The 288,358-nt window shown below is 40.3% G+C and overlaps 9 protein-coding genes across 18 annotated transcripts; 4 read left to right on the plus strand and 5 right to left on the minus strand.

Moving 5' to 3' along the window:
• Nucleotides 1-54,414: 54,414 nt before the first annotated feature.
• On the minus strand, nt 54,415-62,454 carry SULT6B1 (sulfotransferase family 6B member 1; the record flags this gene model as incomplete). Its single annotated transcript, XM_082049007.1, has 7 exons — nt 54,415-54,803; nt 55,697-55,853; nt 56,143-56,237; nt 56,888-57,014; nt 58,009-58,098; nt 58,338-58,450; nt 62,253-62,454. 7 exons carry the CDS (start codon nt 62,452-62,454, stop codon nt 54,673-54,675), a joined length of 915 nt encoding a protein of 304 aa, XP_081905133.1. The 3' UTR covers nt 54,415-54,672.
• Nucleotides 62,455-65,541: 3,087 nt separating this feature from the next.
• On the minus strand, nt 65,542-81,541 carry CEBPZ (CCAAT enhancer binding protein zeta). Its single transcript, XM_082049527.1, has 16 exons — nt 81,371-81,541; nt 79,712-81,225; nt 78,444-78,675; nt 77,743-77,917; nt 77,472-77,560; nt 76,963-77,016; nt 76,157-76,259; nt 74,944-75,012; nt 73,013-73,079; nt 71,502-71,602; nt 69,932-69,992; nt 68,775-68,983; nt 67,638-67,721; nt 67,149-67,210; nt 66,981-67,062; nt 65,542-66,208 (listed from the first exon to the last, which is right to left on the minus strand). The coding sequence occupies exons 1-16, from the start codon at nt 81,509-81,511 to the stop codon at nt 66,069-66,071; spliced, it is 3,183 nt and encodes a 1,060-aa protein (XP_081905653.1). The 5' UTR covers nt 81,512-81,541; the 3' UTR covers nt 65,542-66,068.
• A 94-nt stretch (nt 81,542-81,635) lies between these two features.
• NDUFAF7 (NADH:ubiquinone oxidoreductase complex assembly factor 7) lies at nt 81,636-87,864 on the plus strand. Its single transcript, XM_082049539.1, has 9 exons — nt 81,636-82,058; nt 82,205-82,285; nt 83,010-83,120; nt 84,135-84,345; nt 84,826-84,884; nt 85,609-85,722; nt 86,500-86,643; nt 86,958-87,131; nt 87,506-87,864. Exons 1-9 carry the CDS (start codon nt 81,651-81,653, stop codon nt 87,716-87,718), a joined length of 1,515 nt encoding a protein of 504 aa, XP_081905665.1. The 5' UTR covers nt 81,636-81,650; the 3' UTR covers nt 87,719-87,864.
• Nucleotides 87,865-88,454: 590 nt separating this feature from the next.
• Nucleotides 88,455-133,076, minus strand: PRKD3 (protein kinase D3). Of its 4 annotated transcripts, none has more exons than XM_082049529.1 (19): nt 132,991-133,076; nt 128,513-129,530; nt 117,643-117,781; nt 116,050-116,181; nt 115,202-115,359; nt 113,335-113,524; nt 111,761-111,838; nt 109,622-109,805; nt 107,970-108,093; nt 105,214-105,291; nt 103,276-103,552; nt 100,195-100,247; nt 99,762-99,834; nt 96,616-96,722; nt 95,866-96,027; nt 95,303-95,401; nt 93,496-93,763; nt 92,508-92,593; nt 88,455-91,650 (listed from the first exon to the last, which is right to left on the minus strand). In XM_082049529.1, the coding sequence occupies exons 2-19, from the start codon at nt 128,801-128,803 to the stop codon at nt 91,477-91,479; spliced, it is 2,673 nt and encodes an 890-aa protein (XP_081905655.1). In that variant the 5' UTR covers nt 128,804-129,530; nt 132,991-133,076; the 3' UTR covers nt 88,455-91,476. The 4 variants fall into 4 exon arrangements, with proteins under 4 accessions (XP_081905655.1, XP_081905657.1, XP_081905654.1 ...); XM_082049531.1 differs by lacking the exon at nt 132,991-133,076 and adding an exon at nt 132,851-132,872; XM_082049528.1 differs by lacking the exon at nt 132,991-133,076 and adding an exon at nt 132,271-132,728.
• Nucleotides 133,077-139,150: 6,074 nt separating this feature from the next.
• QPCT (glutaminyl-peptide cyclotransferase) lies at nt 139,151-151,396 on the plus strand. Its single transcript, XM_082048441.1, has 7 exons — nt 139,151-139,482; nt 142,273-142,419; nt 144,763-145,044; nt 147,191-147,367; nt 148,229-148,328; nt 148,813-148,929; nt 150,989-151,396. The coding sequence occupies exons 1-7, from the start codon at nt 139,357-139,359 to the stop codon at nt 151,132-151,134; spliced, it is 1,095 nt and encodes a 364-aa protein (XP_081904567.1). The 5' UTR covers nt 139,151-139,356; the 3' UTR covers nt 151,135-151,396.
• Nucleotides 151,397-157,191: 5,795 nt separating this feature from the next.
• On the minus strand, nt 157,192-175,007 carry SLC30A6 (solute carrier family 30 member 6). The gene is made up of 14 exons (XM_082049640.1): nt 172,795-175,007; nt 170,246-170,332; nt 169,541-169,625; nt 168,571-168,613; nt 166,224-166,289; nt 165,236-165,316; nt 163,935-163,970; nt 163,051-163,145; nt 162,311-162,359; nt 160,284-160,403; nt 159,895-159,997; nt 159,542-159,589; nt 158,903-158,971; nt 157,192-157,710 (listed from the first exon to the last, which is right to left on the minus strand). The coding sequence occupies exons 1-14, from the start codon at nt 172,795-172,797 to the stop codon at nt 157,213-157,215; spliced, it is 1,383 nt and encodes a 460-aa protein (XP_081905766.1). The 5' UTR covers nt 172,798-175,007; the 3' UTR covers nt 157,192-157,212.
• Nucleotides 175,008-180,605: 5,598 nt separating this feature from the next.
• Nucleotides 180,606-215,739, minus strand: SPAST (spastin). Of its 7 annotated transcripts, none has more exons than XM_082049535.1 (17): nt 215,170-215,676; nt 211,247-211,330; nt 209,896-209,979; nt 204,798-204,893; nt 197,466-197,650; nt 196,305-196,438; nt 195,872-195,965; nt 192,176-192,250; nt 190,916-190,987; nt 190,323-190,398; nt 189,700-189,791; nt 187,853-187,932; nt 186,970-187,012; nt 186,248-186,327; nt 185,183-185,253; nt 183,383-183,423; nt 180,606-181,761 (listed from the first exon to the last, which is right to left on the minus strand). In XM_082049535.1, the coding sequence occupies exons 1-17, from the start codon at nt 215,573-215,575 to the stop codon at nt 181,639-181,641; spliced, it is 1,836 nt and encodes a 611-aa protein (XP_081905661.1). In that variant the 5' UTR covers nt 215,576-215,676; the 3' UTR covers nt 180,606-181,638. The 7 variants fall into 7 exon arrangements, with proteins under 7 accessions (XP_081905661.1, XP_081905660.1, XP_081905663.1 ...); XM_082049534.1 differs by having other exon boundaries at nt 211,247-211,333; XM_082049537.1 differs by lacking the exon at nt 204,798-204,893 and having other exon boundaries at nt 211,247-211,333; nt 215,170-215,678.
• Nucleotides 215,740-219,092: 3,353 nt separating this feature from the next.
• Nucleotides 219,093-224,497, plus strand: DPY30 (dpy-30 histone methyltransferase complex regulatory subunit). Its single transcript, XM_082050145.1, has 5 exons — nt 219,093-219,250; nt 219,795-219,866; nt 219,952-219,999; nt 221,248-221,390; nt 224,203-224,497. The coding sequence occupies exons 2-5, from the start codon at nt 219,831-219,833 to the stop codon at nt 224,273-224,275; spliced, it is 300 nt and encodes a 99-aa protein (XP_081906271.1). The 5' UTR covers nt 219,093-219,250; nt 219,795-219,830; the 3' UTR covers nt 224,276-224,497.
• Nucleotides 224,498-232,353: 7,856 nt separating this feature from the next.
• On the plus strand, nt 232,354-261,978 carry MEMO1 (mediator of cell motility 1). Its single transcript, XM_082049802.1, has 9 exons — nt 232,354-232,581; nt 244,568-244,649; nt 246,901-246,969; nt 248,923-249,035; nt 250,387-250,498; nt 251,405-251,547; nt 252,713-252,789; nt 258,207-258,311; nt 259,678-261,978. Exons 1-9 carry the CDS (start codon nt 232,521-232,523, stop codon nt 259,807-259,809), a joined length of 894 nt encoding a protein of 297 aa, XP_081905928.1. The 5' UTR covers nt 232,354-232,520; the 3' UTR covers nt 259,810-261,978.
• Nucleotides 261,979-288,358: the final 26,380 nt, after the last annotated feature.

Below are 288,358 nucleotides of genomic sequence, written 5' to 3' on the forward strand. Positions count from 1 at the left end.
GGCAGCAGGAAAATGAAAATGTCAGTTCCAAACAAAACCATTTTGTAGTATAGGGAGAAAGCACTTTCCAGTCATCCTGGAAATTCCTAATGGGAATTTACCCCGCTAGCAGACTTACTTTGCCATCTTGTTTTAACATCAAGATAAACTACTTTGCATGACTGTTGTGCATCATATGAGTTTATACCACTGCAGGTCAGATGTGATGACAACTGTACATTCACAAAATGGAGAATCTTCAGTTGTGAGCAGAACAGTGTAGATGGCAAGTTATTACCGCCTCAGCCTTGTTCCCTGTTTGATTTAATATATGAGACCCATGGTGTTTTCTAGCCAGAAGGTGAGTGCTTTCCATAACTCTGCAACAGGGATAAAGCATAGACTTTAGAAAGTAGGAACTGCTACAGGAAAACGTAATGAGGAGCCATGGGAAAAGTACAGAAATATGGAAAAAAAAAAAGTAAACTTTGAGTAAAATAGATAGATAGATAGATAGATAGATAGATAGATAGATAGATAGATAGATAAAATAAGTCCAGAATTGTCAAAATGCTGCTTTTGGTTGAATAACATTATAGGATTTTTTTAAAAGCAGCAGTGATTTAAAACAGCACGATTTTCCACCAATATATTTATTTTGGTTAGATATGTACCAGGCTGAATGTACAAGAGTTTACGTCTGATAAGAGCTCGGCCAAAGACCCCTAGGGCTGCAGGAAAGTAGGAACTCATCATCACCACCCAAACCTCTCCCTCCTCTGAAAGAAGTACAGGCTAAGGTTCTATGTGCTCTGTTTCCACAGGCAGAAAATTTGGCCAGAAAATAATTCTATGCTTTTCAGTATTGAAACTTTTACAACAATAAGGGTGGAAACTTTATTTCCAGTAAACTGCTCCATGCAGAAGTTCAACTTGTTATCAAAAATCAAAACTACTTTTGTTTCCAGCAGCCCAAAACCTAAACACTTTGCCTCAGGTCATCAGAGAGGGTGAATGGGAAGCCAGTCTCAGAATAAAAACTGTGAGAGTTATGGTTTTTGTAGTGAGAAATTGAAAACATTTCAAACACAACTATCCTTTAAATGCAAATAAGACAGTTATAAACCAAATCATCTCACTTTAGGAAAAACAAACAAACAAACATTTTCTTCTTTTATCAGCCAAGCCTGTGCTCCGGCAGATACGAGTGTCATGGCCTACCAATGAAAGACAGTCTGTCTGCTTGTTCACTTGTCTAAACTATAAAAATCAATATGTTGTAGAAAGCAGGCCTTTCTGGCATAGCTCCTTCTATTACAGTTTTCTACCTGAGAGACTGTGCTGACTCTTGGTGGCTAGAAAAAGAGTCATTCTTAAAACACTCCTAAACACATGCATTCCTAAAACATACCTAAAACATGAGTCAAATTGTGACCTTTGAGTAATCAGGACAGCAGAGCAATGGATAAAGAAAGCAAACAGGCAGCTAAGAGTGAGGATGTGCCACTGAGCGGAAAAACTAGTTGTCCTGCAAGAAGCAGCCAGTAACTACAGCCCACAAAAAACCTAAGCACTGTGAAATGCTCATGATCTTGAATTGAAACCTTTCACTTCCAGAAAGGTTTCTCCTGGTATAACTCAGGGAAGTGGTCAGCAGACAAAACCTTTCAAAAAGTGGTCATTCCTGTAAACTATGATGTCAATTATGTTGTCTCCACATTCAACAAACTCAGTTAATTTGCATATAAACAGATATTTTTCCATTAAAATTCCTTTTATCTCCTTGTGTATCATTGGTTATTTGCTTTTCTAACTCAGTAAATTCTAAGGACAGGTATCTTGGCTGAAAAATGGCCTCTGTACCTACATGCTTTTCTGTTCTTGTAACTTCTTTTTGTTTATGCTTTTATCATCTTTGGAATCATTTCTATTCTTTGTCCACCAGTACACCTTTCTCTTTTCCATCCAAGCCCTTACACACCTGCCAGTTTCGTGGTTTTCCTTCTGCATTTCTTTCTTAGCAGCCTTTTGCAGCTGTCCATTCTCATACAGCAAATTTATTTGGGTATTGTCCCTCATTCAGACCAAAGGAAACCAAATATAATGTTAGGATTTGCTGCACAAACAGATTTTGAAGACTTGCAATTTCTATTAGCTTCAATAAGAAATAAGCCTGTTTAACAGCTCAGGATTTCAGATGATTATTGCTTTTAAAAAGATCCTTATCAGTGGAATTTTAAATACATACCTGGAGGACTGTTATACTACAACATTTGAGCATTCTCAGCTCAGATCTAATTTGCAATATGAAAACATAATTATCAAAAAGGTAATTATTAAAAGAAAAAAAAAAGCCAATAATCTGAGAATACTGTGTTAAAATTCATGACCTACACTAGTTTTCCTTTTTGGCAGTTCTCCAGGTGCTGTTTCTGTTTACTGTCTCACTTCATTCATTGTTTATCAATTGCTTACAGTTCAGATCCCTTTTGGTGAATTTTTTGCAACCCTATGTTGTTGTCTGTCTTAGCTGTGCTCTTTGCTTGCACAGATTTTCAAGTATCTTGTTCTAAAAATACACAAATTGTGATAATATAAAAATTTCCTTGGGCTCTCAACAGCTGGTTTCTAAGAAGAAATGCTCACTTTACTATTAAGCAAGAGCACACTAGCAGCCACTTGAAACAAGTGGAAAGCACACACTGGCCCTTTCTGAATGGGAAGTCCTGCCTTCTACAAAACAGAAATACACAGAAGAAAACGGAGGCGCAGCTTCCCTGAGAAGCAAGTTTGCATGGAAGCATTTATTTTGGTGTGAGACAATCTCCTAGTTTTCAAAGGCCAAAAATTACTGCATTCCTCCATACATTTTTTCCTACACATACAGAGAGCAAACAGTTTAATAATGAGAACATTTGGACCTGTGTCCTGGCTTTGGTATTGGTCTGTTTAAGTCTCCTTGCCTCTGCTTCTTACCTACTCTTTTGAGTTTATCTTGCCATGGTATCCAAGCACCTTCTACAACAGGACAGGTGAAGTCCTTCCTGAGTATTATAGAACCAGCAGCACATCTTCATTTTGGAGTTAAATACTCTGCAGGTTCCTGAGGTTTTAAGCTTAGTTAATTTACCATGCTCTATCAGCCACCTTCTATGCACTGTGTTTATTTTAAAAGTCAAAATCACCAGGGGAGAACCCAACCGCCCTTTTTGTATGTAGAAAGACTTTCAATATTTGTTAATGAGATCAAAACTGCCACATTTTATGGTAAGGACAGAAGTGTAGAATGTATATGTAAAAAATTTCAGGATGTCTGATCACCCTTTACTTTCTCTTTGCTCTATCCTAAAACTAGATCTCCACACCCTATTTAAATCAGCCATGGACCTGCAAAGGTTTTAATATATGCTTAATTTTTATCACTCTGAGTAGCTTCAGTGTTACTAAAGTAACTTGCTGTCTGCAGTTACATAAATGAGGAACACTCTGCACAACGAGGGCCTAAACCTTCAATAATACATGGTTTCCTCCTTTAATGCTTCTATTCTTCCAGATTATTCTTTAATTCCTCTGTTTTTCAGTGCTTATCCGCACTGTAAGATGACCAGCATGGGGCTGATTAGCACATGAAGAAGCATCATTAAAGTCTAGCTTTATGTTCTGCATCTAATTTAATCCAAGAAGCATCTTATAAACCTATGTTTAACTTTTCATCAGATTTTTCTTATTTTAGAGTTCAAAGGTTTTATCCCCCCAGTACTCATAACAGGAAATATTATTTCTACAAAGCAGATAATAGGCATGAGCAGGATCACTACGGTACCTCTTGGTACTTTTGGGGAATTTAAGAGCTTCACTGTGTGTAGATACATACTTTGCACTAAAATTCCCTCTCCCATGTCAAGTGGGTATTAGATATTGCGTTCATGTATACTGTTATTTTGTACAGGGTATGTGTGGGCTGTTTAATAGTTATAGTGTTTCACTCTAGAGGTGACTGGACTTAAGGTATGCTTGGAACAAGTGCATATCTGTATGCTGTGCTTTGCTGTTTTGCAGGAATAAAGATGTTATAGATGTTATATAGCAATGTATTTGAACACAGTTCAAATACAATCTAACAATTTTTATCTCAAATGGATTTACAAGATTAAAAGCTAGTTAGAGAGATTAGATCATCAGCTAAGATATGATTACAGGCTAAGGTAGGAAGAAAGGAGGTGATAGGGAAAAGATAATTGAGATGATGAACAAACAGATGAGTTACAGTTATGGAAAAGCAGCACCCAGTAGCTGAAGCTCCAAATAAGAGACAGATCCTTGTTGCCACATTGCTGAAATGATTCGATAATAGTCAGCGTGTTAAAGATCAGAGAGATACAGAGTCATTTTTACTGGCAGTGTGTGCAGCAAAAGCAAAGCAGTCAAACATGACCATCAAAGTCTTTGCAAGTGAAATCATGAGTACAATAAAAGAGTATCGTCAATTAAAAAAAATACGTAGAGCACTAGGTAGGAATTGGAAAAACAACAGGATCTCCAGAACCTGGATTGGACAGCAAGAGATAAGAACAAGAAAGTCCAGACACACAGGAATTTAGAAGGAGAATCTCAAAGTGAAAAGCAGAAATATTTGAATACTTCTTAAAGGAAGTGAGGGGCAAAATTAAAATCAGAGAAACTGCATAAAAACTTGAGGGACTTCACGGGAAAGAGAAGCATAGCAGATGCTCAGAGACAGCACATAGGAAGCAGTTCTGAGTATGTAGTGCTACACATGTATGTATCTATGAGTATGTAACATATTCAGAGTACATAATACTGCCTTCCTAGGGCATTTAGAGAATGGCCCAGCAGGCAAGCAGATTGCAATGACACAGAGAACAAGAGAGGGAGACTTTCCAGGTGAAAGAAAGAAATCTGCAGAGAAAGTAATTAGAGTAAGTATGATAGTGGCAGGGCCAGTCATATCTAAAGGGCCTTTTTTGAAGCAGTAAGCTGCTACTTACCAGAGGGCAATATGGGTAACAGAGACGTTGAGATGCTGAGGCATTTGGTTACGGTTCAACTTAATCAAAAGAAACGGAGAAACACAGATACAAATAAAAGGGATCTTGGAAATAAGCTTCCTAAGAAGAAGTGCTGTTCATGTCTCGCACTCCACAAAGAGGTAAATGAACACTGGAACATATAGAAGAGAAAACCAGATAATGAGGAGGAAAAGGGTCAAGAAACATGCAGTGACTAAACTCAGTAGGTGAGCGGAAGCACATGAATTTTCCTCTAACATCAGTCAGTAAGAATATTTATATAGATAAATTGCTCTGTAGAGAAATATCGTGTTTCTAAAGTGTTGAAAGAAAATCTCATCTGTAATTGCACGAGTTACTCCAAGCAGGAACAGAGGCAAGGAGGAAGCCAGTCAGAGAAAGGTTTGTGGTATAACTTTTTAATTGTTTCTGTACCTGAGAGAAGTCAGTCATTATTCTGCTTTTCTCAGCATCTGCTCTATCAGCCCAGTCTTCTGAACTTTAAAATGTATTTATTGCTTTTAAACTTCATAAAAATGATATATTCTTTTATTTACTCATAATATTTTTTGTCTGGGTACTAGGTAGCCCCATACCTAATCCTTACCAATAGTTTGTGTTCTCCAGCAGGAAGGTGGAGCAACCATTTCTGAAACTCATTCCTTTTCCTCTATCCTATCTGGAGCGTGGCTGAAAATACATTTGCTCCTGCTACATATTTGTGATTCCTCTTTATAGAAATAGAAGTTTGGGAATGTTTTCCTCTGAGATACTTTTTGTTCTTATTCCACATCACTAAGCGACCTCTAGTTATGCTTCTGTGTTATACCAAAGTATTTTTTCAGCTAGGTTTTAACAAGTTACTTTTAGTAAGATTGCTATAATTTCCCATGGCACCACCATAGAGTTATCAGAAGTAAAATATCCCAAAGGCATGATGACAGCTTTTCCATGCCAACATGCCTTCAATTTATATGTATATTGGAATATTGCTCCTCACTTTCAGGGACAATCTTCAACCTGTGCAATCTTCCAGGGGGAAAATTAGTAGAAAGAACACCTCAGGAGTTTTAGGAAGGTGTATCCTGCTACCAAGAAGCAGACACAGAGAGCGAAGCCATTCCAACAGAGAAAGTGTAGTTACGCTGACACTTCATGACAGTAACCACACAGGCACATATATCAAAACAAAAAAATCTCAGTCTGCCCAGTCTGGTTCCTCACTGTCTGTGATGCATTATATACACTGCAGTTTCAGTATAGTATTGATCTATCACCCTTATCCCCCTTCTCAGCACAGGGCAAAACCCCATGAGTGATTCCTCCATTGTGCTTTCCTCTTCCTCTAAATTGCTTCTTTCACTCCACACTGTGCTTTCCCATTTTTGACCATACTGCCACCTCTCTTCCTCTAAATGCCAAAAGGAGACTCAGCTGCCATTTTCTTTTCTCTTAATAGAACAGAAAGGTTGATTTAAACTTTGTAGAAAGCCTAGTTGTTTGGTTGTGTGCTTGAAGGCTCATCTTCACAGACACAAACATGAAGGAGCATAGAAGGAAAATGCCAAGCAAGGGAACACCAATAATTTCATAAGAGAAAGGGAGACCCTGACCTGGCTCCTTCCAGGGGGAGTGATCAGCCCCACTGTCCAGGTGTGAAACCCATCAATGAATCAAGAGGAGCAGCTCCTCAGATTACCTTACAGACTAGGTGGTGGTACTTACTGACTAAAGGTGTATGGGATTCATTATGGGATGCAGGGGAAGACCATCTTGGGATTGCACAAGGTCTATTATAAGAAGTTTAGAGGAGAAACCAAAGGTAGGGAAAGGGATCAACCAAGATAGTCTGGAGAGGAACAAGCACAGGAGAGTAAATACAGGGATAAAAGGGGCTGATCACATGTTAGCAGGTTGCAGTATGCCTATCCAGCCATGCCCCGCTTCTGATCACTGCAACCTGTCCTTATGAAACTCCTTTTCTGTTTTCCTGGGTGAGCAGACTACTTTGTGTGCATTAAGTCCAAGTGCATCCGCAGCACAAGCAACTGGAGACTCTGGAGAACACAAGTGGTCTAAGTGTCAGCAACTGGAGTGGAGACCACAAGCCATAGACACCCATGTGTCAGTAGTACCAGCAACTGAAAAGACTGGATGGAGAGCAGGTGTATTTTGTGGTATGTATGTCAGTATGAAACTGCTACTAAATATCAAGCTGAATAAGGATAACAGGCTTGGGAGCCAGGAGTCGAAACAGCCACAAGTCTGGGCTGCATATAGGAAAGACCAGAAAGTCGGAGTGCTGGCTAATAGAGGGATCAACAAGTCCAAGCAAATTACTGGAGTGACCATGAGGTCTGGGGTCACCTGAAACCCACTCACATATGCTTGTCTATGCATGAGGCAACTGAAGACTAAAGGATCCAAGGGCCAGCTACTCAACAGACAGAGTGTCCAAGGCCATTGATAGTGTGTGCCTGTACATGTGCAGGTGTGTGCAAGAGACTCAGAGTACCAGCAACTGAAGTGGGACTGGGGCTGGCGTGCCCAGGTGCCAGCAACTGCGGAGACCTGGAAGCCAGATGCTAGCTACTGGGCAGACTGAGTGGAAGGATCCATATCGTATATATATATATTTACATATACCAGTTTTCTACTAACAGACTTTCATCTTGATCAGCTAAAGGAAAAAGATGAGGCCGCTGGTGCTGATTACATTTGTGCTGTCTTTTCTGTATGTGTTGATCTGTGTGGACTGTCATGTGCACATGTATATACATACACGTAGGAATGCATGCTCAGCCTTGCTGCTGTCCAGATCTGGGAAGATGGAGTTGCAACAGGCTTGTCTCAATAATCTTTCCACTAATCTCCATGCAGAGACAGCTGCAGAGGGCACACTGTACCCTCCGCTCCCAGCTAGGTCACACAGTGTGCCGCAAGTCCAGTGCACCAGACCCATGACAAGTGCCCACTGGTGACACACCGGCAGTGCCACACATCTGGCTATTGCTCTCCCATGGCGTATTTGCATGAGAACAGTAGCCACCGCTCCTCATGCCTGCAGAACATCCTTTGTGTTATTAATTTGTAGTCAGAACCTGTCTGCCTTTACACAGATCCAACTATATGACATGCCTGATGTTTCCTGGACCATACTGACCCAGGATAGTTTCTCAATGCAATGCTGATCCACATAGAAAGCCTACAGATGAAATATTATTTTGATACTAAGCATACAAGAAGTGTTAGGTCCTCCCTGATGTTGTTTGTTTCTTGTATTGTGCTGAAGAACATGTGAGGACAAAAATCAAATGCCTGATCTCTGGTATGTGCTTTCTGGTCATATTTGCCAGAAGGCTTAATAAAGTAATTTGAAGACTTGTCATGCTAACAGAGATTGTTTCATAGTTTCTCGTGAAAATGGTTTAGCCACATTCCCATTTTGTTTCCTGTCTTCCAGTTTCAGCAAAATTCCTTCACTCCATATTTCTTTATGTATCTAAAATTTAGAAAGCTTGCTGGCCATTATATTTCACAATTCCACATTCCCACATTGTGATCTGAACCAGAAAATAAAGCAAAACTTTTTTCAAAAGAAAGGTCACTGTAGAAGAGCTCAAAGTTGTGGTGTGATATTCTTTGAAGTTGCCTACTGAACTCACATGTTCCCTGTGCTTCAGACATGGGGGTTATGTAGGATTTAAAATTTAAAAAAAAAAAAAAAAAAAGACACGAAACTCCACTGTTCAGAAGCTTTTTCTAGCTTTGATGACAACTCCTCTGAAATTGCTTATTTTTCAGATCAGTGGAGAGTGATACAGAAGGTCTTGGATCATTACAGAACATGAAGATCCTTAGACATCTGAGCATATTGCAAGTGACAGCAGAACACAGAGTAAGCCCCCAACAACACTGTCAGCAGCCAGAGTTAAGAAAATAACATTCACTACAATTTTCCTTACTTAAAGATGTTTTCTGACTTTTTTATTGACCTAACGCTTTTATATGTTTAAAGCAGTCAGAGGCATAATACATCAGCCCTAGTGCTTGATGCAGAAACACAGGCAAAAGATCATCCAGCAAACCACATTGATGATCAGGTCAACAATTGAGTCTGCATACAGAGACAGATGCCAGCTATCTTAACAGCAGCACCTTTTCCATCCCTCCATCCAGGAGGAAGCTCTGCAGGCTCAGGAGTCTGCAGTCAAGGAAAAGGTGAGAAACAGAAAACAAGTGCACATTGCAGCCCTCCCATAGAAATAGGAGGGGTCAAAGCTCACGGCTCGCTCATTGCAAGCACAGCCACACAGTGAAGAGGAAAATGGCCATTCTGGAGCCAGCTCCGAGGCAGCATTCCCAGGGGCATGGGGCCCGAGTGCCGCATGGGTCAGCTGGGCAGCAGCAAATTTACCTCCTGAGGGTATCCAGCAGCAAGCACAATGAACTCACACTGTTTGTTTATTTCTTTAAAATCCCCAGTTCTGACATTCACAGGCTCACATGTGAGTGATTTTTTTTCCTCTCTTTTTAAAGAGAGTCTCTGAAACTTACCACCTAAACCTTTGAATTTTTAGCCACAAAAAGGATAAGAAATCTGTCTTCTTTCTCTTAAAGGCAACATTTTAAATATAATCCTTTCATTTTCTTGACATTTGGCACATGACTTCTGACTGCAAAATTCACGTGTCACTGAAGCTTCCATGCTAAGCAGTTTTGTACAGTGCCTGTCCAGAATGCTTTTCTTGTGGGAGAAGGTGAAATGCCTCACTGGCAGTCAGTGACCCTTGGATACCAATTAGCAGAGGAGCTGCTCAACTTTCCTTAATACTGACCCACTTCACACCCAAACAAGTGAAGGCAAGTTGCTGTACTCACATAAACCACTACAGAGTGCAAGTCTATGTATAGTATTTTCCCAGATCTTTAAGCAGAAGTTTATTGTTTCATTCTTGAAATGTCAAGCTGATAAGCTCACCATAGGCTACATCTAAAAGAAGGTCACCTGCAGCACAGCACAATTGCTTCTCTTCCAGTGTGCCCTTACAGCAGAGCACACAGTCTCCAAAAGGGCACATAGGTGGTACATCTGTGGTTCACTTATTTGCTGAAAGCACCTTGAAACCTCCAGCCTTTGGTAGGCAGCTGTGAGCCAGGGAGAGAAGGGGACCACCTACGTGAATGATATGAAAAGGAACTAACACTTTAATACAAATGACCAGAGAATAAAAAACTGAAGATTTACACATGACTAAGGTACAAATCCTGAGAGTCAGTGAGGCCATTCTTGGAAGTGTGAAGACAGTTTGGTGTTACAAAAGACTTCCATTGACTATTATGATCATCTGATCTGACCTCAATGTGTCATCTTAAATTCTGGTTTCTTTTCACAGCACCCTCCCATTTTGCTCCTTTCCTGATGACTCCGTTTCTACTTTAGAAGTTCAGCTAGCAGCTCACAGAATGGGCAATCACTATTGTGTCCATTTATTCAAATAAGTTAGAAGTTTTTAGTAAAGTCTAGACCACCCTGCAGCCTCCAGGTTTTCTTTTCCAGGAAAAAGATGGTTGTTGACCCACTTAATCCACCTTCACAAAGGGGAGGGAGATTTAGGTTTATTTTCTTTACTTGTAATCTTTCCCTCTTCAAATTGCTTTCTGGGAAGATGATCAACAGAGAAAGGAGAACTGTGGCATCTTGTGATTGATTACAGCTTTTCTCCCAAGTTGCTCTCCTCATCTATTTCATGTGGCATTTACAAAAGCTAACATGATGTTAAATTCATCAGTTTCTAGAGAAAGAAGATGTCTAGTGATGAGAGACCAATTTGTTTCATCAAAAATAATCCTATTTCTTCTCAGTCTATCTTGGGAAACATAATGAATACTTTAAAACACTTTCCAAAATATTTCTCAGATGTATTTCCTATGTTGTATCACATAAGAAATATTTAATTCTGCTTAGTTATCAGCTGGTACAAATTTCTGAGCTTTTATAAGTTTGTTTTTTTCCAAATCCTTCCTTTAACTGACTCCACAGCCACCTGTATAGCACCCACACATTCCCATTTAGTGCACAAAGCCATAGAAAAGCTGACCAAAACAACAATTTATAGTTACTCGGTTTAGGTCTGTGTTGCATCCTTAACAAAAGATAGTACCGTTCTGAGCTGCTCCAGAGGCACCAGAGGAGGGAAGTGCACTTCAGGCTGGTGGTTATTTACTGTAAGCACAGATGTAAGCTGGCAGTAAATAACTACTCTGATGCTCAAGTTCAGTAAACATCAATTGTGCTGGCTCAATACACTGGCAGAAAATACAAAGTTAAAGATTATCCTGTACATGCCTTGCACACCTGCAGGGAAAGAGAGAACAAGTACACACTGGCTTTACTTCTCCAGTGTCCTCAGAAAGTGTTGGAAGAAAGGATGCACCAGTAAGCCCCTGCCTTGGCATGCATGCCCAGCTCCTGGAGAATACCTGGGCTTCAGTGAGTCAGACACGGGCAGTATCTGCACTGAAGCCAGGCACAAAAGCTGCCTAAAAGCCCAGCTTCCCCCCAGGTGCACCATCGCAGGACCACTGTAGAGACAGGTCAACATCAGCAGTGAGATACTCCCCCCTGTTCTTGCAGCTATCTGTGAGCCAGGTAGAGCAATAGAGCATTAATGTGAACAGCAAGCATGTATTTAAGTGCCCTTCAATGCACAGACACCAGCTTTTCGTCTGTAAAATATTATCCCAGTTGCCATAAAACCAGCCTGTACATTCTCCAACAGGTGAACAGTTTAGTTAGTCAGTGAACCTGGCCTCGTGCCTCACTTATGGTGTAGGAATGGCCACTGAGCCCAGTGCAGAGCCCCTTTAACTCAACAGGAAAGGTCCTTCTTAATTTCATTCTGTTTATTGCTAGTACTAAGACACAGAAGCTGTTCATTAACACAGGATTCTGGTAACATTTAGTTCCTGTTAAGCGGTTCAACAAAATGGGCCCTGTTGTGTTGAAGCAGGGTGTTTCAGTCAGTGTATGAAAGGAATATTCACTCATAAGGACGTGAATTGGCAAACACCAGTCAGGGCCATATTCGGCAGCAGGATGTACCAGTAAAAAGCAAGCTGGCTAATATCAAGGGCTCGAGAGGCGGATGTGTTTTGCTTGCTTTCCATTGCAAGGTGCTGTCTAATTAACATTTCACTCCACTCTGAAAGAATGAACAGAGGGCTGTACACTGGCCCCTCAGTAGCCAGAGCCTCCCATGTGGGCAGGAAAACCATCTGCAGATTCCAGATAGAGCAGTCCAGACAGGAAGGTGCACTAGCTGGCAGATCAAAAAAATCCATTCTTCAGCTAAAATCATGGAAAACATATAGCCACAAGAGAAGTCCAAAGAAGAGATGAAGTCCAAAGACAAGACTCTAAAAACTGGGTGCCTACTCCCAGCCTTCAATCCACCTTGCAGGCAACTTCATCCACACATCTATTTTTTCTGCTAAATCTAATTGCTTTCCCTCTTCCTGCTACAATCATTTTATTTGCCATTTTACCTATTTTTGAGGTCCCCTCATTTGTGCTATTTCTGTGCTGGTGACATGGAATGCTTTCTAAGGTTTTTCTTGTTTTCATTGGCAAGTTTCTATTTTCCACTAGGTAGCTTCCTCTCTATTTCCCTGCAGTCAGTCACACCTGCAGCTCTCCTCAAGACCAAGAGTACAGATGCAGATTTGTTACCAAGGGCTGCCAGCATCTGTTTTGAATGAATGATACACAGGCAAGCCCCCGGTGACTGCATTTCACAGATCCAGCAGCAGCTTTCCAGGATGAAGAACTGAGTATCTGGCTGATAATGGAAGATACAGGAATAAACACAGCTCTGAGAATCCTCTCACAGCAGCTGGGCTTCAGTGGTCTCTTGTAGAAACTGCAGACAAGAGTCACGATCAAGCAGACAAACTGTAGCAGTTCTGCTGGGTGTCAGAGCACTGGTATTAAAGGGACAGTGAGAGCAGACCAGACAGGTATATTTAAAAAAAAAAAAAAAAAGTCCAGTTAAAAGATAGAAAACGTATGTTCCTCTTGGGCCAGGTGGCTTATGAAAATCACTCCATATAATTTACTCTGCAGTCCTAGCCCAGTATCCTAAGTTTAGTCCACCTCAGCAGAAAGACCTGTGAGGCTGGCAGATCCGTGCCTTCCACAAAGCGCAGACAACCATCAGTGCTGAGCATGTGAACAGCCCCACTCACCCATGCTGCAGCTGCTGCTAGACAAGCATGGGGCAGCACAAAACAGAGTGCACACAGTAAGACAGACTGGCCACAGGCTTTGGTGACATGAATGCAGCAGCTCGCACCTCCACAGCAGCAGCCTGACCTCAGCACATCAGTAAGTGCAGGTATCAGAAGTTACCCAAGACGGTCAGAGTGATGCTGTAACGGAGGATTCTGTCTTGATGTACTCCTTCAGGATGTCATTTAGTACAAGGTTTTAGAAACTGGACACAAAATTCTGTGACACTCCCAGCACAGATTCAGCTGCAGACTGAACATCCCCCATTTACCTTTGCGGCTCACTCACATCTAATGGAAAGCAGTTAAAAGGAACATGGTGCTATTTCATTCCCAACAGGTACAAGCAAGCTCTGTATTTGTTTTTCTTTGTACAGGGGGAAAAAAATAAATGAACATACACTTTACACTGTTCTTTTCCTGGATCCATGCCTAGAAATCAGAAATGGAAATACACACCAGGTCCAATGATTTACAGGAAAAATATAAACCCACATTTTCCCTTTGCACAGCTTCCTGTGTCTCCAACACATTCAGCTATCAAAACTTTCAGGTGCAGGCTGTGGTAAATTGGTTCTCCAGGACTGCCTCCCTATGGTTAACAGAAAACAGAGTACAGCACAGCAAAGGGAACTCTCCTGGACTGACTCCAAAGCTGCGGAGGTCAAGGGAAAGATTCTTCCTGACTTCAGGGAGATTGGACAAGGCTGTGGAAGATGTGTATAAAAACAAATCGCAAGGAAAAAAAAAAAAATCTAGTCTCAGTAACACTGAAAGAAAAATAAACATTGCAGAAGCACTATGCAGCGCACTGAATACTGTTATTCTAATTGGAAAGCAAGTTTCAGGGTGACCTCCAGGTTGCAATGTACTCAGTATAGAGCAACATGTTCAAAAACCCACCAGCGAAATCCTCATAAGCTGCTTTTTCAGTAGTTGTGCTACATGTCATCCTGAACATCTGTGAAAAGCACTTGCAAAATGCTGGAAAACTAACTGCTAGCAACTGGGATCCATCTTGTGCTAGGGTGAAAGGCCATTGAGGGGCTGGACACTATAGAACCTGGTCGTCTTCTGCACTTTGTACAGTGGCCACCAGAGCTGCTGCAGCTCCCTAGTCTGGGGGCCAGGTCATGGTCCTGCTCAAAGCTGAGGCCCTGGTCTGCTCCATCACAGAAGAGTGCCTGCACTAAGTCAGAGTAGAAGTCCAGCTCCCTCTGCCATAACCTATCTTCAGCAGGAGTCATAATTAAAGAAGATCAAGTACCAAGTACTTGTGGGTGTCAGTCTCTTCTCCCAAGTAACAAGTGATAGGACAAGATGAAATGTCATCAAGTTGCACCAGGAGAGGTTTAGATTGGATATTAGGAAAAATTTCTTCACAGAAAGGGTTGTCAGGCATTGAAACAGGCTGCCCAGGGAAGTGGTGGAGTCACCATCCCTGGAGGTGTTTTAAAGATGCATAGACATGGCACTTAGGGACATAGTTTAGTGGTGGACTTGGCAGAGCTAGGTTCAAAGTTCAACTTTACGATCTTAAAGGTCTTTTCCAACCTAAATGATTTTATGATTCTATGAAATAAGCACAGCATCCATAACATTGTCCCAGCTTCCAGTTGTTTTAGCTCAGGGATGTAAGCTGCTGTGGTTTCTGAATAGTTAGTAACTCCTAACCCAAACTTTCTCTTTCTTGAACTTATCCAGTTTCCCTCAAACTAATGTAAAAGTGTTCACAACATCTTTAAAAAAAGTTTCACGTGTTTGTTATGCTTCGCATGAGGAATCAACTTTTTTTTTCTTTAAGCCTTTCTCCTATTAGCTTCATTTGATGTTCACCAGTTCTTGAATTGGAACACATAGTGAATATTCAACAAGGCAAATATTCAACCCTCTACATGCCACTTCTGATAGACTTATATCAAAGACTCCTCAGCTGTCTCTTTCCAAACTGGAGTCCCAGCTCACTTTGTCACAGCCTCCTACAAAAGATTTCTGTGCCTTTGATCATCCTTGCTGTCCTTCTCCAAACCTTCCCAGCTCTGCTACATTGTTTTTTAAATACAGAGATCAGAGCCTCACACATTATTCAAGATGCAGGCAAACAACATATTTACACGTAATGTTATACTTTGTTCTGTATTCCTTCCCTTTTAAGCCCAAAGATTTTATTTGCTTCTTTGACCATTAGTCAGTAAATTGACCTTTTCACCTTATTCACTGAAGTCCCAGGTTCTCACTCCAGAGATCCCACTTCTCAGTATGAGCTCAGCTCACTATTCATCTTTTATGAGAACAGAATTCTTTGTTCCCCACATGGATCACTTGATCATTACCCACACCAAGTTTCATCTGACGTTTTATCAACCAGACACGCAGTCTTATGAGGTCCTTCTGTAGTTCTCCTCCTATGAAAACTTCACATCACCAGCATCTTCTCACCAAGTCATTTGTGAACAGAGCTAAGAGCGCCCAGGTCCCAATACACATTCCCGTGTCGTCTCCTGCTACTGCAAGAACTGACCACTAACCTTGTTTTCCAACTGTTAGCCAAATTATCTATCCATACCAGAACTGTTCTTCTGGTGTCACAGTTGCTTATCTTCCCTAAAATCCTCTAATGAGGAAGCTGGTTTTTACAAAGGCTTCTGACAAACTAGACTATACCACACAGATGATCTTTATCTACAAGCTTGTTGACTACTACAGAAAATAGCAAAACATTTGCAAGGCAGACACATATTCTAACTCATCCCAAGTACACAATACTAATGCAGACATCCTCTAATTTCTAATTTTTATTATTGTTTCTACACTGTACCAAGGACTTATATCAGACTTCCAGGTCTAGAATTCCCCAAAACACCGTTGAAACCTCATGAAGTTGAGCATCACATTTATCACCTCCCACTTCTAAGGTACAAAGGCAGCTCTAAGCCAGAGGTCACACAGTTGCTATAAGCTTGACAACCTCTGGAGTTTTTGGATAAGCACAATCTAGTCTTGGTGATTTGTTGCTGTTCATTTTGACAACTGGTTCTATAACCTTCTATAGTCACTTGAGTTTCAGAAATACTTTCTCAAGGGTACCCCACAGGAAGGGTTCTTGCCTGGGAAATCTCTCCAGATTATTCCAGAAAACAATAATTCAAAGAATTAATGAAATCTCCTTGCACTGGCCTTAACAAGTTTAGGTATTCCTCTTATACCTCAAACATCTATTACTCCTACACAAGTTCTGGCAGGCTTCATGCTCCTGATGCATTTGAAAAAATACGTGTTAATTATTATAAAAGTTTGGATCTGTCACGGAGACACCCCAAAACAACTCTAAAGCAAGTGTAAGCTTAAACAAATTTTAATTCAGAACTAAAACCAGAGCAAAACCAAATGACAGAAACCAATGCAAGTGGGGGGTAACCCCAAATCAGTCAGCACTCTGGCAACAATTAATAAACTGCAGTTCTATATACCAGCTGGGGATATTGTTACCATACGACCACACAAGAATGATGATCCACAGCGTAAGGAACATTTAACAAAGAACTGTTGTTTTTACATAACTGAGGACCTGCTGCCTGACCCCAGCAGGGGCGAAGGACCAAGAGACATCAGACTATGAATTCTTAATGTAATACACAGTCTCTTCCTGGAATATGTACTGACACCTGTATACATACTGATACCTGTATTGATAAGTTAATTTAGGGGGAAGTGTAGCCAAGGTACCAGGAATCCCTATCTTAAATAGATTGATAAGGGGAAGGGTATTGTGTGCATCAGGGTAGTCTGTAAACCGTGAAGTACCCAACCAACGGGGCACGGGAGGGAAATTGCGGCCGGGATTTTGGGGAGATATAAGCAGGGGCTTTTTGGCCTATTAGGTGTGCCTACCTTTAGGTAGGACACCCAGTCTTTCAAAATCATTATTAAAGTATGCTTTGCTGAGAGATCCTGCCTGGGCCTATTATATTTGCAAAATAATTGTTTCCTACACACAGCAAGCACACACTCAAAAAAAAGCCTCTCCCACTCAAGGATACCCAGAAGAAATACCTGCTTGCCTGGAGTGGGCAAAAGCTCACTCAGGGATCTATCCAGAAGAAAAAAATCACTCACTGAGAAGGTAAGGGCTCTGATCACAGACTCACGGCTCAAAAGGGGGTCTTCAGAGGGGCCCGTGTTTTACAGCCTGGTCAGATCTGGCTGTGGTCATTACAAGTATGGGCCAGAAGCTTCTCTGGGCCTGGGCACCTCATTGGCTGAGGACTCTGTTGACTTCAGTCACGGCCCTCCTGCTCCACCAGCCGGGCAGCAGTGAGGGGGAGGCGTATGTCGCTGAAGTCACCGTGCCCCGGTAGAAAAGACATGATGGCACGTAAGTGCCAACCAGCCACAGTGGGGCACAAGAGGTGCTAAAGAGCCATCAGCTGTCCTATTGAAAGCTCCGGATCTCATCGGAGTGTCTGCAACTGCCACTAGATCCCTTTTGGTAGTCGACAGAACAAAACCAAAATTTTGTGTACCTTACTAAACTTTATATATAACCTGCCAGATTAGGAATTTTTTTTCTTTCTTCAAACATAACTTCAGCTTTTTAACAGGTTCTTCCTACTTCTGATGATCTCTATTTGAGGCAAAAGAAAACATCATGACCACCTGCAATCTCTCCTAACAGGTGTAGTGTCCTTAAGTAGTTTTCATGTCAACTTGGTGGTAACAGACTCCCTCATTTTTACACAATTACCCTTCTCCACACTGAGGACAACTGTGTTAGAGAAGTCTCCCTTGCTCTAACAAGGATGCTGAACCAAAGTACATTACAGTCCTCATTACAGAGTTTGTAGGATTCAAGACCTACACATCACTTGGCACCAAGCCAAGCATACCTGCACCCCCTTGCATGCTTACATTGCCCCATGGACCAGCCATCGATGAGTTCCTCAGCACTTTATTTCTACATTACATTTTATTACCTTCACCTGATTGACAAGAGGGAAACCAAAGTCTCCCATTACTGTTGTTTTTCTTGCTCCTCGCAGGCTGTTTTCCAAATGCACTGTGCTGGCTGCTGCATCCTTCACTACAGTTTTCACCCCACGTGAAATTCCTTTTCCTTGGAGGCATTAGCAGCCACAGCACATTTCTTCTTAGAAGCTGACTAGTTCTCCAATTTATTGTGTTACTGATGCATGTCATGATCAACAATGTAATGATGGACATCTATTCACAATAAATTAGAAACAAAGGTAAAGGGACTCCATGGTAACAGTGGAGAGGCTGTTAACTGAAATTAAGGCTTTGGAGTGGAAGACATGACTATAATACCAGACAAAGTGGATAAAATGAGTAAAGAAGACATGGAAAAAGAAGAAAGTGGGTGAAACTAATCCAGGACTACATTAGTTCTATTACTCTAGTGCTTCATATAGTCTCACCATTAGTGGAAGGACTGTAATAACATTAGCCAGAAAAATCCAAGAATCTACATGCATAGTTCCCAGTAAAGGCCAGAGAGAAACCACTCCCTTAGGTCTGTTTTGTTGTACAGAAAAACAACAACAAAAACCCACAGAGGCTTGTTGATAGGAAAAATACCCAAAACACCCCCATACACCAATAAGTTCTGATGCAATGAGGCAGCAGCAAACTTGAGTTTTAGCTCATCAGGACTGCTCCCCACCTCTGTTGAGACATTGCCAGCTTTTTTTGCTGGACCAGGGCATTAGTGTGGATTCCATCAAGACTACAACCATTCTGTGAAAAATATACCCACCAGGAACATGTAAAGAAAACACTGTTAGACTGTTCCATGCACTGTGCAATTGGCATATCATTCCTGGTTTGTGTGGTGCCACGTTCTGCCACACCAGCAGTGGTTGTGCAGCTTCACTATTCCACTGGAACAAAATCCAACTTCAAGTAAGTGGGAGTAGGGCTGTCCCTCACATTTGTACTGTTCAGCTACACCACTGAAAAATACTGAGTTGTTATATTCAATTATGTGATGAAAGAAAATTAACTTTATTTTTCCTGGTGCACTAGAAGGTACTGCATAACAGCACTTCTTTTTGTACCTTGAAAACAAGGGTTGCTTTCAAGTGGGCAATCAGCATTTAGGAAGGAAAACAGGACTGAATGTATCAGATGAGACATCTGGTTCAACCATACTGTATCTCAACAACACCAAATTCTGCAAGGGGATGTTGTAGAAGCCTCACAGTAGGCAAATATGGCATAATGAACACCTTATGCTTCTGATGTCTTAAAAGTAGCCTGTGTCAAGCAGCTCTTTATGAAGTACTTCCCAATTCTGTTTGATGACAAAGGTACAATTTCTATGAACAGAACCCAATTCAGTAAGGCTGTGACCATGTGACCATTCCCTTATTCTGTGAAGATTTTGAAAAATTATTTTTGACTTATTCTTTGGTGTGGCACTCACTGACCAATAGTTCTTCCTCAATAGTCTCTTGCACAAGAGCTGCAGAAAAAGTGAATTTACTTTTATGTAAGTCCCTAGTGATGACAAGGTTTGGAGTATTTGCTTTGTTTTACTGCCTTTTGAGCCCTGCTGAACAGTTCACTCTCCATGTATCCATGAAGTATAATATCCTTAATAGATGTGCTACATTAACTTCAAAATGCCTTATGCTCTGGGAAAAACTGCAGGAAAGGAAAACTATCTCTGCAGGTAATCTTTAAATAATATTATTTAGATGCCCTGTGATTTTGATGATGCAAAACTTCCTCTGGAAGAGAATTTAACTTGTAGACAAAAAACACATGACTGCCTAGTGACCAAGACTTGGATATGCTGTGTTTCCTTGCTATCTTCACTAGAATCCATGGCAGTTTTTCCAGCTCAGTCTGAAGCAGCCTTCATTTTATTCCATCAACCTCCTTACTAGACTGACCATGAATAAAAGACTGTGATATTACCATATAAAATGCCTGTCCCCAAGCCACAGCACATGCACTCTTTCAGAGCACATTTCTTTTATCACCTGAAAGAATTGTTAGCACCCAGCAGCTCTTGAGTTATGCCAGCTTGGCTGACAAGGCCTGAGTCACTTCACTGCAGAAAATGCAGGGTAAATGAAAACATATCCTCCAATAGTTACAATCCCAAATTCAAGGCCACTTTGCAACATTTTCATTTGTCTCTTTCAGACTGTGCTTTCCAACTTTACTTACAAATAAAATTAAATTAGACTTAGGGGATCAAAGAGAACCTTGTTGTCCAACAGATGTAGGCTAATTGGCAATGCCCTGACCCCCACAGGGGTCTGCAGTCAGCGTGGTACTTAAAAGAGCTATTACAGTTAATGGGTTAGTTCTAATTGCACCTTATTTCCCCAAACACCACACTAAAAATATGCCCCGTGGAGACAGAATGTGTTGCTTGGTCATTCACACGAGACTCGGGTACTTAGGAAAACTTACAGAGTGCTTATGGTAGGGACTAAAGCACAAAATTGTGACATGATCTTTTAAAACTGAAAGATAGCAAATACAGGGAATCGAGCACATTACAAAGCAGCTGACTTAGCTTCTTCCTCTAAACTTTTGCCTTCACAGGTGCCACAGGTTTCTGGATAGAATCCACCTCCACATAGACAATTACTTTGCCATCACCTCTTTGCTCCCATAGAATATTAATTTCCAGAAACACTGCATTAAGAAAGTCACCTATTCACAAGAAGATTTGAAATGTCAACATCCTTATTTACATCCCTTCTTACTGAAGTCGATCACAAACCAGGGTATGAATTAACCACTAAACACACAGGAAATGAAAATTTCTGTCCTTCCCGTCACACCAGTTGTCACTCTAAGTTGCTTGAATGTTTCCCTGGCTCATAAAGTAACAATCAGTGGCAGAAATGGGATCTCCCAGGATGAACTACTAGGTTCATCTCCTCTTCTTGAGGAGGACTCCTTTACTCCTTGTAGATGGATCTGAAGTATCACAAGATCAGAACCAAGAGTACAGATCTATGCCTAATTTAGTAAGGGCATGTCTCATACCATTTTCAGCCTGACCAGACTACCAGCATCTTTGCAGGCCACAGAGCAGACTTATTTCTGTTGTGACTTTTTCTTGTGCAACTTTATTTTAAAAGAACAAGACTACAGATGACATTTCTGACAGCTGCATCAGTCCTTCAATAACTTTCAGAAACCACAGAGTAGAATGCTGTCAAACACTAGGTATTCATCAACATGGAGCTATGAACAAGATTTAGCCCTAAAAATCAAAATGTTCAGGCTGTTACTGATATACTAAAGCACTCTGCACGAATTTCAGGTGCTGTAGGTATTTTCTATGGCAACACAGCAAGATAAGCAGCTAGCAATCTAATAACTATCAAAAAAGAGATTATCTAGAAAATCAAAATATTTCCTTCCACTGATTGCACCTTTTCACCTTTAGAGGATACACACAAACTACTCAAATTAGTTAGCAGGGCTGAGAGGGAGGTAGCAAGATTAAAACAGATCAACTTCTTCAGTTTGAACAAAAATACTCAGGGTAGGGCAGCAACACTTGCCTCTAATATTCTGCTGAAGTTATAATACCACAGAATACAACTTCCTCTAAAAATATGTTGGCATTCAGACTGTGCTAAACACCTTGATGTTTGAACACACAGCAACTGGATTTTTAAATCAACCTGCTTAGGTGATGAGAAAAGCACATCTGTTTCACACACCTCCTTATATATTTCTTTTCAGCAGCAAAAATGTCATATTTCCCTACAACCGTAATTTTGGACTTCAAGTTAAAACCTGTTGTAAACAGCTCAAACCCAGAGGCAAAAATTGATACTAAATTTGAAATCTGGTAGCTAAGCTCTTGCCATGGCCCCATCTATCTTCCATGATCAAGAGACACTTCCTACCAGTTTCTCTGTGGGTGGCTGTGAGACTGTATAGGATAGTGACAAGACATGCTATTCTTTTTCCTCAGGCTTATTTCTGCCATGGTTTTAAAAGCAGAAAGCAATCATCCCATAGGACTTTTCATTAGAAGAAAGCTGACATTTATGTCACATTGCAAATGCTACAGGGCTTTCCCCACACACACACAATAAAAATAAGAAGAATCCCATGAAATTCTATAAAATGAATATAGAACTTGTTTCCTCCCCATGGCAGTTTTAGATTAGTAAATTGCCTTTAATGAAAAAAATTAGTAAGCTACGCATGTGTTGCTTTGCAGTTTAAACCCTACAGGCTCCTTGTACTATATGGGAAGCTGGGGTTCAAAACTCGGGGCTGAGAGACTAAAAGTGACGAGGAGCTACTCAGTGAAGTTCCTGTGGACTTCAGCACTGTTTGGTCCATAAGAAACATCACTTGCTACCACAATGCCGCACCAAGGAAATTCCAGGACTCAGAAAAACAAACAAACAGTTACTACCCTGAACAGTGACAAACCCCATGGCCTTTCTCCAGCATTTCTGAGGGAGCAGGGACTCATTACAAAAAACATTACGAAAAACAAGAACCACGCTTGCACACAGCACAAGCCAAAGTTTCATGAGTACCAGGCTCAGTTTGGAGGGAGAAGTCCTAAAGAGACAGTCTTCCCCAGCAACACCATAACACATGCCTTACCTGACATTTAAAATACACTGGTTAAAACCTCATCTAAACCAGACACATGCCCAAACACCTCCCCAGAGAGGTTGCTTTCTCCCTCACAGTGCCCGCTGCCAGAGGTGGGAATGTGAAGTTGAAATTGCTGCTGCGTGGCGATGCAGCCGGCGCTGCTCCCAACCCCAATGGGATCCGGGCTTCACCTCCAGCCTTCCAGCAGCTCTGTGCCCACCACCCCTGCGCTCCTTCACCACTGCACCAGGCTCTGGCTGCTGGAGACACCCACCCAGCTCTTGCTCAAGTCTGTGATACTCAACAGGTGTGGAAAGTCAGGTTGCTTCATTTATTTTATACAGGACTAGGAGCCTTACCCAGCCAAACCTTTTTACACAGTATCTTTAGAAGCCAAAATAGCCACTTGTACGTGTTAACTTTGTAGCATTAAGCTGATTCCAGGCCTAAGCTCAGTGTTTTAAGAACTTAAAGCTTAAAAAAATTAGCAGTCATCTGTCACTTAATAACTCCAGAACCTACTTAACCGATCAGTATCATTTTGTATTAAAAAAAAATATCACACGTTCAGCATGACAACCTGAATATTACGTTTCATCACTGTGGGGTTTCAAATGACTGAACGTACGTCTCCCAAATCAGGCAACACAGAAGCTGACGGGTCCCATCACCAGCCAGCATTTAGCAGCTCAAATTCCTTGCTGAAGTATCGAAAGGGCACTGAGAGATGGCGTGCTTATTGAACAATGCATTTTCTCACTCAGCATACAAGGTTATTCTTAACAGGTAAAAAATGAAGCAGAACGAACATAATCAGCACAGCATCTCACCTTTTAAAACATGTAAAATTATAATAGCACTGGAAGACCAGAGTGTGGCAAATCCTCATACAAATTAATGAGGCAATTGCCTTGCCTAATGATCTGTTTAATACAAACTTTATTTCTTGTCAAGAATGTTCTATTTTATTTATTTGTTTAAATCATAAATTGGACAAAGAGTGACTGAAGTGATGGAAGCTCTGTAGATAACATTTTGGCCTCTTGCTCCAGCTTCTGTCCCATCTCCTGCCTTAGAATACAAAAGCTCATGGGATTAGCCTGTTTTAGTTAAATATCAACTGTAATTAGTCAAGACAATGTTCTGGGAGCTTGACACAAGACAACTGGAAAAGTTACCTCTTTTTAATTTATTTCCTGCTCGTGGTTCCTGAGTAAGCGTTACGTATATCAAACAGATAGGCTGCTGGCCTCTTGGATGGGCTTTACCAATGTGAAAGATCCAGGGTTTTAAATTATTTCCCAGTCCTGACTCTTCCTTACAGCTGAGCTGGTGAAAACACGTTACGTGAGTAGGTATCTATCTCTTATTTAGAAAAGTTTCTATGCAAACAAAACATACAGAGATATGCATATACACGCAAGATCATCCTATGATTTTTTTGGAACAAAGTTCCAGAATAGTAACACAAAGGCTAAGTTTGGCCCAGAGTCTCCACATACAGTGCAGAATCTTTCTTCCACTTGTAGGTTATTCACTCCTTCCAAGGCTTCATTTTATTGCTGGTATTCAGAGTTTTAAATCAATCCAGAATAATTCTTGTGAGTGGGGAGAAGTGATCAATACAAGCAAAATGCTGATCTTGTCTTCAGAGCTACCTGTAGAGGGAATGGGTTGTTGCTGGCCATGCAGGTATTTCACTGAGCTGAAGAAATCCTCTGTGAGCTTCTGACTTAACAACCTTTCTCACCTTGCAGTTTCAAAGGAACTAATTTGGCACACCATAAAATGTTAATTTTCCAGGTGTTTCCTTAGAGGGAAGACATGACTCTTCTCTTAATAAAAAAAATTCTCAGGCTCCAAATTGTAAGCTTTCTTTTCTATTTTTAAAGCAAGCCAGGGGCGATGGGGGTGTCACTTACAATTAGGCAGCAAAGCCAAAGTCACAGATGGGTGACCTCCACTGTATGAAAATTCTAACACTCACACCAAGCAATAAATGACAGGAGCCTCATGAACTCAGGAAACAGTAATGAAACTGAAGCATAATACTGTTTTTCTCATAGCCTCAAGGGTTACAGTGGATTCCTCACAAATCTGGCATTACACTCTCAGTCGCGCTTCCTTGTTCTCCCACAATGGCACAACAGGCTCAAGAAGAGCATGGATGGATGGTCAGCCTTCCCTGTACAACCCTGCTCAGAAGCAAAGGCCAATTTCTGCCCCTTCTTCCTCCCAAGCACGGGGCAGCTTCAGGCTGGCAGGGGACAGCTGGCTGCAGGACAGCCCAAGCCTCAGCCCTTCATCCCATCTCTCTGCCCCAGCTGGAAAAAAGCACGTGCTTCAAAAGGTCCTTCAAAATAAACACAGGTTTAAAACAAACCTCTCCCAAGCCACAATCTCCCCTCCCATTAACATGCTCCATGTCAAACATCTCCCAGGAAATAAATGTCTGCAGAAGTCACCTGAGTACACTCAAAAACTGGAGGCAGGACTTTCAGCACTATAACCTTGGCATGTGTAAGTCAGGATGGCTCCTTTGGATCTGTCCCATTTGCCTCAGAAAGCAATAAACTATATCCAATTTCTACTGTTATTCCTTCTCTTTTAAAGAAATAATCCTGCCTCAAAAGGCAGGTCTTTAGATTTAAAAGCTGATGTGGCAGGAGGAAGCATGCACAAAAATTAAGTTGAAGAGAAGACAGAAAAAAAATGCAGGAGAGAGGGAAAGCAGAGTGAAATAGCATGAGAATCAGCTACTTGATTATGCTTCTGGAGAAACTGCCCTAGTAAGCACAACAGCTCAATGCTACCTATTTGTATCTTATCACATCCGTGTCAGCATTGCCTAATTTATTACATACTTGAATAGCCATATTTGTATTAGTCGCTGCTCCACAATATCAACATTGCTTGCGAAACACAGGCTACAGCATTTCTCCCATACATTAGCACCACCAATAGCCAGAAAAGAGAAAAGAAATACTTGTTCTGGAGCATATGGCAGGGCTAACAATTTATTTATAGTAGAACAAAGGTAGCTGGAGTTCATTTTTATTACCTTTCAAGATCAAACTGCAGACCTGGCTTTGTTATTTGTCTGGACAAGATGGCAGGGATGTCACTAAGGAAACATTATGAGAACGCTACAAGACACTATCTTGCCCCATTGAGTTTTTCCAGGAGGAAATAAAATGAATTGTACTTGCAAAAAGCACAAGCACTTCAATTTGTGCAAAAAGCTTCAGAGCCAGAGGACCTGATCTCATGCTTTCTGCACAGCCGACAGGCCCAGCAGACACCACAGCAAAGCAGAATCAGGTCTTGAAAGACACACCAGCATAGCTCAAAATGAGAGAGCGGATAGCAGGGAGGGAAGAGGACAGTTAAACGCATTGCCACAACAGGTTTCCTGGTATTAAAGCATGTCATGAACATCATGCTTAACTGCTCAGATGGTTACAAACCATAGAGGGGGCTGAGGGGATCCTAGTTCTCACAAGCTGACAGTCTCCCATCAAAACCTGACACTAATGAAAAACACCACAACCAAAGTCCTTTATTCATTTTTTTTAAGGATAAATCCTTAAAAGAACTGGAGTAGTCTCCAGGTCATCCCTTTTCTGTTCCGCTTAGTTACTAAACAGGGATCCTTGAATCCCTAATACAATGTTTAATCTTAATGGTTAATTTTAAATGGTTCGATTATGGATGTGAGCTGCTCCCTCAGCTTCTACATTGAAACAGTCTCTGGTTTTATATGAAACTGCGAGTCCAAGGATCCAAGAGACACTTAACAAATACTAACGTTGCCTTTGTGGGAGGAAAGGTTGCAAGTGGACAGGGTTTGGAGACCTGTTCCAGCAGGGCAACCAGTCTCAGAGAACTAAATTTCATTAATATGACTATGCTAAGAAGAAATGGGAATGTAAAGTTCTTCCCCTAAATTCAATAGAAATGCACAGTAGGCTGCTCTCTCAGAAAAATCCCAGGCCAGCCATTTCTGTAAACCCTTGACCCAAAAGTCAGTTGTCTTGCTTCCTCTCAAGGCCTTAGAGAAATGCCTGTGCTGGCCCTAGTTCCTGGGCTTTCAACCACTTTTCACTTCTCGATGTGCAAAGGGGGAGAGCCTTAAAACCCAGCCCTCCATTTCTCAGACACTCAAAAGTCTCCATAACCCTAAAGCACTAAACTCCATGACTCCTACTTGTCTTGAAGAACATAAAAGGATTTTTTAAATTTTCTACTGAGCTGAAAAAACTGTTTGGTATAATCCCTCTCTAGAGGCTCACTTGCTGGTGGTCATTATCAGCTTTTAACACTGAGCCTCTTGATGTCCCCAGGCAACTGCAAATTGACAGTAGCTTCATTTTATAGATGAAGAGCAGAGGCAAAGATGCTTACCTCAACATGAGCAGGGAGAGCAACTGAAACAGCCAAGGCACAACATAAATCTCTTGACATCTACCCACACGCTGCTCCGTTCCATGACCACAACCTAATCTTTCTTCATTACAGAACCACGGAGGAAACAAAATGCCACAACACACTTAAGCCTCTATAGAGGTAAAGGACAAAGGCCAGCGTGGCTTACTGTGCAACAGTAATCAGTACTGTTTTCCATGGTCCACTTGCAAGAAACCACTTCTGCAATTAATTTAATGTCTCAAATTTGCCTCTGCATTTAATCACTCACTGAAGCCCAGTTCATGCTGGGACAATCAGGTGATGTCATCAATTTCACTGCTAATGAGTGCTGAGGAACAGAACAGTTTTCAGTAGGTACAAATGAAAGTGTTGGGCACTGTTTGTGTTCACTTAACAGCGAAGAACAGTTGCGTATCCTTCTCTCAGAGGCAGGCACCTGTGTCCAGGAATGACAACACAGGTATCAGCAGGTCCTCTGAATGTTTTGATTTCCTGGAGCCAGTTCAGATGTCCCTCCAGATCAGGAGAAGCACCACTGTTGCCAGGGCAGGTACACTATTGGAAAAACTACACAGGCAAGATCCAACTGTGGGTGCTAGGATTGCTCAAGAATAAAAGTTTTGTGAGGTGAGATGAGAATTAGACTTCTAAGTGAAGTCAACTACCTTGGGGCAATTGATTCAGCAATGTGCAACAGCAAGATAAAAGTAAGACTTTAAGAACATGTTCGTTTCCTGCTTTTGAAGTGTATTTGTGCATTCAGCCAGCAAAGGTAATGGTAGGTGATTTTGGAAGGTTGCACTTTAATTCCTACTCACGTTTCAAATGCAATTCATTCTAAAAAAAAAAAAAATATATATATATATGTGTGTATGTATATATATATTAAAAAAAACTTTAACAGGCTCAAAAGGCTTGATCCTAGTCCCATTGATGTCTGAGGAAATTTTGCCAATCATATCACAAGGACAGATTAACTGGAGAGGGGAAGGCAGGAAGCTAGATGTCTGTAATCCTGCCTCCTTTCCATGCGATACTGCCCAAGGAAGCACATGCTTTCCAGCACATAGCAGGACAGGGGGGTGCATCCATCAGAGTCAGTGCCAGGTAGCCCGAGAGCCACCATCGATACAGCCACAAACCTACTAGGCAGAATCTAAATGGAGTCACTCCTCAACTAGAAAATTCAAAAAATATTAATGCCTCCTGGGATACTCTTCTAGACACCCCCTCCATAACCATGTCCGCTCACATAAGACAGTGCGTAAGAGACCTTCTGACAGAAAGGAGTCATCTTTGGAACAGAAAGCAAAGAGAACTGTGGTCCTTCTTCTACCAAAAATACACCAAGACAAAGAGGTGAAGCAATCCATCCAGTCATACATCAGACCTGATGTATTTGATGTATTTGTCAGTGCCCATTAGTTTTCTTGCCTGCTTATAAGAATCTACATTGTCTACATCCTTCTCAGTGTAAAAGGCTATGCACTTTCTAACTCAAAATATGAAAATGTTCTTTGTCCTTGTACGATCCCATAGACTGGGGAGAAATGCACCATTTGATGTAAATCTTCAGAAGGAAACACAAATGGTCCCCATGGAGAGATAACCCCTTCTTCTGGCTGCATCTGTCAAGTTTGACTCATGACAGAATTATGACCGCAAAATAACATTTTAATAAGTGTTTACATGCTACCACTCCCCAAAGACTAGGCTGATAAAATTCTTCCTCAGAACTAATTATGCTTCAAGACAAGGCTACCCTCAGTGGATGCAGCAGTGAAAAACAGGACAGAGCTAAACGCTCCTTCGGCAAGCGCGGGGCTCCTCCTTGTGGGTGTCTGTGCAAAACTGTGCTTTTTTGCATGTATTCCCATGAAAAGATGAAAGAAACTGAAGTCATATGTCAACGTGCCTGGTATTTCCATAGTTCTGTTAAAAATACATGAACATACTAGCACATCTCCCCTCCTTCTCCCACCTTCTCTGTGATGCGACAAGGCGGGATAGATCAGCTGGCTGATCTCTGTGGAATTTTTCCTTACCATGGGGTTCAGGATCAGAGAGTGTTTGAAAAGTAACGCGGCAGCAGCTGTTCGGTATTATTGTCTTGTGCTATACAGACTGTGAAGTGGACAAGATGAGACATTGCCTTTTCAGGAGTACAGATGAGAAGAAAAAAACATGGAGACATATATCTGAAGATCTGAGAGAGATATAACATCTTGGCATTCTCCATTCCGTCCTATGCATTTCAGACAAGTTTCTATCCATCCCAGACCACAGAGCAGCAATGAAGCAGCATGAAAGTGAATGGAGATTTTAAATGTTGCCCTTTTCATGTTAATTTAAGAAAAAGAAAAAAAAAAAAAAAAAGAGAGGATTCTACTGCTACTCTTCAGCTTGGCAGACATAAGAGGAAAGATAAAGTTCACGCCAGTATCAGTACAGGTGGAGTTCAACTTTTGAAATCTCCCTATCAAGACTCAGTCTACTGCTACTAGATAATATTCCCACAACAATCCTGAAAACAGTGAGCATCTCAATCACAATGTCTCTTAGAGCTACCCAGCACACAACCCTGCCCTAAGCAGTCTGCTTTAGAGACACAGTATAGTCCACTGTTGTATGATAATTCACCAGAGCCTCAAACACTTTAGTTGTACATGTGTTTGAGAAAAGAGCTGAAGAGGTCAGTCCTCCCACAGTCAACCAAGCCACATAATTCACTCAATAAATTATCTGTTGGGTTCCTCCAGCCTGTTCTGTCCCTATCAGAAGTTCAGGTAGGCCTCCTTGTCCTGATGGCAAGACACACTTTCCAGACAGAATGCATGTTTCACTTGGTCTTTTGCTACCATGGTTCTTTAGCATATCCCTCCCCTTCTTCTCCTGCCATTGCCGCCCCTAAACATTCAGCCTTACAGCCTTTATTTTGCTGGTTATACAAGAGAAGTTGTAGTCTCTTCTTGCACCTCATGGCCCAACACACTTAGGGCCATGCCAACACCTGTTCTAGTCTGAATTTTTCTTCCTTGAACATGGGATGACCAGAACCGTCAAAGATACATATTTCAGGATCAGAGATTAGCTTCTCCAGAGCATTCTTTCCTGCCTTTAGTGGGAATAACTTATCAGAAACATCTCGCACCTACTTTTGATACCAAGATGTCATGGCTACTTACATACTGATGTGGTCTTTTCTCAGTCTGCAATTTCCAATTTACAAAAGAAATTCTTGTGCAATAATGGTGAATCTGGAACAAACAGCTTCTTATCTCTGGAGTCACTATCCTCGTGAAAGTTATTTAAATCAGCATTTTACGATGTTCATCTGCTACTGTATCAGCAGAAAATTGTTTCTCTTCTGCCATAGGTGAGATTTATTATTCGTGTTAGCCTTCAACATTCATACTGTATTTAATGGAATATAATTATTTAACTCACAAATTATCAATCTCATTTTGATCTGCTATAATTAAGAAATAATATACCCTGACGCCACTACTGATTTCTGAAATCTACCCCTCTAATAGTAAATTTGTGCACTCCGAAGAGATTCTATGTCCTTGTCTCTGGAAACTGCCTTGGTAGGAGCTGAGGAAATGCCAGAGACAGACATTTGGCCCCAGTAAGCTCCCTTTTGATACAACTTGTGATGTTCACCAGAACCTCTGACCAATAGCACCCAGAAATCCACAACAAAGATCTCGGTGCACATCTGGTCTCTCCTCCCTCCAGCTCAAACCTTCCAGGAAATCCACATTGCACAATTTCAGCACAAGGCCTGTGCTGTAAGGTAACATTTACTCTTTCTGGCACATATAATACATCACATTACTACGTCAGAGTGAGAATATCAGTCTGAAGTGCATGATGTTCATGTTTAACTCCTTTACTTGTACAGAACCTAGACAGTGTTTTGCTCTAAAAAAGCCACATGAAAAAACATACATCAATGGACAACACTGTATCAGCACACAAGGCCCCTATCTCAAACTAAGCTTTGAGTTGTCAGAGATCGTTGCGACTTCAAAAGCATATTTTCATTAAGAAAAAAAAGAAGTAACAGGTTTGGGGTTTGGTTTTTTTTTTTTGAAAAAAAGATCTTTATCCAAAATGCAAGCCATTACACTAAGGAACAGTAAGTAAAGCAGCTCTTCTACTGGTGCAGAATGGCCTGTCCTTTCACTACCTGAGAATGATTAACAAGAGCTCTCTGAACAGTTACTTAATTTCTGAGATGGCTGTGTAATCGTCAGTGATAACTTCTTCATCCTACAGGCTCATGGAAATCTTCCACCCTGGCTAAATAACCTGAGTGAAAAGAGCATTTCATCTGCTGATTATAACAAATAAAGAAAAAGCTTGCAAGATGAAGATGAGATTGGCCTTTTCAGCTATGTAATGTTGCCATCTAGTGATCATCTCCAGATGTTGCGTACAAGGGGGCCCACCTGGTTGTGTTTAAACGTCCTGGCCTCATCCTGAATCACCAGGGAACTTCACACCTGCAGTTCCATCCTGGCTGATAAAAGTCAGTCAAACCAATTTCTAAGAGTGTTGGAGAGACATCTTTTCTATGGATCCAGCATATACGTCTTCAGGGCAGATTGATACAAACCAAATGTTGGCTCCTAACCCATTGATCAGAAGAGATTTTGTTCACCCTGCTTAAGGCTCCAAGTTAATGGTGATCTATAAAAGAGAGAGAATAGAATAAAATGCCTGCAAGTCAACAGTGAGGGTAACTAATGGAAAACAGAAAAATTTCAACAAACACTTATTCCACATTCAGATGTGAAAGCTGAGCAGATAATTATTCACTATGATTAACTTTGGCAAAAGAGCAGTTTTCCACAACAGGAATAATACAGATACCTGAGAATAATACAGATATTCCCATTAGAAAAGAGGAGGAGGAAACAGTGGGAAAAAATAAATAAAAGAATTACCAAGTGGATTAAAAAACAGGGAAAAGCCTTTAAGTATGAAAGCACACCAGAATCCACTCAACATGGAGAGCTTTGAAGTATCTGGCAGTGCCAGCACTGGGTAGCCTGAGAGGCAATATTTGTGTGTTACTGGCTGTGTACCTGCATTGCAGGATATTTTGAGAGGTAGATGATAAAGATAATGATGATTTTTAACTTCTGATATGCCTATACCTGGCTCAGATGGTGGCCAATGGAGAAGATCACTGGACTTTGGGAGACTCCAGGTAGGCCACTCAAAAAATTTACTGCTAACACTCTGTTGTGCCTGGGCAAACAGCAGGTCTAAATAGCTTCACAGGGAAAAAAAAAAAAAAAAACAAAAACTGCCCCCTGCCAAGCCCTGGGTTGCTGGCACATTGCACTTTCTTTCCACGAAAAAAAAAAATAAAATAAAAAAATTAAAAGGTCATTCAAAAACTGGAGTGAAAGTTGGGCAGCAAGGTTTTACTTTTGACCATTAGATATGGTTTAAAATATGCTGGAAGGAGTCTGAACTAGAAATGCCAAATCACTAAAAGAACCAAATTAGTGGCAAAAAACAATGAGAAGTTGTTTACCTGAGGTCTCATTATTCTTGACTATTTGACAAGGCAATTACTGTCAACATTTAGCACTTTCCTATGTCTTCCAGGAGACAAGGTCTAATTTTTCATCCTTTTGAAGAAGCTCATCACACCAAAATGTCAAGAATAACTAATGAGCTTTTGGTAAACACTTGGCAGAAAATTCATTTATAGGGTCAGTTGCGTGTGCACACAGCTTCTTCTATGGAGGGTTCTAATTTGCCATCTTCCCTCTCCATAATTTGAGCACTTATAGTGACAGCATAAGTATTCTTCAAAAATAAATAAATACAAACCAAAAGCAAAATAACCTATGGAAGAAAAATTATCACCTGCCTGCTTTTTTAACAGAGATGTACTGAAAAGACCTACAATTATCACCTGAGAAGGTGCATATTGACCGCAAAAGCTGAGTACTCTGAAGAAGACAGCACAACAACTACAGATATCTGTGTTTTTCTCCCCATTCTGAGTATAAATTTCTCATGAAAAATTTTACCCAAACACAGATCATGACCTGATGAAAGTGTATTGTCTATTTTCCTGACCTGGGGAAAGAAGTTAATTTAGAACAGACCTAATGAATTATCTTCCCTTCATGCTTTTTTATGCTCATCTGAATATTGCTCTGTTGCTAGCACTTCGAGTTCAACTTCTTGATGCATTTCGGTGCTGTGAGAGAAAGATCTAGAAAACTAGCAAGAGCTATCAGCTGAAGGCCCCATCTAAAATGTACAGCAAATATTGATTATACTTTTTTATGGCTTACTGTTTCTGAGCACAGAACTCAGTAGAACTGTTTTTCAACTGCACTTTAATAATTATTTACTTCCTTTTAATTCTTATAGCTGAGTGGGCTCTTTCTTTTAAGCTGATTTTTCAGAAAAAAAAAAAAAAAAAAAAAAAAAAAGTCCATATTTTGGATTCAGCACCGAAGAAAATGCAACCAGAAAATAAAGACTGGAACCCAAGTCTGCCTCCTCCCAGCTATGTATCTTAACCACTAAACCACAAACACACACTCTTTGGACAGAACTTTAAAACTAACATACCATGGTAGGCAGCAACATTACCCCTTCTCTAAGCGTGATTAAAAAGAAATCAGTCACACAGAACTGTACTTTGCAGGGAGTCTCCTACTTCAGACCCACTCCACAAGTACTTACAGCATCAAGCAGCCCAGGAGCCAGAGGCAGAAGAAGAATTTTATTTCTGCGCCTGCAGAAAGCTCAGACACCATTTAATACCTGAGCTGCTTCACTTGTCAAGACAAGGATAATCCCCAACATGTACAGAGGGGCAGTGCAGTCAAGCAAAGTTGCCCCTGTGTAAATTAGAAGCCTCGAGGGTTTAAACAGTAGCTATACAAAGCTCTTCGGGTCATAATTTAGGATTCAACGACCCAAATGTATCTTAAATCCAATCTCAAGCATATGAATTCCAACTTCTATGTGGCCTTGTCCCTACCACATCCCTGTACAATGAGCCTTGAGCTGTGAGGGAGGTTCCTGAGCTCTGTGTGACCACTAACACAGCAACCACGGGCAAGAGTTGCAGTAGGATCACTCAGAGGCAGAGTAAACAGGAACAACCCTGCAGCAACAGGAAAACAACCATTCACATACAAAAGGTATTATTCTGCAGCCAAGTCTGCAAAACTGCATGCCTCAGAATTGCTTCTCTTGCTCTAACAAGCCTGCTATGGAGATAGATTGATAGAGAACCTCTGAGTCATCTTACTCTGTATCTGTGGTAGTGCTTTGTAGATTTTATGGCCATCCAACAATACCCTTTTCTTTCTGTAATTGGCTCTGCTCAATACTTCACAACCATTTTTGTTCTGTCTCTCCGGAGAGTTAAAAGGATTTAGACTTTAACTCAAGAGAGAAATTAAACCTCTGATTAGACCAGGTGTGTCTTGGATTGCATTCCCCAGGAAACCTAAACAAGTCTACTTTCATTTTATACATTTATAAATCATTAGAATGCAAAACCTGTAAATAGGAATTAGTCAGAAGATTAAAACCACACTGAAACACCAGGAATGAGTGCATGCTTCCCACGCTGAAAACATCCCGCAAAGCATTAAATTCCAGATCCAAAGCTCAGTGGAATTAGTGAAAAGAGACCCATAGGGGCTTGGATCAAACCTGAAACCCTGCAGGCACACAGTGTTTAACCAGATAAAGTTGCCCTGGCTTGACAAAAACAGCTCAGAAGCTGCAGATTAGCTTACCCAATGAGTTATATGAGCTTCCCAAAGCCCATGTAGAGGCTTTGCTTAAAGGATGAGAGCGTGAATAAAGCTGGACCTGTGGTGCTAAGTGCCTCTGAACAAGAAACAGTCTGCCTGCAGCTCAGAGAAAATTAAAGTGCAAAAGAGGAAACAATTTGCTTAAGGTCACATGGGAGAATTGGAATTACTATACACGTCATCTGAATCCAGTTCTTGTGGCTCATCTCCTAACCCTAAGATCTGCCTGCCGCGTTGGAACATTTTATGCTTCACCCAGCATGCCTGGCTAATGCTACTGGTGCAGGGAAAAGCAAGTCTTCCTGAGATAAACAGACATCAAACCCACTCTTTACAAGGAAGAAAAGGTTATCCTGATAGCTCTGCTGAGCAGATAGATCTGTGAGGAAAGGTTACCCACATGCAAACCAAAAAGCCTTCAAAGGACAAGGCTGCTCAAATCTCAAAGGATATTTCTGTGCTATTAGTTGGATTGCTTGACTATCCAAGACAAGACACCCACAGAAATCAAGCAAATGGCATTCATGGTTTAACCATGCTAATCTATAAGGATAAAACCTGCTCACATTGGTCAAACATCCACTGATTTTCTCAATCATTGAACAAATTCTGGCATGTCAGTAATTTAAAAAAAAATGCCTTTTGAGGCATTCATCAACCTGAACATCTGCCGGTGAATTCAGAAAAGTAATGGTCCATATTAAGGTTAGTATACAAAAGGTTTAAAAGGGATACTGTCTCTGTCTTATACTAGAACTACTAAAAATTTCACATGGAAAATAATTACATACAATACACACCTCCTAACATTGGTTCAGAGTGTATACAATTTTCCCCAGGACCTGTCTCTACTCAAATTAGTTACCAATCTTCTCCAGGGACAAAGCAGCCATAACAGCTAGCAGGCGGCTCAAAACTTCAAAGCAAATAAATACTAAAGAAAAGTGAGTATCACATGACAGCTAAGGACAAAGCAAATATGACTTATAATAACCAAAGGAATAGAGTTGAGTGAAACAAGACTTGGATCTTAGTTTTTTAGGCAGATTTTGGCATACACAATAAAGAAAATACTGTTAACAGAGTTTTCAGAATCTATTTCATGTTTTGCTATTAATTCAAACAGACAGGAAAACAAATCTCTCATTAAAGACAAACTCCACATTTCAAGTCTGTAGTAGCCCTTAGCTCTTCTTTATGCAGTACCTCTATCTACTGATATTACATTTCCTCAGTTTACCTAGTTTTTCTTAAATGATACTCGGGATGGAGTTTGGAAAGTTAAGATAGATCTTGGGCTACCCAGACTCCCGAGTCAGAGGACCACAAGTGTGGAAAGGGTGACTTTCCATTTATGGACACTGAAATTTTAAGGGACCACCTCTATCAGCTGAGTGTTCACAAGTCCGTGGGGCCTGATGGCATTCATTCCAGAGCTCTGAAGGAGCTAGTGGATGTCATGGCAGGACACCTCTTGATCATCTACAAAATGCCTTGGGAATCTGGAGAGGTTCCTGCTGACTGGAAGGGAGCCAATGTTATTCCAGTTTATAAGAAGGGCATGATGGTAGACCCAGGGAACTACAGACCTGTTAGTTTAACCTCAGTTCCTGGAAAAATTATGGAGAAGGATGTGAAGATCCTTGAATGCATCTAGAGGAGGACAACAAAGCTGGTGACAGGGCTGGAAGGAATGTCCTGTGAGGAGTGGCTGAGGACTTTGGGCTTGTCTAGTTTGGAGAAAAGAAGGGTGAGCGGCAACCTCATGCTCCTTTACAGCTTCCTGATGAGGGCAAGTGGAGAGGAAGGTGCTGAGCTCTTCTCCTTAGTATCCAGTGACAGGACACATGAAAATGGTTGAAAGCTGCATCAGGGGAGGTTTAGACTGGACACTAGGAGACATTTCTTTACTGAGAGGGTAGTCAAACACTGGACCTAGAGAGGTGGTAGAAGCACCAAGCCTGTCAGTGTTTAAAAGGCATTTTGATAATGTCCTTAATAACAACATTCTTTAACTTTTGGTCAGGTCTGAATTACTCAAGCTGTTGGACTAGATCAGAAATAGTTACATTTATACAGTCCTAAAATTACATTCCACCCTTTGAAGGCAACCACAAGGCTGATGTGGCCCTTGGTGAAAATGAGTTTGAAACCCCTGGACTAGGTGATCCTTCTAGGTCCCTTCCAGCTGAAATATTCTGGTCTATTCTAAGACAACTGCAACATAGGTGTATCATTTTTATTTACAAAAAAAAATCAGTTAGGCTCTATATGAAAGCCTGAGATTGCCTTCCACTGTTTCGTCTCCAAAGGTACGTGGTGTGGGGTTATGGGACTGGCCCTGTATCTGCTGAGCTTCACCCCAGTAGCCTGCTGAAGTTCCAGTGCAGAATAGTCTAGTGCATAACTAGCAGCAAACACTTGGTGAGGTCTAGACTGAAAGTATTTCCAATACCAGCATTACTTCAAGTTTCTAAATAAAATCATGTAGCTATGAAAAAAATAGATGAGGGGAAAATGAGAAAAGGTCTGTAGTGCCTTTTCTGGTATGGGCATTGTACAATGTTATTATTGAAGCTCAATCATATTTGAAGACTTCCATAAACATTTAAGATAGTGATCTCCTTCCATGAGAGGCAATATCTAAGTCACAATAAAACTGAGGTGACACAAATACAAAGAAAACTCCTTCAGGAAATGACTAGGTGTAACTTACAACTGCTCATGTAGTTTATGTGCTGTTCTTGCACACCACACAAAGCCTTTGAGGAGTACTGCAAAACACAGCACAACAGCGAAGAGCTTCATACAGAAAAATGCCCAGAGGCATTTTGTGCTAGCACATAACACACTGGACATTTTCTCTGCTGTGGGCTCATAAGCAGTGATCCGCTCTTGTTCAGAGAAGCCACGTGGCAGAGCTCTAAGGAGTGTCCATAAATCAGTAACACAGCTGAGAAGGGCAGCCACTGATTTTAAGATCTCTGCCAGCAAGCACTATGGTGGCTTTTCCACAAAAGGCTGGCAGAGAGTGAACCTACCCTCAAAATACGTTCAAGAAAACACACAGAAAAAGTGTTACAACCTACCTGGATCAGGAACACAGCTTGACAAAGCCATGAGGACAAAAACTTAACAAGGGTCCCCTAGTGGTTCTGTGGCTCTTCATGGCAGGTTACCTTTAAAAAAAACCAAAAACCTCCTTTTACTTGTATAGGCCATTGTGAACTGCCTAGAAATACTGAACTTTAATATGAAACCCTAATCCTTTAATAACTCTAAGGATTTAAGAAGAAAAATGTTACAAATTCAGTCTTCTACACCTTTGCATTGTACCACAAGTAGAGGTGTCACTCATTTTTTTGAAGGCCGGGCATCTCTGAGGGTTCAATCATGTAATGCACTGATGTAGAGAACACACCACCTACTTCATCTTGCTCAGCATAGCACAGACAGGGAAACAACTCTGGATTTGACTGCCATCTACTGGCAGCCCTGTATTGCTGTGTCTTCCACTTACAGTCCACACTGGACGGCAGAGGGGAGAGAGGCAAGGACTCACCCTGCAATCAAAATGAAGTTTGCAGCCTGGCATTAGCACTCTATGTCCCACAGAACCCATAGAAACATATATTCTTAGATTCCCCATTCTGCCACAGACATTTTTAAATGTATACCCAAAACACTTTCTAGTACTCAGTATTTCACATGATGCCAGAAGGCAGGAGTACTTCACAAAGCATTTGAGGTATTTAGGAGTTTTTTTGGTAGTTCAATAAATACTGGAGTTCAGTTACACTTAACTTCAAAAGGTCACCAGGCTTTTACGCTTCTCCAGTAAATGAACTGCTCTTGAGATCTTTATCTTGCCGTTCCTCCCCCCCCCCCACCAAAAAAAAAACAAGAAACAAACCATACATCATTCTATGCATGTGATAAAACAAGGTTTTTGTAATCGTTGACCTTTGGCGGTACACATGAAGGCTATGTCAAAACTACATTTGAGCCCCAAGCAATAGCTGACCCTTTAAGCCACAGGAACAGCACATGCTTTGACAAATTTACAAAGCAATTGCAGAAGCAATCTGTACTTGACTGTACTTGACTTAAGGAAGGATAATTAGAATTGTACAAACTATGGAAACAAATGTAACTCTACCTGTGTTGTTTCAGTACTGTGTATCTGATCTTTAGCTCAGTAGACTGTTAGGGGTTAGACTGAATTTTTAATCAGGATGAATGGTCTCCTGCAGGTCTTGTAAATTCCCCAAAATCTGGAGTAACCTGATCCCAGGTGTAACCTTGTAGGGGCAATTCCTATATTTCTGAAGGACAGCAAAACAAAATAAGTCTTCTGAAGATAAACAACAGAAATAAAAGTTTCTGTCACCATAAATGTTAAGTCTCATACAGTATTATGTCTCAAGCAACAGAATAAGGAATTTCTTGATTAGATCTGCAGCCAGGCGATAGTTTGGTCCTGAATTTCAGACTGAAATATGCTATAGTTTGTGTCTTTGTTACACAGGGTTGTGAGTTAAAAAAATAAACCAGTATAAGTCAAACCTATTTTATGAGTAGCTAATGCAGAGATGACAGACTGTGGGGCGTAAATTTCTGCTTGCCACTGTGGCATGTACATAAGTATGAAAAACCTCACAGGAGGTGGATCTTGGCATTTCATGCAGCAGACTGGGGGATAATGTTTTAGAATAATCCAGTTGGAGGATGAGGAAAGAATCAACTGTCTGCTCCTTTTTAGTCACCTTGTGATCTCACATAAAGGTCTGAGCAGAGAGCTGGTAGCTGCTGCGCTAAACGCTCTGCTGTGGTGGGTGTGCCTCAGCCTGTAAAATTGGGGGGTTTTAGCCTCAATTCACTCTCACTGATGTTCTGTGATGCTCCATATGAAAGATGCTTATATAAAAATACATATTATTTTACTAAATATCTCCATGCTTCTCAGGTAAGAGAAATCACCAGCCTAGCAATACCCTGCACTGGCAGAGTGGCTCTTGACAAACTGGGGCCTGAATCTGAACCCTCACTATGAACACGCTTTGCTAGAGTGAGCATGGATCTATATTTCTCAGCTGGTCTCATTATCTAAACAGGACAAAGCAATCCTAGATATAAATAAATAGATTCCTTAAGAATTCAACATTCAGACTCTTTTCCTAATTAGGGAGCTGTAGCATTACAATCCAGGTAACATTCAATCACAGGTAGACTATGCTTTTGAAAACTAATGGTATGACTTTGTTTCAGTAGCTCAGCAGTGCCTTGTATGCAGAACATACAATATTTTAACAGGATATTGTGGGGAATGAGAGGCATTCAAACCTATGGCCTTCATCCTGCTGTGGACCAGCAGCAGCAACCACATCCATACTGAACCCACCAGAACAGCTGCAGCCCTTTGAAACAAAGGAGTCCAGAGCACAGGTGAGAACAGTCAGCTTCAGCTTTAAAGAGCTGCTACAATCTCCTGGAGGACTTTGGGTTTAACCCACCTTAGAACCACTCACTTCTCTGGATGGAATATTTCATATTGTTTGAGAGTGAGGAGAGTGGTGGATGAAGGGTGAGAACATGACTAATGGACTTACCCCAAATAGCCTTGTAATACAAACATTCTTATAATGCAGGGAGAACTCCCATGTGGTTTAACACCTTAAGCTAAGGACCTTAAACTAAGCCAGTTCTCACATGTTTTTCTGAATAGGGATTGATTTAAACAAGTGCTTTGTTTTAAGGCAGGGAATTACATAGGAGAGAAATCAATACAAGTATTTATCAGGAAAAGGTAAAAATAATTTACTTTTGATTCAAAATGAACACTGTGGATGAACTAGGTTCAGAGCACATCCTCCACCGCAAGCAGAATTTGTAGTGGAAAGTTGCGTAATAGAATTAGCTAATTCTCAGCATCAATCTTTCAAAATCAGTATAAATCCTAAAATCCCCCTACAACTAAAATGTTGTCAAATTTCATTAGCAGTAAAACCAAAACAATCAGTAAACTCAGTTCTGCAGACAGACTTTTACTTAGCTGGTCAATAAATAGTAACTACAGCAGTTTCAGCTTTTGTTTAGGGATTAGTAGGACTGATAATGAGAAGTTTACAAGAGTAATAATCCTGCACAAATTGTTTCTTAATATACTTCTGTGTAAAAACAGCAGTAACTACACTAAGTACATAGATATGCCTTGAATACACACACGAAAGTCTTATAACAACATGTGGCTTAGGGCAAGACAAAATCTACTGTGGTGTGAATAAATCAGTTATAAAGTGCTGATACCCCTGACTTTTTTTTTTTTTTTTTTTTGCTACATTTTTAATTCACGGCCACTTACACGTCCCCCCCCCCAATTAGTTCTCTTACCTGATGCCTCTTCTCCATATTGCCCTTCCCCTTAATTATCCCTTCTGAAGTAGGTGGCTTAAGGTGATTAACAAATCTTTGACACCTGCAGGTTGCAGCATTAGACTCACCTCTTCAGCAGCCCTTCCCTAGAGGATCAGAGGTGAGTGGGGCTTGTGCAATCAAATACATTCCCTGGAAACAACACTGGGAACGAAAAGACACTTCAGAAGCTGAGAACTGTGACACTGATGTTCCCAGGGTTGTTGTATGCCAAGATTTCTATGTAATGCTGGCACATCTTGAAGCTCTTTGATCTCTTCTCTCCAGAAGAGCTGCAGAGGCAGCAAAGGCTGGAAATGACACTGCAAACTAGAGATTACCTACTCATTCTCTTCTAGGTGCTGGTGGCAAAGTGCCAACAAAAGCAAACAGATCACCTCTTTCCCTATATTTTCTGTGCTGCTTTAGGTGTGTCCACACTGACACGGAGCAGGTGGGACAAAGCAGCAGTAAAGCCATCCTGTACTGTTGTAACACAGACCAGAACGGGTGTCTTCAGACAAGGGTTAGGATACAGCACAGGCAAGTCACACTGGAGGCTGAAAACTACGGGAGGACAGTTGGACAAAAACATGCAAGCAGAACAGTGGATTGTCCAGAAATTTAGCAACCCTCAGCTACCTTTTCCCAACATTCATCTGTCAGAAACTTCTCTTTTTCAGACTGCTCCAGCCTGCCGCCTTTGCCATTTATCTCCCAGTAGTCCTGTTGCTTGTCCTGAGATGAATGGAAGTGACGGAGACAGGGTACTGCTCTCGTATCCAGGGACTGTAGAACAGACAGGCAGAGGAGTTTGCCCAGATAAATGTTACTCCATGAGCAGAAATTTCCATTTGACCTGGGGATCATATTTGTTGCATGTCCATATATTTTCATTCTCCCACATCTAAATGGGGCAGAATCAGCAGGTGGACCTCCACCACCTCCCTGGGGACCTCTGGCCTCATGTACCCACCTGACGCACATCCATAGGATTGCTTTCCACAACAGGCATGGCAGCAGCAGCCACTTCTGTTTGAGAAATACAGCACAATGCAGAGTTCAGCAATTGATGCACTATTGCAGAATGAAAGAGGCCTTCTCAAGTTTCAGCCCCTCACCTCCCATCTCTTCAACAGCATGTACATTGACCCAGTCAATGTTGTGTTCCCTCTGTCTTGCCCAATTAATTCTGATTGTATTAAGCTAAGCGCAACAGCTTCAAGAGGAAAGTGGCTGAAGTCCCCTTGTATCACAGAAGTCTACAACCTCGGACTTTCATTCTGTCCTGGGAGACACATATGTGGTCCCTCCAGCTGCAGAAGGAATTAAACTTAGGAGTATGATCTCACCATAATGTTGTCCCCTAGGGATAAGAAGTGGACACTGGCATCATGACTCCAATTAAACAAGCAGAGAAGGTCTGGCCCTGCTGCTTTTTTTTTTTTGGTGGGGTGGGGGTTGCAGGGAAGGGGAAGAACCAATGTCTGACCTCAGAGCACCGAGACATTGAAATCCCCTGGGGATCCACCTGAAGGAACCCACGCTGGTATTTTAGAGAAAGTAGTGTAAAGGACAAATGAAAAGTCCAGTATGTTCCTCATATCGTGTAACCGCTGACAGTACCCAGATGCTAATGGCTTCATTCCCAGGACTATTGCCTTGAGAGGAGAAGTGACACAATTACATACAACTAAAGAGACTTTACTGTCCCTCAGGATTCCGCCTGTAATTCGGCATCTTTCTCCTGTAGTGATACAAAAATATATTTGGCTTCTTGTTTTTACTCTGCCCAGAGAAATGGGTTGTCACAATACAAACAGTAATCTGACATTTACAGGGCAGGATCATGCCATGTTTTGCTGAAGGCCATTTTGATAGGTCTTTTCATATATTACTTTTGACTGAACTTGGTAATCAAACAGATAGAACAAAACTAATACTTACTGACTAAATCAGTGCCAGCCCCCTCAGAAACCTGTGTTCCCATGACACAAAGCAAGAGCAAAATATGAATTCCCTCCTGTTCCCTTCAATAGAAAGGGACTTGGAGCGTTTTCCAGTACACATGGGAGGGCACTTGAAAGGTCAAACTCATCCCTAATAGACTGATGCTGATGCCACAACAGCAGCTGTTTCTAAGGAGTGCATTTATCCCAAAACAGAATGTGGCACTGCTCTTCTCTGATATTTAATTTCAGATAACATTTATGGTCCAAAGAAGAAAAAAAAGGATTATTTTGCTGTAATTATCCACACCATCCAGCTGCGCTTTCCAAAGATTAATATAGGTCTACACGTTCTTCCCATTCCCAAATGAGCTCCTAATTATAGAATGAATTGTATGACGCTGTGATGCAAACAACTTTATAAGACAAAGCAGAAGAAGATGGCTACAAAGATGTCAAGCACATATCCTTGTAAGATGGTTCACTCATATTTAAGGGGACAAAAAAACAAATTAATTTTACTGAATATATGGCAAATTATTCACAGCATCAGAATTAACATAATTCAAATTCTAACGGATTTCTTCAAAAGGGGACTGCTGGAGTAATTACATAAGGCATTCTAAATGGGAAACAAAGCCAATTGCAAATTTCAGATGTTATTTTATGCAAATACTGTAGCTGCAGTTTTCTGAAGAATTCCATTGTGAGACGAATTGTCCATTTCTGATGCTATGAATAATTGCGTACTCATTTATTCCTAATAACCTATTATTTATGTGCAATTTCTTTTGTCCTTCTAAATGCTATGAAGCCATTTAGAGAAACCACCTAATGACAACTTACTAATTATCCTCATAAAACCTTGTATTGCTTTGGATTAGTTACACGCATAATTAAACTCCAACAAACTATTATGTTCATATAAGTTTGCACAAGTCTGTGAACCCCAGCAATATTTCATTTAATTCTAAACAACCTTTTCTAAAAGGAAGTGATTTATATATAATCACTCCAGAACAGTATCAAATTACCCTCATTTTTATAATTAAAAAGATTAGTAAGTGCATGTATCAATATTTAAATATGCATATAAGAGCCACCATTTTCCACACCATCCCCAAAATAAACTCATTCATTGCTTTCCTTTTTCAGCAGATCGATATTGCAGCCACTTACACACGTACCCAGCAGCATGCCCAGGAGCAGCCCCAGGGCACCCTGCATTTACCCTCCTTGTTCACCTCAGGATACACTGACATGGCATTTGGCCACCGGGCCACAATTTGGCTCAAGGTCGGCAAGCTGCATTACTCAAGCCTGTTGCATCCACGCTGTGGGACATGGCTTTCCTCCAGGTCACACTGCAGAGCATCGGTGTCGCTCCGAGGGGCTGGCTCAGGCTGTGGGCCAGCACACAGGTCTGGGTCCCACCATGTCCAGTAGTGGTGGGGGAATGGCTGTTCCTCCTGGCACAGTCACGCAGGCTGAGAGGCTGCCACTATACCACATATATTACACTTACTGCCACATCCTTGCTGCCCCAGGGAGCATGAGGCAGCCCACTGTCGCCAGCAGCACAGCAGAAGAGCATGATGCCATCTGGTATCTCTGCAGCTTTTATACTATAGACACCAAGAGTGCCCTGGCTCCTTTAACCATAGAAGGGGCACCTGGCAGCACCCATCTTCAATCCGCTTGTCTAAAGGCATCTCTGGCTACACAAATAAAAAGTACTATCAGACTGGAGACCCATTAGGTTCACGTCATGGGCACTGGTAAAGGCTGTGCCATTACCATGCATGATTTCCATTCCTTCAGAAAGCCAAGCCCCACACTGTTGGCCGAGCACTTCCTGCCTGCCCCCAGAGAGAGATGACAGCATCGTCAGATACCAGCCCGCGACACAGCAAACCCCTTGCCAGACAGCACGAAGAGCCCAAAGGCTTATTCTTTCATGGACACTGAGAAATTGAGTCTATTTGGGCTTCCAGTGAAAGCAGAAGCAACATGGAAACCCTGCAGCAGCACCTAAAAGTGACAAGGAGAAGACAGAGCTGGCGTACACTCTCTGGACCCCAGAAAATAACACACAAGCTTGTCAGTGCAAACAAAAACACTCTCCCCATCCCATGAGTCAGTCAGGGCAGCTTCCTTGGGGAGGGCCATAGCTACAGCACCCCAGAATAAACACATGAGAGCTACTTGCCTTTCCTAGCCTGCAGACCCACTTGTCACAACCAAAGATCTAAACAAACCATGCATGTGCTCTGACAGCCCCCTCAGGGAGAGCAAATTCAGAACAGTCGATCTACAAGCCAAGCAGCCCAGCTTGGCAAACCGACATCCCCTGTGCAGTGAATGAAGTAAAGCACCTGATAACAAGGCTCATGTTGCCCAGCAGGATGAAAGGGAACGGCAGAGGGAGGACAGACATCACTGCAGCTAACTGCTAGAAAAGACTGCAAAATGTAGCACATCTCAAAATCCACCTACCCCCTCCCCAGTGGCAGGCAGAGATGGCGAACTGGAACACAGAGACCGAAAGCACTTCACAGAATCACAGAATGGCTGGGGTTGGAAGTGACCTCTGGAGATCATCTATTCCGACCCACCTGCTGAAGGAGGTACACCTAGAGTAGGTCACACAGGAGTGTGTCCAGGCAGGTTTTGAATGTCTCCAGAGAAGGAGACTCCACAACCTCTCTGGGCAGCCTGTTCCAGGGCTCTGGCATCCTCAGAGTAAAGAAATTTCTCCTCATGTTCAGATGGAACCTCTTGTGCTTCAGTCTGTGCCCATTGCCCCTCATCCTATCACTGGGCACCACTGAAAGGAGTCTGGTCCCATCCTCTCAACACCCACGTTTAAGATACTTATAAACATTGATAAAATCCTCTCTCAGCCTTCTCTTCTCCAGGCCGAAAAGACCCAGCTCTCTCAGTCTCTCCTCCTAAGAAAGGTGCTCTAGGCCCCTAATCATCAGGCTTCAGCATCTACCTCTTTCTTTAGCCTCCAGCAACTAGTATGTACACTTCCTTTGAAACAGTCCCTCTGGCAGATGATTTGTGGTTTTATTTTAAATAAACACCTGCTGGTTTATGTATGCAAATCCTTTGTTAGAACCCTTTTTGTCTATGTCTACACCATCTTTTGGAGGCACAGTATACTAGCATGCCAGTGACTGTTAGCCCATAAACTCAGCCTGTGGCTCTTGCTACCATGATTCCTCAGGACTGCAGTAATCATGGCTAAGCAGCTCCGAAGATAGAGATGAGTCCTGCCTGGCCATCATGTCTATCGGCAAACCACGCAAAAAAACATTCAATGCACTTTTTTTCAAGCTCCTTTCCTCTCTTTAAGCTCATTGTAAAATTGCTGTAGTGTCTCAGTAGCCCCTATGCCCAGGACACCACGTTTGATGCTGCCTCAGGGGACAGCAGGGCGGCCATGGGGTGCAGCGGAACCTGCAGGGAAGAGACGTGCTGCCGCAGGTGGGTTGCAGAGGCAGAGGGCAGGATTTGGTCCTGGAAGCCTCCATATCATAAAATGGGACTTCATCTGCATTGATGAATTAAATAAGTGTAAATGTAATCCATGGGCCAGTAGGCAAGAGGAGCTCAATTTGCCTGAAAGTTTCTGAGCCTAACTTTTGGTTTCTTTAGTTTCAATTCATTCTATGCTTATGTTCAGTCTTTTGCAATGAGATGCTGTGTTTGGTTTGATTTCCTTCTTATTGCAGCTGAACCGCTCCTTACTCAATTTGCCACAATTTGCCACATTGACATTTTTGAAACACCTTCCTTGCTGCATCAGCATCCACCTCCACTTCTGTGCCACCAAAAAGCGTCAGAATCACTGTATCCAAGCTAACACTGTCTCACCTCTTCTTTTACCTTCAGTGATTTCCACTTAATTCTGGACTTTGAGCAGTTTTCCTTCTGAAGCAAACTCAGGTTGCTGCTGTAAATGTTATTCTGGAGGGTCTAACATGCCGGCAAACAGCTTTGTATTTACAGCAGCTAATAATGATACTTATTCTATTGTATTACCTAGTTGTCTTCCTGTATTAATGCATTTTTCATCTCTTTTGGTGCCCTTGAGCTTGCAGCACACAATTCATTTGTGGACAAAGGACTTGTATGGCCCTGTATTGTAAACCATTCAAAACACTGGCAGTGAAAAATGCAACACGAGAGAGCCCTAGAGGGCCTGTCCTGCACTGCAAGGAAGCTTTGAAATCACTCCTATAAAATATGCATTCTGTCTCTTGTGCTTCAGATTGCCTATATAAAATGGCAACAGTCAGGGCACAGGGGCCGGAGAGAAATAAAACAGCCTGCAAAAGCAATTAAGTGCCACAGAGGCATTCCCATTTTATAACAGTGGAATATTGTTTATTGCCCTGTTTATTCCTACACCATGGAGGCTGTGCCCCACAGTATGACAGGAGGCCTGAGCAAACCCCAGTGCTCAGACACACTTGCTGCCCTGCTGAGGGTCTGTAGCACACACACATTTCACAAGGCTTTTTGCTCCAAATGACAAGCTCTGGCTGTATGGGGAACGCACCCCTCAAAGACGTGCAGCCTTCAGAGCCGCTCTCCTTTCCATGCTTGCTTGCTGTGTGCTCTCACTCCCCCACATCCTTCCATACCCTGTGTTTCTCTCTGGTAAGACCACAGCAGGGCTTTACTGATAGAAAAGTACAAGGGACTGCATTTATCACCACCCTGCGAAAGTCCACCCCGGGCACAAGAGGTCTGTAGGACAGGCACAGGTCACCGTGAGGGGAAACAGCTCCCCTGTGTATTTGCCTCAGGGCAGTCTAAGAGCTGAACTGTATTTCTCTCAGACGTGGGAGAACAACTCCTCTCGCATTTAAAAGTAGGCCATGTAGCGTTGGACAGCCTGAGAGAGAAAACCCTTGTGGCAGGAGAGCCCCAGGCTGGTGGGCTGCGGTAGCCATGGCAGACCCTGCTTTCCTGCTGCCCCTGATCTGAGGCGAGAGGGGTTTTCCCTCCACAACCTTCCCTCAGCGCAGCGAGGGCCCAGGGCTCATATCTGATGTGACACCACTGCGGGGACCAGCCTCGACTGCTGCTTCTTATCCGACTCCAGTTAACGTCCTGGCCTCCTGAGGGAGGGTCACCCTGTTTAACTGGGACACTATTAAATGGCGCCATGGTGCAGGCAGCCCCCGGCACCGGCAGAGAGACCTCCAGGGCCCCCTCACCAACCTTATGGCCTCACCGCCTAAACCTTCTATTTATATTCTCTCAGCACAGCAACATTAAAGTAAGTTTTCTCATGGCTGACCATGTCTCTGGTTCCACGGCAGCAAAAAAGGTGGGTGTCTAGAAGCTTACACATTGCAATTGAAGACAAAACAGTGGCTTGACGGGGCGGGGTGGGGGGGGGCAAAAAAAAGAAAAAAACCAAGAAAAATAAACAGTTTTCTAATAAAATAACAGTCAAGGGAAAAAAAAGAGGTTGCATGCCATCAGGAAAAAACAGTGTAGTAGACATAAATACTCGCACAGACAATGAAAGAAGAGACTGGCTTGGTCATCTGCAAAGGTTATTCTGATCACTCTGTGCCTGCAGAAAATAAATGAAGAAGAGAGAAGAATGTAAGTACTCCATTTTCAGTTGTTTGTTGGTTTGTTTGTTTGTTTTTGTTTCACATTTTTTGGGACATGTGGCTAATACCAAAGATTATCCTGTATTTCATTCATACATTGCCTATATATATATGAGGAATACGCAGTAGTGAACCTATGACTTATTTACCTGCTGGGGGAACACTAATGAGTGTTGTAGTAATGAAAACGGCTTCACTGGCTTGTAAAATGCAAACCAGCAGAGAACTCACTAGAGACCCAACAAGCATATGTCAATAAGCTTATATTATTCACAAGTACACAAGCCTCCCAAGACAAGCAGTTTCCCAACCTCCTTTCATTTCCTGCTGCTCCTGACTGCTTCACATCTTAGCAAAGTCAAAGACAGATTTTCTATCTTCCTCAAGACTCTTAAGTTTTTGTAAAAGCCAAGCGATCATGTGAAAAACTTTCAATTCAGATGCAAACTGAATGTTTTATTGGCTAATATTTCGTATTATCCAACCTACAAGTATTACTAAGTGCGATCGCAATACAGGACAATTATATTAATGGCCACAGACATCTGAACACAAATAACATTTTAGCAGATGTCCTGGTTTTGTTAAAAACCAAGTTTCTCTTTTAGTGAATTTGCCTGTCAGCTAAAGCCTTCATATTAGCTGCATTTTCCTGGAGAACCAGATACATGTTTTGGTAAACATAGCAATGGTATGCAAAGCTATTGATAAGCATGGATGGACATCTCGTGAGAGGGGCAACGAGAAACTGGTGACCAAGAAACTGACCAACTGACCAACATTCCATTCACGTGAATACTTCATAGACAAGTGGGAGATCACGAGAATCTCGTCCCTTTTTCCGTCTCTTTTACTTATGGCCGACATTAGGAGAGGACCTTGCTAGTCGTCCATGCGAACTGAGGCCTACTGAGAGACTGAATCCAGCTCCGGTTGGCTGCAGAGTCCAACCCAGGACTTTGGGTGCCGGCTCTGCAGTTGCTGAGACTTTCAAGATTGGTTTTGCGTATTTCGTATTATTTTCTCTATTCTTATTAGTAGCATTAGTAAAACTCTCTTCTCTCTGTCCTTCTTTCTCTCCCGATCACCTGTCCTTAGTGGGAAGGGGGGACAGGGAGGGCCAAAAGGGGGAAGAGGGGTGGAGAGGAGGTTAACAATACATCTGCCAGGGTTTTATTGTCACCCCGCAATCTAAACCCTCGGCAGCAGACAGCTCTAGCAATGCACTCATACACAGCATTGACACAGTACTCTCTCATTCATAATGTTGTTCTCTATTTCTCTCCTTTTCATCAATCCTGACAGTATTATTACAACATCCGTAACAATCACTGACCAGTCTCATTTCAACACTTCCAGTGTACATTGCCAAGCTCCGCAGCATGTTGAGTGAAATAGAAAGTGTTAATCCCAACAAAGGTGATCGTTCAGCAAAAATTCAGACCAAAGTGGTAGGATTTGAACAAAAAAAAACATTAGAATATAAGTCCATGCATCTGCTGTCATAATAAGACTGTGATGACTGTATTTCATGTCCCCCTTCATTATAAATCCATTTGGCATCTTTTCTAATAGCCAGGCTACCCTCAGAAAAAAAATAAAATATTTTATGTTCCTGTGGATGTCCTATGTGTTCTGTACTTTTAGAGCACTTCTATTGTAGTTCAACATTAATTATCTTTCCAATTAATGTACTGCATAATGCTGCAATATGAAATGTTCACATTTTGTAAATGAGGAAATTTAGCTCAGTTCTGTCTGCTTTGATCCTGTTTCACTTCTGTTATAATTCAGTACCAGAATTATTTTCCTTTTGCTTGAGTTGTTGACTCCTGACCGCACACAAGGGAGCCATCTCTTGCATACAAAAGACACACTTATGCTTCTCTTTACCGAGAACACCTCCAATTTCTCCTTTTCAAAATAATTTTAATATAATTTCCTGCCTTCTGATTGTTACTTAACAGCTCATAAGAGAAACTGAGGTGACAAAAGCACTAACAGAGTTGCATTTACCAGTTACTACAAATGTAGACATCATAAATACCTACAAGTGCTGGAAAATGATAAGTGTGAGGTAGGTTGCCAATACAGATAAAAAAAAAAAATGAAATCAAAACTGGTCAGGGAGTGAAAAAAACCTCTTTTTTAAAAGTTGAATGACTCAACATATTCTTTAAATGTTGTGTGTCAAAAATACCATTTTAAGTTTTACTGATGAGTGCCATAATAAAAAGTATAGAAGGGAAAACATAAAATATACTAATGGAAAATACATATCCAGAAATGCTCCCTAAATGTATGGCTGAAAAAATACATCACTGATGATTTTACACTATGAGGAATTTAATTTTTCTGCTGGTTCTGAATCTTCTGTTTAGTTTAGATACTGTTAGGGTAAGGGTCAGGGTCAGGGTCAGGGTCAGGGTCAGGGTTTGGGTTTGGGTTTATGGTTAGGCTTAGGATCAGGGTTCAAGTTAGGGTAAGGGTTAGGGTTAGGGTTACGGTTAGGGTTAGGGCTAGGTTAGGGTTAGGTTTAGGGTGAGGATTAGGGTTAGGGCTAGGTTAGGGTTAGGGGTTAGGGTTAGGGTTAGTGTTAGGGTTAGGATAGGGTTAGGGTGAGGTTTAGGGTTAGGGTTAGGAGTTAGGGTTTGGGTTAGGGTTAGTGTTCGGGTTAGGGTTATGTTAGGGTTATGGTTAGGGTTTAGGGTTTAGGGTTAGGGGTTAGGGTTAGCATTAGGGTTTGGATTAGGGTTAGGTTGTGATCTACTGGATTTGACACTCAATGCCACCATCTTAAAGCACTTCCCAGTGCTTTTTCATCCAGAATGTGTTAAGAGTGCTTGAGGAAGGTAGAATTTCTCCTTCTCTGGTGACATTACACCTAGCTTTCTTCTCTGTTACCCCACCATATCATTTTTCATGGAACCGAGTCTACAACATGCAGAAAGCTGCAAAAAAAATCAGTTGCTCCTCACACTCACTAATCTTCTACTTGATTTTCTTTAATGCTCATGATTAACTGGCAATTACTGAGTTTGTGAATATGTGCTGAGAAGCATGTGCAGATCAGACTAAAGGAACTTAAGAACGTCACCTATAAAATCTCTCTGATTGCTAAACAACCTCGGCCTAAATAACTTTGCTAGTCACATGGTTTTAAAAATTTAAGAATAGCCTGTTCAGCATCTTGAGACAAGATTTAGTCTTGAACTTCCCTGGCATACTTCATTGTAATCTCAACCTGAGAAATACAGCAGTTCCTGTGGACAGGCTCTTACTCATATATCAGTAATTCAGGCAACCTACTTTAATAAGAAGTAGTGCTCCTGTTTCAACATTATCCTCAACCAAAGCCTTGAACTTCCTTTTTTTTAACTGCTTAGCAATGATCTTGACCTACTGCTGCGGCAGTTACAAATGGGGAGAATACCCAAGGAATGCTGCTGCTTTTCCCAGTAGCTATGCAAAGCTTACAGGCAATGTCAGATTTGAGACAGCTCCAGCAACTTGAATCTTTCATTTGTTTGGTACTATCCTATTTCATTTTGATACAGTTTGGTTTTGTGTGTTCTGTTTTGCTCTTCAATCCTCACTGCTACTCCACTTTCAGTTTACTTATTTGAAATGGCAATTATTACAGCTGTTAATTTTGAAAGCAAATTCACCTCTGCATTGATCCTTTCTTCCCACCATGTGAATGCCAGTCCTTGGGACAATGGCATCCCACCTAGTCAACCTAAAGGACCAACAGTTGGAGGTTTTTTGTGCCATCAGTGAGCTGTATGCAGTTTTCATTGCTACAGCAAACACAGCTAGGAGAAAAAAATCAAAGTGGAATATGCCAGGAAAGACAAACAAACGATTTTGTGGAGACCCAACTACAAAATGACAAGACATCCCTAACTATGCACTGAAGTTAACATGCCTTATTAATTTCCTTGTCACTGCCAGACTTTTAGAAAGGGATTCTCATTAGCACTGAATGATTGGGAGTTTGTTGCATTTACCATCAGCTAACAAAGTGTGCAGCAGAAGGTCTCATGCAGTCCATCTGCATCAACACCTCAAGTACCCAATACTTGAGTTTTCAGCCTGGCTAAGCTACATTCTTTATCCAACAGCCACACTTAAGACAATTATTTCTCAGACAGAAGCTGACAAACTATGAGGAGGAAGACAGTAACCTCCTCCACTGGCTAAATTAGCAACTGTGCGCATTACCTGCATATTTCTTCTCAAAGTTTTTCCTTTGTACTCCTTCTTTTTGGAGATAAACTGGTGGGGAAAACAACCAGCTGTCAAAGACTGGTGTTTAACCAGCCTCCCAAGGGAAAACTAAAAAGTCAACTCTTTATGAGACTATTCAATGTTCAACTGTCTTGTGCACACTGCTCTCTTGGCACTACCAACAGAGAGTCATTCTGTTCCGGGCAGTGACACTTTAAAGCTCCCAGATATCCAGAAAAAAATCCACATCCTGGCTCTGAGACCATATATACTGCTGTTAAGCACAAAGCAACCCAGGCAAACCTCAGCAGTACAGGCAAAGGCTCAATTTCCGGACTTAAGCAAGTAGCACACATCCTTCTCTCATGTCTCAGAATTCCCTTCTTCCAAACAAGTCAACCAGACGCTTACCAACCCCCCTGTCACAATACAATAAAGAAGGGAGCTCCCTCCATTCCCGCCCAGCCAGGAGCTTCTTCATGTGCTTCCTCAACATCCAAAGCAGGCTGGGTGCTCAGGAGTCCTGACAATCATGTGGACAAAACCTGGTGTTCTCAACATACGTTTCAAATTTCCCCCATGGGTAACCCTGTGGTGAGGTTAAGCAACAAAGTCATCACCAGGAGGGAGACTACAACCTCCATGAGCAAGTTCTGTCCAAGGCAATTCCTTCAATTGCTCAGGAAGAAATCTCACACTTCCAAAGGAAAGAAAAATATTATTGTTGAAAGGGGAAGAAAATTTCCACCACTAGGTTTCTTTTTTTCACACATTTATCAGCACATAGAAAGTGGCAAAAGACAGCTACAAGAAGACCTTTTGAAATTTCATTTTACACTATGAACTTCGAAATTAAAATAATACACGAATACTATGAAAATACTATGAACTTAGAAATTAGGAATCAAAATGACACCTCATGATTGTTTTAAAAAACCTCTTGGAAAATCACTTCTAACATATAAGAATACATTTCCAGTGGCTTCAGCAGGTTCAACTACTACATATATATTCCACACAGGATTCTAGCTGGTAATATGAAATCATAGCTAAAAATCAGTGTTTAAAACCAAGTGAGGCCAAAGAACTACAGGTCATTTCAGAAAATCCAGTGAAGTCACTAACTATACAAGCAAGGATTGCTTGTGTAAGTTAAGACAGCAGAAACAAGTTTGCAAATTGCATGGATTTTCAAGATTTTTAAATTATATGTTGTCCTGGCCTCTTTTATTCCATAAAAGGGAATGAAAAGCAGCCTGGACATGAGTGTTTTTCTAAAGGAGGCTCAGGCCTTGCAGTACACATCATATTTTAACTTTGCTCCCAGCTTAGTTCCTTCTAAGCACGCTTTGAATTTGGCATCCATTTCCTGGTTCTGAGCTTCAGTGAAAAGATTTTTCCAGTCTCCAACAACACCTGGAATATAAAGAAGAGTAAGTTATTACCACTGAATGTAAGGACTAAGGAGTATGATTTAAAACAAAAAAACTACCTTGACTCTCTTACTATCTTATTTCAGGATAAACATTTTTTTCCCTGCAAGAAAAGAAATCTCTGACCCAATAATATATTCTTAAGTTTGCCTTATGTTTGGTGTCCTCAATAGAATGTGAACATAAAGCAAACATACGAAGCTACTAGTCTGCCTTAATAGCTTTGCCATGTGTCTTGTACAGCTGCAGAAGAATACGAAAGATGAGCAGCAGTTGTGAAACCAACCCAGAAAGTCCAAAGATGTGGCTTTTAACTGCAAGAGCTTTGTGCACTGCAACCAGACACTGCCCTAAGCTGCAGCCTACCTTTAATCTAGATTTTGGAGAGCCCACAGCCTGAGGTTGTCGAGTCTACAGCTCTAGCTTGATCCATGGCTAAAAGACACAGCTCAATCTGCAGTGTCTGGGTTACACACATTGACTGACGTTCTTAGGCAATCACAAGGGCTATTTAGAAAACCCAAGAAGAAAAATCCGTGGAGGTACTCTGTAGACTGAGTGTCAGGCTATCTGCAGTACACACAGAAGCCAAAATAAAACTCTTTGTTTTAATTGATGCTTACTGCATACCATGACTAAAGAGTATGCTATTTATAGGGCATTTCTGCTATTCACATTATATAGGGCTTTATTGAATGGTACTGGCCCTTGTGATGAAGTCAAGTGACAGTGTCCTGAAGCACAGTCCATGTTTCTCAAACAAGTCCCAACCTTGAAAATTGTACATAAAAATTAACCATCTACTGACCCAAATTCCTGTCTGCCCGAGATGCAGTGCTACCATTTACCACCCTGGCAACACACAAAGAAATTTACCTTTGCGGAAAAGAGTGGAGCCAACAGCACCATGAGTCTCCTGAGCCTTATCCTTCACTGCCTGGAAAGTGGCCCTGTCCGCAATGGACTGGATCTGCTCTGCCATTGGGGAGAATCCAAAGAATTCAGCTATCTGCTTTACACTGGCAGTCAGGTTCTGAAAGCAACACAGCGAAAGGGAGATGTGCAATATGCTTCCTCTCAAAAAGGACTTACTCACTTGGGATGCGCATCGCCATCACCTATCAACAATATATATTTTCCTTCGCAGTATGTTTTCTGCATTATGCTGGAGCTCAGCTTTTGTATAGCCAGACTCAACTGGTTGCTAAAATCAACTTGATTTTGCTCTTTCAGAAACCTGTGTGTTTCGCTGTTAATTTCAGCAGATTTCAAGAACTGGGCTCAGATTTGCTTTGCCTGTCAGTGCACAGCATCTGCTTTACCTCTTTCAAGTCTTCATACATTATGACCATAATATTCTCATCCTCAATGTGTTTGCTCCAGGTGACTGCATGATCAAAATAGGATCCCCAGCCAACTATAAAGAAGAGAAAAAAGCATCAGTGTGACCTTCTTTTCTTACTGGGTACTTACTTCTCTCTGACTGGAGAACTGCCTTCTGTTGCCTATCAGTTACATCAATGCAAACAAGCAGAACAGCCTGTCCTTTCCATGGTACCGTACTGTACAGCAGAATGACAGAGACTTCCTCTGGACTTTTGTAGGTAAACAGTTTCCACACAGAAAAATGAATTTCATTATGTGTTTTCCCTCTGTTACTACATTGTCATTTAAACATCTCTTAAAAGCCAAAGCCAGACATCAGTCTAAATCTAAAATTTGGTTTGCTAATTAAGTGCTTGGCCTCGTGTTCAGAAACAGTAAAAACAACAAAGAGTCATTTTGTTAATGCTTTGGATCTGTGGCATTTCCTTCATCACTAAGTGGCAGAATATTGACCCAATGTCATGCAGCTCCCCCCTCCTTGCTTGGAAGAGCTAAATACCCAGAAGCAAAGCACCTTCTGGACTTTCTCCCCATTCTGGCATTCAGCTGCCTCCTTTTTCATGAGGTATGGCAATCAGTAAACTAATTATGACACAGCTGTTTTCCCACTGGACCCACTTAGCTGTTTTTATTTTTTTTTTCTGTTGCTTTTTCTACTACATTCAGTAACTATAACAATACCTTTCCCATTCATGAACTCTGAGAAGAACTCATCCCAGGAGCTGTAACTGGGGACACTTGGTGCATTGTTGTGGAAATGGAAAAATGAAACAGCTGTATCTTTAGGGTTTCGAAACAGTACTAGTATCTGGAGTGGGAGAAAGAGGTCAACAATTTTAGATCACTTATTTCCCCTAGCAACCAAAATGAGAGTATAACCAAACATTCTGCAATCAATAACATACTGGGGGGGACAAAATATTTTATTAGTTAAGGCAAGGAGAAGAAATTTATAATGTGATCATAATAAAGACCTTGTTACCACTTTTAAGATTTGATTATGTTGTAAAGTAGTTGCAGAAAAAAGCAACTGGAAAAACTGTAATACCATCATTTAATACTATCCCATAACTACCTAAGACCTAGGAAATCGTAAGGAACCATTTGTCAGGCCCCTGGTAGGAAAAGCTCTTCGATTTTCCTTGAGGAAACCGCAGCTGTTACAATCATCTCCCATTTTTCAAAGCACGGGAATGATGTTCTTGAAATCCTAAGAGACTGTAATCCTCAGAGAAGCATAAACACTTCTGAAAACACATTACCCACATTAAATTTTTCTGTTATACACATTATATTTTTTTCCTGTCTCGTACAGGAAAAAATACCAATGAAACATAGAAAACATCCCCACCCCTTAACCAATTATAGCCTCCATCTGTGGTACACCTCCTAAGTGCTATGTATCCAGCATTGTTCAGTGACTGAGCACCACAAACATTAAAGTTTTAACAGCGTGACTCTTTGCAAGGAGACAGCCAATGTCCCAGAAATACTGCTGCCACATTCACTCCCACTACAGTCGGGCACAGCAGAGAGTAGCATAGAAGAGGAAAGTGTGACACTCCAGCCATTTCTGAGCACTGCAACAGTCTCTAAACCTGTTCTTGTTTATGTCAACTACAGCACCCCTAAGGCTACTGTAAATCGTAGAGGGTGCTAAGCCAGCTCAGGTATCTCCAAGCTGCCTTCCCCCAGTGCCACCTGCTTGGGAGCAAGAAAAGGATGTGGCCCCAAAATTACTCCTGAATGCTAGTATTGTCACAGACATGAGGCTTGTTCTTGGAAAAAGGAAAAAAGCCCACCTTGGCTTTGTTCTTGAAAATAGACTTGGGGAGGCAATCATAATTCAGATGTGTTGCCAGAATCCTTGGAGATGGAATCTGCTTCATCCTCTTTAGAAATAAACAGAACCACAAGTGAGAACAGGTTTATTAGATGGGTGCAGCAATGATTTGTGGGAGTCGCCTTTGTGAAACAGCCCCTAATCAAAAGGCATTAGTCATCCAAGATTCTCTTTTTTCCCCTCTCAGGAGAAATATCTTTAGTTGCTGCATGACTTCATTTTAATGACTTGTGTGCGGGGGTGCAGGAGAGTGAAAACAACAGACTTTAAGTGGTTCTTTTCACTAACCTCATATTTATCTGGATCTCCACATTCAATAAATGGTAGTTCCGTGCTTACAGGCTTACTCTGGCTAGTTGTAAATATCAAGTCACTTAAAATCTGGATAAGCCAGTTCACACCTGCACCAAGAAAAGCAGAAAACAAAAAAACCTATCAGAAATTTATATAAGATCTCAGAGTCTCATTACATGGCTTAATTCAGCATAATAGACAGTCATCAAATGACAAATAACACTAAAGTTCTCAAATTATTAGAAACAAAATAATGTTTTCCAATAATAAGATCCTCAACAGCTTCTTAACTGTGACCTTCTTGGATCACTTATAACCAGTATGTGGGAAGCACTGGGGGCACAACTGACTCAATGATGCACTGAACATATTTTTAATATATTCATAAAACAGTCAGTGACAATAAATGGAGCTTTCCTGGCTTTTACAGAGAAACACCTGGGAGAGGTCTGGATAAAAGAAGGAAGGAACAAGCAAGGAGCTTTGCTCGTTCTGCAGAGGAAAGTACCTGCCTCTCTATAGTGCCCTGGGTCAAGGACTAAATGGAGTCATCTGTTCAATGTCACTGCCACTGCTTGTCCTCAGCTGTGCCTGTTGCTGTCTCCATAACGTGCATGCCAGAACAAGTGCTAGAAGAGCTGTTTCCCACTGGACACCTGCATCCCTCCCCACCCCTCACCCTTTGGAAGGGACCTTGCAGCAAACCTCCCTCATACAGCATCCCATTCCAGCGTGAGCATGTGGCCCACTCCTGGAGCTGCGCCGTGCTGCCTGCTCCCCAAGGCTTGCTCCACTGAAGCTCTGATGATTGCTGTCAGGACAAAACAAGGGAACAGTGTGTTCACCTTAGCCCGTAGCACACTCCCCGCATCCTTGTGGGGAGGCTTTTGGAAGGCTTCCCACCAGGCCCACAGAGATGGAGCTTTGGAGCTGCCACCGCCTCCTGCATCCTGTGAGTCCCCTGTGAACACAGCTGCCAGAGGTACTAACAGGGAACACACACTGCAAACAGCTTTAACCTCTCATGCTTTCGGTGGAAAGTTATTCCCAGAAAGGAATAACTTCCACCTCATGTTGTGTCTCAGCGTGCTTGGATGGAAGCAGCTGATACATGTCATATTTACATAATAATGTGTATACAATCTGTACACATCATACAATGTCTTATAACACAGACAAATATTACACACATATACCACCCAATATCATTGTATAACATGAATCACAGAATGGTTGGGGTTGAAAGGGACCTCTGGAGATCATCTAGTCCAAACCACCTGCTAAAGCAGAGCAGATCGCATAGGAATGTGTCCAGGCAGGTTTTGAATGTCTCCAGGGAAAGAGACTCCATAATCTCTCTGGGCAGCCTGTTCCAGGGCTTTGGCACCCTCAAATTAAAGAAGTTTTTCCTCATATTCAGATGGAACCTCCTGTGCTTCAGTCTGTGCCCATTGCCCCTCATTCTATCATTGGGCACCACTGACATGAGTCTGGTCCCATCCTCTCAACATCCACCCTTGAGATATTTGGAAACACTGATGTGATCCCCTCCCAGCCTTCTTTTCTCCAGGCTGAACAGACCCAGCTCTCTCAGTCTTTCCTCATAAGAAAGGTGCTCTAGGCCCCTAATCATCTTCATAGCCCGCTGCTGGACTCCCTCCAGTAATTCCTTGGCCTTCTTAAACTGGGAAGCTCAGGACTGGACACAGTATAAAATTTATATCGCTCTCCCATTTAGGTACAGATCAGAGCCAAAAACCTTGTCTCCAAATCCATGTCCTCATCTGCCCAGTAATAATTGCATGTGCACAAATACAAACTGTATTTTAAAGAAAAGCTACAATTGATAAACCTAAAATTCCTAGTCTCTAGATTGGTTTCTCAACCATGCAACCCATCCATTGGAAGTCCTGTATCCTGAAGCTCCATCATCCTTCATTCCTACCTCATCTCTTCTCATTCTCTGCTTCAGAGTTTTCCTCTCCACTGCACACACCCGTGTTAGGGGTTACATAGTGATACTTTACTGTAACTTACCCTTTGTAATCCTTAATAAATAAAAGGAATGAGGACAGCATTGAAGCTTTAAGAGACGATTCTCTTGAACGGCCTCAGCGTGAGTCCTTCATCAGGCACATTCACGACCAGCTAAACCTGGAAATGCTGAAAAGTTTGAGCCCTGCATGGAAAAGACCTGGCAGAGAAGCTGGCAGAGGAAGCTGGACACCAGGCTGCCTTAGCTCAGAGGGAAAGAGGCCTGCAGAGAGACTTTTATTACTGCCGGGTGACATTATGGCTTGGTGGGTCCGAGTGTCACATCAAGGGGCAAGAGGAAGCCCAGCAATTTCTGGTTTCAAACTGGGGCAGCTAATCTTTCCTTTTCATTCTTTATCCTACTCCCTTGCCTTTCCCCCCCACTAACTTTGCAAGCTATAGGAAATTAGGACAAGAAATCTGTTTAGTGCTGTTTAAGATTGTAAGAGCAAACATTCAAATAGGAGAAAATTCCGCAGGATTTACCTGTGGATTGTAACTACACTGCACTGCAAAAATGCAGCATTTTCTCTCCCTCCTGCTTTCCCATTTTTGCTGTGGAACCTGCCGTGTACATACTTTTCCACCAGTGCCTGTCAGGTAACAGGGTGCTGTGTTCCCTGGCGACCTGCAGAGAGCTAAGTGTGAGATCTCTGCCTTTATCTACCGACCCGTCTCGCTGAGCAGGAGAGGCTTATTGAGTTAGTAAACCTCAGATGCAATCAGCATCATGACTCCATGTCTGAACTCTTCCAAATTCTCAGAGAAATCAAAGCCAGTGACAAGTTATTACAATGACCTTTTAAGTCTTTATAGGGTCCAGCAGAACTCTGGACCCAAACCCAATGGAATTGAAGGCTCCTTAAAATAAAGTTGCATATTTCACATTTTGTGCCAGCTCCCTCCTTATGTATTTGCCCTCTCTTGGTTCAGTGTAGTGTCTCACAGCTGCTATAAATTCATGCTAAACCCTGCAGGCATGCTTCTTAAACCCCTAAATACACCATAGTTTCTTTCCAGAACTCACCAAACAATGGGAATTTTATGCACTGAATGAAACCTTGACCTAGGACTCTGGTTAGAGCCCAACTTGATCACATCCCCTACCATGCTAGTGCAGTGAAACCCTTCCCTAAACCCACATCTTCTCCACCAGCCCTAAGCTTCTGCTGCTTGGGTCTCAAAGAAGAAACATATGCTTGGATAGGATTTCCTACATTAGCAGAACACATCCCTTCCTTGTAAGCAACCATGTCACACTTAATGTTTAATAGAACTCATCAAAATTAACTAGTTGGTTGGGTTTTTTTCACTGCTCCTGTTGCACCTTTCCTCCTTTCTGCAAATCTCTTAACTAAAAGATTTAAACTTCCAGTTTGTCTTAGTCAGTACCATTCTGCAGTCACAAAACAAAACACAATGCTGATATTGATTAATGCCAAGAAACAGATTACCATTTTGTAAGTAAAGATACTGTGCCCAGTCACTTTGTACTCATTAAAAAGTCAAATGCGCAACCTTATTGCTTTTGTACACTATAATGTACCACGTAACTAACACACTTTTCAGAATGCAGTTTATCACACCAGCAGTTTATTATACCAGCACCTCACTTCTTCAGCCAACCAGTAGTTTTGAACACCAAAACTTTTTCTTTCAGAAACACAAACCATACTAAAAAGCAGGGCAACAGACTGCTGAATTAAGATAAAGATAAGATTAAGATAAGATTAAGACTGCTGCCTCTGGTTGTAGGAGAAATGCCCAATATCCCCACACAACATAAAACCATAATCAGTTGGTTTTCCTTCTTGTTGTGTAAAATAATTAGTTACAGTACTGTAGACAACAGTAAGCAACATATAGTGTATTCACCGCATTTTGGGTAGGACACCAGCACCATATCATCTCTTCTGGCTTCCAGGTTCTCCAGAGCTTGGAATGTCTCCACGCTGCACGCTACAACAGGATATGGGGTCCCCTGGTACGAGAACAGCAGGTCCTTCAAGGTAAGACCTTCAGACTTTGCCAACACCTTATTTATCTCATCAATGAAGGCTTTTTTATCCTCAGCCATGTTTACCACCTTTGAGGTGTGAAACTGTTAGTCTAATGCACTAAATGCCTTTTAAATAGACATTTTTAAAGGGTGGAGTAAAAATCCTTAGCATTGCTTTTGCCCTCCCCCAAATTTGATAGGTTTCTTTCTCCTCCCTTTCCACCTTTCTGTAAATGGAAGCCGGGTTGCTCCTGTCCACTTATAATCTACAGAGCAGGAATTACTTTAGTAAGAAATCCCACTGAGTTCACGCAATACTTGCAAGCTCAGCCACCAGGGAAAACAGAGCTGCAAAATTAATTGCCCTGTAAGAATGAGCAGCAAATATCTAATCTTACATAATATTAATAGGAAAAAAAAAAGCATCACAAAAAGAAAAGTCCCTAATAAGAAAAATCCCAGGTTTTATTTTGGCAATAAAGTCAGCCTCATACTATGAGTTAAGAGAAATAGATAGTGAATAATAGAGAACAATGAAGCCAGAACTATAAACAGAAAGGACACTACTGAGAGGGAAATGATTCTGTCATTTTAGGTTCTAAATACCCCTCTGTGGGAGCTAGTCTGCACAAATGCCTTTTTCATGTTAAAAAGACAATTAAACACTGAAATCTTGCATGGCCCAGGATTTTTCTGCATCTCCATGACAGAACAAGGATCCTTTTCTGACGGTCGTGAGCCTTAGGTAGCTGTTTTCCCCTGGCAGGAGCGCTGGCTCCCAGGAGCTGCAAAGCCGCCCTTGCACCCGCTGAAGCAGCAGGAGATGAGGAGCACCTGCCGAAGAGCCTCAACATGGGGCACCAGGGCCTGGCCTGGCCCCCGAGCTGCGCTGGACACACACATCCCCAGATCAAACAGTGGGGAGAGGACTGGGGGTCCCCCGGGGCTGCAGGGAAACGCGGTGGCGAGCCCAACCTGCTGCCAGCAGCCAGAAGAGGCCGCCGAGGGCAAGAGGCTGCAGCCAAGGACTGCCACCTGTACTTTAATATGAAAAAAGTATCTTGATTCCACAAGGATATGCTAGTAAAGTGACCTCTACACACCCTTAACATTTAGCATTTTCTTAAAATGAACTTCTGATAGTGTCCTCTGCAAATGTCTGAAGTACAATGCAATGCTGCACAGATAAGCTCATTCTGACAGAGTTCGGGCAGGTTTCAGAGGCAGTATCACATTTACACATTGCTCTGCTTGAAGTAACTGTTCTTATGTATATTATGAACCACTAGCAAACTGGTAAACGAAGTTCTCACTTAAATTTTGGATTGTACAAGTTAGATGAGATCTGACTTGTCACCAACACTTTGAATGTTCTCGGATGAAATTGCAACTCCCTGAAAAATTATTTGACTCTTGCTATTCCTTTCTTAAAAAGTGAATTATTATCTTCTAAATAATCTTCTCTCCCTACGCCCGGTGCGATCACTGTGCAGAGCAGCGGGCCCGCCGGGCCTGCCCCGGCACAGCGAGGCTGGGAAGCCGCGGGCTGCCCAGACGGGCCTCCGCCTCCGCCACTCCCCGCAGCCCCGGGCCGGCCGTCTGCGGCCCGGCCGCGCGTTAGCGCCTCGGCGCCGCCGCTGGATCGGCCATTACGGGGCCGCGAAGATACCAGCGGAAGGAATTGCCGTGCGCAGACGGCGGGCGCGCCGCGCATGTGCAGCGTTAGCGCGGTGAGGGAAGGGCGCCGTGAGGCATGTCGCTGCGCGTCGTGAAGGGGCTGCTGCTGCTGGAGACGGCGGGGCTGCTCGGCGCCATCCTGCTCTACCGCGCCATGGACCGCAGCCAAGGTGCGGCGAGGCGGCCGGGGATCACACCGCGCTGGGGCAGGGGGCGGCGGCACCGCCGGGACACCGGGAGCTGCTCCAGGCGGGGGCCGCCTGAGGTGCCCGGGGCGCCCCGCACCGCCACGGTGCCCACGCCGAGTGCGTGCGGGGGGCTTTTAAGAAAATCTGCCGCGCCGGGGTCAGTCGTTCGGCTGGTGTTAGTGTAGCACGCGGTAGTCACGCGGGTCCTCAAGGACAAGCTGTTATTTTAGTTCTATAAAACCAAAACCGTGGGGAAACTTTTGAAAGTGAGCACCAGGAACAAAGGTGCATCTTGTGCATTTTAATAGTAACAGCATCGGCTCAAATAGGGACTTAGAAAGGTGAGGCTATGTGCGAATAAGGCAGGAATGGATCAATCCTGTTCGAGGCAGCTGGTGTGCAGCTCCTGGAGCCATCCATCCCCTGGCTCACCGCTGGCTCTGGGACCAGACATTTCCCATGCAGACAACAGACCCAGCTGGCAAGCGGACAAAGCAGCCAGCAGCACAGCACCTTCCAGATCAGTCCCTCAAGCTTCTCAGACTTAGGACTCAGTGCTTAGGTAACACAAAAATAAGCCAGGCACCAACTTGGTTACTGCAGGGTTTGCTCTGCACAGCCTTATTTTGCATTCAGGCCTCTGCAGGATGCAGCACTAGTTTGACAGACCTGTGCCCCTGCTTGATTCAGATGCAGGCAGGCTGTTACACTTAAACTACTTTTCTTTGGATTTTCATTAAAAATATCTATAACCAAAATGTAGAGAATAGATGTAATGTGGTGCTGGCCTTTCACGGTTTCTCATTGCTCCCCATTTTCAGTTCAAGGTCCTAGTTCTTAGATGCCTTTGCAGCTTTTCTTGAACTGTAGTTTATATAGTTCTGTAAGGTGCAGCTAATAGCTCAGTGCACTTAGAATGAGGCTTTTACCACTTCCTGAGCTGCTGTAAAACATTAAAAGAGCATAAAGCTATCCTTACATTATTTTCTGCTGGGTTGCCTAGAGGAGCCCACAGAAGGATTCAGTGAACACCTAAAGCTGCGTAAGGAAACGAAGTAGTTTTCACAGTTTGCATTTGCATGTCCGTCTATGAGAAGCATTCAGCTTCCTGTGAATCTGTAGCTTGTATTTGGCTATCACAGTTGTGAGGAAGGTGAGAAAATATTGATCAGAGGGCTGCACATGATAACCCAAATACAGCCTGTGATAGAATGAAAAAAAAAAAAGTAAATTCAAATCACATTATTTAATGGTGGCTGTAAGTAAGGAGCTCAGACAAACTTAAGTAGAACTTACCAGGTTCAAAAAATAGTGCATTTAATTATTTGTCTTAAAATATGCTGGTAAAGTAACTGTGGTTTATCTTTCTTGTCAGATTTCAGATACACAATGCAGAAGAGGTTTCCGTCAATTCTGGAAGGTAAGTTTGTAGTTGTTGGCTGAAGTCTGTTGCATCTCATGTTTTAAAACTGATTTTATTATTGCATAAAACTTACCCCAGCAGTCCTTGCAGAAGTGTTTACTGTTAGGTGTAGGTCTGGCTGGAGCATCAGACTGTTGGGTAGAGTCCTCAGAACTGGAGGACCATATATCCAACAAAACAAGCCACAAAGTGGCTCACTTTCAGACATGTCTGACTTAGAGCTGACATGGATGTTCCTGTTTTTCAGTGTATTACAAATCCAATGAGTGGTCTGGAATTCATGGCATAAGGGAGAATGACCAAATGACATGGTTAAGCAGCAAGAACTAAAGTAAGAAAGATGAGTGATCATTTGTAAAATTATTTTAGAATAATTATAAAATGTCCACATTAAAATGTCCACTTCATCTTTTTGATTTCTTGCCTTTGTACTTGTTTTTCAGCCCTCTGTGCCTGAACTGTTTCTTCCTTTTGATGATGCTTTTCACATCCCTATTGTGAAGCCACTTGTCACGCTCTATTTCCCACTGGATCTGTTTGATATCTGTAAGAGGAAAGGTGAGAAATAAGGAGCCAATGGATACCTCTGACATCATGTGTAATACAGATGAATGATGTAAAAGTTAAAACTTCGCTACTGTATTTATAAATGTTAATAAAATGCAAACTGCCATTTTTTTGACACCAGAGTTTGGGGTTTTTTTTTCATTTCACAAAATATGCTGTGCCCTCTCAGCATCTGGGGGTTTAAGACCGCTCTTGCCATTACTTTGAATTTTCCTAATGCTGGACAGACTTGTGCTAGGAGTACAGAGTGCTTGAGTGCCGCTGTTAACATTTTTTCAGGTGACACCAGCAAGACTGCAAAAGCTCTACAAAGGAGTATATACACATTTAATTCATTAGAATTATTTCTGGGAAACTACTTTTGCTTCACTTAGACTGCAAGCAAATATTCTGGTAGGTAGATAAAGACAGTCATGCCTTACGCCTTCCCTTCAAAAGAGTCCAGGACACTACCGGAGCAAAATTCACATGAACACTTGATGAACAGCAGAACTGCCCATCCTTATGACAGACTCTTCCTCTTTTCTGAAGCTTTATTCGCTCCAGTATGCGCAGCTAATATTAGCACTGGACATCTATTGTAACTGAAGAAGACTAAGTCATGTCTTACGGATGCTGAGTTACTGTCCGTACTGTATGACTTCTGATTGCATGTGTTTTTCAGTTAGAGAAGGCAGATCTTTATAAGTACAGAATCTGAAGAACCAAAACAGCGTTGCAACTATGTGCTATTTGTAGGATGTACTTACTTGCATTATCCCTGTTGGCCATGGCATTCATTCCGATATTGTCAAACTTAGACCCAGCATTTTCATCCAGCAGATAACCGAACTTTAAAGAGAGAAATTTTACTACTTTGTTACAAAGAAACAAGTAAAATGCTTGAACACTTTTTGCTAAGGACTGATCAACCTTACCTCTTCTGCAGATGCCAGTATACTGGCGTCTTTGAGTTTTCTCTTCTTTCCTCGGTTGGATCCTTCAAACAAAAAGTATTATGAGACAGAATTTCAAGTTCACAAAGATACTATAACAAAGTGTTACCAAGGTATGTTAGAAACCTTTATTCTCCACCTTCCCCCTCAAAAAAAGGAAAAAAGAGTTTCCAACCAAGAACTAAATAGCACAAACTTTTGCATCACATTAGTAACAGAGACACAAACTGCTAGTACAACTCTATCCTTCCTTCAAAAGTCCCTCCTTTGATTTCCAGTCCTTCAACAGCAGATTGTCACTCTGAACGAGGCCACACTGGTTGGAGGACAAGGGCAAGACCAACACCTCTTCATTTATGGGTTATTCAAATCTTGAACTCAGATCCGATAACGTAGATAATCTAGACTACTAACACCCTCTGTATTTGTATTAAAGGTTCTCAAATGGATATCATAGCAGTGTTTCCTTACCTTCAAGTGACCCCACAAAATTCAAATCTTTCTTTCTCTTGCCCTTTTTACTGCCAGAGTTCAGTTGCTTGTCATTATTTGGGTCTGACAGGAAAAAAAGAAAAAAACAAAACAAAACATCACTCCCTCATTCTCACACTGTGTGCATGTATTTAAAGCATAGCAGAGACTAAAATCTCTTTCTAGGTATATTTGTCATAATGGTCTGAGTCTTTACTTTAAAAAAGCTTAAAAGACAGCGCACACAAACAAATTTGGGATTTCTTCAACCCAGACAATTAAAAATTGATCAGTGGTGCACCATTCTTTATGATTTTTTCCACAGCACAAGAAACTAATGAAATATGATACTAAGGTACATAAAATATGAAGGCTAAAAGCAGGTGTTATGTAAACCTCAAAAGTCTGCTTGGTAAATCTGGTGAAACAATAAGCTCATGAAAGATTAATGTGTTAACAGCTGTATGAATAGTTTACCTCCTCTACCCTCAATCATATGTGACCTTAAAATATTAGTTGAAATACTCAATCTGTGTTTTTCCAGCAACAAGAAGTGCATACTGTATGAACTGTGCTTTTCAGTTGAAAAGATAATAAAACCAGGCAGATGCAATGATCAATTGTTATTAGAATGGTAATAAAAATCTGGGTGCATAACTGTATTAGATGAGTAAGCTGTTACTTAGCAGACAACAATTTAAATAGAAGTTACCTCATCTAAAAAACCCAACATACTACTAGGTCTAAAGAAATACAAAAATTACCAAGTATTAGATTTTTTAAAATAATTTTTCAAATGAGATCTTTCAATGAGATCTTTTAATATTTCTGCCTACCGTAGCCAGTTATTTGTGTATAAAGCTCCTTTTGTACCTGCCAATGTTTTCAGAATGAAAGAAACTTGTCTGCAAGTTTTTATACCCAGATGCCTCATACGCACTCACACTTGGAACACTGCTGGGAAATGTTTCTCTTAAGACTTTATTGTCCAGAAAAGGACCTCTTGTCACTTCCTTACTTAAAAGCCAAACCTCCCACGTAGGTAACTAAATCTGAATTTATATATGTGATTATGTATTAGATAACCTATTTTTAAAGCTTTTTCTTCTCATTTTTTGATAATTAATGGTACCTTACCTAGGCTGTTATCATCATCAGACACATCCATAAATACTCCTCCCTCTTCATCCATATCCTCTCCAAATTCTTCCTCCATACTTCCTAAGGAGACTTCTTCATCATCCAGATCACTGAAATCATCTTCGTCATCAGAATCCTCCCAGTCACCACTGGACTCCTCGCTTCTTTGGCCTTTCTTACCACCTTTGGTTTTCTTTTTTATATTACTAAAAAAAATATGTAACAAGCTTAGCACTTTATCTGTCAAAATACTGTTTGCATCCAGATAACATCTATCTACTGGCAAACACTATGTTAGAAAAGTTCAACATCATTGCAAAATACTGTAAATGTACGTTGAGACCTAAGAAACATATTATGCACTCAGGTATGTTTTCAACCTCAGCATATGGAACTGTATTATGAAAGTCAACCATTTTAAGAAGTTCTGAGAAAATACTATTCTGAAATTAACAGAAATGTCAGCTCTACTAAATGAGGAAATAAGACTTTTTCCTTAAGAAAGGAACCATGGTTCTTTATATATTAGATGGTTACTTGTTTCTTGTCTCCTCTTTGCTATTTTTTATTCACACCAGTCTGGATCACAAAAATGTTCAGGTTTCACTAGAATTTTAAGCTTTAATTCTCTTCTCAAGAAAATAAATTTCCATGCTGATTTGAAAGCTGTATTGCAGCCACTTCAAGTGAAAAAGAGGCTACATGATGAAGCTGCTGACTTCCTGAGAACTGAGCTCTGCGATTCTGGGTTCCAGAAAGTTTATTTACTGCATTAGGTCCAGTTACAACCAGTCCTTACAGCAGCAGTACCATTATGCCTCATTCTGCTTACTTTTGTGCTTGGTAATTCTTTAACAGAAACCTGAGACAATGAAAAACAAGATCTTACCTTGCTTATTGGATCAGTGCATTGCATAAACAAAATACTACAGGCCTCACGCGTCAAGCCAGCAGACTGGAAACACCACAGGATCACAATGCCCCACTATGGGACATGCAGAAAAGCAGCATTACCCAGTGTCCAACTGCTATTGCCTTTTTTGCAAAGTGATATTCTGAGTCTTTTTGAAAAAAGTCTATCCAATTTTGCAGAGTAAATCTCTACATGGGGATTAAAACAAGAGATTAAAAAAAAAAACAGTTTAAAGTCTTACCCAGCAAAATCAAGGTCATCCTGGCCAATGTCAATGGCATTATCAGCAGCTTCAAATGTATCTAGGGCAAAAATTGTTTATTACTACACAACAAAGCCAAACAAAGAAATATGAAGTCATTACATATGGGTATCTCTTTCCTGAACAGTTTATATGATCTACATCAGTAACAAAGGGTCCTGATAAAAAGGGTTCATACTCCTACAGAAAATTACTCCAGAAAACACTTACCTAAAGCTAACTGGACTTTTCCTGAAAAAATATTTTTCTTTGAAAAATAATGGAAGTTTTCTTTTACCCAGGATGTATTTTCTGGCCAGAATTAGATGATGTGGGAAGCAGGCAGACACAAATGGATACAAAACTGCCTAGTGATTCAAACTTAGTTGGCAAGAGGGATATCACGAGTTTCAAATACTTGCTCCAAGTCAGACAGAACACAGACTTGATTAAGGTACCCCAAGCAAGTGTCCTGCCAGCTAATTTGTATGCTAATTTTCAGATTAGAAGTATTCACTTTAATTTTTGACAGAAAAGCAAACAGCCTAGAGGGTGAAAGCTCCTATCATTGAATTCACTTAGGAACAAATTGCTATATAAAATAGCAGGTAAAAACAAGATCTGAAAAATTACAAATGTTCTGTTTCAAAGACTAAAAGCTGACATTAGGAGGTCCTTAATTTAACATTCTGAATTTATGGAGCAAATTCTCAGAGACAGTTAACTTATTAGAGATACTAACAATAGAACAACAAACACAATTAGAAACAGATTGTTGTCATAACTAAGACCATACTAGTTGTGTAACTAAGGAAGAATCCTGCTGTGGGAGTTCAGAATTCTCTAAAAATACTGAACAGAACAGTTATGGAGAGCTAAATAACTGTCTTGCTTGGGTTTTGGTGTTTGTTGTTGTTTTTCCAAATACATATATTACTATATAAGCAAAACATGAAATATGAAATAATAAAATAATAACGGACATTTTATGGTACTCTAACAAATTCAGATTCTGGAACAAATCATAATTCCAAAGCAAACAAAGTACACACTGCAGGAAGAGCTAAGACTACTGCAGAAGTTTGCCAAGGATCTAAGTGAACAAATAACCTCATGGAAGAGGTTGGGAATGATGAGAAAAAGCATAAGAAACATTGAAAAAGGCCAAGAAGTAAAGAACGAAACAATAGAAGCAAATGTTACGTGCTGCTAGAAGTTATTTAACTCTCAGACTACATTAGGAAAAGAACAAAAAGGCATGAACTGCCACTCATGAGCTTATGTTCAAAAATCAGATGATTTCCAACTGTCTCAACAAGATGAGCACTACTGGAGTAGTGAGGGCAAGACCTCGTTCACCAGATGGCCACCCAGCTGGCTTACATCAGGGACAGTGGGAACCGCTGGCTGTAGTAGCATAGAGTCTGAATTGGAAAGCCAGTTTTCTTCCACTTACATATTCCTATATCTGTCTCTTTTATACAGTGCAAACTATAAAAAGGATAAATTAATAATTTGCAAAAGCAGGAAATACTGGGATAGTTACTGCAAAAAAAACCCACAACCTTACCCAATGCTCTTTCAAATTCATCATCATCTACATCTTCCACACTTTCTTCATCATCCTGACGCTTTTGTTTCTCTCTCCTCTTATCAAACTTTGAATAAAATCTGAAATAATATATTGCTCTCAGACACAAAATTGCAGGTGATGATCTTTGTGACAAGTTTTTTTTAAAAACAACCTGCAGATTGGTTCACATATGTGTTGCCAGTTGAAAATTGTAAGCAATGGTTTCAAACACAGATCAAGCCAGAGATTTATATTTTCTTCGTTTTTCAAAGAGTAAGCCACCACTGTAAGATTTAAAACACAGAAATTTCACAGCCAAAGGTGCCAGAAATTATTTTCAACATAGTGACTTTACAAAAGGGCACAAGAAAGATGTGAAAATCTGTGTCATGCTGATATGGAAGAAAGGACCAAGTTCAACTTGAATCTAATTGAGGGAAAAAAAAAAGAGATAATTCACCCATTAAGTTCTGTAAATTTCCCCCCATAGCCCTCTCCTTTTATCTGTTTCATTTTACCTTGTCGGCCATTTTAAACCACCTTCTCTCCTTCATTTCATATTAAAGAATCGCTAAACACAGAAGGCAGATTTGATCATATACAAGAGCAGAAGACTTCAGCACTTCATATGGAAGACTTTCAATGTGTAATCTCAGTTTCAGTCATCTTCAACGTAACAATACTGACAGCCGTATGTTTTTAGGCTGCTTTTCTTTAATCTCAAAATTAATACCACTTTTTTATTTATTAAGTAATATTATGTTCCTCAATATTATAGTATCAATTAATTAAAATTAATAAGTCCCTTAACCTGATACTTCAAAAAAATTTAAAAGCCCCATCTGCAATGAATACACTACACAAAAAAAACCCAAAGTGAATGAAACAAAATAAATGAAGTTAATTTAAACACTGATTTCATAAGGAGACATTCAGAGGTAACCGGTATTTTGATCTAATAAGAACAAATCTTTGCCAAATGTGTACCACTTCAATTTTAGTATTACAGTTGCATTTTTAAATCATAGTCTGAAAGGAAATCCAACTAAATGGAAAGACCTATGAATAGTAAAAAAAATAAACAGAAAACTAGCTCTTCTTTTTTTTGCATTGTTCTGTTCTAATAAGCTTTGATGCTAATATCATGAGCAAGGTATATTGCAGGGTTTTTAAAATGTATTTCTAATGCATAGGAATTACAACCCACAAGACATTCATCACTACCTATTGTTTAAGGACTCTTTATTATGATGTCAACTTACTTGATTATAGACTACAAGCACTGATTGCCTTTGTTCATAAGTGATAAAGGGATATTCTTTCCTAAGCACTTTTGACAAACGTTGAAATTAGGTTCTAAGGAAAGTACTGTCAACACAAGCCACTCAAATTAGTCAAATTTTGCAAACACTTGGAATACCAGAGTATACTTACGAAATGTAATACGGTTTGATAGCATTGCATTAAAAAACAACACTTAAAATGAATGTCTGCAAGTATTTCATTACCTGTGAAAAAACACTTCATCCACTGGGATTTTGCTCTCATCTTTTGCACGGAATTCCTTACTGTTGACTGCAAAAAGAAAAAAAAAAAACCACAACTTATTTTACCTCAAGTTGAAGTGATTGCAGTTATTTTAAAAGGTTAAACAGCATGCACAGACACAAGTACACAGCTATCCAGTGTCATCTGTTACATAAAGTGGAGGTCATCTCAAAACCTCTTTAAACCAAGAGTTCTCTTTGCATATACTGATAATTAGATGTGAGCAGACCCCATGGAAAAACTCGAGACACAGCCCTAACAAGGTCCTTATTTATACATCAGCAAGGGAGGTTTTGCAATTACCTACAGCAGGAATGCATCCTTCACCTCAGAAGGAAATCAAAGGACAAAAGAGTTACTGATAAACTGAGTGGGCACAGATTATACTATTTTCTGTAGTGTTTACTCACAGAGGGACTCTTCAAATAGTGGAAGGTACCAGAGGATTTGCAATCTCAATTCTCTAAGCCTCAACAGATACCAGATACATACAAGTGCAGATTTTTGTATCTGTATTCATATACCCAGATTTTTTTATATTGGATTTGTAGAACACTTCAATTCCACAACTCCAGTTTGAAATGCTCAGTCTGGTCCTTTATCTCAGAATAAACTACAGAATGCAATAAAACAAACTGTACCTTCAAATGTCAAAATCCCTGCTTTAAGCTTTGATAGCCATAAAACCATGGATTAGTAAAGGTACATCAGCTAATCTGTATAACTAAAACTTCTGTGGAACACAACAGACCCAAAGTTAGAAGAAAGCACATCCCTGGGAATATTACAGAGCTTCTACCACAGAAGATGGAACGTCTTTTGGTCTCAAGTAGCATGGTTTACCCTGATTTTTTAACTGCTGGTTCTTAATACCAAATCCTACCCTTAATCACTGGAAATGGTGAGACTAGACAAAAGGCAGCCGCTTTCTGGGGGCAGGAAGACTCTTAGTGTCAAAGATATCTTACCCTAATCCTAACAATAGCTGCAGCTGTGGCATTGTATGGAGTGATCCACATCATCTAATGAAAGAGCTTAATGTGACTGAATCATTATATAAACCATTTTCTGAGATTTAGTAAGTTTTCAATCATAACGAGAATAAAAGTTGTTATATGATAACTTTGAAACAGATAAAAACATCAACCACACAATACTACTGTATTAACTACAGCTAGATCAGCATACATTTTAAAGATTTTTGTATTATTTTAGTTATTTTTAAGAACTTAAAAAAACGTTATTCATAAAACTACTATGCCAGGTAAAAGAATGACATGCTTCTGAGCAGAAAATTTAGCTAATATTTTATAAATTCATGTCCCTCTGATGTTAGTGCCCTAACAGATTGCTCTTCTAACTAGAATTATCATTAGCTGAAATAAATTCTAAGGCTTTTTTTTTTAGCCTTTTTTTCCCCCGCTAAGGGGTCACATTGCCAGCTACAAACAGATTTTTAACAGTGTTCTAAACTTTGATACAAGATTGCAAATCTCTTCTTTACCCAGGGAGTATATATCCTCTTACAGGGATGCCGGCAAAAGAAAAACAGAAAAGAAAGGTCTCAAAAAAGAGTTGGTGTGTAAAGCCACGTGCTACAGTAGAAGAAAATGTGTTTTGCTACTCAAGAGGCTAACAGTTGAGGTAACTGATTTTCTCTATGTCATTTGTTCTTAAAATGACTCAATAAAGTTTCAGCTATGGAGATTCCATGCACCCTTATAAGAAGATCAGACCTGATCCGGAACATCAGGTACCACCACTGCACTCCTGATGGACAAGACTTTTATTGCTAATAGAAATAGCATAGACAGCACAGATGACATGTCTACAACAACCAGTCAGGAATTCTTCAGCCATCACAATCTTAATTGAAAAGGGGCTGACTTACCTGCCAGATTCTGCCTGTCTTTCATAAACTGCTTCTTCTTTGGCTGCATTACCACGCTGCTGGTGTTTTCTGTAGCAGAACATAAATCAGAAAAAAATTATTACTATTGATACAAAACTGTGAGGAGTGGCTGACACACCAGAGGGTTTTGCTGCCATCCACAAGGATCTCAAGAGGCTGGATAAATGGGCTGAGAGGAACCTCATGCAGTTCAACGAGGGGAAGTGCAAAGCCCTACACCTAGGCAGGAACAAGCCCATGCACCAGTATATGCTGGTGGCTGCCCAGCTGGAAAGCAGCTTGGCAGAACAGACCCTGGGCGTCCTGGTGGACACCGAGTTGACTGTGAGCCAGCCATGTGCCCTTGCAGCAAAGACGGCTGACAGTGTCCTGGGCTGCATGAGGAGGAGCATTGGCAGCAGGTGGAGATGATCCTTCCTCTGCTCAACACTGGTGAGGCCACGCTGGAAGTGCTCTGTCCAGGTCTGGGCTCCCCAGTGCAAGGGAGACATGGGAATACGGGGGAAGAGCCCAGCGAAGGGCCACTAAGATGATGAAGGGACTGGAGCATCTCTCCTGTGAGGAAAGGTTGGGTGACCTGGGACTGTTCAGCCTGGAGAACAGGCAGCTGAGGGGATCTAATCGGTGTATACAGATACCTGAAGGGAGGGGGTAAAGAAGGCAGAGCACTTTTCAGCGGTGCCCAGTGACAGGGCAAGAGGTGATGGGCACTAATTGAAACACAGGAGGCTCCATCTGAACATCAGGGAACACTTTTTCACTGTGAGGGAGACTGTGTGCTGGTTGCCCTGAGATGCTGTGGAGTCTCCATTCTTGGAGACATTCAAAAGCCATCTGGACAGCCTGGGCAGCCTGCTCTAGGTGGCCTTGCTTGAGCAGATGATCTCCAGAGATCCCTTCCAACCTCAACCATTCTGTAGTCTCTACATTCCACTATCACTTTGCTTAGTTCTGCTAGGTTAGCAATACTCGTGCTGCAGAAGTGAGAGACAGCAGTATGTGACTGTCAGCTGGTTCTTAGCTGCAGATATGTCCATTGCAGCCCTGAAGATGGATCCCACTCCTCTGTTGCACTACGTGCATCCCAAATACTTGACAAGCACAAAGGGTTACTTGACAATCTGAGAGAAAGAGAGTTTGGTCACCATCAATAATCGAAATCATATGTTATTATGTACAGAGAAGTTTGTACCTTTGCCTTTGTGGTGTTTGGGATTCCTGTACACAAAGCGATCCAGGAATCTCATTAATGTGAAATCCTGCAAAGGGTCTCCAGAGTACTGAATGTGATTTCCCTGGAAGAAGAAGAAAGCCAAAAATCATTACAGTCTTCGTTTAAGAAAATCAGCAACTAAACACAAAGGATTCAAACACTCCAAGAACAACATTAAACCACACTTGAAAAACACAAAGACTCAGGGATACTTAATCAAAAAGCCTGACAAGTTAATACACTCCTGTACAGGTTCTTATTTTCAGAATGTGAATATTTTCGTAACTAAAAACCACCTCCTTCACTTTGTTTCAGTGATGAACTGCCTTGCTATGTACTGTGCTAATAGCAGTTAATACTCAGGACCATTCGGATACCATATATTCAAATGAAAATAAAGACTTTAAATATACATTTGTGCAGGCTTTGATATTTTTCACATGATAACCAAAACAGTATTAAAAAATAATATGTTCCAACAGCAGGGTTCCCAACATAAAAAACCCACGTTAAATAAAAAGACAGACCAAAACTCTAAAAAAGCTTTAAGAATCATGTAATATACACATTCTTACCAAGTTAATTACATCTATGAGCAGTCTCCTTTACAAAAAAAAAAACCTAATTCCATGAAAAGTTTTGCATTTGAGTGTTTGTTACAGTGCTGTAGAGCTGCTAGTTACCTGCAGAGTGCAAGGAGGCTTTATAATGTATTTTTTCAAATGGCAAAAGACAGACAACATAAAAATCCAACTTCAAAGCTACAGACTAGTGAAAGCACTTACTTCTAGAATTGTTTTTGCAAATAGGGCCACAGATGGATGAAAATGTTCAGAAAGCTGAAAAACACAAATCATATACTTATTTCTATTTTTAAAATAAACACAATCATTACTCATGTTGACATATAAAACTCCTGACAACACCACTATGTCATAAGACCACTCCGTAACTCACCAAATAACATGCAGATGCACAAAGCAGTGCAAGGCTGATGTGTTCTGTCCTTGAACTTCAAGTTTTAATCTTTTGTTTGCCTTATCTGAATACATTCTCACTTACAATTTTATTTAATTCAACACAGAAAAGCTTTACCGATACAAAGCTAAGATTCAAAAGTCAAAAAAAGATTGTCATTGTTCAAATCTCCACTTAAAAATTCCTGTTCCCTACTCTGGAATATCAGCATTGTATATAACATATAAAAGCTTAAAGCTGAACAATGTGTTGTTTAACCTTTCTGTTGTGTTACCCAGGTAGCTATTCCAAGAATAACCAAGTTAATTTTCTTTACCTTTTTCAGTTCCCAAAGGCTTGTACTTTCAGCACCACAGTACAAAGGACTCCGGTGCATAGGGTCATATGAAGTTCCACTCTTCCTGCCTGACGGGCAGAGGAGATAAAAATGACGTAAATTTCCTCATGCAACTTCATGAGAGTATTCTTTTCATTTCAACATGACAGTAACACTGCCCATCATTTTTATCAATGTTACAAGTCTTGATCAACATGTCACTGTTACAGAATATTAGAAGCTAAAGAATTATATTTTCTTGCTACTGTACCTCCCATATTCAGATGATGCACCCACGAGGCTGTTGAATTTGAGTCATTTGTTTTAGCAGAATTTTCCATTGTGCTCCTCTCTTCACTTTCTACTTCTTTGTCTGCATCCACAAATTTTTCCTCATCCTCTTCAGCCTCTTCTTGATCCTTAAAGCACTCTTCATCATCTGATTCCTAAACAAGAAAAAATGCTAGCAAACAGCTTTTCCTTTCCAGTTTATTATAAAAATGCGCCTATTGTTCTTAAGAAGCTACTTACAAAATTATAAACAAACGATAGCTAAAGTTTAAGCAACACAGACTCTTGGCCTTCACAGAGGACTTAAAATTGAACTTTACCGCTTATATCACAGAAGTGTAATGGGCCCTCTCCATCTGAAGAAAGAAAAAAAAAATCCAGACCTCCCCTTCAGGGAGCACAGACAGAAGAAACAAAGAGGCCATTTTTCTACAAAGCTTTTTGGTGAAGAATGTTTACCTGCTTACTTGTGCAGCATTTAGCTAAATAATCCTCTGTCCATGACTGAAGTTCATAGGACCGACTAGAATGCTTAAAACACCCTCATCTATGCAGATTTTTAATGCAGTTATAATTATTCAAGTGCAAACCCTCAGGTTGGTAATAAACAGGTTAGGGAAAGGTGCTTGTGAAACTAGCTCTTACTGAAAAAAACAATGAGATAAAGAAATCGTGTTATACCACATGATCCTGTAACTGGACCCTTAACTCCGGTTTTACTTTCAGAAGCTCAGACAGAAGGTACAGGGTTCCACAAATGAAGGGTGGCATGTGTCCACAAGTGACTTGAAGTAACCTCTTCACAAAGGCCTTCACACGGCGCAACACTACATCTGCCTTCAGAGATTTATAGACAAGATTAAGAAACATGGATGGCCTTGAGCAGGTTGCTAAAGCAGGATCTAGAAGCTTCCTGTAGAACACACAGGAGAAAAAAATTGCTGAATGTCATAATGCACATAGGAGAATAACTGCTGTTAACAACAATCATCTTCATTTTTCAAAGTGCCATCTAAAAGACCAGTGACAGCTTGCTCCCCAATACTGAAAACCATTACATCAACCTGAACTGTCAATAGTTGTGTAATATTTCTAAATATACACAACACTGAAGATTAAAAAAACCTCTATATCAGTAAACAAAAAGAAAACTGTAAGAAAATACAAAGAAAATGAGTTCAACTGAAAAACAGTTTTAAAGTTCGAGATATTCAGGGTAAGAAACTAATCTGATTTATTCAGATGTTCAAAAAACAGAAAGAAAATGGTTAGCAAGTAGCGTGTTTCACAACCAGATCAGACACATGTGTTGGCAAGTTCATTTTTTACTCCACTTTCTTTCCAGACCGCCAGGAAAGCCCCTAAATACATTGCACACTCTGGGGGAACTTGAGTTCCCTTTTCAAAAATCCCTTTGGTCCACTAAACAGAAACCTGTAAGGATCCAACAAAGAGTCTAAACAATCAGCTGGGACAAAAAACAATGAGATACTTTCATAGCATAAGGTTTTCCTACTATACAAACTAAATAATCTAAAGAATTTCTTAACATATTTCCACTCACCATATGGAAAAAAGGAAACATGATTTTAGGCTATTCTGTGACTAAACCACTGTACCTGTAAAAGTTATTTCAGAAGTAATTATCTATTAGTTTCAAATAATAGCTGGAATATAACTATGCCACCAGAACACAGTGCAAAGCATGAAATGCATATGTTGTGTTGTCAGGACTTATCACTACCATTTCTTTTATCCTCATGTTAAGTCAAAGAAACCACATGCTTTTTTTTCTAGCTCATACAAAACATCAAAAAATTTTAGCCAATGAGACACAAAACTCACAAGATCTTAAAAGCAAAGTAAGTGTTTCTAAAACTTTAAATTAATGGTGACTCCCTCATAAACTTAAATTTATAGTTAAAAAACCCCGCAAACCTGTTACTTACTTGTATAGTGCTGCGTAGTACCTATCTGACACAGTCTGCTGAGAGTCCATCACTTGAAATAGTAACATCAGGGCCTGGACACTGGTACTGAAGTTCACAAGATGCAGAACTTTAAACAATGTGTTCATTTGCTCTTTCACTTTCTCATCACCAGTGTCAGCATAAGGGTAAGCTCTGTTTACCCCACAAAGAAGAGCACTGAGCATTTTGGATTCAACATCTTTTTTCTTAATGCAGTTCCGAAAAAAGCAAAAGTACAAAGTTATCAGTTTGTTAGCCAGTGCACTTTCTTCATGACTGAGGACTATCTGATTCAGAAAGCAAATGGCATAATACTGAGTTTTCACATTAATGTTTGACCGGTACAAAAGCCTCTCCACCTCACTGCACACTACCCCCTTCATATTTGGATGCTTGTGCAGTAGCGTCTCTAAAAGATATGAGGCTTTGGTGGCAAGTTTGTTCTGAGGGTCTCCCAGTTTATTTACCAACTGAACAAGCAGAACCTTCTCCTGCTCAGGCTTGTTACAGAGAAGCTCGTGGGCAACTGCCAGCGCTCGGGATTTCGGTGCTGTCAGAGAATCATGACTCAGTGTTTCTAACGCTTGCACAAACTCTGCCACCTGCAGTTTCAGGTGATGCTCAAAGTACCAGAGTATCAAACGTCTGTCTCTTGAATCCTTGTTGCCACTCGACATCTTCTCTATGTTGTTCAATGGTCGCTGTGAGAAAGACCATAATTTCCTATTATCTGGCAAGAGATCTGAAATAAGCAGCTCCTTGAAGGTATCCAAAGCCATGAGGCTCTGATGCCTGCTGCCCTTTTTCTTTATGAGGTTTACCAAGTTCTCAACAAACTGGAGACTGTGGACAGCACTGTCCTGAATGAGAAGGGTCATCGCTGCCATCCTGTCAGCCAAGGTACCCGATGACACAACAGTTTTCATCCACGCTGAAGAGGCCCCCTTCTGATAATCTGTCTTATTCTTATACAAATCTGTCTCATGTTGGTACAGCTTTTGGGCCAAGGCCTTATACTTGGTCAGAAGTGTCTGATTTTGTGGCTCTGAAGAGAACTCGTTGGTGTATTCTAGGTCATACCATTTGCCCCCTGGTTTGACCAGTATCACTTGCCTAGCATGAAATTCAAAATCTTCTTCCAGCCTCTCTGTCTTTGCTGAAAGGTGCTGCTCCTGATCACCACCAGCATGTTTTTTCTTGCTGGCTTTCACAGCACTTGCCTTTTCCTTGACTTTTTTCTCTTTTTTCCCTTCTAATGAAGGTGGATTCGTTTCCTTCTTGCTTTTGTCTTTCTTTAGGGGCTTCTCCTCCTTGCTGCTGTCGTCCTCCTCCCCCTCGTCCACCACGAAGCAACTTTTCGCGTACTTGCCGAGCCCCAAGGAACCGACAAACGCTTCCAGCTCCCCTTCCTTCAGGTCGTCGATCGTGTCCTTCTTGCCGCCGTCCACCACCTCCTCCGTCTCGTCCACGGCGCACAGCATCACGTAGTCTTGCTGCGGGAAGGGCAGCGCGTGGCCGTTACAGGGGGTCTCGCGCCAGGCCGCGCACCCCCAACGGCTCCCCTCGTCACCCCCGGAGCCCGTTCCGGGGGGACCCGGCCGCCATGTGCTCCCGCTCCCTCCCGCCCTACCCCCTTACCTTGGTGCCGCCGAGACGCAGCACCTCGTCCAGCGTGAACTCTTCGGCGTCTCCATTTTCTCCTTCTTCATCGTCGTCCTCGCCGCTGTCGCCACCCGCCTCTTTCGGGTCCCTCACGCCGAAGTCCCACAGCGCCGCCATCGCCGCCCGCCGGAAGCTTCTGCGCACATGCCGGCGCGCGCTTCCGGCACCGCGGGACAGCGGGAGCGCAGGTCCTGCAAGGGGGGCGGAGGTCGAGTGCGGAGCTCCCCGAAGTAAGGCGGCAGAGAGCTGGCGGGAGATGTCTAGGAAAAATCTTACCGTAATTACAGTAGGTCCTAGCGGCGCTTATCCAGTGGCTCGTCCTCAAACAGCGGCGGGACGAAGGGTGGTCACCCAGCGGCCAGGACCCGGGGCGGCGGAAGGGGAGGAGGGGCGGGCGAGGGCCGGCCGTGCCGCTACCATGTCCCTGCTGCCCGCGCGCCGCGCGCTCCTCGCCGCCGCCCTGGGCCCCGCCGGCCGCCGCCGGCTCCCCCGCCACCACGGCAACCGCTGCCTCTCCCGCCCCCCAGGAGCGGGGGGCGAGCCGGAGGCCGAGGGGCCCGGCCGGGCCTCCGCCATGCTGCGGCACCTGCTCCTCAAGCTGCGGGCCACCGGGCCGGTGACGGTGGCCGAGTACATGCGGGAGGCGCTCACCAACCCCGGCGAGGTGCGGGCGGGGCCGGGGGCTGAGCTCGGTGGCGGTCTGCGGGCCGGGCCTGAGCAACCGGAGTCCGGTGGCGTCGCCGCCGGCCGAGCAGCGGCCCCGCCGCGCCGCTCAGCGGGCCCCGGCTCCTCTGCCCTCTCCCCACGCAGGGTTACTACACGCGCCGCGGCGGCATCGGCGAGAGCGGGGATTTTGTCACCTCCCCTGAAATCAGTCAGGTGTTCGGAGAGGTAACGCGTGGGGCCTGTGTCTGTCTTAAATAACTGCTCGTCATTCCTAAGCTGGCAGGGATTTACAAGTGATCACCAGTGTCAAAATACTTGAACAGCAGTGACGACCAATAGACATGAACCTTTGAGTTGTATTTCCCAAAAGAAAAATTGGCTTTGGAGCTGAAAGGGTCTTCTGTTTTTCTGGAAGATCGGGTAGTCCTTTCATGTGTTATAGTCTGGAACACCATCTGTGCTTACTAACACTTATTTTCGTATAGAACTTGTTTAAAAAAAAAAAAGTTATGGTAGTTTCTTCGTATGAAAACTCTAATCAAAAATCATTTTCAGAGTTTGGTCTGGTTTGTGCATTGTTTCCAGTAGTGAAAATCAGTTAAAGGCTGTTCTTCATGCCGTTTCCACAAAGGCACTGTCATGAGGAACTGCCATTCAGAAGTAGTTGGGCACTGACCTGCATTCAAACTGTAAAAGTTCTTGCACCTGCACAAGCCAGAAAGGAGTCCCACCCGCTTATGGTGGAGAGTGGCTTCTGCTGCGCTGATAGCAAACAATTGCAACTTTAATACCTAAAGAGGGCGAAGTTAGGTATGATTTTTCTTAACCTCGAAGTACAGAGAGAGAATATTGTATAGTATTTTAGTTATTATCAGGCAAAAGGCAGATGTCACTTTCCACAAGTTCTGAAGTTATTACTGTAACTCTTTGTGTTGTTTCTCACTGTCAGTTAATAGGAATATGGTACATCAGTGAATGGATAGCCACAGGCAAACCCAAAGCGTTCCAGCTGGTGGAAATGGGCCCAGGGAGGGGCACGCTTACTGATGATATATTACGGGTAGGTGAAAACTGATATTAATATTCTCCATTTCTGGCTTTATTCTGTGACTACACTGAAATCTGAAGGAATGAGGCTTTGCTATCAGGGTTTAACCTTCCCTAGTAAGCAAATCATCTCAGTCAGGAGATTTGCAGCTTAGAGTGTAATTAGAATATGTGCAATTTTCTGTTGTTCAGCAGAGACCAGCTCTCTGAGTTCGAAGGAGAACTCGGGCCAGGGTGCACAGACTGTGCATACAGGTGTGTAATCTTTCAAACATTACTTGACAGAAGAGGAGGGTGGGAATATTCCATTACAAAATATTTCTGTATAGGAAAGCATTATCCAAACTAAAATCCACTCGGGAGGGTGCTGCTTTGTGTAACAGGGAGGGAAGCCTCAATGCAAGCACCAGGAGGAAGAGGGGAGGACAGTCACCCAGGGGTGAAGTTGCATCTGTTCCTTTGGGATTTCAGGGGTTGATTTCTTCTGAGTTAAGCCTTTCTGTTCTGTCTTGCTTGCATGGCTATTAATTGAAATGCTACTGATTCAGAAACAAATCACTAATGGGATTTAGTACCTCAGAAGAACTTTTATTCTATTTACATGTGTTAATGGAGAAGAACCCTAATAACCACAGTGAATTGTAGGATATTGGTTGCTTTTTTGGTCATGGTGTCTAGGAAAGCTGACCCATTTTTTTCCTAATGTTAAATCCTCTGCAGGTACTGGAGCTACTCACTCTTAAGCTATTACTATTCTGAATTAGCGTTTCATGTTGTCCTTAGAACTATATAATGTGTGCTGTATTTTGCCAACTTTATTAGAAATGTAGCAGCTTTTATTAAATTGATGAAGAAATTTCCACCTCCTTCTGGAGGAGCAAAGCGCAGTCTCTTTCACTATTTTATTAAATGAAAGCTAACTAAATCTTGTATCTTGAATATAAATAATGACATTAAAGGTTAATTCTTAAACCTTTAATGTATGCAGAGCGTGACTGTGCCTAATAGAATTCATCTGCCTTTATAGGTCTTCAAGCAGCTTGCCTCCTTACTTAGTAAATGTGATGTCTCTATTCATCTGGTAGAAGTGAGTCCCAAACTCAGTGAGATCCAAGCGCAGATGTTGACAGGAGGGAAGGTGCAGTCAAACCCTGAGGACAAGTCTGTTTACATGAAAGGCATTAGCAAGACGGGAATTCCCATTTTCTGGTACAGAGACATTCAAGATGTGCCGCTAGGTAAGGAGCTTCAATGTCTTGCTACAGGGCCAGCATCCTTCCTCCATTTGCAGCTTTTGATAATGGAGGACATCTTCATAATGGATGCAAAAGTAGTTAACATACATATTTGTTCTTCTTGTATGAGTCTGAGCCAGCATCTTGGCTCATTTTCATAACTGTTCGTGTTCTGACTACTTTTATTTTGGGATAGCTACCCAATTTCATATATTCTGGCTTCTTCTTTCCCTGGGAAACCATTTACTGGCTTTGTCTGAATCTCCTTTCATGAGACACCAATGTAAAATTCATGAACTGGAAGCTAGAGCTAGCTGTAGAAACGCTATCTTTGATGTATCTAAGCTGGAACTAACGATAATTATTTCACAACCACATTAACTAGTTTAGTTCATTAAAATTCATAAAAACATTTTAATTTTCAATTGGAAGCCGCTATGGAAGCATTAGTAACCTAATGCATTCTTTTTTACCTTCCCGCAGGTTACAGCTTTTACTTGGCACATGAGTTTTTTGATGCCCTACCAATACATAAGTTTCAGGTATAGCAAGAAGATTATTGTAATTGTGACTATCTACTTACTTGCCTTTTCTCTTTGAGGAAGAGGAGAATTAGTGTGCCAAAATAGGCGCACACATTGTCTCTGGTGATAAAATACTTCTAACTTAATTTGGACAAATAAGGCTTAATTCAGCTGATACCTGTAGAAATAGTAACTGTTCTTGCATGGATAAAACTTGTAAAAAGCTAAAGATTGCTTTCTGCTAAGTCTCAAGTTCTCTTATTTCTTATGCTACATTAATGAAGTTCTTAATTTCCACATTATTTTATGTACTACTACTAACAAAGACTGAAAGGCTTTCATTTGAATGGTAATGAGAATAGCAAAGTAGCAGCTAATAACCATTTAGAAGAAACTTTCCTGTTCAATTTGATAATTAGTTTATGATAATCACTGGTAGAATAAAATATTTTATTTTGATAAGGTAAATGTTGCACTGCCAATAGAAGAGGCAGGATTTTTCTTAACAATATCATTCATTCTTTTTAAGTATAATTAAACCCGTATTTGTTGACTCTGCAGATGGATCTTTATGACAAGCTTTTCCAAGGCAGTTACTGGAATTAAATAGGAATGAATAATTTTTAATAGCATATTGTGTTCTTAAAATATTTGTGAAAACGCCTAACATTAGTTCAATCAAATAAAATACTGTTGTATCTATTAAGAGTGTGAAAAAGAGTACTCTGGGTTCATTAAACAGAGAACAGACAAAGGCTGGCGTGAAGTGTTGGTTGATATAGATCCAGAAGTTCCTGATCAGCTGCGGTTTGTCCTGTCACCATCCAGTACCCCTGCGACACAAAACTTTATTCAGGTAAGGTTATGCCTACCAGAGTTCGCACTTACACCTTTCAAGTACATTTAATGCTTCTCAGTTATTGTGACAGCAAGGAGGGCTCTCGGTCTATAAATGAGTAAATACAGCTTACCATTTCTGTTCTGCAGAACTTCCACAAGAATTAAACTTCATATGCTGTGAAAACACAGCACGAAAACAAACATGAACATCAAACCCTGTAAAATCAGAGCTTAAACAGACAAAACGCTTCAGAGAGCAAACTGAAGCAGCAAGTGTTCTGCGTTGCACGTGTCACATCACCACCTCGACAGTGGCCCTGCCTAAGCCAGGCTCTCAGCTCAGTGCAGCTGGGTACTGACCTTTAATGCAAAGTGTCTGAGGTTTTTATTTTTCTAATTTTACCTGGATTCTTAAAGTTACAAAATGAAATAGTTGAGATTAAAACCAGAGTTTCACACAGAAAGGCCTTTTTGAAGGGTGCACACAGCGCAAGGGCTTTCAGTAGCATAATAATGCAGTTTCACCTGATGCAGGTATTCTTACTTGTTACAAAAATGTTCATTTCACTTGACTATAGGTTATAGAAGAGATGACTGAAATCCAGCACTCAGAAAACACTAACTGAAAATAACAGTTAGCAAAAACTAGCTCAAGCTCGAGGTAACCTACAAAGCACCCTGGACCTCTGTGCCCCAATGAAGTGATGACAATCACATGATGTCAGTTGTGAAGATCTTTTGCCCTGTACTGGTTTGCTAATACAGGTATTTTGATCTTTGAACTCTGCACTAGCCTGAAGAAACAAGAGATCACGTGGAAGTGTGTCCCGAGGCTGGTGTCATCATTCAGAATCTTGCCTGTCGTATAGAAAAGGGTGGTGGGGCTGCACTGGTTGCCGATTATGGTCATGATGGAACGAAAACTGACACTTTCCGGGTAAGTAATTTACCCTGAAATAAGAAGCCACAATCCTCTGTTATCTTTTGTCACTTGGATCATTAAGTTCTCCTAAGAGAAAGGTCTTTGGTGGACATGAGCAAAAACTGAATAATTGAGTCTTATTTAACCAGTACCTGTAAGGGTTTCTGTCAGCTGGGAAAGGGTAATCTGAGCCCTTGATACATGTATCTCAAATTTTCAAGGTAAAATTTACTATTCTCATCCCTCACACACACAGCTTAGTCTTTGCTAGCCCCAGCTATGGTAGCTAGGAGTATAGCTGAGTATAATCTTCCAATTTAATTTTTCAGGGTTTCCGAAATCATAAACTTCATGACGTGCTGAGCGCGCCAGGTACGGCAGACCTGACAGCAGATGTTGATTTCAGCTATCTTCGAAAGATGACACAGGGAAGAACAGCTACATTAGGCCCCGTAAAACAGCGGGAGTTTTTAAAAAACATGGGCATTGACCTCCGATTGCAGGTACAATACACGTACAGGTAGATAAACTCTCCTAATCCACAAGCAATACTCTAAAGCAGCAAGAGAAATTTTATAAAAATCTGATTGTAAAAGAAATCTGTTCCAAACAACATATAGGTGTGAGATCAGAGTTGCTTCTCCTAGACCTAAGTTACTTTAGATCCCTCAAAGTTAACTGATCATATTATATTTAGGAATATTTAATGCAAAACTTTGTATCAGTGTATGAGCTCCACCACAGATCTCACCCTTTCTACTGAACATGATGGCACGGTTACATGACTATAAGCAAAAAGGATGCAAGAAGAATTTGCAAGTGTGAGGGAATTGGTAGGAAAGCAGGAAGGGCTGTAACTTACATTCTTTGTTTTTAGGTGCTCTTGCAGAATTCACGTGACACAGCAACTCGTGAGCAGTTACTTCACAGCTATGATATGCTGATGAACCCCAAGAAGATGGGGGACTGTTTCAACTTTTTTGCCCTGCTGCCTCACCACAGACTTGCACGTCCTGACAAGAAACATAAGCCAGAATCAGAGTCTCCCTTACCGCCTGTTGCTGGATTCAGTGAACTCTTACTGAAGTAATTTCAAATACTACAGCAAAATGATAGTAGTAGCTTTCAACAGCAACTTATTAAATTAAAAAAAAAAAAAATCAAAGTAAAATGAATAGAGTCCTGTATTTTATGGTCTCACACACTACATATTTTCCAATAATATAGTCAGCATATAGCTACATACACAGTAAGAACTAAATAGTTGGATTTATCTTTGAACTGAAAGCACATGAAATGTCACATGACTTCTCCAGGCAATTTTCTCACAGCAATCTACACTTCAGGGCCTAATCCCATTTTGGCAGGGATTGCTATTTCAGAACAAATATAATGCAGTGCGCTAAACCTGTTGACTTACCTACATGATATCTGTGGAAACGAAGCACCACACATAGAGAAATCTCCATATGCAGAGCAGAGAATGAACAGTGTTTCATGGGTCTTATAATAGAGCTGAGTGAAGTATTTACTAGTGGAGTAAAGTTAAAACTTGTCAGTAACACACAGATGTGCTATGGAGACTTTCAAGGTACTCAGCTTTGGTACTTGCTTAGAACCCAAAATGCCTTGATATTTTTGAAGATATTTTTAAAGAGAATGGTGACAGAACGATGCAAAAAGAGTTATTAGTTCCAAAGCTCCTGCTAACAGAATTCCCAGAGCAGGGCATATCTAATGACAAATCCACAATCAAGGAAGTGTAAAGAAACATTTACTTCTAAGAACATGTAATGGTGAGAGATAATTAATGTAAATAAAGAGTCTGATAGGGAAATAAATTTTATTTTCAAGCTTATCAGAGGATATTTACAAACAACGGGATGTATAAAAATATAAAAGTACTTAACAGTGTCCTTTCGAGGCTATAAATCTTACATGAGCTTTTTTATAGCATCATAGCACTATTTCTTGAATGAATGTAACTTAATTCATCTAGGGATAAGGATATGAAACACTGTAACCTACTGCTGTCAAAGTCTGCAGTAAAGGTAGGAAAAAAAAGGAATTAAAAAATCAGCTATTTTTACTACTCTGAAGAAAGTTTACTCCTAATGTACGCCCGATTTTTTTCGGTTCCTCGGCTATTAGTTGCTTGTGGCTACTACTGTCTGGCCCCATAAGTCTGCATACATGGTCAGGCAATCTCGTCCAAAGGCCAACAGCATTTTTTTTTCAGTACAACTTCAAGAATAAATAGCTCACATAATATTTTGGAGCAGAACAGACTTCATGGGGAGAGACATCAGCCAGGCCGCCTACTTCATTACTAGCCCCTCCTTCCGCCATTCCTGTTGTGCTTTTCCAAGTGACCAAGCTGGCTTTTTTCTTCCCTTAAAACAGACAAAAAAACCCACAGGAAAACCTGAAGTGACAGCTCAAGTATAAAATCTGAAGTTTAAAACCAGACTGTATTTACAGTTTGGATGGAAGATAGCAATGGCTTCCCTGGAATTTGGTCACTTCAGAAGTAGAAATTGAAGTGTGGGGGGGAATAATTAAAAAAAAAAAAAAAAAAAAAAAAAAAATCACTGCTTCCCTTGCCTAGTCTGGGCAAATTCTAGACTACCAACTGATTGTTCCGGTTCCAATGACAAAAAACAGCACCTCCCTGAAGAAGCAGTCCTGAAACCCTGCCTTAACAGGATGGCAAAGGTGAGGGACAAATTCTGTCCCTTCTGAATTCCTTTGCACCGCCTTGACAGCATAAAAGGGGGAGGGTAACCCCAAGGGCAGGAGAGAGGCAAGTCCCGTGGCACAAACCTGAGAAAAACACATGCTAGGAGAGGGGACACGCCATGGTTGGAAAGGCTGAAGCGCTCTGCCTGCTTCTGGCTGTAGGCAACTGCCATACAGATTGCACCAACGTTTTGTACGAAGCGTGGTGTACCCTGACAGGGAACCCAGAGTTCAGCCTTTACCAACTTGAACACCTACAAGATTCAGTGGCAGTTCAGGTAAGGGCAATAGGAAAAGAAAAGGTGCAAAGACCCAAACCTACCTGTGGGTACATACTTCCGCAACTGCCACTGACTTTACTGCCAGGTCACTATCATTACAAGCAGTTGCCAGCCCTGAAATAACTGTGTAAAAATTTAGGTATATCTAACAAGTTAGAAGAGGTCTGCTCACCTGTTTCCTTACCTGAATAACAGCAGTAGAAAAAAATACTTATGTACAGATACGCACACAGAAGGATATCTTTGTAGGAGAGAGAGGAGATACCCCAAAGCCTCTCACTGACTTTGCAGTTCAAGCCTGTATCAGTGTTTTAAGTATTTCAAACCAAGCTCCAGATAAGCAGCTTGGCACATCAGTGATAATTTACAGCACCTCCCAGCAGCACAATAAGATTTTACCCTTTCTGTTTTTTAAAATAGGACAAAAAACCACAACTCTTCCATTTGCATTTAGCATCCATGGCCTCAAACATTTAGAAATACCATGAACTGTAACCATTACACTGTCCTCTGAGGGAACCATTTTCACAGAATACTGCTGCTTCCTCTCTGTTGTGCCACAAGTCCAGTAAGTGATTTGGAATCCATCAACTGAGGCATCTGCATTAAAAAAAACCTGAATTCGGAGTTGGGTTTGGACTCTTCATTCAGCTCAAACAACAACGCTGAGCACAGTGAAGATGACAGGAGGGGCTGCAGGTTAAGGTCAGAAATCAAAGCCCTTTCTCCTACAAGCCAGCTGCCCTGGCAGAAGGAACAGGTGATTTGATGTCCACTGTTACTCCTAGGTTTTGAGCAGAGTTAAGATACAAGCTAGCAGGCTACAAACTACTCCTGATGCAAGTCCAAGGAACCTTAAAAAAAATAGAAAAATCTTAGAAAAATTTAAAAATGTAATTACTCAAAACAACAGAAAAAAGCTGCATGTATTTTTCCCTAGTCTTCCGCATCCTTCTGCGAGAAGCTGTTTTTCCAGAGTGAAAGTATATGCTACATCGAGTCTGGTGTGCTCTCTGTGCATCACTTGTGTGGTCTGAAGGCAAAACGCCTTTGGTGTGTATCCATGACATGTGCCAGCCTTGCACAGCAACACACTGTTGTGGCTTATTGCTCTGTTTTAACAGACAAAATAAAGGACTAGCATAGCTCTGATTGTCATCTCTTCAGATTGTTGGCCAGCATTTCAAGAGGAATATAATTAGTTATAGGGTTGTCTTCTTTTGGGTATCCAGAAAAAGTTAAATTCAGGCCAAGTTAACTGTCTCTAACAGCAGCAAATTATTCCTTCATGCAGCAAATTATTCCTTCATTTATGGAACTGTATTCAACTTAAAGCACTGTGTTTTGCTATTAGCCAAGGTATTCTGCACTGATTTCTTTTTACAATCTCTTTTCACCATGCAGAGTTTAGAAAATGGGAGACACATCTAAGTTACAGAAAACAGTCCTCTATGGCCTAGTAAATAGGGATTAGAAAACCATTATAAAATTCTTATTGTGTAGGCTATAAAAAAAACACCCTTGAAAAACACACAAACCATTCTGTCTGTACACACTGCACCTCACTAATGGCTTTGTAGCCACACAGCTTGGTGAAATGTTATCCAACAGGGCTTATCCCACTGTCCAGTAACTACTCATAGTTTAAATTGGAGATGGAAAAAAGCTTGTCAGACAACAGTCTATTCTTATGTCAATGCAGGATCCTCTGGGGCTTTATGCACTGAACTATGCATACAGCATTCAGAAAGAGCAACAGCTGTTCCAAAACTTCAGTTTCTGTCTGCAGCGTCCTTCTTTGCTGCAATTTTGCATAATGTATAATAAATCAAGGGTCTTCCTCCATGTCATCTGGATTAGGAGCCATAATAAAATGCTGGGGGTACTCAAGGTTGTGTTCATAAGCATGTTCTTTCCAGCGTGCATCATCACTCTCATGGGTAATGTAACGCTCTCCAATGCGTGTTTCAAATTCTCTGAGGTCAAGCCACGTCTGATAATCCTAAGGAGTAAAAGATTTAAGGAAGCAATTTAAGAAACAGCAGCATTACATTCCCACAGACAAATTCTGCAGTTTGTCTCTACTTTTAGTATAAATAACCATATAATCAACAACGTCTGTTTAAAAAAAAAATACCACCCCTCGAGCAAATACCCCAACAGTGTCCACAGAAAATGGTTCAAAATTAAATAGACTAGTGTCTAAGGTTGTAATACTGTAAATCATGAAAGCTTTTTGAAACAAGACCGCTATGTTACCTTTATTATTATACAAAATTAATTCTGTGTATGCAAATACATGAAATTATACTTGTTCCAATATTGTTTGTACTCAGAATCAACTGGATATTCCCCTTAATGTCTTTTAAGTTATTTGTATGTGTGGATATATGCATGCAGTATTCTGAAACCACTGTGAAAATAACTTGCATCAAACAAGCGGATAAATTCCATTCCGAAAAATTATCTTCTAAAATGACTACAAGGTACAGCACACACCAGCCTGTGTGTCCGCTTTAGCATGGAACAAACAATGTTTGTCTGTGTACTGATCTCAATGGGGCTCCGCGCACTCATCACACGTTCAGGAGAGGGGTCAGAAGAGTAAAACTATGTTGGTATCAGACAGACCATAAGGGGTGGGAGACAAAATTCTCCTTGGGGAAATAAATGGTTAACAGATGGGCAGAATCCTGGAGTACATAGAATGTAAAGCTAAAACCAGAAATACTCAAGGCCCCATGAATGCTTGTTAACAAACTTTGATAGAAGCAGTTTCAATAAGTCTCTGAAGGATTCAGTCCAAAAAAATCATTGTTCCCCCATTATAAACGTAATGAAAAAGGCAGATGGGTTTACCTGTAACCATGGGTGACTAAGGGATTTATCAACACTGAAACGTTTTCTCATCTTCACTTGAAGCAAATTGTTTATTAAATCAATGGCTGACAAAGAAGAACAAAAAAAAAAAATTATATTCTTTAAACACTAATCATCTCTATCATAATTCACATGCTGCAGTGAAAGGGATTTTTAATATATAAATGTGTTTGTGTATATCCTAATGAACTCTTTTAAACTTAAACTCTTGAATTTCATATTTAGCTTTGCTTATGTTAAATGAGGCTAGAAACTCAGTACAGGGTAAGCTTCCCCACCGCTTTGATGGAAACACTAAAAGCTTTACTATATTACTTGGTAATGTTTTTCCTTACTGATTTTAGTGATTTTTCAGAAGTGCTTACACAACTCAAGCGTAATCCTGTGTTCCAAAATTACGTAGGTACTTCTACTATTCTATACTTTTGTATATGCCCTTCCACATCTACTTGCGCATTAATTATACATTACTAATTATACATTACTAATAACAAAGCTGGCATTGGAGAGCTCTGGAGATCAACCTTGTAAGCTGCTGAATTGCTCAGATCTGACATTTAGATTGAGGCTTTGTTTCAACTGCTAATATACAAAATTAATATTCCAGATTCAACTTTAAACCACTTTTGTTACTACAGATTACCTAAACTAGATTTTGAGATCAACATTCAGCAAATACTCACAAATGGTTTAATTTTTCATTGGGAATTTTGGGAAGTTTCAGGTTATTCATCCCAGTCATCATGCATGCAATTAATTTTTCCTGCTAAATCTATTGGCTCCTCCTACCCTGAAAATGATCTAAAACATTATATTTGACAATTTATCTTTCCTAAACATATATTTTGGCATAGTCCACTAAACTCAAACTATCTCACACTTCTATCTGAGTGAACCTTGAAGTTTAAGCATCTGAATTAATTATCTACATATAAAGACATTCTAATAGGGAAAAATAATTTATTACCTTCACTAGAAATTTCCTTCCAAGGATTTGGTGGATACATAAATGCTGCATTTTGAATCTGATCATTTATATCCTCGTCTTCATTAAACGGGAATGTACCACTAAGGCTCACATAGACAATAACTCCTACTGACCACATGTCTAGAGAGCGGTTGTAACCTTTACTCCTGAGCACTTCAGGGGCAAGATAAGCAGGTGTCCCCACCACAGAGCGCCTGAAAGATTTTTCACCAATGATACGTGCAAAGCCAAAATCACACAGCTTCACCTGCAAAAGAAATAGATTTTAAACTGAGAAATCGTTGCTTGATCTCCAAAGCATGCTACTGCCCAAGACCAGAGCGGTACTTGGTACCATTTCTGCCACCATTTAAATACCACGTGCACTAAACCTCAGACAAAACATTGCATAAGCCAGTCAGTTAAGGTTTTAGGTTGCTGGTTTTGCGGGCTGCGGATCAACCACGCTTCAGACTGAGACCTGAACAGGCCTTGCACAGACGCAGGTCTGAGGCAGTCTGTGTAGTACCTGGCCGCAAGCGTGCAAATAAAGACAAAAAACCTGATTTCAAACTCAGCTCATTTTCAGAGGCAGAGCCGCACCCTCACAAGGCACAGAACCAAAACGTAAAAAGCACGTGAATCCCAGGCAGGTCACATTCCTCTTAATCATATTCCTGAAGCTGGAGGCTTCAGCTACAAAGAAATCAAACAGTAAGTTTTCACTAGAACTCAGACTCAGCCAGCTCTGGGCAGAACAGTCCAGTAACCATCCAGGTAAAACACATCGGCAGCTGGTGCCTGCACTGATGCTCAAATCATCATGGTTCTGGGATGGTTCCTTAACTTGAACATAGCAGACACTTGTACAGAAAAAAGGATTCAGATGAAGTCCAGCACTAACCCCAGGTTCATAAGCCCTCCTCAAGGTGTAAGCAAGAGCAGTGCACTAAAGGTACACAAGTGACTCTCCAAAAGTCCACTCCACTTTGTATCAATGTCTCGGGACTAGAAGCAATTCTCCGACGCCGCCTAACAGATTTTAATTTCCATGTATCCTCCACAAAATCCGTACTATCCAAGGTTTCTAAGATAACAGCTGACTAGGTTAAGTCTACAATACATAAATACTAGTATCACTGAACAGCACTTGTCTGACAGAAATTAGCTATTTAGTTCATATTACAATGTCAGGTCACACACACTGATAACAGAGATCCGTGACTACGGCCAGTGACACACGAGCCAGTCCCTGTTCTCAGCAGCTTATAAACAGGACGGACAGAGTAAGGACGAAGAGATGCACAACATGGAAAAAATTGTTTCCTAGGGTCAAACAGCACTGGAACAGAAAGGACTGGTCTTGAAGTCTCTAGTCCTGTGCCTTTTCCACTGGACTATCCTCCCTAATCCAGCATACCAATTTCCACTCACTCTTCAGAAGTGTAAAAATAGATGCAGTCTACACAGCCTTTTGCTAAGTGCTGCAGTAGTTGTATTTCTCAAGCTCCTTGGAAGAAAGAATGCTGGTGCACAGCATTGTTGAGACATGATCCATGTCTGAGGGGAAAGACACTGAAACAGACCATTGAGCACAGAGATAGGCTAAGAGTTGGAAGGAAAAAAAAAGAAAACACACACAAAAAGAAAAAAACAAAAAAACCTGTAATACACGTGGTTCAAGCAATTCTAGAATATGTCAGTTGAACAATCCCACAAGAGGTCACTTTAAGCTGAAATGCCTATATTTCTTTAAAAAAATAATAACGGAAAGTGATGAAAGAAGTATTTTTTAAACTTCACTCACTTGAGGGAATGGCTCTGCTGATGCTAGTAGTACATTTTCTGGTTTTAAATCACAGTGCACAATATTCTTGAAGTGTAAATTCCTCAAAGCAACAAGTATCTACAAAAAGGAAAGAACATTTCTGGAACTATTCAAGTGGAACAAAAGTGTCAAAAGCCACACACACTAAGCAACACAGTAATTTGTATCAACAGAGTCTTCAAGAATTATCCCATATATGCTGTGCAAGTACTAGATTTTTTTTAGCCTATCAAGGCTTGGAACTAATGGTTTTAATTTTACTTCCACCCCCCCGGCTTCCTCTCTGTCTTTTTGAATGCTTACTCTTTTGATGTGAATCTTTGGATACCCATAATATTATGTCTTGGGAAAGAAAGGCAAAAAAAAATATAATTAACTTTCAAAATTCTTGCCATGTATATTCAACTTTCATTGGATGTGCAGCCCTCTGTGTTGTCTATTAAATAACAATACAGAAAACCCCCTCTCCAAAATCCACTCTCGCACGACTACAAAAGACAAATCTAGCCTTCCCTCTCAAAGAAGAGAGACTCAATGCCAACCTGAGTGACCATGAACTTCGTTATTCGTTCTGGAAGTCGACTTTTCTCACTGGAAAGAATCATCTCTAGCATATCCCCATGCAGTTTCTCCATCACAACAAAGACCCGTTCCGGGGTTTCAAACATACATTCCAGGTTCACAATCCCAGGGTGGTGCAAATTCTAAAATAAAGTAGTATAGGTACATCATTAAAATAGAACTGTATGAAATATCCTGAATTACATGAAAATATTGTACCTCAAATCAAAAAGCAGTTAAGTGGAGAGTTAGAGATGAAAAAAACAGAATGTCTGAGGCAAGAAAGTAGCTTGAAACAAACGTCAACCCATGAAACATGCTGATTATCACTACTAAGACTAATTTGTTTTAACACAGATTATCTACAATGATTGATTTTACAGTTGGGAACACTCAGTAGCTTGAGTACAGAACATGTAAGAATAACACTCAGACTGAGGAGCCAGCAGTGGAAGACAGCCAAAAATAGAGTCTCCTGCTACCTGCAGGAGACAGCACACAGCCAAAGTAGCTGTCTTCAGTGGATCCCCTATAGGGCGTAAATGCCACTTCCAAGTTATCAGTTCTACCAAATACTCTGGAATTCCCGTTCTTCTAAGATTCCCTCTTACAAAAAGATTCAGAAGTCGCACACACAGATTTATTAATCAATTCAGAGTATTTACACACACAACAAAATCTTATTAATGGCTTAAGACAAACTTCAATGTGATCAAAAAATACTTTTGTACCTGGAGAATGGCTACTTCATTACGAAGCTGACTTTCCTGTTTAGTTGGAAACCTCATCTTGTCAATGACTTTGATAGCCACATCTCTTCCAGTCTTCCTGTGTTTTCCTAAACAGAAAGTCAATGTCAGACATCACAAGGCCGAAGCAATTCATAGCTATAAAACTTTACAGCAGAAATTAATTTTTGGTGAAACAAGTATATTTTGTACAAATGTAAAATATTACTATATTTAATTGCAACTGGTATATGAGTAACAAGAAGTGATGGGCCTCAACAGCAGGGTTGTAGATAAATTTAAACCGGTTACTACCCTGCTGTCAGGTATCCACATTGAAATTGGATGTATTAGGTGAAGTTTTTGTTTGTGCAAGGGACTTGCACATTAGCAAGTAATACCTACTCCCACAAAATATTGCCTCTCCTGAAAAAAACAAACACACTATTCAAGACACATATGAAGAAAGATCTACAAATCTTCTCCAGTGGTTTCATTCTCTTATGGGTTCCACACAGACAGGAAATTATACCTAACAATCAGGAACGTGTGGGTAGTTATGTGCCACAAAGAATACCATGCTAACACCCAGGAAGCAGTCTGTTGTGATCAAAAAGCTTCAAAAGGTTGTGGTAAGAAGCAAAACGCGCTGGCAGCACCAAATATTATTCCTTGCTGCAACCTGCATCAGCTAAATGAGAAGCATTCTGCAATACACAGTGAGGATGTTTCAGGGGCTCAGAGAGCAGCTGCAAACACTTAACCAGCTTCTCCACAACTGCTAAACCAAGTTCTATCACAATCACAGGGCTTGGGAATGGCTCCCACAGCTGCTGCCCCCGCCTCAAACAGCACCATGCGTGAAGGGCCAAATCCAAGCTCATCTCCACCGGCCCAAGTGAGGCTGCTTGGGGAGACATCACTCAAGGTCCAAAAGGGTTTACAGGGTTATCAAAAAGAACTAACAATTGGAGAGCAAAAAATAGATTTTTTAAAGATTTAATTAGTCCTAAGAAAAGCTGACACTGTATACTGGACTGTCACAGACAACAGCATAAAGCCAGAAGTCTTGAAAGAGAGAGGCCCTTGGAAGTTTTGTAATTTTGTCTGTAACAAATCAGCCATTTTTACACCCAGCCCACCCCCCAAAAAGCAACAAAAAAAACCAAAACAAAACAAAAAAAATCACAGCACCCAGCTATTATTAAAAACAAACAAACAAAAAAAAACCTGATTCAGGGTATGTGATTCTGGCTCCACTAGACATCAAATTATATTGAAAAGCAGCAGAAATACCATCAATTCCAAACTAGATGCAAAACTCAGAATACAAATACTAGGCTGCAAAATAATGTAAAGCAAAACCACCAAACTAGCAAAGCACTTAACTACAGAAGCTAGGCTAGAGCTAAACATTGAACACAAAGAAAGATTAACAGAAAAGCAGCTAGAAAATTCCTTTTCCTAAGTAAAAGGCAACCAACCAGGTTTCAGGGCAAGTTTTACATCAGTAAGAAACTGTCAGGAATTTTTTTTTCTGTCTCCATTTTTCAGACCCTTCAAAACTAACCAAAACATGCAGAGGGAAATTGTTCTTGCTGAAAGAAACAGGAGTAGCATGTTAATATCCTATAACTACTTGATCTACAATTTGTAAATGTTTGTCCAGAATAGAGGGGAGAAAAAAAAAACAAAAACACAACCACAATGCGAGCAACTTAATTTTACCTTTATTTGTTTAAAGAAAAGGTTTTGTAATCATTACTTCAGTAAGCCTACAAAGAAGCCAATATTAGAAGTTACCAGATCTAGTCTCTCCAAACACCAGCAACAATTAAGCAGTGTGCAGAGCCAACAAATAAAATTTTCTTTTCTTGCTCTTTCAGCTTGTGATTTTATCTTAAGAAACTGAGTACACTTACTCTTTATCTTTTAAGGCATCGTTAAGCAAAAAGATTTAATATAATAAAAGCCTTTATAAGTATTTATTATGTGAATAAGCATTTATAATCATTGAATCATGAAAAATACCAAGCTGAGATTTATTTAAAAGGCAATTTAGGAGAGTATATATAGAAATAAAATCAAAACATTGAACTAATCTCTCTGCATTTGTGCATGTGCTACGCATAAGAGAGGGACCATACTTTGATTTACACTATGCTTTAAGAAATATAGAGGAAAAAAAATAGACCTCTCACAAGAATGATGTAAAACTAGACCATCAAATGGCATAATAAAGTATTGAAATACACAGTTGGCACACAGAAAAATCATAGCCACAATACCTCCTGACTAGAAAGACAACACAACAGAAGCAGAAAGGTTACCACTTTTCAATCATTAGTTATCACTTTTTCTTTCTTTCCAGATTTATGGTCTGTGGTTCTCTCAACACTTGAGATATAACATATGGGATTTAATAATTAAAAAAAAAAAAAGAGAGAAACAGACTTCATATGATGCATTTCTAGTATTTCTTCTTTTTGTGATTACATACTATGAACAAGTTACATGTTGCAATAGAAGTTTTTAAAAACTAAAAGTGATAAGACTACATCTGGAACTTATTAACAAAACAGAGACCTCTTGACAAAGAATTCCTCCCTGTACTTTTTCCTGCCGACAAAAATTTGTAGTGCAACTGTTTGCATAAAAATGTCAATAATATATTTGCATAAATACTGTCAAAGCACAAAGCAAAAGATGTGTTTTTCTAATTGCTTTTGGCCACATCTCTCAAATATAATTGAAAACAGGTATAACTGGCAGCCTCCTTAAAGACATGACTTCTATTACTGTGTAATACAGACAACAGTGTTAGAATTTGCAATTTAAAAAAAAACATTAACCAAGGCCAAATTGAGCCTACATATTGCTTTGTATTTGACTGTGGTCAAAATTCAATGCATATTCTAAACTGATCTTGATGCCAATGCAAAACTCTAAATGCAAAAAATGAAGTGTAAGAAATACTGTACATAAAACATCAGAGAGAAAATAATCTAAACAAAACTTTTAACACTATAACATCATAAATTTCACCTAGACATTCTAGATTCAGCTAAGCAAATACAAAAAGGCTAATTATATCAAGTAGACAGACATTCTACCTTAATAAATGCATAATGGAATCTAATGTAATTTACCTCCATATACAATACCAAACTGTCCAGAACCCAGCACTTCATCAGCAAATATTTGGTATACAGAGCTGATATCCTAATGCATGAAAAAAACAAATCATAAATATCAGGAGTAATCAAAATGTTCATGAGCACATCAGTTAGTCCTGGCTAAGCTGTATTTACATGTGACGCTAATCAAACTCTGTAAAGGGTGCCAGCATTACTCTGAACAGCGTGGAAAAACAAAAACTTTTCCAGGAAAGGATTCACTGAGCTGCACTGTCAGCAGGGACACACATTCACACAAACTAACAGCTGTACCAGCTAAGCAGGACACAGACTTCTTCAGCTACAGTACCCTGCTGCTGCTTTCTCATCCAGATACTGCTACTACCCATCACTTTGTAATACCCAGCTAAACAAACACCATTATTATACAATGCATATGACTCACCACATTCTCCTGGACCTGGCAATTTGAAACAGAGATGCTTAGAGATAACTCTTCTGCAATAAATAAGATATAACTGAGTAAGTAAATAGGAAGGGCAGGCTCTTTCCAGTAAAAAGAGGAAAACAAAACAAAACACCTTTACTGACTTCTAACTCAGTCATGGTGAAACAATTTTTATTGATGTTCTGTTGTTCTGCAGAAACATCATACCCTGGAACTCAAATTTCACAGATTGATTAGATAAACAACCCTGGGAGTTTTGGTGGGATTATTTGTTTATTTTTGTCATATTGCTGATTACAAAAATAGTAGAACAATACGAGCATGTATACATTAGAGAGCTGGAGAACCACAAGCAATAGTAATGTGATAACTGTATCAGAGTTCATTAAACTACTAAACTACTAAGAACTTCTGGTAGAGAAACACAGGTAAGAGGACCAGGCAGATCCCTTATAGCCAAATGAATGTGGTTACTAATTATCTGTGGCATCAAGATATACAGAACTAATGCATGAGAAAAGGAAACAAATGAAGCAAAGCAAGTAACAGAAGACCTGATAATTTAAAAAGCAATAAAACTCTTAATATAACCAATATTTGTTTCATGGACAAACTATAGAAGCATATCGATCTTTGGAATATAAAAAGAAAGTGCAATTTGCAAGTAAAAGCACAAGATAAAGATATAGACTACTTCAGCCTGCAGCAGATGCTGACACAGAGTTTTCATTAGAGGAATAACATTACAAGAGAGATGTCAAGGAAGGCAGAAAACAAAAGCAGAACAAATTCACCAAGAAAACAGATGGAAGGTATACTACAGATTTACTAGCACTTCGAAAAGAGCCTTTATCACCCTAATAAGAGCCTTGAGCTTTAGAAACAACTTCAGAGAACAAAGAAAATGTCTGTATCTGATTTTTGCCACCTGTACTTCATCTCAAAGAAGGAATTTACAGACTTAAGAGAGCAACAAATACTAGTTCTCAATGACACTATGAATACTGCATCAGAAACGAACTGGAATCACAGCCTTGCATATGTCTACTGATTATTGACTATAGTCAAGTCTGTATTGGAATAACAGTAAAAAAGACAAGGAAAAACAAGAAAGAAGGCAGACAAAAATTTACTAAGGTCAACAAGAACTGAAGCAAGGATGAAACAAGGTAACTAGAAAAGTGTAGATACAGTTTTTGAAACTGTTTAAAGAAAACACACTGAACCCTTCTCTGCAGGTAACTACAGAATACAAAATATCTGGTAAGTAGAGACTGAGTTACTCTTTACACATAAATCCCTTTTTCTAGTGTCTGAAATGTGAAAGAACAAGGACTGAAAAAACTGTCACTTCTGCAGTAATGTCAGGATTCCATATGTACTCTATGCCAGCTAACAGTTTACTAAACTTCTTTCTCATTTCAGGTCAGAAATATCCCACTCCAGCCTGCAGGTGCAAGCTCAGGAAGGTCTCCTTCCCATGGGTCAGACTCAAAGAGCATCCTCATTTCTACCAAGTACATGGTATAATTGACAAGCTAGTGTCTTGGGGACACTTTGACACTACAAACTCCCTGCTGCTGCAAGTTTGCCAAGCATTAGCAATGCCTCTCTCCTCTTCTGGTCTTCTCATTTAAAATAATATATTTGAGGTTTTTTTCTTTTAACTAAAACTTTTATTTTCTTAAAGGTTCTTGGGTTACATTTCATGGCTCACAGTATGCAGGACGGAGAGGGAGGAATGGACATCTTGTGGGCTTTTTAGAGTTTAAAAAACAACCTGATGAGTTGTCTAAGAATATGGGAAAGCCATTCCACAACATATACTCCTACAATCCTAAACATGCTAAAATACTTCCTCTCTGTATCTACCTCTACAGCTCTATTCTCTACCACTGTCAAGTTTTGCTATAAAAATTATTATTTCTATGTGCAAAAATACTGATTCTGGAAAAAGCAACTGTCTTCACAAGTCTCTCAGCAAGAGTAAGCCTTCGGTTCTAGAAAACAAAGAGACTTTGTATACGTACATTTGGAACTAAGAATTTCTCATTGAAAGTCACATTTTAGCTACATATAAGGTCAGTTACGAGGTACCGTCTTACAGGAATGTTTCTCCACTGTAATTAAATACAGATACCGGTACTGGTATTTCATAGCTTACCATTTCAGACAATGGTTGTATTTTCAGAAAGTGTCTTTACCACAGACTAGCATTTACATGTCCTTAACTGTTGCTGATGCAGAATAACCAGATACCAGAGAAAAGGAAACTAATCTCAGAATCTCCTGCAAAAGAAAATTTTACTAAAAAGATTAAGGAGTAGCTGGAAGATGAAAAGAAACTAAAGAATGAAAGCATAAATCTCAGTACAGAATGTGAATTAATGCCATTGCAAGGAACAAGGAGATATCTGAAGAGAAAGAAGAAAACATGTAGTTTAGTGGAGCCTTGATAAAGAATATGATCCTATGCCAGAGAAAGAAAGGGAGGACGGGTGCACAGAAGGAAGAATAATGTACTTTTTATTACTACGCACAGCTCAGCAAAAGCTCTTGCCATCACTTTCAGTATTTACATTGCAACACTAACTCCTTCTCCTTAGCTACTGACATCTCGCAGATTTAATAAAATGCATAGGGAATAACATCAAAGAGTATTCAAATTTAGTTATTTCAGATTATATGTATATATATATGTATATGCATATTATATGTATATTATATGTATGTGTATATATATATATTAAAGTATGTTAGTAAATCTAAACTATGATCTGTTTTTTCATCCAGCAACTATGTGTAAGTTCTTAATGCTCCTACAATAAAGCTCTGCAATATGCATTCAAATTATAAATCTGATTCTTAACTACTACTTCCTACTACAATGGATTCAAGGATTTGCCCACCCTCCACAAACCTAAGTGTTACTTTTTAGAGACTTAGGTAAAATTAGGGATGCGAATCAGCAGAAAATAGACAGACAATACTTCACTCTAAATAAGCACTTTTCTGGAAGGAATCTCGACCATTACCAGCTTCAGAATATGGGTAATAGGGCCTTGTCTGCCTGCTTACTGTGATCTTTTCCTTGTCCTGCAGCAGTGCAAACGCTAGCTTGAGGAGTGACTGGCATCAAAGCCTGACGAATGGCTTTCTCCCAGCCCTGAGCTACATCAAGTCCAACTCCGGTGGCAGCAAGAACAGGATTCTGATGACTGCTGCCATTGTTTTCGCCAACAAAGTACACCATCGTGTCAGTGATGATCTCAAAACAGTGTGGGTTGCTGCCCTGCACCACGTTTGAAAAATCTCGAGGCTGAGTCACCTGGAGAATTTCTGAAAGTGGAATCTCCTGAAGAAAAATATTAAAGATTAAAAAATTAAAATGCACATAATATTTTAATATATTGATACTCAAAACTTAAAGTGTTTGCAAAGAAATCAAAGTAAATATAGCAAAATACCAAAACTAAAATATCAAGCTTCACAACTAAGGACAAACTGTGCATGACCAGTGTTCACCCACAGTTTTCTGACTTCCTCTATACGAGCCTAGAGAGTTCCAGCCCAACCACAGTTCTCCCTCTATAACCACTGTTTTCTGCCCAGGCAAACCGCACTTATATTCAGCATGACACATGCCCCCACCGCGTAGAAATGATGCACAACTATAGAAGGACTGTTTCCCAAATTTATACAGTTTAGCTAGAGAAGAGCATGACAGGGAAAAAAGTGAAACAAGACAACATTAAGAAGACATGGTTATATCAGCTAGCCATTAAGCACTGCTTCATGTGTGTGAATCACTTTGGATAAAGACACTCTTTCATACAGATATTAAGAATTTCTACTGACTCCTCTACCTTGTCAGTTTAAGATCATGGTACAAGCAGTACTAGAGAGCAGATCTGAAAGAAGAAATGGTTTCAAGTTCACAGTAGCTGGAGGAGGGGCACTCCACACACAGGGGAAGGTGCACATGTGCACTTCACTTGCAAAAGTAGTGAACAAGCAGGTGAACACCAGGCTGGTGTGAGGGGGACAAGAAACAGCAGCTGATTAAGATGAAGTGCAAACAAACATGAAAGCAACAACTGTGAATGATTCTAGCAGCAAAGACAATTAACCTGAGATTTAAGCAGTTTAAAAAGGGATGCAAGGGGGCAAGTCAAAGGATGAAAAGCAGTGACATAACGGAGATACAAGCAAGGAACATATTTTACCAGCTGTTTTTTGAATGCACAGGGCAATACAAGTATCAGAGAGGTCTGAGAAGAGACTGCATTGGTCAAGATAGGGATGGAAAGGATCTGGGCAAGTTTAGCTGGGTGTACAGAGAAAAGGCTTGATCTTAGAGATGTTATAAAGGAAGAAGCTGCAAGATTTCCACTCCCACCTAAAGGTGTAAGACAAGAAAAGGAAAAATACAAGAAAAGGAAAAATCCTGTTCATACATTTGAACACATTTTCTGAATATTCCACCATTTAACACATTACTATACTAACAATACACTAAACTTATTGGTAAGTTTCATTTATATAACACCATGCTGCACAGTAAATTTTCCTCTAAATCTTGCTTGCAACTTTCAGCTGTACAGTTGGAAATAATTTAATTTTTGGAACCTCAAAATAAAATACAAAAGCATGCAAGCTTTCAGTCACTACTTATAGAATGTAAAAATCCTAGCCTTCATTAGACACATGGCCAAACAAATTCTCTAGTAATTGTGAAGAAAGCTTGATGTGCTAGGTCATTCAAGAGAACGGCACATGCAAAATGTAAGGAGAGACATACTCAAGGGGATTAGAACAGGAGCTGCAAGCAACTTCTCAGAGTTAGCCTTGGTCCTTCTCACTTGTAAGCTTTGGCCAACAATTAAACTGGTTGCAGCTTTGGTTAAAAAAGATGAGGAAATGGAGATAATACTTTTACTGGTCAGATGTAGATTTCAGGTCTATAAAGCACTGAGCAAATCAAGCGCAATGTAATTATTACTCATCATTAATTACCTTGTAATATTTTGTTCCAGATTCATTTTGAAATAGCGTGAGGCATTTGCTGTCCAGTCTCCAGTAATGTCTTTTTCTCTACAAAATGCACAATACAATAATGTAAGGAATAAATCACCAGTATGGCGTTTGTTATCCAATTGTTTAAATGACAAATGCTTCAAATTACTAAGATCATCAATTAGCATTAATCTACAGTTGCATCTTAGGCTAGACACATAAAAATTACATTTTGAGAGTTATTTCCAGAAACCATTAAAAAAAAAAAAAAATCACTTACCTTACAGTAACAGCAGTGGCAAGAGCAGTTATATTGTACAGGAAAAACACTTCCCTACACAGGTTTCAATCCAAGTACATGTGTTCACAAAATAGGAATTATTTTAATTTAGTAACAATTGTGGAAGAGTCATGCTTTCTCCCTCTGTGCCCTCACACCAACACTGCAAGTGTTCAAGGACTGAGCAAGCCTAACAACTCCTTAATTTTTTCGTCAACACAGAATACTCAAAGGTCAACAGTACACAGTGGCAACACAGGCAGGTTATGAGATTTAAGTGGACAAAATATGTCGGGGACAAAAAAAAAAATCAAGACAGACTAAATAGCCATTTTCTAGAAGTATCCATGAATGAGAAATATCTTCTACACCAAAAAGCAATATACGCTGTTGCACATAACCCTCTTGTAATTTTAAGCAGAGGAACGTTCCTCCAAAGAAGCTTTTAGAAAGCTAATATAGCTGTATGAATCTAAATTACTTTGCTTGCACTATGCTCCCATAGTTAGAAACACATTTTCATTTTTCTGTGACAAAAATCCAAGACTCTTAACTCTGGTCTAGGATGACCAAGTTTGAAACATAACACAGCAGACCTTACATCACTTAAATCATGGGGAAGCAAAGACTACCTGCAGGAGTTAGGCAAAGCTAGGTCATGAATGGACATAACTAACGGCAATCCGAGCCAGCACTGAATGGAACCTGGGTGAAAGCATAAGGGTGAACCTGTCCTTTGGACATATATCCTCTTTATTACATCATAAATCATGGAAGACTTTGGAGAAGAAGAATTAAGGAACAGGTTAGTAACTCGCTCAGGGATTCAAAATGTGCCCACACCCTATTCTGAAAAAGGCCAGTCTTGGAGTGAGGAAAAGAACTTAAGACGACACAGAGACTTGTCCTTATAAAGGGTGAAATATCTTTTCCTCAGGATCAGCAAGAAGCATACAGATATTACTGTTAAAATGAACCTCTTTGGTTCATACAGCCCAATAATAAGAATAAGAAAGTCTGACATTGCTGACAGCAGAGCAATCAAGGCAGTAGCCGATGTAATGCCTAATTCAGAAGTCTCCCATTAGGAAGCTTGATGAGATCTTGCTTGGCTGAAGGCACCTTCCTTTGGGGCAGAATACTTCATTTGATTGGCCTTTTTTGATAGATGTAATCTAGGTAGCAGCCAGACTGACAGATGAAGAAAAGCAAACTAAGCTGAAGTACACAATCTGATCACTGTTCTATTAGGAGGTTCAAAAAAAGTCCATGGAAAAATGTACTACCTATACTGAACGATTAAATCAGAGCTGAGTACCAGGTCTGCCCTGAACACTGCTAGAATTGTTCATCTTTGTTTACTACCTGGCCTTAGTTTTTCCATCGCCAGCTGATGATACTTTTATCTGTTAAGCAGTCTTGGCTGGAAACTCATCTGAAATGTGCTACATACTTATTCTGGTTTGTGATAAATACATCTAGGTTATTAGAAAACTGTACTTTAAATAAATGTTTTTAAGACAGTTTCTGACAGACCACTTGAAGTGGTCTGTTCAGTTTACAATCACAAAAAGTAAAAATAGTGACCTGAGCTGACTAGTATCACCCCTCAGCTTGATTTCAACAGAACTTGAATAACTTTGCTTCTCTAAATTCTTGAAGTCCCCTTCACAAACAGTCTCAACATGACACACAGATCTGGGAACTGCTTCATCCTTTTTACTCATCTGCCAAAAGACAAGAGGATTCACTCCCATCAGACAACTCTACGAAACAGAATTATTCTTCCTTATCTTCCCCCTCAACACACAAAACCAAGGAGCTTGCCTAAGAAGGTTCAATTACATCATTATCGGTAGCACTGAAAACAAACAGTGTAGTCTTTTTGGAGGATGCTCACACAACCAAGGACATCCAGTCAAGCCACAACTCTTTATTCCACGGACATCAAGAGGAATAGTGCGTTGGGGGGGATGGTGTTCAATCATGCTTACTTTTAGACAGAGTGAATTGCTAGAGGAACGAAGGGCACATCGACAGTTTCAAACACCTAGATCACTAGCATAACTGTGTCAACCGTTTCAGTACTTGTCATTTTATAATGATTGCCGCTTTTTCATGTAGTAGAATAAAAACACTGATACAAATATTTAGGTCAACTGCTAAAGAGAAAGAAGACATAAGCAAGTAATTCCAAATTATTACCTCAGGAAAGTCAATACCTTAAACACGCAATTCATTTGAGACCATTTAGAGATGTTTCTCCTTCTTAAAAGGGAAATGAACTATTAAAACACCACACAAAGAATTTTCAAAAAACTACCGTTTCTACTTTGCACTAGATTTCTTTATAATGAACACCTTGGCTAAATTCTTTCCAATGATACTGTAAATCAGAATATCTAAATCAGAGGAAAAAATACACTGGTTTGAGAAATAGTTTAACTTAATGCAGGAAGAAACTAAAGCCACTGACCAGATTGTCTCTGCTGGTGTAGTGGACCATCCATCCTTCCTTCACCATTGTACTGCTCTTCCTCTTTGTGTGCTTGATCGACTGCACAACTCTCATGAGAGGAATATTATTGCTTGTTGAAGGACTGAAAAAAGATAGAACAGTTATTATTTAACAAGTTAAAATATGACAGCACTGCAATTATACTGGTACTACACATTTAGCCCCTAGTTTTCAGAAACAGGCACCTTTTCTTCCCATACAAATTTCCTCAATAGACGAAATTCATAGGAAGCAGGAGCTCCCACCAGCTCTCCTGGTGCAAGTACTGCAGTATTTAAATAACTCTACGGAACACAGAAGAAACATATTGGAATGAGGACACCTACAGAAATAATCCTCTCTCAAAACAATTAGCTGAGACTGCTGGTCTTAATCCAACATAAAAAAATCATTAACATCAGCATTGCTGTATTTTTCTTCTTGTCTGTGTAAGTTGACTATGCTACTTCCTAGTACTGGTGTTACACTAATGAAGGTCCCTATCTAAGCATACTTTCAATTTATGAAAATATAAACAGGGGTGTGTTAATTCAAATCACAGCTGCACTAGTAAATTTTATTCATGCTCAGGGATAGTAACTGTCCTGCAGACAAGGATTTGACAATCTTGAATATTCTGACAGAGTCATTAGTTAAATGTACAGCTTTTAACAGCACTGAAGATGGAGTGAACCACTAAGTTGTCTGCTTAACACCAGAGCTCCTACATGTGGCACCAGCAGAAATGTCTGTAAACACACAAAATCACAGGGTAAACTGAAAACCAAAAAAGTAAAGATGGTTTAACACACCACAGTGACACTGTAGAATTGGCTGCCACAAGATGTTGTACATGCCAAAAACTTCAGTTGCTTCAAATCCAGTTAGAAATAGATGGATGAACCCTAGCTAGAGATAGCACACAAAAAAGATGCTATTTCTAACTCAGGAAGTCCTTTAGCTATAAATCACTGAAAGCTGGGAAGGCATCACTGTATGCTCATCTTCACATATTTGTTATTGAGCCCTGAGCTAAAATGACCTAATACATCTGTTCTTACGTTATTAAGAATGACTTAAGTAAATCAGGGTGACACTATTCAGAATAATATAGAAAGTAAAAAGAAGAAACTTGATTAAAGGAAGTGTGTAACAGTTAGAGAAGGCTTCAGAAAAATCACTTTCAAGATAAATAAAGCAAACTTCTGGCTAAAATGCATATAGACTAGGACTTTAATATTAAAATATCTCAAGTAACTCCTTTTAAATCAACACATGCATACAAGTAAGTAAATTAGGCTAAAGCCACAATGGCCTTAGTCATGTCTTGGCCATGCTAAGCCACAAATTCTACCCCATTTTGATAATCTGGTTTTATTTCTTTCATAACAGTCATAGCACAGCACTTGTTCCAGTTAGAAGATACTATATTATTTCATTTACAGTTCAGGCTTTCTTGAGAAAGGATAACATTAACAAAGCATTTCCAAGTTTAAAAAAGAAAAACAAAACACAAACAAACAAACAAAACCCCACAAAATTTAAGCAGTAAACTGGGATAATCAGAAATGTTTTACTCACAATATTGAGGAAAGCACATCCAGAGCAAAGAAATTCACCCTCTGACTTACCTGATGGTTTTGACAGCCTCCTCATCTTTGTCTGCATCAAGGTCAGATGGATCGATAAAGAAGATTTTGTCCTCTGGAGGAGAGGGCTCTTCAGCATCATCTAGGCTTCGACTGCCATCACTGTTCATTTCACTGCTATCAACTTCCATTGGCATGTCTAAGTCCTGGCCTGGGATAGCAGGTTCTGGAACCAACACAGGATTCAGATTTTTTTTTCAAATAAACAATTTTAAAAACCCAAAGAAAACACAAGAATGCCCATAAAATTTCTTCTTCATTTCACATTTATGTAAGCAAACATAAAAGTACAATCAGAATATACAAAATCTTCAATTTTTTGCTAAATGATGCAGAATATGCTAATGAACAATACCAATTTGGTTTTGCTAAATGCCAAGGCAAGAGAGATCTAACTAAAACAAGAATCGTTTGAAAGAAATGGAGTGAAAAGCTTAAGGTCTAAACCTAAATCTCATTAAGTCATTCTGTTCCACAAGTAATCAGCACAAAGTAACCTTTCGATGGCTAGAGATGACCCAGAGGATTATTCCCATGCGAATGATATTCTCTGTCAACAGATACCCAACTCTATTCTCACTGCCCTTGTAGCCCATAATAGCAAAAGTAAGACAGAAAAAGGGGGCTGTGGTATCACAGAAAAAGAGAAAAGCAGAACAGATCTTATTTGCATCTGACTCTCTGCTGGCAGAGATTTAAAGTTTCAAAAGTCTCCCCTCCGTAACTTGCACTGTGGAAAATTAAGAATTAAGACATACAACTACCTTCGCCTTTTTTTTTTTTTGTCTGAGGAGAGCTCAATTGAAGTGTGAGACAAATAACAAAAAAATAAACGACTGCTTATGTACTCAGAAGAATTGTATAAAACCATAAGCATCACCAGGATGATGAAAACAGCCTGCAGCAACACCATGTTGCACACTGTTGTTCATGGCCACCAATCTCAAGACCCAGGCAAGAGCCTTGGAGCTGGAGAAGGCAGGCACGAATGGATGGGATACCTTGTGCAATGGCAACGGGCCCACCGGCTAACTGGGCTGCTGCCCAGGCCTCTGAATCAGGTTGTACAGTTTGGTGTGATCTGCTGCACGCCATCAATTTTATTCCCCTCAAAAATACGTATGCCAAGAATCAAGATTTTGGACAACACAGTCACAGAATGGCTGAAGCTGGAGAGGACCTCTGGAGACCATCTGGTCCAACAGCCCCCCATGAACCCATTTCTCCAGCCTGTCAAAGTCCCTCCGGATGGCAGCACACCCCTCTGGGGTGTCAGCAAGTCCTTCCAGTCATCAGCAAACCTGCTGAGGGTACACTCTGCCACATCATCCAGATCATCAATGAAGAAGTTGAACAGGATTGGACCCATTATTGTCCCCTGGGGTACACCACTAGCTACTGGTCTCCAACTAGAATTCCTGTCACTGATCACCACCCTTTAGGCCCATCCATTCAAACAGTTTTCAATCTACCTCATTGTCTGCTCAGCCAGCCCATACTTCATCAGTTTTACACTGGTCTAAAACTCATAAGGCTCTAGCCTTCCTTCCACATACCATTCCTCACCTTCCTCTTTCAACTTCACAACGTCTATTCAGAAAAGAGCCCTACTGAATTGAGGTTTCAAAAAATTTAGAGTGAAGTTTTTTTGTTTTGGTTTGGCTTGTTGGTTGTTTGGTTTTTGTTTTTTTTTTCCTTTCTCTTTCACCTCAAACTGCTAGGTCTGGCCACTAAAAATCCTGGATATGAGAAAGTCACAAAAAATGGTACTTGTCTTCAGATATTAACGTTTAAAAATATATATTTCATGGTGAACCACAAGCAGACTGATCACAGCAGATGTTTCATTCTTGTACACTGAAAAGGCTTCTTCATTTTTTATTTCCCTTGAGCAATCTCAAGCAAAGCTTACTGCACTTGTCAAGACTGATTAAGTAAAATTAAAGTCGACAGAGTACAAGTTTTAGAGTGAATCTTTTGAATTGTCAGCAATCTTAGGTGAAAAAAAATGGGAAGACAAAATAAAAACATGTAAAATATTCAAAGACGAGGGAACCAAAAACTGACGCATCTTAAGCCTCCAAAGATCTGTCAGTACTTGAAAGCATTTTCTCATCTTACCTCCATTGAAAGTCACCTCTCCAAGACAGTCTTTAGGTACTTTAGGTGCACAGCGTTTGTGACAGTTGAATCTGCAATCTACAACAGAAGATCAATTAGCCCATAATACCAAACCTCATTCCTACTCAGACACTAACATTCTACCATTCTCTGCTTCCACCACAAGCTTCAGTTCAGGTTCGTACATTTGCCTGTGACTGAAGACAGCACCAATGAGGAAATTAACAATCTTGTCCTGATGTCACATGTTGATTTACCTCATTGCTATTTATTATGTCAGCACTTCCCCTTCCAGTACAGTTTTCTACTTCTCTAGCTTTCTCTGTAGTTATTTTTTCCATTATGATGTAATTTTTCCCATCCCCTCATCTGTTCCACAACCTTTTTTTCCATTTCTATGTGATTTAAATGTCTCATCTCTATCATTTTTCCCCACCTGCTGCCAGAGACTTGCAGCCATCAGAGCCTCTAGGATCGCACACCTATATCACAGAGTAAATCCCAAAGTCCAGTTCCCCTATCAATCAGATAACAGATTTGGCTGAACACAGAGGCTCCATTTCTGCCTGCTGACACAGGGCAGACAGAATAGATAACGTTTTGTACAGATCTGGCCTGATGTGAGTTGGACTCTATCCTGGATGTGTGCCATTTCTGCATCTGAGCTATCAGATGCAGCCCACTGAACAAAGTCCAGCATACAACACTAATGGTATTAACAGGAATTGTCTTTATTAGCAGGATCGCTCTAATTTTCAACTCTCTATCAACATCACGAATTTCAAAACTCCCTAAGGCCCACACAACTGTCTTCAAGCTGATAATTTAGCCTCTTTTTGCTATCCAAAGCAAGCTCATTGTGCTTTCCTTTTCAGCCCGGATAAGAGAAAAATCATTAACTCCTTGGTTTTAGTAGCAGAGACATCTGGAGTAAAACACAATCCTGTTCATCTTCTGAGTGTAGGAGATCAATGAACTGTCCTTCCTGTGGCAGTGTTTTTGGGCCATATTACAGAATATGGTAACTTCACTAGTTCAAAGGGGGATGGAAGAAAGAGAGACATTTCTAATCCTACCAGGCAACTAGAAAGACTAAGAGCGAGTTAATCCTAACAAATTAAACTATGTCCAGAAGCATTCTTGGTTCTAGTCTAGTAAACAGTTAGAAACATCCCCTAGCATACTTTTGGCCCACAGCATTAGTACAATACCAAACAGCTCTCAGGTCTAGTTCATAAATCAGAGCATCCCATGAGATTGTTCCCAACAGGCAGTCTGCAGACAGCCACTCAGGCTGGGATGCTTGTTCATGAACATCAGTCATTTTGAATTAAGGTGTTCCAAATCTATGCATGATTAAATCTTATTTTTTCAGAAAAATGTACAATGCACAAGCTACTAAGATTAAAATGAGGGCTGCTGTAATCCCCTCCAAAATACACAATTTTCCAAAAATTACTCAGCCCCGTGCCACAGTATACAACCTTCTGGCAATCAAAACGTAAGATGAAATCTGTTTTGAATACAAGACCTGTACTGATATTTGTAACTGCAGCATACAGTTAAATGGTTACCTTTACATTGCATTCCTTGGCGAAAAAGACCCTTGAGCAGCCGTTTGCAATACTGGCATATGGTGGGACGAGTGTAAGAGTGAACAGCAAAGGTGTGAGGAACCTTCACTCTGCAAAGCACCATCTTCTCCATCCAGATGGGGCGACCACTCCAGGAGGGAATCCTCTTACTAGGTTCTGGGCAGAGACGCTGGAATAAAGAAGGTATATGTGATTTGCACCAACACAGTTCTGCTTTAGAAAAAAAACCAACAACAACAAAGTCAGTGAGGCTAAGTGAGAGGTGCTGGCACAGAAAGCAACTGGATATCAAAGCGACCTGGCCAAAAAGCTTGAAGAGGACATCCTGATATCATAAAACAAAACCAAGGAAACATCAGACAGAAAAGCCTTGCAGAGAACAGGAAAGTATGTCTAAATCTTTATTTCCACAGAAGCTAAAATGCCAAAAACTCACTCTTATGACCTTTTTTTTTTTTTTTAAAGCAACATAGCAAGGTTCACAGGCAGCCACATACAGAACCCCATGTAGGGGATAAAATGAAAAACAATGGAGGTAGGCAAACCAAAATCCAATCACTACCTCAAGCTGTCAATTTTAAAAAGCAATGTATGGCATGCCTGGACAGTTTATTAAGTTAGGCAAAAATATTTAGAAAATTAAAACAATGTTGGAAATTAAATCCCCAAGAAGTCTTTAAAATTAAGTTAAAACAAAAACTTTGGCAATTAAAACAAAAAACACATGGAGTATCATACTGAATACTCAGCAGGATAAATTTACAGTTACCTACACCTACAGAAAAATGCAAAGGAACATGGTCCTGTACATCTGATCCAAAGCATTTTAAGGCTGCTGGAAGATGAACTGCAAATATTGTAATATATTACTGATCATCTAAGCCAAGTATTCAAAATCAGCAAAGAAGATGTGTCAAAGAGGTACTAAACGTGCATGTAGAAATCAAGTTAAATTCCATGAAAGGAGAAATGCTTACAATTCTATGTTCACTGAATAAATCTTACCAATAGTTAGAAACATCAGAATAAATATTTTTCATGACTCAAGACTAGATTTTGTAGCCTCTAGCTTTTATGTTCTTGAACTAGACAATCTATACAGTTCATATTTTAAACTATGGTAAGAATGCAAGAACCGTTATACTGTGAAGAAACAGAATTATATAAGTAGGAAAGACTAAGTGTCAAAAGCACTGCTTTTACCCCAAGGTGAGAACAGCAATGAAACAAATGGATCTAATCATTGCCTGCCCTGTCTTAAGATCTCAATATAGTTGCAGTATTCTCGACAATCTATCAGCAATCATCATAACCATTATAGCAAAGAACTATTATGGATGATGGTTTATACTGTAAGCCCTTCATTCCCTACACCCTCCTTTACAGGGTTTGGGTTTTTTAGATTAACTCTGTGAAAGCTTAACAGCTTATCAGGAACGCTCTCCTCTTCCAGGATAAAAGCTTACAATTTGTGCTACTTTAGCCAAGTAGCTATTCTACACTGATACCATAATTACAGAATGAACCTGTATTACAAAGAAGGCAAAGTGTTTTATCATTCCTGAAAACAAAGTTCTCAGAGTTCATATAACCATGAGTGACAGGCTAATAACAAAATTATCCATAAAAGTTATAATTTATTTCCCATTTCGTTTCTCACAGTAATAACAGTTATCAGTAAGTGCCACAGTCTAAGACTCAGCAGATTTAAAAATTAACTAAGACCAATCATAATGGTTAAGCTTAACTCTTTTGTACTCACTATGAGCCACTTGCAACACTAGCTATTTCCCCAGAGGTTAAAAGACTTAAAATCAGAAATCGTTTCCCCTTTCACTTTACGTACTTCTTCAGAGGAAGAGAATGTGTATTCAGACTGTGATATTCTCGGAGCTGAGAGCCCTGCTCCTGGTAAAGACACATTGGACAGACGCCTCTTTCTCACTCCACTGCAGTTATTCGGAATCTTGAAGGCACATCGCTTATGGTAGTTTAACCCACAACCTGAAAGAGAAGTTGTTTTAGACAAAAAACCTCCCAACGTTCAAAGCAACAGAAGTAACACTAGTACTTTGATAAAGCAGTTAAAAAGATGATCTTGGAAAAGAGTAAAGACAGAAATAGATTTTTCTGTTCAACTCTCTTATTTTAGCGTTCTTGATGTGACGCACAGAAACAGCTTTTTTTTGCACTACTGGCTGCAATATTGGTCTCTAGTAGGCCCATCTCCAGAAACAAGATCTCAGACTCCGAAGCAGCTGATGGCCCTCCTCGCTCCTCTGGCACCAGGAGGCCTCCACTGCTCCCTCGCTTTGGAGCACAAGAGCTGAGGAGCAGTGGCAGCACCCAACAGCAGGCTGCAGAGCTCCACTGCCAGCTGGCGGAAGGCCACAAGAAAAGGGATTCTCCTTCACAAGTCCCTCCAATGTATTTGCTCCTTATGCAAAGGACACACACCTGTAAGCTATAACAGCTATTTCATTTCGAAGCAGGAAAGAAGAGCGCTTCTTAAGTCACTTGCCCAAGGTCACACACAGCTTGTGTTAAAGCCAGGATGAGAACTTGAGTTTCCTGATGTACAACCCCTTCCAACGCCATTAAATACTGTATTTATCACATGCTAACATTTCAAACAAGATATAATTTCCTCTTCCTTACTTTATATAGATATACACACACGAATCACAGGCTTACCTTCACATTTTAATCCTTGTCGCACCAAACCCCAAAGCATTTCTCCACAGTAGTCACAAAAAGTAGGAGCCTTGTAGGAATGCACATAAAGTGCATGAGGACGAATCTGGAAATCTTCAACTGTAGCCAAAGCTTTTAAAAAATTGCGGTGAGTCATGGTTCTTGCCATAAAAATCAACGAGGATTTACAGAAATAACATGTTTTAATGATGGCAGATTCAAAGAACACTAATGAGCTGTTTAGATACCAGCCTTTCACTACATAGCATTTAAATATGCATTTAGAAGATTACATAGTTTTCAGCAAGCTTTTTTATTGAGGAAAAATATCTGTTGGATTCTCTAGGCTAATGGTCACAACTAATCAACAGTACAAGTCAAAATGTTGAAACCTCACTAAGCTGAAAAGCCAAATACAACAAGGTTTGTTAAAAATCAACCTTACAGTAAACATTTCAAAGAGCAACTTAATTTCCAAACTGCTTTGTAACCTACAAAATTTTCAAATGAAGGTTAGGTTTTTATATTCTAAAGCACTTTCTCAGTAAAAGACTTTTAGATCGAACTCTGTGTATATCAAAACAGAACTGTGGATAGAGTTTCCATGGAACATTGGCAACTTCACTAGTACTGTTCTTTTCCTTAAACAAGCATAGATATGTTTAAACAAAACAAAAAAAAAAAGTGGTATTTTATACCAATATTACCTTGGCCTGATGGCTACTATCCTTTGATCAGTGTGCACTAACACTTGATATTCAGATTCTCTTGTCTCAGTTTTAAAAGCTTATACTGAAAGAGATTTACATTACTTCAAAATGCCTTGGTTTCGGGTGGCCTGTCTGTTTGTAAGTAAGCTGTCAAAGATCGTCAAGAAGAGGCACACAGGATAAATTTTCCAAATATGCCATTCACCAGAAGCAATGACAAGCTCAAACCAAGATGATCCACAACCAAACACCCCAGACATGCCCAGAACAGTAGGTCCTCAAACGCAGCCAAGGAACTCAGCCTTATGCCTTTGGAAATCATAATTTCTTGATCCAATTTACAAATCTAATCCCATGACAGCCAAGAGATCTCTCATTCTAGAATGTAACCTCCGTTTGGCACTTAGTCCCCAAAGTCCAAAAGAATTGCTCAATACTAGTCCAGCTGTTATTTGCAGTTTAACTTGGACTGACTTTTGGTTAAATTTGACATGATACTGATCAAATACGGACAATTTAAATCAGTCAGGGTTTGGAAAAACAAGGCAAATGACAGGGTTGGAAGAACAAATCCTGAATCCTACCTGCATTTCAGTTTCAATAATTATAATAATAAACTTATAATTATAAATCACATTCTTATAATTTAGATGTATTCATAATAATAAACCTGAAGAATATTAAAACATGAAAATTAAACAATAACAAAACTCAGTACTGAAGCATCAATACCACTTGGATTTTCTTGGAAACCTCTACCCCAAAACAGTGATGCAGACTTTTAAGTCAAAGAGCTCAAGGCAATCATATAACGTTCCACAAATTTCTATCGTCTTTTAACCTACTGAATAAAGTGCTGTTCCACTGTCAGAACAATACCTACCAGAGAGTACAACCTCAACAAGGTCTCCCTCATGTATCTCTTCTGCTGATGTAATCCGTTGCAAAATATTATCTGAATTCAGGTCATGACGGAAGAGCAGAATTTTGTCATACATGCCAAAGAAACCACACTCTGGGAACTGCAATGGAAAGCAAAATCTAAATTAACACATGCTCTTTTATAATCTTATCCATAAGTGTTGTTAATAGCAGCTACAGAACGTGAATCTCTTAAGTGTTCCATGGAAACAAAATTGATCTGCTTATTTTGAGAAAATGAAGCATTTTCTGAACTTAAAAGCAGCATTAAAAGGTTAAAAAACCCTCACACACGCCCCACAACAAAACAAATAAAACTCATCAATATCAACTTCTGGCCTGTTCCTCCCCCCTAACTACAGTGACAGTTTTTTCAAACCTAAAAAAACCTTAAAAAGTTAGGGATTTTGTTCCTTTGGTTTCTCAGTCTCTCAGACCTGCATAATCAGTGTGGCATCTGAAAGCCAAGGCAGATCTAACTCGGGTACCACCACCTGTAACCCTCATTCACAGACATTCTGGTCAGGCAGGTATTCAGCTCAAAACATTCCAGCAGCACCTGCTGCTCTTTTCGTGAGGGGCAAGCCAAGAAAGGCTCCTTATTGCTATTCTACAACAGTTTAGATCTGCAGATGCGAGAAAAGGAAAACTTGATTCCCCCCCAAGGACAGAAAAGAATATTTGCAAATCCATATAGGGAATAGATACACTAAGTAACACACCATTTTTCCATGACACTTCACTGAAAATAGCTTTCTTATTCTGTATTTTCCCAGCTTTTCAAAATATTGTCAAGTGTGAGTAAGGCTTCTTAAAATTTAAAGCTTAAAAGTAAACAGTTCACAAAGAAAAATAGAATAGGAATAGACCCTGGAAAGGAATGAGTACCAATCAACCAGCTCCTCTGGCCTTTCTGTTTAGACCAGAATTAAGACTCAAGATGGGAACGCACACAGATAAATGCTCCACAGAAGAAAAGAGGAAGAATGTGGGAAAAAAAATATGGAAAAACACACAACAAGCTTTCAAATTATTAGGTAATAGACTACAGTTTGGTAATTTCAATCTTACACAGACAATAAGTAACAGGGTCTAAACTGCGTGAAGCTTGTCATATATTAATTGTCTTAAACTAAAGTAGTCAAAGACTTGTTTCTACCAAATCAAAGATATAATGAAGGTATCCGTTACACCCACTGTTTTCAGGCTGCTTTCCCAGTTAGAGAGAAAATAAATTCCTCTTTCTGGTAGCAATTTTATCCAAAATATTAAGTTGGCCTTCTCTGTTTTGGTGTGCACACACCACACATTTACATTACGCATAATGCTGAAGAATCCTTATGCTCTGGAAAGCATATTGTCTACTTGGACAATCACAGATGCAGAAATTTGTCCTATTTCATTCATAAAAAGCAAAAGATAGACCTGACAAAATTATACTGTCTCACAACTCACTCTTAGGTTCCCCACATAAACATGATACTCTCTTGTACTCTGGGCAGTAGCCATGATGGTACAGATACAACAACAGCATTATACTTGCCTAAAAAAGATGCTTTTAAAACCTTTATACAACAAAATGCTATTGCTTAAAATCCTTTAGGTCATCTGGAATTACCTCCTCTCTTATCAAACTACATTTCAGTATACCCATCTGCTGGTTCATGTTGACAAATAGCAAATTCCATTAATATTCTGAAAATTAGAGTTTTCCAATCTCCCAAAGATTATTCCTGTTAGGAAAGCAAATAAAAACCTTGAGAATTAGCTGTGCTGCTCAAACATGTGTCTCAGTATCTCTGCAAGTATGCACAGGTCTTGATTTCAGATTCAGAGTATGCGTAGATACAGCACGCTAGTCATTCTGACACAGGAAATTACAGTTCTTCAGACCTCAAACAGCACACAAACCTGCTTTAACCTCTAACTCAGAGGTGTCAAACTCATTTTCACTGGGGGCCACATTAGCCTCGCTGTTGCCTTCAAAGGGCCGAATGTAATTTTAGGACTGTATAAATGTAGGAGTAGTTTATGCAGTCCTAAAATTACATTCAGCCCTTTGAAGGCAACTGACAGGCTGATGTGGCCCCCAGTGAAAATGAATTTGACACCCCCGGTCTAACTCAAAATTCCACTCTGCCTCAATTAACATGAAAACAAGTTATATTAACTTTTTTTGAATGAGTATTGTGAGGTTTTATTCCTTGATACTATATACACTGTTTAGCCAGGTACCACATCTTAATGCTAGTAACAACAAGAGAAAGCTGCCACATCAATACCACAGTCAATTGTATCTTCAAGATAACTTCTATTTATAGCATATCGACTATATCATGCTGCTGAAAAACATAACTCCAACAAAAGAGAGATAAAAGTCAATGTGAATATGGTATTATCTGCCTGAAGATAAATATGACACATTTTATTAATGCTGATATTAATTTCAGCTGCCAGGAAGGACAACAGATTATTCAGAATATCAGTGTAACTATTGCCTCTTTGTATTAAGCCCACAGAACAAATCACAAACCACAGGTTTTAAGGAACCTCTAAGATATTTCACAGGTTTAAGTCTCTTTCTTTTGGTAAAGATATGTCTTTGTTTGTCTTCTCTTCATTCTTGTATAACATAAACCTTTAAGCCAGCTGCCAGAACATCCCTACACATAATCCCCCACCCCAGTAATCAGACGTTACAAAATTACATACCAAGAAGCACTTATTTTAAATGCTATGACCATATGTGTTTTGCATGTGACAACATTTACCCGCTCTCATGTACAAAACTTGCATTTATTAAAATGTTTTAAACATAACACGCTGATTTTGGTCACTAAAAAGTATTAGCTGACACAATAAACAAAAGCTACAAATGAATACTCAAATTCTCTGTGACAGCATGTGTAATCATTAAAAATATGAAAAAAAAAAAGAGACATTACATTCCTTAGAAAGTACCATCAACATTAATTCCATAGTTCGTAAATAACAGTGTAATGCCTATAATTCAGATATGGTTTTCAATAAATTCCATATGTAAATTCTAAATTAATTTCTATGGAATAAAAGCACTGTAAAAAAAACCCAAATCATCTATTCTAGACTGTTAAAACTGTTGCCATCAACATCCTCTATTGGTTCCACTCTAATTAAATTGACCTTTTAAGCTGTGTATTGTGAATGCTTATGATTCTGTAGTTACACAGTTTACTGCAAAACAAGGATATATACACATGGATGAAACAACTGTGAAAGGTTGTCTGGGTTTGTAACTGTAATATCTAACCTCATAAAAGATAATTTATCTATTTATGAGCCTCAGCTTCATCAGTAGCTTCTAGACTAAGCCCAGGCCCAACAAGACTAACAATAATCTACACTAGTATTTATTGCAAGAAGTCTAGCGCTAAACACAGACTCTGTACACAGTTTCTACAGATACCTGACAGACTTCCTCCAGGACACATTCTTCTATGCATTGCACATGCCTAATCTCTGTTTCTGAAACCATCATCAAAAAAGATTAAAAGCATTACAAGAGACATAACCTGTTCATTGGTACTACAGAGTTGCAGTTGCTGCAGGAATTTCCTGAGTCCACACCAGGGACACCCATGTCTGAGGAACCTTGCAGCAGCTCCCCCAACTGGGTGAGGTGCTGCTCTGCATCTCCAGAGGAGCACAGAGGAACCACGCAAGTGGGGCAGCCCATACAACACCCTGCCCGGCTCCTGCCAGGCCTGTCACAGGAGCAATCAGCCCAAAGGCCCATTTCCACATGCCAGAGGAGCACAGTGGCACAAGGGCAGACAGGGAACCCAAATTAAAGATTCCAAGGAAAGGATACACTGTTCAAGCCCCTCCCAGGTCTGCCACAGAAGCGCCCCAGCCCCAGTTTCCAGCCACAAAACCCATTAACCCATTGAGTCAACACTAGCGCACCTTTTGGACTGAGAGGGGTTGCCGCCCAACAGTGTGGGACACGTTCTAAGATGCCAGAGAATTAAGATTGTACAAAGTTTATTATGGGACGTTTATGGAAGGAACCAAAAGCAAGGAAAGGCATGACTCAAGCAAACATGGGGAAAATATAAGGGATAGGAGGAATAAGACGATAAAAAAGATTCGTCACCTATAAATAGAGTCTGGTCAGAACGATTGTCTGGCCATGCCCTGTACCTGATCAGCACCATCTGTTCTGTCTTTCTATTAAATTCCATTTCTAAGTGTTTTTCTGGATGATAGGTTCTCTTTCTGAGCACATGTGTGTGTATGGGGGATCTGGGTGCCAGCAACTGGAGCCAGATGACAGGTCAGAGGACCCACATGTCTGTGGTGCCAGCAACTGGAGACACCAGAGCGAGTGAAATCACGAGCCAACAAGCATGCCTGCAACTGGAAAGACCAAGATACAGGGGCTGCTACTGGGCAGAGGGTGCCTGAGCCCAGATGCTGGAGACTTCCACTTTTTTTTTTGGTGTGTTTTGGTTTTTGTGGGGTTTTTTGTTGGGTTGGTGGTTGGTTTTGGTTTGTGGGTGTGGGTGTTCCCACTATCAGACCTTCAACCTGAACCAAGAGAGAAGAGTACAGTATGAGACCATTACTGCTGTTTGTGTTTTTTTGTGCGAGTGCTCTGTGTGTCTGCCTGTGTCGCATACATATACATATTGTATAACTGTCTGTGCCTACTGGAAACACACAGACTCACTAGTGGTTGGGCATGGGGCTGCAGCAGCCTCCCCTCTGCCAGGAGGCTGTCATATCCAATAGTCCCTAACAAAAATTTTCAAGATGGATGAACAAGTCCTGCCCTTTCCTCACACACATCCCCAGCCCCCGTAATTTCCCTGTTATAAAAGAACAGACACAAACACAAAGATGCCTCTCTGACCACTCCTCCCCACACACATCAGCTCAGGTTACTCCCCTCTGCCCCAGCACAGCCCTGAGCGCCCAAGCAATGGAAGCGCTGGCTGGCTGCCCCTGTCTGGTCGGCCCTGATGAGCTGCAGGTGGCCCCTCAAAGCCCGTCCCTAAGGCACTTGGCTGGGCGGTGCTGGGGGAGCTCTGCAAGGGGCCTGGCTCCTCACAGCCTGCAGCACCCTGCTCCCTCTCCTGCTCCCCACTGCGCTGAGGAATACGGCACTCCTTGCTGGCACCTTAGCCAGAGGGCTACATGTGGACTGCTGGCCAAGAATAACCTCATCAATTAACAAGGGTTTTTTTACTTCAAGTGGTATCTTTTAAAGGTATTTTTACACAAAGCTTAAACTATGTTCAGGTTGTACAGTACCAAATTTTTCTCTCTTGTACTACAGCAAAGTAGAGCTCTTACAGCTTTCCTTATGCACAGTTACATGAAGCTGTTAAGGAAGAATGCTAACCAGTTCCTTTGAAGTGTCAAGAGCTCATAATGTAAACTTGAAAACAAAACTCAGAGCAGAATTTTTTAAAGCGTGTTTTATCTTACAGGATTATACAGCTATTACTTTCCTGCATAAAAGCCCAAAGTATTTGCACAGTGACTCAGAACATATAAACTGCTAATCCCAGTATTACTACGTTTCCTAAAAGCAAGAAGACCATTCCCAGTGTTAACAGTTCCAAAAGAGCATCTAAGTACAGGAAATCACTTGCAGGAAGTCTATGTACATGATAGGCTGTGCCAAAATTCATCTCTGGTACACCAATATCATCAGCTTACGTAAAGAATGTATGCAGTCCTTTGTACTTGGGTTGTACTAGCACAAGTTACACTATTAGTGCATTATTACACTTACACTGAGAAAAACAATTGGTGTTATCTAGAATGCTTATACTGCAAGTATTACAGTATGTCTAGTTCTAATTGATAGTGCATTACATCATTCTTTTTACCCAGAACTCACTAAACAGCAGCCAGTATTGCTGGAGTGAAACACAACCGAGGCTTCTTTCTATCTTGGCAGTAACTGAAAAATCCCTCTACTTCAAGTTCCAGGACTAACTTTACAAAGTTCTGGACCAGTCGCCAAAAATTCACGCTAGGGAAAAGCGTAGGCGGATATTGTTTCAAGGTCCAATATCGCATGACCCATCATAACTCAAAACAAATGCTTCAAACCACTGAAAGTTAATTCCAAAGTCTAATGGTGCAAAACACCCATTACCTTGGAAAGTCTCTTCATTCACTGAAATCACTCCAATCTATTCATCGGCATCCCTACCCAGCTATTCCCTCCTACTCCTTAGAATGGTCTGCCAAATCACATTATCACATGGACAATTAGCTTCAAACATGTTACATGAGATCCTTCCCTCACCAGACGCCTCAGCACAGACACACTTGGACTACCGCTTGGCTGGGTTTACCAGGATAGAAACCTATTTCCATGAAGGAATGCTAATCTGCCCCACACATACCAGCTCCGAGCCCCCAGTACTCCCCAGTTCCCGTCTTCTCACAGCCATGTTTGCTTCTCATGTCTCAACATTCTGCTGCCATATTTAGCTCACATGAAGAAAGAAAGCAGATGATGAAAAGGCAGACCAACAGGGGGAAAAAATATTTGAGCACAGCTGATGAATACAAAACATGATTTGCATTAATTTTAAAATGAACTATTATTACAAGCTTAACCTGGAGAAAAAACAAGAAGGATGCTTGCAGTACTAGTGCCTATTTATTACACCAAATTAAGTGGTCACTGCAACAGTTGCAGAGATCCCTTTGTAACATGGATGGATTGTAATATGATCCTTCTACTTCTCAATATTTTATTATTAAAACATCTGCTAACACTAGAGAAATCATACTAAACTTCAAGTCAACACCTCTGCCACAATTTGGTTAGATAGTTTCCCATTACCACGACAGTGTCCAAACCTTTGGAAGACAGCTCACATTCATTTCACATGTTTTGGTCCTTTCATAACATGACAATTCAAAGTATTTTAAAATAAATACTCCTTCCCTCTTGAGCAGCCTGCACTGAAGAGGTAGCTATCCAAACTACTTCCATTCAGCCCCATGAAAACTTGAATTCTTAGGTATATGAATTATACAGGTATACATGTAATTGTCACTTGGTTAGAAAATTTAACACATATCTTTGTGAGTTCATTATGTCAGGCTTTTTCTACCCTGATTATCAAAGCAAAATGTATGAACACGTATCTTCATCTCCCTCCCCCTTGCCCCTCAGTCTGCTTCATCTTCAAAGGAAACTGGCTTATTTTCCAAACAACCACAGCACTTCTGCTATCCAAACCCAAAATCCCGCCTAGTCCAATTAAAATAATAGGCAGGACTATCAAAAAAGTGCATACATACTGATAGAATCACGCTCAATTCAGATCATTCCAATATTGACCAGGGAACGCAATGTACCAGGACTACAACATTTATAAAAACAGTGAAACTACAGAAACAGTAGAAAGGCCCACAAGCAGGAGTAATATGCAACACGTAAGTCCTTTTAAGCTTCCAGTGATTGTGGTCTCAACACCTTACACAGTTCAGAGTCTTGAAGAAATCAGTATGAGTATGTACATGTTAACATCTGTTTAAGCAGCTACTGACAGATTAAGGCCTGAATTCAGGCAAGTCAAAGCAGCATAAGGTAGCAGGAAACAATGAGGGAATTAACACTTCTGAGAAAGCATAAGTACTGTTGGGAGAGGAGACAACATTTAAGGTACAAAATGACACCTTAAGGTGTCATAGAGAGAAAGATGACCAAAAAACAGAACACGGAAAAAATAGCCAAAAAGTAAAATGAAAGATCAAAGCAACAAAAAGAAAGCAAGTGATCAAGTAGAAATGAGATTATACACAATCATGGACTGGCTGTTGAGAGAGACAATTAATTACACATGCAGTTGAAAGAGAGTGATCATGTAGGATGAACAAAAATTAAGACAAAAATATTATTGCTAGCAAAAGCAAAGATACCAGCAGTAGGGAATGTGTAGTACTTTAATATATAGCCATCTAGATAAGGAATGAACATAGAAGACAGATTGAGACCATAACAAAGAATCTTTTAAAGCATCGCTATAAATTCTAAAGTTGTTTTTTTCTGAGGACTTCAATTAAGTATTCCAATTTACAATACCCCTAACATAGCGCTTCATGAACTTAACTTTAAACTTGAAAAAAAAAAAAAACGTTGCTCCTCTCCTGATATTTAGAACATTTTTAACAAAGCCAAGAGACATCAAATATTTGCATTATTCATCTCGCTCTCCTATAGACACATACCTCTCTAGTTTCAGTTCTGCTGATGCTCATTTTAATTATGCCTCTGCAAAACCTGAACAAGCTACACCAAACAGCAGCATCTGCAGCGGAAAGCACAGCTGACTATCAACAATACAGCAAGACTGGCAATAGAGAAAGCACTAAGAAAACGCATCAGGTAAACACAGTACTTATTTCCTCACTAAACTGCCCTCCAACACAGGCTTTTGCAGGATTGTTTTGACCCCAATTGATTCATTCCCCCAAAAGAAACAAAGGTAAGGCATAAGTTATTTTAAGGATGCTATAATTACTTCTACAAAGGTTAAAATCCAGCCTCCTCAGAGAGGAAGATTTTTCGATACTGTAATTGTAGCCTCAAATAGTGTGAGGCAGGCAACCTAAGCTCCCAAGCAAATGAGGAAGGACACCCGAAGCTTTGATTTTGTTACAGATATGCAGAGAAATACAAGTCTGAAATGTGATTTAAAAGCACTACGAAAAAGAAGTGCAGAAACTTGCATTTACCTCTAGTAAAGATACCACTCAAAGAAAAGCTAGAAATTATTCCAAATAAAAAAAAAATATATTTCTCCTTTTTCTTTAAAGAAGTGCAACAATAAACAGATACTGCCAACTACAGAACTATCACAAGAACAACCTATAGAGCACCCTGAAGTTGAGACCCAGGAATCGGTCAAGAAAAGACAGTGTTAGCAGGCTGTGTAATAGGAGAGGAAAGGGAAGCTTTAACACTGTTGAATCTCAAAGCCATACCCAGCAGCTTCAAAGCTTTCACCTGGAAAAAAAAAAAAAAACAAACAGGCAGCCATATGCATGACAGTACACAGAAAAACATAGTTTACATCTTTTACATAGATGCAAAATTATCTATATAGTAATACTAGAATATTTAATATGCATGCAACAGTCAACAGGTCTAAGAGAAAAAAGGCAAGGCAGGACACATTGATGTCAAACAGAGGTTGGACGGAGGATATTGCCACTTGTGCACTAGCTGCAAAACTACTTATTAACGATTAATCCACCACACATAAGGTTGTTTCCTGATTAATTTGCTGTCTGTAAACATGTTCTCACTGAGCAGTCATTCGCTGGTAGCATCAGCTGCAGGAGAGCATAAACGGAATCCGAGACAGACAAAAGAGAAAAACTGATGGTGAAATCCTCATCAGTTTTGCAGTACATCAGGCTCAGCACATAAGAAGTTTCTTAAGCTATAAAAAGAACCTGAGCTAAAGTTTTAGCTGAGCCTGCCAAAGAACAGCAAGGAAAAAGCAAAATAAGTGTGAACGTATTTGTTTTCATCTTTCTTTAAGATAGAAGACAGGAAATATGCAGATGCAAAGAGAAGCAGTTGGTACAGAAAGAAAAAACAGCCTCTAAAATGGCTGCGAAAAAGTGCACCTAACATGCATGGTACAGGAAAAAAAAAAAATTGACCCAAATAACTTCTCTCTTCAGAAAGGAACTAACATGCTGAACTACATTTTGGTAGCCCATAAAGTTATTATGAAATCAGCTTGCTTGCCAACTGGTTTGTAATAATATGGAAAATGCATTAAGTTGTGAGATGGGGAAAAAAATGCACGAGCATATGCAAATGAAAGTTCATATAATGTTTACATTTACTGTCTTTCAAGCTACTAACTGAAAAAAAAAAAAAAAATCTAATGAAACTAATCACCCATAAATACCAATCACAATAGTGAAAGACATGGAGGAAACAATTCCCTACAAAATAATCTACTTTCAACGCCCTCCCTCTCACCCACCCCTGCCTGGCCTTAAGGGAAAAGAGCAATTATTTCTTAATTATTTTATGAAACAATGTTAACTACTTTTCAGGTTGCTTAGTAGGATCTAAGCTACCTAAAGTTGAGACTCACATGCAAAACCAACAAGACCAACATTATTTCCTTACCAGAGAAAAAACTTACAACAGCTTAATGAAGACACATTGAAAAGTATGCCAACTTTTTTCATTCTTGGTTGACCATCCCTTAATAGAAATTATGCTGATAATAGTCCTCTCACAAGAGTAATGCAAGTATTCCTTATATGGAGTAACAATACTACGACAGTATTAGCTGCTTGGTAGAGTTTTTAATAATTAACTAGAAACAAAAAGAAAAGCTAGTACAATGCAAGTCTGCAGGCCTGCAGTGCATTTCTATAGCCACAACTGGGCCTCTCATTACAGCTGGCTATACTGTTTCGAGAATACTCCTCAACAGTAGTAAGCATAAACTAGTAAAAACCTAAGATATCAATGACAATCACTGAAAAGAAAAAGCATATTCTCCATAGCATGAAAACTAATTCTTGCAGAAAATTTCCTACTACATCTTCTTTTCTAGATTTCACAACCAAGAAAGTATTATAACAGGAAGGTTTACTCCTTTAAATTAAAAGCTTCTACCTTGGGAGTTAGCAAAATTCTTTTGTACGTAACTGCAAAGATCTAACATGGACCCTTGCCACTGTAACAAACTTCTTGGCACATTCCAGTCACACGTTGTTATTACTAGCAGTCTATTACAAAACAACTGTTGCCATCAGCAGGAGGCGGGAGCATTATACCATACCTTTTGGTAAACTATAGAGCACACCAGGTCTTTAACAGCAGAGAGGGACAGGTCCTGAGCTTCAATGGTGACAGTCTCTCGAGTGAGACCAATTTGCAGAAGGAAGGAGACCCCATGCACAGAGCCCCGGGAGTTGGTGAGGCTCTGGGTACTGAAACTGCCATTGGAGAGTCGACTGGAGAGCCCCGACTGGGGACTTGAAGACAAAGTTGGGGTTTGTGGTGCAGCAGCATGACATGTAGGTGGGGAAAACTTTTGTAAGGATGGGGGAGAAGAGTCGTTTGCTGACATCTGACTTGTTTTACTCTGTCGAGATCTCCCTAGTAGTCAAATTCTAAGAAAAACACGTTTTAAAACAAGGATAATGTAACTTTCCCTTTCTTAGTTCAGTAAAACACCCCTGACCAGTAAAACTTAATTTTCCCTTTCATTCTGTGCAAGACAAAGCACAAAATAATTTCAGCTGTAAGTTACTTTAAATTAAAGGTTCTCTTTCCACAGTTCCAATCAGCTGACCAAAAGCAGACTGCCTGTCCTTTAGCACCACGTCCGGACAACAGAGGCTTATATAAAGGCCTCACAGAAACACATCAGCTCTGCTCTTTTACACTTGTCCTTCATTTTTATGTAACAAAAAAAAAAAAGCTGGAGAAACAGAGAGAAATAAATGTTGTTAACTCATTAAAAGTATCCTCGTTCACCTAATTCCACAGATCGTATCTTAAATGCAGACTCATCTTCATGTAGACAGTCTTTTAGAATTTAAAAAAAAAAAGTGTATCCTTGAGCAACAACAAAAGTCCATGTATGTGATGAATCTATTCCTCCTTCAGAAAGTCTTCTCTGAATTCACAGGACACAGTTCGCTTGGAGATCAGTGAAGGTATCTGATTTCATTTGTATAAAATATTTTAGCTCAGGAAATGCAGGAGCAGAATGTCTGAAGACACAATCACATTAAATGTAATCTCTAGCTTCAACCAGATAATCTCCAGCATTTGTAAACGTTGCACTCTGCCTGTAGGGGAAAAGATAAAGTTGTTATTTCACATGAAATGCATAAAATTGCATAGCAATGTCAAAAGCTCTCTACTTTGAAGCAGGAGGATCACCAATTCCTTGTGTTCAAGTGAGCTATGTTAGTAACATTTTGTACATATAATCTGAACTTAACTGATTTCCCACTGTATGATACACAAAACAAATCAGACCTTACACTGCCCAATATGTTACCGCATCTTTTAATTAACAATAATTTCGCACACCAAAGCACTTAACAGTTAAAGGGGGTGGGGGGGGGGGTGAGGGAGTAGACGACAGCTCTGCTCTGTAGGTGTATACTGAGAAGCTGGTGGGTAGGGAAGGAAATTCATTAAATGTATTGAAACATCAAAAAAACCCCACCATAATGTCAAAACTCAAAAAAACCCTATGTGGCATGTACTGGTGATACCATTTTAATACTTTTATTCAAGAAAATTTAAGAACATCTTGCACAAACTGCACCTGTAGGAAGATATGCATAGCACACAACTGAGCATTAGTTCATTTGAAAAAAAAAAAAAAAAAAAAATCATCTAATGCTCACATGTCCAATTAAAAAAGCAAGTCTGCTAAAACCTTTAAAAATAATTTCATTAGCACCAGTTCAAAATACTTATTATAAGATGCTGCACTACCTAATTCAGTATTTCAAGCATTTCATGAGCAACTGAAATGCTATAAAATAATCATTTTTAGATTCCACATGCAGCTTCTGGCCCAGAAAATGTTACCCATTAATGCAAAAGTGGTTCAAGTGTATCGTTACCACCTATCGCCAATGTGTCATACAGGACACCAAAATCAATAAGCTCATGTATCTCTTCCTTCCCTTAGATTAAAAAAAAAAAAAAAAAAAAAAAGGAAAAGTATTACTAATATTAAATGAAATTTTAGAAACGAAATGCCACAGTTTATCAAATGCCACAGTTTATCACATGGAATATAAACTGTCCTTACTAGAAATAAAGCTGGTAACTGGTAAACCAGTCCATTTAATAGATTACACACTCCTGGTATTTACCAGTGCAATAACTCAAAACCTTACTGCCATTACATTCCAAAAGGCAGAGAAGGAAACAGAGGTACATGAACTGCAGTACTGGAAGGAAAATAAGCTCTTGGTTCTGTGATAAAAATTCCTAACAGGGGCTCCAGAAAAGAGAACAAATTGATAACTTCTGCATTTTCAGCATAGGTATCTACCAACTGTTGTCTTCAAATACTCAAGTTGCTAGGCATTTACCAACACCTGAAAAAACAACTTTCACCTTAAAGAACACATTAAACATGATACAGATGAAGGTAATAAATAGGAAGAATGAGGGCACCAACACTAACATTTAAGCACCTTTCTCAATAAAGCAGCTTCACAGTGCCTTCAACTTAGCTTGAAGATGACTTATTCTTGTTTTCTACATATTGTTTTTCTCTCCCTCACTTCTCACGGATACCAGAGACAGCAAATACCAAGCCTTAGGGGCGGATCTGCATTAAAAACCAATAATCCCTGATCAACATAATAGAAAATGGAAAAGTCATATGATGTGGTAGAATTAATGGGTCTACTAAGTAAGTTTAATTTAGACAGTGAAAACATGCTGTGAAAGCTCACCTACAGCTGCCTAATTACAATTATAGTTATATTTACCAAAAGCATGATGTATTTGCATTTACAAAGCGTTTTCATACCAAGTTGATTTGCATATAAGCCTTTAACGAAGTTTATTTTCACTACTTGTTAGGAAAGAATGGATCTTCCTAAGAAAGGAAAACCATAGAAACTGCTCGCTTCACAGTCAGGATAAACTGAGTCCGAACATCAAATAAAACAAGTGCATATTGAAATTCATATTCAATCGTGTTATTTTTATTTATACGTATAAAACCCCCTACACCTCAAAAACCAGAGAGGCACGAGGACTGTGAAGGGAGTCCCCCCACCCCCGTGCACAGCCCGCAGCCGAGGGGCGCTGACCCTCCCCTTCCCTCCGGGGCTGCCCCCAGGCCAAGCAGCTCTCGGAAGCTTCACCCACTCTCCCTTCTGGGCACGGCAGGGACTTGGAGCCCCGCTCCAAGCGGCTCCTCTCACCCGTCTTACCCCCGCGGGGGCTACTCACTTCCCCGGTTCCCGCCAGGACGGACTGCAGCCGCTGCCGCCCAGCAGCCAGGCTCCCGCCGCCGGACCACGGGGCCGCCCGCAGGTGCCAGAGCCGGGGTTGCGGGCGAGCGAACGGGCGGAGAGGGGCGGGCGGAGGAGCCGCGGGCGCGGCGGCGGGATGCGTCCTGCCTGCCACGGGTCACGCAGCCCCGTCCGGGCTGGCGCTGGCAACCGCCCGTCCTGTCCGGTCCCGTCCCTCCCAGGTTTAAATCCCCGCCGGGCGACCCGCCCCTGCCGGCACAGCTCCCCGCGGCGCCGCTCTCCGGAGATGATGTGGCCTCGGCCCGTCACCCCCACCCCGGGGCACCCCCACGCCAGGGCGGAGCTGCCGCCGCGACGGCGCTTTCCCCCCGCGGGGGACAGTGAGGGCCCCCTCAGAACCTCCGGGGCAGGGCCCTTGCCGGGGTCGTCGTCGGCGACATCGCCGCTCCTGCCGCGGCAGGAACTTTCCGAGTCCGCCCCCGCCCTTCGCCGGCGCGGCGGGCCCGGCCCCCGCCCCCCCGCTCGCGACCCCAGCGGCGGCGGCGGCGCGCGCCCCCCGTCCCGCCGACCTCACCTGCGGTCCCGCCACACGCCGGCTGCCCCGCACCGGAGCTGCCCCGCGCACATCTCCCCCGCCGCGCAGCCCCGCGGCTCCCCGCACACACCAGAGCCGCCCGGGACGGGCTGCGGCACGGGGGATACCGGGAGTTGTAGTCCCGCAGGCACGCTCTGACCCTGGGCGCCGCGCCACGGCGAACTACAACCCCCAGCGTGCCCCGCGCGAGAGGGTCTCAGTGAGGAAGGCGGCGCATGCGCAGAGCTCCCCAAAAGAGTTTCCGTTAGTTTTGTTGCCTGTGGCGGTCGCTGCCCTGAACCGCTAACGGGACGGCGGGGCGCGGTGCGGCGGGGCGGTGCCTTCAGCGGTGCTTTGCGCTCCATCTTGCCGCTGGCGCCCCGCCGCCGCCCTCGCCTCTCCGGCCCCCGCCGCCTCCAGTCTTGCTAAAACTTGGGTCCGCGCCAGTTGGCGCCCGCTTGCAGTTGTGCCAGCGCCGGCCTCCCGTTTCGACAGCTCCTCCGCCCACCCGAGCGCCCTGGGCCTCCCCGCTCCCGGGCCCCCGCAGCCCTTCTCGCCATCTGCGCCACTTTCGGTTCACCTTTCCGGGGCGTGGGTGGCGCGGTGCAGCCCCGCGGAGATCTCCCCAGGGCCTCGGACAAGGCCTTTCATCGCTGCACAGGAAATACTTGACCGTGTGTGTCACAGGATCACGTTGGTCTTGTTCGTGGCTGCTCTGACCTGGTAGCTTGAAAGGGCGTCCTGTGAACAGCGTGCCTGCCGGTCCCTGCGATTCTCTTGATGGCCCCCACTGACGATCTCATAGCTTGCCACAGAAGTTCTCCACACCCTTTCGGACATGGCTGCTACTACCTCACAGCCCCCACTTCTCCCTGATTCACCAAAATCTCATCTTCCCGCTCTGTGTTAACGATGCCACTCTTGCATCATCAGCAAATCTCTGCACGCAAGATATTTAGCAAACACGCATTTAGCAAAAGTACTGAATACTGATCACAAGGCAAAACTGCATTTGTAACCACCCACCAGCCAAAAAGCTCCCTGTTAAGAGGCAACCCATAATCTTCCTTCTTGAACTTGCATTAAATTTCTGTGTATGAGTCTTAAAATACTATCCACTACTCTAAGAAGTTGCTGAAGTTTAAATTGTATACCAGACCAAAAACGCTTGGAAAAGGCAAACTGTCAACAGAAATTCAAAGCCTTCTAACTCTCAGCTCAGTGAGATACAGATGGAGAAGCAGATTAGTGCTTTGTCAGTTCAGTGCTGCTTGTAACGTACATTTCTCATTTCCTTCATCTTATACTCCTGAGGCCTGGCCTAAAACCCACTGAAGCTGAGTGGAGTATTTCCGCTTACTTCACCTGACTTTGCATCAAACCTTTATACCATGCAGCTGATACAGAGTGTGACCAGGTCCATGTTCTGACTGGAGACAGTTTATTTGATAAGGAATTAGCCTGCAGCTTCTTGTTGAAATCTGGAACTACTCTAAAACTGTAGCAGTTAATGGTTGATTCTGCTTTAAACTGGTTTTGAACACTAAAAAACACCCTGGGACTTTTTAATGAAGGCTATTCCATGAATAGAGGATGTTCTTGCCAAAGCTCTGCTCCAGATAACTCTGCAATCTTCGTTTCCTCTTTCATCTAAAGTGGGACTCCCACACGCCACCACTGTAAACATAGAGCTTGCCTCCATAAACATGATTTTAGATGTTTAGCACAGCAAGGAGTCATACTCTAGGGTAGTTAAAGTGCAGCAGCTCCTCACATTCTGAGTAGGAGCCCTAAAAATAGCTGTTTATGGACAATACCAGATGGATATTAGGTATTACTGCAATCACTGGGCAACGATTATACTTCTTTGTAAAGCAGCTCAGCTTTATGCCATCCAATAGGGTTGGTGCCATTTAATTTGCTGTCCTACGCCATTATAGCTGCTTTTTCATAAATTAGAACAGAAGATGGATTAGTTAAAATCAATTTATTACGGAACACAGGAAAGATTCAGCCAAAACAACGTGCTTATAAGTATCGGTGCAGCGGTTCTCGCTACTAAACATATTCGTGAAGCATCCAAAAACTGTTTGTAAAGACTTCCAAGTAAGACACATCTAAGAGCAGCTCCGCATTTCAGCATCTGTGTATAGAGCAGCACATACATCTGCACATATGTACAACTGACTTTGTGTGACTACATAGCACAGCATTATGGCAGCATAAGCCTTCTGAACCAATTACAAGGCAAACATTCTGGTTTGTGATTTTTGTGACTACCATAATTAGTGATTTCCTGTGGATTTCATTGAAGTTCTTCATCTTGTTTCTGAGCCCACATAATTCCCTCAGATGGTTAGCTTGTTTTCACAGCTCAGAGCTTTCCCTGCTGAAGCCATCTGCACTTTTGCAGCTCAATTGTTGCAATTTTGCACAAATTGCTCTCTCTTACAGCTACATGATACCAGGAAGTAGGGGTAACTTTTACTGTATTTACTTGCTCTTTTAAGAAAACTCCTTTTCATTCTATATGGAGTAGTAGGTCTGTACAGACAAACTACATTTGCAACAACTGTTTTATAACTCTAAAAATACATCAAGATTTTCCAGTTTGAAGTTAAGAACGCTGATATTTGGTACTGGATATTTTGTATCTGAAAATGAAAACTTAACATATTCATTTCTATTCACCAATGTAATGTTTGGAATATTTTCATATCATCTAACTGGGTTACAAAGACGGCAATGTCCTGGAAGGCTTGACTGGTGCATTTGCCTGAGAAATTGTGTGAGCACATGCTGCTGTGATTATTTTTCATTGCTTTTGACACTGATCTTGCATAGCAAATGCCCCATTCAGGATTTGCAAGGTCTGCAAGAAATGCTTGCAAAAAGAGGAACTGACATTTCTATGGACAAAATGTCAAAATGCTTTTCTTTTCCCAATTGTTTTTTTTTAGTTCATGGTCTCCTTTCTTCCCGTCCCCCCGTAAGAGAACTGAAAAAGAGTTAGATGTTCAGGTTTGGTTTGGATAAAATCCTGAAATGTGGATGTGTCTCTGAATTACCTCATCGTCTTGGTTTGAGCCCTTAGCTGAACTTTGTCCGAAAATCTACCTCCAACAAAACAGTGACAAGTTTAGTGTAGGCTTGAAAAACATGGCATCAAAATTTACCTTGCTATAAATGCACTGAAAACAAAATATATATTTATATTGTTAATTATATTAAATTGACCTTTTGGAATTCACTTACCCCCAACTAGTTTAAAGAACGGTCTCACAAGTCCTTGCGCCTGCCAAGTAGGTAGCCTCATTCACATCATATAATCCTGCTACACCAACTCTGAAATAAAGTATTTTCCCTAAATAAGGGTTTAGGGCTAATCTGTACGTTTCACTTATTACAACTTTGTCTGTGGATACATCTGCCCATGGAAACGGAACCTCTTAAATCTGAATCACCAAGCATGGTATTTCCACAGCCTGGTAAAGGCTGCATTCCAAACCCCACAGAGACCAATGGTAGAAGTGCTGCCTGAGATGAGCAGCAGCTCAGCCCCGCAGAACACATGTGAGCACCAGGCACCTGCAGGACTGTGTGCGGCTTTGAGAACATGAGCCCCACCACTTTTACCCTTCGGGCTGCAAGAGCTGCCTGCAGATTCCTGAATATGCAGCACCCCAGGCTGCCAGACAGTGGAAATCTCAGGCTGTGTGTTCTCACTGCTGGCTTTACCGCTGCTGGTGAATCAGCCACCGCTCAGGCACAAAACTGCCTTACGTGAGGTGGATTCAAAACACAAAGAACCACACTTGCTCTCCTCTCCCTACCACGGGCCTGCCAGTTGAACAAGCTGAGCATCCAAACTGTATTTGAATCGGTGGACAGTGCAGGAATCCCCCTTCTTGGGAAAGCAGGCATGCAATAAATCTGCTGCATCTGGCAGCGCAATGTGCTCTGACGGAGGTTATCAACTCCCCAGGTGCAGGCTGGCTGAAATGAGGCTGAAACGCTATGGTGCCAGCACAGGGAAAAGCTGCTGACATTGCTGCCTCTGACGTCTGTCCTTCAGTAGATGGCACTGTCACATCGGCTGACTTATAGGGAAGGATGATGTACAGATTATATTTTTACAGGCAATGTATGGTTTTCTTTAGGTGATACCTGGTTACATCTATTGGTTTTTCAGGGTAATAAACCAACTATTTTAAATGTATAAAATGGAACAGCTGACAGTTGAGCAATTTGTTGACATCTTCTCAATTTGGTCATATGGAATACGGCTGAACAACATAGTTTTGCTTCATAGAACCCCTGGGGGGGGAAAAAAAAAAAAAAAAAGATATTTCTCACCCTTAGTTATTTTTTTTAAACTTGGTGTATTTTTTTTTAAATAGTCACATAATTCTCTTTTCAGCTGTGAACTGCTCTGATTTCTGTTACATTTCAATAGATTACTTTTTTTCTCTTCTCAGCCTGGTTTATATCATTAGACATGGAACTTTCTGGCATGGTTATGAGAGGGAAGAAGGTCTCCCAAATTTTTAAAGTGACCCCTTTAAAAAAGCCTGTTCAGTCTCTCTATGCATCTGGTCCAGCACTTACGTTTTTATCTGTGTTTTCCATGTAGGTAACATCAATACTGTCTTAAGCTGACTTTACGCTTGCCAAATTTGTAATCTATCAAAGAACTGTAGTCCTCAGTGGGACCACAATCCCTTAGGGGAAAACAGTGTTAGCTGGTCCTGAATCAAGTTTATATTCCTGGCAAATTTCTCCTGTAGCTATTGGAGGGGGGAGTATGTTTGTTTGTTTGTTTTTCTGCTAAAATGTATAAGAACCCTGGCACATCAGCAAGAAATTTTGTCCAGCATGTGGATTATATAGTCAACCACAGGAAATCTGATCAAGGAGCAACAGATTTTTGTTCTGTTGTGTAGTCCTGTTGGGATCACTGTTGTCTTGGTAGGTGGATTTAGACTAATTTCCCATGACTGGGTCTCTGCTGACACTCTGAGGCTTTTGCCTAAGAATCTGTAAACCATGCTGATTTTTCTTAGTAATCAAATGATTTCCCATTTCTCCCTAATCAACTACTTGGCTTTGCATTTGGAACAATTTCCTAACAAAGCAACGTAAGGAACTCTTAAAGGAAGAATGTTGTTTTCGCAACTGTAAATCTGAAACATGACCCAGCAGATAATGACTGAGAGATGTTCACTGTCAGACCTTAAATATAAAACAAAGCCTCTTTGCACTAATCGCGGAAATGTACTAATGCAAACCGGTTTCTGTGGCTAAAGGTTAAGTTAGGGGGGCAGGTAATAGCCAGAGAGCCAAGAAACCACACCTTAAATGGAAATAAATAAATAAGGGGAGGGGGGCGTTAGAACTGGAGTAGTGAGAGAGGTAAACTGAGGCAGGACATCCGGGAAGCGTCAGATAGGCTGTGAACCCTGGAGTACCTAACCAATGGGGAACAGGGGAGGGAATTTGCACCCAGGACTAGGGGACTGTAGGCAGGGGCTTGAGCCTTGTTCAGGGTGCCTACCTTAGGTAGAACACCTGGTCTTGCAAGGTCATTAATAAAATATGCTTTGCTGAGAGATCCTGGCTGAGTCTATTATATTGGCAAGATAATAGTTTCTTACAAGCAATGTGTGGACTTTTGCGAAAGAAAAGAAAAATGGCACTGGTTTAAATTAACTCTTTGTTTCCTCAGGTATGAAAAATTTCAAACAGCCACATTAGTATCAGATATAAGGATGCTGAATCTGCTGTAAAACTACCACCATCAGACTTCATATCTGTATGCTGGCCAGCAGATCCACCAGCTTTTCTAGGAAGTCTTTGGAATCTGGGTCAAGAATCAACAAATTGCTCCATTTCTCTAATATTATCCTTGCAGACACTTTGGATATTTGTGAAGTTGTAGTTTCCAGGATGTGGCTTTCCAGTACAAGGCTGAAGAGCAGCAAGATGATTACTCCTCTTTTCCTTCTTTCTTTTCTCTTCTTTTCTTTTTTTCTTTTCTTTTTTCTTTCTTTTCTTTCCTCCTTTCTCTCACTTTTTCTTTTTATTTCTTTCTTCCATGTGTTTTTTTTCTTCCAATTTGTTTCAGCGTTAAGTCTGAACTTTAAGAAGGATGTAAAAATTGCAGACTTTAAATGGAATATCTGTTATGCAGAATAGTCAGATGTTTTCCACAACACCTCAGGGTAAGGATGGTGATGTCAAATGATCTGAAGAGGGCCTTGTGTGCTCAGAAGCCTCTGTCTTTGGTTTAATCATTTAAATTGGTCTACTGCAAAATATCACCTCACCACAAATTTTGCCTCGTTAGTATGTAATAGTATAATTAGAGAATTTAAAATGCCTGAAGACAGAATTCTCATTTTAGCAAGTTTTATCCTTTTAGGCCTAAAAAAGATCATAAGAAGAGCTTAGAAAATAATAAATTAAACCATTTTGCAATTCTGTAGGTGTCTGCGTTTCAAGACCCTTCACGAACACTCATTTGGGACTGGTCATCAGTAGGGATGGGTCAAGGCCCATTCTCAGCCGGAGCTTACAGCTGCCCCACAGAGCCCTCTCTAAGTGCCCGGAGCCTCTGTCCGTGCCCGAGCACCGGAGGTCACACGGAGCCCCAGCCCGTGTCAGAGCCGGCCCTGGAGACACCGACCGAGTTTCTCGAGGAAGCCGCAGCCTGCAGCTGTTCGCGTGGGGAAAATCACGAGCGTGGACGAGCCTGTGGCGACTCCGCGCTCACGGGGGAAGGAGGGAAGAGAGAGGGGGCGGTGGCGGCCCGGGGCTGTCACAGCCAGCCCTCCTGGCACTGCTGACGTGGTGCCAGGGACCGGGCTCATTTCGGAGGGGAGCCGAGCTGAGAGAGGCTGGCTGAGCCGCAGCAGCCAGCGCCTGCTCCTGCAGCAGCCTCCATTCATCCCTCCGTCCCTTCCGCGCTGCCCCTTCTCCGCCTCCTCCGCCGACCCTGGCTCTCCCCTTCCCATCCCCGGGCCTCGGAAAGGCGGAGGGAAGGGGGCCAAGGGAAGAGCCGCCCGGCCGTGAAGGGAGAGGAGAGGGATGGCAGGGGCACGGGGGTGCGAGGGCAGGAGGGCCGCTTCCCGCCTGCTTGGGGCACTTTGCCTCGCCGCCTGCTTTCCCCTGGTGCACGGCAGGGACACCGGAGCAGCCTGGACCCTGGAGAAGGTGGGTCACGTTTGCGTTTCTCCGGCTCTTCTCGCCTCCCCACTTGGCTGCGGGGGGAGCACCTTACCGGGAGGCGGGGAGCCGAAGCTGGGCGCTGGCACCTGCCCCCGCCCGGCGCTTTCCTCGCACATCCATCCCGGTGTGATGCTGCCTCGGGCGCGGATGCGAACCCCGGCTGCGGGTCAGGGCGGGAGCCGCGGGGCCGGTCCCGTCTGCGGGGAGCGCAGGTGAGGGCGGGTAACATGGCTTCCCTCTCGCCCCGAGCTGATGGCTGCAGAGAACAGGTCTTCTTCAAGCGTTTGAAAGGCTGGAGATGCCTTTCACACCGCCCGGGAACGGGCAGCTGGAGCTGTAAGCTTGGGCAGGGGCAGTTTGTGAATTTAAGGAGAAACCCAAACAGGACAAGAGAGATCAAAACCCCAAATTATATTCCAGGTAACATTCTATTATACTCCAATTTTCAACATGATTACAGTGATTCAGAGGACAGTGTCTTAGTTTGAGAAAACAAATAGCTCTTCCAGCAGTGATGTACATTTATCTAGGAAAAGCAAGTAGGAATGGTGTTGATAGCTACTGCAAAATTATTTTGAAAGGATATAATATTTTTAGTATGTTGTAGAGCCATACTATATTGATTTTAATTCAAAATGTTGTGTGAACTAGTGAAAAAAAACCAGTCTCAAGTTAATGTCTAACGGAACAGTATAAGCAGTAAACCCCTGTGTAACAACTCTTTGTGGCTGATTATGAAACACTAACATAGTTTCTTAATGAAGGACCAAACCATGTAGAACGTGGGAGAGAACACAACTGCAAAGTTCATTCAATTAAAGGATTCAGGAATTTCCAAGTGGAAAACATACTTTTAAGGCCCATCACCAGGTGTTTGTAGAAGAGCTGAACTCAAAGTTCAGGCAGAGCTCCCTGAATTCCACTAATCCAGGGCACTGTTCTCTTCACCGACAGATCAGAGTACAGGACAAACTGGCAAAATGAAGCTGCCTTCATATGTTTCCACTCGCTTCCCCTTAGTCATTCTCTTTCTCCTTGTTTTTATTTGCTCCTCATTGAAGTAAGCATTGATTTATTTTTTTTTTTTTTTTAAGGAGAAAAAAAAGGGAAACTTTCTAATTCTGTTCTATTAATTGTATCTTACTATATATGTATGACATCTATCTCATGTGTAGACTACATATCTGTAACATAATACATCTATAATATGCATAATGAATGTATACGTACATATATAAAAATACATTAAGCTAAATCTTTAGTCAGACTAATCAATGTACAAGTGTGTATCCCCAGTGCTGTTTTTTAGAGCCCCCTTGAGCCACAACAATACATTCTTTATCTCATTCCAGCTAGTCAGCCTGCTTGCCAGTGAGGTAAGATGTGTCACCCAACCACAGAACCAAAGCATCAGAACTCCTCTGCTCCTGCAGACACTTACCAAGAACCACTTATTCTTTCTCATTAAATTCTTGTCTCCCTTCTTCATATGTTATCCAGAGGTGCTACCACCATCACTGATGGGCTTGGTCATCTTGCAGCCAGCTGGCATTGGCTCTATCAGACATGGAGGAAGCTTCTAGCAGCTTCTCACAGAAGCCACTCCTGTAGCCCCTCCCTACCAAAACCTTGCCATGCAAACCCAATATAACTATAAGCTGTGGTGCACTCATGTTGCAGTTTCCCTCTCTTTCCTCATCTCAAAAAGAATGGGGAAGGTAGGCTACACTGAAGGACAGCAAGTCTGATCAACCGTGTAAGGCAGTTCTGATCAAAGAACAAATTTTCCAGTGGAAGACAGGAGTAGAGGGAAGTCCCTATGATAGACCCAGCAACGGATATAACAAGAGCATCTTATGATAGTGTCTAAAATAGGAATCTATGAAAACAGGAGCAGCTCAGGAAGGTCCTGAGCAGACAATTGCCAGAGACTGGGTAGGTTCAAATCAGGTGCCCAAAGGGGCATTTGAGCTGTCCTTGGAGATCCCACCTGGCATTCAGCTACCACTCCAGAACAGCACAGGGCTCATGTGCATCTTTGACATGCGTTTGCCATCCCCATAAGAATGTCTCAAGTATTCTAGGCCACCTGAAACAGCACTAAAGGCCCATGCTCAGGCAACAGAAGCCACTTGGGAGGTAGCTAACAGTACTAGCTGCTGTCACAGGAGACAAGCTGCCAGTTCCGAGGTTAACCTGTGTGTCGCAGAGCTGATGTACAACCCCAGCTGCCCCCAGAGGAGCTGCACTGTGCTGTGTAGTCACACCAACGCCACCACTGTGGGCAGAGGCCACAAGGACATCCCTGCACTCTTTCTGTGCATTTCTTCACAGTACTGTAACCTCATCATGTAGACACAGCATAAAGTTCATTCGTATAACTACTAGAAACAAAGCTTAAGATGTTTGTCTCAATGGAAACCTCATTTGTAGGTGGCATAGTTGCAGACATGACTCTATGTATGTAGAATTAAGATATTAGGAAGGAGAGAACCCAATAGTGGGTTGAGTTTTTACTGCTGGTAGGTTAAAAAATCCTTCCATGTTTTTAATTCTAGCATATTTTGCATGGAAATCAAAGATGCAGAAGCCACAGAACTTAAAAATGTCAATAATTTTTGAGATAAAAGCTTTTCTTAAGATTATATTTTGTTGTCAGTGGAACAAAATAGCACAGTATATCACATTTACTGTAATTTTGAAGAAAGCTGTGATTTAAAAGGTCTGCTAATAGTTATAGCTAGAACAACCTTCCCCTTTTTCTTCTTTCTACAGTATTCTCACCAACCAAGAATTTTACATTCTGACACTATTCAAAAAGTTGCAGCAAACACAGATGTTTCTGAAATGTGGGAAAATGATTTGCGCCCTATCCTGATAGAAAGATACCCCGGATCACCAGGAAATTACATCGTACGACAGGTAAAACAACATTTTTTGGAAACCTCTAAGAACATATATTACGTATATTCTGGTAGTGCCGTTAGTGGCTACTAAAGGGACAGACACATTCCTTTCATTCGGTGGGATGAACTCTATCATTGTTCAGGTCTAGACTGCATAGAGCCTACATGACAGAGCTTGCAGTTCAGCTGACACTATTTCCCAGGGCTGCATAGCACAATGAATAGAAAAAAAATGAAGTTAAAAAGAATGATTTTTTTAAAATTTATGTTTTAAAATTAAGAGCTCACCTCAGTTTTGGTACCCAAAGTACAACACAATGATTGTTCTGTCCTTCACACGAGCAGGCTTTTGGTCACTGGTTCAAACCCCCTGGGACCCTACACGGGGATGAAATAAATGACACCCGCCTGCCCTGTTTCTGGACAGGTGCTGTGCTGCTGCACTCCCCTGTAGAGTTGCTCCAGATGGGTATATCAACATGAAAAGGGATCCGAGGGGCCCAAACGGGCAGGCAGATGAAATGGTCAACACAGCCAAGGGCAGCGCTGGGCCAGGTACCACACCAGCTCTGCTGGCCCAAGCACAACAGTGTGTAAATGCTGCGCTCACCTATCCAGATTGCAGCCCAAGCCGCTGAAAGCTCCAGCAGGTTGTGTTTAAGCCACAGGGAGCTACCACCCGACTGGGTTGCTGCCCTTCAGGACTGCAGGCCGCGCTGGCTCTGCGTTACGTTAGCCAAGCAGGAGACTGAAACAGTGGTACAGGCAAGTTTAGTACAAGACATTCACAACATCTCGCTAGCCTGCGTTTAGCCATTTGGCAGTGACCCAACCACTTCAAGACAGCCCTAACTACATTATTTGCCATTCTGTCACTGGCAGACTGGAGAAATGTAGCTTTTCTATGCTGTGTGTGTGGGCCGGTGCACACATCTCTATAGGTTTAGCTTTGTGGTTTCTTTAGTGATACCCTGGAAGGCAGCCAAATGAAAGGGGGGAAAGTAAGAAAAATTAAAAAAAAAAACCCTGAGCCTAGGCTAGAAAACCGCAAATCATGTTCAAAATAGGATCATCCTGTTACAAGGTAACAGCATGTACTAAAGTAGACCACCAAAGGAAAAAAAAAACCGAAGAGTCCTCCTCCTCAAAGCACAGTGCAGTTTGAAATGGTTGGTTTTTCTTCCTTAAGACACAGAAAAAGTGTCAGACTCCTTTAAGGGAGAAGGCTAGTGCACACTGGGAACTCCATGCAGGGTTATATATTCCCCTTAGTCCAGAACAGATGTCCTTTGCTCTGCCTACAGATAGCGGGTAGACCATACAACGCCATAAAAACCTCCAGAAACAAAATGGAAGTTTGTTCTAGCACTAAAACTTATGGCAATATTCCCACTGACTTCACTAAGAGGAGAACATATCTTCCAAGTCTGTTTTCCTTTTTTCCCCTTAGGGGCTTTTCCTAATGTTTATTTAAAGAGAGAGGAATCTGCCTTGAAGAAGCACTCTAGGGACCCATACAAATAAGTTGCTCAACAGAGACGGCCCTCCAGTAAGAGCTAGCCAGGACTCTTTAATAACGGCTTGATAGAGTTATTCTCTTGCAGTGGGAAGATGCCTAAAATGAATGATCTATTTTTTTGATTCACTGTTTCAATTTTTATCTTTACATGAGATACACTTAAGATTTTATTTTAAAAACACTGTTCTGAAATGTTTAATTCTTCCTTTAACTTACAGGAATCAGACTGTCTCTGATAGCATTGTAAACAACTCATGTCACTTGAAAGGCAGATTTCTCATAGAAAATTAAAAAACAAAACAGAACTGCACCAACCAATCAAACACAAACCAGTGGGGTTTTTTTTATACTGCTCTGGCATCTATGTGTGGTAATTGTCAAAATACGCACACGAAGTCCTCTGCACCCAGTTCTGACACTTAATTCAAGGGCACAACTGAGTTTAGGTTTGAAGAGGTAAACATTAAATCTGTCCTGGTTATAGCTGAAAAAAAACTTGCCCGGAAACTTCAGAGATCAAGATCTTAATGTGTCGTATTAATGGGCAACCGTTCAAAGCACCCACAAAAGGCAAAAATGAAAGCAAGAGAGACAGTCAAAGGCTAAGGTAGCAAAGATGTTGCTTAGATAGAGACATTACATTTTTTTGCTGTAAAATTTATCTTCTACAAATACCATGAACTTACAGAAATAAGCTTAAGTGCCACTATTAATTAGCTAATGACAATTTGTCATTAGCTTTCTGAGCCAATATTAATCTGTTTTTTTTGTTTGTTTGGGGTTTTTTTGTTTGTTTGCTTATCTGTTGTTTTTATTTTGTTGTTTATTTTTTTATTGCAGCATATCAAGCACCGTCTTCAAAGACTACAGGCTGGTTGGGAAATTGAGGAAGATACATTTCAGGCATACACCCCGTATGGATATCAAACATTTTCAAATATTATCAGCACTCTCGACCCCTCTGCAAAACGCCACCTAGTACTTGCGTGCCACTACGACTCAAAATTCTTCGGACAGCAATGGCAGGAGAGAGTATTTGTGGGAGCAACCGATTCAGCTGTGCCTTGTGCTATGTTATTGGAGCTGGCACGTGCCCTGGATAACAAGCTTCAGTTAATCAAGGTAGTTTGGTTGGTTCGTTTTCACGTGTTTCTGCAATAGCACTAGGCCCTCAGGCACTTCCATGTTCCCTCCCATAGCCTGCGTGCCTGACTGTCCGACCGCTGTGCCTGCAGTAAAACTGCTGCTGACTGCGCACAGAGCAGAGATCTGTATCTATTACTTTAGAGTACGCGATCACATTAAAACTTCTTATGCAAAGGGTCACTACCTAAAATTTACAATTAATATATACTATATGAAAATAGCAATTTATACATGAATAACAAGTTTCATAGGCTCTTTGAGATATAATCCCGCTTTCTATCTAAAAGGCACAGAACCCTACTCAGAAGCTCCTGTTTTATCCAGTAAAATCTAAAGTTGCTAACAAAGTTTTGTTGCTTTCTCAGTCTTGTATTTTAAAAATGTCTCAGTTGCACTCTGTTTTGGAAGATGGATGAACTAATTGCTGTGCACAAGTTAACACTCATGCCCCTCCATCCCATAACAATTTCAAGCTTTTCTTCTTGTTTTCCTTTATCAATTCGAATTTATTTATGAAACGAGTGATGGCTGAGTACAGGAAAACAGTCGAGTATTCGTGTAATATTATCAGTCTGTGTTACCTATGCCATGAAAATCCACTTCAAAGTGCTGCCATTGCTAGGCGCAAAAATCTGTTGATTCTACAAAGCTCTAAAAGCTCGTAGGATTACAGATTCATGAGTGCCATCTACTGGTTCAGCATTTGTGGAAAATACTCATACACTAACAGGGCTTTCACAGGCAAAGGTCTCTCAAACGCTTTACAAAGTGTCGGCAATACACTCAGCTCAGGTATTAAGATCACTTGTCAGCAGTTGTTCCCGGAAACTGATTTGGTGCCTTCTGACATTAAAATATTTAAGAATTAGAAGATTAAGAATATGCCAATGTTTTTAATCACAAAATAAAGCACTCCTGTGATACATATTCTTTCATTTAGAATAAATTTGCCTAATGATTATTTATGGAATAACCTGCACACTGACTTAAAGACTGGAAATTTTTGCAAGAAATACATCATTTTTTGATTAAATTGTTTTCTCTTGTAAATGACAGCATTTGACAAAAAGGCAATCTAATTATTTTGCACAGGCTACCATTTGTACAGTCTGTTAACAAAATATACTTTGGGATCCATCTGCTTAATACATTAGCGATGACCTTTTTGCTCTGCTCATAGTAGCATAACAGACTTTATGTTTTCAGCCAAATCTATTTATACTTTGACCTGAAGCTGTGATTTTTATCTTGATGTTTCTCCAGTTACATCAAGTAAGTTTAAAGGGCAAAGACATCTCTCTACATTATTCAGACCTAGGAATGTGTTAAACAGTAATCATAATAATTACAAATACTACTTTCTAAAATTCAAACGGTATTAATACACAGTTTCCTCCAGAATGCAATGCAAAGCAAAATGACTGCTGTCAAAAGAGCTCTGTCCTGGGCAAAGGACAAAGCATTGCCTTGGAGAAATCCATATATTGCTGAAAGCATAATCAATATCTTCTTGCCTACATCAGTGACTTTTTTTTTTAAATAGAAGTTTTCCACTACTGTTTATATTGGATCAGCTCCAGCTAGTTGGGAGTTGTAGCCCATACAGGACATGACTGTTGCCAGTGACCCCACCTTTTTAACCACATCATGCAATTTCACTGAAATAACACTAATTCATAGAGGGGTTAAAATAGTTATGGCAACTGCCAAGAATACAGCTGCCAAAACTGTTCATATAGCAGAACCAAACTGGGTTTTGCCTTGTTGTAGATTATTAGGAAATGCTGCCAGAGCAAACAAGGCTTCAGTTTGTAAGCAGAGAGTAAAAAAGGCTCCTTCTACACTGCAAAGAAATTTCACACAGATGTCTCCTTTGTGAGCTTAAATACGTTAATCATATATATTTTCTCAGTTTTTAATGTGATATTTTTCGCTTTTGACAGGGAAGGGCATATCTACTCCTGCATTACACCATAATATGTGTTTAACAGCCGTAGGAAGGTTTACATAGGGTACCTTGAAAATATACCCCTACTGATGTCACTTATATGACCACAGTATTTGTCCTTTATTTAATGTTCTGGCCAGAATCTGCTATGTTACTTTTAACTTCCTCCAACAGACCAGCTCAACGTCGAGACCAGACCTTTCACTTCAGCTCATTTTTTTTGATGGCGAAGAAGCCTTTGTCCGGTGGTCCCCTTCCGATTCTCTCTACGGATCTCAACACTTAGCTCAAAAAATGGTATCTACTCCACATCCACCTGGATCAACAACCACAAATCAGCTTCAGGGCATAGTAAGTGGCTTTCACCTCCCTAATGAATAATAGTAAATTGTTTAAAAAAAAAAATATTTAATTAGTAGGTATTTGGCCAAATTCCCAAGAAACCATGAACCTCATTCAAGTTAAAGGAAGAAGCAGGCTTGTGGAACTTTTATGAGACTTGATAGAGACTTGAGCTTTTCAGGTGAATCTGCTTGGACCTTCTCCATACTAGCATGAGGAGGAGTCAAAGAAAAATCAAAATACACAAACTCATTAGAATATCATCTAAAAATATCCGCATTCTTCAGGAGAGATAATTCGCAGTGATGAGGAAAGAGCACAGACATGGTGTTGGTCTGTCAACCGACCTCCCCTGTCTCCACACCAAGCTACAACAAGATGCTTCCCTTTGATTCCTACCAACATTCCAGTTGTCCGCTCCCTTCTCCCTCCTCCCTCCCTCCCTGCTCACTGCTGAGAGACTTTTCTTCTGCCAGGGTATCTCGTGACTCATAAAATGTCTTTCCCTTGACAGACTTTTTCTCTGGGGAAGAAGCAATTTCCTTTTCTTTCTCCCCACCCACCAGTTTTCCCTTTAAAGGGGTATAACACACAAACTGCAAACGAAGCGATGCAGTCTGGTTCAGCTTGAGGAACAGAGAAACAGCCATTTTCCTCCTCAGGAAGACAGCAAAACGCATCAGATTGGAATCAGGTTCTGTGAATGAGTTCTGCTCAGGCAACATGGTAGAAAAGCCAGATCTTTGGCCAGAGCTATTAAAGACCTAATCATGACCTACACAGGAACCAAGAGGTCTCCTTGCTGCTACTGCTGTTGATGGTGTTGTAGTAATTTAAAGAATTCTGTATTAAAGATTCTTTCTTCTGTAGGACTTGCTTGTACTACTGGATTTAATTGGTGCACCAAACCCAGTCTTTCCCAATTATTTTCCAAACACAATTCGATGGTTTCAGAGGCTTCAAGCAATTGGTAAGGAGAGGGGTATGGGCTTTGGATGAACTTGAAAATTCAGTGTATATTTTCTGAATGTATTCAGTCCTGTACATCAGATTTTTATATTATTTTCTATTATAATATTTAATAATGTAAATGTTAAAATTGGTGCATCTTAAACCTATACAAAGATTTGAATATTTAATTAATAAAATAACTAAGGAAGATGCCCAGACACTTGGAAGCCATGAAACAGATTCTACTACTGGCTGTCACTCTGCGACTTTTGGGAACTGCTTCACTTCCCTGTTTTAGTTCTCACTTCTTTAAAGCGACAGTAATAGCACCAATCTTGAGGTCTTCTAAGTACTAAACAAATGCAGAAGACAACTACCAACTTCTTTTTCTTCTTTCACATGGAAATAGCTTCCATATGAAAGGAAAAAAAAACAATTCAAATGTGCTAAAATGCCTCATAATGTCCAAAACTTGCAATAATGGCTTTCATTGTGAATTACAGAGCAAGAGCTACACAACATGAATCTGTTGAGGAATCACCGTGTTGAAAGGCAGTATTTCCAGAGTACTGTACATCGGGGCTTGATTGAAGATGACCACATTCCATTTTTATTAAGAGGTACTGGAAACTCTTATGTTTTAAAGTATGAGTTCAGTAACAAATGCATCATTTAGTGGACGAGCAAGTGCATATGATCCTGTTTTTCAAGCTGATTTGCCCCAGCTTGAGGCTTCCAAATCCAACTTTATGCAGGGCTTAGAAAAACATACCTGAGCAAAAGCAGTGATAAAACACACCCATCATCATTTTGCACGAGCACAGCTCCAATGGCACAGAGAGAATGGAAATTTCTATCCACAGTAGTGTCCTACAAAGATAAGCAACTCTGATCTAGTGGGATAGCACCACATACCACACTCACCAGCCAGTTACTATTTCTAGGAGCAGGGAAATACTCAAGGGTCGTATCTTCAAAAGACTATAAAAATCTCTGAAGATCTGTTGTCAAAGTTACAGTAATGCTCACTATTACCTGTTTAAATTTGAAGGCACCGACTCATGCAAAAACTCCCATACTCAAATTAGACATTCTCATTGCCGGAAGAGAATGGAGATTTCACAGCTATGAGCTTGAAGGGTGGGAAAGGTGCATAGAGTAGCCAGCAGAAACAACAAAGGACATAACACACCTGAAATCCCTCCTGGAATTAGGCACATACCCAAAACTGGGATTCCCTGCAAAAGCATTTGCCTGGCAGACACCTACGCTGTGTCTTCTTACTCTGTGTTCATTCTGTTCCTTTGGGATGCAACCAGAGAGAGGGAAAGCAGTTGTGCTACTGCTGCCACCTTGGCAAACTACAGGTCAGTGATTAAAGCACTTGTCCAAGTTCAAGATGTGGCTTGCATGAATGTCCTTCTCGGTTCAAACACTCAGCAGAGCATCTTCAAAACGAAGGTGGGCCAAAGGCGGCCAGCAGATAAACCCTTCTGACTGAAGTTTTCCACGGTACAGCGCGGACTACAAGAGTCATATAGCTAAAGCAGCATTAACCAAAAGAAATGTAGCACTAGTTCAACGAAGAGGGCATCTATCTAGGAAAGGAGGGAGGTATATTCAATGCCAGCCTCTAATTTCACCATTGCTTATGCTCTGTTAACTACTGAGTACTGTAAAATGTGCACACGGCTCTGGAAGCGGGCACAAGAGCGGCAACCTCTGCACTTCTAAGCGGGTGCTGTCCTCACCGAGCTATGGTTACTGTCTCCTGCTCAATGGCTCTTCAACTCCATGAATCTTTCATTTTTCACACCCAAGCAGGGTCCAGGTGCAATGAAACCAACACAGCCATCATACGCATGTCCAGGGATATAAAAAAATCCTACATGAGAGCAGCTCATAGGGGAAAACAATGACTACACGTTTCTAACAACACAGTTAACACCTAGTGAAGAAAACAGATCCCTTAGTGGTATGCAGCTGAAAAATGAGAGGAAAAGCAGTAAAACAGGAAAGAGACTGGAGAGAAAAAAATGCTCCCCCCAAAAAGTCATCAGGAAGCAGAAAACTGGTTTAATTCCTCTTTTACTTGAATTTGCAGTATGTATAGGTGTCTTAATGTATGCAGTCATACCGATCCTTTCAAGTGGAAGTTCTTTCATCTCAGGATAGTAATAGTTCTGTTTTACAGAGTGAAAACACAGACACCCAATTTTACCATTTACAGAGCAGACTAAAAAAATGCTTCCAAAAGTGCTTAATCTTAACCCTGTCACAAGAACACAGTAATCAGTTTTCAGTTTGGGGATCCGCAGCGGTTTCTCTGCCCTTCTGTAGCTCCTAAACATGGTATCAACAATTACAATGCAAAGGATCTAAAAACCAAAAAGGATCACAGTAAAACTATGAGCTACAGATGCCTTTAGGAAAAAAAAAACCGTACAAAAGTACTTGAAAGGAAGGTGCCCATCTTAGGAAACACACAATTTAATGGCTGGGCTGCAGTGACAGGCTTCAAAAAAGAGAAGGTAAAAGTAAGCTGCAATGACACATACTTCTCAGTAAAGTAAGTTTATTGAGCAGTTACCTGACTCTGTTGCTAAATGGCGATATATCAATTGGCTTAACAGACCCTCTTCAATCTTTCTTCTCCAAATTTCACTTTCCTCCTTATAGGGGTTCCAGTCCTACATCTGATTCCATCCCCTTTTCCTGCAGTATGGCATACCTTGGAGGACACAGAAGAAAACCTTGACAAAACCACTGTCGACAATCTCAGCAAAATCCTGCAAGTGTTTGTACTGGAATATCTAAACCTGTGACAGGCAAAATGGCAACAAATCCTACTCCATTCTAAATACTGTTTGCCCACCTTCACATCTGCTATTTGATTGCATTGGAGAGCACTAAAGCAAAGCAAAAAATGATAGCTCTTGCTAGACTGATTATTGATTCAGCTGTTCCTGGCCCAATGTTCCACGTAACCAAATAAGATAGCATTAAATAAGAATTAGTCTCAGCCTGGAAAGAATTTGATCTTTCTATGTCTTACCTCTGAATAAAAACATCCAGATCTTTTCCACATTGCTATGACTGCTTTATGTTATACTAAGATCCCAGGAGGGAATGCCTCCTGACTTCAGTGTTACCTACAGTTTTTACAAGGTGTGACTAGCTTGTGTGGTGTTCAGCAATGAAAATTCAGACCACGTTATCAAAAGAAACAAAAATGACAAGAAAACTGACTTCTACTTCGAGTTGAACTAAACCACCTCATCCTGAAACGAGCTGCTAGAATTCCTGACACACTGAAGGGATTTTAATCCTCTCTGCTCCCTCTCCTCCTTCCCCTACAAGGACAGCTGCAAGGGTCCTTGTGCACGGACAGCAGGCCATTCATTCATGTGAGAACCGTTCACAATTTCACCCAAAGTAAAAAAAAAAAAAAACAACAAAATCCAACCTGCTGTTTTTAATACAGATTACATTAGAAGTAACGATAATAGGAAAGTGATCATTTAAGAAACCACAGTTTCATATAAATATATTTTTAAAGGCAAAGTTCTATCTATGAAAAGTAAAGTAAGCATGAGAGTCAGAAGCAAAAAGACAGTTTAAGCACCAAAAAGTAAGGACAAGCCGTAGCCTGTATCAGAAAAAGATACTCACCAGTTTAACAATCCTATGCTTTTACATTCTGTACTGGAATTATTCAATAAATTTAGTCTAACACTCTAGCAAAAATCTACCCTGGAATGAACTCAATACGAGAAGCCAGAAGAAAGCTATTCAAAAGCTACCTACAGAATTAGGGTTTCTACCCGTGAGATAAAGATGAGAGCATTTGAAGAAAAATATATAAAACCTAAATAAAATCAAGCTCAAGGTAAAGGATCAAATGGGGAAAAAACAAGTCAGTATTTTACTGCTCTGAAGTTCTTCCATTAGAAAGTTCTATCCTGGGCAAAGAGATGTAAGAAGGAAATAAGCTGTGGAGTTGTAGGCATGTTGAATTTAGCCTGTATTTTACCATTTTCCTAAAGCAAACATCTCTGAACCTAAGACAACATCTACACCCATATTATAAAGTTGCAATAGAAATATGTATTTACAGCAATGTAAATTTGTAAAATTTGACTATGACAGGACAGCCTGAAAATGAAATTGTCTGTGTTTTTGCTCAAGATGAAACAAAAGCAGTTTTTGTTTTCCCATCACTTTAACATTTGTGTGAAATGTCTGTATGTTGCGTGCAACTTCTGAAATAGAATACAATGAAAATTCTAAAAATTGGACAGATGTGTTTATTTTCAGATATTTCTGTACATCTGTGTAACTACATCAAAGCTATTTGAATTCTTCACTGTCATATTCTCCTCTACTTCAGCCTGTGAGGAAACATCTTGAACTACTAAACTAAATCTCCTTAAATTTGAATACTCTGAGCAGCGTAAAGGCACCTACTGCACCCTTCTAAGTGGCACCAAAAAAAAAAAAAAGTAACAAAATGGCTATATACAGAAATATTAAACATGAGTTTGTGTGGCTAATTTCATTTTTACAGGTGAACTCTCGTGATACTTCATACTTTGCAGGGTCTCTGAAAAATGCTTTATGCATTTGCAGTGTGCCACTCTGCTGCTTCGAGGAACTGAAAGTTAACTTAAACAGGCTTCATTATGAAATGTGGGATCAGACGGTTGTTAAAACTGGGAAAAGCCTACTTTTTAAAAGTCTCTATTAGAATTAGTTGAAACCATAATTTAGCCATGTAGTTTACACCAAATCTCTGGCATGACACTTTTGTCACCAACTTCTCACTGCCTGAGCATGCAGTTCTCTTGAGTTACGTTTACTCAGTTCACGGAAATGAGATACAGGTTGGTGTAATATGAAGCAATGGTTCTCAAAACATAAAGACACTTGTTTGTTTTTCCCCTTGCTCTGTTGTTTTTGTTTTGCCTTTTTTGTTTTGGTTTCTTGGTGTTTGTTTTTTACTTTTGTTGTTGTTGCCTTTTTTTGTTTGTTTTTGTACAGGAAAAGAGGGCTATCTCTTAACTGAATGTGAGCTCTGGAAAGGGTTTACTTAAAGAGAGGAGGGTCATCGTCTTAGCACTTTATATTATGTCATTAATTTAAAAAACAACTGCTGGAAAGAAAAGTTATATCGGCCCAGTAACCACATGAGTCCAAGTATCTAAGCTCCCAAAAGCACAAGAACCTAAAGCAGTCAGTAAAGCAAACATTTGGTGCAAGGTGGGTTCTCACTGCTAGTAAGGCAGAAGAGAACAAGCAGGTAGAAGAAAGTTTAGCCATTTGATAAAATACTTTAAAAACAACAACAAGAGTTAAAAGACCAGGACTGGTATCTCTTCTACTATCAGTTTCAACATCAAATATCGCTAAATATCCTGATCTGTAGGATCTGAACATGCACAGTACAGATAATCACTTCAGAGTTCAGAGATGGGCTTTATGTTGCAGTTCCTCTGTCCCTGTTGGATGGTGGCAGCAGGAGCAGAAATCAACTGAGGGACTTCAACTAATCTGGTAATACACAAATCAGCAGAATTGCTGCACAAGGTGTCTCCATTAACAGGATTTGTCACCTCTCAGTCAAGGAGGGGGAAAAAAAAAAACCAAAACAAAAAACAAACAAACAAAAAAACCCACACCAAACCCTCCCCCCAAAACAAACAAACAAAAACACAAAAATAAAAAAAAAAAAAAGAAAAATCCATCTACCGCCCCCACCAGGCTGCCACTGGCTTGTCAGAGTCCTAAAGGTGTATGTGGTTATTACCTTGGTGAAGGGAACACAGAACAGAATGAACTCAAGAGCCACTACTTAATAGGTGAAGCTGCAACCCCCTCCCCATATTACACTAGTTATTTGTATAGTACTAGGCTCTCTAGCTCCTTTTATATCAGGGCAATGCAGTTTTTCATAAGAATCTTAAGCCTAAGCAATGGTACATGCCCCTCAGATTCTCTAGAACTTGATGCATTTACCTACTAGTGAAGTGATCTGAAGAAACCACAGTTGGAACAAGTTAAGGGAGTAACACCACCAAATCCTGTGGCAGAGAGAAATGAAAAGGAGCACCAGTCCTCTTTTTCCTCCAGCTGGGGCAGCACTCCTATCACCAGGAACAAAGACTTCATATATTAGCAATTCTCATTCACCACATTTCAAATAAACATTTAGATGGTGACCACCTAACAGCAAAATACAATTATAAAAGACAAAATGCAGTAGAAGTGCTTTCTGTAGAATTATTACAAAGATGCAGTCTACATTTGTAGCAGACCTAGAAAAACAGTTCCAAAGTTTCACACATGTGCTCATTGATCTTGAAGTATCACCCGAGAGCATCACTTAAACAGTCAGTATATAAAGATAACTTTTATAAAATCTTGCATACAAATTACCACTTTTTCCTTGTCATTTAAGCATGACACTGATTTTATTTTCCTCATATAAAAGAAGACATTTTACTCTGTGCTGATTTAGCAAATATTCTTAATATATTCACAACAAAGCAGCTAAAAAGCTGTTTTAATCTCTACAAGAATCTTTATCATCTGCATATATGATATATATTGTAAACAATCACTCAAAAAAATAACTTTGTTAAAGTGAGGATATTGCACTCAGAATTCTGGGATTCTCGTTCTCCCTTCTTTTTTTTAAATCAGAGATCAGCTTCATTTTTTAATAAAATGGAGCTTTAATTTTCTACTGAAAACAAGTAGGCATGCAATCAATATAATACAATGTATTTAAAATGTCAGAAAAAGGGCAAGTGTTTGGTTATGAAACTGGAGTAAGGAACAATTCTCAAATAGGCCACATAGGAGTAGTATATTGTAAACATTCTGCTGGCTCTAAGGTGTTGCAGATGCTGCAGAGCGCGGTCTAGTTCAGCACACAAGAGGCACAGAGAATCCGTTCAAGTGTTCTGTACTTCAGCGAATTCCCATGCAGCAACGGCATGTGTAACAGACCACACATAAGGACAGAGTAATGAAAATAAAGGTGATTACTGAGCTAATACGGACCTGAATGAAACGTAGCCCATTGTTACAAGTTCATCGCAATCTTTAAATGCAAATTTTCCACATCATTCCATTTTCTAATGCAGCAAAGGAACTGTTACCCTTGCTGCAAATGAAGTACACAACTAGATTCCCTACTTGTAGCTTACATGGACTGTACACCAGTGGCAGTCTGGACACTAACCTCAGCCTAAAACATCCCAGCAAGACACCTTCATGCAGAATGTCACTTTGCTTCGTTTGCAAGAGTGCTGCCCTCCTCCATGCGTTGGAGTGAGAAACACAGGTAGTGGAGGGGGGAAATTAAAAAAAAAAAAAAAGAAGAGGAAAGCAATGTCCTTATGCAGAAAAAGAAATCCTCAGCCAGTGTGAAAAGACCACAGATCTTGAAAATTCAAATGAAGGCTGTTTTTTCTCAACTCAGACATACAAGAGAAAGATTTCTCTATCATACCCATTATCTTCAGGTAACATTAATATCTTTGGAGTCCCTGAGATACTACAGCTCCATGTAACCACCTTGGACAAATGGAGACACTTACTCAGTATACAGATTAACAAGGTGGAAGCCAATATATAGCACCCTGAGTTGCATATGAAACAATAGGAATGGGCAACCCCTTCCTTAACAGCCAAGAGATGCAGAAGAAAGTGCAAAGAAGGTATTGGCCAGGGAATCAAAAGACACATACTGCACAGGAGAACAGGAAAATTAAAAAGTATTTCTAAAAGGCCTTTCCCTGTTCTCAGAGCAGTGAAGAAACAGACAGCAGGCAGAGGGAAGAGCTCTCTGAGAAAGGCCCTGAAGAAATACGGCCTTCTAGATGTACAGCAGGTGCAAAAGCAGGGAGAAGTTAGGCAGTTTCGTTGCAAGTGTGCCCCAAAAGTGAAGCACTAGCAATGACTTCAAGAACTGTCAGTGATCACTGATCTGTACTCCGGGTATATAAATAGGTATTCTTCTTTTGAAACTACAGAAAAAATACAAAGAGGAAAAATACAAAGTCACAATCGAATGAGGGAATACTTTCCATAGTCAAAAATGAAATACTGGCTTCAGAAACAATACAGCCATCTACTCTGAATCTTAAATAGGGTTAATCATAAAAAAGAGGTGCTTTTAAAATCTTAAGTTTGAAATATTTTATTTCCCAGTATATTGCTAAATAATTTTGCAGTTAAACCAAAAAGGAAGAAACACCAGAGAAGAATATGGAATACTAACAACTAGAAAATGGTTGCTGTACCATCTGAACTTCTATAAAAGCATCAATAAAAATGTAAAAATATGGTCTCACAAAATTAATTAGAATCTGAAATGTCAGATTGTCTTCACAATGGTCACAATACGAATACTGATGGATTTTTGCAACCAAAACCTAATTGTGACTTTGCCAAAAAGTGGCTTAATACAGCAATCAAAACATCTCTCAAAAACTGGGACATGTATTTCTGCAATTTCCTATTTTCTCGGTTATTCTGCATTCAGTAAGAAATTCTCATCAGAAAAAAGCTACCTGGTCACAATTTTACTCTTTTATGGAGTTGTGCTATATCTCAACACCTTCTGGGAAAATAAAGAAAAGTGAATAAAAAGCTGAATAGAAACAGACACTCTATAAAAACCACCTGTAAAGTATTACAAGTCTGGAAAATATTTGTGGCATTACACAGGCTACTGCTGATGCAAAGAAAAAAAATGGAAATGAACCATTTTATGAATATGAACAATGCACTTGTTCCCAGCCATTTAGAATGATCTGACATTCCAAATGTTTATAAAAATTGGGTAATAAAAGAATTAAGTCAATACCCTTAAGTACAATAAATAACGGTGTTTATTATGGTCGGGGTTGCCCTCGAGTGTTTGTTCCATATCTGCTTGGGACATCTGTAAAACCAGTTCTGAATCCTTGAGTTGCTCCCGTTCCCGGTATTCCAAATCCTTGACTGAGTACACTGCTGTAGGGCGCGGATCCGTGGCTGAAGCCCAATCCATAGGGCCTTGTCTGAGTGTTCAACAGGATGACTGGACTCACGTTTTTGCCTGGTGTATCAAAAGAAAATTCTGGTGGTGGGCTGCTGGGCTTAGCTGGAGTGGATGTAACAAGGTTCGAATTCTCAGCAGCTTTCAAAGGTGGCATTGGAATAATATGATGATCCGAAAGGTTCAGAATATTGTTGGCAATAGGCACAGATGATAAGGTAGGTCTGATCCAGTCATCTTTGAAAATCTGAACAGTCAATGTAGAGACCAATGTGTATAATCTGTTGGTGACATGGGCGAGTACCATTTGTTCATTTGCATCTCTCCGAATTCGGACGTGTACTGATCCAGCCTAGAAAGTGATAAAAATAAATCAGCTGTTAACTGTTGCTTCAGTAAAGATTCTCCACATGTATTCAAGAAGAAGTTATCCTGCAGAGAATTACACAAAGACCTTTTGCAGTGGAGATTGTCTAAATTGAGAAACTTCTTATATAATTCCATAATTAGGACACATTTTGACCTTTCCTAATGCATTGATCTATTATGAACACATCAAGGCCATCATTCAGGAAAACTGAGTCTTAAAGCCAAACTATAAAATACAATATGTGATAGAAGGAAAGGAATGCAACAGCCAGGAAAAAAGGTGGCCCGAAAGAAGAAAAAGTGCAGACAAACTCCATATTCCAAATTTAGGAAAACGTGTCATCATGGTGCTGTTGGAGCTGACAAGAGGACAACACACATGGCAGACACACTCCAGCAAGAACAGAGGCAAGGCCCCTTGTGGAACTCAGTCAGAGAGTTTCTCCTGGACTTGTGTATAACTCCAGGCTGCCCCTGCCTTCCTCTCAGTGACGCTAGATCTCATTTACCTTGAACTACTGCTGCAGAAAAGAACAGGACACAAAACAGAACACCTCACATGCTTTTTCAGTTCATATTTAATAAAGAACATCGTTCACAGCTTGTGGTCTATAAGCCATTTTTACATCAGATGGTGCAGCTGAAAACATATCCAGGTCTCGGGAAGTTTCTGCTCTAATATGGAAGATGTCAACAGGTAAATATGGATACAAAGGTTTTGTAAGTATCTGTGATCAATAAAACAATGCTCTGATCCAGTATTTGGGTGGCAGAATAGCAAACTGAAAGCTGTTTTCACAGCAGGAAGTCAGAGCTTCTGCCTTTTAATTTTTTTTTAAGAAGGGGAGCATACTGGAAGAATTCAGAAGTAGAGAAAAATTGTAAGAGTCTTCATTTTCTGGCTGTCGCAACATAAAGAAATTCTACAGTTGTGAAATGCATGCTTTAATCCAGAGCTGCAATATACATTAATAACATCAACCAACAGCAAAGCTTTAAAAAAATATAAAGGACAGGGGAAGAGAAGTTTTGCAATAAATCACAAGGACTGACTCCATCAATTTTTTTTAATATTTAAGATTTCAAAAGAAATCTCTTTATTTAAATAAAAAATTTAAAGTAGTAACTGACAACTCTTTTTTAAAGGCTAAAAAGACACTAAAGACATAACTTACCAAAGTGCCAAAACCTAATGTCCAGAAATGCTCATTTCGAACTTCCAAGACACCATCCAAAGTTGAAACCTGATTTTACACAAACATCCAGAAATATGATAAATTAGAAATAATTTTTCAAATCCTTTTGGAAATGTACTTTCACACATAGCTGAATAATACAGCATTTTCAGTTGTGAAACAAAAGCTTCCATATTACAGAATGGAATGTCTGTTTGTGATGCCACTAATGCTTATCTACTGTACTTTTGCTACCCTTAGACAATCAAATCCGTTAAAAAAGTTAAGTAACTCATTTTGAATAACTCTTACTGCCAAATTGCCATATTTTCTCAACTTGATAGCCTGTATGTAAACAGCCACACATACACACACACATTTGTAAACCTATTCAATGGTATCTTGAATTTAGTTAATAAAAACAACAGCCTGCACTACTTCAACAGATTTGTTCTAGATACCTGAATGACACAGTTATCTTAGATAGCAAGATCCATATTTTCTGTGTGCAGCTAAACAATATTAAAAAAATAATTCTTTAGCAATCTTCTTGGACTACTCACAAAACCTCTTCATATTCCTGAATGCCTGTTTAATGTTAGCTCTACACTCTGTGTCATGTACTATACACTGACTTACCTCTCTAAGAAGTTTATCTAACTGGCCAATCACATGAGGTGGAGTTGTCTTAAGAAAAAAAAGGGAGAAAAAAAAGAAGAAAAAGAAGAAAAAAGTTATAATAAAAATTAACTGGCCCTCTTTAAGTAAGAGAGTCTTTAAGTCTGGTCTAAATACACAAGAGACCAATGGCATTACACAATAAATTCTTATTACTTCATGATGCATATTTCTGCGGCCCTTAAAATTCTTCTGGCACATGACAAGTTCCCCTTGGAACACTTATTCAAATGCTTAATTTATGTTTCTAAAATAATACAGACATTTAACAAAACCGAAACCACAAAAAAATGTGTTTTGTGACACTGCCTTACCTGGAGTAGTACTTTCCCACTGTAGACACTCATGGGATACATGGTACCAAATGTCATCAAAGCAATTGCTACAGCAGAAGCTGTGTCTACAGCGAAATAGTTGCTACAGAGTAATTTTAAAGAGAAAGAAGTATTTACATTTTTGAAAAGCATAATAATTTTCTTTTGATTTTTTCATTCTTTAAAATTACGTACACTTACAAAATATTACACATACTAATTTCAGGTGAACTCTACATCTTTGAAAAAAGATGAATATATTCATAGACTTGCAATCCCATTCATACAAAACACAGCTTTTGATGAGATCACTCCTTTCATGTAAAAAATGCAATTTCCCATAGATGGGATACAAAAAGAGCTACTTTTTTTTAAACAATTTTACGTACTTGATTTCAATGAGCATATATGTAATGCAAAGAGCTAGAGCTCCAGCAATATCAATCAGTACAAAAGGGTTCATTCGTGGCAGAAATATGCTACTCAATCCTGGGATGATTCCACAAATACTGTAACAAAACAGAAAAAGCCATTGTCAGCCAGCTGTTCATCATTACCTCAAAACGTAAGAGTTACACCAGTATTTCAGCATTTGACTTCAAATACACCTTGCAGTCACAGCAAATGATGTCTCTGAGGACCGAAAAGACTCTTCTAATTCTGCTCAAAGTTCTGTCTGATGGCATCAAAAACTAATTAAGTCTAGATCCATGTCACATTTCCCTTATATCCAAAACTAACACCTCTTGCATCTTAAATCTGCTTTTAGTCTATCTTCACATCCACAAAACATTATATTACACTATACAAATCTCGTGCTACTTTCTATTTTCTGGCAACACAGCTAACTGTGTCAGCTGTGCACAACTGCTGTACAGGTTCAGATATTGCTATTACAGATATGTAAGTCTCAGGGAGTGGGTGGGGGTGCGTGTATCTCTAGTCTTCAACCCACCTGCCACCTTGGTGTGCAAGTGTTCTAAAGCCAAATCTAACTCATTCATGGAAGCTGAAAAGAGGAAGGATACCAGCTAGCTGAATAAGAGCAGACCAAAAAATCCATGTGGGAATGTTGTAATAAGCAACGACAGCATAAAGAGTGAAAAAGGTTTCTGTCCTTCCCAGTGAATCTAAGTGCACATCACGTACCGGAAAATGTGAAGGAAATGACAACACAAAATGTTTTGTTGCTGTTTAGAACCAACCTATGTTTAGACTTTACAAGCTGGTCTGCTCCTGTAAGAATTTTAATCAACATAATTATATACAGGTGCAGATAGTTTGTAATCAGAACTGCTTCAGAGAACACATTTGAAAAAGCTGAATATGTACTAACCCAACTTAATATTTTTTTTTAAATTGTTGGCATAATTGTCTGCAGTTTTTGTCAAAATCCAGTAGTAATTCTAGACCCTTGATTTGGGAGCCCTTCAAGTTATCCATCCGTGTCCTTCCCCATAACGCTGTGTTACCACATCATTAAAGAAAAACTCTGCTAGTGTCTGTGATTGCTATCCACATTTCTTTTTTTACACTGAAACTCCAGGTGCTTGGGCAACCCTATTGTTAGTCTTCCAAAGCTTTTTCAGAATGTGAGTCTGATGATGTAACACCTTATACTGACATAAAAACAATTGTTCTGTTTAACGAGCCAGCATTCTCTGCTTTCCTCAATTGTATACAAAAATCACAACACACAGAAACAGATGGGCTTTGCAGCATACTTAACATGCTATCTAATATGGTTTAATTTCCTTATTTTGATACTGACAGCAAAAGTACCTGGATGAACATGTACAGCTCAAAATAAACACTTCTGATATCTGACAAAATTATTTGCAAACAATGTCATCTTGCATTCAGATATCCAACACAGACAAGAGAATTAGCAGATAAGATGAATGAGCAACACAGCTTCAGCCTTTGGAAAATTGTGGTTTCCTGCTGCTCAGCTGAGGAGTTTCCATAGCTATGTTTCAGTGAGCAGCCAGATTCATATATCACACTTAAACCATCCCAGCCATTTGCCCACCCCACAGACTAAATAAACACAAATCACTACAAAATATACCCTTCAGGTAATGATTGTTGAGAAATGCAGACCAAGTCTGTACAGGACAAAGCTACAATAGTTTACCTCACCTCATCCAAGGAAAATTACATATCAAGTACTGAACACTTTCAGAGGGTAAGTTACACTGAAAGATGTATTTTCATTAGATTGATATATCTGAGAACTATGAGACAATGTTTACTCTAGAGCTCATACACTAGACCTACAGTAGGTACAGCTATTTTACAAGCTGTGATACACAACAGTTTACACCTCAATACCCACCCAATTCATTATTATATATAAAAAGACAACATTGCCTTCTAGAAACTAACCATTTTGAAAAACATTATAAAGCTTTACCTTCTACTAAGATCTGCAACATGCTCCTGAAGCCAACTTGTGCTGGCAGCTGCAAAAGAAGGGAATACAATTACTACAAGTAAAGGTATCCATTTTAAAGTACACTTAAATTTTTATTTTAATGGAAGAACCCAATACATTGTCAATTAATAAACGTAGCTGAACAGATTCACTGTCGCTTGACTTTTCCAGTCAGTAAGTAAAATGCCTGTCTCTCATGATAATCTGATCAAATACAAATATAATTGCAGATTATAATAACCATCATCATTATATTTTATATAATATAAAGTATATCATATAAACAATGTACAGTTAGCAGGAAAGATTGTAAGCCTGCTTCACAGTGAAAAAGTCCCAGGTAAAAGAGCTATTAAGAAGAATTATTACATTAATTTATTTCTAATCCATTAACATATCCATAAAATATCTTCAAAGTTCTGATATCTGTCAGATGACCTTCATTGGTTGTACCCAAAGACTGAAAATAAAGGGTACTTCAGCATTAAAATGATACTCAGTTTGTCATATTAATCACAACATCCTACTCAGAGAGCCCTACAAGCAAACTAGAGTTGAAATTTGGATGGCAATTCTAAACTGCATAAAGTTACATTAATAGAGGTAACAGTAATATATACCTGCTAGTTAAGAAAGTTACCAGACAAGTTATACCTCGATAAAAATAGGAACATTAAAATACTTCCCCAATTCTTGTTATAGATTAATTTATCACATACCTTCAGAGACATAAGCAAAAGGCTTATTCCTAATGGAAAGCATTGTAAATAAGTTGAAAAAGAGAGCCACGAAAGTACCAACCAGCAGTCGGCCCCTAGGAAGGGGAAAAAATACATACATATCAAGCTATTAATTGCTAGTAACAGTATCAAAATACTTTGTTTGATGTCTTTCACCAAGATTGACACCAAGAGTAAGATAAACTAGCATAATGCTTAATAGCTGGCAGTGTATTATCATTTTAAGAGTTATATGACATCACTCAACTTTGTATGTTAGTGTTATCACATTAGGCTGTAATGGCCATAATATTGAGTAACAGTTCTTAACTAGCTGCATATAGGCACACACATATGTTTGTTCTTTGAAGATATAAACACGTTGTCTCCTCAGCAGCAGAGGTAAAAAAGCTTAGTTTTCATGGAATTATGCCCTACGCCCCTACCCTTTCCTAGGGGAACTACAACTTCACCATACATCCCATGTCCCAGCCTTTTGTCCCATTGCACCTTCTTTTCCTTTCCCAATATTTTTTACAGTCTTCATCATCTTTGCAACATCTCCAGTTCTCTAACGACTGCAGCGTCCTTCCCCACCACACACCAGGCCTCCTAAGAGGCCCCCATAAGAAATAAGAATAACCAAGCCAGCAAAATCAGCAACATACAGTGAAATAATTATTTAATAGAGCATGTGCATTACATTTCAATCATACGTCAAAAAAAACCATTTGCAATATAGCTTACACATAGTTTGAAACAAATGCCAAGGTACTAAAATGAATTGGGTGTTCTTGCATAATTAAGACATGCTAGATTAAGAATCAGAAACACAAAGAGACACTGAAAAAAATATCATTTTACATGTCAAAATAATTTCTTACGTGTGTATCTCAGGTTGTTCCAGAAACCGCTCTGCACTACAAAAGTAATTGAAAATTAGAGTTATGTTAAGGCAATAAAACCTTGATACCTGAAGCATATTTTCTCAGTCCTGGAGAATCATCTGCCAATTCATAAACAAAAACTGACAGATACAGTGCTGCAAAAAAATGAATTGCTTAAATAAACACAGCAGTTTCTGTAAGCGAGGCAAGAATTTAACGTTAATATGATGTGAGGTGTAATTTAGATTTTCTGACTATTTCCAAACTGTGTCACATAGGTGCTAGCTACCAGGAATGCTGCCTACACAATAAATGATGCTTGTAAATGAACATGCCAAAAAATACTGTTACTGCCACCACCAGTGCTGGGAATCACAATAAAATAAGTCTGAAATCCCTGACTTATAGCCTCTCACTAAGAAAGGCCACATAAATAGATGCTGGATGCTGTAGTGGAGATACGAATCTTTTTTTACCCACCAGTAAAATAAGAAATGAGCTTCAGCTGTAACAAAAAAAACTATTAGAAGTTCTTGGAATTTCCTAAATTTGATGTTCAAAAACTCGGAGGCTTTGATAGTGCATCATTATTAGAATTAATTCCAGTGTATTGTCAATACAACAGATCAACCTATAGTATAAAATTGATAAATTATTAACATAGCCCTTTATAGAGAAAATAGAGCCCTTGAATAGAAAAATGGAAGGTACACTGCCTCCGTTTTAAATTCCAGATGTTAGCAAAAGCCTCTTCGTTTTTAAAGACTAAAATAATTTTGTAGGCTAATCTCCTGAAATACAAAACCTTCCAAGTGTAGATGGTATGTCAAATAAATACTTGAGCAAATTTTGAGGGACCAATGAAATTGATAGTTTAAACATCCAAATCATTAATATATTCTGAAGTGGCTTTACTTCACAAAGTAACTGAAGTAAAATAAACCAAAACAAAACAACAACAAAACACACACAGCTTTATTAATGAATTTTAGAAGTACAGATGCATAGAGAAATACACCAAATGAAATACCAAACTTTTCAGAAAATATGCTTCTTAGGAACATCAAGTCTTTTCCTTGAAAACTGTAATTATATTTATCAATTCCTATCATTTTATCTAAAGCCTGTATATAGTGTAATCAATGTAAGTAAGTAGTAAGTTTTAGCAAAATTTTAAAAAATCTGAATTGTCTTCTACAACGTCTGTACAGATAGCATTTGTAGAATGTGCTTTTGCTCAATCTGGAATATCTTCATACATCATTAAAAAAATTAAAGAAAATGGTACATAACCCTACCTTTCTTTCAGTATTAAAAGAGCACCAAGCTGTGCCAGAACTGTAGATGCAAATACGGCTAGAACTTCAAACCTTTCAAACCTGAAATTTGAGAAATAATTTTAGAAACATTGAACGTCTTGCAGAAGAAATTTAATCCAACTAACTTTTAAATTGTATTCTGTTCTTTTAGCTGTATACTTCTATTTGAATAACCTATTTTAGCATGAGTAGCTTAACTTAGGATGAGTGGCGAGGCCTACTGGAATTCCAGGCCATAAGTGTTTAACTTATCTTAACCTGGTTTGTTGGTGATGGAGGGGCCATAAAGACAAGTACCAGGAGATAGACAGGCAACACTGTCAGCAGATGCTGCAAATTAGCAAGATAAGAACAGTAAAAAAGCTGCCTGGAGGACAGAAGAAGAGAATCTAATAAGAAAAAAAGAAGCCCTCAGACCCAGCATTACCAGCGGACCAAGAGTCTTTAACACAATGCATCAAATACATTCTGGTCTGTGCAGGAACCAGCAGGATAGACCTACTATTTCCAATTCTTTCAAGAGCAAAGAGATGGGAATGAAGTGGATGCTTTACGGAATAGGCATTATTTTCAATATATTTTAAGCCAAAACTCCACTTACCACAAACAGCCTAAAATTAAGCACTCTCTAATTCTTTTTTCCTATCCCTCCCCTATTCTGTACTGTTCTTCACAGCATCACACAGAATCACAGAATGTTAGGGATTGGAAGGGAGCTCGAAAGATCAATCTAGTCCAATCCCCTGCCGGAGCAGGAACACCCAGATGAGGTTACACAGGAAGGCGTCCAGACAGGTTTTGAAAGTCTCCAGAGTTGGAGACTCCACAACAGTCTTGGGTCTCCTTATTTTTAGGCTCTTTTACAAACAGATAGTGAGTAATGGCTGTCAGAGCGTACAGGCAACGACAGTCAGCAGCATATGAAATGTTGTATTATCAAACACTGGATCTTGTTATTAGTACTTACCCAAATGAATAGACTGGGCTGGGTTTCTTCATCATTACCCAGTAGCTTATTAGACATGTTACTAAACTGAAAAAAAGGGGAGAATTAGACTATGATAAATAACTGCAGCCATTACAAACCGGATAATCTACAAATATATACTTTTCCCATAAGAACTGAACAAATCAATATAACTATGACCTACCATGAACTCAACACCTCCATCGTTCTCACAATAATAGTTCCAGTGAATCAAAAAAAAGGTTGAGCTTGGGAATAAAACTGAGACTGCACAGTGATGTTTCAGCTGTTCCCATAAAAAGGGCAGCAAATAATTTAAGCAGAATGCTAGTCGATCTACTTCCTTACACCAGGAAACAGCCTAATGCTGCACTTTTGGTGTGCTGTGCTTACAAAGGCTACTGCCAACCTTCTTGTAATACAGAACATCACTCAACCTAAATCAAGTTTACCTTAACTCCAAATGCTGTGCATTTTTACACTGAGGTCCTGAAACAAACCAGCACAACCAGTGCTTAATCTGGATGTATTCCATGATTTTTTCTGAAAGGGACCTGGAGCATGTGAGACCAGGTACACTAGAACCTGACTAACAGACAAAGGTGGTTTGAGAAAATCCTTTTAATACTGGCAGGCGTCATGCAGAGTAATGAAAAGTACAAAGCAAAAGCCTATGAGAATATCAGACTAAACACCCAGTAAATGCCCTTCTTACATGTGTTTTATGAACTTGCCTAGAAATACTGTAACCTGAGAAAGGCCATTTAAATTAGAAGGTACATGATAAGCAAGATGACAGGACTGTCACATTCGTGTCACTTCCGTTGTATCCCAGTGAAAAAGTGAAGCAAGCTCTCAATTGAACCCTTCTTTTAGAGATATACCATGAATTAGATTTAGCACCAAGCAATAAGTCCCAGGCTATGACAAGTGCTGCCTTTCTTTTCCATAGTGTAATGTCTATGTACATGGTCAAAACAAATTTCCTTTTTTGGGCTGCATTAATCTACACAAGCTCTCACTTAACTGGATACTCACTAACAGCCTCTTGCTATTTTCTTTTGAAGTTTTTCTCTCATATTGAACACCTGAAATTCCAACCTGATCCACAGCTGTGTGGAGTAAAAGCAAAAGCAGAGGAAATAATACTGCTCATATAAAAATAGTAAATTCATATATTCAGTGAGACTATTATAAATGACCTGGAAGATGACAAAAATGAAAGAATCAGAAATAGATTTTTGCAGCAGAATTACTGAGCGTTGTTCTCCTTTACAGCAAATCAAAACTCTTGAAAGAGATTGCTGCAATTTCGAATAATTTTCTAGTCTATCCCCTATATAAGCTAACACGTCAGTGCCAGCGGTATTCCATCTTTCCCTAAAACTAAAAAAATAATATTCTATACAAATACAAGCTATAACATAAAGACTTTCCCCAAGGTGAAAAAGATATTTTGATCCAAGATGACAAAACTCAGCAGATAACACAATTCTGAGAAAGATGAAATTCACTGAAGTTATATCACAATTCTAATGCAGTCACAGATCAAGTATGTTTGTGCCTCTATCAACCATTCATTTTCCTTTCTGCACGTTTGCTGCTGTTATTTACAAATGTTTTGCTATAAGTCAGATAAGTAGTGAGCAAAACAGACAGCAGACAGCTGATCCATACTTTTTATAAGCTAATGAACTAGCAAGGAAGATAATGTATGCCAATAATTAAAAAAAAAAATACATGCATTTTATGCAGTTTATTTCCCAACCACTGCTAACAATCTGCATCTCGGGTAATAACTGAATATATTTCATGTCTGTATTACCAATATTATTGAAAGTGTTCAGAACTTTCATACTTAAAGTAGTTTAATATTTTGGTAGGAAATGGGAAAAATACTAAAAACAGGTATCTAATGAACTTGTTGGAAGACTGCATGGGATCTAGTTCTTGAGGTATTTTGAAATAGAAATAGGATTAGATACTCCTTGTTTCCTGATGCTAAGGCTGATGGATAATTCAGAACCAATGGCAGTTGCATTAGGGAAATGTTCTGAATGGACCACCAGATAACAGTTTGATGGCAGATTCTCTTTTACGTAGTTATGCACAGAGTAATACATGACTAATTTGTTGCTAGTCATTCTCAATATAGTTTTGCTGTTTCTCATAATCTATTGTGATGTACAAGGTTACACTCATTTAAGATATATTTAAACCAAACACTGTTTCTATATTGATGACTCTAAATAACATGGATTTGTATCTGTACATAAATTACATATGCATAGAAATACGCAAAGACAGGCACAAATGAACAGTGAGACTAAATGGGAAAAAAACTCACCTGAAAAGGTCAAAGATTGTCAAATATGTGTAAGCAGTTAAAGCTGGGGAAAAAAAAAAAAGGCAAATATTAAAATTTAATATAACTTCTCCATGCAGAAATCACTTTCTTCCTTCTAAAACCCTCTTGTGCATCTCTTTTTCATCTTCTATCTACATAAATTGCCCCTGCTGACAGAGCAAGTCTCTCTGTCTTTTGTATGTGTCTACAATATGAATGTCCTAAGCACACCAGTACATTGAACTTCATAAACAGGTTGATTATGGCAATCCTAATTCTAATAAAGCATGTGATAATGCCCAGACACAAAAGATGTTAAACTTGTGACTAGGAATTTAAATACAGACAATTCAGGAGATCTTCTAGTAATATATCATCTGCCAAAACAAGAGATCTCTTATGTGCATTACTGCAGTGAAAAGTAGGAATTTTTCACTTGTTTCACTTCTCTGACCCATCTTGAAACTGCAAGAAAACTTGTGTCACAAACTAAAAATGTAAGGTATTCTACTTTCAGCAGAGATTATGAGAAGCATCTTGGACCCCCTATACAAAAGTAGAAGATAAACATAATATTGAAAAGGAGCATTCCTGGAACTGGAGAAGCCTTCTGTCACACTACAAACGTCTTCATTCAACTGTGAGGGTCTCTATATGTGTCACTGGTACTATTTATATAAGGAATAGGCTTGAGGACTAGCTTACAAGTCTATTTTTTTTTTCAGTCTTAAATGTAAAGAGAGTGCTGCAGGAAGAAAATTACCAGTAAGTCTGGAATGCCTTGCAAACTTCGAAAGACTTTCAGCCATCCATGCTTACCTGTGAGAAATGCCTCTAAAATGACTGTGGCAAACCAAAAGGAAGAACTTTCCAAACCTGGCTGTGTACTTCACTTTTTTAGTATGTTGGAATTTCACATGCCAAGAATCACATCATACTCGGTTGTAGTTTCAGTAAGAGAGTCACTTACCTATGCTGTTTGTAGAGCTGCACCACATCAGCAGGAAGCCAATACATACTAAATTTATAGCACCAAACAGCAAGATCTTCCAGGACTGTTGATGAGAATAAATTTGCATTTTTACTTCTTCCAAAATTTATAAGACAAAAATATATCTACCTGATTTTAGAAAACAATATTGCAGTACTTCATCAGGCAAACAGAACTGGCTTCTCCTCCCTCCCAAAAATTTATCATCCAATTAAGAACAAGCAGCCCATATTCTACTTTCAACTTTACAGATTATCTCAAAACTGGTTTATAAACAGCGCTTGTGCATCACTCTTAAAATGCCTTTTGGTCTAAAAAAATCACCCCTGTATAATATTTGCATTTTATTACAGTACACACAATCTGATTGTGAAGACAGACTTATATGATTTTATATTAGTGGGTTCCTTTTTTTTTGTGCTGAAACTTAGGTCCCAAAACATCTGTGCTTATTCAGTGTACAGTTCTACTGAACACATTAAATCTAAACACAGTTCTGGAGAACACTAAATAACAGGGACAATGCACAGGAAGAAATCCAGCTTCACAGCTGTGATTTTTTTTTCTAAGCAGAGCTGAAAAAATCCAAACAAATACTCTCAAAATATACACAAGTTAATGTTTTTTAACTCATCACAGCTAATGTCTTTTCTATTATTACTCACTTTTAAAAGAAAAACTTACCCTCCTATCTGCTGCAACCAGCCTAAATTCATGTGTTAACTTTCCAACCAATGATCTCTGTGATTTGCGGAACAGGTGTATTGTCCCCTTAAAAAAAAAAAAAAAAAGTTTATTTGAAATTTTTACCGAAGCCATAGTTTAAATTACCAAAAAGGAAATCTGCATTTATGAAATATTTTCATAATTATATCACAGAATCAGAACGAGTTTTTTGTTAACTAGAGACAGCACGTAAACATTAAATGCAGCAATATTTTTAGAACCATTTTACATAGATTTCATATTAGAAAATGATTAATATCTAAATGAAGCTTGATTCTAAGTCATAACACAGATTTCAAGTTAACATACCAAAAATAAAAACATACCAAAATGCCATTTAAAGAGTGGGGTTTTTTTACTTTTATTTAAGTAAAAACTACTACAGATGATCTGAAAACAAATATTTCTCTTTATCGGAGCATACTTCCCATCCAAAGCTAACTGGTTTATTAAACAGGGAAATATTTTTATATATATATAGACACACATATACACATAAATGAGAACCCATCAGAGAAATAAAAACAATCCTAGTATCATCCATAAAGTGGTGGACATGAGGCCAGGACCATGATCAGTTACACAAACAATCTCAGTCATGGCTTAACCTAAATGTGTGCATTAGATGTGCTCACTGCAGGTGCTCCCTCTCCCAACTTCCAGTTACACACAGATAAACACTTTCCAGAGGTGGAGGGGACATATGTAGGAGATGGGAGTGAGGAGGTGCTACGTGGCTCTTCTTAAAGTGTGACATTGAGCAGACTACCAGAAAAATTCATCAGCTGTGCCCCCTTCTTCAGAGGGCCCAAGCTTCTAGTTAGTTGTTCTCCATTCTACTCCCCCCACAAAGAAATAAGCTTCCCACAGAAAAAGCCTTTCTAATTTGCAAAAGAAATTAGTGAACTTGAAATGGGTGGTCTGTCATATGCAGTGATTTGGAGCCAGATGAAATAAGGTTTGATTGTAAGCTATCACATCTGTAACTGACAGTAGGAGACAAAATTATATACTAATAGGCTGGTCACCAAAAGAGACTCAACTTACAGACACATTTGTAAACATAGCTGCATTTCATATTATCTGTAGAAATACATGTATGCCGTGCGTGGTGCCATTCACTTTAAAAAAGCAATATTATAGAAGCCAAGTTTAGCTCACCTGTGGCAAAAGGTTGGCACTTATTATTTACTAGCAAATCCTTACGTGATTATATTTTTTTCCCTCATGACACTCGGGATGACAGAACACGTTGGAAAGCTTTTCTAACAGGCAGTGGACCGCCTGCTTGCAGAGGGTGCTCTACCACCTTAACCCCATTGCTTTCCCATGCTCTTAGCACAATGTCCACTGGCAAACTCTGCTGTGCTACCATGCACTAAAGCTGTGTATTCTGTACCACAGACGAGAACCTTGCGCAGCCCATGCCAGCCATAGCTCACCCCTGGAAGCAAGCTCTAATTCAGCAGATGTTGTGCTTCGGTATTAAAGGTCCCCTGACTTCTCAGCTTCTGGCAACACAACGGAGAGAAACACCTCCATGCTGAGCAGGACAGCTACTCCACCCCTCAGCCTTTGAAGCTCTGTGTGGTGTCAGAAGAGCTGTACAAGAACTATTTCTGCAATGAGTGTGAGCGTCTGCTCCAACAATGCCAACAAGTGACAGCAGCAGCTACTGATACTAATGTCAATTTATTTGTGCTCGGCATAAAAATTGAAAGTTTAGATGCCCGTCTGAACAGCGATGCACGGTGGTCATTCCCAGAAGAATGAATTGTCTTTCTTCAGAAGGGAGCCGTCCGACACCCGGGCACTATCACCTGTTTCTCCTGGTGCGACTTCCCGTTGCCTGACCAGTTGGGTGCTGAATAAAAACGCTTGAGGCTGACACTCAAACCACAGCGCTGCTACGCGGCGGGACACACACCCCGCTCCTTGCAGCCGAGCAGCCCCCCGGGCACTCCCCGCAGCGCCGGCTGCCCAGCGGCCGGGGAGCCAGCGGTGACCGGGATCCCGCGCACGGCGGGAGGGGGGGCTGAAGGGGAAGTGCCACATGGAACGCCGCACCGCCCGCGCTTCTCCCGGAGCCGTTAACGGCCACGGGAGGCCCGCCCGCCCGCCCTTCGTGCCCCGCCGCCGCCGGGGTCACTTCCCCCAGCTGCCCGCCCCGCCGGCCAGCGGCGGCGTTGGGCTCCCGGTAACGGGTCACGCCGCCCGCGGCTGGACGAGCCGGAGGCCCGGCCGGGCGGGGCGCAGCCCCGCGCGCAGCCACGTCATCGCCAGCCCGGCGGGGCTCGCGCGCGAGGAGCGGAGCAGAGCGGGGCGGGGGATGGCGGCGGCGCTCCAGGCCGGGCCGGCGCCAGGGCCGGGGCGCTCTAGCCTTGACCAGCCCCGCCGCCGCGGCAGAGGCCTCCGCCGGGGAGCTGCTGCAGCAGCACCGGCCTCCTCGCTCCGTTCCAACACGCAACTTCCCCCTTGCCCCCTCCCCTCAGGCAGGGGACACTCACCATATTACTCCCCGCACCGGAAGAGACGGCGCCATGCGAAGCCGGAAGAGGAGGAGGAGGAGGCTTCCGTCGCTACGGCAACGAACGGACCCGTAAGGCCGCGCGCGGCAGCGGATATGACGCGTCCCGGCGGCCGCGAGGGGACGGTGTCCTGGAAGCGCGTCTCACCCTCGTGTCCCGTTCTGCGCCTCATCTGCCCGGCGTCTGTGGGAACTCGCAGGCGGGACTCAGTCGTGGCGGTTACGATGCTCCAAACCGCCAGGACGGTTTTGTTTCACCGCTTGCTCCACACAAAAATACTCTTGAGATCAGGACGGTATCACTCTCCGCTGCTGGATTCTGCGTGACCGGCGGCCAGCGCACATCTCTCAGAGCGGGTGTTTTTTTCCAGCAACACGCACAACTGCGAAAGGACAGTTGCTGTCAGAACCACAGGAACTCGGTTGTTGAAAATGCAGCCACTAGTTTGTGCGCCGAGCATCTGAGAACTGCCCCCAGCTCTGTGTGAAAGGAGCGGAAGCGTTACCTTCAGCAGCCATCTACAGTCAGCCCATCCCCCAGTCTCTTGTGATAGGAAGATACCAGAGAGCGAACTGTGTGGGAAGAAAAACACAGAGCCGCGTTTGAGGGGCTGTGAGCACTGAGGCTCTGGAACAGGGGACACTGGGGCTGCGAGGTGTTAATATCCTGGAGTGGCCTGACAAGGAGGCCACTAAACTGCCCAATAGTTTCTGTCAGAAGGAACAAAATACAGATCTGACATTTTCTTGGAAGTTAGGATAGGTCTGTTAAGGAAAATCGGTTTACAAAACACCTGCATGGGATTTAATGTACAGAAAGATTTAGTCACAAGACAACTTACTGCCTTTAGAAACAGGTGAAAAGAGATGATAGAAATAAAAATTGAAGATAGATATTTTATTAAGACAGATGAATGTGCGTAGGAAGATACTTGAAACAACTTTCTGTAACACTGGCCTGGCTTGGGTCTTCTAATGGTCTACTCAGTTGTCCTGTGGTTAAAAATGTTATTGGCATCTAATCTGTTCTGTGAAACACATCAAAAGACTTTTTTTAGGAGTGCCTGGACAGGTAATTGCATTCCACAAGACATGTATTTAATGTCTCAGACCTGCTTATTCTAAGCTTTTGGCTGTAGGGAAGATTTTTTTTTTTTTCTAGTCTACAGTAGTTTGTGGGACAATTAAAAAGAAATCCATTTGCAGTCTGTAAAATTTGCATGACATGTAAGAGAATTCCAACTGCAATGTTGTGGTCTATAAACTCTGCACAGACTGCAGCTGCTGCCTCTTCTCAAATTTAACCAGGAAATCAGAAGTCAGATGAACAACAGGGGTAACGTTTTATCCGTATGATATGCTCCACAAATACAGAGTTGTTTGATTACTTCATTATTAACACATTATCAGGCTTTTTGATTACTTCATGTCTTAGTGTATTTCTGCCCAGAAGAGGAAGACAGTTGTAAGAAATTGCACTTCCACAATTCACAGAAGAGAAATACTAGAACTAATAGCACAGCTGATACTAGTATTCTGTGTATAACAAAACCAAGAGTCTTCAGGGATGTTTTACTATTTGGCAAGTTTGAGGTCTTATAGAAATTACTAAAATGAGATTTGAAAGTAATAGAAGTTACAATATTAGAAAGAACATACTGTGCTTGCAATATATATTTGCAAAAAAAGTGGAATCCTCAAAAACATTTGGTAAAAATAACACAATTTGCTCATTAAGTTGTTTGTAGGCTTCTGAAATTCCCACTTTTTTTTTTTTTAGCTACACCACACCACAAATAGCTCACTCACATCTCAAGAGATGGATTTCAGTTAAATGACATCTTTCTGCCTTCATCTCTATGTAATGTTTTCTGTATTATCATTACACACAGAATAAAAAGTGACTTAGAAAAGGTTCCATAACTCATGTCTTTTCCAGAGCCAGATGCACCCCTATAGGAAACAGGCTGTATTTCACAGATTCACAAAGTATTTGGAAATTTGCAGAAAGGTGGCTTGAGTGAAAACAAACAAAAAACAAAAAAACCCCTTTTAACTAATTTTTCCTCACTTTTTTTTTTTTTTTTCCTGGCAAACTTTGAACATTAAAATACAGAAATAAACATATTTCATCTGAAATATGCTTGCATATGACACTAGGCATGGAGTCTCACCTCACACCATCTTGGCTGGGAAAAGATTTATCTTTTAATTAGTCTCACATACTTCAGACCAGACTACGCTGCCAAACCCATTATCTCTAGATTTCATCATGGCAAGTGCTGTGATACTGTTTTCACGCATTTGTTTCTTCACTAAATTTATCTGAGCATCTCCTCTACAAGACTAAAAGTCTATTTGAATATCTGTAACCCATACACAAAATTGCTAATTAAAATAATTGCAGTTGTTCAGAATCTACCTCCAAGTAGTAGCACGTCAACCAAGAGAGACACTGTATAATTATCCTGCATAGACAACAATGGTGTCTTCCTGTCCCAAGGAATTAATGCCTGACAGAAGCAGTAATAGCTCTTATACTTCGGTCCAAACATTGATGTTGGGTATATTTTGTTTTGTTGTATTGATATTTGATTTGGTTGTTTTAACAGTGGTAGATATAATGACATGCTGAAGGCTGTGGTCATGACTGCTTTTTGAGAGACCCCTAGTGCTGCCAGATAGGTGATATTAAAATTCTTCTAATCCAATTGTGTTTTGGTTGGTTGGTCAGTCGGTTGTTTTCAGGATGTAACTGTAAGAACAGAAAGCACCAGTAATCATTAACTGTCCAGATGTAGCCTCAAGACAATGGCAATAGCTAGAAAGAATTGCAAGCAGTGAGGAGATAAGAATTCAGATTGTTACTTCAAAAATAATAGCAACACTCTCCCCTCAGCAAAAGAAAAGGTGCCATTTTGATGTCAAGTAAATTGGCTCCAAATAGCTTTTTTCAGGACTTCACCATGACTACCAGAATTAGTTACATTAGAACTCCTGGTTTTCACTGTGATGTAGCAAGACTAAGATAGGCACACACTTTCAGTTTCAGCATATTTATTTACCAAGTAGCACTTCTGTTTACATTAGTTTTAAGAACTTGAGTTATGTCCTTTAGAAACTAAATGAGGTGTTTACATATTTATCGTTCCATCATCTGGTATACAACACCTAATTTTAATTTTTTAAACCAGCAGCAATTAAACAGCTCCAGGTTTATTGAAAAGGCTCTTAGTTTTGCATATTTTATCTGATAAAGAGACAAGAAAACTGTAAGAACAGGACAAATGCAACATTTTATTGTGAATCTAAAGCTATGTGCTCATCATGCTCTTTTACATTGCTTATTAATAAAAGGTTGTTTAACATTTCAGAAAACATTCTTAAAAGAACGATGAAACAAAAGTGCTTCAAAACAACAAAATACAAGAATTAACCCCATCCCAGACGGGAGTCATCCAATGTATTTAATAGAGGTGGGGTATAGAGTTTCGTCTCCACCTTTGGTTTTTGTCACTTTAGTCCAGATTTCTGAAAAATACTGACCAGCCCTTCACATGAATAAAAGTTTGAATCATGTAGCAAAACCAGCTTCTATATTTCCAGTTCCTTTGATAGGTGTGCGTTTATTAGATGAAGTATTTTCTTCTCCACTTCTAAGGGTAAAAAAACCTGTGGAGCTGAGAGGCTACATCCCGAGCATCTTTGAAGAACACGCCTTTATTAACCAACTACAGAGAACGTTGGCTTTTTTCCTCAAAGCCACTTCTCTGAAATGAGATTTTAAGAAGTGCGTCTTATGAAGGCAAGGAAAGTCTTGCAGCAAAACAAGGTTGATCACCATAGCTTCCAGACACTATGTAAAGAATTTGCACATGAAAAAATCAAACTCTGAAGAACCCACAGTGTTTAGCCAATATATTTAATCCACTGGAGGAGTGTATACCTTGCCAATTATTGCCGAACTCAGGAGGTAGTTATTGACAAAGTAAGCAGTTTCCACTCTAAGACAGCTAACAATTTACATGAGAAGCAGGAAAAACACAACACACATTTGCCCATACTTCACAAGATTATTTTCTTTTTGTAGGAAGCAACAGTTTAACCTTCTCATCTTGTGGAATTATAGTTACAATATTTAAAAGAAAAAAATAACAGAAATACTATTTAAAGAAAAAATTCTAAAAGAAAATAATTGATCCACTGGTCATCTCTTAGGATGACCAGCAGATCATCTTAAGTTTGAATATTCAGTAGGTGAGTAAAACAGCATCCTTCAACACTATCTAGCAGCTCAAGAGAACCTAACAATTAAATTGGCAACTGCCTCTAATTAGCATAATGACCAAGATAACTAGATTCATTCACTCCCTGATCCCTATTTTTCATTCCATTTTTGATATCTGTTAGAAGTCCCCAACACTGAAAACATCGTGAAAGCTTGAGACCACCACAGACAATGGATGAAGATACAGAACTTACAACAGCGCCTGTCACCTCCCAAAGCTGCCACCTGCAGAAGCGTCACTAAGCACTGCAGCAGCTGGGTAAGCACGTCTTGGGCACAACTGCACATCGTCCATGTCTTGGGTAGGAAAGTGCTGTAAGACTCTAGGGCACAGTTGCACCCCGGGTGGTGCTAAGGAAGCGCAAAGTAGAACGCTGATTTCCACACAAGTTGCAGAACAGATGCCTCAGCTGCATTGGCCAGCGTACCTGACTTCAGTATTCCCAGTGCAAAGTACTTCAGTTTCACAAGGTGGGCTTGGCAGCAGTGCTGCTTGTTTAGAACAGAAAAAATACTAGTTGTTCTACACCAGAAGGTAAGGTTAATTGTCGGAGCAAGTTAAATATGTAAAAACTGCCATTGTAGAAACATTTGAGAGAATCTAACAGTAAAACCAGCGATGGCCTCTAATTAGTGCAGTGACAACAAATACCTTCTCAGTTCAGAGATCCCATTCCTCTCCATTTTAAAGTGTTACTATCACATTTATTATCCATATAAAGTAAGTTGCAGGGCCATATTCAACAAAACTATATTAGCAACTGACTTTCTGAAGTAGAGTCAGTAAGACATCTCAGGGGCAGAATGCCTTTTTCTAATACACTGAACTCCGTAAAGTCTAAGAAACTAACAGGACAGAGACTTATATGTGCATAAATACCCTAGCTTAAGGCTTATCTTTAATATTCAGTGTTGTTTTCATCTTAGCCCCAAGAAGAGAACCTGTACAGGTTTTGTGTACTCTACAAAAAAGTCAACATTAGCAAAAGGAACATCATAACACATGATAAATTCTCATTTTAAGGAGAAGGAGCTTGAGAAGACATTGTTCTTCCAGCACGTAGAAAGATAAAAAGTGTGTTTCCTGCTTTATAAAAAGAAGCAAACATATATGAAGGAAGTTGTTAAAAAAAACCCTGAGGGTTTGATTTTTTTTCTTTCCTCCCTCTAGTAACTGCTACACTTTAAGTCAGTAAACCACACTTGCAGAGAGCCAGACAGCTGCTTCCTAATCATCTCAAAAAAGTGGGTCAAGTCCCTCATTCATTAGTAGTGGACAGATTCAGGGGGAAAAAAAAAAAAGGCAGTTTAGGAGCTAATGTAACGCAAATCTTTGCAAAGGCTAAAAGCATCCAAGCTGCTATCCCACTTATCCTATTCTAATTCAAGATACTGTATTAGAACATAATCTGATTTTATGGTAAATATACTTTCAAAGTTCTATATAAAATACCATAGAATTGGGAAATACAGGTATTTGGGTTTTTTGAGGGGTAGTGGTTGCTGAAGATGAGAGACAATGCCTTAAAGGGAACAGAACTGTTACTAAAATACACTATTTGGAAAATAACAGAGGAATGACATTTAAAGGAGATTTATGAACCAAGCAGCACTTGGTCATGGGCTAAAAAGTCACTGAATCATAGAATGGTTGGGGTTGAAAGGGACCTCTGGAGATCACCTACTCCAACCCCCCTGCTAAAGCAGGTTCACTCAGACCAGATCACACAGGAATGCGTCCAGGCGGATTTTGAATGTCTCCAGAGAAGGAGACTCCACAACCTCCCTGGGCTGCCTGCGATCCAGTAGTTGAGAGGTAAACTGATGTTGCTGAACAAAATTAAGTTCTTACTACTGTGTTCCAGAACTAATTTATAGGGCTGTAGTTAATCCATCATGCAGAAAACAATCAAGGCAGGATAAACCAAAAGCAGTGATACCACTACACAGATTCTCTTGTACAAACAAGCAAAAGGGCTGGTGTCCCTTTTCTTTCTGAAGGAGCAACTCAGATTTCTGACCCTTTGTGCTGATCACTGGTGGCATTTTAGCAGATGGGAACTTCTGCCTCTACGTTTAAGGTACCTATCACATACCAATAGGTATGTATTTGAAATAAATACCAGTATATTCCTCAAAATACTTGGAGGAAAATAAGAGTTTGATAAGAAATACTTAGGAATACTGGAAACCAGAGATGTTACCCTCAAGTTCTCATTTTGCAAAGGATCTCAAGGCAAGTGTACAAGCTTTATGAATAGGAAGCCCAAGGGCCTTTCTTATTTAACTGTCTGGCAGATGCTAACAAAACAGTATTATTCCATTAGAATATGAGGAGAAACTACTTTGAGCGTGCCAGAGCACTGGAACAGGCTGCCCAGAGAGGTTGTGGAGTCTGCTTCTCTGGAGACATTAAAACCCACCTGGACACATTCCTGTGTGAGCTGCTCTGGGTGAACCTGCTTTAGCAGGCGGGTTGGACTCTAGATGATCTCCAGAGGTCCCTTCCAACCCCAGCCATTCTGTAATTCTGTGATATTCATGCTTAGCACTACGAAGTCTATGACAAATATGGATCAAGTCAGCCAGGAATCTCCAACAATAGAGATGGTCTACTGAAGGCAGAACTAAGGCAACACAAGCATTTAAGATTTAAGAAAATTTAAGATTTAAGCAACTGAAAGCTTCCAGCATTTCTTACTTCTCCAGGAAAATGAATCAGGGGAACAGAAATCACGTTTCATTTACAGCAGACATACATTTGAGAGTCGTACCATTAAGAAGGCTAGAAATGGTTTGGTTAGATTATTTCAGAAGGCATACTTGTGTAACACGATCTTCTCTTATTTATTTGCTTTTACTTTTAAAATCAGTTAAAAGCATCTCTGGTTCAAAAAAACCATCCCAAACATATTGTATCTGTGTGTCTCCGAAGTCTGACACACTTTCTGCTATTTAGTACTCAATACTACGTGGTGAGCACAGTGTCTTCTCTGGGTATTACTATACTTAGACTGCATCTATCAGCTAGGGCCTTTTTCATATATAGGTGTATATATATCTATATAAAATATATTTATAGTCAACTTCCAGGGGAGTAGTCCCAGAAATATTTGACTTACTCCTACCAGTTAAAAATAAGTTAAATGAAAAATTAAGAACAAAATTTTCTGTTAAGATCAAAAGAAAACAACACTTACAACTCAATTTAAACAACTGTAAACAACACGCATTTTTGTAATATCACTAAGTCGGGAGAGTTGTCTCAAAAAAAGAAAAAAAAGCAAGCACAAACCTGCTCTAAAAAGGAACGAGTGTTCTGCCTTGCAAACCCATGCAGAATTTGTAAACAAGTTGTCAAGCCTTTAGAAGTAAAGGCAAAGATGTCTTCCTTTATTACAGTATTTAAAGGCTATTACTTAAGTGTTTTTTTAATAGCTTGTCATTTATATAATAAAAACAAGTATTTGTACAAAGATGAAGTTTCTTTTTAAAAAAGCAGATCAGTTGAGTGTTTCATACTTTAATATATAAACCAAAACATATGAAAGCTATAAAAACATTAATGTGTGCCATGTATTAAACATGTAGCCTTGTATTTTAACGCTTACATGTGTAGATTAAAAAAAATTATCACAATGGAAATTTTACTTTCAATTATCATAAACAGACCAAAATACAGAGTAGAAACACGTCATTTTTGAAACTTGACACTTAGCATCACTTACTCTCTCAAACATCAGCTGGGCTTCAAGTTGTACACCATAAGCGTAAGCTAACATTATACCAATGGAAGCGTTACAAAATGCATTAAGAGAAAATACTGCCAGTAAATGAATGTCTTAGTCTACTTTTTATTTACTACTTTTTTAAAAGATAGTTTGAACTGGTTTTATAGGGTTGGGGTTTTTTGCTGTTCTGCTATCAAAGGTCTTCTTTAAAACTGTCCTGTGAACAATACAGTCACATTACAACTAAACAAAAAGACAGGTAATAACAGACCAGCTGCTTTTTACACTTAAATTTTCATAATTCCCCAATGCCGTTCTTCCTTTCTGCATAGGGAAACTGTTTTATTTGGCACATTAAGGATAAAAAAGTCAAAAACTGAACCAAAGTTTACAAACCTCCAATTTTAAGTTAGTAGTTATAAGGAAGAAAGTCAGACATCAATGTCATGGCAAAATTAAAAACAAAAAAAACACACACACAACATAGGGAAAAGGTTTTCGAATGATCAATATCATCAGAGCCTTCTAGCTGAAACAAAATACATATATTACTGTTCAAACCATAATCAAATTGCTAGGAATCTTATCTCAAGTCCTATTGTGCTCTTACTTACAGTGTGTAAATCCTCACTAAATGGCAAGGAGGCTTTGATGAACACATTTCACATTGTATAATTTTTTCTTAATCTCAAGTTTTAATGCAGATGCTTAAAAGATCTGTAAAGTCCTGTAAACTCTGGCTGCTTTCCAGTAGTCTGTACTAATTGTTCCTTAGGCAGCACTTGGTTCCACTGCAAGTAGTGCTTCACACTGTGGTGTCTCCAAAGTCCTTGTTCCAGCGAATATATGCTTCCAGGGTCTGAGGGCTCAAACTGCGCTTTATCTTCTTCAAAGACTCTGTGAAATCTGATAGTTTGATATTTCTCATCTAAACAAAAAATAAAAGACGTCAGGATCACAAGTGGTTTACGTACTTCAGCTTATTCAAGTAAGTACTTCAGTATTCACTTTTAACAAAGCATATTCTATGCGTGCTTCATCTTGACATAAGGACTAATTGTTTTACGGTGAGAACAGTCAATCACTGGAACAACCTGCCCAGAGACATGGTAGAGTCCCCATCACTGGGGGTGTTCAAGATGCAATAGGACAGGGGGCTAGATGACCTCATCTGGGCTCCCTTTCCTATGGAAGATGGGACCAGATGATCTTCCAAGGTCCCCTCCAACCTGGGCTGTTCTATGATTCTATAACCAGATCCAAGAGTCTTGTAATTTAAGACAATCAGTATTTACAGTTTTTAATAAACTAACATTTGGTAATCATAATGTTTGCCTCGTTACTTAACACCCCACAAGATTATTACTTCCTGTTTCACTAGGTGATCCAAGCTGCTGCATATGAGGGCACAGAACTAAGAGTAAAATGTACGATTTTTTCTTAACACATGTATAGCATAATCTCTGCATGCCAGGAGTATAAGGCACTTAAAGTTCCCACCCTTTCCACAACTGTATTCAGACCATAGGATGCTGTCAGCCAAATAATCCCGATTATCTAACCTCTCTGATACAACATATGCCTTTCAGTCATTTGCTGAGGACATGATTGTAAGCATATATATGCATATATATCTCCCATATAGAGAAATGCCTGACATCATGGGCTATAACCAGAGTTGTGTGGAACAACCAGTCTCATTACTAAAGGAGTATTAACATTACAACTGGAGAAGATTCCCCATGTTTCTTTGGGACTAGGCTATTGGAAGTAAACTTGCATTCACAACACGTTATCACAGGATGTTCTCATCTTCCTGCTACAAATCCTTTCGGCTTATCAGAGCTTTAGCCATGATCTAGGGCTAAACACAGAAAGCAACAGGGGAATTAAGTTTTGCTTCACTTTCCCTTACATAACTGTAGTTTGCACACACATTTGAACAGAAACTTTTATATGTGGGACCAAACTCCTCCTTTTATTTTGATGTTTACAGATGCAATTTGTGGTGAGGAACCTTTTTTTTCTTTATGAAGGTCCGTGTGAATGAAAGTAAGTATTATACGCAAACAAACCTCTCTTAAAGTCCCTCAGAGGTTCTCCCTAAGATGACGGAATAAAACACATCATTTGACATAATACTTCTGGGCATGTTTTGGGGGAGTACCACTGCAAGCAAATAAAAGCCAGGCTTCTGACATCATCTGGTAGATACCAGATAAAGTTGCAGCTCAGTGCAAAGGGAAACATAGGGCAGTCAGGCTGAAACTGACAACAGCAGAGACTTGCTACTGGAAAAGAGTTGCTGCTCTTAAGCCTGATAACCAACAAACTACACAAAGAGCCTCAGACACTTGAGGACACATTTTCTTTTTAATCACTATTTGTAAAGAATTTTCTTCAATGAAGAAGTAACCAAAAAGGGTAATACCACCAAGAAATTATGAGGTATTTTGTATGATACTATGTGTAAATAACAGGATGTTAAAAGTCTCTGATGAGCATGTATTCTATTCAGAGGGGAAAATGCAACTGCAAGAACAGCATACCTCACTGGCAGACATGTTCTTCACCTGTTCTGGTTTTAATTCTGTGAAAATAAAGGAAGATAAGTGTGTTTCATAAGAAAACTTGCACTGCTTCTGACAACTAAAGCATATTAAAAGCAGTTTTATTCTGAAAAAAGAAAAACACACCAAAAACAACATCAAAAAACAAACTCAAAACAAAACACACAAAAAACCCAAACCACAACTAAAAATTAGACCTCTCTGCCTCAACATAATCTCCTGTTCAGAAAGGTACATGGTGTTTTTACCTCCTCCTTCCCCATTTATCAGCTCCTCAACCAGGCTGCTCCCACACTCAGTCACTGCAGATACAGTACAAAGTGGCAGCAGAACAAATTCCTTCTTCCTAAAGTATGGGGAACAGCACAGTAACAGAGCTGCCTTCCCCCATATTATTCCAAGTACCTACAACTCCCCTACCCCTCAAACATGCACAGTTTTCAGGAAACAGGAAGTCACTGTCACCCAAGAATATAGAAATAAAATCAGGTGTAACACATTTTAAAAAATAAATTATCTGGAAGCCAGGAGCAGGTAGAAGAAATAGGGTACACAACATTTTGTGGCCTTTTCCCAAACTAGACTTGCATGTGAAGTGATTTGTCAGCCAAGTAAAGCCTGCATACCTAAATGCACATTTTATTAATTCAACTACTCTGAATAAATATATTCAAGTCTTAGGAAACATGATGTCTCTTGTGAGATCTATTTAATGCAATTTTGTTTCCCAGTTATTATGCAGGATTTTGGAAGATGTCCTTACAATTCCAACAGCTGAAAGTAAGCGAATAAAGAACTATTACTTTCCAGCAGCTGCTTTCCAAGAGATAGTGCAGTGGCGAAACTGCATGCTATAGGATTTCTGACTCAATAAAATGAAACGACACACACGTACAGATCTTTCATTCCCATAAATCATTTAAGAGAGTTGCAACAACTTTTATTTACACATAATAGGCTGATATTATAGAACACTTCTACTCTGGCTGCCTTTAGTACCTTTCTGTCAGGTAGGACAGCATATCTGCAAAAAAAAAAACTAACATAAAACCTTCACAATCTTTTCTTCACAAAATCCCACCACTCATCTCCACTAAACATAATCAGTCCTTTGAGATGTGGCTCCTGGACACATAATAACTGCCTAGTGAAACAGGACAAAGCAGGGGCGGTGTCTGGAAAAAAGTGTAATTTTCACTGTGCATTAAAATCATGTTTTTTCAAAGTTGGAAACATCAGCGGAATAACATATAGATAAAATTTTACTTGAGTCACTACTGTCATCTGGATCACAATTCAATATTAAAAGATCAAAAACCAAAAAAGCTATGCCATACAAACCATATCTAAAAAATAAACCCCACCACAAAACACAAAATTCACCTGCTTCAGTATTTCCTTCCTTTAGACTTAAGAGAGATCTGCCCACCTTCTAATATAAAGTAATGCAGTCAGAGATTGCTATTCAAGTAATAATTTAGACACAATAGAACCAACACCAGCCTAGGAAAGATGCACTAGTTAAAAAACCTCACAAATGTGAAAAAACAGTTCATTCTGCTTTCCTCTTAAGACATAAAAGTTGTCTCTCTCACATGGTGAGGTAATTAAGGGTTTTATGTAGGGTCTTTTAAAGATGCTATTATGAGGAACAGACCAAAATCCAATCTAAAAAGCTTGATTTCAGAGCTTTATGAATTTTAAATATGTAGGAAAATATAGTATCTCTAATATCAAGGGCACTGAGTTTTTTCAAAACCTAAATAAAAAGCAGCTTACCTCGAATAGGGCCCAGTGCTGCATCCTTTGCTAATGCCGTTAAATCACTTCCAGAGTATCCATCTGTCATTCTTTGTCCAAGGAAAAAGTGGGGGAGGAGGGGAATAAAATAAACAAACCCAAAACCTGCTTCAAACCATACAATTTAATTGCAGATGATTAAAATGTTACTTAATCAAAAGTATTATTTTGATGTCATTTTGCAAGTTTAATAAATCAGAAGTGCATCAACATAAGTGATCTATAATTGAGTCTTTCCCAGATTAAATTTGAAGTACAGCTACTGAAGTCCCAAACAACCTGCTAGGAAAAGCAAAAAGATAGCAATCAACTAGGATTTGTAGATTAAAATTAATCTCAAGCATATTTACTATGCCTGTTATGAGAATGCCCTGCCACTAGTTGGTCATCATTTGTTGTAGATGAATATAAAGCCAAAACCTCAACTGTCCTGTAGTCTTTCAACCACATTGATACAATGAGAACCCAATACTACACATCTTAATGATGAAAAATATAAAATAACTTTGTTTCATAATAGGAAGGGTATTTAACCCACGCTTTTCCAATCAAATATGAAACTGAAAAGAATCTAAAATTATCCAGTGCTTGCTCTGCTCTGTTGGTAATACCTTCAACAAACCTAGCAATGGACAAGCAAAGTTGCTTTTGATTTGAAATACATGCCAAGTGCAAAACTGGTACTGTCTTTGCATCAGAGAGAAGTGCTGGACTGCCTGGGGGATGGGTGGAGAAAAGCATCCCCTCCTCCCTCCTCCTCAGAAAAAAAAGCACTGATGAGCATGTTTCGACAACAGAAACCCAGGCAGGTGGTGCAGGGAAAAAAAACAAGCACATATATATACACAAGCATATAAAAAAATACTTTCATATAGCCAGATAAAAGACCATCTTCCCCAAACACAGGCAACTCATTCTCAGCAAGAGTGGTCACTATCTGATGATTTACATCCGTAAACATTAGTACCTTTCAATGAATAAAAACCAGTCTGAATGAATGCAGTAGATGAGTATATTTATTTAGTAAAGTTACAAAATACTTACCTAGCTAGTTGTGCCAACTCTTTTTGGGTCAATGGACTTCCTTGCTTGCTTAGAAGATTTTTTAGCAAAATCAATCTCGTCTGAAAAGTAGATATGTTTATCAGATGTAAAACTGATTTTCACGGTGCACTTAAAACTCTATTGCAACAACAAAACTACATGTTTGTCAGGTCAGCTTTTCTGCTTCACTAGTTTAAATTTGCCTACAGTGCTTTTGTGATGAGGCTGTACACGATCATCTCTTCTGGGGAAGAGAAAGGGATTTGGTAGTAACGACTGAGGGTTGAACTACTTGAACAATAATGCATTAGAATCCTCATCAAAAGGCCTAATCTGCTGTTGAGCTGAAAAACAGTACTTTAAGAAAGCTGCTTTCATCTTTTGCAATAAACAGTCTTATCCAGCCAAGCAAACGTGCTCCTGCAAGCCCTACTTCAGACTTGTCCATGCCTGCTAGTATGTAAGCAACAACCCACTGGCCAAGAAATACTGAGTAGCTACTATCAGATTTGCAACTAGCACATGTAAAAGAAAGGCAAAGATTTAAGACAACCAACAGAATTAAAGCACAGTGTACCATGGCTGTTATGAATTAACAGAAGTTAACTCACCAAACTGCAATCATCCACTAGGGCAAGTTAGGAATAGCCTAAGAAACATATTTTATTCTATTTTTTAATAAAATTGATCTTAAAATGAAGAAAATGCTTGGAAAAACTTACTTCTTCATTTGGTAAAGACACATATACCCGTTTGGTGAATCGTCTAGGAAAAAAAAGCATATAAAAGTGTGTGTATATATGTGTATCTTCTTAGTGCACATAGATCTAACATTTGGGTTGATAAATATCCAAATTTCACTTACATCATCAAATTCTAGGAAGCAGAACTACAGATTTAAAAAACAAAACCCAACAAAACCAACATCCAAACAAAGAATATGCAGAAGCCACTGGTGTCACCTTACTCTGATTTGAAGTTATGAAAGTCCTCCCAGGCAGAAAATATAATACTCTAAAGGTAGAAATACCACTGACTACCAGCAACAAAATGAAGTGTCTCTTCACGGTAGACAAAAAGCCTTTGGAATAATTAAAAATGCGTTTTATTTGTTCAGACAGTGCTGACATGCCTATTCTCCTCAATCAAGAATGAAAAGAGAATTAAGTATGAGAATTGGTAGCAAAAAAGTCCTAAGGCAAATCTACAGTGAGATCTGTAATTGCATGGGACATCAGAAGTCCAAAATTCACAGCGAAGAAATACTGGATTTCACTGGTCAAATTTCTTCCTTCATCCTTCCATTAAGATCCAAATCATAGAAGAATCAATATATAAAATGCAAGAAGGTTATAAAATGCTGGCTTGTTCTCAACAGGTACTGATGTTTTAGACAATCCTACACCCATCATGCTTGTGCAGATATATCCCAAAATAGAATTGACAGGCACCTCCTTTGAGAGCTCAAATAATTTAACCTTGCCAAACAGCTTTTGCTACTTAATTCCAAAACCGAAAACTACCAAGACACTAAGTAGCAAAACCTGCTCTTCTTAATGAACATCATATTTTTGTATTCCAACAAAGGAGGAGGCGTTTTGATACCTGAGAACAGCATCATCAAGCTCCTGTGGCCTGTTTGTTGCTCCCATCACAAGTATTCTGTCCTCTCCGGAAGACTGTACCTATACAACGTAGGAAGGCAAGGCAGCTTTCAGTTTACATCAAGCAGTAACACAATAAAGACAGTTAGAGACCTGCCATGTGTTCAGTGCACTGATGCTATCTTCCCGTGTATGCTTTTTTCCCCCCATGTAGTTACCTTTACAACATTCTTTAGATAAACGTAAAGTCCAACTAAGAAAAAGTAAAAAGAAAAAAAAAGGAATGTAAACACAGGACACTATGCGCAATTCATGTTGCTTGAAAAAAGACTTGCAAGAGCACAGATGCTGCTGTGGAACTGCGTGCTACAATGCTGGAAAAAACTGAGACCACAAAAAGCACTCAGAAGTTTAGTCATCCAGAGATGTTTAAAAAGCTCAAGACTTTCTGCTGTTGTGGGTTTTAACAGCCAACATTGTTTTGAAGCCTACAGAGAAAGAGAGAATCAAAACTTGAGGCTAAAGTACAGCCAGAACCATTCAGATCAGAGATTCATCTAACAAGGGTCTCACAAGACGCGAGTAACCAAAATGAGATGTTATTCAATAGTACAGACATAGCACTTTCCTCCCCTAATTCACTCAATTGCAAGACTTGATTTTATACCCAAGAATATAGACAATTTCCAGACTTCAGAGAAAACACTTGGGTATCAGAGACATGTTATTATTCACCTGATATCCAGTCCTTCGTAGACTTAAGTTCTTTGGTGCCCTACTGAGTCAAAAACATTCCACAAACATTGTATGATATAGTTACACCTTGATCCAATGTTTGCTAACTTACTAATTCTATTTCATTTTCCCCTTTTCATTTAAAAAAAAAAACCCTCTGTGTATATGTGTGTGTAATAATTTCTGCATATCATTGTCACATTGCATTATTTGTCCTGGTTCTTCCCACTTTGGACAAGATTTTCCTGATCCCGTTGTGTCTTTCTACAGTTATCTTCTCCTCCTGTAACTCATTACTATTGCTTCACCATTATGGCAATATTCTACTGTGCTAGCAGAATATAAACTAACATTGTTCAATACAAAAACCAGTTCTGTGTGACTGAAAAATATTCTGATATTAATTTGTTCTCCCCTTCCCAAAACTATGAAACCCAGTTCCTTTTCCTGGGTATTACATAACGTGATATTAAATATATTCTTACTGTATCCTGTCACCTCTAGGTCATGATGCAAAGAAAAAAAATCTATAGCTCAATAAAAAGCATCCTTCTCAAGTGTCACGGCTGTGTATCCCCATGATCTGGTTTGAAATCCCCATATCCCTCAAGCCTCACCTTACCCTTTGGCAGTGCCTACTTTTGTGACACATATCCCTTAAAAGTCAAAAAGGCATCACTTAAAAGCCATTTAATCTTCTTTTACTTTGCCAAAAGGACAAGATGTGCTTCAGCAAAACATGCAATTGCAAACAAGGATTCAACTCCACCTCACCCTCAAGTGTCCCTCTTGGCCTGTAAGAACATTTGTTCTCACAGCTCCTTCATTATTGCCATTTGTTATCCTTTCTTCTCCATCGTTCAACCCATTATTTCAGCTCCTCTCCAGATTATTACCTGTCACCTCAGACTGAATTTTCCAGAATACTACAATAAGCAGGTAAAAGTTAACAGCAACAGGAAAAAGCTGTTTGGCCAGCAAGGGGTGGGGACAGGACACAGAGCTAAGCTCCAGCAGCCACATCCCATTTGTCCTTCATCTCTAGCTTATACTGGCACCCACTCCATTAGCCAATTCAGCTAAATCAAACAATACCCAAGACTAAATACTTACACCATCAAATTCTATTAAAAATTCTGTTTTTAGACGCCTACTAGCATCATGTTCACCTTCTCGTCTTTCACACAAAAGGCTATCAACTTCATCTAAAAAAGAAAGAAATAAATCTTAAATAAGCATACAACATTAAAGTCTTCATATTTGCCTACGTTCTTTTCTTAATATAGGGCTCCAGTAAGAGAAATCAGACCTTTATTCCTTAGGAGACAGACAGATCTCAGTGAAGTATAAAAGGTTGTATAATGTGTTGTCCTTTGAACATGTAACACCAAGCACAGATGAGAGGAAAAAAAAAAATCCTGCTGATAATAAACTGCAACTCGGGATAAGCAAACCCCATTTTAATGTTTACAGTTCAATATATAAATGGACTTGGAGCGTAAAGGTAGTACAGCATTTGTGGTCTTGAGGGCATTTCTTCCCACTATTACACCAATTAAATAATACAACAGTAATCCAACATGCTCTAAATGAAACTACTGATTAGTCAGCAGGTCATATCTGAGACACTTGCTCTACATTGCAGAATTACCCAAAGAATTTGCTCAATGATTCCAATTTTCTAAGTCAAAATATTTAAGAAAATGCACAAGAGTCAACAACATTTAAGGTCTTACCAATAAAAATTATAGAAGGCTGAAGTTCTCTGGCTACTGCAAATAGAGCACGCACCAATTTCTCCCCTTCACCCACCTAAAACAACAGCAAACTGGTTTTGGAGGAGGTTTAGAAAGCCTTTAATACAAGGAAGCTAACATAAGGATCTACAGAAAATCTTGCTGATAATCAACCACACTCCATCCACTCATACACACTCAGATTATCACTAGTTCACTATTACATACAACAGCATTGTTTAGGTCTTAAAAGAAATATTACAACTTCACTTATGATCAGAATTGAGTTGTCAAGAGATTTTGGTGCCTAAATTAGATTGAAAGGAGGGGGAGCTGGGACCCACTTCATTTACTTTTTAAAGAAAAAACCCACAACCACTCATCTATATGACAGCCAGGGTCAGAATGAACAGCAAAAGCCTTTGAGTTAACACAACCACAAAACGTTTTATTTTACTTCACAAGTAACTGTTTTAGAACTTCATGCTCACTACATTCTAACAGTTCAACAAAGACTCATCTGCAGTCTCTGGCCTTCTTAAGCCCCAATTACAGCATGGGTGTTTTCAGATCAATATACAGCTGCTACTTACGTATTTTGAAGTTAGGCTCGCTGCACTTATATTAAAGAAAGTAGCATTTGATTCTGCAGCAACTGCTTTGGCCTAGGAGAGGGGAAAAAAAAAGAAGTACTTTTTCAAACATCACATTGAAGATACCTCTCTGCCTCCATAGCCAGCACTCATGTCCTGATTGACGATTTTGAAAACCCGTGTTCCTTCAAAGGGAACAGCTTATAGATGCTACAGAAAAATTCTGTACGGGCCACTTACAAATAGTAACAGGTAACCAGACACCCTTAGACTTCCCTAACCACACCATTTCCATAGCCAACTACAACTTACATACTGAAGAATAAAAGTCTCCAGCTCTTTTCAATGTATCCTGAGACGACATCTGAAACAGTTTTAACTAATTTAGGGTAGCAGTTGGATCAAATCACATTAAAAATGATGTATTTTTTTAATTGTACCCTATCTATACAAAAACTGTTTTCAGAGGAAAGCTAGGAAAAAGAATCAGTTCAGCCAGAATGCTCACACAGCACACCCTCTTCAGTAACAGCTTCACCATATTCAGGAGACCCTGATTCCCTGGTTATATTGTTTAATTTTAGCGATTAGAAATTATGTTCCAGTGTGTAAAGCATAACAGATGAGGCAAAGTGAGCTCCTTGGCAGGCACACTCTTGTGCTCCAGCTTCTGTGTCAGCACAGGGAGCGTGCAGCCGCAGCCGCCGTGCGATGCGGGACCGTGTGCCCGGTTCAGCTGCATTGGGACCCACGATGCTTCCCGGCTGATGTGCAGCCATGTCCCTCTGGTTCCCCGAGCCCAGCACATTGGGCTGAGAAAACAAGCAGCAGCCAGACAGTGCCACAGCACTTATGCTCTGTGCATGGCAGTGTGGAAGTCAGTCAACCCCCTTTCTTGCTACTCTGCTCCCACATTTCCACATCTAGTATATTTTAGTATAGAGCAGACCATTTGTGATTAATCACTGCTGTACACAAACAATTAACTATGTTACTTTTACTCTCTCTGAAAATGAAACTTAGACTTGCTAGTTTAAGTTTTAAAATATTACTTGTGATATTGAAAAGAATTAGGGAACAGTTTAGCAACTCACTTCCCCAATTCCCCACTTCCACAATTTTGCATTTTTATATTAATTTAACATCATAATATATATTCAGGAAGAATATACAGTCTATGACTACAACACCCAAACCGAAAGCCACCCCTCATGGTTACATTTTAAGCCCATCAACGCGTGCATGAAGTAATTTTCTCACCAACATTGTCTTCCCGTTTCCTGGTGGGCCGAACAGCAACAATCCACGTGCAGGAGCTCTAAGTCCTGTAAATAACTGAAAAGTACATCACCATAAGTTACCTTCAAAGACTTAAAGAAAATGTTGATTTACCTCCATAAGAAAACAGTTTAAGACTGAGGAACGGCTCACTGGCTGACACTGATACCAATAGTAGCAGTGCTACAACAGTGCAGGTTTTTAGAGAACTACATTCTATTATTAACTTGACCTAATGCACATCACTACTGTTTCCCACACAAGTGTTAAATTCCATTATGATTGTTCTGTGCACAGATGCACTGTGAAAGCAATATAAAAGATAGTAACACTTTGCACAAGACAGACCAGCCTAACAAGTTTAAAGCATCAATTCCATTTAAAAAGGGAGAATGCACGTGTGTAGTACGAGTTAAAGCAATGTTCCTCCTAAGTTCATAAGGAAAAACTCCATCTTTTTTTATTAAATGAAACTTGAGAAGTGAAGCTTTGACCAAAACTACTTTAAATATTACTTAACAACCACCTACTCTCTCTAAATGCTACTGATAATAATCTTCTGCCTCTCACTTAGCATTGGATTCATCTTTCCTACACTGTGAAATTGCACCCATCCCATGTAGCATCACAGCAAGCAAATCTACAAACCTTCATAAAGTACATCTCTTTTAGTTATTCCCATAGGTTGTTTTCCCCATCACTTTGTCTTTACTGCTTTCCCCAAGAGTTTGAGAGTTCCTTTTTTGGTCTCACACTCACCTCTCCATTCTAGCTCCCAATAATCCCAACAACCAGCCAAAAGCAATAGTCTCTTATATACACACACCATGTCTGAAGACGACTGTTGGCAAGCCCTCCTTTCCACAATATCCATGATAACAAATGGCTTCATTCCCACGGTAGTGTTTCTGAGATGACCAACCAACACACTTTTTCTCTATTATTTCATCATTCACAGCATTTTGTTTGTACTTGATTTGCTTTGACCACTAAAAATAGTTATCCAGCATGATCCTGTTTACTAATACATACCACCTACATTACAACTGTATTACAGAATTCTAACCTGGACAACCACATTCCTCAAGTGTTTCTGCCTTCCATGCTGCACACCATGTGCTTCTCCTGCCTGACAGCTTTTGTTGGGAACCATCCTTTGGGAGTTCTACCATTTTCAGATAGTCCAAACTAAGTCTACAACTCTTTCTCACCTTGATCATCACCTACGCAGCTCAGCTTCAACTGCCATTTATCACTGAGACACACTAAGCTTTTAACATGTTTGTTATTAAACTAGACATCCTAAACACATCTGGCAGTTGCATGAACCCTGATGAGGTCCGGAGCTTTCAAATATGACAGCTGATGGCTCTTTTGCACATTTGGTGGCCCACTGTGCCTATACTCAAATACACATCTCAGTTGATGCCAACAGTCACGTCCCCCGCAACCCAGGACACAGTGACTCTTCACGTTAACCTCCCCACTGGCTGGGGGGGCAGGAGAGGTGGGACTCCCAGTCAGAGAGGGTCCTGAGCCAAGGAGGTGCCCAGGCCCACGCTTGTAAAGACCAGAGCCAGATCTGACCAGACTATAAAACATGTCTCCCTCTGAAGACCCTCTTTGAGCAGCCTTCTTGGAGCAGCGGGTCTGTGATCGGAGCCCTCACCTTATATCAGGGACACTGTCTAAGGAGACTTCCTGGGACTGAGAGCCTTCACGTTCTCCTTGGTGGCTGAATATTTCCTTCTGGATGGATCCCTGAGTGAGGCCCTGCCCACCCCAGGCAAGCAAGTGTTTCTTCTGGGTACCCTTGAATAAGCCAGGCTTCTTATGAGTGAGTGTGTGCTCACTGTGGATCATCGTTCTTGTGTGGTTGTATGAGAACAATATTCCCAACTGGTATATTTGACCTACAATTTATTAAGCGTTGCTGCAGTGCTGACTGATTTTGGATTATCCCCCCAGCTTGCATTGGTTTCTGTTGTTTGGTTTCAGTCTGTCATTTGGTTTCAGTTCTGAATTAAAGTTGGTTTAACCTTATTATTTGCTTGGAGTTATCTTGGGTGCCTCTGTGACAACACGGTCTGAACTAACTGCTACCATTTTATTAGCATCCTACTGCTGAAATGGTTGCAGCCAGTGTTTTCTGTTTATTCACCTCAATTCTTGCTCTCCTACAGAAAATACCATTAATTGGCTTGTTTAAATACGAATTTGAGTACAAAACTCATTAAAGTTGAAATGGTAGTATTTAATTTACTAAATATTTCCCTATAGTTGCCACATCTACCATGTTCATCTACAAGGAATAAAACTGATCTCTCTTCTTCCAAGGAACATTTAAAAACTTGCAGGATTCTCTGTTCTTGTTGTATCTCAAACAACAGCAAGGTCAGGACCATTGCTAGCTACAGTAATACAAAGACAACCTTATTGAAAATATCAACTGTTACTGGAAAGCAGTCATAACTATTCCAAGCCTCACATTTCAAAGTCCTTCCCACCCAGCTTGCTGTATTAGTGCTACTGAACAAACATACGTGACATACTAAAGCACTGTAAAAACAAAGATGGTACAATGACATTTTCCTTCTTCATAAGAATACCAGAGCACACATATTTGATGCCAAAGCTTTATTTTCTTCAGGCCTAGTATTCCTGTGATGCTACGCCAGGTTCAGGGTTTCTTCCCTGCGATGTTTCAAAACCAGAAACTGCATTAAAGGAAAGAGGAAGACCACAGAGCAAGTCCAGTCACCCATCAACATGACAAAAGAGACCCACAGCAAGCAAAGAACAAATAGCAATTTTGCTTGAATAATCAGCACTGCAGTAAATCATTATACACAATTTCTGCAAGTCCAGCTTGAGAAATGACCGATTCAATTTTTTTTTAAAGTGGCTCAAAAAATTCCAGAAATATATAGACCAGACCTGCATCTAGGCAGTCACAGTAGCTTAAGTACCACTTCTGACAAAATAAAAGCCTAAATGACCAATTTCCACTCAGCCAAGTAGAGGAAATCTGCCCTCAAATGTTACACACCTCAGCATATTTGCTTGTTCGCTACGCTTCTTTGCATCTTCTCCTGCTGTGAACAGACTATTCAGAATGTCTAACTGACATGCACAGAGAACATGACCACAATACCAATTTCATATTTTTCGAATCAGATAGTGTCATAACTTAATTTACCTATACAAATCTCATCTGTTTCACTCTCCCAGTTCTGGGCTTTGTCCTTTACATGTCCATATAGCATGGGACACACAGCTATAGCCAACTGGCATAGTCAGCCTCACAAATTTTCAGGATTTTTTGTTGTTTTTTGTTGGTTGGGGTTTTTAGGGCTTTGTGGCTTGCTGGTTTGGTGTTTTGTTTTGTTTAGGGTGGTGTGTTTTGTTGCTGTTGTTTTGTTTGTTTGGCTAGGTTGGTTTGTTTTAAACTCTTGGGTGCATCACTTCCTCCAACATTCACTAACCAGAAGAAAAAGAATTTCAGAATTTCATGGTAGCATTTTAACACATAAATTCATTCTCCTTTTGCCTCACCACACAGATATCAATAGCAATCATAGCCAGTAAATACAGGATTCAAGAATCACCACTTCAGGTCTGAAGCACAATACATTTCTTTGATTCTGTCAAAGGCTGTTCACACCCCCAGCTGCTTACCTCAGGTCGCAGAGAAGGAAGGATAACAATTTCTTGCAGAGCTTGTTTAGCCAGTTCCTGCCCTGCGATATCATCGAATTTGACAGCTGGCCCACTAACAAAGAAATGGAATACTAATTAGTCTTAACAATGAGATACTCTTTTTCAGCTGCAGCTGACTAATTTAATGCATTTGCCTATTTATATAGAACCCTTTTGAGGAAATCTACAAATTATACTGCTAAGAATTTAAAAAGATAAGCATCTAAAAAGACAAGCATTTCTGATTTGAATTTTCATCCTTTTGCCAATGTATCAACAACAGCTCCCCCCCTCCCAACAATCTCCAAAGACCCACAACAGAGTAAAAATACTAATTTTATTCCAAGTGGACAAAGACTGTACTGAAAAACAGGCTCTCCACATTGAAAAGCCTACTTTTCTTCAGACTTACCTATCAACAATCTCATTCAGGATAAGATTAGCAAGATTACTGTCCACATTTCTAAATATCTTCAAGTCTTTCTTTTTTCGTGGAGCAGTAGTAGGAGTAGAAGGCTTATTTGTTCTGCTATTTTTAGGAGCAGCCTGGAGGTGGGGGACGGAAAACAAACAAACAACTCGATATTTTTAAAGCATTCTGTTAACAAAATTACATTTTCATTTAATTTGCTCCAGTAAAAGCTAAAATGTTAACACATACCAGATATTCTGATGCTGCATTTTGCCACAAATAATACTATCATATTCAGACACAGATAGAGCACCATAGGCTCCAGTGGAAAGGGGTTTTTTGGTTTGATATTGGTTTTGAGGATTTTTTTTTTCCTGAAGACAATCCTTTATATTTAACCAAGGCATTTTCCCCCAGCATACTCTAGAAATAGAGCATCACAATTTGTTTCAGATTCTCAATGCATATAAGCAAGAATTTCTAGTCCTGTCATGCTTTGCTAACAGGCCACTTAAAAGCCTTCACATTATAGCAGCAATAACGCTTAACTATATTTATGTACCATCCACTCTGCTCTTTATACTGCTTCACTGTGGGAGTAGCAGAGGGGAGATAAGGACAGAAGGGAAAGAGATGGGTCAAAAGGAACGTAGCATTTTTGTGTCTTATTGGTATAGGACTTACTTTTGTATTTCAGTCATAATCTAACCACAATTTGCTTTTCAATATGGTTGCAATACAACCTGTGCATGTGTACTTCAGAAGAGAAGGAACGTCTAGGGAGAAAATCTGTAGCTCTGGAGTAAGAGGTGTTTTTTTTTTTTTTTCCTCCATCTTTTACATACTGGGACTAACATTTATCTTTCTCCTAGATAAGCTTACCCCCGTTTCCCATGCAATTTTCAAAACAAGTATTATCATTTATAACTGCAATCACAACTAACATCCATTTGCCCATTCAGCTACCCAACGCCCCCTGATTTCTAAAATCCACTCCACAGCCTAGCTCAAGAGGCTTGGCCAAAAACTCAGGGGCTTAGGTTTTTTTTCCAAAACCTTTCTGCTGCTACAATACTGCAATAAAGGCAGCAAATACAAAGTTTGTCCTGGAATTTACATTGACTTTCTAAGCGTATACTGCTATATTTATCCTTACCATACCTTATGAGTTGAAGCTGCAGGATTAGGTGCTGGTCTAGACACAGAAGATGATATCCCACTGTAGCTAGGTGTTCTGTGGTGACCTGAGAGGCCTGTGGATCCAGTTTTTGCAACAGTTTTTGAACGAGGAAGGGAATTACTTGTGTGTGTTAAGGGATCCTTCTTTTTTGGAACCGCTCCACTTTCTACAAAGAAAACCATTAGAACAAGAACACTTTCAGCAGCCGTACTTTTATCATCAATTCTAACTTGAAGACAGTAATGTTGACATATATAATACAGTATTATAGCAGAATAATACACATTTTTGAAGAGGTTTAGTACTTTTAAGGGCATATTAAGTTGTAAGTTTCTCCTAAAGTTAAGTTTTGAAATGTAAAGACCTCTCAAAACCAACAGTGGTTAGCCATCTTAGAAAAGCTGGAGATGGTTAAATCCCATAACAAGGGAAGAACACCATCTATTCCTTAAGACATCAGCTGGACATTTTTTGTTCCCTAAAGCTCCTAAAAATAATTATAATAATCCCCAAATTTCAAGCCATTAGATTCAGAGCAGTCATTCCTTAAGTGATGTTGGCAGGTTAGTTACTTTGGATTCTAGCCAACACTATCTAGCACCTTCCACACAGAAGCTTCACCAAGGCACTTTAATTTGGCAAAAATTCCAAAAGTTATACTTGCAAGCAACTACCAGGAGCTTTTTTTTCTAACTTTGTTTCACTTCAGGTATCTCAAGGTATAAGTAAATTCTGAATGAATAGCTCTGAAGCAGCTTACCTTCCTACATTTATAAGTGTTCAAATATTATATCACGCCACTGAATTCAAACACCACCACACATTCCATTCACACCTCCTCTAAATCATCTCCATGATGGAGCAGGAAGGTCTCAAATAAATCTACAGATGAAATTTAACATGCTGGCCACAGGTGACTAAACTACAAAAGGCCATTTTGGTCCAGAGTAAGTTAAACAGCATTTGATTGTTCAAAACAGAGATTAAGAGGTAAGAACGTGCCACAGTGAACATGCATGTTGGTCAGGCTGGTTAATGATTAGAGCACAGCATCAGACGGGGGTTTCTGTGGTGGGAATACAATACTGGAAGCTGTCTGGTACAGCACTGTTGGCTGCGATGGAAACTGAAAATACTGCCTTATTTTATGTCCTTTTGAAAGGATCAAGGAGCCTTTTGATTAGATAGGAGAAATATGGTGTCAGAGGTAAGGAAGCTCAAGATGGATTTCAGCTACAAGCTTCTTCACTAAGCTTTCTGAAATGTGCAACTCACTTTGACTTGTTAGTCTTAAGCAATGAGCCAAAGAACTCAATTTTTAAGCAAGTTAATGACTCTATGAAAATTTTTAATTTATAATAGTGCAGTTCAGTTAAAAATACCTGAAGTAGAAAGCCTCATCATTTTGAATGTTGTGTTTAAAGAATTAAAATAAAAATACCTCAGTGAAACAGTATCATGGAAGGATCAATTCATTACTACCATGTCCTCAGCCTCTTTAAACCTGAGTCTTACATACTACCAGGAGCATATCTTTACAAAGCCTGCAGTTATCCATGTGTTGAACTACTTCTAGGCTACCAAGCTTCTAAAGCCTTTCTCCAGCCACAAATCTACCCCTTTTAAGAGTTACGGAAACCCTGCAGGGGTCATAATAAACAATGCAGACGTACCAAAGTGCAAAAAACAAGGGAACTTGAATAATATGATTAACTACATTTACACATAAGAGATTTCTTGGGGAAAAAAAATCAAACCAAAACCCTCAAAATAAACAAATGCAAACAAACACCATTAAGAAACAAAAGCCACCTACCAAAAAGCAAACAAAAAACAACAAACCAAAAACCACCACAAACCACCACACCAAAAAAAAAGCAAACCACAAACACACACCACCACGAAACTGGCTACTGGTTACTGAGTAAGTCACACATAGACCCAAAGCTGGTTAAATTCCTTTAGTCATCCCTGCCCAGGAATTTCTGGGTCAAAAACTCCTCAAAATTAGGCATACTTAGTAACTTTGAAATTCAAAAAGCAGTATATGAATCTATTAAAAACCTCAGCTACTCCACACTTCGACTTGTACAGTTTAGCAAAAGGTGGCACTCAGTCTGTTTTTTTTCCTGGTTTGTGTTTTTGTTTTGTTTCGTTTTTCCCTTCAGCCTCACTTGCACAACTGGCTTAGTCAACATGGGATGGCTACAAAAAGCTTAAGTAGTTTTTCTCCATCTCCTTCACCTTAACATGTTGCTCAGTTATCACACCTTCCCAGAACTACCCCCTTCTATTGAGAACAATACACACACTGCAATTTTGAGAATCACAAAATTGCACAGGTAAGGAATATTTCAGGAAGCTGGAAACACAGGGAAGGGGAAGCGAAACCAGAAAGGCTTCAAAACAAATTATGATTTACTCTAACTGTACCTCCAGGAATCAAGACCACGAAGTTTACACATGTTCTGCAGTCAGTCCTGCTGGGCAGCATGAAACAGCACTGATGAACTACTCTTGAACACACTTGTTCACTGTCAACTCCAGAGGGAACTTCATTTTATATACAAATTTTCATTGATGCAGCAAATAAAAATGCGATTAAACTTTTCAGAATTAGTTTACCTGTTTCTAAAGGGTGAAGTGTTTAAGAGCGCATGTATGTCTTGTCACTGACAGCACCTATTATTTCATTATGTAAAATATAGTTTTGCTGCGACAAATGCAAAACTGCCAAAACACATTTCTTATCCGTTTGTATTTGTCATCTGCTGAAAGACGTAAAATGTGCTGCAAGTGGCCTTAAAACCTTCTGTAGAATCTCCAGCAGCCTTCTGCCTAATGTTTCACCATTCCATATAAAACAGTAATGAAGTGCCTAAAATAAGTTCTAATCACAAAGACAGACCAAGGTGTTTTTTCAAGTGTATTTGAAACACTGAACGATTAAATTGTTTACTTTATACGATAGTAATAGTGACTTGATTGTTTTGATTTTATTCTCCAGTTCTTGATGGGACAGAATAATTTACTTCAAAGCTCTAAGCTAACGCCACTAGATGATGCAGAAATGATCCTGAAAGCGTGCCTGAAATTTTCATCTGTCATCCAAATAAATAGATAATAAAGAGATTATAAACAAGCAAGGAGCAAATTTTTGCCCGAGGTTTTCTATCAGTTAAATTGTGATAAGCTGCAGACACAGGTGCCCAATTTCAGACTCCTTTACAGAAAAAAAAAAAAAAGTTAAAATGCATTTAACTGTTTTTAAAGGTAAAGTGAAGTAAGGATATGTTTGAAGAAATTTAAGAGACACTGGATTATACTACACACCTGGAAACAGAAAGAAGCTGAGAAATATGCAGCTCTAGCTTATTTACTTGATAAAGATAGCAGCGTGCTTCGTATTTCTAAAAAGGAAACTAATTATAATTTCTTTTGTGCATCTAAAACAGATTAAGGCACATCTTAATGAACAAGTTTCTACTGGTTTATAACTTCTTAAGCATCAAAAAAAAAGTTTCAATTAAAATTACAAGCAGCAGTTCTAGTATTGAAAAAGTTTCCAGCCTTTAGTTGTTAAACCTTATAAATCACCAGGGAATAGTCCTCAGAACTTCCTTATGTATGCCTATTGATAACTGATATTAAGTGACTACGAGAAGTTATTTTATGTGGTTTGTAGACCTCAAGTTGGAAAAAAAAAAAAAAAAGTCTCGAATTTTCTTTACATATGTAGTTTTATTAAAAAAAAAAGAAGAAATCTTTAAACTGCTTAGCAATAAATTTTCTGCAAATATTGCTTAACAAAATACATGTAGCAACTGCAAGACTGATAAGTTATTCAGGATCAGCATTCACAACAGCCCCTAAACAGGAATTCCTTCAAAGATTATATTCAGATTTTTCAAATAGATACAATCAAGTAATAAAAACTAGCTAACAGAAAACTTCATAGTTGTTCTCCTTTCTAAAATGAGCCACATCAGTCAAAGAACTAAGGTTGCCAAATTATGGTGTTAAAAATGATTTTATTGAAACTACTACTTCTACTTGGGAAACTCATTAAAAAACTTCAGCATTAAGAGTAGAATTTTTGCAACTTGAAAAAGATTGCCAATATAAGCCTATTAAAGACATGACAGCAGATGCTCCCAAGTGAAAACTGAGATTAAAAACTAGCTACTTGCACAGTGCTAATGTTGTTGTAAGAAACAGAAATGTAATGCTTTCTCTAATCATATATCATGCTGAGATTTACATGTTAAGTGTAAAACGGTACACTGGTATTATTGTAATACTATCAGTATTGTATGCCCAGTAAATGAGTTCATGAAACATAAAAACTGCCTTCAGCAAGACTGGCATAATCTCCTTTTCCAGCCAGTCTTAAAACAAAAAAACAACCACCTACAATGCAGAAGAAAACAGGCACATCTGAGGAAAACAAAAAATACAGCTAAATAGTTTTACATCTAATTTAACACTGCTATTAGAACAAGAGTGATGGATACACTTAAACAAACAAATAAATAAATAAAAACATACATTTCAAAATAAAGTTCGGGGTCAAGGCTACTTGTCATTACTCTTAAGACAACTTACTGCATAGTCTTCTGCAACTGAATGGCAGGTGATACTGCTCTAATGAGGTCTTACAGAACCTTATTAGAAATCTTTCACATAAATATTCAAGAAAAATCTCTAGCTGTTCAGTGAAGCTAGGAAACTATCTATGATGAGGAAGACAGGGATAGGTAGCTATTTGTACTAGAATCAAGTACATGGGTCTGAAAGACTGACACGAATAATATCTTGAAAGAAGGAAGAACCTCAAGTAACACTTTGGAAATAGAAAAAAAGTGCAGTACAGAGGTGAGAATAGAACAGCAGACAGAATTAAGAATCAAAAATATCTGCAAAGAATCAGGCCTTTAAAGACAAATGAAAGAAAGTACTTTTTGACCAAAGAACAGGCAGAAAGATGCTTGAAGTTAGAGCTATGAATGACCATATTTCAGGCTTCATAAAATCCTGGACTTTTAAAAATCCCAGCCTGATCAGGCACCAGCACAGGCAATACTTTACATATACAGAAAAATGAAGCTTATGACAGAGTCCTGTGGCTCAATACCTCTGTAGTACCTCTACTGCCTCCGTAACAGCAGTCCCCTTATCTCAAGTAGCCTGCAAGCTGATTTTGTACAGTTTTCTAAGAATTTCTCATCTACTTTGTGTTTTCAAATGATTGCAGTTGTCAGCGTGAAAATAACATCTCTATTACAACATGTATAAAGGAGAACAACAGCAAGATGATCAGCAGACTGAAGCAAAACTGATACGGTACTTTTAAGAAAAAACTGCAGCACCAATGTATTCTTAGGAACAAGGCTGTTTCCCCCTGCCCCCCAAAAACCAGACAAGAGCGCATGAGCACAGGCACCAGCCAATTAAGAAATTCAAACAACAGTTAATAGGCTGACTTTGCTGGTACTATCAGGGACTCCACAGCTGCAGGATAAATTCAGTACTTCGGGTAATCCTCTGACTTCCACAAGTTATGAATCTAAAATTTATCTTTGGCAATGTAAATGCAAATGGCAATGGAAAAGGCTCTTGAAGCCTTGTTCAAAGTAATCAGTAGATGCCTGGTACTTGCCTCTGGTTTATGACCTGCTCTTTAGTCCTTCTGTCTCTCCTCAGATCCCACTGAGTCTGGTAAATGAAAGTTTCTCTGTTAACCCACACTCCTTTTCAGAAAGTGGGAAGACAGTCTCTCAGAAAAAAGCATCCCCAGAAGCCCGTGGCCCTTTCCTCCAGTATTGCAGAAGTGGTTCAGTGCTTCAGCTTCTATAAACCATAAGCAGTATGACCCCAAATGGGTAAACTGACTAATACCACTTTCCACAAGTTTACTGATAGCGACTACCTTCTCCTACAGGAACATCTGCAAATAAAAACACCTGCCACAGAACGGGCAAAATGTTTCTTCATTTCCAGCAGATGCCAAAAGATATTCTGTGCTTTGTTACTGAGTAAATTTACAGTCTTAAGAGTGACAGTTCAGTTTAATCTTCTCCTGCAGTATTCAATTCTGAGATATGTTGAGAAAAGGGTACAAAAAAACCCAAAGAGTTTAAAGAAAGAGCTGTTCATACTGAATCAGATGGAGCACATTATCGATGTTTGCGTGCATATGCATGTATTTGTTCATTGAATCTCTAGCCAACCAGATAAAAAGGCAGGAGCTGGACTGGATCATTTAAGGTAAAGAGTTGTCAGGGTCTATCTATGTAGGAACTTATAATGAAGAGCCCTTTTAACTACATATTTTTGACAAATGCAGTTAACAAAAATACCACACATACAGTAATCTAAAGGTGCCTAACACGACATGGTTCCACTACTTTAATTTCTCATACAGTAGAAACAATAAAACCAAACAGTGAGATGACTTCAGAACTAGAAATGGAACTTCAAAAAACATGCATGTGGTTCACACTACATTTCAAGTTTAGTTACTTTAAAAACTGAATAGTGCTCCTGAATCAGCAGACAAGCTTTATGAATTCCATTGCTTGTTAGCTATTTTATTTAACCTCATTGTAGTCTACTGTATGAATTATCAGTTGAGATAACAGTTGTGACAATAGCTTACTGCAAGCTTAAAACACTTCCTGGATACAATTCACAAACCTCACAGTAACTTTACTCCTTGTTTATGAATAAACAAGTTTACTTCTGCTGTTTTAGTATCCCTGGCGCAGTCTTCTGGGAAAGGATAAAAACAACCTTATTTGACAAAAAGCAAGAGCTGTTTCTCTGCCACATACCCCTTGTTTTAATTGTGTATCACTTTATCAGAGTAAAAAACCCTGAAATTTAATACGGCTTAATTCAAATGCACACTCACTCTCCCAGTATTGCAAAGAACTACTCATGTAGGCACAATATATAACTTACATATCCTACACTGACTTTGACACTATCTAAAACAGGTTTATTTTAATTCCTTTAAGAATGTAACTTAACAAATATTTTCTAAAATATTGTTTTAGTAAATAGTTTTGGATCTTAGCACAGGTATTGTAAGAGAATGGAATACTACAAAATAAAACAGTGTTGTCAAAGCCATAGAAAGGATGGGATGTATTTTATATAAAGCGTTTAAAACCAGAAATATATATATATATATATTTTATTTTTTTTTTTTAAGTTGGTGGGGCCGAAACATAGCATTGCATATTTTTCCCTCTAATACACCGGAAACTGAGAGACATCCCCTCAATAGGCGCTGGTAAAACCAAACCCACCTGACTGGAGATGTCCATTGCGGCATGCCAGGTTAGTACTGTCATTATAGACTTCCATTTGCGGCTTGGATATTTGCAAAACTGCCTGCAGCTTCTCTACATAGTAGACAGAGGGGGAGGGAGGAGAAAGGACAAAATAAACAAACAAAAAATAAAAATGAACCAAGAAAATTTATGTATGTTGAACACACAAATGTCAAGTTTGGCTTTGTTATACTTGATACAGAGTTAAAGACAAAAGGAGTACTTCCAACTATTCTACATGTTCAGCAAATTTGTAAGAAAAATCTGTCAGTATAAGCATGACTGAAAAGAGCTTTAAAACTAACCATTTATGCCTGAGTTAATTACAACTGTATTTCCAGTCTAGTGACTGTAGTTACTTCCCAAAGCAATGGTCAGGATTAAATCAAATTCATTTACTAAATATTTGTGTTGATAACCCATTTCTGAAAGTCCTCACCAGGGTGTTACTTCTGACCGACTGCCAGGAATCATCACTTTTCTGCATATTACATGTTTCACTTAAGTAGTAACAGCCAGACAACATTTTACAGAAACCTCAACTGTTCAAGCAAAACACCATATATACATTATGATGGCATCTTTCAAGATCCCTATTTAGAAATATAATTGTCTTAAAATTCAGTCAATAAAACTGTAATGCAATCTGCGTTCTTTAAGAGGATTAACTTCAGAAACATCTGAATACAAGATTTATAAGGTTAAAGATTAAGGAGAAATAAATTAACCCTAAGAAGTCATGATAAACTAGCCAAAGCATAAGTCAAAGAGGTGTAAGGCTGCAAAGGACACAAAATAAGAACTAAGTCTCAGGACCATCTGTTCTCCACAGCTCACCTACCATTCCTGCTTTTCCCACTGCACTAAAAACCTCTAGGCCTTACTTTTGGGGTGCTTTACAGCCTCTTCCACTTTTAATTCACACAGCCCCACACCTTTTTGTAAAAACAGAACACGGTTTGTAAGGATGCAAGGGACACACTGCCACACTACCCCTCCCCCAGCCTTTTTTTTTTTCCCCTCAAGAGATAACAGCACCAAGAAGCTGCAGGAAAACAGATGGCCAGGTAGAGGAGCCATGTCCTCTGGCAACACTAAAGCACATACTGCAAAATAAGCCGAATGTCCACAGCCAAGATCATAAATGCCCTGACTGGAGGAAGAATCGCCATTCAGTGCTTGCAGACTGTACAGCCAACAGGCATAAATACTTCCTTCCTCTTCTTCATCTACTACAGATCTTTTTCCAGTCTTTCTGCTTCATTCCTTTCTTCTGCCTGCTCCTGATCACTCACTGCTTAGCTTCCCTGAAAAGGATCTTTAGACTTAACAGTTTAAGTGACAGCTTAATGATAACATCCAGACTGAACAAGATGCAGCTTAGAGTGAAAGCTTAGTAGCAAATATGGAAATGTGGAAAGCTGAAGTTCGAGATTAGTATGCACACCCAGGGTTTACTTTGTTTTAAACAGAAAGCATTGAATAGTCAGGTACAGTAAAACAAGAAACTGTTAGTCACACAAGAACAGTCTACACACAACCACAGGCTTTGTAACTTGCCAGAGGTCACCCTAAGAAACCTCCCTCCGAACAAGTGTAAGAAAAGTCCTTTTAGTGTAACTGGCGGCAAACAGGGTGGACGGTTGTAGTGGGCACAGAACTGCTGGAGGAGACAGCAGGGAGAATAGTCTGCTCCCTGCCCAGTGCGTGCAGTCTGAATGGAAAGTACACAGAGAAGCTTAGGAAACAAAATTAGTATTAATAGACATGGTAAGACATTAGATAAACCGTTAAGTTTTGGAGAACATTTCTGAAATTTACAAAAAAACCACCACACTTCCTAGCAAATGATCATAATAAAATCAATTGCCTTGGGCAGGAATTCAGGAAATGCTATTTGCTTCAATACTGCAGTTGGAGACTGGGTTTATGCCACAATTATAAATGGCTTAGCAAGTTCCACATATTCAGGAACTCCAAAACTGCAACACAAAAAATGTAATCCAACTGTTGCCCAGTTTCAACTCACACAGTCTTCCCGTCACATTACATATTAACATGTAATTTTAATATTGTACACAAAATTGCATTAAGGACATACATCACTTTTCTTGAGACAGTGTAGTTGTAGAGTCCTCTGGAATAAGGAAATAAATTGAGCTATTAAATATTATTCTGGGAAATTAACAGGACACCTTGTCACCTGACGTTCAAATGTTTTCTTCCTATGTCTCCAGACACTAAAAAAAAAAGTTCAGAGAACCTCATTCACCGGTTGTCCTTGATGCTATAACATCAACATAAACCTACCAAGTAAACACCACTGCAGCCACTGTCTTATTTAGGCAACACTAGATCTTGAGCTCAAGGTAACTGATTTCTAATTAAAAAATAGTTACCCTGTGACAAAAGCCTGAAGCAAAACCATCATCACCTCTAAGAAAGTGGAAGAATCCCAAAAGCTATCCATTGAAGCCCTCATCCTGAGGTGCTCTGAAACACACCCAGAGTAACTTCAGCTTTCAGGCTGTGTCATAGTATGGCTCTAAACAGAATAAGACACTGCAATATATAGCCTCAAGACAAAAATAGGGCCCAAAATAGTAAAGCCATCATCCAAGGTAGGCAGCTCTTGGTCGAACATTAAAAGGAATCAGTGGTGTGATGACACATGGTAATAACACATGGGTGTGATCAGACATCCCACTCCCATCAGTGGTGTCAAGCAACTTAAATTTACATGGATGATCCAACACACTAAGAAGAAAAAAAAAAGAAAAAGAAAAAAAATCAAAGAACTTGGCATTTTTAAAGGATGGTTATAATCTGTATGATTTAATTTTCATTTTCTATGTATTACTAATATAACTTGCTTGACTTGATAGCATATCAGTCAGGCAGTCTGCAATCACATCTCTGTCTAGCAAGTGGGATGAAATATTTGATATTATTGTTTACTTTAAGTTTGTTTCATTCTGCCAGCTAATGCAATAAAGGACTGGCCTTTTCTCCCTTAAAAAATAAAGAAATTTCACAGGGCCAGAGGAAAACACCTACTCTTTGATCTTGAGACTTGGATTCATAAGAAAAATCACTTTACTGAACCCTAAGAGCTTCAAGAGCCTCAGGTTTGCTTCAACCACAAAAGCATCTCTACACCACTTGAAAACTTCTAAATATCTGTTACTATAAGTAATGAGCTAAAAGCTGTGTTTAGAATTGCACATGCAATTCAGGTCTAGATTACCTTATATTTAAAAAAAAAAAAAAACCCACATAAGATGACATACAAAGTAACAAATACAGATACTGTCAATACTTGAAAGTTGCTTAGATGGTATAACAAATATTACTCAAATAGATACATGACGATCAAGTTTGGAGGGATTTAAATCCATCGGAATATCTCTCCAAACAATATCCTCTTCCTTTCTAAAGGGCAGATTACTTCACTTTCTCTTTTCTGTCCAAATTTTGCTCTCAGGTACCTTGCTTGAGGCAGATCCTTAGTGCAAAGTACTAAATCACTGATAATTTCAAAGTAAAAATTTGCCATATTTGACTTATGCAATGAGCACTATTCTATCTGATTTTCTTTCAATCTGCACTCTGAACCAAGAATACAAACAGCATGTGATCACACATTCTAGTAGTAGTAAAGATGAATGTACCAGCTTGACTTCAACTTTTAGTTTTTCTGCAATGTTTATCCTTTTTATCATTTCACACAGAGCACAGAAAGTAAGCCACTTATCAACGTCACAAGTGCTACTGCAATAATACAAGCATGGATGAAGCACTACCCAAAAAATAAAGACATGGCTACTTCAAGGTTTAAAGCGCACTAATTTTTTTAAAGAAATCCTAGTTGCTTGCAATTAGGATGTCAGCAACATGCCATACCTTACCAAAGATTGCTAGCATGTAACCACTTTCACTCTTTTGTCCCCTAGTTTATATTACCTCTAGAAGCCAGCCTTTAATCCTACTGAGTTGAAAATCTTTTCTGCATGTACTAAGGTTCTAATGACAAACATGCTTAATAAAGCACAGAAGCCTCTTCACCACATGTTCCCTTCACTTTTTTTCAAACAGAACTAAGGACACCAGGAATTCCAGGGAAACAAAAGGGATTAACTTTCTTGAGGCTGTCACAACTTCCCTGTCAACCACCAGTCAGGACCACAGAATAACAAAGTGTTAAGAAAGAGAACATGAGTTTTCCTGTCTGCTCCATACGCTCCTAGGGAGGGAGCTAGTAGAACTCGAAACAACAAAGGGCAAGATTAAAGCTGCAAACATGCAAGTTAAACTCAAGTGCATTTATCAGTTCTCCCTTAAAGAGCAATATTAAAAAATGGTCTTTATTTTCATTTTACTGTCTGAAGTGAAAGCATTTCCAAAGTTCTCAATTTAGAGGACGCACTACACAAAGTTATGGGTCTGTTGCTTGATCAGGGGGAATCTTTGTTTATCATGCACATTAAGATGCCATTTCCAATCCTGCCTGGTTTGCTCTGGCCATTAATAGCTTATATACAACAATTAATTTTGATAAAACTATAACTATACTACATTAATCCTTCTGAAAATAAGTGTTCTTACCTGGTAATCTTATAATAGAACACTACTAGATAAAAATTATGGGAATTAGGATTTCACAACCTTATGATCTATGTAATGCTGAAGAATTATTATTACAGTACATACCAACAAACAGAAAAATTGTTATGTGACAGAAGAAACACAGAAACATAGAAAACCTAAACTAACTCCAGCACAAGTTAGTAAAAACTTCTGCAGTTTACAAGTCAAGCATGCTATGATATAAAGACTTCTCAGTTACTTTGACACCTATTTCTTAAGGCATAGGGAAGTGGGTCATGAGATTCCAATTTCAAAATCCATCAACAGCATTGAAAAAATATTACCTACTCTCAGCTAAAAACCAAACTTAAGAGACTCTACACAATGACTCCACTTTAAAAATCAAAGTAATATTACAGAAGAATGCATTACATGAAGTTGTGCAAATAATTACAAACTTTCCAAAGTCATGAATTGTAACTGGTACCTAAAAGCTGCAAGCGATCCTTGGCCATTGCCAAATTTGTCATCATTTTAGATTGCAGACGTCGAGCCCGTTCACACTGATCACCTTACAAAGAAAAATCAATGTTAAAATACAAATTGTTAAATCAAGGTTTTTAAGTGCTAAAATACTGACACCCAGCCTTTCCTCCTCTTCCACCCCTTACTATCCTCTCCACTAAGGAATACTATTGCAAAACTAATGAAAAAAAATCCTAAAGTTTTCCATTTAATGAAGAATTTAAAGTTGTTTGACACTATCTGCTTTACAAATACTGTTCATAGAGTGGTGGGAACGCAAGCATTGCTTTGCATATTCTCTAACATCTCATGCTGACCTAATATATGTTGTTTGTCAGTGCGTTTTTCTAAACAGAAGTTGAATATAAAATATTTTTAAAAGCTTGAAAAGTGACTGAGAGGCAAGTACAATTTAATGCACTTTGGCAAAATTAACATTTAAATTCAGTTGACTGTGTCCCTTTACATCTCAAAACACAGAGAATTACAGTCATTAATATCACACTTTCTAAAAAATAGTGCCTGTTCAAGTCAGGCCTTTTTTTTTTTTTTTTTTAACTGTGCCGTTTACACAGGTATCAAATGCCACTGATATTGCTGCTTAAGTAACATGTCACCATATACTGTTCACAAACATTTCTAAACATAGCTGAGGAACAAAACAGCAATCTGCAAAAGCAGTCACAGGTTTGGGTTTTCTTTGAGGGGGTGGGTGGTTATTATTACTATTACTTTGATAACAGAAATTCTTAGCAAATCCTTCACCTATTTTTCTATGGTACATACCTGCTTCTACACTACATCTTAAAATGTTTCCATATACACAGATGGTTTTCTTTCTTTGGTGCAAATGTTCATTTTTTTTGGCATAACCTATGCAGAAACACAATGCCAGATCATCCCAAATTGGGGTGTTTCTTTTTTTAGATATACTGAAGGCAATATAAAATTCTGCATAAGTGAGAACATGAACTGTCAACTTCAGCAAATCAAATCAGAAGTAAATATTTTGGCATTCCCATTATATAAGAAATAAAGTGTTTTACTTTAGAATTTTCATCACTGCTCATGATTTTGGATGGTCTGAAAATATTTGCAACAAGATTTGCATGTGTAATAGACCAGAACATTAAGGTAGAACAGAGAAATGGACCAGTGCTCACCTACAGCTAAAACAGGAATAAGAAATACTCTTAAGAATAAATGCAAACAGCAGACTATTCCTAACAACTACCATTTTTAGCAATATTGATTCCTCACTTTGAAGAGGCCATAAACCAATATCTTTTCCACAAAACTGATAACTGGCTTACCTTTACCAATTACTAAGACAGCTATTCCTTTTTCCAGTTCTTCAATTCCTTTCTTATACCATTCAACAGCTTGTTCCTTTTGTCCTGCTTAAAAAGGAAGTGAACCCATTATTTTCTGTAATGAATTAAAGCTTAGGAATGCTTCCATACAATATTGCATAAAACAAGTAAGAGAAAGGAAGAGATATTTGAACAAAATCCTATGATTTAAAGAAACACTTAAAGGGACACTGTCAACTTTATATCTCCTTAGTTCCAAATAAGCTTTTCTATTAAAAACAGGTACTAGACCAGCCTCAAATCACTTTTGCCCGTTTTATGAACACTTCTCCATCTCCCCAACAACCCGCCCACCCCAAACAAACAAACCAAAACACAACCAAAACCCACAAACACATGACACCAACCCAAACACAATAAAAGGTAAAATAGCTAGCTTACATATATTCATCTACAACAGAAATGGTGAAATTAACCATTTTTCTTTCTGAAACATTAAATTGAGATGAATCTCTTAATCTTACAGTGATAGCTAATACCAAAGTAAGATTAAAAGCACAGAAACTCCCTGAGAAAAGCAATGGCTTTAAGGTACCACAGGAGTGAGACACGAGACACTTTTCTTCTGGTTAACTTCTCTATAGAGCCACTCATTTGTCACGGGGTTATTTCTTTGTTCATCCCATCAGGAAACTGCCTTATTGTAGGTGTGTGTCAACATTCACATGAAGTACAATACATGTGCGCCTCTGTACCAACAATGTCCTAGATAGATACTACAGCAAATACAACCATCAACAGGCCTATGCCTCACCTACCCTACCTGACACCATCACAGCAAATAACCTGTTGAAGAGATATGAATATCTACTTCATGGTGCTCCCATTTTATAAATACTCTGCATTAAAAAGACACTTGCCTGCACACAGAAACATACTTTTACAAGGTAGCTATGCCACACCAAGCATGCCTTGCCACACAGGAATACAGTACATTCGGTATTACAATTTAAACCTGATTAGCATTAACAAGCTGCTAGTGCTAGAAAAAACAAAAATGCCTAGAATGAAACCTTCAGATACCACTACCCAAGTTTCAGAAGAGGCAAAGTTTCACAAAACTATTCATAAGTGCCAACCAATTACCAGTGGTTGTGTTGCTTCTGCACTCAAATCTTTTGATAACTTCAATTCCAAATCTATTTTCTAGCAAATTTTAGTGTCAGTAAAAATATTTCAATACATTTCTAGAATCCTCTTAAGGGTTTTCTCTTGTTCCTTGATCCTCTCTGTAGCATGTTATTTTTTTTCCTTAAGCTTCTACCCATCACCTATAGAAATAATTTCAGCTGCAGTGTAAATAATACAGATCATGGCTACTAGAAATAAAATTTGAGATGGTTCCATTCAGGTTCTGCTACGGCCTGAATTGCTTTGCTGTTCTGAAGAGCAGTTGTGAACATACCAAGGTCATCATTAAAACCTCATTTCCACCTTTTTAACTGGATAAGTTTTAAAAGCAATATACCAAACCCAGCTGTTTGCAAAGGCAGTGCTCTGAACTGCACAGAACGGTTTACTAGTTCTCAGTGACTGAGACACACAATAAAAAAGTCACATTCCTTAGAAGTCATTAATTTGCTGTACTGGGTCTGGTTGGGATGGAGTTAATTTTCTCCACAGCAGCCCCAAAGGTGCTGTGTTTTGGATTGGTGGCTAAAACAGTGTTGATACCACACTAATGTTTCGGCTGTTGCTGAACAGCACTTGCACAGCCTCAAGGTTTTCTTTTTCCCAATCTAGACCCCCAGCAAGTAGGCTGGTGGTGCACAAGAAGATGGGAGGGGACACAGGCAGCATAACTGACCCAAACTGGCCAAAGGGGTATTCCACAATGTGTAATGTTACACTCAGCAAAAACACCTTGGGTGGAGGAAGAACATGGTGGGGGCCGTCTTCCAAGCCGTTGCTCAGAGACTGGCTGGGCATTGGTAAGCAATTGCCTTTGCATCACTTGTTTCCCCCCACCTCTTTCCTTCACTTATTAATGTGTCTTTATGCTGAATTGCAAGTTTTCTCACTTCTGCTCCTCCTGTCCCCTCCCCTGTCCCACTGAGGGGAGTAAACAAGTAGCTACATGTGCTGCTGGATGGGGTCAACCCACAACACCACAGGTGCCTTCCCAGTCCCTGGAAAAGATGTTAAGCTTGATTTTGAACATATCAAAACAAGAATATTAATTTCCCTATAATTCAGAAACATAAAAATTACCAGAAGTGCTATCATGATTAATGAAGTGCCCATAGCTTCCAGAACAGCAATAACACTGCATAATTAACAGGATAATAAAATAATCCAGAAATCCTACAATTTCACGTAGTGTCCCTAATAAATCATTTTCTGTTGAAAGTTACAAAAACTTGTTTGCATATCAAATAAATTCAAAGGTATGCAGGTACTCCAGTAAAAACAGATAAGCATATAACAAAGCCATGCACTAAAGCAAAGTGAGTTCTTTCTCAGTGAAATTAATATTGCATTTGCAGGGCTGTAACACCTTTGCAACTGCTTGTGTTAGCAAAGATTTTTTTTTCCTACTAGATGTATGACCTGTGTAGCTAATTAATATATGACAACTCTAAAAATATCCATAGAGCAAGTCCATAATTAAAATCAGTATTTGAAGGCTTACCCTGCAAACCACCACCAGTTATAAGCCACAACAGTGGCAAAGGTACCTGATCATTTAAGACTTAGATACTCTTCACAGAGCAATCATCAACCAGACTGAAGTTTTAAGCTATATCACCTTCTCTCATGCTTTGCTCCTATGACCCTCAACGCCCTTATACTGTACATCTATTCTGAACTAACCTTGCTGCACATGGTGGGCTTTTTCTCCCAGAGCTTACCCTTGCCACTCCCAAAAAGTACACGCAAAGCGAGAGACACCCTTATCTACATGGTGCTCTCAGCATGTAGTTTCTATTGAAGGCCTATTCCTACATTTTAATTTCATCCTCTAGGATAGCAGTTTCACCAAAGCTTAAAGGGTATAGTAAGGTATTCTGATGTTTCCAGATAATTTTAAAACCCGGCACAGCATGCTCCTAAGGATGCTGACAGAGTTGTGCTGCTGCATTTGGACTAAATGGCTAAATCAAATGTACTAGCAATTGCTTTTTTTTTTTTATCCTCTAGACAGAAAAAAAAATCCTCACTCTTGTGTTTTATTTAATTGAACCTTAAACATCCTCCTTAACATCTTCTAGTCACAGCGACAGTTTTTTTTAAGAGTAAGCATCTCAAACAGGTTAAGAACAATATTTTCAAAAAGCAACTGCCAAAATATATGAATAAATATTTCTTTCCTTACAAGTCGGATTACTCCAAATGATTAATTTGAGAGCCAAGTCTCCTGAAGACTCACTTCAACAATTCCAGTATTTGTCAGACAGCACATTAAAGGATGCACCCTTATTATTGTCCCTGGTGCTTTTGTTGTTCGTGTGGCCTGGTTAAACCCAAAGCTAGTTACAGTCACACCCCCCGATTTTTAATCGCCTCACCCACGCCTCCGCATGAAAAGCTTTAAAGTTACCAGGGTGAAATGCAAAGCTTTGTTTTGCGTGGGGAACGAGCCCGAGCCGCGGCTTCTGGCTCCAACCCGCGCCCGCGGGGCCGGACCGGGCCGGGGGTGCGGGGGCAACCGCATACACACAGCGGCAGGCAGCTCTCCCTCCCGCACGGATCCTTCGCAATCCCTATTTTCGCACAAGCGGGTTTTGCTTGTTCTTAACTCAAACAGGCAGCCCCAGTCTGCCGGCGCACGGCCGGCAGGCCCTGCCCTCGCTCCCTCCCGACCCCGGCGGGCCCGACCCACCTGCCCCCGCGGCCCGGGGCGGCCGCCGGCGCTGTCTTACCGCTCTCGTCCTCGTCGATGCGCAGCGCCATGGAGATGCACTCGAAGGCCCGCTTGTGACAGGCCCGCACCGTCTCGGGCGCCCCGCCGGGCTCGGGCGCGTCGCCGGCCCCGGCCCTGCTGCCCTTGGCGGCCATGAGGGCGCCGCGGGAGAGGCGCTCGCAGAGCCAGGCGAAGAGCAGCCCGAGCTGGAAGGCGACGAAGCGGAGCAGGGCGAAGGCGGCGAAGAGCGGGTACGAGAAGTAGTACAGGTTCCGCTTGTGGGGGGACGCCGCTGCCGCCGCCCCCGCCGGCGGCACGGGGGGGGCCGGCCCGGGCGGCGAGGAAGGGGAGGCCCCGGCGGTCGGGGGCGCGGAGCTGGAGCCGGCTGAGCCCTTCTTTTTCCCTCTGCCGCCCGGAGAATTCATTCACCGCCGTCGCCATAACCCGCTGCCAGGGACTGACAACAACCGGCCATGGCGGCGGCGGCGACGCCCCTTTCGCTCGGCCCCGGGGGAGGAGTGCGCCGCGGCCCTCGCCGAATGGGGGGCGGTGCCGCAGCGACCGCCACAATAGCAGGCGGGGATGGCGCGGCGGGGCGCCTACAGCTCCCAGCGTGCCGCGGGGCGGGCGGCGGCGGCGCCGCGCTCCGCACGGCTCGCGCGGTGCACGCTGGGAAGCGTAGTCCCGGGCCGGAGAGGGGGGCCGTGGCGGCGGCCGCAGCGCCCGGGATGGGCTCCGGTGGGCACCCCGGCGGCAGGGACGGCGGCGCTGGAAAGGGTGAGCTCCGCGTCCTGGCAGCGATGTGCCTGGAAAGCATCAGCCCGCTGCAGCCCTGACCGACGCCTGTAGATTTCAGTGCATTGAAACACACCGAGTGGAAAGACGATGAATAATTTAATAAAATTAATTATTCTGACCGGAGTTGCGAGCCGCCCTACAGGCAAAATGCGCCGCAGGTACCTCACGTCACGCCCCACAGGCAATCACGTTTAGAGGCAGATGAGCAGGGTTCAGGGAAATTTCCTCTTTTCCAAAGTCACAGGCCTCTCAGTGCAACATCCAGTAATTATTGCATCCATCCCCCCACCACTGTAGAGCTGCCCCCAAGAGAATATTCTTCAGTGCTTTGTCTGCTCCACATTTCTGTAATTGAAGTGACAGACTGTCTCCTCACATGGAGGAAACAAATGTAGTTGTACATACATTATAGATACATCAGTTTAGAAAAAAAATATCTTTCCCCACCCTCTTTGCAAATATGAATACCCAGTTGTCCCAGCCACAGCTATCAATTAGGTGCCCAGCTATAATATTTAGTTATTTGAGTCTTTCCTGATGAGACAGATCCTCCAGCTCCCTACTCTTGATTATTTCAAATCTTAAAATGCTTTGGTACACTTGGTCTAGCAAACAAGGGGAGGCATCCACACGCCAGCACTCCCACATTCTGTTCTTGGGTTTGCTACCGCCATATTCAGTGCTATAGCAACCCCCTTTCTTTCTACTTCAATCTTCCCCCTGCCCCCGCTTTTAGTTTTTGGTTTTGTTTGCCAGTTGGGTTTTTGTTTGTTGTTTTGTTTGCATTGTTACATACTCACTGTTCTACAAATAAAATGTCAAGCACTACTGATGTTATATTAGATCACCTCTCTCCTAAACCCCAGAACTGCATACAGTACTCCAGACTGTCCCAAAAGTATAGAAAGATGCTATTAATTAATTCAGTGTACCAGCTAGCTTCCACAGTTTATAGAAATAAATTTGGGGTGGTGGGGTGTGTTAATTAAAAGGATATGCCAAATTGAAATCACTACTGCCCCCAGTGTCCTATTGTCTTTTCCTATATTACTATAAAACACCTGTTTTTCTTCTTGTTTGCTTTTGCCACATATATTTTTAGTACAGAAAGTTCCCCTTGTAACATGTATTGTTTTTCTTTTAATGACAGAACCAAGTATTAGTTTTCTTACTGTATAAAACACACAATTTTATTAACATGTAAAATAGCATAAGCATATAACCTAAAATAACTATTCATGACCTAAAACAATTATTAGACAGAGACAGTAAGCCTGCCCTTCAGCCAGTGCACCACAGAGCTGCTCATCCCACTGTCACGACAACTTGTCCAGACGGATGCTGTGAGGGATAGTATCTCCTGTATTTTATGAGTCTTCAACATGGTATCTCAGCAAAATGTTTTGGAATCAAAGCAGACAAGCACCACAATCACAGAAATTAGGAAGGTGCAACTACGCTGTCAACACAGCTTACCGTTGCACAGAAGGTTTAGTTAGGAAACATTTTCTCACTCCCAGCACATTATAGCAAAAGCTGAATGCAACAGAGAATGTATAAAAGGGGAAACAGGGGGCTAGGAGTAAAAGCATTGATTTTTCTTGGTAGCCATTGCTACAAAAAATTCAGTTATTTTACATATAGTTCTAGCAATGACATTTTAAAGAATATTGTGGAAAAAAAAATAGAGACTCAAAATGGAATTAACAGCTTATACTTATTCACATTAAGAATTTACTTACAGTCCTGTTTTAAGTTTTAGGAAAAAAAATCTCGGGATTTTGCCTTCTGTGTTTTCACCTAGCTTCCTTGACACCATCTAAGGTTGCCAGAACTAGTTATGTGAATTGACACAGACAGCTACATTTGCAGGTCCTTCAGTTGAGTATCAAATCTGGGACAGACTGCACCACAGTTTTTGAGCCTGCTTATCACACTGATAACGCTGTCAGTTCTGTAAACATTGTTTCAAATTCACTGATGTAAACACACTTCATTGCAGTCCTATTATTACATCAGAGAATATTCTAAGAAGAACATGGCATTTGTTTGTCTATACTGTTGATCTTTTAAGAGCATCAGCTACATCATTCTTGCTGCAGTGACAACAATGCATATGAAAAAAGAAATAGACCGATTGTTGTAAAACAACAAAGAAGTTTATTTTCTCAAAAAAAAACCCACTACAGGAATATAACTACTTTCTCAGAAATAAAAAGGTTCTAAAGGAGTTTTAAATCTATCAGCACAAGTGATGCTACCACACACAGAATTCCCAATGGAAAAAGAAAAAAAAGCCAGGCATAGATGTTCAAACACTGGTGCAATTTGTAGCAGCACAGCAACAAAAAAGCAGTAGATTTTTCATTTATTGATAGCTTCATGTGAAGACATGATGATTAAAGCTGACACATAGAGAAAGCTGAGCAGCTGCATTTTTCTTAACACAAAGACAACTAGGCAAAATTAATGGCCAACATTGTTTTGCAATCTGTACTCTACGGAGTTCCAAAAGGTTATTTTACTAACAACCCCCCCTTTTTAGTCCAAAGTTAGCTTCAGCAAAGTTATAAACATCCCAGTGAACTCCTCAGATGTCAAACTGCATTGATTAGGTTTCTGTACCACAAAACTTTCAAGGGACGGTGTTTTTCAAAGGCTTGCTTGGAGAACAGAAACATCCTGCCAGTTTTAGTTCCGACAAGATGCCTACAAGCAGAATTACCTGCCTGCTCCCCCACACCTGGCCTTAACCAAGGCTCCTCGGGTTACACCTCAAAGCCAGGACAGAGCCTCTGCTTCGGTGAGGAAAATTACTCTATATAAAAAGAAAAAGCCTCAGTCAGAGCCGCTTAGCGTAATACCGACTACCTTATCAGACGCCTCAAATACGGATGGAGACCGGCCAGACCCTACAACAGGCACCAATACGCCCTCCTCAGCCAGCCGCCCCTCTGCCCCTCTCTCTACCGTTGAACAACCGCCGCGCGCCCCGCCCCGCCCAGCGAACCGCCTCCACGCGCCCACCCGCCAATGGGGAGGAGGCTGAGAAGATACAAGGCCCCGCCCATGGATGACATCACACAGCGCCCGCGCGAACCTCCCCTCTGTTTTCCTCCTCCCGGCAGGCCGGCTCCCAGGGGTGGGCGGGGCCTCGTGTGCGCAGGCGCAGTTCGCCGGGGTTAATCGGCGAAACGCGACTGTTTCACTTACGTGAAAACAGTTTACGACAGCTCCGCCGGCGGCTCTGGTTGCTGTGGAGAGGCTGCAGGTGCCCAGTTGAGCCCCGGTCACACCGGCGGGTGAGAGCAGCGCTGGGGGAAGCGGGGTGGCCGCCTCTTCCCCGCGGTGGTGATTGCGTTATGGCCGGGGCCGCGCCCCGGCGGCGTCCGCACGTGGCCCGCGGGGCGGTGCAGTACGGCGGGGTCCCAGCCCGGCCCGGCCGGCGGCGGGTCCCGGGGCACTGGCGCCGTGGGGCGGCGCGGCGGGCAGGCGTGCGGCAAGGGAGAAAAGAAGGAGGGAGGGAACGGGGGTGTCTCCGCCTTCCCGCGGGCGCTCCCGGCCGGACAGGGGGGCGGACCGGCGCTTGGGACCGTTGTTTTAAATGACGAATGGCGCGTTTTGTAATCCCGGTGCCGTTTTATTCAGCGGGCGTAACGCGAACCTTATGACGCTTCTCGGTTCAGTGTGCGGGAAAAACGTGCACGAATTTGGCAGCGGGGGAGCGCAGCGGAACTCCGTTTGCTCTCTAGTAACTGCGCCTTAGTAACCAAATGATGCAATATCTGTCAGCTAACACTTGTCTGCATCTCAGCCTGCTGACCTGCTTTTTTATTGCTTTCCAAGATTACTGTACATCCAGCAAATTCCACTTTTCTCAGCATGGAGGCAGAACAGATTATGGAAGGACAGCCTCAGGTAATGCAAAAAATGTTTTATGTGCATCGTGCTACATCTGTAAAAAGGAGCATTTCCACTTTGCTGACCATGTGTTATTTTACAGGTTCCAGAAAATCCCCATTCTGAATATGGTCTTACTGAAAATGTAGAGGTAACAAATTTTGTCTTGAGTCTGACCTTAGCAAATGTAATGTTCCCAAGAAAGTTAGATGGAAACTATACCAACAGATACTAGTGTCTTGCATAACTGGCTGTTAATTAACATATTTTCTGTTGTGTTGCTTGCATTATACTAAATGGGACTGAAGTAATAATGAACATTTTAGCGACATGGGTTTTTTTTGAAGTATGTGATGTTCCATTAATATGCAACAAAAAGCCAGCCAGACTTTTATTACAGGGAGGGGAAAAGGAGGAGTTGCTGGGATTTCTATAAAAGTATCAAAGGGATGAATTTTTTAAATATTCTTGTAAATAGAAATATTGTATTGGAATAATCCAAGCTGTCTTTAATTACGCCAAGAAAAAGCAGGTACAATCTGTTGTCTTCATTGTTGGTAACAGTGTGGGTTAGAATAATAACTATATGACATTTGTTTACTCTTCCTCATTAAAGCCTTCAGTCTCCATTATAAGCTTCTACTCTATGCAAAGCTTTTGCAGAAACTTCTAAAAAATGTCCTTTGCGACTATTCTCTCTGATAACTGCCTGCCTGTACATTTCAGCTTCCACTACAGAACCAGAACGCGTTGAATACGTTGATCTCATATGGGTAGATGTGTGTGTGTGTTATGTTGAGCACCTTTGGTTTACTGACAGTGGCAGGGTGTCCTTTTTGAACTACAGTTAATGGTGTAAGGTGATGCCACACTTTTTTTGACCAAAATGCACCTGAAAGCATTTTGGGTGTGTTTTCTTAATTTTTCCATCTGTGCTTTAATAGAGCACAATCTCAAAGTGCTTGAGTTTTAACAGAGTCTTCTCTGTCAGACTTCACCTGAATTTCTAGTGGTTTTAACATTTTGTGTTAGAATTGCATGCATACAGGAACCATTTAACTTGGACCACTCTTGTTAGTCATCATTCCTGTCTCCGTGGTGTAGAATTTAAATGTGAATGCAAAAGCAGAAATAACAGTGATCCACTGGGTGTCTTCTGTTTTGGAAAACCTATGACTTCCTAACAATATTTCTCCCAAACATAAGAATTTAACAGAAGGCTCCTCTGGACTAGATTTTTGTGCAAGGAAAAATACACACTTACATTTTCTTACAAGATGTAAAGAAGTTAGGACCAGTGAATTGCAGAGAAATGGGTACTTTGCACTCATACCCCAAAGTAGATGTGTCTGCTATTAGCAATGTTCACTCACTACTTTTTTTTTTTTTCCTACTTCAGAGGATAGTAGAAAATGAGAAAATAAATGCAGAGAAGACATCGAAGCAGAAGGTGGATCTTCAGTCACTACCCACACGTGCCTACTTAGATCAGACAGTTGTACCTATCTTGCTCCAGGGACTTGCTGTTCTTGCAAAAGAGAGGTAAGATGCTTCAGTGTTCCTTCTGTTCTTAAGAAAAACATAGGTCTCAAACTTGGGTAGTATGTCAGTTGTTCAGTGACCCTGCATACCAGATGTGGTTTTGCTAGTTGTAAAAAAGTCATTACAACAGGTTTATGAACTGATGATTACTATGATTGGCTATGCATGATGTGTTCCTCACTTGGGTGCATATGGCATGATAAGAGTTATTTATTGAATTTGTGCTCTCACAACGAGGTATGCTACTGCAAAGGTTTTGGACTGATGTTTTTTTTTTTTTTTAATTTTGTCACAAAATTTCACCTTATAGAAGCAAAGCAAGTTGTTCTAGTTTTGAACAAGATTTTTGTAGTGTGAAATTGTAAAGAGTTCTCTTGCCATTTGAAAGAAAGACAGACCAACCAGACAGGCCTGATGTGCATCTTTGTTGGAGATTAAAACACTTTATAAAGGATGAGCCTGTCAACACAGTAAGAAGCAAACTGATAGTTTATCCTTTGAGTAAAGATTATGCTATCAAGATTCCCCAAATCTCTTATCAGTCAATGTAGGAAGGTATTGTTTAATAATAGCAAACAGTCGTTCATCTTATCCAAATGAGTTTCTAGCCTTTTGGTATATCCAAACTATTGGTGAGTCATATCACATGTAACCATTTCTCAATTTTGCCAAGATAACATTATCAAAAGCTGGTATGGATGACCATAGTCGCATTGCAGTATCTACAGCCAGAACAACCATCAGCAATGTCTTAATCTCCAAAGGAGCTGTGAATTTGAACTGCATTGTACAGACAGCTAATAAGGCAAAAGAGCACCTAGGAAAGTGTGTACATCTGAGTGTACAGACCTTCCATTGACATCTGTTGGAGTTCTGCTGCGGACTTAATGTAAAACACAGCCTTGAGGTGGATACCCAATACTTACAGTTTGCATACTTCTGCTACACACAAAGCAGACAAACTTTTTTTTTTTTTTCTTTTAATCTTTCTTCACTATGGAAGGAGCTGTTCTTTATGGGGACTCATCACAGGAGTGAAATTGGAACATTAATAGAAGAGGTTGGGGAACGTATAGGAAAAAACCTAACAGTATCAAACTGCCAAGGTCAAACTGGCTATTCAGTTGAGCATATTAAAACCTCAGGGGTGCCAAAGCTGAACTACAGCTCTGCTGTATAATCTTGTGCTTAAAATAGGAACTGGAAAGTAACTAATGGATGTTAATTTTTTTTCTAAGGAATATAGAGATGTTAGCCCAATACAGCTGATGACTGTGCCTTGAATTCAGTAGAAGCTGTTTTCCAAGATAGCGAGCATATGGATAAATGACATACTTGGGAGGAGTCAACACAACTTATGTCAGGGCTCCTAAGTCTCTTGGAGTTCACTGAAGGAGTCAATGAGGACACATAAACACAAATCTAATTTATACAGTCTTAAATTTCCAAAAGGTTTCTAGCACAGTCATTCACTAATGCTTTTAAAAAGCGTAAGTTACTGTGGGATTAATGAAAAAGCCTCCATATGGACAAGGAACTGGTTGGAAGAGGGTAGAAGTAAACAGTGAATTTTTATAGTGAAATGAGCTCAATGCTGGAATCCTGGAAATGATCACGTATAGCTATTTGAAAAAGTGGCTGACAAGATTTGTTCATGATACTGAGTTTTATTGAATAGGTTGGGGGTTTTGTCTTTTGTTTGGTTTCAGTTGATTGACTGTAAAGTATGGGATGATATCTGTATAGGGAGTGACTGAATGGATGATACTTCAACCTGGAAGAGAGGTTTCTGAGACACAATATATTAGCAGTCTGTTAAGTCATTAATAGCATGGAGGTTCTATATTGGGATGGATTGTTTATCATCTGTTCTGATACGGTAATCAAATTAAGCTATGAGGTAGAAAATTCATAAGGAACAAAAGGAGATGATTCTTCCCAGATTCCATAACTAAGCTATAAAACTTGCATCAGGTTGAAGACATATTGTTTGGGCTCAAGGGGCAACTGGTCAAGGTTGCAGAGGAATTCACCAGGACTATTAAAGGTGCTAGTTCAGGAAGCTGGTTAACTGTACATGCTTGGAGGCCAAGAAGATGGTCCAGAGAAGTACCTCTGTGCATGTCTTCCATTATTTATGTTCCTTATAGGCATATTTGCTCACTACCAGGACCTTTGGTCTGACCCAGTGTGGAATAAGTAAGCATGGCATTTATTCTGCAGACAGAATCTAGATTAGCAGGATTCATGCACTGAAGCTGAAGGAGCTTTTAAAACAAAAACTCCTAGACTAAGGCCAGTGACCAGAAGCGTGCATTACCGACTGCTTGCAAGTTACAACCCTTCTCAAATTTGGGAGTTTTTGTTGTGTTCATTTAAAAAGAAACAGCAGTTACTGGAAACCATGAAAACAATTCTAATGCAGTAACCATTTCAAGAAAATAAAGCAAGAAAGCACTGACAGATTAACTTAAATTTAAATAGCACAAGTTAAAGAAATAGCAAATGCATGTAACTTCTGATGATGTACATACAGTATTCATGCTTACAGAGCATAGGATTGTAGGATTAACTAGTTGTAGGCTTAACTGTATTAGCAATTTAGAATGGTGACTAAGACTCATTAAAAACTTATTCATGAGACATAAACTGGAAATTTATAGGGTAAATCAATAGTTGGCCATCCTTAAATCAATGCTCATATGGGTTTGGGAGGAGTTACATTGCTTTTCAGGAAAGGTGATTAGTTCTTCAGCTGCCTAATTTTATATAACAAAAAATAATTGCTTTTGATATACTTTTTTCTTTACAGACCACCAAATCCCATTGAATTTCTAGCAGCATATCTTTTAAAAAACAAGTCACAATTTGAGGACCGAAATTAACTCCATAAAAATGAGGACAATTTGGCTGCTAGACTGAAATGCTCATTTGCCGCAATTTGTTTTCTGCTGTAAAAATCCTTTGGAACCATGATGTTGTCTTTCTTAATAGCACAATTTACTTTATCTTTTGAGTTATTTAATAAAGAACACTTTACATTTCATTTGTTCGCTTGTTTTAGACCAGCTATTAAGAGACTTTCAAAATAAAGTACTGAAACTACACTACTGATGATGAAAGTTTGGATAATTCTGTGGGGTTCCATCACCTGAATGCATGAAACAAAGGGGAATAACTTATTATGGGAATCACATGAGTGGTAATGTTGATTTTATACAGCACCCTTCACATGCAAGGTGCCTAAACAGAAGGCAAAGGAATTAAGAGCAGTTAGAATTTATTTTGAGGATGGATTGATTAGATAGAGAGGGGAGATGTTGCTTCCAAACACTAGGAAAAGGGTTTAGTTAAAACAAGTATGTTTAGCAGCAGAACAGGTCACCTGCAGACAGTGTCCAGCATTTCAAATATTTATATGAATGAGGTGTGCTATTTAGTATTTGTTACTGATCTCCTGTGACTGGTGTACTGTGCTGGATTCTACTGAAATACAGAATAAAGTTTGAAGGGATTTTAAAAGGTTCTGTAATTCACTGTATTGCTACCCCTAGTTGGAGCAGTCTTTCTCTGTCAAAAATAATCTATGCAGTAAAATACTAAATCTTCTGATTTCCCCCCCCACCTTAAGTTTACTAACACCACTGTTTGCTTTTTCTATTCTTACTGTCTTTGTCTGACCGGCTCTTTTTAATTTTTTTCCTGTAGTCTCCTCAGTAGGGGTAAGGGCCACAGGCCTCAGGGTACAATATAAGAAGCTGCAACAGAAGACTGGGGATCAGAAGAAAAAGACACAATTAAGACAGTAAACAACATGCTTTGAAAAAAATATCAGCAAATGTCTGTGAAAATATGAATATTGTAACTGGAGAACTGGCTCACTAGGTTATTGGTAATGTGTACAGGGACTGGTCACAGCCCTCAGAATTCCCATTTTTGTCTTCTGAAACTTGTACTAGGGAGCATAATCAATGTTATTCAGTAGCACTGGATATTGGAATGCAGATTAAGCATAGCCCAGTTTTTAATAGACTGGGAGAATTAACATAATTTGTTTGACACTCACAGAAATGGTAAATTTGGCTTCCAAGAATTGCTCAGTTAATTAAAATCCTAAATTTTTATTCAAATAAGCTTCAGTATTGCCATCTTACCATTTCCATCTCCATTCCGTGTTTCTTGTTTTACTGCTTTAACATAGCAAGCCGTCAAAGCCTTGTAAGTTAAATTTGTTGCTGCAAGGGTTGGAGGTTTTTTTCTGAAAGAGATTAAAGGCTACTTTTTTTTTGTAATTATGCATAAATTCACAAAAGGAGCGACTTAAGATTCTCATTTGACTTGTACCTATGACATGAAGACATATACTGTGTTTGCAGTATATTCATGTCCCCCACTGCACAAATAATATTTTACCTCAGTTGTCCTGACATCTAGATGACTTCCTTATGGTAATATGAAGATTTCTTGGTTTTAACATAGCATTGCTTCTTTAGTAGCTTAGATACATGGGCATAAAAGTGGCCAGAAAATAGATACTTCAGAGGAAAAACTTAACTTTTCAATAGTCTGCTAGCTTGTAGGGGCTGGAATGAGATCTGGCTATTACTCCTAGGAGGAAGGCTCTCAATATTTTACATATTTCTTAATATGCTAAAAGAGAAACACTGAATTAGTGTAGTCCAAGAGCAGTAAGATTGGGAGAGGGGAAAAAAAAGGGGGTTATGGGGGGAAGAAACCTGCAAACCCAAAATGAAACCTAAAAAGTTCTATTTTGGAATACGTACAAAAATTGTGGAATGAGATTACTAATTCTTTTGTGTTGTGGTGAACATAGTCTCCATCAAACACTGACACTTTAAAAAGACACTGAAAGGATTTTAACAGCAGTGTTTTGTTTCTAGAATGAATAATAACATCTAAGTGAAGATGAGGAGACACCATAAAGACTTGGTAGTGCTATTTTTATTGCTAAAGGAGCATTCTGAGGTTTTGGAATAGGTGACAACATCACAAGATTGTAAGAATTGTTACATGTGAAAATATAATCTATGTTGATCCCTCATTTCTATGTTGAGAATTTGTGCAAGACCATACAAAAAGAAACAGCTCAACTATTAATCTTTCCTAGACAGAGCAATTTTCCTATGTCACCATGTCTGAACTCAGAATAAAATCAGATTTCTCACCTTACAGTAATACCCTCCAGGCAGCTGTGCAAAAGCTTGGAAACATGCTGGCTTTCTGCACAGCTCTTGCATCAACCTAGAATCTCAAAGAATGAGTCTTAAGGTGAGCTGTCCCTGCCAGCAGCATGCCGCCTGCTCAGCTGTTGGAGCCGCTGTTTGGTACACAGTGTCGCCTGCTGTTGTCCTTCCCATCTCACCCAGTTCAAGAGAATGAGAGAGACAGGTTGATAAGGTGATGATGTTAGAAGATTCACTACAGCAGCTTTTCCGGGCAGCTTCCTCCAAGAAAATAAGTTGAAATGTTACTAGCAGCAGTGAATTCACCAGCTCTAAGAGAGAAATTTTAGCGATTCTTGCAAGGGCGTGACAAGTCAATAAGAAAAGTGCAACTATATTCCTTTGTTTGTTAAATTGGCTTCACTAATTAGGATCTGCTGCATAGAGAATACTCTGTAACAGGAAGGAGATACCAAATTACTATCTGAATAGTCAGATCATATCCAAATAATTCAATTATCAAAGTTACAGAAGTAACGATAAAGTCCAATTTTTCAAAGTATTTATTTGTTTTCAATTTGCCCTACTACAAAACAATGCAGATTCTGTGAAGAAACTTGACAGATGCTTGCTATCCCAATTTAACCCAGAAAAGAAGTACTATTTTTCCACAGGAAACATGAGTTCTGGGGGCTTAAAAATAAATGTCTTTAATTTTGAAGTACAAATTAAAAACCAAATGATGTTACATTTAAAAATTAGGAACTCGTCAAGAAAATGGAGAATAGATGTAAAGGGCTACAGGTTATTAAGAGATATAGAACAAAAGCTTGAAGAAATACATGAAAACAGCAACTTTAGATGTATGACAGACTACTGCTAAATAGCTGAAAACCATTATCTCTTGATTCTTGAATGATTATTTTTCAGTTTTGTCCACACTACCCTAAGTAACCAGGTCAGTATATGCTCTGAAGGGCAGTAAAATTAAGCAGAAAATAAAACTGAATACCTTGTTCACACCACGGCACATCTTCCAAGATGACTATTTTAGAGCCAATATCCAGAAGTTACTATTCAGTAACTGTGAAAGAATTATCTATGACTCATATGCAGTATTTTGAAGTCTGCCTTTTATAAATGCTTCCACTGTGAACATTATCTTTTACCTTGAAGGGGACAGTGACAGAAGAAAGGATTTCCCACAAAAAGCAATTCCGATCAAAGGGTTCTACATCCACCTATTCTGAAGCCTGCTACCACCTAAAAATATAGTTTGACTTGCCAAATCTCTCTTTTTTTATTTTCTCACTTTTGTTTTTTAAATCTCTGATTTATCAAAGGCTTTATTCAAAACCAGTACAGGTCTCTGAGCTATCCATTTATTTTATTTTCTGAAGTGCTGTTCCTATTGTAAATGCAGTCTAATCAAAAGAACTTCTCTCTCCTCATCAGGCTTTCTAGTAACAAACCAGCTGCTTTCAAACAAATGAAAAATCTGAAAAATTCTGAAAGATACAAGCAGTTGAAACCAGTATGTTAGAAAGGAAACACGAGAAGAATCCCTATGCCTACCATGCTTGATAGAATACAGGTTTTGATTTATTCTTATCATTGTACTAATTATGTAACAAATTATTCTTAGCCAAGCCTCAGCCAGTGTTCCCTATTCTATTTCATAGTCAGTATTAATTTTAAGAGTGACTGCGTAGCCTAGATCACAGAAGTGCAGAATGCCAGCTGTTACAGAAAGAGGCATTTTACCGTGATGAAAAAAAGTATCAGCAGTGCTTCTGCTAATGTTCACTATTCAAGTACAGTTTTAACTGAGGACTTCAAGTGTAAATGCTGTGTGAATAACTACAGGGCAGTTTATAGCAGTGCTAGTGCAACACTGACTATGGATGTGTCATATTCCTTTTCCTAACATGCTTTTCTCTCTCAAAGTTTGTTTTGCAACTGTGCATAATAAGCCATTTTTTTGAGAGGAGCCTAAATTGATAAAAGGCTGTTGGATGGTTGAGAAGTATCTCCTGGAGAGAATATGGACTTCCTTTTCCTTTGTTGTACACTGAGGAAGATGGATTACGAGATGGACAATTACCCACTGATATTATCTCAGATGCTGTTATGCAGGAAGTGCAGATATTCCCCTTCTAAGGGGGGACCTGCTTTTAACAGTAGACTGCTAGAAACAGCAGGTTCCTTGGATGGAGAATGACAGTTTGTAAAGAGAAAAACCTAGAGTAACAGTGGTGGTGAAGAGCTTCCTGAGAAGGGAGGAGACAGGAAGTGGATAATGTGAAAAACATTATAGGAACAAAGGCAAAATAAACCATGTGCAAGGGGAGAACAAGAGCAAAAAACAAGAAAGTAACAGACCTTTAAAGCTGCACCATGTGCCAGCCAAGCTGGGCACCAGATATTACTCAAGGAAAACTGCATGCTAAGGGCACACTAACTGGCAAGTCACTCTTGCCACAATCTGCCTTCATGCTTTTCTTCCAGGTAAGCAACAAATTGCCCACAGATACACATGTGTAGCAGTGGCCTGTGCTTCACAGTATGCTGACTTGGGGGAATCTGTCCATGCGTTGTGTCAACCTTCCCCTGCACCTCAGGGAAAAATGACTGAAATAGTTCTGAACAGTTAAGTACTCCTGTTACCTCTCCCTGTACAGTGCTCAGAAGAACTACAGACAAAGCAGGAGGATCTCCCAACCTCAGCCATGCTTCACAGCATTCACTGAAAGCTCAGGCCAGTTTATCAGCCTGTGGCTAGAACACTTCCATACCTCCATGTCCTGAGCACCAGGAAGCCCAGCATCGCCATGTTCTATTTAACTGAAGAGCTGCCTGCTTCTCTGTTTCTGCCTCTTTCATTTATGTTATATATGGTACTGAGGGAGTGTGTCACCAGCGCTTAAACAAAGAAACAATCCGTGATCAGGAGGTGATAGAAGTTTAAAAAGAGGAACCCCGAAATCACTAAACACTGCTCAGTGGCATTATGTCCACCTGTGATAGGGAACAAAGAAAAAAATCCTACTGTCACTTTTGCCAGAGGGAACTATGTAGTACTGTAGTACGATGGATGACAAGCTTTGGCAGGAACAGGCAGAAACAGAGGAGGATATCCTCCAGCTTCAATGGGCTCTGGATTGACAGTGCTAGTGGGTAACAGAGGACAGAAACTCACTGGAAAACAGGCAGCCACGGTGTTTGTGGCATGTGCCACAATCTACCTATTAGGAAAAAAACCTTGTGCTTTCTGTGACCTGCTGACACTGAGTTGCAATTGTTCCTCTGCATCTATACAGAGTTCACATAAAGAAAAAACTTCATCCTAATCTACACGTAATCTAGGTGAGAAAAATCTACACACAATGAAATAAATGTTAATGAGGAAAGCAAAGGAGAAGGAAACTTAAAAAGGAAGCACAAGGAGAAAAGGGATCCAGCCCAAGAGTTATGCAGCAACAACAACAAAATGTATTTAAGAAATTTTAGAAGGTGAAGAGGAAAAAAACGCTACATAAAGAAAGGTAGTAAACCCAGAAGAAAATACTTATAAAATGTGTTTACTCATTACACCATCTAGATTACCACTAGGAAGTTCTTCTATTTTATTTTCATCGGAGGGAAAGCACTTAGCAGACTTGAAAGCTCTTCCTCTAAGTGACAGAAAGGAATACCATAAAATTAAAAATTATTTTAACCTCCAGTTCTCCTAAGATGTTCCTCCTAGCAGCCTCCTCTAACTGGTCTTGGTGGACTGGGGAACAGTGGTGCATTAAAATCTTGAACTATATGCTGGCATGATCTTTTTTTTAAGTATATAATCACAATATTTATTTTTCTCAATGGAGTAAAATTTATCCTCTACTGCATTTAGTTAACTTTATTGAGGGATTAGTAGTCTGTTCAGGAACTATTCCCAGTACTGAAGTTTATGTAAAAGATTTGAGAGTCATAAATGGGTATCACAACTGCCAATAGAGTTTTATGTTAAAGCAGTCAGGCAGGATAGTTCTTCCAGTCTAAGCAGCAGTTATAATCCACATTAACCTTTTTCAACACACTATTTGTAAAATAACAATGGAATACTCTAAGGACAGATAGAGCAGTGAAGGCTATATAAAATGCTAGACATTTGCTAGTCAGGTCCCATTTCCTCATGACAACCCATTACAAATATTAGTAATTGGAGACTTCAGTGCTTATTGCCCCTCAGCTACACTGGGAGGCCAGTGTTATGGGTGCAGAGGAGGATCCTCACTGATAAAAATGACTTCAGCCATCTCTGCAGCATGAGCCATTTTGATCTTCAAGACATAATGCAAATAATGCCTTTCTCCTGCTCCTTTCCTTTGTTTTACTGTTAAAACAACAACAAAAACACACACACAAAACCAAACCAAAAACCAACCAAACAAAAGCTCTGTATTTTGCCTGCATTTATAACTGGCTGGAGGACTTTTCAAATAATAAAAAGACATACGGAGAATGTGATTCCTGACCTGTGCCATACATTTTCCACCTCACAAAGCATCAGTCGGTCTGAATACCTTAATGACTGCAGCCCCTCATCTCTCCTGTTGTGGTTTCCCTCTCTCCTGGTTGCATCTCACACGTCGGTGGCTGAAACTGCTTTTTCCCTTTCTCCCTTTATTACTGGCCATACTCCCCTTTCCAGTTTTGCGTTATTAGTCATTTTGAGCTATGCTTGATGTCTCCATGGCAGCAGTCCATTCACCAAGCTAATAAAAAAGATTAGGTGGGGAAGGATTAAGCTGAGGACAACTGGGGACTCCTACACAAACGTGGTCCCGCAGCCCTCACTGCACACTACGGTACCGAAGCCATAATGGAACGGGCAGGGGGGCGCAGGAAAGTAACTGTGCCAGCTCAGTAACAAGGAGCTTCAGCCCGGCAACCTGCCCGTTCTGTCGGCCCGAACCCGCTGACCCTCGAGCCCTCGGAATCCGAGCTGCCGCCTAGGGCTGAGGCACAGGAGGCAGCGGACGCTGCATTGTTGTTTCCTCACAACAAAGGGGACAACCCCAGTCACCAGAAAGCGCCGCTTCGTCCCCCAGAACACCGCCCTCCCCTCAGCAGCCGGCCTCGCCCTGACCCGCCGGAGCGGAGGGGTCGGGGGCCGCACGCCCCCAACGGCGGTGTCGCGTGAGGGTAACCGCCACCCGCGAGGCATGCAGGGGGTGGGGGGGGGGCATGGGGCGGAGCTCCCCCACGGTCCCGGCTCGCTCCCCCCGGACCGGCCTCCCCTGGTCTGACCTGCGCTCGTAATCTACCCTTCCACCACGGAGACACAGCCCCGCCAATCAGCGAGGCCAGAAGCGATCACCACGGCAACGCGGCCGACCAATCCGAGGCGGACTCTCCCTTCGAACCCCGCCTTCTCCCCCCTGCCCAAGAGGCGGCACCGCTCCATTCCGGGCTTGTCAAAGCGGTGGGCGAGAACGGCGAGACAGGGCGGCCAATGGCGGCGAGGCTTTTGCTTTCGTGGCCAATGAGGGAGCAGCGCCTGTGCGGCCCCTAGTCCACGGGAGCCGAGCCGGGCCAAACCCAGTTGCTGCCGCGGCCTCCTTCTCTTCGCGCCCCCCCACTTGCCAGCGCGGAGTTGGCGGCGGCGGCGGCGGCCTCGGGCTTTGTCCCCGCGTCCCCTCCCCGCGCCCCCCCCCGCGGGGCGACCGCCTGCGGCCGCGCGCGGCACCGCGCCCCCGGCCCGCGCCGCCCGGCTCGCCGCCTCCGCGCGCCCCCCTCCCGCTCGCCGCCCGCCCGCCCGCCCGGAGGCGCCGCCGGCAGCGCCGCCTCCGCCCGCGGGGCCCGGGCCGTGCCGGGGGAGGAGGGGGAGCAGCGCCGCCGCCGCGGCCGGGCCCGTCCCCCACCGCCTCCCCCGAACACCATAGGCGGCTCCGGCACCAAGATGTCCAACCGGGTGCTCTGCCGGGAGGCCAGCCACGCCGGCAGCTGGTACACAGCCTCAGGTACCGGCGCTGCGGCCCGCAGCGCGGCGGGGGGCGGGGGCTGAATCAGCACTTTCCGCCGCCGGTACCGGGCTCGGGGAGGGGCCTCCAGCCCCGCCCCCGCCGGCGCGGCCGGCACATGGCGGGCGGAGGGGGGCCGGGGGTTGTGGGACTCTCGGGCCCGGCGAATGGGTGGGGAGTCTGAGGGGCTGCCGGGCCCGGCCGCCGGCGGGGAGCGGCCCGGGAGGCCGGTGGGGCGGGCAGAGCTAGGGCGGGGGTGTCGAGGTGTCTCCGGTGGCCGTAGCGTGCGTCTCGGGGAGCCGAGCACACCGGCCTGGCGCCGCTGGCCCCCGGCCCGGCAGCCTGCACCGGGGCAGCGGCGCCTGTCGCCCGGCCTCGCGCCTGCCCGCGCCCTTAGGCCGGTGTTTGAGCGTGGCCAGGGCGGGATCGGCCTCCCCGGGTGTTCGGGGGTGCTGGACCCCGCCTTAGAGACGCGCGTTGCTGCAGCTCCCTGTCTGAAGGCAGCGGTGGCAGAGCCAGCGTGGGTATCGTACCCAGGACTGCACTTCACGGGGGTCAGAGCACACGAACAGATGTCGATATTTCAGAGTGCTCTGGTGTGTTGGTTTTGTGTTACTGAGAGAACACAGGGTGTCTGGGGTGCGTGCAGGGTTAGGAGACAGGTGATGGGTTGGGGTGCAAATAAAGGTTTATTTCACTTTTTGTAGTCCAAGATGAGCTTCCGTCCTTTCTTCCAGAGCGCTTTCTCTAGTAGTAGTGAAGAGTTATAAAGCAGTAGTTCAAAATGGGCTCTGTCCACTTAAAAATGTAGTTGCAGAAAAAGAATAGAAGAAAGACATGGTGCATTGGAGGGAGGGCTACTGCTTGCCCTCCCAAAAAAAGACAGAAACGTGTAATAATGGCGCGGTAACGCATACGCATTTGGAAATAAGTTTCCTTGGGTTTGGGGCTAGAACTCTGTTGTTGTGGATAGGATGCACGTTTGTATTTTCAGAGCTGCTAATAAGGAGATTTGTAAAGGATCGTCTTTTATTGGCCTCAGGAGTAGAGGTCATTACAGAACTGCAGCAGAACAAGCTTAGATGAACAAGAGGCTGTTGTGAACAATAGTTCAGAGGGAGGTGAGGGATACAATTAAAGAAAGAAATGCATTCAGGTTCCTATACTGACACTTAAGAAAAACTAGATGTGAAAAGTCATATACTTATCTTGGTTATAATAGATACAGGTTTTTCCTCTTCTCCACAAATTAATGAACATGAGGCAAAAATTGGAAAGGAAGAAGAGAAATACAGGGGGGAGGATAACAGGAAGATGCTGATTGTGAGACGGGTAGCTGGGCTTCAAATGATGGGTAAGCAGTTTCTAGACAACAATAGAGCATGGTTATTTTCCTTCCAAGTCTTAATATTTCAAACATAACTTGTGCCCATTACAAAACTGGCCTCAAATCTTCATCCAGTGTTGATAGCTTGCAATTAGAGTTTTTCACAGTGCTCTAGAAAGGTAGGTAGTACTGTGTTTACAGAAAGCCAACAAAATCATGTCAAAAGTACAGATTTAAATATGTACAAAGACATCAGAACGGTGAAGCTTTGTGGTAAGACTTCTCAACTTTCTTGTACTATTATATTTTCATTTATGAATAAGGCAGAAAATGGATTTACAATGTGGAATGGCTAGATGACCTTACGCATAAATTTTGTAGATTGTTTGATATTGGACTTCATATCAAGTTACTGTTGGATACCTGCAAATAAGGTGGGGTTTTTTTCCATAATTAATTTAAGAGGCATGGATGATGTTTTCTTTTCTGTATGAATTCAGTGCATAATTTTGTTAAGACTACACCCTGTTAAGTCTGCTTGACTAGTTAGGCCAGTACTACTTGTCTGTAATGGGACATCCAAAAGCATGTTGTTCCCCTTGGTTTTGGGCAGCCCTCTGGGTATTCCTTGTGGAGGAGGTGTGGGTTGGTTGCCAGACGCTTAACACTGTATAAAATAACCCCAAACTGAATCATGTTGTAACGAGTTATGGTGACTGTACTTCTGACGAGTTAAATTGTAACTGTTGGAGAGTGTGTGGTGGGAGTAAGTGGTTGATGTTGCATAGGGTGGAGTTTTGGGAAGTGTGTTTCATTTTCCTGTGTAGGATTTTCCTTAAGCAAGAAAAGAACATTTATGTCTTTTGCTATATAACTAGCTAGTGCTGTTTACATAGGGTATGTGAGAGCAGGAATTCTCCCTGTTCAGCAAGACAGGGACTACCCATTACTTGCTGCTTGAAAACTAGTTTTTGTTCACCATTTAGGAGAGTCCATCAAAACTCAGGAGGAGACAGATGGGGGGACCAAGAGGGTAATGATGTGTTCATCATAGCCTTAACTTAAAATCTTCCTGTATTTTAGGGCAGACTCACATAAGATCTGCTATTTCAAACCAAGGCTTATTTCCTCAGCTGTACTATTTGAAGAAAGTCTGGATTTTACCACGTGGTTTCAACCTGCATAGCTTCAAGGATGAAGCTGGGGCAGGGATTAGAGTTTGAATTGTGATAGTCCTTCAGTGCATTATGGTGAATCTTTGTGGATTCTGTTGTCAAGTCCTCCTGCTTACTCTCTTTGTGCTTTGGCCCAGAAGCTATTTGCTTGGTTAGATGTAAACGGGTTAGCATTTAAGCTTCCCTTTTCCGGAAAACTGCTGTCTTTCTACAGAGCTGAGTTGAATTACACAGGGCAAGCAGATGCCCTGGAAACCCTCATCCTGCTCCATAGTTAAAATGACTGCATTAATATTCTCTACGTGTCTGAAAGGGCAATGAGAAGCATGATTTTTGAAGGATGTGTTCAAAATCATGGTGTCTGAAAGCATGTTAAAGGGGCTGTGTGAGGATGATATCAGTTGAATGGCGGTTTATCCCAAGGTGCCTGGTACCTGAGGGTAGAACGTCAACAAAACACCCAGGATGCTACATGGGGTCCTGGATCAGGGCAGGGCTTGACTGCAAAAGTAGAGCACCCATTGCCATGCTTAAAAAAACTGTATCTGCAAGATCTGGCTGTAGAAGTCAGCTCTCGGAAGGAAGGACTGAACTTGGCTGAGGGAGAAGACAAAGGGTGGATCCAAAATGCAAACCAGCGTTTGTGGCCAGAGGATATCCTTGAACTGGATTAACTGGCTCCTCTGTGCTCCAGGAGTGGAAGCAATATCAGAGGTGAAGCCACAACCATGTAAGCCGGAGGTACTACACTTCATGGAGGGTCAATGTAACGTATGTAAGAGGGTTTAGAAGAAATACCACTTCTCCTCTGTAGAGACTGCTCATGTCTGTAGGGCAGCAATTGCTTCAGGTTCTTGTTCCCTTATTTTCTCCAGCTATGGGATATTCACTGCTTAAGTTCTGCCTTGGAAAATATAAATATGTACTACATTCTAGGATGAATACATCACCTAATTGTACGATACTAGTTAGTTTTAGAGCGAATAAGACTGGCTATACAATAATGCACATCCAGGCACATCCGCATTAGAATGTCATATCTAACTATAAGTAAACAACTTGTTATTAGAGAGAAGTGAGGTCCGAAGCACAAAGCTCACTACTTCCTACTCACTTGATAAAGCTGAGAAACGGAGCGGGGAAGATGGGCTTCATGGTCTTGTTAGCCTTTAACTTCTTCATCCATGATGTCCTGTTGTAAAGAAAAATTTAAAAAGCAAGTTCCTTAATACTTTTTTGAAGTAGTGTTCAGCAGGGAAAATTGGACCCAAATGATAACCGTATCCTCTGGAATTCCTGCTGTGGGGAAGTTCACGTTTGTTCCACGTTGGTCCTTGTAGCATCTTAATGGACTTTAGATGTGGACCTGTGGAGCATTTATCTGACAGCAAACTGACAATGAGGTCTGTTTGGTCAGTGTTGCTTCCTCCTACTTAGCAGGAGAACTGAGTATGGAACAGCTGAGTTTCCAAACTGATATAGTGCTACGACCATTGCTGATAGTAGGCCTCTGGTGTAAATAACATATTTTTTTCACTTGCAGACCTGGATCTGTATGTCTGCTTTAAAAAAAAATAAGAAATTGTATGTGGCATGCCATTGCTTCTGGGGACTAGCAACCTAGTGTATGGTGGCTGCTAAAAACACTTGCAAAAGTGAGATAAAAGCACACCATGTAAATAAAAGTATAAAAGTATCACCCTGTTGCACTGCTGTCATGTTGTTTTTTGTTTGTTTGTTTGTTTTTTTTTTTTTTTTAAGTATCACTGTTGTATGGTGAAATATATTACACTCTGTTTTATTTTTGGAAGAAAGTCTCATTCTTGCTGGGTTAATTCAACCACCTAGCGTCCAGACCTCTTGAAAAATTGATTTTGACCAGCAGGGGGAAAGGGAAGATTAAGGACAACTTGAAAGAAAAATGAGATAATTTCCCATGATTTTGAATGCCAGACAGATACATTCCTAGATACAAAAGGAGCAGCTGAAATGTAATGGGAATGACACGCTATCCTGAGCACAGACCATTTGCAGGACAAAGTGTGGTTGCTCTCTCCAATTTACTCCTCCGTGTGAGTAGATTCTGTAAGTGCTGAGTGGTTCTGTGTGGAATCAATACATACACTCCTGAAATGAAAATAAACATGAGTGTATGTGCATCTTTTTTCCTGTATAGTGTGCCATTACAAGTGAGATGTGACACATTGGGATGCTTAACATGGTTTATTCACTGGCAGCTGGCCTGCCTTGCCTGGCTTCTGGAAGTGCTAATTGAATACTGTACCACTCTTTATTAAAGTGTTTGTTAAGTCCTCTTGTCTCAACTTTTCCCCAGTCTGCAGCATGCTGATACAGACAAAACACAAAGGGTTTTTGTAAGCTATTCCAAATTATGCAAGTAAAATGGACTTGAGAGTGTGTGCAAATAACAGTGCTACGTGGTCTGAAACATGCCCTGCAAAACAAGTTGTATTGGGTATGGCCTATTACTCTGTTTTCCTTGACCAAGTCATAGTGGTCACAAGTGTGTTTTCTGGTAACCTATGCCACGTCATTTGAACTAGGAGAATCTTAATTTCCATACGCTTATTGATGCAAATGTGAGTTGGCGAGTAATTGCTGTGTTGACTTGAAAGGCCATTGTGCGTATTGTCTTCCAAACTATTTTTTATGATGAGCCAAGTAAAGGGTCTATCTCCACATAAATGTTTGAAGAGAGTTTAAACCTCATGGTACCCTTGTTTTCTGAATTTGTTTTCTGCTGCACTGGCTTGTAAGTGAAAGAACCCTAAAGGAAGTAGGCACTGACCTCTTGAAGCTAGTATTTTAAGGATTACACTTCTAACACGTTTGGACAAAAAATACCACGACTTCTGAATAACTGGCTGTCATGAACCAGGGATGTTCAGAACTTGTCTTTAGGGCTGAGGTCTGCCTGACGGTGTCTAGATCAGCTGGAAAGGATAATACTTCAAAGAGCTTCTGCAAATCAGAAAATAAATGAAAAGGTGTGCCATGAATGATCTTTTTAGAAATTACATTTCTGTCAAAGTTGGCCACTATTTTAGCATGTTTACAGTCTCTTGTATTCTTTTGTAATCCTCAATAAGACCTGCACTAATGCTTTTCTGCTGCCTTTGTACCAAATACTGATGGCAAAACCCACTAACTCTCTTAATAGCTCTTTGAGGTAGCCAGCTTCAATGTGCAATAGCAGTGATTCTGAGATAGTCCCGCTTTTCTCACCTTGCACCTTCTGGGGCTTGGGGGCCTTTATAGTGATATGAAAGTGTCCACTTCCATGAGTAATGATGTAGTCCCAGCACTTGTGTGCTTGTTGGCACAAGCTGGAACTTCTCATCAGCATCAGAGAAAGTGTGTGCACCGGTTAGAACTGTTCCTGCACTGCCATGATGTTGCTGAATATGTGGTTTCTGGTGTCGTGGTTTCTGAGGGCAAACATGGCTGCTGGGCTATCTTTCATGGACTCTCAGGGTAGCTGCATCCTACCTTATCTTGGAACAGAAACTCTTCTCTGTAGTGTGTTGGATCTGAGGCCCTGCAGTTGCTGAAGCGGATAGAAGGAAATATAATAATGTGTGCAGTCTTGTGTGTTGTTAGACTATGAATGCAGATGTGGGCTTGAGGAAGATCATCACTATATCATAAAAGAGTTTTTTGAAACTGCTTAACTCTGGTGTGCCAAGAACCCTGGCATGCTCCCCAAAATTCGAAGAACTCATCACAGGCCATCCATGAACATAATGTAATGAATCACCGTGTTGTTTGTAGATGGTCATGGACAAATGGACCCAGGAAAAAATGTAAAAAGCATGTGAGGGTCACTGAAATGAAAGTTTTGACCTGATCTCTGTTGTAGTGAAAGGAGCTTTCTGCAGCAGCAGGATAATTAATGTACTGATCATGAAACCTTAATGTTGTGACATTAGCTGGAGCATTGCAAATACAACTGTTCTTACCTTGCAATCTGAGAACAACTAATCATAGTGTCTTGCAAATTTGTATTTGCTCTGCAGTATTAAATACTGAATGTAATGTTTCTTTCCCTTTGGTCTTCTATCTTTTTTAGATATTTTATGGGGAAAGTGAATGTGTCGTTGCTGGCTCTTCCATTAATTAATAATGGAGCACAATATTAATATGCAGACTGTATTATTTAACATTGTGTACTGGAATAATTTTAAGTGCAATTTCCAGGCTAATATTTCTAGCTGAATCACTTAAATGCAGTCAGAATCAGGGTGCTCCAAGTAAAGAATGTAGATTCAACTTTTACTGTACAATTGGAATTGAAAAAAGCCTTCACATTTTGTGCAATACTGGTATTATTAAAACAGGCCTGCAAGTATCACCTAGTGAATACTTTCACAAATTCAGGTTACATGTAGCATGTATTAGAGCCAAAATCACTTCCACAGAGCTGTAAAACAGAAGGTCATTTGTTTGGATCTCTGAATGACCAAACTGGGAGGGTGTTTTATAAAGCTAGGTAGGTGCATGTTTTTTGATATTCTTAACCAGTGAAGTTACAGTTTGATTATTTATTTCTGAATAACTTCCAGTAAAGGACATAACAGAGCTGGTAGAATACTGGAAAACAGGGACATGGAAGCGAGAATTGCCACTAAAGCAGATTTCAGTGTCTCTGTTGTGGCTTCAGTTTTATTTTTCCCCATTTAATCATTACCTGCTGTTTTATGTTTATCTTGCAATGTGTGTAATAAGAGCTTAAGTAGCACTGGTGTAATTTTTTTCCCCACAGTCCTATAGTTTGCATAAGTAAATTTCACCTTGCTTGTAGGCTGGTATCACCATTTCATCAGTAATCAGTTTTGGAAGAGAGTACATGCTAGCAGTAGAGAATGTGCTCAGCACCATGAGTTTTTGGAAATCACCTATTCCTGACACATTCTAGTCTTTGCACAGGTAAAACTTTGTTCAAGGATTTGGCTTTTGTTGCAGTGAGAAACAAAGATTTTTTTCAGGTGTGACCTGTGTTCTTTAAAAAAAAAAAAAAATCATTAAACTTTCTGCAATTTTCACTAAAAAGAGAAACTATTTAGTCCTCTGTCACTTTTTAAGATTGGAGTTTACCTGACAATTGAATTAGATGTTTTGGATTCACATTCAAAATTGTGGAGACGGGAGTTCCCTTAGTTCCAGTTATTAAACTAATAGTGTGCCAGCCCTCAAAGCTTCAGTGTTACTTACCTTATTTTTTCTAACACCCTCCAAGAAAAAAAGACTCATTTACTTCTTAGTACATGCACTGTAATATTTATTAGAAGTATTTTTGGGTGTAGACTTTTTCATTTATAGGTAAAATGAAAAGATAAAAGGAGTAAGGCTCAGAAAAAAATATTGGCTACTACAGGGCAGGAGACATGCTTAGACAAGTAAAGGTGTTGGGTAAAAGTGTAAAAGCTGGGGACTGTGGCATTGCTCTTATTGTGCTCCAGCATCACTTGCATTGTTGAGAGTGCTGAACACACTGAGCAGTTTTCACTGGTGCTGCTCAAAATTTTGGTTGAGGTTTATGTTCTTCCAGTTAAAAAAAAAAAAACCAACACAACAACAGTTAAAAAAACCCACCACCAAACAAACAAAAAAACCCCACCACATATACTGAGACCGAGGTTTTGGAACAAGTCCTTAGCAGTCTGAAAAGGCAGGTTTTGCACTAGTAATGGTGGCTGCTGGGCCAGGAGCAAATTGCCATTGTGTTGTGTTGACATCTGGCATCTGAGCACTTCAGTCTCATGTGAGGAGGTGAGTTTGGCCGTGGAAAGAATGTGCTGGGTTGGCTTAACCCACAAAGCTTGGGCTGTGACAGCTGTAAATGGAGGTGAAGAACCAAAGCATGTGACTACCAGATGTCTTTGGGTTATTATTCATTGGGTAACACTGGCATGCATTTAACGTGGAAGAATTCCTTCTTGGTTACTTCAGTCTTTTGTGAGGGGATAATGTTGATTTTAAAAATAATTTATCCTTTTAGGCAAGATATTTGAACAAATTCTGCCTTTAGCTGTATCCATAAATTTGTCTAGTGGAGTCTTGGTCTGTGCTTACAATTATTTTTAATTTGGCATAACTTCTGGCAGTTTCCAAAACAAAACAGGATGTGAAATATCATGGATAATGTCAGCATTCTTTAGTTACATACCTATATTTATACCTTGCTTCATAGGATTGAAATGCACGTCCTAATGTTTTCCGTGAAGTCCATATTTTGCTGCCTAATCTTCCTTTAATCAATAAAAGATCTGATCTTGCAGTATTAGTGCTAAAGCATATTGATTGTTGCATCTGTAAGGCTTTCTGTCCTTGTGCCCAGGTTAGCTTTAAAAACCCGGTTGCGCTCATCCTGCCGGCTTTCTCCTGCTGGGCATCCTGCCTGTGGCTCAAGGGACGGGGACTTGTCCTTCCACCCCTGTGGCAGGAGGATCCATAGGCAGCTGTGCTGTTCCTCACCTGCACTTGTCACCTTAGGTGGGGGAAATCTACTGCAGTTAAATTCAGTGACTATTTGCAAAGGCTTTTTTCCAGTTTAACTGAAGTTTACGTATGAAGGAATTTACTAATAGAGCTCTTCATGAAGAAGCCACTTGTCTTCTGTAATACTATTCCATATGGCAGAGCATATCTGCTGTAATAATGTGGGTTTGTTTATATTTTGTATATCCAATTCAAATATTTTGACTTTAGCCTTAAGCATTGTCATGTTTGATAAGCTGGAAGAAAAACCTGTCTGAACATTTCAACAAAAAGTTGATGCTAATTCAGTAACAAGAAAATTACAGTTTTAGAATATCCTCCTGTCAGTTCTTTTGGGTGCTGTTTAATTTTTTTTTTTTTTTTCCTCTAGCTAAAAGGTCAGGGGGATATGTTGTATTCTCTGTTCTCTCTGTTAGTCCTTTGGAGAGACAGATTTGATTACACGTTTTATTAAAATAGTACCAAAAATTGTAAGTTGATATGGAAACTTACATTAGGTCAGAGTTAATGATCTAAAAAGGCACCTTGTAATTGCATTAAATGTAAAGAAATCTGAAAGCATATGTGTCACCTGGTCCTTATGTAAATGTTGACAGAAGTTTCATCCCTTGGGTCACACAGATCTGTTATTTTACTGCCTCTAGGAAATTAATGTTTGTTACTTTGTCAGAGTCTGTGATAGCAGACTAAGCAAACCTGAGAATCTTACTCTGCTACTCCACTGAGTTTTGGCCAGATTTGAACAATCGTATGGAATTTTAGGAAATTACCAGAGATTCTGAACTTGAACTGTTTGGAAAGTTACCTGATTTATCTTAACCTAAGATAAATCACCATAAACACCTTCTTAATCAAAAACCCTTGCTAAAGAAGGGCTGGAGGAAGGCCAAGTCCTGTGCTGTGTTGGGGAAGAGTCATCCCAAGACTTTCTTGCTTTGTTTTGAGAGGTTCTGGTCCTTGTGCTGTTGCCTTGCCTGTGTGTCTCCTTGGAGAAGAAGGCGTCAGCTGGGGCAGAGCCATGTGTTCTCCAGATCTCTGGGTAGTAGGTGTTGGGGAAAAAAATTGTCTTCTCCTAAAGAGCTTCATTCAGAAAGTACTTTATACTTCTGTGTACTTTGGGAGAATTAGGAAGTCAAATTTTGAAGTGATTTGTGTCTTCATTTTCAAGTATGTAAAAGATGTAAGTGATAAGACTGTGACAGAGTACTGTTTTGTTAGTCTCCTAGTAGCTTAGAAAGAGGATGGAAATTGAGACCTGTGTATTTTTATTTAGGCTTGCCAGCAGACTCCATTTTCTAAGATGTCATTATCCTTATCTCCAGATTGCATGGCTCTACTGCCTGTAATTTCCCAAGCAACAGAAGCAGCACAACAAAATTGGGGTGTGGTTTGTGTTGTTGTTTAGTTGGTTTTTGTTTCTTGTTTTGGTGTTTTTACAATTTCTTCATTTAATAAATATTACAACAGTGACAGCAGCTAATCAGCATCACTTTTTTTGCCCTGTTAGAGCTGTAGATGGCACCTAAGGCATTCATGGTGATTGTAGGCTTAGGAAAACAGTGTTGCACTAGTTCATGTAAAAAGGTACGATTCTTCACAACCCCAGAAGAAATCATTTCTTTCATTAAAAACATGAATTTAGGTTTTCTATTTAAAAATGTGGCTTGGGTACATCCCCTCCCCAGCTTTCTAGAAATAGCTTTTTGGCCATCATTGGTGAACGACTGATTTGATTCCAGAAAAGTTGGCATCTTTTCTCTGGTTCTCTGTAGCTCTTATCAGCCCTTTGGAGAGCTGTCAGTTTGAGATCTAGGCAGCTCAGGTCATTGTTATGAAATAGTTTCAGGTATTTTATTTGATTTTGACTTTTTCTGGCAAGAGATGGTTTTATACCTGCATGGGCAAGATATAGAAATGTGCAATGTGCGTGCCAGAAGAAAAGCAGCTTATTGCACCGTACTTTACAGATAAGCTCTGCTGACGTACAGTCCTGTCAAAAGCACAATGTCAGCTTAAAAAAGTGCATCTCTTTCTTTGTTAATGACATGTTACTTGTAACAATAGCAGTTGAATGAGTTTTACTTGAAAGTTTGTTTTGTATTCTTTAATATAAAGAGTATTGTGCTGTATTTGCCTGACTGGCTTCTTCAGAAGTGGCTTTACATCAAAAAGTTTTCTTTGTGATGGGAAATACCAAAATGCGTTTTTTTAATGTTATATTTCTAAAAGGCATTTTTATCACGTGTCAGCTAATTGAATTATTTGCTACTTGTTGAGGGACAGGATTTACTTAATTAAATATTTGGGTTGACCAATTTTCAAAGTTTAATGTTGCCAAGAATTATGTGTACTTAATAGTATTTGTTGATCAGTAGTTGTTGAGGAACTGGTCTGGTACAAGCACGATGTTTTCTCTCTTTTAGCTGCTTTCTGTGTATTTACAGTTTTTCCAGTGTACAGTGTGCTTTGTGTTCTGCTCCTATGCTCACTTGGTAATGACAAAGGACTAAGTAACGCAGCCATTGGCCACCATCTCAGTATGTGAGGCCTTTGTATTATATCATCTTCCCATATTGGGCTCTCTTGTCATAGGTCATTAACTTTTTAATTCTGAATTCTGCAAATATGGTTACCAGAGGAATCAGTCATCTCTTAGCCTCTCGTTTAAGATCAGCAGCCATCCTTTCTAACGATGAAGTGGTATGAGCATCTGTCCACAGTGCAAAAAACAAGTGTGTGTTTGGATATGCAATAAAATAATTTCCTGGACTACAAGGTTGAAACTTTCCTAGTGTAACCTTCAACATTACCGGCATGTTGTGGTTTGGGTTTTGTTTGTTTGTTTTAAGATTTAAACACAGGCTTTCATGTTTAAGATGATTTAAAACTTATTGGACTTTATTTGTTGATCTTTGAGGTATAATAGATTCTTTTATGGCTTCAGTATTTCCTTGTCTCTTCATAGGACCCCAGCTGAATGCACAGCTAGAAGGTTGGCTTTCTCAAGTACAGTCCACAAAGAGACCTGCTAGAGCCATTATTGCACCGTAAGTTTAAAATCTGGTTTTAGTAGATACGATACCTGATTATTTAAATGCTTCTGTATTTTGAGTGATTTTGAGGACTGGTAAAAGCTGATTTTTAGCTGAAAGGAATGTCATGTGGTTTCTAAATATGTGTTTTGGCTATGGCATAGAATGGAAGAAGTCTGTGCACATTTTGGTGTATGATTATTCTTTTGCTGATAGACTGAAGACATGACATTCACTTGTGATCCAGTAAGACAGATAAGAGGTGTATTACTGGAGTCATTGTCTAAAGATGGCAGCTCTGTCAGTGCACTTCTAGTATAGAATAGCTACACATAATTAAACAAACAAACAAAACAAACCCAAAACAACAACAACCACCCCTCTCCCCCCCCCCCCAAAAAAAAAAAAAATCCAACACAAAACAAATAAAGCACCAACATGGCCCCGAAATAAAAACTTTGCAAATCTTAAAACAAAAGTGATGAAATACTGTTCAGCTATTCAAAATGGTTTACTTCTCCTATTTTAGTTTGGTTCTGTTGGGATTTTTTTTTGTCCACAGGGGAAATGAGAATTATCTAAGCTAGTTAGTTAGAATTCAATTTACTGAAGATGGTTGCAACATATAATAAGAAAAGTATGTTGGTCATTCCAATTTATTGTGAGTTGGAAGGAAACACTAGAAAAACACCTCAAAAATGATGTTTTTCCTGTGCTAACATAGCATTGATATAATGTTTGAAGTATTCCATAATAGTATTGAATGTGCAGGAGGAATTGTCCCAAATCTGTCTTAGTCTTTCTCACAGGAATGTCTGGAAAGAGGCCTTCAGCTGTGGAGTAGGTAACCGGGGTAGTTCTTCCAGAACTGCTGGAATTCTTCCCATGGTCTCACCAATTTTTTTCATTAACCATACCTTTGTTTTCCCACCTGTAAAGTGGGGTATGGCTAATAATATTTTTGTAAAAGACTGAAGAAACCTGTAGCACCTTTCAGAAGGCTCCCTTGACATTGTCATATAACACACCTTGCTTGCTCATTGTGTGTCAGTTTCCTGTTCATCCCCTTAGCGTGGATGTTAATATTTTTCAGAGCTCTTCAGAATAAGTGAAGTGACACTGAAGTAAAGCCCCAGGGTAATTTTCAGGATAACTTGCTCCCAGTGTCATTCTGTGGATGTATATACTTGCACGTTTGCATACATACATATAAATAAATGTAAAATCCTCCAATGCTGTCAATGGGGAGCTCATATCCTCAAATATCCTGTATGTCCCAGGGCTTGGAACACATATCATTCTCAGTGTCACTGAATTAAAAACACCATCCAGAAAGCTGTAGTCGTGTTGTTGCATATACTTGACTCAAAATCAATAACTGTTGCCCAAGGGTCATGGATGCTCTTGATGAGCTCCAGAGGTGATGTGACCCAAGCACTGTGGAACGTGGGCATGGCCCTTCTGCTGTGGCCGTGCTGGGGGGTGGCTGTGGGCTGTGCTCCACTGCTTGGCCTGAGACCCTGGGGTATGAATGTTCTCTGGCATTAATGTTTTGAGCACTGTAGACTGAGTCTTCTGCTGTTTTTAACAGTCTTGAAGGGAATGGGTCTTAAGATTTGGATGTGATCTTTGAAAAAAGTAGTCAGAATAATTCCGGATGGTTCTGGGGCACACAGGGGTCGAGAAAGGCTCCAGGTCAGAGCGATAGGAAATGATAAAGCACCTGTAACATTCTCTGCAGCAAAAGCTACCCTGCTTTCCTTGTGCCTGTCCATTCTGCTGCTGAGGTATCCTTCTTCGGTGACAGAGCATTTTTACTCTCTATCTGCTGTCACATGTATTTCCTCTTGCAGGACCCCTTTGCTGTTGTCGTATTCGGTTACTGGAGTGTGGTTAGAAGGGCTTTCCGCAGCAGCTCTTTTGGCTGCACTCTTGGCATTCTCAGGAGTTTCTGATAATATGCAGTAGTGTAGTCTGCCTACTAGTATTTCTTACAGTAATGAAAGTTGCTTTGCTCTGTAGGCATAATTCCTAACTTTCAAGTAGATGTTCACTGATAGTTCTTTAACAAACACATCCCTCGTACATCAGTAGAGGAACAGTGCTCTCCAGACATTCTGGGAGTTGATTTTGGACCATTCTTACTGTTTCCAGTGCATTGGAGAGAAATAATATTGAAGATATTAACATTTAATAGCAATATCAACATAATTAAGAAGTTAAACAATATTTAACATGTTAACATTTTGTACACCTTGATTTGCAGCCATGCAGGATATACTTATTGTGGTTCTTGTGCAGCCCATGCTTACAAACAAGTGGATCCTAATATTACGTGAGTATTAAAGTTTTTCTTTACAAAGTATAAGGCAATGCTATTGCAATTTTCTGAAAAGCTGAATGTGCTTTTTACATTCTTACACCTCAAAGTAAACAAATTTCAACTTTTTACTCTTTTTAGTTTTCTGTGCATAACTTCTCTTTTAACATCTGTTGAAATTGTTTGGATGTTAGAAAAGAAAAAACAAGTAGCATTTTTGAAAATGAAAATGTGAAGCAATATTTAAAAAACATATTGAGAATTATCGGTAACTAACTTTTTAGAAAGGAGGGGTTAAAGGTATTATTTTTTCAGGTAAAACATTTAATTTATTTTATTGCTTGTTGTTCTACTGCTTTTATAAAAGCCCAAGCTGGGATTTTTTTTTTTTTTTTTTTGTTTACTGGTGTCAGGGTGTTTTTCTTTTTTTTTTTTTGTTTTGTTTTGTTTTTGTTGGGAGGTTTGTTTTAAGTATATTAAAGTATTTGACCATGATTCTGCATTGGTTTTTCAGTGCAGGATTATGGGCTGAGTGCTACCAGGATTCTCTTCTGCTGTGGAGAAAGTGACCAGTGTCTGTATATAATATTTGAAGTCAGTGGAAGTTACTTGCTGTAATAATTTTAAGTGGACTTGTGTTTCTAATAGCACAACAGTGAAAAAAAGAAAAATTATTTAAAAAAATGCACGACATGGTACTGTAACCTGTGCCTGCCTCTGAAAATATGAATCCCGTAATTCAATGTTGAGGAATATAGTTCTTATGTGCTCTGCTGACTGCAACTTTTTTTTTAAATGAGAAAAATTTAAAACATCTCCAGTATTTACTCAAAGTGTGTATTTTGCGATGTCAATATAAAAATTGGCTATTAGTTGGTTATGAGATAACATGTAATGGTCTCCAAAGACCATGGTTTTGATTCTTTCTAAACTATTGTAAATAAAGTGAAGATAACTAGTTTTTCTAAAATTTCTAGAACAAGTTGCATTCCCCAGGATCAGTGACATGGAGTTGATTGAACTTTCAGGATCATTTGCTACTTTACCACAGGGCATGTTTAGAATTGACCGGTGATTCATCTTTCAGCTGAAGTAGTGCACATTTGGATATTTTGTTTTTATGACCTCTATAAAAAGTGTTAGTGTTTTAGTACAGCTTGCTATAGCACTCCATGTGTAAGAAAAAAAATTATTTACATGTGTCCCACCCCTTTAGTTCAGTGCCAGAAACAAGATAATATGATCGTGAATCCAAAAAGCTGAATTTCCTGTAGGTTTTTTTTTCTTCTTTTCTTTAAGTCCTGTGGCAGGAGACCCTTAACATCTAATCAAGAGCCAGGAACTGAGAGGACTTGAAGAAATAACATCATGATGATGTATGAAAACTTGCAGTATCAGCTAAAGCTACACATGTGCAGGTCCAGGTCCCTGTTGTTGATGCAACAGCTGGATAAAAACAGCATTTGAGAATGACTTAAGACTGAATTTGGTGAAATGTGAAGTAAGGCTAATTAAGTAACTAAGTGAAAAGCTCTGCATAGATGATAAATCCATAATCCTAATTTGAGGGCACATACCTGTAGTTGTTGAAGGTGGTGTGTAACTGAAGGTTGTGTTGGTCCAAGGAGAGAATCCAAAAATCTGTTCTAAGGAGCTGTAACGTGTCATTCGGCCTCCAAATGAGTCCAGACAGATTTCTAGCTGCTGGGTGCCCTCTGGTATTAACCTGCTTATGAGATTTAAGGCTCCGGGGAGTGTTAGTGAACTGATCTCATGATCGTTTGGGAGATACCGAGCAAGGCCAGGCCACGGACTGATCTGTGCTTGTATGCATAGCAGAGCAAAACACTGTTGGTAACCACCAGAAAGTATCACTTTTGTACATTTTTATTAAACTTGTTACACTAAACCGAGTCTCTGTACAATTGCAGTTGTCTAAATTGTGGGCTTTTGTGTTAACTGTTGTAGCCGAAAAGTTTTCATTCTTGGGCCCTCCCATCACGTGCCCCTTTCCCGATGTGCACTTTCCAGTGTGGACATTTATAGAACACCTCTGTATGATCTCCGAATTGACCAAAAGAGTAAGTGCATGATAAAGCTCACATCTTGAAGACTGCTGAGGCTTTACTATGAACTGTGGTACTGTCATGCTGAGGGCACTCGCATTGTTATTGGATACTTCATTGCTTTTAAGCGGCATACAGTTATAAAACTGGTTTTACTCCAATGAAAGTGAACTTCTGAAAGTTCCTGCCGGTTGCAGGCATTTGTTATATTATAACCATAACATCTTGCTTCTGGAAGTAAAGAATTCTCAGTCTTTATCTTTTCCATAATGAGTGTGTGCCTCTTGACAAGCGATCTTTAAAAGAGATCTCAAAATTAAAAAGTGTTGCATTTGAATAATAGCCCACTACATACCTCCTCCATTATTCTGTGAAGTATTCTGTCTAAAAGAAAAAGACAGTGCTTTTGTTGGTTTGTGTTTATTTATAATAGAGGAAAAAAAGCTGCTTTTGTTTGGATGCATTATTGCATGTGACTTTTTTAACTGGCAGAGTACCTACAGAACTGTTAGTCCATGAAATACCAGTCTTTCAGACTAAGCTTAAAGGTGCAGTGAAGATAAATTTGATATTTTGACTTTTGTGTGTTTAGAGGTAATTCTACTTAATACAATATCTTTTTCAGAAGGGCTAGATAGTGCAGATGTGTTGCTATTTCGTTATGACTGTGATTAAGCAAGCTAGTGCAGGCTTTTTACATAGTGCCTGTGGAAATTTCCTTAGGTAACAAATGCTTCAGTTTCTGTAGAACTCCTTCATGGAGTGGAGAAGAAGGTGCATCCCTACATCAAAGTCTTCATCCAGTGGAGAGTTTTGAAAATATAGAGGTGATTCTGCAGACCACCAAGGACACTTGAGAGTAGAAAAATTAACTTATAAATGTGGATTACGTAGCCAGTTTTTACTGTCTCCAGACGTCATTATTCAGTTAATAATAAATGGTATTAAATAGCAACACATCCAGCAGTGGCTCAGCTGATCAGCATTTTTTTTTGTTTTAAACACATGACAGTGTGATTTGTGAAAGTAAGAATTCAGTGACTGGGCAAATGCATGCATGTTTTCAAAAATGTTTATTAGTGTTACTTAAATTTTGCGTCATAACCAAAAATTTTTCTCAATATACTAATGAAGTTACTGATTTAACACACTTATTTTGTAAACTGGATCAATTATGTTTGTATCTTAATGACTTGAATGTAATTTTAATCCTGAATTTATTTTAAAATGGGTGGTTTATGATGACAGCTTGGAGGCAAGTAATTTGTTATAGTGGGCTTATGCTGATAAAGATGCACTGTAGCTTGCTTTACAGTGTTGGATTTTTTTTTTTAAGTAGTAAAAACTGATCTTTAATTCATTTCAGTTTATGGAGAATTGTGGAAGACTGGAATGTTTGAGCGTATGTCCCTACAGACAGATGAAGATGAACACAGTATTGAAATGCATTTGCCTTATACTGCTAAAGCCATGGAAAGGTACTAGGGCTAATTACTTATTCTGTGGGAATGAGCATTGTGTGCATTAAATGTTTGAACTATGTGTGAAGTGTAGTAGGAAGCAATAATACCCTTTATGGTATATAATACCCTATATGGTGTATCATACACACACTCCCCCACCCCCCTAATAAAAATTTTGGGGAGGAAACAGTCAGAGACTGGGATTAGTTACTGTAGTAGAAACTGTGAGTGGAGCAAACACCTGAGTGTTGAAATTGGAACTGTTCCTTAATAAACAAGTTTATGTGGACTTAATAGAGTTAATATTAGACATGCTTTGATGAATCTTTCTCAAGAGTTGATTTTTTAAAATTATCTTTCGTTTTCACAAGGCATTGACTGAAAGAAATTCAAATGCTAATAGGTGTTTTCTGGGGGATTTTAAGGTTGGTTGGAGCCTTAATGCTAGCTTGGAAATCAGGGTTCCATTTATACCTGCTATTTCAGATTACTACTTTGAAAAAGGTGATAATTTTTGTCAATTTCTGGTGGGTTTTGCCCCCCATCTCTTTATTTAACTTTTCTTCCATAGTATTTGTAATTTTACCTGGAGTATCAGTATGCATCTGGGTACTATTTTGAGCAGATCTATTCAGGGAGAATTCAATCCTTCCTTTATTGCTGGTTTCATTGTATTTTCTTTTTGTTTGCCTGGTGTTTTCACTTTGCAGCAAAGATTAATACTGTTGGCAGGGGGGGATTTGTTTTCTGAAATTTAAGTCATTTCAGGTTCTAAACCAACTTCCTACTATGACCTTACCAAATTAACTGTATCTTCAATTCAATAGTGCACTTTTGAAACATTCTGCAATTTCAGTTAGCAAGGCCTGAAAAAACTTAAGATGTTACTTGAATTACAACATTTTTTCTTTTGCTTATAAGCCATAAGGATGAGTTTACTATTATTCCTGTGTTGGTCGGAGCACTGAGTGAGTCAAAAGAGCAGGAATTTGGAAAACTCTTCAGTAAATACCTAGCTGATCCTAGTAACCTCTTTGTGGTTTCTTCTGACTTTTGCCATTGGGGTAAGTTTCACATCTCTTCATTATAGAATATTTTGTAGTGATTTTGAAAGACTGTATTTTATTAAACATTGAACATTTTAACTTCTGGTAAATGCATCTTTGAAACTTAAATGACTCTGTAAAACTGAAAAAAGGATTTTTCTTTTTTAATTTCAAACAATATATGAAGAATATTCATGTGGTAATGTGTTTTCAGTGTAGTGGAGGCAATAAATGGTGAAGGTGTATGGGTCTATATGCATCTCTTTACTGTTGCAATGAAGTAAGTGTCTGAAGTTTCTTGCTCTTTTTACTCTCCCTTTAAGCACCTCAAAACAACTTGCAAAACTAATTAGCTAAAAATCCACTGCACATGGCAACATCCCTCTGATGGAAATAAGTTTTGTATGTTTTGCTGCTGGAGGAGGTAGCAGTTGAAGTATTTATGCCTATTCACCAGAGTTATCCCAGTTCATCATGGTGGCAGAGCTATAAAGATTCCAGAAGCCTTGACTTCTGTCCTGCTTTAACACTTTATTTTTCTTTGAAGTGTTGATAATAGCTGGAAAATGGACTACTTCAGAAAGATTTGTTTTATGTTATGCAACAGACCTTCTTCCCTTTTTTCATTGTCATCTTTAGTCAACTTACATAATTAAGTGCATATTTTACTCATCTCTGAACTGTGGAATAGGTGGAGATATACAAGAGTGACCTGGGTTCAATTGTGGCTAATGAACCATCTACAACTGTTCATTGAATTATCATTAACTTTTTCTTTTAACCTTCATTTACTGTGGGTATTGTTGTGCAAGCAGAAGTAGCCTGACTTCAGGGTTGACTTTGTCAAGCGGTATAGTGAAATGAAATGTTGCTTTAGTTTTTAATTTATAGAATCAGATTCCAAGGCAATAACAGGCAATTAATACGTGATACTGTAGTGTCAGTTCTACGTAGTAGGTTTTTCTTTAAGAATGTAGCTGCCCGTCATGTATTTTTTTTACTTTACTTCTGGGCTACTACTTTGATGATTGCCCTAGAATTTCCTTAGTGGAGATAAAAAGTATAAAATAAATGAAGATTACTACTTTACAAATATAATAGTTTCAATTATGTAGTAAGTACTAGGGAGTGTTTTAGCTACGATTTTTCCCTTTTTTATTTTATACATGATTTTTGTTTCAAGGTCAGAGGTTCCGTTACAGTTACTATGATGAATCCCAAGGAGAAATTTATAGATCCATTGAGCACCTAGATAAAATGGTAAGTTTTCGGATTTGGTGGAACTAACTAACAAATTTCTCCTGTACATTTCATTTCTCTGAACACTTTAGAAATTTCTCTAACAAAATATTATAAATTAGCTATTTTGTGAAATGTATACTTTTCCTTTGTTTACCACAATGAGAACTCAGCTGTTGTTTTTAGCTAGTATCGTCCATTTTACTGGCTGCACATATTATATTGTGGGTGTAATCTAATAAACATAATTTATGAGAATAAATGCATGTTCACCTACCTAAAATGCCCTAGCATAATGTAATTCCTGTCATCACACCCTCTTATGTTTTTGAGAAGCAATAAGAATTATGAATCAAGTATTGTGGTAGTTCAGGCTTGATCACCTGCATATCAAACCAGCTTTGTGATCCTGCTAATGGTTTCAGCAATGCCCATTTTGAGGAAGAAAGGCTGCAGGAGATTGTGCTGGTCAGGAAAATGAAAGTCACCCTTTCCTTGGGAGTAGTCTTCCCCTAGCCCTCACTCTGCTGGGGAGTAGCAGTAGACCACACTCCATTCTGGGTTTGGCAAACAGCTGAAAGGGATGCTAAATGCATAAAGATCATCATGACAATTATGTTGCGCTTTCTTTGCAGTCACAGGAGCCAAGGATTTATTATTAAATGAAAAAGTTGTGTTAACATTCAAGACTATACTTAAGGCACAGATTAGCAGTAATTCCTCTGAAAGTGTGTAACCTTAAAATTTGGTTTAGAACTGTTTGGATCATTTATGTAACTTCTGCAAAATCTCTTAGAAGGGGAGTGCTGTTGTTATTCAGGGCATGTTAATTTTTTTCATTGTCTTGAAAGAGTAAATCCTGTCTGCTGGAGGGGTCTCTGGAGTATTTTGCTTTGTGTATCCTTATTAACCTCTTGGTTTCTCCACTATTCATTGCTGGAATGGAAACAGTAAATAATTTACCTTTGTTCTGTTTATCCCATTTTTAATAATTCTTGTTGTCAGTTGAGAGGTTTCTTTAGAAAGAACAAGTGTTTTTCCACAGAGTCCCAGAATTTGCAGCTCTGAGTGTTTTTGCAGGAGAGTAGATTAAGGTGCATTAGCAAACAAGAGATTCTCTTTGTTGATGTCTGTGGTGAAAGCTTGTAGAAAGACTGGACCTTGGCTTTTAATTACTTCTAGTGAATACATTGCTGCACCAACTCTTTCTTGTGGTGGTTATTCAGCCCAAAGCAAATAATATTTTTTTGTAACATTGAAAATTATGTCACTGTTTAATAACTGTGAAAATACTTTTTTCAATCCTAAGTTTAACCGGAAAATTAAACATGCTGTGTAGAAGTATACTGTGGTTATTTGTTGCCTGTTTATATTATGCCATATGTGAGCACTTGACTCCACATTCAAACTCTGTACAGGGTAGGTTTTCCTTTCGGTGAATTTCAGAAATTTTTAGTAATATTGTGAGTACACTTGAGATGCTATCCACAATGCCACAAAGATCTTCCTGACATGTTTCTCCAGCTTTTAGAAGTTTATTCAATTTTACATGCCCCACTTGGCTTCTTATTTCATTAGATAAGTATTGAATTTTTTAATGTAATTTGGCCTGCAAAAGAAACTCGTATTGTAGTAACCACTAGGCCTCCACACAGAGAAAACAGCATTGAGATAAAGACAAAACTATACTAAAGCCATCAGAGGTTTTAACCTCTGCTATTACTGGCCCAATAATTTTATTGGACCTAACAAGAAAAGCAGTCGTCTGAGTACTTTGTAAGCAGGAAGATATTCTGGGTTGAGATGAAATTACCTTTCCTTAGAAATGCCCTTGTGGGATGACAATGGTCTCTTCTTTATTTAGACTGGACCTTAAGTACAGATGCGTGATGGTTTTCCTGGCTAGTTCACAAACAACGCTAAATGCTTTGGGCATTGAAGATTTACTAACCTGGTAACCACTGTGACAAATGTTATTTGCTGTGATTTAAAGTTAGAGCTCTCAGACTCCAGGAAAAAAAAAAAAATAGACAGCAGTAAATATTGCTGGGCAGACGTAGTTTTCTCCATGGTAACTCTTAATGTGGCCCCTCTGTTACCCTGGGGTACCCAGTGCACCTCGCGAAGTGATGGTGAAAGGAGTAAACAGCCCCACGGTTAATAGAGGTACCTTAGGGAAGCATCCTCAGATGAAAAGTTATAATTGAGCAGCTGATGTGCAATAATTTGTTTGTATATCATAACCTGATACCTACTATCCTTTTAAATAAAAGTGGGGGAGTATTCTATAAGATGTCATTGAAGAGTAATTAATTTTTATTATGGCTAGCCAGAAAATGCAAACTGCTCACTTCAGTCTTCACTGCCAGATTGCTCATTTTACATCTATTTGTGAAACCCTACACCTCACTTGAGTCAACAGGAGGATTCTGTTACCTCAAATGCTGAAGGGGAGGTTAATGCAGGCGCAGCAGCAGCCAGCAGTTGTGGTGCCGGAGCCGGGCACAGCACGGGTGGCTTCTCAGATGGCTCCAGTGAACTGCTGAGTTCTGATGGCTTCTGCGGTGCCGCCACAGCGGGCCAGCACCTTCTGCAGTGCTCTGGCCTGGGGAGGCTGCTTAGCTTGGGCATCATGCTAGACCACAGCTCTCTGCGTTCTCTGTGGTGCCCAGACAGTAATTTTCCTGTTGGCTATTTGTCTTCTAGTCTGAGTGAACTCACATGTGCAAAGATAGGTGCACTAGCTAGTGCTAAGACCAAGTTTTTTTCTATTTCCATAAGTGTGCCACTAGTTTATGTTTGGTTTTAAGTGTGAAGAAGCAACTAAGCAACTGATGGCAAACTTAAACTTGACCAGCCAAAGGATTATTGTAGTATACAATAAGCCTGTGGGTTTTGGCTTTTTTTTTTTTAAATTGTAAGCTTGTAGATACCAGGTCCTATTGGGCGTGATATTTAAGAATGTAACTGCTTTTAATCATATTAAGTGCACTGTACTAGTGTATTGTAGGTGCCGTTTATGGTGTCCAGTTGACTGAGATATGCAATTTCTGTGTGGTGCCATGATAACCATGTGATAAACTGCAAAACTGTGTGATGGTTTGCATTTTTATCATGTGGGTTTTGACGTGTGTTATAACACTGTTCTAAACCATGCTCTGCTGAGTCATTTTGAATACCGAAAATTATAAGCTTCATGCTTCTGCTTTTTAGAACAATAAAACACAACCTGACAAAAATGTTTCCTTTGTTCCTCAAAACTATTTTAGACTTCTAGTCTTTGCTCCTCTGCCACAACAATTTTTAAATCCAAAACATTGAAAAGCTCAGTACAGCTGAATGCTTATAGGATATGTGTTAATACCCATTTTCTATGGGTTTTCTCCAGTCTGTGATGTATGGAGCTCTGTTAGTGTTTGCTGGGATGAACTGCATAGCTCTAAATGTTTTGCAGTGCTGAACTGTGCATTGAAATGAGCTTACTAGGCATTCTCATAAATCCATGTCCACTCATTTGAGGCAAATGCTCAAATGCCTCTGCCCAGTATGTTCTATTGACTTACAGCTATAAAATGAGTCCCTCAACTGAGCAGCGATTTTCGGTTTTTAAAGAGTCATGAAAGGGTTTACTAATGGATAAAATATATCCTTGTGAGCTGTTCAGATCTGAGTAAGTGCCTTATGCACGTTTAGTTTCACTTGAGTATATGGCTAAGTTTGGGTCTGCTTTCTTTAGCTGTGTATTGAAACAAAATTTACAAGTAAATGGATGGTTCAAAGGCATGCTGCTTAAACTTGAGAAATGCAATTGATATCTTTGTAATCACTGGTAGCTAGAGAGTAGCTACGTTTATTTTTTTGGCACTCATTTGGGTTCTGTGGATCTGAAGTGAGTAACAGCTGTAATTACTGGCCAGGGGTCCAAACATGCTCTCCAGAGCCCTGGAAGAGCTGAACTCTAGCCAGCAATTGCTCAGCATAGTTTGGTTTTATTTCTCCATAAAATGTATCTCTTTATGAATTCATCTTATGTCGGTTTTTAATGAAAAGTACACAAAGGTGGTGATTATGGTTGCTGTTTTCTAATCCTCCCTGACTCCTGGGAATCTCCAGCTCCTCAGTTCTAAGCTGTGATCCAGTCAGAGTAATTAGCCTATCTGCCAGATCAGCCAACGCCCTTGCGGAGCATTCAAGAGGTTTCACTCTTGAGGTGGAGACTTCAGACAGACAGACTGCTTCCTGCATCGTGATTTCTCATTTTATCACCCACACTTTCCCAAAAGCAGGGGAAGGGGGTTGGGACAATCGCAGAAACCTTAGGAGAAATTCTCCCCCTTTCTGATATCAACCTCCCATTGTTCCCATACAAAGTGTATTTTTTTTTCCGATCTCTAAGGAAAACATTTGTGTTTCATCAGCTACATGTAAGAAGTATAGCTATGTGTCTTACTGAATTAGTGAGTGTCTGGAGCTCATTTACCTGGTGAAGGGAATTAATCCTTTTCAGAGAAAGGAAAAACACAAGAGGATGGAGTCTAATGCAGGCAAAATAGGAAAACCATGATAAAACAATAATTGATTTAGACTTGCTTTAAACTACTTACATGGGTTTTGATCTGCTCGGTGGGATGGGGTAAGACTAGGCTGTATATGGAGTTGTAGGATTATTTTTGCTTTTAAAAATGCAAAAGTTTGTATATGTGAAAGGTTTTGTTTTCCATACATGTGCTGGTTTTTGTAGTGTGACTCCATGGGATGATGGGTCTCACTGTGGATGGAGAAAAGGATGAATATATGTGACTGTCTTATGTAAAGTGAAAGCATCATCTCCTGGCTCTTATGTTTCTGTCACACACCAACTTTCTAGTGCTGTAGAGATGTTCTGGATCTGCTGTTTATGCTTTGAGCAGATGGTCCCTCTGAGCCCACATCAGCTGCCTTGCATGCCTGATGTGTCTAGGATACGTCACACCTGCTGCGTGCTTGAATTGCATGTGTGTGTGCTGATGATTTGTCTGGGATTTTTGGACATCCAGAAGTCCCAGACAAGTACTCAGCTTGGAGCTCAGTTACCAGGGAGAGGAGATGGAGGCAAAACTTCTTCCTGCTTTGCCCTTTTAGTACATGCTGTACAAAATCCTACGGAAGTAGGACACCCCTGGAGGCAGGATCAGCTAGTCTGCAGGAGGAGCTTTTTTAACATGAGCTTCACTGGTATCTGCAAAGATAGCTTCACAGATCTGTGCGTCATTGACAGCTTTGGAGAGCTTCTGCACTTTTAGTTTGGCAAGGGATGGCAGCAAGATGATTACAAGCTAGAGCTCACATGCTGAGATTCCCTTGATACAGAGTAGAGGGTTTTTTTCTCCTGAAGCGTTCTGTGTTCTTAGAAATAGGTGATATATAAAAAATAATCAGTGCTATTGATTCTTTTTCAGGGTATGAGCATTATAGAGCAGCTAGATCCTGTATCTTTTAGCAATTACTTGAAGAAATACCATAACACAATATGTGGAAGACATCCTATTGGTGTGTTATTAAACGTAAGTAACTTTTGGTTTGTTGAAAAATGTGACTTTTAGCAAAATGCTTATGTTTGTTTTAAACACACTATTGCTGGACTGTTCCTCAGTTCTGAAATGGCAAGTCTTGAATTAATTTATTTTTCCAAGTGTTCTCAATTTGGTCTCCGCTTTCCATGTCTTACATATAAAGAAATGTAAGCTCTTTCAAGGGCTGAGGGTTTTGAGTTCCCTAAGGGAAGTGTACCATGTTGCTTTTGAATTTCAGTAAAATACAATCATTCACTTTCTCCTAGTCCTAAATAAAAGTTCAAATAAATCCATCTCCCTGAAGAAGTACATACGTACTCTTTTGAATCAATACTTAAAAACATGTATATATTTTTTTCTGTACTGCTGTTAGCTAGCTATTGTGAGTGCCTTGTGATGTCTAGCAGCATTTTTGAGTTTTGCAAATACGATGAGAGATTGCTTCTGTAGTTATTAGTGTAGTGCACCATTAACTAATGAATTAATGGCAATTAGAATTCAGATTAACTGGTGTTTTCTAGTTACGGTATCCTGCTTTGATAATGCAGTGCAGACATAAACCTGGCTTAACTTAGTTGTCTGAATTGGGTCACAGCTGCTTTACAACACTGCTGCAGATTTGTCAAACTGCTTGAGTGAATCTCACTGTCTTTTTACTGTAATTCAAATCTGAAACAGAAGCACATTAACATTTTTAAAAAAGAAAACTTAATTCACTAGAAATGTAGTCTATATGGAGAACATGCAGAGGAACCTTTTAAAGTGGTGTCCATAAAAATTAGTATGAGCAATACCAATATTGGGGATACATGTAGCAAAATTCAGTACTAGATGATCTTTTGAGGTCCCTTCCAATCCCTAACATTCTGTGATTCTGTGACAACTCTGCAAAACTATCCAACTCAGCCTAAGATAGTGATGAGCTTTGCTGTGAATCTGAACCGAATCCCGTTCATTCACTTTTGCCAGTTGTCACACTTAATAAATTATCTAGATAAATTATTTTTCCTTAATGAGAGAGAAATATGATCTAGAAAGTGTTAATAGTGTTGGGTTCTTTCTGCTACATCTTTGTTTCTGCATAAATTCCCCATGCAACTGAAAGCATTGTTTCTAAAGGATCCATTTGGAAAGGTTGCTTAGAGTTGCTTTATAGAACAAAATGCAGCTGGGGGAGAGGCAGTGAATGAAACAGCACAGAAATGGTTGAGGTCCACAAATTGCTCCAAGGTGCGTACATTAGTATGAAAGATGATGCAAGGACCCCTGTGGGGAGAGGAGAGGACTGAGATCTAGCAAATGTCATCATTTCACTGGTACCATTTTTTTTTTTTTTTTTTTTTTCCCCTCTCTTCAGGCTATCAACGAGCTCCAGAAGAATGGAATGAACATGAGCTTTTCATTTTTGAATTATGCTCAGTCCAGCCAGTGTCGAAACTGGCAAGACAGCTCCGTGAGTTACGCAGCTGGAGCGCTTATGGTGCACTGAACCGCGGAATGCTCAGGGATGGCACCTGCACACACTCTGTACACGGGGTCCCAGCCCAGCCCTTACAAAGATACAGCCCCTGGTCTTTGGGTATCCTGAAACCTCAAACTAATAGAACTCTCTTCTTTTCTAGTAGGTGTAGTCCTTCCTTAGTTTCAACTCATTTAAAAATGCTTTCATGTTTAGGACAATGGAAGGAAGGCTGGTATTGAAACATTTTGGGTTTGTTTTTTTTTTTTTCTTTTTAAGATAATGGCTATGAAGGCATGGTGGCAGACAGTCCTTACAAATACAACATGTAAAGCATTTACCATATCCTAAATTTGCACTCTTTGCAGACCTGTGCACATGTACTCAGCTTTCAGAATAGTTTCGCAAGTTGTAAACGGAAAAAGGGGTGGAAGCTTTTTATTAAAAGAAAAAAAAAAAAGCAAAACAATGCATTTATAAGTATCCTGTATTAGAATATAATAAAACTCCAGTATAGTCAGTTACTACCCGTGATGTACAACAGATATCTTCTATTTTAGTTGCTAATAAAGGGCTACACAAACCAAAATAGTCTGATTTAAACTTATTGCTTTGTGTTCTGTATGTGGCTGCTTGTCATTAACATCCTTTGTCCTTAGTTCTTATGCTTGATAATTCAGCCATTCTGTAAAATACTTTAGAATGTATTTTATATTCAACATTTGTTATGACTACTTCATTTAAGGATTTTTTTATCTTAAACCTGCACCATGAGTTCAGCTGTGCAAAAGAATTTTTAAGAACTTTTGTATATTCCTATTATTTTTGTTTTACTATTATCTATTAAATAGTATCTTTTAGTATGTGATATGAATTTATATCAGAAGTACACTTTTAATGATTTTTATGCTCATTTTGATTATTAAAGTGCAATAGATGCAGTATTTTATTTGAAGTAACTTAAAATTGAAAACAAACAGTAGCTTGAAAATGATAATTCTCTAGGAGTACCTATGAAGCATTCATAGGCCACAGAAGCCATACAGTACTAAGCTCAAGCGATTTTTTCTGAAAGATTTAATCGGGAGGGGAAGGTAAGGTTTGTCGTCTTAAAGTTTTTTTAAAATTGTTTCTTCTTTATTCTTTGACTGTGGGTAGAATTGTTTCATGTTCTTTAAACATCATCACATCTTAAGAGTTCTGGAACTTTCTTCCAGCCAAAATAATGGTGTAATTATTTGAGTTATCATTCCTGAAGACTTCCTTTTGTTCTAATAAGAAATGCAAAGTAGGATGGCAGTACCGGCTCATTATCTAAATGGAGATTTCATTCCCTGATAGTTCACCTGCTGTCAAGCAACCTCCTGGTATATTCAGCTTTTCCCGAGTGGCAGAGAGGAATTTCAGAATTTAATTTAGATTATCTTTGAAAGTTGGGGGAATTGCTGCATGCAAAGTCTTCGCCTGAAAGCATGCCAGACATCTTGTTTATTCCTATTAAAATACCCTCTTGCAAACAGGCACTGCTTGCACCACTTCTATTGTCATTGTCACACTTGGCCACCATTTTAATAGTAGCAGGTGAACGCTCCATTTACAAAATGAACTACTTTGCAGATGTTCAGAATCCATCCCAAATGCCAAACTCCTGTGCATGTCCGTTCTTTCAGTTGCCTTATTGCTCTGCCTTGTTCTTGGAAAGTCAGCAGCAGACAGGGAAAACCACTTTCAGATTACTTTTGACAGAGCAGCAGGAAAGCTGTGCAGGTAGAATTGAATTGGTAGCCAGTCTTTGTAAATACTTGTCTGACTGTGCCTTATTAAAAAAGTAGATTGATCATGAAGCATTTTTTTTTTTTTAATCTTTGGTGAATGCCAGTCTAATTAGGACTCAGGTTACTTTCAGTCTTATGCCAAATGTTTAGTGTAATTTTTAAAACACATAGTTAATTGGAACAGTTAAGTATATACTTTCTCCCTAAGGTGAACATAATAATTAGCTTCTGAATACAAATGCCTAAGTTGCATCTTAGTTCCGTGAGACAGTTTTAATAAAAACAAAACATAACTGGAAGAGCTTCAAGGAAATGGGTCAGCCATTTTGCTCAGCACAATGTTATGAAATATCTTACAGTGAAAGCACTTCACATGTAAACTGTATAATGTATTTCAAAATAAAGTTTCTAATTAAAATGGGAATTTCTGTGCCTGCTAATAATAACCAGCAGTAACAGATCAGAAGCCCACTCAGAGACATTTAAAGCTTTGTGAAATCTGCCCTAACTTCAGAAGGATTTGTTGTAAAAAAAGTCATTTGTTTGAAAGCAGAAAATACCTGACTTCAAAGAATGCAATGGTTTTTTTCTCTTTTGATGGGGTTGGAAGGAGTTGACTCCAGTGCTCAGTTTTCTGGTGTGTCAGTTTAAAATGTGTCAGAAGGAAAAGCAAATAATCTCCTGAAAAGATCTTCAGTCAAGACTATAGTTTCATTATTTTAGCTTTACCACACATTTTATTCTCACTTAAATATAGCATTTTGGGACAAAGAGTGTCTGGTTGAGACAATATTGAATTTTGACAGTCCTGTTTGCTTTTGTGGAGGTCTCTTCTATGCATAGCATGACTGAGCTTTGACCACTCTTCTGGTGCAATAAATCCGGCCAGGGATGTGATTCTCATTTTAAAATTTTAGCATTTTAGGGAAACGTGTAATGTGTGAAAATGGTGATTAAAATACTCCTTTGTTTTTCCTCCATGGGCATTGGCAGCCACTGCTTGCTCACAACCCGGCCCGAGAACATGGGTCCCTCTTGGCACGGAGCGAGTTCTATGTAGTTACTTCAACTCTCCACCTTTGTCAGTTCATAAGGAGTTTGGCTTTATTTATTTGTTTTCAAAATCATTATTTGAGTGGCTTTGCTCCGATGTGATTGTTTGGCTGAACTCCTACTATAGCGCAGTCTCATTTCTTGGAGCCTTCAGAAATGCCAAGTTTGCCGGGGCATTTTTAGACCCAGGTCTTGCTCTGCTGTGTCTCGGGGGCTCTGGATGTTGCTGCAGGTTTGACTTGGGAGTTTGGAATTGTCATCTCAGGCACTGAAATGGGGGCTTTGTGTGTGACGTCTGTCATTTTGGTGGGTGGTGTCGGGTTTTTCCATTATCATGCTTGTCCTTTTCCCCTTATTCCCCTAGGAAAAATGTCCTTCTTGGCATCAAAGGAAGCTTTGCTTTCAAATGACGTCAGTCACCATGATTTGTGGTTGTTATTTCCTCAGGCTGAATTCAGCGTGCTAACTACCCTCTGATCTGCTCTCAAAAGTTGCCCAAACTATTACATTAATGGAATAATGTTTCAAGTCCCATGTATAGGTAACCTTTTCCCTTCCTATTTCTGTGAGAAACTTTCTGAAATTAAGCTTTCAAGCTAGCCTATGAAAAGATCTTCAGTGTGAAGAAAAACTGAATTTCAAGATCCAGTTTAGCACACCCCAAAGATGGGAGATGCTTGGTTCAGGGCCCGCAGCTCAGCCAGATGGCCTTTTCAACAGATGGTTGCAAAACATGATTTGGAATTGGTCGGTAAGGATGAACTGACTTTATTCTTTCAGTCACACAAAATCTATTGTCTCTATTCTAATTGTCTGTAGGGCTCTTTTTTTTTTTTTTTTTCCCTCTTATTTGATTTTGGCTAATTCTGAAGACAATTTGTCTGTGCATACTGCAGAGAACTTCCAGATGCCTGGTGTCATTTGGGGCTTATCTTACTCCAGCATTAGCTGAAAACTCAGCATTGGCTTCTTCCCATCTCCTCTGGTACCTATTTAGTCTGTGCATTCCCTAATGCTGGGATCCGAGACATGTCTCCATTGCCTGTACCCCAGGAATTAAAATGCCGTGGTAGTGATACCTCCAAATTAAGAGATTATGCCAGTTTGTTTGCTTGTGTTTTTTGGTGTTGTCGGGTTGGAGGAGGGTTTGGCAGAGGCTCGGATCTTTTTAGAAAGGGCAGGGAGATGGCGAGAATGGGCATAGACAGGAAATAAAATAGTTACTCTTCCAATGTAATGTCAGCAACTGTTCCGCAATCCTGTTTGGGAGCTGACATGCTGTGACTGTTGCCCAGTGCAGCTGTGGGCTGGGTGCAGGGGTGGGCAGCCCATACTGCTGCTTCAAAGCGATAAAGTGTTGGAGGTATTTTCTTAGGTCTAGCTCAATTTGTTGAAGCTCAAGGGTGAGAATCCTATGCTGATATCTTTAGATTACAGGTAGATAAAAGTGTCTTGGCCTTTACGCAAACGGGGCAGATGGACCCCCATACCCCCCATGTTTCTAACCCTGGTTCTCGATGGATTTAAGAGAAGTAAATAATTATCTCAGCCCTGTGATCTCCATTGACATTAATGTAAATATGTATTCCTCACAAAGAGTTCTACATGCCTTTTCCAAAGCTTGTGAAACCAGAGTTATTTAATTACTGTTTTCAAGCAAAAATATATCAGAATTCAAGTAGATGTATTTAAATCCCATTAAAGAATTGTCCTGGGCCTCAAATCCACTGTGAGTGAAGCTGGTAATGAAATTTTAGACTTCAGTGATGCGGTATCTGCTCTGTATATGACAAAGGCCTAAATGACAAGAGGAATAAATCATTATGTTAAGCATTGAACTAGGAAGTCTCAGAACCTAAACTTCTCAGATTTCTTTGTTTTTTTTTTTTTCTCTAGTGAATTTTAAAACTGTGAGAAATGACTTTCCAGAGCCTGTGACTGCGGCTTCACGAAACTGAACACAGCACTGCTCTTGAGTGAAGTCCCTTCTTAGTTAAAAGATGTTTATTATACTAATATTTTTCTGCTGAACTCTCGCAGCACAAAGTGGAGTATAAGCATCTTAGTGCCTGGGCTTGACTGAGCTGCTGGGCTGCCCGGGCAGGTAGGGAAAAGCACCCCCTGGAATGTGTCGGGTGATATTTACTTAAAGGACTTTCCATTTGTCTCCAGGAATTGTTAGAAAGATTTTAAGAGTGAGCCTTTAAGCTCAGCTGTGATGAATCAGTGTTGAGCTTGTGCATGTTTTCCATGGTAAAAATCTCTTTTCCTTTACAATCACAGTCCAAGGAGCGGGTGTTACAAACAACCTGTTGGTAAGGTGTCTGCAATAAGTGGCTGGTCTGGTGTCCCAGCTGCTTCCAGGGACAAATCACAATTTCTGCATTGTAAGATACTGTTTTCTGTTTGCAGGGCTGAAATGTAACTAAATGCTGCTTTCAAGCCATTCTGAAATAAACTGACTTGGTTATTGTATATAAGCACTTAGCTCTGGTACGTGCTCAGCTTTTCATCCATCAGAGAAGGTATCTGGGAGGCAGTGCAATAGGATGCATTACAGACAGGAGTGCCACATATTTCCAAGCCTGCTCCAAAGCACTGAGCTTGTGTGGGAAAATAATTTCAGCAAAATGGATAACAGGCATGTTGTAGCAGGTGTAAACCTGGACTTTATGGAAACAAGAAGTTTGCCTAAAAATACCCCACAAACGAAACAACAAAAAACCAAAAACAACCCCCCAAAAGTAAAAAAAATGTGTAAGCATATTTCTACAAAGAGTAGGGAAAACTTAAGCAGAAGTGAGCCTCCTCAGCAAGGCTGGGACAGACCTGGGTTTGGAGGCTTCCTATTCAGCATGTGCAGCAGGAGCCCTGGGTGAGGCAGGTGCCCATGGTGGGTCTGGCTGGAGCAGGTGGTCCTCGGGGTGGGATAGGGACTCCTGGTCCATTTATCAGCATTGGCTGATAAATGCAGATGAGGTCTCTTCCGACCAGCAAGTCTTGAAAAATTGCCTTTGATCATACCAGAGAATGAACTCCAGTTCATGAACATCTCTTAAACAGTCTGCTTTCCTGGGGGTCAGGGATGTGTTCTCATCATTGCACAGCAGTTGACTGCAAAAATGGGAGTTTACTTGTTCTCATTCTCCTGACTACACACTTCCCAGCTGTCAAGGCCCTTTTCAGCTGTAGGTTGGGTACCTCTGCAGTCCCCATGGCTGGAGCCACCACCAGCACCACCAGCTCCGTGCCGCTGAGTGTAGGGCAGCCCTGTCCTGGCTGCTGTCACCCGGAGGGATGAACCGTCCCTCCCCAACAGTGCCCACTGCAGAGTCTGCTGGAAGGAACGTCTGTACCCAGTGATTTTTGTCTTTGTGGGAGAGGAGCTGGTTTTTTTTCGGGGGGGGGGGGGGGGGGGCGCGCAGCCGACACTAGGTGTCAGTGTCGCCCTTCCCGCTGCTCCTGCCAGAGAAACCGGCGCCTCGCCCCAACTAGTAGTAGTTGCGATTATTTTAAAAATATCGCTTAGACCCATTTGTTTTCCATTTTGTCCTGAACTTTGTGGCCATATCCAAAAGCTCCTTTTTGTAACAGCCCCTTTACAATACTGTGTTTTAAAAAGAATCCTTAAAAAAAAAAAAAGTTACATTGGAGATCATGACCTACTGAGTTATCTCTGTTGCAAAGTGCAGTAAAAAATGGCAATAGCATCTATTACATACAAACATTTTTGTTGACAAAGCTTATAAGCAAACAGTTGAAGTAAAGCGATGGTGCACCTCCAGCTGCATCTCTGGACATGAACTCTCTTGCTGTCTTGTAACTTCTCGGTGTTTTGCAAGCCGTGCAAAAATTGCTTCACTTGGTTGGTTTGGTATTTCAAGAAGGTCACACACTGAACTGCTGGTCAGTTAGGGGCGAGGTGGGAGCTTGGACTAAAAACTGAACCTACTGTCACCCTGTGAGTTGTGTGAGGAAAGGGCAAGGTTTCCCCCAAGCTCCCCTGCAAGTGGCATTGCAGGTAAGTCATAAAGGTTGTGCTCCTGTGGGTGTATAAGGGGGTGGCAAAGGGCTAATGGGTTTCAGCAGAGTGGGCCTGAGAGAGCAGCTGGAGCTGTCACCCCACCCAAGCTGGGGCAGCAGGATGGGTGTGAGGGTGTGAGCATCCCCTGGGGCATCTCCCACCATCATCCTCCAGGGCAGGAGGGTCCCCAGACTTGAGTCCACGTGCTTTGGTTTGGCCTGTCATGTGAAGGAGTGGCCACCAGGAGAGCACCCACTGGGCCACATATGTGGCATCCTACCTCTGCACAGATCCTTATTTTCACAAAGCTTGAAAAAAAATACCTCTGTGTCTGACCATGCCCCCAGTGAAATCAGCAGGAGATGGATCAAAATTCACATTCTCAAGGAGATATGGAGCTGCTCAAGAAGGTGGTGAGGGAGCCAGATCTCAGGCGTTGTAACCTGGGAAAGGCTGTGGAAGGACACTGCTGGCAGCTCATACAGTGGAAAGAAACCAGAGATGAAGAAGATACACTCAAATTGTATTTGGAGACAAATGTCTGTGCTTTCTAACCCTGAGCAGAAGTTTCATTTATCTGATCTGCCAGTTGATTTTACAAGATTATTTTGTTCATTAAAAAAGGAATAGGAGCCAAGCTGCTGGGTTTTTTTAATTCTTTTTTTTTTCCTTCTTTTTCTTTTTTTTTTTTCTTTTTTTTTTTTCTTTTTAATACTGCTAGGTTCCATTTTCTTGACATATGAGCTTTTCCATGACTAGAGTTTCTTTTAGCTGAACTTATCTGTGAAAGAAATCTCAGGCTGGATCCAGCTTATTTTATAACTAAGCAGCATTCCAAAATGAAGTCAGAAAGTGAGGGACTAAAAGATTGGGCTAGACAAAGACAAAAAAAGATACTATCCACTTTTTCCCAACTGGTTGTGACTCGAATAGAGTTGGACCAGTGAAGACATTTTGAAATTCATATTCTTCGCTTTCCACTGCCATGTTGCTTCTGCCACCAGTGAGCACCCAGCAGCTGGTATGCTGGAGTGTGCCACCACCGGTCCTTTCTAGGGACACACCACTGCAGACCCAGCGCAGCTATAGCTCTGCCCCCATTGTCAAGGACATATGTGCTCAAATGGGCAGTGTAGCTGCTGTGTCTGTGCTCTATACAGCTGATTTGCATGGGCACAGCTGACAGGATGCTAAAGATGCCCTTTTGCTGCCAAGTGTTGCTACTGTGGAGCTGTATCCCCACAGGAGGAAAGATAAAGCAGAGGTAAGAGGCAGCCTTGTGAAGACACTGCCTCTTTGACTCTCCAGGAAGTTGCTGTACTGAGAGAAACAAAAACTGGTGGAAAGCCCAGCTTGGCCAGGGCCAGAGAAAGCAGCTGGGCCAACGCATGCTGGAAGCAGGGCCTTACATTGCTGATCTGAAGCATTGTGAAGCCCAGTCCTGCATATTTCCATCTAGGGCAATTTTGCCGCATCTCCGGGCAACTTATTCCAGCCTTTATTTGGTTTCATAATGGGGAAGTTTTTCTTATGTCTGGAGACAAAATTTGGCCTGAAGTGACATGACCGTCCATCACAGTGCACCCTCATAAACAGAATGCCTTCATCACCTACATTTCTAGCTCTGTAAGACTGGGACAAAATCCCCCCGACCCCTTGCTTCTCTAGGCTGAATGAACCCAGTCCCTTCAGCCTTTCTTCATGTGCCAAGGTCTCCAACCCCATAACCATCTTGGTGCACTTGCCCTCCCCCAGCCCCTCTAGACTCATCCCAGTTTTTTTATGTCCCTCTTGACCTTGGGGGACCAAAACTGGACACAGTGCCCAGGTGTGATGGGGGTAGTTGCCTTCCTTGACCTGCTGGCTGATGCAGCACAGCCAGGTACTGATATAGTAACTGCCATGGGCTATTTTTTATGAAGGGATTTCAAAATGCTTTGTAAGGATGTTTTTAGGAATATCAGTTTCTGCCCTCTTAAGATTTCTCAAAGGAGGTCAAAGCTTCTTCAGCCCTCCCATCTACAGATCTGAAGAATTAAATCTGGTATTTTAACTGCCCTATTCCTTTTGGCATAACACACAAATACCTCACCTTCTGCAATGTGTAACTCCAGGAAGAAATTTACAGGGGAGAAAAGACCCTCTTGGAGAGTAAGAGGGATGCATAAATTTTACATTTAAGTGAAATGCAATGAAATCTTCAGTTTTCTGTTGTGTGTACACCACACGAAAGGGATTAAACTTTTTCTAAACTGTTCTATAAATGAATCACAATGTTTTTCTTAACTATTTCCCTGAGCAACATAACACAGTCATAAAAATGAGCCCTGGCCCTAATCTTAATAATTTCATCAAAAAGCGTATTCCAGCTGGGTTACTGGTCCACCAGACCCTTGGCAACAGGATTGCACATTCTGGAGGAGAGTGCACCGTCCTTCTCACCCAGCTCAGTGCTTGACCAATGCCAGAGTTTCATCCAAGCAGGGATATGTGCCTCAGTTTCCTCATCTTTAAAACTGGAACCATGGTACTTGACTTCTTTCTAGTAGCAGCAAGAGAGAAATGTTAGTGACCTCCACTACATCTATCACGATCTTTTTCTTGCTTGCAGGCATTTGGAGAGATAGCAGCGTTATAGTGTGTGACACTTGGGAGGTCCACCACGCCATCTCTCACTCAGAGCACGCACACTTAAATTGTCCTTGGTAGAGGTTTCTCCAATGTGTCCTTGAAAAGCCTCTGGTCTGGTGGCCCACAGCCCCCCAGCATGGTCCTGCCAGGGCTTTTCTGCCCTTCCTGGGGAGCTGGGATCTCCTCTCTGCAATTTAATCCCATTTGTCTTCCTCTCCCAGCAGACTTGTTAAACTCTTCCATCTCCTTTGCAGCTACTGGTTTTGATTGTGGAAACTTTATTGTGTCTGTTCTCAGTTTCCTCTTCCCTGGCAGAAACAGCTCTAATTCCCTCCATCCTTTCCTACACCATGACTAGTTGCTCTTGCTGCTTTCCTCCAGGCTGCTGGTCAATGCTTCCTCAAACTGTAGCATCCCAAATGACTCATTTCTGCTGAGACCAGAGTAGTGCCAAATGGAGGGATTATCACTTCACGTTTTCACATATCTCACCACTGCATGGTGTGACCCAGCATGTTGCTCATCCTTCCCTGCAGCAGCGAGGTGCTCTGACACGCTAACACCTAAATTCAGCAAAAAAGCTGTGTAGCCAGACGGTGCCGTGTCAAACATCTACTCATCCAGAAACCCACACCAGGCTTGTGCTTGCTCTTGTCCTTAACAAACCACCTTCTGTTTTTCAGATAGTTTCTTCAGTTTGGCTAGATCATTTTGAAATCCTAGGCTGTCTCCTGTGTACTGAAAATCCTTCCACCCTAGCTATCATCTGCAAATTTAATAATTGTACTCTAGGGTCTCAGTATCCAAAGCATTAATAAAGATACAATATAGTACCATAGTCTGGCTTCAGTGAATTTCATGCTTCATGCACCGTAAAAGTTTGACCAGGGATTTACTGACAATAACTCTTCAGAACAAGTTTTCTAACCAATTCTGAACTTCCTTAACCATAGTGTCACATTGACTGAAGTCACCCCCTCTTACAAGCATGCCATGTGAGAAAATGCCAAAGCTTTACTGTAGTCAAAACACATCTGCTACTTACATAGAATGATGGTTTCCACTTTTATCCTCTCACAGTAGGAACCTGAAATGGGTTTCATATTAGTTCCTCATTAATCTGTGTTTGCCATCACTCATCTGCTTGGCATTTTTCATGTATTTGCAAGTAGCCTGGTTTGTTCTTACAGTGTTTTTCTGGGCACTGAAGTTAAGCCAACTGCTCTCCAGTTGTCTTGCTTTATAAGGCCAGACGCTCCATCTGGTCAGTCTTACATGACCTTGGTCTTCCTCCTCACATTCTCAGGTAACCTCAGCCAGCTCTGAGATAACTTCTGCCAGTGGTGGAAATACCTATGGGGAATTTCATTAGGCACGACCAGTTTGAAAACATTTAATTTATCTAAATGATCTTTTCAGATAAATTTAGACAGCTTTCTCTTTTTTGAGCCTGAAAACTCAGTCTTGTGATGACAGTCTGTCAGCTGTCCGATCACACTTGATCCCTTCAGTGGAAACAGAAAAAAAATGTATTAAACACTGGCATTACTGGCATCGATAGATTTAAGTGATAGAAATGTGGGAAAGGAAAGGACTACCTGGTTCAGTACATCTCATCTCCAGTGTCCATAAAGTATAACAAAATGCAAAACTACGTAAACCACTGCACCGAACAAGCCAAACCCCCTTTAATGAGTTCCTGCCAGGAAGTTATTACCCTGTACAGTTAACACTGAAAATGCAGGTTGAGCTTTTAGATACCCGGGGCCTTACCTTTCCTTATTACTGAGGATTTTGTACCTACTCATGGCTCCAACATCACCACGCTCTTGGCCGCTGCCCTGCTGGGAGGACAGCTTCTGCAAGCCTCCGCACACCACTCTTTTGGTGGCAGAACCAGCTGTGGCTGGAAAGGGAGCCCAGAGGGAACAGGCGCCAAGGCATGAGGTGGCTGTGGTGGCCTGAGGAGCACGGTCCCTGTGAGGGACCAAAGGGCCTCTCCCTCAGCCTGCGGTGCAAAGGGGCAGAGATGCAAGGCTGGAGGTCCCTTGGTGCAAGGCTTTGGGCTGGGGGTGGGACAGTGAGGAGGGAAAATACAGACAAGATGGCCAGGAGGGAGCCTGCAAGATAGCAGCAATGCTTATCAGCTAAACATTGTTACTACTGACTTTTATACAGGTTCTTGTTCTCAGTTCCAAGGGAAAGACACTTTATTCGGGGCTTCACCGTATCCTGCAACAAGCCCTGATTTGCTCTTGACTTGCACATGGCTGTGTGATGGCTGTTCTGTCTCTCACCCTCCTTTTTTTTTGTTTTTTCAGCATTTGCAACTTCATCCCAGATCACAGACCCTCAGAAATGTCCCCAAGCTGTAAAAATGGGTTAATCATCCAAAAATCTCTTTTTTCCAATTCATTGAAGTATTATACAAGCAGTTATAAATGCTGATTTTTGAAAAGAAAAGCAGCTTCACATGCAATTGTTTAGTTCAACCAATGAAAAAAGCAAAAATTTTCTTGGAATGCTACATTATTGTTATTTTTTTTTTTAATACTAAGAGGTCCTTTAACGAATGTTAATCTCTGACAGATGGCTCCGTCCATCTGGCACTACTGAAGAGTGTAAAAGTCTAATTTATGTGGAAAACTTATTTAAAATTGTATGTTCATTAGAAACAACTAAAACAACTGATCTTTTAATCCTGGGAGTGCACGATGGTGCCAAAGCACCACTAATAAATTCCACTTCCAAGAAGTGGAAGAGATTTTGCAGACGGAACTGTTGGCATGAGCAATTTTTCTCCTTTCATAGTTGTGAAATATTTCTAAGGAAAAAAATCCCGTGAACAGAGTGTAATATCCCTCACAGACAGATTCTCACAGGCTCTGGCTCATGCTGTAGGAAGATACTTTATCAGCATCTGCCTCAGTTTCTGTTATGAGGGAGGGCATCCCTGAAGGAAAGGCAGAGTTGGACATTCTGGCTCCAAGGGTACCCAGCTCAGTGCCACACCTGAAGGATGATGGGCCACTATCGCTGCTTCTCCCACCAGACCAGCAACTTGATACTCATCCAGCCTGCTGCAAAGGGCTGAAGCTCTTGCCAGCTGCCCCAGCATCTTGAGGTGCCCGGGGCATCACCTGGAGAAGGCAGTGAGGGGAAAGCAGGGCTGTGCACCTGCGCTGCGAGAGAAGAGGGAGGAGGAGTTGGGGACCCTCTAGAAAGTCTGCAGAAAGCAGCTTTATCAGTCCTGCTGCTCATTGAGGAATGTTACTGGTGCAGGCATCATCTTCAGAACAGTTAAAAAGGCAGGAGACAACAAACAGTTGCATGGGAATTGTTAATAAAACACAGAATCTTCAGAGCATGATCACTCTCCGCTGGTGACCTGCGTGGTGAATCCCCTTGGATTTGGGGGGAGCTTGGCCAGGTTGTTACTTTGCTCTGGGAATCTGAAATGTTATTTGGATGTGATGGTGCTCAGAGAATAAAGCCACTCTTCCTCTATGACAAAATAAACATTTATCTACTATTTTTTCTTATTTTAGCATAATCAAATACTAAACCTGAGAAAGAATACCATTTTTATATTTTTCCTGGAATAAGAAAACATTATTCTATGTCAATTCAGAAAGTTCTTTCTGTCTGCAATGGGCAAGATGATTGTCTTACCTTGAACCATGAAGGGGTTCAAGTTTGAAGTATTGTTTTGTGCTGAAGTAAAAGTATTATTTTGTCCTGAAGATCAGAACAGAGTATTCACTATTCCTCTAGCAAGTGAATCTATATTTAGAGTGACAATACGTAAGGTTTTCTTAGCAGTGGTAAATTATTTTTCTACAAACACAGTGTCCTAAAATTAAATCCTTAGACAAGACTTCTTTGCATTAAAAAAGTGATTTCTTTTTTGAGACTTCCAAGTCAGGTTAGCCTCTTAAGTCTCTATGGAAAACTCTTATATTATTTATTAAAAAGAAAACTAATCAGGCTTTTGTTATGCTATATCAATCTATTAAACTGTGTAATTTCACTAGAGATGTGTTTTCTGGTGGTATTTTAATCAGGGAGTATCTGACAGCAGAAGCATCATTTCTATTACGTTTCAATAGGATTATTTTAAAGGCTTTAGAATACGCTTTATTTCCTTTTAGGTGCTCTATGATTATTCCCTATCAGTGAGAGGTAATAGCTCCAGGCTGCTCTGTTCAAAGACAAGTCTCACTGTGCTGTGGATGTTGAGGGAAAGCCGTCAGGGTGCGGGCCTGCGAATCGGAGGAGCTGAAAGCAGATCCGTGGTCCATCACACGCTGCCTGCACAACTGTCTCTACACTCCTGAGTCTGTTACGGGACCACGAGGCTGCAGCACTCAGTCAGGATTACCGACATGGAAACCAGAACCTGGAGCTCATACTTTTTATACAGGAGACATGGGAAGTTTACGGAGGATTGGAAGCCAGGCTTACTATGGGTCAGACAGCCTCTACAGTTTGCCACTAGGACCCAGAGTTAGTGCCCTTCTCCAGACCATGGACACCCATGGGGTCTTGTCTTGAGTGGTGACATCCTGTCTTTACAGAACCAAACAGCGTTCATTGCATCCTTCAGAAGAATTAAAAAAAAAAAAAAAAAAAAAGGCATTAGTGGTAATGCCTGAATTTTAAATTAGTGGTTTGAACACATGCTCAGGAAATGAGACACATAAGCTTTAAGCCTTTCTCAGCTGGATGACATTCAAACCCACATCAGAGAGAGTCAGCAAGGAAGAGGGATGAGAGAGTGCACTTGGGGCACAGAGAGCAGGTTTGCTTACACATTGCATTCTAGTCTTTGGATGAAAAGCAAAAATAATTTTAGTAACACAGATTGGAGCCTCGCTGACCTCCCAAGCCATCCTTCCTCCTGCCTGGGCTCTTCCTCTGTGCTTTGGAGACCTGCGTTTGTGCTGCCTCTGCCCAAGGGAGGTGGATCCTGACCCTGTGACAGATACTTAAGATTATTACCTTGAAATAGAACTGCCTCAAAAGAAACTTCACAGAGACAAAGCACAGGTGCTTTGTAACTGAATATGAGTTATTGAGGTTGGCCACATACTCATAGCCTTCATTTTACCTTCATCCATCACCTTGATGGTAAAAAACTACTGGCACTTTACCTCCACTGAAATAGATAACCTGAGCTCAGTGTCTCTGTGTAAAAACACAAGTGGTGGTCACAACATGGGCAGGCTTTCATTCCACACATACTGATTTAAAAGCAGTTATCTCTGCTAATACCAGCTCGAAAGGGTTGCAAAGCACTCAGATACTTTAAAATAGAGTGGCCCCAGTAGAAAAGGTTCTGTGTGAAATCTGCTCTGTCTGCTGTTTGCACCTTCCCAAGCACAAAGACAGCAGAAATCTTTTGTTGTGGGGACAAACCCTGGTGATGGTTTTCCATGACCCTTGCTGGTCAGGCCAAAAGTGGGATTCTTTGCTGGTGTGAGAGGAGATGCACACAGTTTCCTAAACTTAAATAACTGAAGAAGAAGAGAATTTAATCCAACAGCTATTTAGAATGATATTCATGAGCAGATCTGCCCTTCCACTGCCGAGGATGTGCACTGTGGAACTGAGCAATTATCACGCTTCCAGAGGGTCTCTTAGAGCCCTGACTCCCACAGTCCAGGGAATATAGGACAATCTCAGAATTGATTAAAAGCAATAATTCAATTTCTAGCTGTCATGAGCTAGAGAGAAGCTGGAAATTGTTACTTGGTTTTGATTAAAGGGTTCAAAAAAGCAAAAGGTCATGGGTATTTTCTTTTTTAATGTCATTATTTTAAAACAAGCCCCTTTACATGTGTAATTTTTGGACATGTGTAATTGGCTGTTCTGTGAATAGGGCTACGCTGCATATGCTAGCTCAGTTAGTGTGTGCTTCACCATATGCATGTTTTAGAAATAAGGACCCTGATGTCCATTTGTCAGTTAAACCTTCCCAGATCTGGCTGCATTTGATCTGTTTTGGAGGCGCTGCTGGGCATTAGTTAGTATTTAACACTGCAGAATCTGATGCTACCTGTGATATCTCTAGCTATAGAAAGAGAAACTTTTCCAGGGGTAGCAATCACAGTCAGCCTTGGCAATATGGGGGCTTGACATTCACAGCACTACCAAGTATTTTCAAGCTCAGTTCATTCCTGCAGTTGAAACCTTTTGAAATCCTTGGAACCAGTGCCCAGAACAAAGCACAGGTAAAGGAGAGGCTGCCCAAGCAACAGCTGATCTTCCGTCTTTAGCATTTCCTTATGACAGGAACTATTGGAGATAGACTGTATGTAGAACTTCATAGAAATAATAGTTTTCCCATGACAACAGGATCTTTGTACTATGACTAAGCTTTGCAAGACTTGACATACAGACATGGGAGAGGAACAGAGCCAACAGAGCCCTCCAGACATAATCCACTTGTTTCTTTTACTTCTAATCATAAAAGTAGAAGGCAAGTCTTGTTTTCTCTTCCCTCCCTATTTCTTCCTTTGTATAGAGAAAGTGAAGAGTAGATTGAGGAAATCTGATCATGGACTAATTGAAAAAGGAAAAAATTAATGAAAACTGAATGCATGCTTCTTTCCCTTGAAGAAAATAAATGGATTTTGAGAGTTATGCATCCATGATTCTAAATGTGAGAAATTAGCCAATTCTCAGATGTGGGAAGCTCATTCCAGCTCTACTAATACTTAAGCCAGGAAGGCAGGTCCCATACCTTGCATTTGCTGTTTTGTGTGTTACTTAACTGCAAGGTTTGTGTCTCATGCTGTGACTACAAGGGGATGCAAGCTTTCAGCCACAGAAACGAATTTTGAGGCTTGAACACAAGCTCAGCTGTTGTGAGTACAAAGTAACATTTAATTAACCTAGAAACTGTTACTGAGGAGTTTGCCTGAGCAACAATGATCAAAGAAGATGCCTCTCCTCCGTTTTATTGGTCTGGTTTAACTCCCTACAAAAGGACGTCTTGCACTCCGAGCATGGAGGGGGGTGTCCTTCTTTGAAGTTGTTTTCAAGTGCTTTTGGCAAAGCAGGTAAGAAGTGTGATGTTTTCTATCTCCTTCTCTGTGCAATAAAATTACCAGCTGCAGAGACCAAAGCCTTTCCCCAAGAACTGCAGAAAAGTGCAAAAGGCTGCTCCTCCAGCAGGTGCCGAAGCCCTTTCCAATCAACCGGATCTACTTTTATACTGGCTTTTTTAGAAGCCAGTTGTGGGCACTCTTGCTCAAGCATGGTGACAGATAAGGGACATGTTGTCCAAGGGGTCTGTGATAAGCTGGGACCAGGAACCTGGACTAGAGCAGAGACTAAGTCATGTTTTTAAAGTTTTGATGTTGGCAGCACTGTCAGTGCCAGTCAAACCTGAAAGGGAGCTGAGCTGGCGATTTGATGGCTCAACTCCCTGCTTAACACACTGTTCCCAAAGTGAAGGACAGCAGGTTTTAAACAGCACTATTCAGTGTCACATAGTTTTACTGAGTTAGTTCTCTGCTTCCCGATCCAGAGGGAAGGCACTGCAGCAGGGAGGGAAGGCAAAACCACCCTCTTCAGTGGTGGCACAGAATACTTACATCGATTAAAGTTGTGCTGTAGCCATGACCTTAGAGGAATAGCAGCAAAGACACAGCTCTTGGTTCAGTCCTGAGCAGTGCACATGGTTTGGTAAGTAACTATTTGAGTAGTACTCCATACAAGAGATCATAATGTATTAAATCCAGCCTTCTGGCAGAAACAAAAAAGACACACAGAGAAACCCCACAATAATAACTTAAAATTTATTTTTAAAAAGAAGTTCAGATTAAAATGGAAAACCTGTTTGATTAAAAAGGAAACTGAGGATAATATGCTTGTAAGCATAGAATCATAGAATAGTTTGGGATGGAAGGGACCTTTACACCAAAGAAGTCAGTGTGGTTACAAAGTTTACAACAACAACAATTAGAAAGAAATAAATAGATAAATAAAAAATAAACAAAAGATAGGTTATTTCAATAAAGGAATAAAGCATGATGTCTGTAAAGTTAAATGCAAAACCAACAAAACAAAAGAGTTGGGCCAGATACAAGATTTTGAAGAGCAAGTCACAAAAGGCAGAAGCTAATATCAAACATTGTTAAACATATTTAATATTAAATGTTTTTAGACACGTTAGAAGCAGTTAATTGTTAGGTTATATAATAAAAGCTTACCTGTACACCAACAAAATAGCTCAGAGAGACAGGGTCGGGTGCACACAACACCCTGCCTGGCTCCTCTCAGGTCTATCACAGGGGTCATCATCCCATCAAATACCCATCCCCACATGCCAGAGGGGCACAGAGGCACAACCACAGGTAGAACCCCAAATCCAGAATCCCCAAGGAATGAGGGAGCAGCTTCCCTAGGCCCCTCCCAGGACTGTCCCAGGATGGCCTCAGCCCGTGTCCAGGCTTGAAGCCCATCTCAAGGTGTTGGGAGCAGCTCTCCAGATCTCCTTTGGACTGTGGGGGTCACTGCCTGGGGCTGCAGGACACACTATGGGATGCTGGGGAAGAGCAATTTGGAATTGCACAGTGTCCTATTACAAGATGCTAAGGAGAGGAACTAAAGGTGGGAAAAGGCAAGAATTTAGGTGAGTTGGGGTGCTTTGTGTCACGTACCTCCTGGGAATACGTTTTCAGCCTTGCTACTGGTATAACCTGGGGCATGGAGTTGTGGCAGCCTCTTCTCTCTCAAGCTGTGAGATCTAACATGATATATTTTCCTCTGACAGAAACCAGCCAAAAGTCTGTGGAAGTGTTGTGGTATCAAGGAGTAAAAGGAGCAAACAAGACAGGTAACACACCATGACAATAAAGGTAGCAGAAAAGCTTTGGTGTCCACTCTGTTGAACTTTAGCTTTTCTTTATGGCAAAGAAACTTCTCAAAACCAAAGAATAAACAAATGAAACTTCAGATCTGATAATACAAATAACGGTTGGCTGTCAGGGTGTCAGCAGGTATTCACACCAGAATTCTAAATATAGATGGAACTCAGATATAAAGCCATGAAATTACTTCTGGGATATATAATCCATCCAGACATAACACCTCAGCTGTGGTGCCACAGGAATGGATGGTGACAGATGTGACAATAATTTTTAATCCAGGAAATAGATCAGCAATCCTGATTTCCACTCAGGGACATGGCACAGGATAAGACTAGAAGTATTTATATAGGTAAATGTGGTCTGTTGGGAAAGGTCCCATAATGCATAGAGAATAGTAATGATGTGTGTTAGATTCCTTTGAAGCTTTTCAAAAATAATTAAATTGCCAGGGGGTTAGAAGGAAGATAATTTTATGTATTAATAACTGGTTGAATAATAGAAAACAAAGTTTTCTCAATGGAGAAAGGAGATCAGTGAAATCCCTAAGGAATCAGTGGTGGGGCTTGTGCTCTTCAGCATATACATAAACAATCAGAAGTGTGTGAACACTGAGGCAAAAAAGTATGTTGATTATAAAAGCTATTCAGATGGACTATGCCCATCTGAGTTCAGTTAAGGTTTTCAAAGCACATAGTGATTTACAAGCAGATCCTTAACAGTGAAAATGCACAAAGTAATAAAAACTTCAAGACATAACTGAAATATAACCCAGGTGCAAAACAAATAGCAGCTACAATCTGGATTTATAAATAGTCTCATCTATGTCACTTTCAAGTAAAATCATAGACAAACCTGATTGCAGAACTATAAATCAGTATTATAAAGAACTGGCTATTGTAAATTATCCTGTGTCTTTAAGCAGGAGACAGTTGGCCACATGGGCTGGCTGAAATCCACTGTCAGATGTTATCTTAGCTTAAACTGGCCAACTTCAGAGGCTCCTAGAAATGAAGGCTGTGAAGGGACTTCTGAGACCAGTCAGTCCATTGCCCTAAGGCTGTATCATGTGTACTTGCACCTTCCCTGGCAGAAGAGTTTCAAAGACCTGCAGCACGGGGAAACCCACAAGCTTCACCCTTAATGTTATAATGTTTTTCTTAATGCTTATCTTGAATATTCTTTGCATTAACTTAAGCCTATTCTTTTTCATTTGGAATATGGGAAACAGATAATTTCTTTATTTTGAACAGCAACCTTACATGTATTTAAGGACATAGAAGACCTTAACGACTTCAGTATTCTTTTTCTTTTGTCTGAGAACCCAGTTCATTCAATCTTTCTTCTTAAGTCACATTTTCTAGATCCCTACTCATTTGTGCTGCTCTTCTCTTGGCTTTCTCCATCTGCAGGGATATGAGCCAGACCAGCACAGGCAGTATTCCAGCTGAGTCCTTACCAAGCACTGAGTAGAGCAGAATGGTCATTTCTTATGTCTTGCAGTCTATAGACTTGCTTTTATGAGAACAGTATTTTCTTTATTGTCACCAGTACAGCACTGTTGGTATGAGTTCACCTTCTTCAACTGGCTTAATAATCCTCTCAGATTGTTTTCTGGAGAACGTTTCATGGCATTCCCAGCTATAATGTGTGACTCTAGAAACCTATGTACTTCTGTTTCATTACCCAGTGACAGAGCAAATCTAGAAGAGATTCCAACAAAACCACCTTTGTATGTTTATATTTTGATAGTAGACAAGCAGTGGCTACCTTGTAGTCACATGTGCAACCGGTTTTGTACTGGCCTTATGATAGTTTTTGTCAACCAGTGATTTTAGAATTTTTGTCTTTAGGCTTTGATATGGGCTACCCTTAAGGTGTTTCTGAAATGTAGCAAAGAGAAGTAGGCATATTTTCAGTAATTAAAATTTACTATGGAGGACTGTGAGCTTCCTTATGGAGTATCTTAGCCAATACTTGTCTTCTTTGTCTCCCGAGTAGTGTTTGTTCAATTTTTTCCATCAAGACTTTTTCAGTAAAAATTTCCTTTGGTCAGTTGAAAATTTCCTGTCTACATTCTACATTTTTAAAAGTTATCCAATATGTTTTCCATTTTCTCATTTTCAGGCCATCTCATTTGTCCGCTGTGGGTTTGCAGGTGTTACATCAGTCTGAGGTTACTTCCACCAGGTCTTTAGGATCTCAGGCTGAACTTCATCAGTCCTAGTCCACTTGAAAACTTCTAATTCATCTAATAATTTCTAACTCATTCTTTGCCTATTTTAGTGTGAAAACTTTCTCCTTTACAGCCGATACTGATTTCTTCATATACCTGCTTCAGATGCTTTTGCTCACTCAGATACAGCCTAAAACAAGCCAAATGAAAAGGCCAGAGAGACAATTTCACAATATTCCTAATCGAGACTCATTTAAAAAGAGACTGTAATAACTCGGTGAGGGTCTAACCCTGTCTCTTCTCCCAGACTTTATACAATAACTGAACACAGGAGACAGATGCAGCTTTTATTCCAAAAGCACCTGGAATACTGACCAAGAAGCCTCAATTCCCGTGATAAAAATACATCAACCATCAGCAGAAATCAACTAGGTAGAAGAACCACATGTGTTTTAGGCAAATGCTGCATGCTCCAGAGAAAAAACCCAACTGAGAACAAAGGGGGAATGATGACAGTTCATAGACAAACCACACACAGTTTGCAGTCCATTTGCCAAATTCTCTGCCTAAAGATAACAACTAGAGAAGGGAAAAAACCCTTTACTGCTTCATCTCCCAGAGGACCCTCTATCTCTCCTTAAGCCTCAGGATAAAGCCTGGTGATAACTAAGTGGTATTTTTTTCCCCCCCAGTCTCTTTCATATGACCTGAAAGAAGAGACTAACGGAGCTTGCGAAACTCAAGTGGCAAACCACTAGTGCTGGGTGACACCCTGGGAACACAGCTGCTTGAGTCAAGGGTCAATGGAGAGAGAAACCACCCCTGTCCAATACTTACAGGCCCAAATCTGAGATGCTGTGGGGAACTTGATGAGATCTTGTGAGTCGCCAGTAGACATGTTCTGCAAAATGTAGGTCCAAGAAGAGTGGACCCCATAAGGTCCTTGAAACTGCCATTTGCCTCCTTGTCCCACACTTTAACCCACAGCAAGGCAGAAGAGAGCTGGTGCAGAAATTTGAGTGCCTCAGGAGCCAAGCTCAGACCACTTACTCCAAACTTAGTCACTCCACAACTCCTATAAGTCTGTTTTTTTGCTATTTTGTACTCTTGGTAGTGCCTAAGGTTACATCAAAAGAGGGTTTTGTTAGCTCTGTGTATCCCAGAACTTCTACATATGGTGGCAAAGACCCAGGGCTGTCTAGTCCATGTGTTTCTTATAGAAAATTAATATTCACTTTCCCATTTCCCACCACTGCTTAAGTGGAGGAAAAGCCATCCCTCAAAGCAAAGCCATCTCTTTAGGAGAAATCCCAACAGCACCACAATTACATGTTTTGTATGAGTCTTAGAAAGCCATGGGAGGAAAAGGTTTGAAAGAAAACGTGAGATATGAAATGCTAGTTCAAACTCTTATCTACAACTCTGTTAGAAACAATAAAAATAGAAAATAAATTATCTATCATTGCATTAAAACCTATCCAATGAGCCACAGAGAGAATGGCACTGAACTGCTGTGAGTTATACTGTCTTTCCTCCGGGTGGAAATGTCATCAAACATCAGCCAAGACTAAATCACTGAGCTGAAGGGAAGCAGTTCCAAATGTTTCCCATGTAATATCTAGTTAAGAGTGTTTCAAATCACTATCCCAGAATAAAAGGTCAGTCATTAAACAATTTGCCAAAAGAACAAATTATCCCTATGGAAGAAACATAAACATTAATTAAAGAAAATACTATGTTGATCAAAAGAAGAACTCATAACACCAATAAACAACCTGGAATTACTTCCTGAACAGAAATCAAATCAAGCCGGAGATGCAAGCTGTACACCAGAACTAAGAAAAACTTACCTTCTCTACTTAGTAAACCAGTCAGTTCAATTGCCCTTACCCAAGTGTAGCTCCGGCACAAAACATAAATCTATTGTCTCTTGGAACATTGGCTATGAAAAGAAGAGTGTCTCTAAAAAGACTTATCTGCTGAGGCCCACACATTGAATTGTTGACAAGACGTGTTTTATAGATGCAAAGAGGAGCCAACTGCCAAGCCTCAGACAAACTACTGAAACTAAAACAGTTCATAGTTACTAATCCCCAGCATCATCACCAGCACAACATGCACAGCAGCTGTCATTCTCTTTAACCTGTATCATTTCCTGTTGCCAGGCTTTAGGTATAGCAACATGTCCCACAATACATTGATCAGACAAGCAAAACAAGGTAAAATTCAGAAACAAACATAATTCCTATCCCATCTTCGGACCCATCCTAATAAACAACTGAGCATATCCTCCTCAGGACATGGTGAGATTAAAGCATGTTGATTCCCTGCTCCCAAGCTTGAAGTTGAAACCCTCTGCCAAGACAGCTGTCTGTCAGACCAACAGCTCACAACTCATACAGAAATTAGACATCAAATGGACACACGGGGAGAATACTTTCATTAACATTAATCACAAGGGAAGTTTCTAAAGCAGCATCCTTGGGCCTTGCCACAAAAATAAGACATCTCGCATCTCACGTGTCAAGAGAAGCCCTGGGTGGGTGAGAGGAGTGCCAGCTGAAGAGTTTCTCTGATGTACCCAGCACCAGCTGTTGTTGGAAGTCAAGGGACTCTGGCCCCCTGCATGGCAATTCCTTCACTCCTAAATAACATCCTGGAAATTTGCCTTGGAGATCTAGATGAGATATGGCACCAGTTGATGGCTAAAATATAACGTTGACATGTTGGTACAGGGATTTGCTTGATCAAATGAATTTTAAACTTCATAATTGCAGCTACAAGTAAATTAATAGCCCTTAAATCCATGCTTAGTGTAACTGTTTTTCCGAAATAAGTTTGAGAATAACCACATGCTTTAAGGAAGGCACTCAGAAACACTGAGGTGGCTTGGAAAGAGATAAATATAAGTGATGTCACCAAATACCATTTCTTGTGCCAGCCACAACCTCCGTTTGTTGTTTGGATGAAGATACTTGGCAGATAAACCATGATGTGAAAAGGTTTGACCCCATACAGGCAGCGATAGTATTGATGAGCACTTTATCTGGCACCAAGAGGTCATTATCACTGGTGGAGGACTCATGCTGTGTAAGCACAAGGGATGGGATGAGGCTAGAGTTTGGTGCAGATGGATTAAAGCTAAATAGGACTGACAGGCACTCTAGAGAGGGGAAGAGGCATATAAACCCTATGTCTCTTTGAGGTGCACAAGCCCATGTAGGTCTTATGTGTAACACAATAGTAGATACCAATGTTTAGGGACCTGCATCCCAGCCTTCCTGTACTTCCTGGTTTTTCTCTAGCCTCAAATGGTATTTTGACTTGGGGAGGGCAAAGAGCTAAGAAATGCCAGTGCTTACGTTACTCCACCTCTGGGCATGGTTGGCCCTCTCAGCAACCCCATCTCACTTTGGCTGCATACTGTGGCATTCCCTGCTCTGTTTACAATAGCATTTATGGCAGCTGGATCAAGTCTCTTCCCAGGGCTACATCTGTCAGGACAGCTAATGAGGTGTATCTGACAGAACTGCATTCACAAGTCTTTATAAGGTGGTGTTAAGAGTTGTCTGCTGTCACAAAGCACAGCACCTCAGCAAGACGTGAGTTCTTCTGTGGAAACCCAGGGCAAACTATTGAAGCACTGAGACGCCAACAAAAAAAGAGATGCAGGACACAGTCACACCCTGAGGGTCTGAACAGTCATTGCAGAACTGCGTTTACTTTCAGCGAGCTTGTGCATATCTACAGGGCATTACAGTACAGTGAGGCCTCCATTGAGGCTCCTGCTGTGTCTGCTGTCTCAGACGTACAGGCAGGGATGAGACCTGCTGTGGGGACATCACAGCTCAGGACGTTTTTGTGTATTATTTCCTAGGATATTAAAGAGGCTAAGGCATCCTTTGTTGCACCTGCCTTGCATCCTTTTTTGCTCTGTTATCCTAGGGAAATGAGTGATGAGATGTGAGTTCCCATACACAGGTGGATCTCCAAAAAATGAGACTAGGCAAGAAGAGCACTGAGTGACCCATGCCACCGATTTCATTACTTGGAAGAGCTTGAATATGGGGTTTCACATCCTAAGGAAAGGCCGGCAGAAGGCACCCTAGAGCTGAAATCAGTGATGAGCTGTAACTGCTCTCCATCTGCCTACAGGCACAGGGGCCTTCACAAAAAGTTCCTCAGTATCGCAGATGGGTACTAACCCAGGTTAGACAGCCTGAGATGAAGATAGTGCATCTGTCTGGAGATGGAGATGAACTGCAGTCAGTTCTTTGGAAACTGATGTGTGATACAAGGCCTGTTACTGGGAGGATTCAGCTGTGATCAGATTCTGAGCTGGTGAAAGAAAGCAGTTAAATCCCAAAACAAATTCTTGCATTTTAAATCTTGCCTTCATTATAATTTAGGATAAAAAGTCAAAATTTAAGTGAATAAACAAAACTCAGAATAAAAATTTGCAAAGAAAGAGAAAAATGTATCCGAAGTCATAGAAACCACCTTATGACAGCATTACTGACATAAAAAATTGCAATGTAACAATGATAAAGAAATAAGAACTCTGAAAATAAATTGAGGGAGCTGGGCTGCAATCTTCCATTTTTATTTTAAGTCATTCCATTATTATTTTTCTGAAATTTTGCAGCAGAATTGATACATTCCCATTTAAAAAGAAATTTCAGAGAAATTAATTTTCCATCTCTTTTGAAAATAGTGGATGAAATCACAGTCTTTAGTTGGTAGTAAGTGATAACAAAGTGTTCTTACCAATCTGGTCTTCAAACTTGCATTTAAAAATATTGTATGGACGAAACGAACTCTTTAGAAGCAATTGATTTGCATTGAGCGAATTCCTGTTCTTGCCAGCTGAAGGCATAATTTGGGTCAGATGTCTGGGGAATTCACAGCCAGGAATAGATGAAGAATTGTTGAGATTTGCTTTGAAACCCATGATGGGGTGAATTTCAATTGTCAAAATCCTTGTAAAGTTGAAGCAGGGTAGGTTCCTGCTGACTAGATATTAATGAAAAATAGCTAGCAGCAGAAGAACGGAAAAAATGAGTGGGAAAATGTAAACCAGGGAATATAGCAAAAGCTTGAACAGGAAGCCCAGTCCTTGAGAAACTTTTTGACACCCAGAGCATGAACCTATCTTCAGTGGGATCTGTGGTCCCCACATTGCAGGCCACAGGCGCTTTCAGACCAGCAAGGGGCTTACTTTGTAATGCACCAGGAACGTGTCTTTGTTCCTTGGAGCAGCACTGTTCCCATGCTAAAAAGAGAGACACAACTGTTAGAGACAGTCTGGAGCCTGCAAAAGAGAGACGTACAGCCTATCCTGGAATGTGTGATGACAGCTGAATGTCGCTTGATTTTGTGATTGTCTGGGATTTTCCAAAGCACCTTGGGTGGATGGGTACCCACTTCTCAGTGGCATCCAGTGAGACTATGTATTGCTTTCCTGCACTCCTTTCAACATGTTTAATTATGAAAACTGGAAAGAGGCAATTCATTTTTTCAGGGAAAACCTGTTTCTTTCTGACCTGGGAAGGAATACCAGCTTAAAAATATTCTCATCAAAAGCAGGTAAAGCCACATGGGTCTAGAACAGCTCGGCTGTCAGGGTGCCCCAGATCCAAGGGTTCCATGTGTCCACTGGCCAGCACGAAGTGCTGTGGTGACTGCATTATCCCACGTCTGTCCCCAAACCTCAGGACTGGGCAGCCCTGGAAACCCACAGCCGACTGGCAAGGCCACCCACTGAGGGGCTTGTAGGGAGGGACTCAGCAGGGTTTCCACAGGAACCAGCATGTTGTACCTGTATTTTGTGAGTCAGTGCTCCAGGCAACAGGAATACAAAGCCAAAGGACACCGACGCCTTCTCCCACACAGTTAATCCCCCCTGACTCAGGTCAGACTTTCTCAGAGTTTTATAAGAATCCAGAAGAAAATACTTTTAAAAGCACTGTAATTTCAGAAACAAAACTTGTAAAGTCACCCTGTGTTTAACATCGACTAGAGCTAGGAAGTCATCCCAAACCTTACTTGAGCATTGTACCATACACATCACAGAAATAACTGCAATTAAAAAATTGAACTTTTATGTAGAGGAGTTTCTCTAACATTTGACTTATAACAGTGACCATTAGATGCCACTCTCTCAAGACATGGCAATTTCTTTGATGCTTTTCAAATGAGCAAAGAGTACGGAAAAATACAAAAGGAAACCCTGTTCAGTCCATACTGCGAGTGCTATGGTAAGGAAAAAAAGTCTTCATAAACCCAAAGTAAACCCAAGTTTACTTTTCCAAATAAATCTCACTATTACTAGGCACTATTAAATAAATAAATTCTGTACCAAAATTGCAATTAAATTTGAAACCAATTTGAAATAAAACCAATTTAGACTTTTTTTTTTTTTTTGGCACAATGACAGTCCCTGTTTTTAGCCAGCTCTTATTATCTTGTGAACCTTTCTGCTGCTACATTCCCATTCCTTTACTGCCAAAACTGCTTTTCTTTCTTCCACAAAAACCAAAAATGCAAGAATGTCGTGATGTTTCAATTGATTGTGCTCCTGACAGAAATGGAAATTCAGTGACACCATGGCTGCATCTATGTATAATTTGGTCTTTAGGAAATGAAGATAAAGCTTTGAATGTAATTGTGCTAACAAACAAAACACAGCAGGTGCTTAAATCTACTATAATTTGTTCTCATTAAGTCTTGCACCAAGAAATTGAAAATGAATATTTGTCAACTGATCCACATTTTAAAATTAATTAATCAATAGCAACATGTTTATCTCTAATATGCTTAGTGTACTTTTTTACCTCTCAAAAACTTATAACATAAAATCAATAACCCACATCGACTGAAATTATTCAGTACAATAACATATAACTTGCTGTCATTTTAAAACTTAGTTTTAGTAATGCAGAATTAATTTTCAATGCCAACTTTTATGCTGCCTTTTTTACACAGAATTCTGGGTAAAGAGCTGTTGTTAAATAACATAGCTGAGAATGTGATCTCTGCTTTACAAGCAAACACACACACATCTATATAAAATATCTTCTTCCTATCATCTTTCACTGCTAGATTCAAAGCAAGTAAAAAAATTGATTTTTTTTATCTAAAAGGAAAGGTGCAGAATGAGATGGAGATAATAAGACGGAGTGTACAAACGTACAAAAAAGATGTGAAGACTGAAACAAAGGGAACAGGAAATGTCATACAGCAGCTCCCCCTGCCAGGTAGAGGTATACAAATAATTGATTAGTGCCTTTTCTTTTCCAACAAAACAAAAGCTATGCAAAACAGGACATTTTTTTTTTTTTTAACTTGAATGATATATTAGCTCATGCTTTGCAGATTTAAGCATCTGTAGTGTTAATAATATTTTTTCATGCTTAAAATGAAAATGCCCTTTTAAAATGCATAACTGACTTACGTTGACTAATTTTTTCTCTTAATTTGCTTCTCTTTTGTTGAAAAGCTGAACTGAACCTGAAAACATGTTTCCATATTTCTCTTTCTCAATTGCTTTAAGCTACATGGTCTACAAAGTACTGGAATAGTCTCTGATGCCAAGATTTTAAAAAAATTTAGCTTGATTGCACAAATATTGCATCCCCTCGCTTCCCACAGCCTCATAGTTATTAAATGGTATGTTAATAGTACTGTTATTCTGAGAAATCTGATTTTATCTGGTCTCAGGGTGATAGGCTTTTCAGTAAGTTGAAATTATGAAAAGTATCTTCTCAGCTACAGTACCAGTGTCTGAAGAGTCACCATGAATTCTGGAAGAGGGAAAGAAAAATGGAAACATGTCAGGACATGGCTTGAAGCACTTGAGAAATTTCTGTCTTGTGTTACCAATGCATATTGTGTTTTAGAAGTTTCTAAAGGCAAATGCCTACTCAGTTGGTGGCAGAATAGCAGAAAGCTCTTCCTAGCAGAGTAGGAGGAGAGAGGAGAGGTGGCTGCTCAGTGCCTTCATCAGCTGGCAAGTGTGTGGAGGCACTTTTATGTAAAAAATATG

The sequence above is a fragment of the Streptopelia decaocto genome, assembly GCF_964273445.1.
Source record: "Streptopelia decaocto genome assembly, chromosome: 3".
NCBI classification, from domain to species: Eukaryota; Metazoa; Chordata; class Aves; order Columbiformes; family Columbidae; genus Streptopelia; species Streptopelia decaocto.

Coding starts and splice junctions, on each gene's coding strand:
- DPY30 (XM_082050145.1), top strand. CDS start 219,831: ATGGAGGCAGAACAGATTATGGAAGGACAGCCTCAG. Junction 220,000..221,247: donor GTCTTACTGAAAATGTAGAG/GTAACAAATTTT, acceptor TTCCTACTTCAG/AGGATAGTAGAAAATGAGAA. Junction 221,391..224,202: donor GCTGTTCTTGCAAAAGAGAG/GTAAGATGCTTC, acceptor TTTTCTTTACAG/ACCACCAAATCCCATTGAAT.
- QPCT (XM_082048441.1), top strand. CDS start 139,357: ATGGCAGGGGCACGGGGGTGCGAGGGCAGGAGGGCCGCTTCCCGCCTG. Junction 142,420..144,762: donor GAAATTACATCGTACGACAG/GTAAAACAACAT, acceptor TTTTTATTGCAG/CATATCAAGCACCGTCTTCA. Junction 145,045..147,190: donor ACAAGCTTCAGTTAATCAAG/GTAGTTTGGTTG, acceptor TTCCTCCAACAG/ACCAGCTCAACGTCGAGACC.
- MEMO1 (XM_082049802.1), top strand. CDS start 232,521: ATGTCCAACCGGGTGCTCTGCCGGGAGGCCAGCCACGCCGGCAGCTGG. Junction 244,650..246,900: donor GCTAGAGCCATTATTGCACC/GTAAGTTTAAAA, acceptor CTTGATTTGCAG/CCATGCAGGATATACTTATT. Junction 249,036..250,386: donor TCTCCGAATTGACCAAAAGA/GTAAGTGCATGA, acceptor AATTCATTTCAG/TTTATGGAGAATTGTGGAAG.
- NDUFAF7 (XM_082049539.1), top strand. CDS start 81,651: ATGTCTAGGAAAAATCTTACCGTAATTACAGTAGGTCCTAGCGGCGCT. Junction 82,286..83,009: donor TCAGTCAGGTGTTCGGAGAG/GTAACGCGTGGG, acceptor TCTCACTGTCAG/TTAATAGGAATATGGTACAT. Junction 84,346..84,825: donor CATTCAAGATGTGCCGCTAG/GTAAGGAGCTTC, acceptor ACCTTCCCGCAG/GTTACAGCTTTTACTTGGCA.
- SPAST (XM_082049532.1), bottom strand. CDS start 215,575: ATGAATTCTCCGGGCGGCAGAGGGAAAAAGAAGGGCTCAGCCGGCTCC. Junction 211,334..215,169: donor CATCGACGAGGACGAGAGCG/GTAAGACAGCGC, acceptor TTCCTTTTTAAG/CAGGACAAAAGGAACAAGCT. Junction 192,251..195,871: donor TTCCTTCTCTGCGACCTGAG/GTAAGCAGCTGG, acceptor TGTACTTTTCAG/TTATTTACAGGACTTAGAGC.
- SLC30A6 (XM_082049640.1), bottom strand. Junction 160,404..162,310: donor GTTGCAGATCTTAGTAGAAG/GTAAAGCTTTAT, acceptor GTTTTGTTACAG/TATTTGTGGAATCATCCCAG. Junction 158,972..159,541: donor TAGATAAACTTCTTAGAGAG/GTAAGTCAGTGT, acceptor GTGTAAAATCAG/GTTTCAACTTTGGATGGTGT.
- PRKD3 (XM_082049529.1), bottom strand. CDS start 128,803: ATGTCAGCAAACGACTCTTCTCCCCCATCCTTACAAAAGTTTTCCCCA. Junction 99,835..100,194: donor GCCAGGTCCAGGAGAATGTG/GTGAGTCATATG, acceptor TTCATGCATTAG/GATATCAGCTCTGTATACCA. Junction 96,028..96,615: donor ATGAAGTAGCCATTCTCCAG/GTACAAAAGTAT, acceptor ACTTTATTTTAG/AATTTGCACCACCCTGGGAT.
- CEBPZ (XM_082049527.1), bottom strand. CDS start 81,511: ATGGCGGCGCTGTGGGACTTCGGCGTGAGGGACCCGAAAGAGGCGGGT. Junction 75,013..76,156: donor CAAACACCACAAAGGCAAAG/GTACAAACTTCT, acceptor GTTCTGCTACAG/AAAACACCAGCAGCGTGGTA. Junction 66,209..66,980: donor GGCCAACAGGGATAATGCAA/GTAAGTACATCC, acceptor TTCCTCTTACAG/ATATCAAACAGATCCAGTGG.